Source organism: Canis aureus, chromosome 24 (genome assembly GCF_053574225.1).
Source record: "Canis aureus isolate CA01 chromosome 24, VMU_Caureus_v.1.0, whole genome shotgun sequence".
NCBI classification, from domain to species: Eukaryota; Metazoa; Chordata; class Mammalia; order Carnivora; family Canidae; genus Canis; species Canis aureus.
In genome coordinates, this window is record NC_135634.1 from 2230842 (window position 1) to 2474634 (window position 243793).

At 37.6% G+C, this 243793-nt stretch overlaps 1 protein-coding gene and 1 long non-coding RNA gene across 10 annotated transcripts; one reads left to right on the forward strand and one right to left on the reverse strand.

Annotated features, from left to right (window-relative positions):
- Positions 1-24515: 24515 nt before the first annotated feature.
- Positions 24516-209093, reverse strand: COG6 (component of oligomeric golgi complex 6). Of its 8 annotated transcripts, XM_077867954.1 has the most exons (20): positions 208887-208979; positions 207803-207837; positions 205225-205368; positions 200424-200495; positions 198284-198342; positions 192650-192761; positions 191661-191743; positions 190875-190945; positions 187716-187809; positions 182785-182913; positions 182619-182710; positions 181018-181082; positions 176227-176318; positions 170809-170926; positions 138720-138851; positions 138200-138367; positions 135097-135204; positions 133913-133966; positions 131226-131305; positions 112654-114271 (listed from the first exon to the last, which is right to left on the reverse strand). In XM_077867954.1, the coding sequence occupies exons 3-20, from the start codon at positions 205363-205365 to the stop codon at positions 114124-114126; spliced, it is 1818 nt and encodes a 605-aa protein (XP_077724080.1). In that variant the 5' UTR covers positions 205366-205368; positions 207803-207837; positions 208887-208979; the 3' UTR covers positions 112654-114123. The 8 variants fall into 8 exon arrangements, with proteins under 8 accessions (XP_077724078.1, XP_077724077.1, XP_077724080.1 ...); XM_077867952.1 differs by lacking the exons at positions 112654-114271; positions 207803-207837 and adding an exon at positions 24516-24534 and having other exon boundaries at positions 208887-209092; XM_077867951.1 differs by lacking the exons at positions 112654-114271; positions 207803-207837 and adding an exon at positions 59854-59872 and having other exon boundaries at positions 208887-209092.
- A 146-nt stretch (positions 209094-209239) lies between these two features.
- On the forward strand, positions 209240-239214 carry LOC144296419 (uncharacterized). Of its 2 annotated transcripts, XR_013363540.1 has the most exons (7): positions 209240-209409; positions 210031-210121; positions 211921-212115; positions 213273-213361; positions 222872-222988; positions 235039-235154; positions 239079-239214. It is a non-coding gene; the product is annotated as an uncharacterized LOC144296419 (long non-coding RNA). The 2 variants fall into 2 exon arrangements; XR_013363539.1 differs by lacking the exon at positions 211921-212115.
- Positions 239215-243793: the final 4579 nt, after the last annotated feature.

Below are 243793 nucleotides of genomic sequence, written 5' to 3' on the forward strand. Positions count from 1 at the left end.
TTGTTGACTGTTTCTTTTGCTGTGCAGAAGCTTTTTATCTTGATTAAGTCCCAATAATTCATTTTTGCTGTTGTTTCTCTTGCCTTCATGGATGTATCTTGCAAGAAGTTGCTGTGGCCAAGTTCAAAAAGGGTGTTGCCTGTGTTCTCCTCTAGGATTTTGATGGATTCTTGTCTCACATTTAGATCTTTCATCCATTTTGAGTTTATCTTTGTGGATGGTGCAAGAGAGTGGTCTAGTTTCATTCTTCTGCATGTGGATGTCCAATTTCCCCAGCACTATTCATTGAAGAGACTGTCCTTTTCCCAGTGAATAGTCTTTCCTGCTTTGTCAAATATTAGTTGACCATAGAGTTGAGGGCCAATTTCTGGTTCTCTATTCTGTCCCATTGATCTATGTGTCTGCTTTTGTGCCAGTACCACACTGTCTTGATGATCACAGCTTTGTAGTACAACCTGAAATCTAGCATTGTGATGCCCCCAGATATGGTTTTCTTTTTCAATATTCCCCTGGCTATTCGGGGTCTTTTCTGATTCCACACAAATTTTAAGATGATTTGTTCCAACTCTCTGAAGAAAATCCATGGTATTTTGATAGGGATTGCATTAAATTGTAAATTGCCCTGGGTAGCATAGACATTTTCACAATATTAATTCTTCCAATCCATGAGCATGGAATAGTTTTCCAACTCTTTGTGTCTTCCTCAATTTCTTTCAGAAGTGTTCTGTGGTTCTTAGGGTATAGATCCTTTACCTCTTTGGTTAGGTTTATTCCTAGGTATCTTATGCTTTGGGTGCAATTGTAAATGGGATTGACTCTTTAATTTCTCTTTCTTCAGTCTCATTGTTAGTGTATAGAAATGCCACTGACTTCTGGGCATTGATTTTTATCCTGCCACACTGCCGAGTTGCTGTATGAGTTCTAGCAATCTTGGGGTGGAGACTTTTGGGTTTTCTATGGACAGTATCATGTCATCTGCAGAGAGGGAGAATTTGACTTCTTCTTTGCCAATTTGAATGCCTTTTATTTCTTTTTATTGTCTGATTGCTGAGACTAGGACTTCTAGTACTATGTTGAATAGCAGTGGTGAGAGTGGACATCCCTGTTGTATTCCTGATCTTAGGGGAAAGGCTCCCACTGTTTCCCCATTGAGAATGATATTTGCTGTGGGCTTTTCATAGATGGTTTTTAAGATGCCGAGGAATATTCCCTTTATCCCTAAACTGTGAAGAGTTTTGATCAGGAATGGATGCTGTATTTTGTCAAATGTTTTCTCTTAATCTATTAAGAGGATCCTATGGTTCTTGTTTTTTCTCTTGTTGATATGATCTATCACATTGATTGCTTTACGAGTGTTGAATCACCCTTGCATCCTGGAGATAAATCCCACTTGGTCATGGTGAATAATCTTCTTAATGTACTGTTGGATCCTTATGGTTAGTATCTCTTTGAGAATTTTTGCATCTGTGTTCATCAGGGATATTGGTCTATAATTCTCCTTTTTGGTGGGGTCTTTGGTTTGGGAATTAAGGTGATGCTGGGCTCATAAAATGAGTTTGAAAGTATTCCATCCCTTTCTGTCTTTTGGAACAACTTTAGTAGAATAGGTATTGTTTCTTTAAACATTTGATAGAATTCCCCTGGGAAGCCATCTGGCCCTGGACTTTGTATCTTGGGAGGTTTTTGATGCCTGCTTCAATTTCCTCCCTGGTTATTGGTCTGTTCAGGTTTTCTATATCTTCCTGTTCCAGTTTTGGTAGTTTGTGGTTTTCCAGAAATGAGTCCATTTCTTCTAGATTGCCTAATTTATTGGTATATAGCTGCTCATAATATGTTTTTATAATCGTTTGTATTTCCTTGGTATTGGTTGTGATCTCCCCTTTTTCATTCGTGATTTTATTAATTTGAGTCTTTTCTCTTTTGTTTTTAATAAGACTGGCTAATGGTTTATCTATCTTATTAATTTTTTCAAAGAACCAACTCCTGGTTTTGTTGATTGTTCTTCTGGTCTCTATTTCATTGAGCTCTGCTCGAATCTTTATTTACTCTCTTCTTCTGCTTGGTGTAGGTTTTATTTGCTGTTCTTTCTCTAGTTCCTTTAGGTGCAAGGTTAGCTTTTGTATTTGAGTTCCAATTTTTTGAGGGATGCTTGTATTGCGATGTATTTCCCTGATAGGACTGCTTTTGCTGTATCCCAAAGATTTTGAATGATTGTATCTTCATTCTCATTAGTTTCCATGAATCTTTTTAAATCTTCTCTAATTTCCTGGTTGACCCTTTCATCTTTTGGCAGGATGGTCTTTAACCTCCATGTGTTTGAGTTTCTTCCAAATTTCTTCTTGTGATTGTGTTCAAGTTTCAAAGCATTATGGTCTGAAAATATGCAGGGGAGAATCCCAATCTTTTGGTATCCGGTGAGACCTAATTTGTGACCCAGTATGTGGTCTATTCTGGAGAAAGTTCTATGTGCACTTGAGAAGAATGTGTATTCAGTTGCGTTTGGATGTAAAGTTCTGTAGATATCTGTGAAATCCATCTGGTCCAGTGTATCATTTAAAGCTCTTGTTTCTTTGGAGATGTTGTGCTTAGAAGATCTGTCATTTGCAGAAAGCGCCGTTTTGACGTTTTCCAGCATTAGTGCATTATTATCTAAGTATGTCTTTACTTTGGTTATTAATTGATTGATATACTTGGCAGCTCCCACATTCGGGGCATAAATATTCATGATTGTTAGGTCCTCTTGTTGGATAGATCCTTTAAGTATCATATAGTGTCCCTCTTCATCTCTTACTACAGTCTTCGGGATAAACTTTAATTTTTCTGATACGAGGATTGCTGCCCCTGCTTTCCTTTGAGGACCATTTGAATGGTAAATGGTTCTCCAACCTTTTATTTTCAGGCTGGAGGTGTCCTTAGGTCTCAAATGAGTCTCTTGTAGACAGCAAATAGATGGGTCCTGCTTTTTTATCCAGTCTGAACCCCTGCGGCTTTTGATGGGGTCATTAAGCCCATTCACGTTCAGAGATACTATTGAAGGATATGAATTTAGTGTCATCATAATACCTATTCAGTTGCTATTTTTGTGGATTATTTCTTTGGGCTTCCTCTATCTTTTACAGAGTCCCCCTTAATATTTCTTGCAGAGCTGGTTTGGTGGTCACATATTCTTTCAGTTTCTGCCTATTTTGGAAGTTCTTTTTCTCTCCTTCTATTCTGAATGAGAGCCTTGCTGGATAAAGTATTCTTGGCTGCATGTTCTTCTCATTTAGGACCCTGAATATATCCTTCCAGCCCTTTCTGGCCTGCCAGGTCTGTGGAGAGGTCTGCTGTTCATCCAATACTTCTCCCCATATAAGTTAGGGATCTCTTATCTCTTGCTGCTGTAAGGATTTTCTCTTTATCTTTGGAATTTGCAAGTTTCACCATTAGATGTTGAGGTGTTGAACGGTTTTTATTGATTTTAGAGGGGGCCTCTCTTTCTCCTGGATCTGAATGCCTGTTTCCCTCCCCAAATTAGGGAAGTTCTCAGCTATGATTTGTTCAAATATGCTTTCTGGTCCTCTGTCCCTCTCAGTGCCCTCTGGAACCCCAATTAAACATAGATTTTTCCTTCTGAGGCTGTCATTTATTTCTCTTTAACCTTTACTCATGGTCTTTTTAATTGTTTTTCTCTTTTTTCCTCAATTTCCTTCCTTGCCATCAACTTGTCTTCTATGTCACTCACTCTTTCTTCTACCTCTACTCTCGTTGTTAGGACCTCCAGTTTGGATTGTATCTCATTTAATTGATTTTTAATGTCAGCCTGATTGGATCTAAATTCTGCAGTCATGAAGTCTCTTGAGTCCTTTATGCTTTTTTCAAGAGCCACCAGTCGCTTTATAATTGTGCTTCTAAATTGGCTTTCTGACATTGAATTGTAATCCAAATTCTATAACTGTGTGAGAGAGTACTGTTTCTGATTCTTTTGTGGTGAGTTCTTCTTTCTAGTCATTTTGTTCAGTGCAAAGTGGCTAAAAACGAGTTGCACTTGTTAGAAGCGCAAACTCCTCTCTGTAGCATACCAGCTGTTCTCTCTTTAAATCTCAGGTCTAATTCGATGGTTTTCAGGATGATTTGAAAGTTTTCTAGGTAAGTTGGTGGGGACAGGTGACTTGGGGACTCTACTCCTCTGCCATCTTGCCCTGCCCTTCATTCCATTTTGATCAGAAAGAAACTTCATATCATTTCAGTCTTTTAAAATGTATTAAAATTTATCCTATGCTCTAACACATAGTTTATTCTGAAGAATGGTTCATGTCCAATTGAGAAAACTGTGTATTCTGCTGTTGTTGGGTAGAGTGTTCTTTGTATGTCTTATAATTCCAATTGGTTTGTAGTGTTGTTCAAGTCCACTATTTCCTTATTTATCTGTCTGGTTGTTGTAGTCATTTTTGAAAGTCTCTATTATCTCAGAGCTATTTCTTGCCTTAAATTCTATTAATTTTGCTAGATACATTTTGAGCTCTGATATTTTGTATATCATATATGTTTATAATTTTTATATCTTCTTGGTGAATTGATTCCTTTATCAACATATATTTTGATCTCTTGTAGTAATTTTTTACTCAAAGTCTATTTGGTTTAATATTAGCTACTCCAGCCCTCTTTTGGTTACTAATTGGATGAAATATATTTTTCATCATTTTAACTTCCAACTAATTCTGGCTTTTTTTTTTTTTTTTAAGATTTTATGTATTTGTTTGAGAGAGAGAGAGAGAGCACAAGCAGGGGGAGAGGGAGAAGTAGGCTCCCTGCTGAGCAGGGAGCCTGATGTGGGGCTTGATTCCAGGACTCTAGGATCATGACCTGAGCCAAAGGTAGATGCTTAATCAACTGAGGCACCCAGGCACCCCTAATTCTGACTTTAGAACTAAAGTAAGTCTCATGCTGACACAGCCTGTGGTTCAATTTTTTAAAATGTATTCTGCCAACCAATGCTTTTTGATTGGAGAGTTTAGTCCACTTACATTTTAAGTAACTACTGGTAAGGAAGGACTTACTTTTGCCATTTGTTGTTTTCTATATGTTTTATATCATTTTTTGTCCCTTATTTCCTCCATTACTGCCTCTTTTTGAGTTTCATTTTTGTAGATATATTTTAATTCCCTTTTCATTTTCTTTTGTGTATATTCTATAGATATTTTCTTTGTTGTTACCATGGTGATTACATATAACCTTTTTAAAAATTTTTTTATTTGTTTATTCATGTTATTCATGAGAGAGAGAGAGAAAGAGAGAGAGAGAGAGAGGCAGAGACATAGGCAGAGGGAGAAGCAGACTCTATGCAGAGAGCCTCATACAGGACTCCATCCCAGGACCCTGGGATTACGCCTTGAGCTAAAGGCAGATGCTCAGCTGCTGAGCCACCCCAGTGCCCTTAACTTTTTAAAATTATAGCAATCTAATTTGAATTGATTCCCACTTAAATTCGATTGAATAAAAATCCTACTCCTATAATAGTCTCACTCCTCTTATGATGTCACAAATTGCATCTTTATACATTATATACCTACTCATATAGATTTATAATGACATTGTATGCATTTATCTCATAAATCTTGAAGCGGAGTTAAATTAAAAGTGGAGTTAAATCCAAAATTATAGTAACACTGGCTTTTATATTTGCTCATATATATACTTTTACCATATATATATTTCTATCTTCATCTGGCTTTGGGTTAACTATGGTTCTTTCATCTCTGTTTGAAAGTGTGATGTTATGATTTATAATAAGAAACACATATTTGCTTTTCACCCATTCCTGGCACAGAGCTCCCCAAACCATTGGAATTTCTTAAGTGATAAGGGTATCTTTTGTTATGTTAATTTGATGGCTTTTGGAAAGTCCTTATATAACCCAAGGATGGAGGCTGATAGCCATGAGAACCAATTATGTAATTAGAGAATTAAAATTTTCATCAGTTGACCTTAGGAGAGGGAAAGAAGCTGGCCGTTGTATAAATGGCCAATGATTTCATCAATCATGCCTATGTAAGGAAGCTTCCATAAAAACCCAAATGATGGATTCAGAGAACTTCTGGGTTGGTGACCATGTAAAGGTGTTCAGAGAAGATGGAAGCTCTGTGCCCCTTCCCATGTCCTATGCATCTCTTCCATCTGGCTGTTCTTGAGTTTTATCCTTTTATAATAAACCAGTTATTTAGAAAGTAAAATGTATCTCTAAGTTCTGTGAGCCCTACTAGTAACTTAATGAAACCCAAGGAAAGATCATGGAAACATCTGATCTATAGCCAGTCAATCAGAAGAACAGATGGCAACTTGGACTTGGGATTGACAAGTGAAGTGGGGAAATGGGGGGGGGGGGGGGATAGTCTTATAAGACTGAGCATTCAACCTATTGGACCTCACACAATCTCCAGGTAAATAGTGTCAAACTGAGTTAATTACTTAGTGGTATTGGAAAAATCCTCATCTAAAAAGGATTTCCATTAACATTCATTGTAGAGCAGATTTAGTAGTAAGGAACTCTCTCAGCTTTTGTTTTTCTGGAAATGTCTTAATTTGTCCATCACTTTTTAAGGGTAGTTTACAGATAGAGAATTCTGTTAAGTTTTTTTTCTTTCAACACTTATTAAATATATCATCTGCCTTCTGGTTTCCAAGAGTGCTGCTGAGAAATTAAGGAATAATGTTATTAGGGATCACCTTAATGATAAATTGCTTCACTCTTGTTGATTTCAAGATTTCCTTTGACTTTGGCTTTTGACAGTTTTATCATATATCTTGATGTGTATCTCTTTTGGTTATCCTATTTAAAGTTTATTGAGCTTCTTGGATTTGTATATTCATGTATTTCATGAAATCCAGGAAGTTTTCAGCTAGTATTTCTTCAAATAAACTCTCTGCCACTTTCTTTCTCTTCTTATGGGATCCCTCTGATTTATATACAGGGTTTTTTTTTTTTTCTTGTTTATTGCATTTCACTTTATTTTGCTTCACAGATACTGCATTTTTTACAAATTGAAGGTTTGCAGCACCATTTTTCCCATAGCATTTGTTCACTTTAGGTTTCTGTCACATTTTGGTAATTCTCACACTTTTGGTAATTCAAACTTTTTCATTATTATTATATTTCTTATTTCTTATTGTGATCATGATGTTACTATTTGTGAGTTTTAAGGTGCCACAGAAACCACACTTATATAAGATTAGCAAACTTAACTGATGAATATTGTATGTATTCTGACTACAGATATGGTAGAAATAGCAAGAAAACTAGAATTAGGAGTGGATCCTCAAGACACAACTGAATTGCTGGAATGTCATGATAAAACTTTAACAAATGAGGAATTGCTTCTTATGGATGGGAAAAAAACAGCGGGTTCTTGAGCTGGAAACATCTCTTGGTGAAGATGCTGTGAAGATTGTCGAGATGATAACAAAGGAGTTTGACTATTACATCAATTTAATTAGCAAAGCCATGGCAGGGTTTGAGGGGATTGACTCCAATTTTGAAAGAAGTTTCAATGTGAGTAAAATGCTATCAAACAACATTGCATGCTACAGAGAAATCATTCATGAAAGGAAGAGTCCATTGATGTGGCATACTTCACTGCTGTCTTATTTTAAGAAGTTTTCACAGTCATCCTGACCTTCACCAACCACCGCACTGATCAGCCAGCAGTCATTAACATTGACGTAAGACCCTCCAGTGGTAACAAAGATTACTACTTGCAACAAGCTCAGATGATGGTTAGCATTCTAGCAATAAAGTATTTTTTAACTCAGGTATGTATATTGCTTTTCTAGGCACATTTAATAGGCTACAGTACAGTGTACACATAACTTTTACATACACTGGGAAAATAGAACATTCATCTGACTTGCTTTATTGGGATATTCACTTTATTGTGGCGGCCTGGAGCTGAACCCACACTATTTCTGAGGTCTGCCAGTATTGATCCTCTTGATGGTATCCTGTTCAGTTCCTTAAATTTGGTTCACTTTCTTTACCCCTTTTCTTTGGCTCCCCAGACTTGAGAATTTCAGATGTCCTATCTTCCAATTCTCTGATTTTTTTTTCTTTTGCCTGATCATCTCTGTTGTTGCAGCCCGCCAGTGAAATTTCCATTTTAGTTACTACATTTCTTCACTCCAGAAGTTCTGTTTATTTCCCTTTTATAATTCTTATCTCTATTATGATACTCTCATTTTTAAATATATTATGATCTTGATTTCCTTTAGTTCTTTGTCTATGTTTTTCCTTAACACTTTAGCATATTTAAAAGCGTTCTTGCAGTGCCTGGATGGCTCAGTCGGTTAAATGTCTGACTCTTAATCGCCGTTCAGGTCTCAATCTCAGAGTTGTAAATTCAAGCTCCACACCCACTATGGAGCCTACTTAAAAAGAAGAAAAAAGAAAGAGTTGTTTTAGTCTTTGTCTAGTAAATCCATTGTCGACCTTCTGAGGGGAGGGGGTGAGTTTCTGCCCATTTATTTTGTCCCTTCAATACACCATATTTTCCTGGGTTTGTTATTATTGTTTCTGGAAATCAGATTTCTCCCTTTCCCCAGGGTTTGCTTTTTTTTTTTTTTTTTTTTGAGACTGTGATAGTCTATTTGTTTTGAGACTTTTCCAGACTATTTTTGCAAAGTTTATTCCTTGCCGTATGTGCTCACTGAAGCCTCTGTTACTTTAGCTTGTGTTGAGCTAACACAATTTGATAGAGATTTTCTTATGCCAAGAACTGAAACACACAAACAAAAACACCGAGAGAGGGAGAGAGAGAGAAAGATAGTAATCTCCACTCACAGCCTCTGTGCTGGGTTACTCCTCCCTGAGTTAGGCTTTCTCTCAGGCCAGGGATCAGCCTTAGATGAAAGGTTAAAGTCTCAGATTTTTGTGAGGATATGTCTTACCTGGGTATGCATGTGGCTTTCTAGGTTCCCCTATATAAACAGCTGCATTTGAAATCTCCTGATTTCCCAAAGAGTCTTATCCCACTTTCTCCTCCAACCCTTAGATGGTCTAATGTATGTCTCCAGGGAGAATTTATTGCCTGGGGTATATTATGCACATGTTTTCCCCGGTTGCTTTTATGAGCAAAGCCTGCAGCTTTTCTTACCTGTGTTCTGAATTATGCGAGAAAGAGAGGGCAAGTCAGTTCTCTAGGTATTCCCAGCCAGGTTAGAACAGATATACACAATAATTTGCAAATAAATTCTGCTCTCTCCCTCTGGCTTAAAGAGTGAAACTGGGAACTGATTAGCCATCACTTAAGTCTAAGGTGGCTACCATTTGGGCAAGAGTTTTTTGAGGTTGTTTTCCACATGATTATATGGAGGAACATGAATTGGAGCTTCCTAGTCCAACATCTTTCATAGATCCCGTCACCATTATTTTATGTGGATTTACTGAGTGCCAAAACTGCATGGAGCTGGTTATTTTCTCTCTGCCCTCCAGATAGACTCTCCACCCTTCTCTGTCCTAGTCTGTGTCCAGCAGGCTGATCTGCACAAACCATATCAATGGGCTCTCAGCCCCAGTGGGAGCAGAAGGAGGCTGTGAATTTAATTCCCTTCCTGTGGTGGACACAATTTGGCCACATCTTTCCATCAAATGTCACATCCCTCCTACAGTGACCCTCTCCCTACATCTAGCTACCAACCCTGAGGTCTGGAACCAGCACATTTCCCTTCAGACCCAGGGGTAATGGAAAGCTTACCAATCACCATCACATTCTGCTATTTTAGCCCAAGGTCCTTCCCCATGCTTTATACATGTCTCCAGATCTTTCCATACCTTTGTAACTTACTTTTTTATTAACATTCCTCACGTAATCAGTTTGAGAGTGCCATCTGTTTTCTGGTGGAACTCTGAGTGACACACTGCACTATTGGCTGCCATTTCTCTTTCAGAGAAATGCTTCTGATTTTGGAATAATGTGCTCAGATACCAGCAGATTCTGGAGGGTACTTTGGGTCAAAAATTAAGAATTCACTTTCCTGAACAAATTTGTAATATTTGTGAGAATGATACTCAGCTTCGGTTCAGAAAATGTGTCTTATTAAACACAAAGCCTTGGTCCTATAATCTGAAATGCAACAGACTTATGGTTCAGTTCCTACAAGGCAAGCAAACGAGAAGAGGACTGCCCTCTCGCAGTATACTCTGCCATCACGGGAACTTGTCCCTGGAGCTAGATCATCCTACCTTTCCTCAAACTGAGAAGACAAGAGCCCAGATGGAATTGCAAAGGGAGCATTCCATTGTCTTCTGTGACTAGGAAAGAGCTACCTATGAGGTGAGATCAAATATATGAACTGTTCCTTCTCTAATTCATTCAAAGGCCTTTCTTAAGCGCAGACCCAATGAAGCCATTTTCTCTGCCAGGAACCTCCAGTGGCTCTTTGACCACAGGACAAAGAATGACAAATACTCAGCCTGTGGGTGGCCACACCCACTCCCATCTCCCAGGGCACACTTGTCCACAAAAGCTGCTTTCAGCTAGGGAAGCCTTACATCGTAGCTCTCCAGGTAGCCAGTACTTATGCTACTTTTCATGCAAGTTAAATGTATTTTCCACCTTTGTCCTTTAAGGTAAAATACATTCTTTTTTTTTTTTTTAATTTTTATTTATTTATGATAGTCATACATGGCGGGGGGAGAGAGAGAGAGAGGCAGAGACACAGGAGAGGGAGAAGCAGGCTCCATGCACCGGGAGCCCGATGTGGGATTCGATCCCGGGTCTCCAGGATCACGCCCCGGGCCAAAGGCAGGCGCCAAACCGCTACGCCACCCAGGGATCCCAGTAAAATACATTCTAAAATCAGAAGCATAGCATTGCACAATTTGGCCCCAATCTTCTATTCCAGCACTGTAGCATTTTTCCTGACTCTTACAAACCAAACCGTTAGCTTGTTTTGCACTGTTCACAGCATATATTGGGCGTTTGAAATATCTGTTAGATTAATATCCATACGGTCCTATGGACTGGAGTTGTCTTTAAACACATGCACATACACACAAAATTTGAATCTGAACCAAATGTGTTTCGAATATTGCAATAGCACCAGATAATATTTGTAAATTAGTTTGGTACATTTGTACGTACACTTACTTTTATATATTTAAGGGGTACAAAAGGCTTATTTGATGAAAAGCTGGGAGATATATTCCTTACCGAGCAAAAGCAACATGTTCAAGACCATGTGCTTTGAACTAACTTAAGCAGGCAGCCTCGTGACCTTGACCTCCTCTGGGTAGAGTGGTCAATGCATTTGCGTATGGGATCGAATCCTTTCTTCATTTTATTTCACCTGTCCAGACCATGGCTCATTGTTTCTAAGACAAGCCCCAAAGCAAAGAACTAATTCCTGCTGTTCTCCCAAGTTGCCTCAATTTTACCTCTCCTCGGAAAAGCCTGTGACATCATTTATCTGCTGACTTATTTTAGGTGTGAGCTTATTTAACACTACTTTATTGAATTCGCATTAGAATTTCAGCTTCAGTTTCTTAAGTAGAAAAGGAAAACAAAAACAGGATGTTTACAATTAGAGTTAAATTTTAAAATGTATTTAAAGAAATCAATTCTAAATATAGACAAGCATACACGACTGCTTGTCAATGCATTGGAGATCACGGCAGGTTGAGATTCAGATGATTTTCATCTACCAATATTCACTGACAGTCAGCCCTGAGTCGGGACCAGGATGAACGCTGGCGAAAGTGAAGTTCTGAGGAGGTCACTGCCCACCGTCCTAGAGCAGGCAGGCTTGTGGGGACAAGAGACATGCACACAAATTGCTGTCACCCAATGAATTTTAAACTTCACTCTTCAGATAATATTTTCAAGCTACCCCGTAGTGAGCATTTACTGTGTGGTGGACAATCACTATTTCGCTTATATTATGTCTTTTAATTCTCATGGCAGTTCTGTACAGGAGGTATTATTCTTTCTACTTCAGAGATGAGGAAATCAAATCTCATAAACTATGGGTAATGCAAAGTTCAATTAGCTAATAAGCCCATGCTTGCAAGGAGTCAGAAATTAATTATTACAGTTATATATTTAGACAAACTTTGAAAACATCAAAAGTGTAGGAACACTGCCAAGGTTACAAATAATCCTAAAACCGAATTGTCAGTTCCTGGATAATTCAAGATATTCCAAATATGTGGTAGTTGGTCGTTGACAACCCAAAGATATATATATTTATTTTTTTTCTTGTTCAGAGTTAATTTCTTTACCAAAATCTTTTTTAGACAAATAAACCCATTGGAAAATATTTTCAAAATATTTTTTTGAGGCAATGGACACAAATTTAGACAAAGCAAAAAATAATTTTCAATTTTGATCTCAGCAGAAGATTTATCTTCATAAATAACCCAGGGTGGTATGTGGATGTGTGGCTAAAAGTGATAAGATTATAAAATATCAACTAGAAACAGTCACAATAGTAGAGTCTGGGAGTGCAGATTTTTTAGATTTGGCATATTTGAAATACCCTTATTATTGTTGTTGTTTTAGCATATTTTGAAAGTGGAAACAGTGGGCTAGGACAGGATAACACTGTTGCTACGAGAGGCTTTGATTTTTCTGTAATTTCCATTATAGGAACAGTCTGCAACCAATTGCTTGCATCAGGAAATTACGGTTTGAAGAAGAATGCCTCTTTCAGTGAAACCTCTCTAAGGGCCACAGAGTAGGTGTTGCTGAGATCCCGAGAGCAGCCCTCATACCGAGGGACTGGGGTCAGCTAAGGAGTGACACAAGGCTGGGGGCTGAAACGCAACCTCCTCTGCAGAGAGGCCCGGAATGGGAAGTAGAGTCCAGAGAAACTGGTGAACAAACCCTGACCCTCCTTCCAGCGGCTCCCTGTGAAAATGCCTTGCACAGATGCCAAAGAGGAGAGTGGAGTCTGGCTGGAAGACTGCTCAGGAATTCCATGATCACAATTTCCTCTCTCCCGGAAATGGCTATTTCATTGGGAGCCACAGGCCAGAAGGCACTACAGACTCTTCGGGGATACACGGAAAATGGGGGGGCTTGCCTTGCACATGTTCAGTCAGTTAGCAGAAACCGGAGAGTTTAGTCCGGGGCTCCAGACCCAACCAGAAAGAGTAAATCTCTGAGTGCGTATGTGCCTGTGCTGCGGGGCCTGGCAGGTGGATCTGGAAGGTGGGGGCAGGGGTCTCGTCAGTTTAAGAGGCATAACGTTGTGGGTAAACAGACCTGCTCCAGAAGCACTCACTGTAGATCCAAGTAGCAAAAACTCTGAAATCTAGAGGGGAAAAAAGCAATTGTTGGTTTTAATTGTGAAACAAGATTTATTTAACAGGACTCACCCAGTGTGTGTGTGTATATATGCATTTGGCCCAAAGTGCAAAGATGATAGACTATCAACTAGATACAAATTCAAAAACTCGAGTTCTGTCCTCTACCAGCTGCATGGCCTTGAGCATTTTGCTTTGTTTCTGTCAGCCTCAGTATCCCCGTCTGTAAAACAGAGAGAGTAAAAGAATCTAGTTTCTAGGCATCTTGTAAGGCCTGAGAGAAGAGTTTCACATTGCCTGGCACTTCGTATTTCATCTCATTAAATATTACAGTTATCTTCAAAGATCTACTTTGCATATGTAGACAATACAACTTGCCCTTAACTGCACACGATTTGCCAAAAAAAATCGTCTGTCTTTCTCTCCATCCCTTCCCTAGCTATTCCCTAGCCTTGAAGGATTTACCTGAAAAGTGAAGAACGTCTCATTTCCTGGGGGCACCTGGGTGGCTCAGTGGTTGAGCAGGTGTCTTCACTCAGGGCATGATCCCGGGTCCTGGGATCGAGTCCTGCATCAGGCTCCCTACAGGGAGCCTGTTTCTCCCTCTGCCTGTGTCTCTGCCTCTCTTTCTCTGTGTCTTTCATGAATAAATAAATAAAAAATAAATAAATAAATAAAAAATAAATAAAAAATAAAAAAATAAAAAATAAATAAAAAAAAGAATAAATAAATAAAATCTTAAACAAAGAAAAGAAAAGAAAAGAAAAAGTCTCATTTCCTGGAACTGAAGGGCTGTCACAGGGTCCAACCTTTAATCATGATACTCACCAGGTATTTCCAAATCCCCAGGAGGGATACGCACTATGCTCCAGGCAGCATCCTCCCACCCACCCTCTTATCTCTCCTCTCTCCTTTCCTCTTTTCCTTTCTTCTTTTCTTTTTTCCTTCCTTCCTGTCATTATATTAACTGACTCCCTTCTGGATGCCTGGCCCTAAGACTTTGTTAATTAGCTGAGGTTAGGCTGAGCTCTTTGATTTGAAGATGCCAGCACACAGTGTTGAAAGTACCTTGAGGGAGGAGAACATTTACAGGGTGTGTTGAAGAAAAGCACTCGGCTGATTGGAAAGATTGTGAAATGACTTGGACTTTTTTTTTTTTTAAGATTTTATTATTTATTCATGAGAGACACAGAGAGAGAAGCAGAGACCCAGGCAGAGGGAGAAGCAGGCTCCATGCAGGGAGCCCGTCGTGGGACTCGATCCCAGGACCCAGGATCACGCCCTGAGCCAAAGGCAGATGCTCAACCCCTGAACCACCCAGGCGTCCCGAATGATTTGGACTTAAAGAAGCCAACCAGGGAGGGTAGCAGAGGGGTGAAGGGCAAAGCTCTGGGACAGTAGGTGTGCAAAGAGTGAGGACAAAATGCCATCAGCATCGCCTATCGGTGTATTTGTGGAGCGCCTCCTCCTGTCCATCCTGCCCGCGCCAGCGACAAAGCGAGACCAGGCGGGATCCCTGGGTGGCGCAGCGGTTTGGCGCCTGCCTTTGGCCCAGGGCGCGATCCTGGAGACCCGGGATCGAATCCCACGTCGGGCTCCCGGTGCATGGAGCCTGCTTCTCCCTCTGCCTGTGTCTCTGCCTCTCTCTCTCTCACTGTGTGCCTATCATAAATAAATAAAAAAATTAAAAAAAAAAAAAAAAAAAGCAAGACCAGGGAAAAGGGGAAAAGATGCTCCTCTGGGGAGGCACCTGGAGGCACCCGGAGGCAGCTGCCACTTGGGAGCTGCGGACCCAGACACTACGCGGCTTCCCCAGGGATTTCGGGGCAGGCGGCTGGGAAGCAGGACGGCCACCGCAGAGGGCTGTGGTTTCTCAGGAAGGAATACGGTTCCTGCAGGGAATCACCCCGCGTCAGGGAGGATTCTTGTGACATCAGCTTCCAAGCAGACCACCGAGCCTTCCCCACTCTAGAGGGCACTAAGCCTGACACCACCAGAGCCACACTTGATTTTTTTTTTCTTTCTTATATTTTCCAAGGGGACATTTGGAGCAAAAGTGGCCTGTGGCCCCTGGCAACTCTGAGTAGTGACTTGGCATATTAGGAATCTGTCTGTTATGCTTTGTGGAAGAGTCTGGAAAGATCTAGTTTTGTCTGGAAAACAACACTCATGGCTGTTACTGTGAAAGTGTATTCCCACTTACTCCCTTCTAATAAGTGCTTCAAACTCAAAATAAAATAAATTCAGTCCCTTGGATATCTAGATATATCACTTAAGATCACTTTGCTTTTATTGGTCTAATTACATTAACTTTGGATTTTGGATGCACAGTTGCAATGCTTTGCAAGTCCTTTCAAATCTTCAATATTTTCCTTTTCTATCCCCACTTTTTTTCAGTAAAGCCTAATATCTTCCAGCCCCAGGCACATTCATGTCTGTGACTGACCCCATAATATTTACTTATAACATTCATAAAAATATCCTGCATGCCAAAAGCCGCTAGCTGCAGGAAAATGATAAAATATAAAATATTTGATCAGCCAGTGGGAATTCCCTTACACATTAAATCAAAGAGTGTCTCAGAGGGCTCGCTGTGACCCTGGAAAGCCCGCATAATCCAAGCGGGCTTGGATCACTAAAAGGACAGCAGCAGGAGGGCATGCCTGCTGAGAACCCACTCTGGGCAGGGCCCCTTCAAGTCCTCTGGAAAACCCAGCCCGAAGGCAGCTTTGGCTTCATTGTCAAGGAGCTCAGGGCCTGGCGGGGTGGGGGGTGGGGGGTCCTATCCTAGTTTGTCATGTCCCTCTCCAGGACCATCCTGCCTTGTGACATCTACTCTGTTCCTCTTTTTCCCTACCTGCAGGGCTTGGTCTGTTTCTCCAAAAGGGACACTGTGAAGGGTTTCTTTTACTCTTCCCTTTTTTGATGTGTTTTCAGCTTTACTGAGATATCTTTGGCATAAAACACACCATGTAAGGATCAGGTGTGCAAGGTGATGGTTTGACACACACATATTGTGAAATGGATACCACGATAAGGTCAGTTAACACATCCTTCACCTCAGGTGTGCAGAGGGTTTCTAACAAAGAGTTGTTAGGAAAGTTCTAGGAGGAGAGATGTGGTGGGGAAACACCCCAGGGGAAGCAGTTCTGAGTCCAGCCCTGACTCTGCTACGACCTATCTTGGCCAAGTCACTGCACATCTCTGGGAATCAGACTTGGGTAGTTTTCAGGTCTAGTGCTTCCACGAGGTTCCCCCAGGTTAGAGGGAAGGTGACATGAAGCTCCTGGGATTCCCATGTCATCCCGCTCTGCTTCATCAGTTTTATATTTGGGATGATATGTGACATTTAATTCACAGGAAGTATCCTACTATTAGGAGGGAAAGTTTATTTATTTTTTTAAAGATTTTATTTATTTATTCATGAGAGACACACACACAGAGAGGCAGAGACACAGGCAGAGGGAGAAGCAGGCTCTTTGCAGGGAGCCCCATGTGGGACTCGATCCAGGACTCCAGGTTCATGCCTTGAGCTGAAGGCAGATGCTCAATCGCTGAGCCACCCAGGCGTCCCAGGAAGGAATGTTTTAAGAACCAGTGGGCCAAAAGGAGATTCCTGTTGAAATATTAATATAATGTGGGGCTCAGTGATAGCTCAGACTCCAATTTCCCTCTCCTTGGACTTTGCTGCTCAAAGCAGCTCAAAATTGGTTAGTTCCATCTAGTGTCACCTGAAGAGCTGCTGGGGTGTAAGCGCCAGAACAGGGTCCATCCGAGAGGTGAGGCTGGCCGGCAGGTTTCAAGAATGTTACAGGGCAACAAGCTGCCAGCTGACCCACATGGCAGACTGCCTTGCTCCCCTTTTGGGTTACTTTCTGCAAGAATGGTACCAAAGCAGTATACCATGTTCCGACTGCCTGCCAAAGTTTTGTGGGTTTTTTTTTTTCTTCTTTTTAAACTTTAAACTAGTCAAACTGTTGAGAAGCTCAGGGCAATCAGAAATGTTAAGCCCCCTATGCTCTTGTAATTAAAAAGTAAATAGATTTTTATTTATTTCACCACTTATGATATAGTTCATGGTGCCCAAATGAGATCGTGATTTACTAAGTCTGAACTGACACTGCTGGTTATTAAGAAGCAGGCTTCCATTACTTAGCGTTCTCTTCTTAGATCTTTCTATTTTCTTAATGCCTGCAGAGGCTCCGTCATCCAGGCTCCTCACTGATGCCTGTGAGTCCTCTCTGGAAGTGAACCACATGGCTACCACTCCGCCCCTCACCAACCATCTTGGTTCCTTGGTTCCTTCAAACTGCTGTGAAAATCCTGTTTTTCTCCGTAAGGCCCTAATGGATCACTTAAGTGAGGACCCAAAGACATTCTTTTCATTCTTCGTGCCCTTCTATAATACTTACCCTTGCAACTCCCACCAAACTTCAACTACCTCCACCATGCATGGAATCTAATAGCATTAAAAAAAAAATACACTTTATTTTTTAGATGAGTTTTAGATTAGCAGGAAGTTGAGAAGATCATGCAGAGAATTCCCATTCAATATTTGTTTTTGAAGTGAGAATTTCTATAATACTTTTAAGTCAGGCTGTCTTTTACTTAAGTAGATATCAGTATGCTATTCACTTGTGGAGACATTTCAGGGTGACTTATTTTTGAAACATTAGCTCCAAAAAATGATGAAATTCTCTTTTAATGGTGCTGTGTGCTTTATTGATGACATACACAGTTTTTTTTTTTTTTTAAGATTTTATTTATTTATTCATGAGAGACACACAGAGAGAGAGGCAGAGAGAGAAGCAGGCTCCATGCAGGGAGCCTGATGTGGGACTTGATCCGGGATCTCAAGGATCACACCCTGGGCTGAAGGCGGTGCTAAAATGCTGAGCCACCCAGGCTGCCCAACATACAGAGTTCTTAATGGTTTTTGATGCTGCTGCTGACTACCATATTTCTGCTTTTGAAGATACTCTTAAGATAATGATGCAACAAGTCCACTTACTGTTCATTTGAAGAATTCTTTCTTTCCCACAATCCTCTTCCCTCCTTTATCATCAAGACATTCACTTGGCCCTACTTGATCACTTGGCCCTTCTTTTTATGTTTATCTATTTTTGAATACTGTGTTTAAAAAGATCCTGGTGCTAACACTGAATAGGTATTATTAATTTCCATAGTGGCATAATGATTTTTTTAAGTGATTGTCTCTTCTTAACATAAACCGGCATTTTATTTGAACAAATGATTTACGAATATCCTTTGCACAGATACACTTATTTGTATGTCTGCCACGATGCCTAAATGTGTCCCTAAGTTTGAGAGCAATTCAGAAACAATTTGTCTGTTTAGGTGGTCAAACTTTATTCTAAGCGGCATCATTTGAAAATTCTGCAATGTATGTTAAATTTAGTTTTGTGCCAGAATGCATCATTTCCCTTCTTTTGCTAGGTGTTCCCCTGGATTTTTATTTTCACTTCAAGGTCACATTTTAAACAGAAGTACACAGGACTTGGTGCACCCCAGTCTCACAATTTGCTGGGTTAGTTACAAAATGAGTGTTTTTCAGAATGGCCAAAAAAGAACAAAGCATGATAAATAAGTAACTCTGTTCCTTTGATGAATTTTTGTTTGTTATTATAGAAATATGATTGAAGGAGGAAAAAGGAAAATAGCTTCACAAGCACTGTGAATGCACATGTAACTGAAGCATTTGAGAAGAATTCTTCCTTCCAGAATGGAATATGATCTAAAGGATCCAATGTCATCAAAGAACCCATGAAAGGGAGTGAATAACCTGGGCTAGGCAGCATTTTGTTTCTTCATTGTGATCAAGAACCCCTCATCAGTCTTGTGCTACAAAGATGTAAGAACTGGGGAGACACTTTGACAGAAAATGGTAATTTAGTGCATGCAAAAATGGATTCACTCACTGGGAAATATGAGTCCACAATGAATCAATCACTGGGCATTGAATGAATTGATGTACAATGGCCAGGTTCCAGAGAACATGTCTTCAAAGCCATGTAAGCTAGACACCGACTTAGAATTATATAAGTAAAGGAGCCCAGCATCACCGGATAGATTTAATTTCCATGACATTAAAATTATGTGAACTGAAGTATCAAACACATATCTGCTTGTTCACTGCCATCTCCTCATTCATTTATTCAATGAACTGATTTTTACTGAGCACCTACTGCCTGCCAGGAGCTTTCTAGGCACTGGAGGACAGCAATGAACCAAAGAGCAAACGTTGACTAGATGATGGAGCGTATTCTAACAGAAAATACTTAACTTTAAGAAAACCAAACAAGGTGAAACAAAACACCAGGGATAAAAACTTTGAGAGCCAGAGAATACCAGAACAGGTAGAGGATATATTTGGGTTGGCAATCCATGAAGAAAATTCTTTGAGCTAGGTGGGAAGTGTATTCTTCTCTAGGAGGCCAGGAACTGTTTGTCTATTTACTTGAGTGTATTTATATATGTGAAATGATGGCATATATATACATATAAAATATAATATACATAAATAAAATATAATATATATAATATATGTAAAATATATAAATATAAATATATATAAAATATATAAATATATTTATATATAAATAAATATATATAAAATACATAAATATATATAAAATGTGCATGCTCCCTCTCTCACTGCCTCCACCCCGCCAAAGATATCTAAATTCTAATATTTAGAACTATGAATGTAGCCTGAAAGAGCAAAAATGGATTTTGCAGATGCAACCTAAGTTACAGGTTTATTTTTTTTAAGGATTTTATTTATTTATTCATGAGAGACACAGAGAGAGAGAGGCAGAGACACAGGCAGAAGGAGAAGCAGCTCCCCATGGGGAGCCTGATGTGAAACTTGATCCCAGGACCCCAGGATCATGACCTGAGCCGAAGGTGGACGCTCAACCACTGAGCCATCCAGGATTCCCTAAATTACAGGTTTTGAGATGGCAGATTATCCTGGATTATCCAAGTGGGGCTCTAATGCAATGACAGATCACTTTGTAGGAGAGAGGCAGAAGAAGATTAGACCACAGAGGTAGGGATGGGTCACAAGACAAATAATGCAAGTAACAGATTCTCCCCTAGAGCTTCTGGAGGCAGCATGGCAGCTTGATTTCAACCTAGAGAAGCTGATTTGGGACTTCTGGCTTCTACAATGTGAAAATAGATACTATTTTAAGCCACCAAGTTTGTGATAATATGTTACAAGTATGTATTGGTTCTTTTATTTGCTGTAACAAATTACCACAAATGTGCGTGTGTTTATGTAATGCATCCATTCATCTACTAGACATCTCTAATATAAATATCTAATGACTGGCAGCCCAGATGGCTCAGCGGTTTAGCGCCACCTTCAGTCCAGGGCGTGATCCTGGAGACCCGGGATGGAGTCCCATGTCGGGCTCCCTGCATTGGGCCTGCTTCTCCCTCTGCCTGTGTGTGTGTGTGTGTGTGTGTGTGTGTGTGTGTGTGTCTCTATGAGTAAATAAACAAAATCTTAAAAAAAAAAAAAATCTAATGACTACTACTACTACTACTAATAAAATTCCTGAAGCAGTCTCTATCCCAGTCTTTCTCATTTTGGAAATAGCACCATCATTTATTACTTCCTCAGATAGAAAACTTGGGATCTCTATTTCCTTTATCCCAACCTCTCTCCCAATTCCAAGCAATTAGCAATATCTACTTTGGTTCTATCTCCAAAATATATCCCAATGGAGGCCACTTCCCTGTCACCATTACATCTCAGCCTAAGCCACCATCATCTCTTGCATGGGGCACTAAAGCAGCCTCTGAACTGATCTCACAGTTCCTCTCTTGCCCCTGCAATCTGATCCCCACAGAGTAGTTAGAAGGAAACTTTAAGAATATAAAGTTAAGAATATAAGCCACCACTTGTTTCTTATGGCCCTATTTGTTAAGTCACAAGTTTTCCTATGGTCAGAGGCCTATGTGATCTGCCTTGTTTAGCTCTTAGGCTCCTCCCTCACCACATCCCAGCCCCACTGGCTTGTTTCCTACTCCCCCAACCTCATTCTGACTACAAAACCCTTGCAGTGTGCTTTCCTCTACCTGGATAGGATAAATGCCCAGAGGCAGTACCAGTCTCATCTGTGCTTTTAAATTGAAAGAGAGGAAGGAAGGAAGGAAGGAAGGAAGGAAGGAAGGAAGGAAGGAAGGAAAAAGAAGGAAGGAAGGGAAAGACATGAAGGGAGGAAAGAAGAAAGGAAGAATAAAGGGAGAAGGGGAAGGGTAAGATGGAGAAGGAGGAGGAAGAAAAAGAGGAAGGAGAGGGGGAAAAGACATACACTTTTTGTATATTATTAGTTTTCTATAATGTTTCTTTTGAAAAATTCCAATCTTGCTCTAAGCCAAATGATGAGAAAGAGGATGATCAAGTAGGGAAAGCAGCAGGGAACCTAGTGGTCAGTTGTTTGGTGGCAGTGAGATAAAAAGAACAGATGATCAGGAAAGAGTAGAGGATCTGATGTTGACTATCCCAGTTAAACATAGATAAGGACATTCAAGTGTACTCCCCTCAAAAATTCCACACTGTGCCAGTTTTCATGTTGAAGTTACAAGTAGCAGAAATACTAGGTTAAGCAATAAGGCAAACTTGTGTCCTCACAACAAGAAGTTTGGCTGTAGAGTAGCTCCTTGGTTAGTTATTTCAAAGGCTGATATTATCAGGGACTCATTCTCTTCTCATCATTCTACTTTATCCCCCTCAGTACAGGGCCTGTCTTCAGGCACACCCTGGCTGCCGGTGGGCTGTAAGAGCTCTAGGCTTCCCATCCAGCACTCCTGCCCCCAAGGTCCATTAGAAGAGTGACCAGCCCTTCCTGTGCATGTCTTTTTGTCAAGGAAGCCCTTCTCAGAACTGCTTCATCATATTTCTTCTCACATCCTATTTTCCAGAAACAACTTCTCCTAAACAAAAGATTAGCAAGAGTACTGATTCATTGCTTAAGATTATACAGGTCTTATCTTTGAGTGAGGGGTGGGAAAACTCTCCTGAAGTATGGATACCTGGACAAAATCAGAATACTGTTAGCAAGGGACAGATGAGAGAATGGATTTTGAGTAGACAACCAATAGGGTCTGCCACATATGTTATGTTTGTCAATTTTCCTGTTATGTTTGTCAATTCTTACCTTCCTTCATTTTCACCTAACAAAAGATAGAGTTTATAGTCTCAGATAGCATAGGTGGAGAAGTGAAAACAAAAGCATAACTGGGGTAGATTTGAGAAAGAATGGGGGGAGGAGGATTAGGGGACATCAAGTAGAGGCAACTCTATTAAGAAGTTTTATAGTGGAACACTTGGGTGGCTCAATCGGTTAAGCATCTGCCTTCAGCCCAGGTCATGATCCCAGAGTCCTGGGATCAAGCTCCATCTGGGGCTCTCTGCTCAGTGGGAAGTCTGCTGCTCCCTCTCCCTCTGCGCCACCCCCCCCCCCCTTGTGCTTTTTCTCTCTCTCTCTCAAGTAAATAAGTATTTTTTTTTTAAGTTTTACAGTGAAGAATGGCAAAGAAATGGGACATATAATAGCTGATGGAAATTATTCTGTAGGTGGTGGCAGGGAAACTAACTACATAAGAAGGAGAGGATAAAATTGCCGGGTAATATCCTTCAGTATTCCAGGGAATGGCATTTCAATTTCATATACGGTGCAAGCATTGCCCTTGGCCAGGAACCACGATAGTACATTCATAATAACAAAGAAGATAGACTGTAAGGTCTCATATGAAGAGTCCCTTAGATATGGCAGGGACATTTGTGAAAGGTCTCTTGAGATTGCCTTGATTTTCTCAATTAAACAGTAAGCATGTCATTAGCTGAGACTATGGATGGGGGTCGAGTGATGAGAAATTTGAGGAAAGTAACAAAATATGAAATAATTGTCAAGGAATGTAGGAAATAGAATGGATTAAGGAATTTTAAGATGGAAAACTTTACTTGGATGCTGCTACATATAGAATTCCAACTTAAAGATAGTCTAAAATGAGCTCATCTGGGCTTGTGCTTGCAATGGTAATTAAATTGAGTGAGAAGTTTCCAGAAAAATATATTTCCATAGTATCTCAGTAGTTGGGAAACTCTCTCTATGACAGAGAGAAACTACTGCTACTTTGATCCAAAGTAGCCTCCCAGAGACATTAGTTTTGGTCCTAGACAATCAGTGGTATTTAGGCTAACAAGATAGGTCATGTTAGCATGATGTATTCCAAACTCACTTCTCAGGGTGCTCAAACTGAAGGCAGTTTTGTCGGGCACCTGTTACGTCTCCTTGATAGAGCATGCAGCTCTGAGCACAACCCTGTAGGGACTGGTTACCTGGAGACACACATCAAAGTATCTAAAACTCTGGGCTCAGGTGGAATCCAGACTCCACTTCTTTCAACTGTGCTGGTAATTGAGCCAGTTTGTGCCTGTTTCCTTCAATGTAAATAAGGATGAAAGCAAGGTTATTGTGAGTAGTGTTGCATAAAATAATGAATTAAAACATTCAAAACGGTGCCAGCAAATAATGAGTTTTCATAAATATGACTCTCTTTGATGACTATTGATCATTGTTCACGACCTGACGGGTTCCTGAAATTGGTAACGTCAGGGCCTGGCCCTGCCTACACAGGGAGATCATAACTGGAGTAGGAGTCACATGGGTTCTTGTGCTTCTCTTTAAGTCCAGAGGAAACTATATTTCTTGGGGCTCAGAGTGATTAATTTAACGACAGCAACGATATTGACACTGAGTTAATTGTACATGAATATACATAATGGTTTTAGATATTTATGCTTACAAACATTGGTATTATTTAATCTCCATGTGAGAGCATCGCACTGGGTAGGAACTGGCATAATCTTCTAGATGGACGGGAGGCAAAGTGTCAGCCTGTGTTGGTTTTGCGAGCCTTTGGTTTCCCTACGTGGCTCGCTGGGCTGGTTGATTTCTCGCCGGGCCGTCTCTGGCCGCCTGCAGCTGTCGGGGCTCCAGACTTCTTTCCACTGCAGATGAAGTTCTCACCTTTTTGCAAGACTTATTGCTTCTAGTCTGCCACTGATTGCTTTCTCTCTCTCTTTTGTGTTTCCTTCATTTTGTAGTGCATTTTGCTTCTTCTGAGTGAAAAACACCTCTCCTCTCTTTCTAGGTCCAGGCAGGAGGATACAATTCTCACTTACCTGTTACTCCTAGCTCCACCAATGGAAGTATGCTTATCTGCAAGGGTAAAAGGCAATGTGATTAAGGAGCCTGCTAGGTGTTCAGAGTGCATCGATCTTACCGAGGGTACATCATCTAACCTAACTTAGTATAAAAGAAACACAAATGTACTGTGCTAAATGTTCATAATTATTTAGGAAGAAACACAGGACACCATAAAATTCCACTTCGTGAAGTCAGGCACTTCAAATGATAGTCCAGGCATTAGTTCACTAGTTTCTGCCACTAGGCATAGGAAGGGAGACATAAAGCCAGGGCTGGCCTCTGGGGCCACCCAGATCACACAGGAAGTGCAATACAATGACGGTAACTAAATCAAGAGGAGGGAACGTCACCGTCACCACTTTGCCAGATGTATGCCAGGCGAGGCACAGAGAGTTTCCCGGGCCACTGGAATGGATCTGATACAAGTAGCCACGTTGTTACTGTGCGGGCGTCCGAGTGTGCAAATTGCCTGACAATTAACGTGGGGGCAGTGACAGCTTTTACAGTCATTAAGGTTACGTGTCCAACTGAAATTGTTACCCTCTCAGAGTTGGCCTCGCATCTAATAGCAACACTCATCAAAGAGACAATGATTGTATTAATTACAATTATAAAAATAATGCCTCACCCCTGTGTCCCACTTTACAAGCTACAACAGCATCTTTTCACATTAGCTGACATTATCCTCACAACTCTTAAACAAGTACTCTCACCTCCATTTTATGACCTAAAAAAAAAAAAAGGGAAGGAGGAGTTCCACCAGACAACTCTCTTGACAGTAAATCAAACCAAACCTTTTACAGAGGTGCACACGTTTGTCACAACTCAGCAAAAATACACTTAGAATTTATTTGTACTTTAATGAATCTGCTTTTTTTTTTTATAGCAAAAGAAGAAATCGGAAGCAAATATTCAACTCTAATTCATTATATGCATGCTTAGGTGTTTAAGGAGAAGTCTACCAATCTCTTCAAATTTACTCTGGAATCCATCAAAAAAAATAAGATAAATTAATGGATGGATGGAGTGATGGATGGATGAATAGATAGGTGACAGAGGAAGTAAAATGTTTATGGCACAATCCAGGTGATGTGATTATCCATGTTCACCGTAAGAGTCATTTAGCTTTGCCTTTTGTTTGAAATTTTTCCTAATAAAATGTTTCTAGGGGAGGTGGGGAACATGTTGAGAAAGATGAAACCTGCCTGCAGGTTAGTCTGAGCCTGGGTTGAGACTCAAATCCAGTTCACCTGGTCCCAGTTCCCAGGCCGGACAGGGATGTTTGAGAAAATCGTTAGTGGTCAGTGTTTAAAAGGAGGCCGGAGTGCAGGGAAGTATGCAATGCTGGTTCACTAAGAGCAAAGCAAATCCAAACCCGGGGCAGACTCTATTATAAAAGGGGTGCTATTCAAATAAGGAGTCTGCACCTTTTAATCCCACAAGGATTCAGCTCAGGGAGCATTGCCCCCTCATAGCAGTTCCTTTGGGGTGTTTGATATGTATTATGATGATGCTGCTTCCCCTCAGAGCCTTGTTGCTCTTCGTCAGGGAGTACTTCAGAACTTAAAGCACTTCATGTGTTCTCCATGATGACACGACTTTGTCCTCTTAAAAGATCCAAATGTCACCTGAAGCTCAGTCAGGTGAAAAAAACTCAAGGCTTGCAATACCATCTCTTTGTAAAGCTACCCAGTGGTCACAGAGCAACTTCAAAGGGAGTTTTCCATGTGTCGGTTTCTTGTTTTTCTTTGAGCTGGACCTCTACACCGACAAAACTGGTTTTCTTGTATGACACAAACATTCTAAGACTACCCTGTGCCAGAGTTCAGGCGATGGCAGCCGTTTTCGTGATAAAAACGACTAATCTTTGTTACAATCACTCATCTAACATCTGGGTCCCTCCAACAGACTGGAAGCATCACAAGGATGGGGCCTCAGGAAACTGTCTCACGCCCCTGACACAGGACCTGTGTGGCTTTACGGACAAAAATAACTAATGCAGGAATTAGTCAATGGACGAATCAGTAAATCAATGGACTGATTATGCTAACGAATTTGAAAACTATGAGCTTTTGACTGTGTCTGGTGCAACATTTCTACTGCAATTTTGTTTCTTCTATGTTATGCTCTGAAGTGATTGAAAAGCTGACAGGTTTTCTATGAATCTCTTTTTCTGTCTTCTAATCATCATGAAAAATTTTTGGTTACCGTCTCCCAATTTTCTAAGTACATGATTACATCTTTTGTAAAAAGGATTCTTGCATGTTTATGTGCTTATTTTTGTTTCTTTCCTACTCTAGTACACATCACACTAAGAGAAGTCCTGGTGGTGGCTGGGGCCCCTTGATCTTGTCGATTTCAACTCATCTACTAAATACAGTGGAAACTTCATCATGACCACAAATGCATTTTTTTAATTAATACATGTTTAGGAGTTTGCTAGTAAATGGATTTTGAGTATGACTGAATTCTTTCTCACTATCTTCTAAGCTACTAACGTGCACTGGACCATGTTGCTGGCTACTCCAATCAAGTAATATGATGGGGATAATAATATCTACCATCCAGAATGCCGTGAGGATTAGGGAAGGTGCAGAGCTCCTGGCAGTGCAGGTTACACAATGGATGCCTGTGAAAGATTCCCATCACCTCCCTTGGCTTCTGCTCAGCTCTAGACTACTGACCTGTCTCTTCCCCATGTGTCTCCACCCACTCTGTTCCCAGTTTCTGCCTCTGTTTAAGTGTTGTATTTGACTTTCCAATTCCCGGTTTGGCATTTCTCTGGGTCCTTGGGTTCCTCATCTTTTTTCATCCGTGACTCAGAGTTGGCCCTTTTCTAAACTGTGGTTATTGCTCTGGCCATTCTCAGATTCAGTTCCTGCCTTCCTTGTGTGTCCCACCATCCCTCCAGGAGGTACCCAGGCCTGTACTGGAAATACTAGCCAGTGTTCACACGACATTCTTTTCCCTGAACTCATAGCTGACTAGCTTTTTTTTTTTATTTAAAAATTTTTGATTTTTGTACACTGTTTAAGCAAAAAGATTTTACATTAAGAAATATATTTTAATTTAGGCATATAATTAAAATCATTGGGAATATTTAACAAACTGAAACATTTTTCTAAAATCACTGAGCCTGAACTTAGGGCATCCAAGTACCATGGGATCCAAGTACCTTGGGATCCAAGTACCATGGGATCCATGGGGTCGAAGTACCATGGACATCTAAATGAGACACAGAAGTAACATTGCAGTTTAATTACTGGCTGTCCTTCATGTCTGTGGCATACCAGGTCCTCTGACTTCCAGAGATCTACAATTGTTGATCTACTTTTTTTTTTTAATCTACTTTTTATCACATTGGGCAATATTTCTTCTAATTCCTACTTCCCATGTGCCCAGAAAGTCGTTTTAGTGTCCAGCTTCCCATTGAGACTGGTTACTGTGGAATATTCATTTGACTCTGTCCCTTTCCATTTCTTTTGAGCAATCATGTCCTTCATACAACTTATACACCTCCCAACCTTCATGCCTATGTCACTGGCCTCTGGATGCCAACATCTCTCTTCTGCGTTGTCCACCTGCCATTGTTGAATTTTTTTTTAAGATTTTATTTTATTATTTATTCACGAGAGACACACAGAGAGAAAGAGAGAGCAGCAGACACACAGGCAGAGGGAGAAGCAGGCTCCGTGCAGGGAGCCTGATGCGGGACTCGATCCCGGGACCCCAGGATCACACCCTGGGCCAAGGCAGGCACTAAACCACTGAGCCACCCAGGGATCTACCCCACTGTAGAATTTTATATAAACACCTTGATGGCAGTATTTTTTATTGAATATCTTTGTGTTTTACTGTTACGAAAGTAGTAAAATTTCACTCAAGTAAATAATAACAATTTTCAGCAACTAAATGAATAGCTTTTGTTTGGTTTAAAGCCTTAGCAATTTCGACTATAATTTTTCACAGACTTAGCCCTTATCATGATATAATAATAGCCAATATTAATGAAGTATGACCTTTCCTGGAAGTAATGGCTTTTAAATTTCTACTTAATTAAATAATCAGATACATCTAATAAGTTAATGTTGAACCTATTAGATATAATTGCTGGTGGACTATAAGATAAAAGAGCCTGAAAATTACCATACAAGGGCATACAACTGTAGAACAATAGATTTTCATTTCATTACTTCATCAATAGTTGAACTGTAGGGACAAAAATAAAAGTAAAATCTACACCATCCTATCTGAAAAATATTAAATGGTGCTCCTGTGCATCTATATGACATATTTAAAATAATTGCTATCAAATATCCAAATCTATCCATTACTTGTTTATATGCTTGAGTAAATTCTGTTTTTCTTTTTTTTTTTAGTAAATTCTATTTTTCAGAAGTATGTGAGCCATAAGGATTTTATCATAAAATGACTCAGTCTCTTGAAACTTTGAAGTGAAAGTAAGCAATGTTTGTCAGAAGTTAAGTCATTTGTCTGATATGTGTCTGTGTATGTGTGTGTGTTTCAGAGTAAAGTAACCATTGAAATTCAGGGGGAATTTTGGAAAAAAAAATTGCTGTCTAATTAGAATGTATCAGCTTTGATCAGCCTCTTTCTGATGGACATATTCTTTCTTTGGATATATGAATATCTTAAATTAAGTTACCTTCAGATTTTAACCTCAGAGGCATGTAGCTGTCCAGGTGACATATTAAGTGGGCCTGTTTCATACGTAATTTAAACTTTAGAAGAGCAATCTTATTTCTCTATGTCCATCTTTATGGGACCGAGGAAGGGGAGATAAGGGAACAACCTCACTATTGGTCCCATATTTATTACACATTCATCTGTACTGGATTTTTCCCATTTGCCCAACAGATCCCACTCCCCACCCCTAGGCATCTGCAGAGTCAGAACATTGAATGCAATGAACAACTTGGATACGCCCCACACTCCCCACACTAGGGAGATCAGAAGGAAGGGGAAGACAGAGTTCCTGCTGTTCCCCCAGCTCCTTGCCTGCAGGGTGACTACCTGCAGGCCACCTTCCCCCACTGGGCGGACTGGGGTGGTAGAGGCTCAGGATGTTACTGGCCTCGTACACCAGGCTCACCACTCCCTGACAACATCCTGGCATATAGTCCTCTTCTCGGTCTTTAAATTAATCAGCTTAATTGTCTCTTTCATTTCTCCCTGCAATCCTGACTGATAAAAACATTATCTTCATTGGCCCATACAAACTATTGTTATCAGGTCTCTTCCAAATTAATGACACTAGGGTTCCATTATCAGACTCAACTAAAACTGTGGGTCCTCTAATGAAGAGTTAATGCCTCATTTTTTAAAGTGTAAGAATTTAGAGACAAATACCAACTGCCTAAAGACATGCAGTTTCCTTCTTTGTCCAAAGTGTAATTAAACTTTGAATAATCCTCTTCTTTGACATATGAAGTCATTCTTTTTAACAGAAAAGAAGTCTTAGATTGAGTGCTTTAGACCTGAGTAGAGGTACAGGAAGCACTCCAAATTAAGACTTGAAAGCTTTAAAACAGATGAGTGAAAGAGCCTGGATTGTCTGTTAGCAGTTTTTTTTTTTTTTTTGCATTATTATTTCTAATAATAATATTAACAATGTTAACAATAATAAAAATAGATGATAATCATTGAACGTTCAGTATATGTCAGGGACTGTTTCAGGTGTCTTATGTCATTAAACACCCTCAACACATATGTGAGGTAAGGACTGCTATTATTCTTTGTTTTAAAAGTAATTTTATTTATTTGAGAAAGAGAGAGAAAGAGAGAAAGCAAGCATGAGCAGGGGGTGGGGCAGAGGGAGAGGGACAAGCAGACTCCTTGCTGAGGGAAGAGCCCAACAAGGGGCTCGATCCCAGGACCCTGAGATCATGACCTGAGTTGAAGTCAGACACTTAGTCGACTGAGTCACCCAAGCTCCCCAGGATTGTTATTATTCTTTTTCTACAAGTAAAGAAATAAAATACGCAGGATTAAAAAGCTTGCCCAAAACAATGCTGTATGTTGCTGCCTTCAGTGAGCCCTAGAATATACTGAACAATGATTCCTGCCCAGAAAAATCACATGTACAGTCTATTTTAGAAATTAAAAACCATTTTTATTCCCACTTCCATAGCCCTAACTGAATTCCAAATGTCCGGAGGCCCGGCTGAAATAATCATTGAGTTATGCAACTTTTTAACTCAGAAATTTGTCCCAAATCATAAGTTTGTTACTTTGAGAATTTCAGCAAAAGATGCTTAGATCCATGAACATTCCTGTTCATGTGTCCACATGTATTTGTGTTGGAGCTGCAGCTGGCACAATGCATAAATTAAAATATACTTTCAGACATCATTTCAAAGTCAAACTAACTTTATCTTAATTAATGTGAAAAAAATCATCTTGCCTAAAACTAATTTGGGCAGCATATAGATTTGTTTAACAGTGGCAGTTTGTAAATCTTTTTATCATCCAGTATGTTATATTATAAAAGTACCAAAAAAGAATACATTGAGGATATGAATCTTTAAAAAGTTAAACTGAATACATATCCCTTTGAAGTATTTCTGTATTTTAACCTAATTTGTCAAGTTGCAGCCAGTGGTCTGAGGAGCACTCTTGCTTCAACGTAACCACGGAAACATAATTAACCTGCCTTTTCTATCTGTTTCAGGCAAACCATGAGCCAAAGATTGTAACTAGAAAGCCAGAGCATTACCAATAGCTCAGCTGCCTGGTGCTGAGGTTAAAACCACACAATCAGATCCTCTATTTCCAGTAGTGACTGTCATTAAAACAAATCTTCCTACTAAAAGAGTTCTTGCTAGTGCAGAAAAGTAAAAGGAATTAACTATGTTCACAGTTACTAGTGAAGTCTCAACTAGTAAAAATACTGGTTTCTAAATCTTTGTTATATCATCAAAGTATTAAATAATAACAATATATTTTGTTTTCATCCCAAAATTTTGGTCACGGTGTAACTTTCAAGACATTTCTTATACAAATGCATCCATCATGACTATAGATCCCAAAGACGATGTGCCCAAAGAAAGTATTAGTGAGGATCTTAGAGATGATCTATTTTAGAAGGCAAGGTCAGTACAGATAAAATAATCAGAAAATTTATTAATTAAATAAAGTTTTCTTTCATATTAATAATTGCAATTATTTCTTGTTTTCATTCTGCCTTCTAACTCTTCTGGTCTTTAGTTTCATTAAACTGAGATATGAGTGCTTGGAAATTCCAACCTAAAAAAAAAAAAAAAAAAAAGAAAAGAAAGGAAATCCCAACCCCCATCAATATTTGTTTCATTTGTAGCCTTTTCAGTCTCTCTCTCAATATTTTACATAATATATCTTGGCCCCAACTAAGATGTAAAGCCTCATTGAAACTAATAAATGATTGTTCTTCCTTATTTTCAACGAACAAGGTCTCCAATTAAGGATATGTTCATTGTTCTTCTCTATTTAACATTAGTTTAATCTTTAGCCTAGAATAGAATTAGCTTTTATTCAAAGGTTCTGAATGTGTGAACTCATTTATACTAGTAATGCCTCTGTGAGAAGAAAATGTTTCCTTTCACCAATATGTCACCAATGATAAGAACCAGAGCCAAGGCTATTGATTTCCCCAAGGTCATGTCTAGGTTCCTGGGACAAGTCTAGGCAGTCAGAACTCACTGTCTCAGTTCCCGTTTTATCTGTGATTTTGACAGTAATACCAAGAATGTGTCAGGATTAGATGAACCAGAATTACCCCTCCTTAACCTATCACACATCCTTTGACATTTCCTCATTGAAAGAATGTGAACCAGAACTTTGTATGGACTTGGTAAATCTTTGTTGAATGTGTGATTTAATTAATTTCTAACTAAGTAATTTATCAAGTAATCCTAATCTCTTTTCAATACTTTTTGTTCTGCACTTTCACCCTTGTATCCAAAATAGATGGATGAGCAATAGATATTTAATCCATTTTTGAAGTAAAAAAAATGAATTCTTGGTATAACTTGAAGTGCAACTGTAGAAAACATCTGTAAAGTCACAAAGTGAATTAGTATCAATTAATTAGTATTTCCACCAACATCAAATCGATGGCTAACTCTAAGGTGGGCAGAAAGAGAAAGGGAACCTAGAAGAGGGGCTTTCACTATATATATGAAATGTTTTATACCTTAAAAAAAAACCTAGAAATCAGAAATAGAGCAAATTTGCCAAATTTGATAGATGGGCTCTTTTGATGTCATATTACTTTCTAGATTTGAAATATTTCATGTTTTACATTTTTAGTGAAACAATATTTCTAAATTTCAGTAATGAAGACACTCTTTAAGGGAAAAAAAATGCAAAGCTTCAAAATATGTCTGCATACCGAGTTTAAGAAAACCCAAAATAGAATGCTTTCTGGGAAAAGAAAATTAAAAACAGCATTTGTTTTTCTTCTGTATGTTTTGGTGATTTGTCCCTGAGTTTGGAGTTCCAGATTCTAGAAATGTGTCCACATCTAATACCTGTACTTTTGAGGCTTGACTGCTATCTTATTTTCCCTTACTCTGGTCTTGGTGAGTGTTAAGCCTTCAGATCTTTTTGCGGGTGCACAATTAATGTGAATTTGCTCAATATCCTTAAAAAAAATCGTAAGTATAGGGGGCATCTGCATGGTTCAGTCAGTTAAGTGTCCAACTCTTGGTTTCCACTCAGGTCTTAATCTTGGGGTTGTGGTTATTGAGTCCCATGTCAGGCTCCATGCTCAGCCAGGAGTCTGCTTGAGATTCTCTCTCTTCCCTTCTCTCTGCACCCCTTCTTATCTCTCAAAAAAATGTATAAGTATAAATAAGAAAAGAGTATGTGGGAACAATGATCTTAACTTCTTGTTGCAGTTGACATTTTAGTTGTGATATTTTAGAATTTCTAATATATAGTTTTAAGGAGAAAAGAGAGAAAAGAGTACAAAAAGAGAAAAATAAGGATGGAAGTATCAGGAGCTGGAGGAAGAGAGGAATAAAAAAGAAACTGAAAGAGAAGAAGCAGACAGAAATGGAGAAGAAAGGAGAAAAGAAAAAGTGGTGGAGAGGAGTGGAAGGGGAAGAGGAAAGAAAAATAAAAACTTCATTATTTTCAGAGGCCATAATATTTTAACATAGAAAAACTTTCTATTGCGCTTTGTATACGTGCAAGCATGTCAAAGAATATCCTATCAGGAATTTCATATAGTCTTGAAAAAAACTTTTTAATTTATCTATTCATACATTTTACTACTTTTTTGGAAAAAAGTCTATTCATGTCTTCTGCCCATTTTTTAATTGGATAATTCATTTGGGTGTTGAGTTTTATAAGTACTTTATATGTTTTGGATACTAACCCTTCATCAAATAAGTCATTTGCAAATATCTTCTCCCATTCCATAGGCTGCCTCTTAGTTTTGTTGGTTGTTTCCTTCACTTGACCTGAAACCATCAAAATCCTAGAGGAGAAAACAGACAGTAACATCTTGGACCTCAGCCATAGCAACTTCTTTCTAGATATATCTCCTGAGGCAAGGGAACCAAACACAAAAATAAACTATTGGGAATTCAGCCTTGTATTCTTAATAGTCAGTAATGTGGGCTAACTTCTTAATCCTGCTATAATTGAGGAAATAGCTATCTATACACTTACCCAAGGTAAGAACGAATGCAATGAATTCTGATTTCATTTCTCACATTCTTCTAGGAATGGGAGTCCAAGTAGTAAAATGAGTGAATGGGTAAATTAAAAAAAAATTTTCAAGACTATATGTGATTCCTGATAGAATATTCTTTGACACGCTTGCACCTGTCAGAATGGCTAAAATCAACATCACAAGAAACAAATGTTGGTGAGGATGTGGACAAAGGGGAACCTTCATACACTGTTGGTGGGAATGCAAACTGGGACAGCTGCAGGAAACAGTGTGGAGATTCCATATTTACCCAAAGAATGGATACATGCACCCCAATGTTTATAGCAGCATTATCAACAATAGCCAAATTATGGAAACAACCCAAGTGTCCATTGACTGATGAATGGAAAAGAAGATATGGTATATACATACAGTGGAATATTAGCTATAAAAAAGAATGACATCTTTCCATTTGCAATGATGCTGATGGAGCTAGAGAGTATTATGCTAAGTGAAATAAGTCAGTCAGAGAAAGACAATATATGATTTTACTCATATGTGGAATTTAAGACACAGAACAAACAAGCAAAGGGAAAAAAAGAGGGAGAGAGAGGGGTAAACCAAAAAACAGACGCTTAACTATAGAGCACAAACTGATGGGTACCAGAGGGGAGGTGGGTGGGGGGATGGGGATTAAGAAGGGCACTTGTGATGAGCCCAGGGTGTTGTATGGAGGTGCTGAATCACTATATTATATACCTGAAACTAAAATCACATTGCACATTAACTAACTGGAATTTAAATAAAAACTTAGGGGTGCCTGGCTGGTTCAGTTAGTTGAACATGTGATTCCTGATCCCAGGGTTGTGAACTCAAGCCCCATGTTGGACATGGAGCCTACTTAAATTTTTTTTAATAAAAAAAAAAAAAAAAAGAATACAAAGCTGATAAAGTTATTGCTTCAGGGCTGGTAAAGTTAAGGCTATAAGCCTCTTTCAGAGCCTTGGTAGAGGATTTGATTATGTGTTTACACGTCTTATGTTTATGTAAAATTTGTAAAAGAGATTTTTGTATCCCTTTTCTTTAAAAGTAACCCCCAAACTTGTCTGAGCTCCAGGCCCCACAAAACTTGGATCTGTTGTGTAATAGGTTATTCAAGGAGACTGTCAAATCTGCTTTAGAAAGTTTAAAGAAGAAAATTGTACAAAATAATTCCAGAAGCCTTTCGTGGGAAGTCCTGCCTAAATATGAGGGGTGGTTAGAAAATTAGTTATCTTCTTGAGGACTCTTCCAGGTCCTTGAGACCAGGACTAGTTTTTGAAGGTCTTCTAATCAAAAAGCCTATTTGTTATTAAGGAGTTGTTTTAAACAGGCTTATCTCACTTGTAGCTAATGCTTCATTTTGCACATTTTGAAAATAAATAAATAGACAGATGCAGATCTCCAAGACAATTTCAAGTGTCTCTCTCTTTTTTTTTTTTTTATAATTAACTATGCAATGTTTTTACTCTTTGACGTCACATTGTAAACCCTCAACCAATGAAATCCTATAATACTGTAAGGCTGTATCAGGTACCAGTGCATTATGTGAATGATGACCTAATACCAGGACTACTATAAGCCCAGATATCTATGCACAATGAGTGGTCATGACGAATGCTGTAGAAGGTTGAATACTTTCATTTACTTGAATGCTAAATATAGCGTAATGAGTGAACTTAATAGCCCTACAATAACCCCCAAGCAATGCAATAATTGATTACACCCTATAGGCTTAGAATAATTCACATAACTTTGGTTGGCATTGTTTTCAAGATGAAGAAGCTGAGTTCTAGACCAGGGGTGGCCAGGAAAGGGCACTAATGTAACTATCCCTATTTCCTGTCCTGTGGCAGATAGCAGTAATCAACCGTCAGATGCTTTTTCTACAAGCCAGGCAGCCAATACCCACTGTGATCCAGGCGGACACATCAAACAAAGCCTATTTAACTCGGGCTACACCTAGAACACATAACAACCAGCGGATAACAAAGAAACAGGAATAATACTCCCTTACCACTCCCACCTACCCAGATTTGTCACTACTACTTATTTTGATAGCCTTTTCTCATGACTTCATTTTCATAAATACTCTTCTTCAAGAAAAATAATCCATTTATCCAGTTTATGACTAAAACCACTCTCCTTTCCTCTTGACACTTTGTGGGTGATGATGACTGAGAATCCCGTCTTCATACTTGGCTCGCCCCATGACCTCACGCTGTTGGTGCAAACGTCTCCACTTGCTCTCCTGGGGCCTGGTGCTTCAGGCGTGGACTTTTGCTTTCTCTGGCTAGCAGCACTGCCTGAAGCCATCTGTCTAAACATGGAATCCCTGAGCCCATATTCCCTCATTGCTCATGTTCTGCCCCTCTCCACGTCTGCGGCTTTGGGCTTGGCAAACACCAGAGAAACTACTCAGGGCTTTACCTGTGTTCTGAATGGTATTTAACCATGGAAAATTAGATGTTTCATAACAAGGGGGTTTTTCATCTTTGAGGAGGCTTTCCTTTCATCACCTTCTGCTCTCAGAGCAACAGGCGAAGACACAGAGAAAGAAATAGATTATTTTGAAAGGGGAACAAATTAAATAATAGTGATTAATGTGTGAGTCTATTTTTTAGCTTAAAAAAAAAAAAAGCTTATGGAAAGTACTCCATACTACAAAATGGCAGGCAGTGGAGATCCATCTTTTTCCAATTGCCTTGATGCTTCCCCCAGCACAGAGTCAATGGCTCATCCTCAGCTATCTGGGGAGATGTTTTGTAACACTAAACTTTTCTTCATACTTACCAACAAGGATTTTGAGAAATATCTATTTTTATTCCATTCTGATAGATTTAGGCTTACACATAAAATGGCGGGTGGTCCCTAACTCATGCAACCTACTAACTAACTCAAAGTAAGAAGGAAAGGCCAGAGCCACTGCCCTTCCCTTCTACTTCTCTTCCTATGCTGACACTATATATATAAACCCTGGACATGTGTACAAAGTGTTAGGAATTTGGGTGAGTATGCTGACTGGGGTAGAGAATGGAGTGTCTTCTAGACAGACTTTCTTCTCATCAGTTTACTTATTGCACAAGGATTTATTATTGAATCCCCTACTAAGGGCTAAGCATTGATTTACTAAAAGATAAGTAACACTGGAAATGAGGAGTAGACACTTCTTGAGCACCTAATATATGTAGTAGGTAAGTACATATCTATTTCTTATTCAACCCTGAGATAAAGGCATAAGTATTCTCATTTTTTTAAACTTAGTGATAGAAAGGTTATACAGTTTAACCTGGGTCTCAAGACTAAAATGTGACCCAAATGGATTTGAACCCAACCCTCTCCTTCCACCATATTGTCTCAACCCTCACAACTAAGAAACAAATATAAGAATATGTTTACCTTTGAAGGGACTAATGTTGTCATAAGGTGTGCCATGATGCTATGAGAGAACATGGTGGAAAGTAACATTCTGATCAGACACTTCTGACCCTCACCTAGTCTTTATGAGGCATAAAATGTGGGAGACCTCTAACATAAGGATCAGAAGCACTGTTTTGTTTATAACAGCACGCAATTCCCAAAGCAGCCATCCTGCCCAAGTTAATGGTCTGCTGTATGTTTTAAATTTTGTACACCTTTACCCCAAGGAGCACCTTGATTATATGGCTCCTGTAAGAAACTTAAAAGGAATGCTTATTCAAGAAACTCATCTGGACAGAGAAGCAACAATTATTCAAACAGAAATCCAGTCTGAGTAACCATCATATTATCACTTTTACAGAGGTCATGAGAGAAGCAAAAGTATTTCTTTTAAAAACGTAAAACATTTTGGGAATCGACATCTGGTTAGTTTGCCAGGAAAAGCATATAAATTTTAAAAAGCCTTTAAATAACGCTTTAAGATAAAGTACTAAATTCTAGTAGAGAACTTTCTTGGCAGTATCCGTTTTTTTGTTTTTTGTTTTTTGTTTAATATATCAACCAGTAAGAAAAGGAATCATAGAAATAAGTTGGTAAAAAATCATCTTACTATTGTAACAGAGTATTATCATTATAAAACTCCTAACTTGGGAAGGTCTCCTGCCAATTTATTTTCTTTCCAGTACATGGAGGAAAATGATAGCCAGTCTGTGTTCTCTGGGGACTAGGGTGGGACTCGTAGGCTAGGCCCTAAATCGAAAAAAGCAGCATATTTGCATGAAGGGGGAAGCACAATAAACCCAAAACACTGAAAAATGAAAGTACCTCGTTCTAAAAATTTTGCGCCCCCATGCTGACACCAGGGAACAATTCTTTGCTCATTCTCCATTCCACATTCTCATTTGGTACTCTTCGACTGGCAGGATTTATTTTTCACTTTAGTAGTTGAAAAATAAAGGAGCATATGTCCTGCGGGTGAACTAAATCAGGGCAGGAGAATGAAGTCAGTATAATGGGTTAAGCACTTGCCACTGCTAGCCAAGTGGCAGAGTCAAGGCTCCTGTCCCAGCTGTGTAGGACTCACTTATTCAAACAGCAATGCCACAGCTAATTAGGTTCACCCAAACTTCCAGTCGGTTGATTCAGCTGCAGTTGTTTAGACACGGTCTTTCCCCACAGCAGGGACCAGACTGGAGCTCTTTCTAAATGGCTGGAATGACCAGTAGTAGCAAAGCCACCCATTCAGACCACGCCCCTAGTCTAGAAAGAGCCCATGATCGCAGGCTTAAATTATGGGTTGAATTGATGCAGTGTTTCTTTTTCCAAAGTGGTGGAAAGACTGACTAACCTGTGTTTGTTGCTTTGCTATTTTAGGTACAGTGGAATGTTTAATACTCAGTTGATTTCACAACTTTTTGCACATGTTTATACAATAGAAGCATTTCTATGAAGACTTTTTTTTTTTTTTTTAACAAAAGATTCCCTTCCCCCTAAGTATTGATGACTGATTGTTGGGACTTTCCTACATTTCTTGAGCTGGGTGTCTCCTCCCATATCCACCAGCATGTTATGCAATGTTTCTTTCAAACCCTCCTGCTCAAAAGTCTCCAGGCCCAAGACTTGTCCATGAGGGACCTCACCCATAACACTCTTTAGGTGAGCCATGTACAAGTCCACCTAGCATCTTCTGACTCTCAGGCCTCCATTGGTTGTACAGGAAACTCAGGTAGAGTCTGACTTGAGATCTCCAGTTGAACAAACTGATCCACAGATGATGGGAACAGTCTCTGCTCAGCTTTCTCCTTCTGCAACTTTTCTCTCCTTTCCTTTGTCCCCAACCTTCAACAGTCAAGCAAAGAATCCTCTGCTTCTGATGTACAAACAAGCCTGATTGTGACCATATTTGATCCGCCCCCTCCAATGTGACCATCCATTCTAGATACACAGCTCTGGCTTAGCCTTGGCATCCCCCATCCAGTGCAATTCTGCCATTTACCCTCTGATCATGAGTAAGGGTCATGCCAGAAATAGGCCTTGAGCCTTTGGAAAATCACCTGAAATTAATATTACCCTAGAACATAGGTATCTGACTAATCAATAATATAAAATCAGATAAAGTTAAAATTGTAAAGGGAAACTACAATTGATGCTTCCTTTTGGTTGCTATAGCTTTGCTACCAGAGAAAGAAATTATCTCCTCAAAGAGCTATGTTGACTTTTTCCTCAGATGGTAACTTGTATACTTTTTAGTGTTCATCTGGTAATATGCTTCGGTATGTTTGATTTAAAAACAGTGGAAGAGATGTCACAGGGTAATACCTGAGTTACTGTCAGACGAATAGTGTATAGAATTGCTAAATCTTTAAGAAATATAAAAAAGGACAAAAGACCATGTTTTGATCTTTCTGGGGTACCTGGTACTAGCCATAAAGAGTCAGTAGGGCTTAAATAGCTTGCAACGATCCACTCTTGGCTCCTCTCAACCTCTCACACCTTATATACAGTTCTCTCCATTGTCACTTCTCTCCACTGTCACTGCCACCATTCTCCATCGTTTTCTTCTGGATTACTTCTATAGCCACCCCTTGGTTTCCCCACTCCCATCTCTGTTCTCCTCCCATCTGTTGTCTGCACACAGCTTTTAAAACATACATCAGCACATGGCATGCTGCTTATGCTGCCAGATGCTCTGTCCCCACTCACTCCCAAAGGACACCTGACTTCTCATTTTTCAGATCTTAGCTTGAGTGTCACCACCCTCTCTGAGTAGGTTCTCCCTATCATTCTGTCTCATTGCCCATTCCTTGTTATTTATTTGTTTGCTGTCCAGCTAATTGTCTGCCTTCCCCTATAGGCTGTCAGCTCCACAGGGCAGAGAGCATGCCCATTTACCCACCAATGGATATCCCACACCTAGCATGCCACTTGGTACATACCAGGTACTCAATCAATGTGTGTTGGATGAATGACAAAGAGGTACCTGAATTGCATGTTGATAGTAGAAAGGAGTTGGCATTCAGAGGTTAAGAAATTGTAGTCCATATTGTAAATAGGCAAAGGTGAAAATGAAATCATATAAGAAAAAAAGAAGTAGGAAAGTGCGTGAGGGCACTTGGAGCAGACCAGTACACAGACGACTTGGGCAAGGAGAAGCCTGAGGTGGTTTGAAGAAAGTAGGCCAGATGTGGGGGGCATTGTCACCACCTCATCGCTCCCCATCTGGACTGGCATGGTATGTCTTACCTGGGGTACATCAACTTGGACCTCATAGAAGCTCAAGTGACAAGTCCCAGAGAGAATGCCATGGCCAATTTCCATAAAGCATGTGCTCCCCAAGTGCATGCTGTTACACATTTTGAGACACCCACAGGATATCCTATACATTCAAGAGATTTATAATAATAAAAAAAAAAAGATCTGAAAAGAACATTTGGAAAGCTCTTCAGAATGCAAGTTCGTACAATCAGAAAATGACATAAGAAGAATAACTTCTGGCAATGGTGATGATATATAACCCAGCCATTTACTAGAAGTATGGAGTTGGAGGTGGGAACTAGCTAGCAGCTTGAGGTGTCACTGAGTTCCCATTTAATTCTCTACTTCTGTTACTGACCTGGAATTACAACACCAGGGCAACAGGACACCCTGTCTATTAAAAGTCTCTAGTGAGGAATAAATCACAGTGTTTATAGTAAATCTGATCTTTGTCACAGGATCTCCAGCCTTATTTCAACACATTAATCCTACAGTAAGAGAACCAGGTGGATGGGACACAATCCTTATATTCACAAGTGTTTCAGATCACGGCCCAGTGTTTACTGATTTGATTAAATGTTATCTCATACCCAAGACACTTGGTATGGATGTTGGTCAGGAAAATGAGACTGGGATGCTGGTGTTGGGTTGGGCTTCTTAGGCCAAAGGAAAGTCCTTGACCCAGGAAAAGGAAAGCTAACAATAAAATTGCAGAGGAACAATCTTGGCCTTTATCCCTTTGATAAGAAGGGGAAGGAATGGGAGAGTAATGTTGGCTTAGTTCCCAAAATGTTGATTAAGCTCCTGAGGAGAATGGTATTGGAATCTTAAGCACAGTATTGTATGAATTGTTCACCTGTAGGAAGTTGTAGACATATCAAGCAATACCTAAATTCTTTACCCCTTTCAGCCAGCTAACTAATGGTTTACCACTCTACTTCAGTATGTTAGGACATGGGTGTGCCAGTGTGCAGCACAATAAAGTACACACCCCAAAGATCTGGAGGGTCTTATCCAGAGAGCTATGTGGAGAAATTAAAGATTAGGCTTGAAAGTTCAAGATGGTGGATTCTTGTAGTCTTTTTAGAGCCAAACCAGTGATTTAGCTTAAGTAAGAGTGTAAGAAAGTATAGGGAAGGGCTTCAAATAGCATGGGAGATGCATTCTCTAAAGAGATAATCCTGGGCAAAGAAGCTATATCTCTGTTCCCAAAGTTCAGATTCAATATCACAGATGGGAAATAGGAGCATCACACTTGACCTCAGAGATCATTATTCTCCAAATGCCCAGTTTCTAAGCCCAGTATTCCCTGGAGGCAGTGGGGTTTGGCGGGACGGGGGGATGGGGGGTTGGGGGGAGATTGATTCCTTCTCAACCTCTGAAGGCCAGGAAGCAGAACTGGCATAAACCATTAACTGGGATAGAGTCTTCCCCTGGGCTGTATGTTGCTCACCCCTACCCATGCGAATCTCATTCCATTAAAGATGCACAAGAGACTTAGATGATCTTCCCACCTTTGCAATTTTCTTCAATAGCCCAATAAACTAACAGCAGTCTCCCTCTCAAGAACTCTGGCTACAGCATATTACACAAATTTATTGATAAAAAGAACATTAATATATACGACATACCCTGAGGCTGATGCATTACAGTAGATTAAGGTCCCAGAACTCATTAAGTTCTCACAATGAATATTATCTAATGTCACTTAGTCTCTTAGCAAATATTGCTGGCAGAAGTCTCAGTTTCTCTCCATAGAAGGCCAGTGATTACAGCTCCACTTGGAGAGGCCATAGCTCTAGAGAAATGGTACCAGAGCAGGGGGTTCCTTCACTAAATGGTGAGCATCTATTGGGCACAGGAGAGTATGCCCTCTGCACAGCTGACTGCTTCCTCACACAGAGGGATTTAGGCAGGAGGGTTCCCTATAATAACATCTGTTTCTTCCATCCATGAAAGCATGGGGCAAGTGTTGTCCAAGCTGGGCAATAGGATAGGTAATCCCACCACATAGGTTTTTCTGGTGAAGTTCCAAATATAGGCTTCCTTGATCTTGGACCTTAGGCCTCTCCAGTGCTAAGAGAAATGGGGGAATCGGAGAATGAGCAGCAACCAGGACAGTAACAATTGGCATGTGACTGATTATCAGGCTCGTGTAGAACCTAGTACTCTGTTTCCTTCCATGACACCTACTTTTAACTGCCTATATGTATTTCTTTACCCCAATCAGATTTTAAAATTACCTTTGTGGGTGAGACACAGCCTCTGCTTTGTAGGAAGAGTTTCCAAATTAACAACATCTCACTTAATTCAGTTGTGCTATGTCAGCTCATAGATTGTAGAATTCCCACCTTTATTCATGTGATACCTATTTATGTAAGAGAGGCACAAGAGATATACACTGTCTTTTAAGAGACATTTCTATTGGTTTCCACCCAAGCACCTTCAAAAAAAAATCCACTCATAAGTCTTTAAGTTACTTTTGCCTTTTGGAATGTTGTTTTATCTGTTCTCTTCTCCAGTCTCTGTATCTGGCCATTTTGGTTCTTTCACCACATTGGAAACTTAAAATGAAGGTTCTCTTCATGCTCCAACTCTCAATGCTACAATTAAGGCTTTCGAGCAGTTATGCATAGTAACAGAAGGTCTTTCATTTTTAAAGTAAATTGCACATCCAAAGCAGCACCCAAGTATCTCCGATCAGTGATCAGCGTGTACTCTTTTTCTTTTCACACCTGTCCCCTCTGTCTTGTAGGGTTCTCTTCCACACAATAGCCTCCTCCCCTGTTAGGGCGAATCTCAAAACAACCATCTCTCTAGTAGGTTAATTCAGATGTAAATTTTCAGAGTGATCATTTTTTAAACTCAGTATCCCAAATTTTTCTCATTTTTACTCAAATTTTTCCCTAATCTTATTCAGAAATCCCCCTAAAGAGTGTATGTAGAGGATTGTCTATTCTTCTGCCGTCATCTTGGTAAGATGGACTTATGTATTTTCTGAAATTTTATGTAAACAAAAAGTACTACATGTAAAACTGCTTGAAGAAAAGCAGTGCATTATATAATACGGTGGTTTCTAAACCTAGTCAATAATTTATCACTTGGGAAGTTTGTAAAGATGAAGATCCTCGGCTTTTATCCCACAAAATTCTGATCAAATAGGTCTGAGATGTGGTCAAGGAGTCTGTATTCTTACACAATCCCCTCCCCCCAATAATTCTGATTATCAACTGGGTTTGGGTTCAAACCTAAGGTATTATTACAATTTCTACAATAAAAACTGACTTCTTGGTGTTTTTGTTTCATTTTATTAAACCCTACTTTGAGATAATCATAGATTGACTTGCAGTTGTGGAAAATACAAAGAGATTACATATATCCCTCGCTTAGTTTCCCTCAACAATAACATCTTGCAAATCATAGAACAATATCATAACCAGGATACTAACATTGATACAATCCACTTACCTAATTCAAATTTGCCTACTTTTATTTATACTCATGTGTGTGTGTATGTGTGTTTAGTCTACTTTATCTATGTGTATGTTTGTCGATGTACCACCATAATCAAGATACAGAACAGTTCTAACATGACAAGTGTTGCCCTTTTATAGCTACTCTTTCCTTGGTAACCATCAATCTGTTTTCTAGTTCTTAAATTTTTTCATTTAAACAATATTTTATAAATCAAATCAAGAAGTATATGTGATAGGTTGAATAATGGTTTCCCAAAGATGTACATCCTAATTCCTTGAACTATGGATACATTATCCTACATGGTAAAAGATACCTTGCAGATGTGATTATGTTCAGGATCCTAAGAGAGGGAGATTGTGGAACCTGGATGGCTCAGTCCGTTAAGCATCTGCCTTCGGCTCAGGTCATGATTCTGGGGTCTTGGGATGGAGCCTTGCAACGGGCTCCCTGCTCAGTGAGAGTCTGCCTATAGCTCTCCCTCTTCCTCCCCCACCCCCAAGCTTGGGTGCTCATTCTCTTTCTCAAACAAATACAATCCTTAGAAAAAATTTTTTTGATTAAAAAAAAAAAAGAGAGGGAGATTATCCTGGATTGTCTCAATGGGTCCAATATAATCACAAAAGTCCTGATGAAAGGAGACCAGAGACATAGTAGCAGGAGATGTGGTGAAGGAGATTGGAGGGATACCAGGGAGGGGCCACAAGCCCAGGTAGGCATCCTCTAGGAGCTGAAAAATTCAAGGGAATGTATCTTCCCACAGAGTCTCCAGAAGGAACCAGCCCTGTCAACACCTTGACTTTTCAAGGCTATAGAGACTGATTTTGGATTCCTAGTTTCTGGAACTGTGAGATAATAAAATTGTGTTGCTCAGGCTGCTAAATTTGTGGTAATTCATTGCAGCAGCAAGAGAAAACTAATAAGTAAGTTACCTTTTAGGATATCAGCTTTTTTCTTCTCAGCATAATTCCCTTCAGGTTTATCCAAGTTATTGTGTGAGTCCGTTGTCTGCTTCATTTTATTGCTGAATCATATTCCATGGTGTGGATGAATGACAGTATGTTTGAACATTCATCTGCTGGAGAATATTTGGATTATTTCCACTTTGAGGCTTTCAATAAGCTGCTATAACCATCCACATATGGATTTAAGTATGAACATACATTTCTCGGCGATTAATGCCAAAGACCGCCAACTGCTGATTCATATGGTAATTGAATAGTTCATTTTATAGGAAATGGCCAAACTATTTTGAGTGTCTCTATCATTTTAAATTCCCACCAGTAATGTATGAGTGATCTAATCCTGTCTCCTTTATTTGGTGTTTTAATTAATTTATTCATTTTTAATTTTAGCCATTCTGAAAGGTATATAGTGATAACCTCATTAGGCCTTTAATTTTCATTTCCCTAATACCTATTGATGCTGAGCACTTTTCCATATGTGTATTTGCTGTAAATCCTCTTTGATGGAATGTCTGCTCATATCTTTCACCCATTTTCTAACTGGATTATTTGGTCTTTTACCATTGAGTCTTAAGAGTACTTTACATAGTGTTCATACTACTTTTAGTCTGTAGCTTATTTTTTCATCTTGTTAAGAGGGTCTTTTGCAGAGTAAAACTTCTACATTTTGATGAAATTCATTTTATCAGCTTTTCCTTTTATGGATTATGCTTTTGGCATCAGATCTAAGAACTTTTTGCCTAGTTTCAGATCCTGAAGATTTTCTAAGTGTTTTCCTGAAAGTTTTATAATGTTACACTTTATTTTTAAGTTAGTGATCTGTTTTGAATTAATTTTGTATAATGTGTGAGGTACAGGGTTGAGAGTTTGTTTTTGCTAGCCTGTAGGTGTCCAATTGCTTCAGCAACAATTTCTGAAGAGGATCTTCCACTGAAATGCTTTTGCACTTTTCTTGAAAGAAATTAAAGGAGCACAATTGTGTGGTTCTATACCTAGGTCTTTTATTCTGTTCCACTGATGTTATGTCCGCCCCTCTGCCAATATCATGCTTGTCTTCATTACTGTAGCTCTACAGTGAGCCTTAAGAGAGGGTAGAGTGATTTCCTCTCTCTTTATTCTTCCTTGTCAAGATGATTTTAGCTATTCTAGGGTTTTCATCTCTCTAGGTAAATTTTTTTCTAAAGATTTTATTTATTTATTCATGAGAGACAGAGAGAGAGAGAGAAAGGCAGAAACACAGGCAGAGGGAGAAGCAGGCTCCATGCAGGGAGCCCGATGTGGGACTCGATCCTGGATCTCCAGGATCAGGCCCTGGGCGGAAGGAGGCGCTAAATCGCTGAGCCACCCGGGCTGCCCTCTAGGTAAATTTTCGAATAAGTTGTCCATGTCTGCAAAAAACTTTGACCAGTATTTTAATAATAATAATTACATTAAACCTATAGATCAATTTAGGGAGGACAGGTATCTTTACCATATTAGATTTTCCCATCAATGAGTATAGGATGTCTCTCCACTTAGATATTCTTTATCTTTTATCAATGTTTTATAACTTTCAGTATACAGATCCTGTACATGTTTTGTTTAATTTATACGTAAGTATTTATTGGGGGGGATTTTCTACATTACATAACATAACATTACATAACATTTTCATGTTATCTGTAAGAAGGAACATGTGATGATTTTTTTTTTAGTCAATGAGAAAATTCTAAAAGCAAACATACATTTTGGACTAAAAAAGAGCTACGACATCATGGTTTTGAAAGAGAGCTGATTTTACTATGGAAGCAGAAGGGCAGAATTTAAAAAAGAGAGCACTTGTCTCTATTCAAATATACGTAAGAAAACTGTCATTCCCATAGCACCAAATTTTCTCTGTGTTGAGCTGGTAACTATGTCACAAGATAAAAAGCAGTTTGGCTTTGATTCCCATAATTGAAACCAGCTCCATCAGGCATGATTTATGCAGTCCTTGTTTTGTAGACCAGGAAGTATGGGCCAACTATGGAATTAGCTTTTCAATCTGCATGGGCTTATGACTCCTCCACTTTTAAGGGCATCTTCTGCCATCAAAGGGATGCCAGTGTATCAAAACCTATGTTCATTTAAGTAGGGGACAGACCCTAGGCTCTTGGGGTCTCGGGGGTGACAACAGGAAACCAAGAGCTGTGAATCCCCAGAGTCATGTCAAAAACAGAAACAATACCCCTGACGTTTATTCTGCCAATCTAACTGCCGGACCACATTTCCTCCTTTTAATTTCCACTCTGTCCTTCACATAATTACATCAATGCTTCTCTGTGTTTATGACACATGGCACAGTTTAGAGAGCTGAATGTGAAATGCTCCACCTGAGAAGGCAAATTACTTTGAACATTTGTTTCATTTGGACTGAAAGGTGATCTTAAACACACTGAATTCAGGTTCATCTCTAAGTAAGGCTTCAGAGGCTATAGCCTAGAACCCAGGGGCAGGGAGACCAGACCACAGGAACCCAGGAAGGCACTGGAATAAGGGTTTGGAAATCTATCAGGACTTCCTTTAATTCTCACCTCTTCCCCCAAGGCTTTATTTCAGATTTCCACCCCATCTGTGTGTGTGTGTGTGTGTGTGTGTGTGTGTGTGTGTGTGTATGCTTCTTCTGCTCTGGAATCTATGTGATGATAAGCACGGCCCCAGAAATGTACCCACTACAGGCTTATCCACTGGATGAATTTTCCTCTGCCCGTGACTCTCAGGGAAAGGATTATGACTACATTACTTTCTTAGGGGGTCTACCCTGAGACCACACAATAGAGTCAGGGGAGTGGGAACTTATTGTACAAAAAGACTCTGAGGAACTATTGAAGGGTAAGGTGGGGAGAAATTCAGTAAGTGTTGCACAAAATAAATAGTTGGATACCAATACTTTTTCCATTAGAAACTTGAAAATAGAAATCCCCTAACTACCTATTAAGTCAGTTTGTTTATGAGGCATCAAGGCTGAGTTTTACCATGCTATCAAATCCTTCACATCTTGACTCACAACCCAACAGACTGGTCACAGTTTTGTTTCTACCTAAAATTGCAATACTTGAAAGATCAGAATATTAGGATTTTAAGCAACTTGGCTCAGGAAGTACAGACAAATCTAGTGATCTGATAAAATTCTGACCCCTAAGGAAAGTGAAAGGCTGACAGTTATCACAAAACAGAGGTTTTCAGTCCTCCTTTCAAGACTGCATGACCTAAAATACACCATTTAACCTTCCCAATTCTTCATTTCTTTACTTGTGAAATGAAAAATGGCATCTACCCAGTTACCTGGTTTGTCTTCTAGTATTTTTGTATAGATCAAATGAGTTAGTGACTGTAAAAAAATAAAAATAAAATGCTTTGTAAGCCACAGAGCACTCTAGAAATATAAGATACCATAAATCATGCTTGTCTTAAGATTCACATTTCTGAAAATAAAAATAACAATCCTATAAAGTACCTTGTGTTTATTTATTTTAACACAAGGCGAAAAAATAATTTATGTAAATGTCCATACTGATTTTTACAAGACCCTTTTCAGGTTATTTGGGGCAGAAAATATTGTCATCACTTTGTTGGAGGCAAAAATGAGGACCAAATAAAACTGCTTGCCAAACGTCACATAAAAAGTCATGGAACAAGACCTTTCAGCTAGGATACGATGTTAAAGAGCCCAGTGTCAAAACCTTAGTCCAGGTTGCCATACTATTTACATTACAGGGGAAAAGTGTTCCTTAGCATTGAACATTCCCGGATGATGACCTTTGAACCACTTTTTCTGGAAGCTGGAAGCGCTGAGTTGGCCAGTAGCTCCCTGAATTTCATTGTTGCCCTCAACCTGTTTTTGCCTAACAAACACAGAGCACCCCTCTAGACTGAGCTGCAAGATCCCTGCTGCTCTGCAGCCCTGTGGGAACCATGCAAAAAGACTCCAGCTCCTAGGATTTCATTGTGAGCTCTGAGTCAGTCAAAATGCTCCCTTTGGTGCTTTCATGCTCCTCCCAACTGGCATGAAGATTCTGAGAGGCAGCAAACAACAATGCACCTGCTTCTGCCTAAATTTCATGGAGTGAGGAATCTGATTTCAGAGAGAGAAGCACCCATTAGATAAGAGAGTGTTTTTGCCTATATTCACTTAAAAGACAAGCAGAATCAAACAACATTTTTTACAAATACCTCCTCAGAGACCAAAAATAATCTGCTCTTCTAACACACTTTAAAAGGGAGACTAGCTTCAACACCCTGTCTTGGATAGTATGGCGGAAACCAAAAGCAGGTTTTCCTGTAGATTTACTCCATCATGTTTGTCCTCAACCGTGGTGAGTGGCCCTTGTTTCTTTCTCTTCTATTTAATAACAGAAATAGCTCTGCAAAGGTCTGAAACTGGAAAAACCAAAAGCCATTTCATGGCAATGGCATCATTAAAAGCATCTCTCATTATTTCTTTATTAGGGTGCATCCTACAATGGAAACGCCCAAAGAATCAGCCTGTGCCCATTTATTATCAACACAGGTATCCCAGATTTATTCTGCTGTGTTAGTTTAATTGGAATATTAGTGAGAAATGCAGGTTCCCACCGAGAAGGTATTGAAAGTCAAGATAAATCACCCCAAATAACATATGGCTTTTTCCTATGAAGATCATAAACAATTTGTAGGCCACTTATTTTCCAAGGACAGGGTTTTTTTGTTTTTTTATTTTTTATTTTTTGTATCAAACTGAAATCTAAAGTAAGGTACATTGATTTACAGGAAATGGTCCCTTTACACACAAATTCATCATTTATAAATACTATTCAGGGGGCCAGCTTGAAAAAAGGCTTACATGTTTGAGCCAAGTATGTCATCAACCATGTCAGTATCTGTTTATAAACAGTTTTTCCCAATTTGAGGCTCCAAAGTTCACAAAAATATTTGTTTTAAATCATTTCAAATAAGCAGCATAAACTGTTAGGGCTCACTTCCAGGGAAAGTTGTCTTCACTTATATTTCATAGAAAAAGAGAAAGGTGGGTGGGGGTGGTTAGGGAATAAAGGGGTAGCTAATTAGGAGGTAGTGCCATTTTCCTTGGAAATGGGATAGGTGTTTTCTTTCTCAAACTAAACACACACAGAGAAATGATGTGTATCCCTGTCTCCTTTATTGTGAGAACTTAGAAGATTCCCCAGAATTTTCCATTTGCAACTCTGAGCTTACAGACAGCCCTTTTATTGCCCAGTATAATTTATTTGCAGATCTTAAAATGTCCATATGTCATGGAAGATATGAGCCTTCAGTGAAAGGTACCAAGATGTGTCCAAGGACGACTTTTCCAGAGCCCTGTGCCTGCGTCTTGATTTAAGGGTGATGCGCTTCTAGAACAGTTAAGCCATGAGCACCACCAGGAGTTTAGACAGGGCCCTGCACCCACCCGCCAGTCCCCCACCCCCACCCTGCTCTTCAGTATTATTGGATACGAGTGCAATGGAGCCAGGACATTTTTTATTTCCAATTCTTCCAATCCAAATAGGAAAGTTTTCTTCTTTTTGGAAAGGGACTCAAAGAAGGAAAATACGTTGAGAACATAAAGATGTCGGAGAATTCCCCCATCCTCCCAGGTTGGGTCTACCTGCAGTGCCTACTTAGGACTGTGGTATTTTCAGTGCAGAAAAGGCACAATGGCAGGAAGGCGAGGGCAAATCTCTTTTGCTTTCTGCTAGGTCTTTCCTCTTGAGTTTCAAAGAAAAATATACAATATCCAATACATGTGCACTTCGAACAAGCCCAAAGCCTTCCTGGAGGCCACAAATTATCCAAGTACGACCGAGAAAAGAACATTTTTGAGATTCAGTGGAAGGTGATTGTGCTAGGGAAGGCCCTTCCCGATATCTGACCACGAAACCAGTGACTTTGCCTGGGCTGGTCAAATGCTGAAATGGAAAGAAGGCCTAATGACAATCGTCAGCCTCAATCCTGAATGCTTAGTTTCCATTCACATCGCCATGAAAATAGGTTTGATCTGTGTTGGTTCCCAAATCAGTGATTTATTCCACTTTGCTCAGCATTGGAAATGCCGGTACTGTCACAGGCAGAGGAAGGGAGCATTGGTTCCTTTGCCTTAGAGTACAAAGAACACTCTTCTGATCCCATCTTCTGCACAGTCCACTGCCAACTGTACCAGAGAGACAACAAGAATAAGGGAGATATGCGCCTCTCACCTACCCTGTCTACTTTCCCCAAGTGCATCCAACATGCCTCTATGCCCATGGCCTGGAAACATCTGCTTTGTTCTGCGTCCCATGCAGATACATTGGATGGTTCTGAACCGTGACTTACTTTTACTTGGCCCCCACACCCCATCTCATCCTGCATATTCTGAGACCAAGTTAAAAACTGCTAATTAAGGATGTGTCTGCAAGAGATGCCTGGGTGGCTCAGCAGTTGAGTGCCTGCCTTTGGCTCAGGGCGTGATCCTGGGTCCCGGGATCGAGTCCCACATCGGGGTCCCTGCATGGAGCCTACTTCTCCCTCTGTCTCTGCCTCTTTCTCTGTATCTCTCATGAATAAATAAATAAATAAATAAATAAATAAATAAATAAATAAAATATTTAAAAACAACAAAAAAGAATGTGTCTGCAAGAAGAACCAGATAACCATTTGGGCTTAACTGTCTGTGTACTTCAAATAATCTATTTGGCTGGGGAGGAGAGATGGGAGGCTTTTTTGCTTCTCGCCTGTTTTAGTTTTAGGTTCTTCTTTTTCTTCTTCTTCTTTTTTTTGGCTTACAGAGACTCCCAGACACCTTCTCGACCATCCACACCCACAAGGCATCCGATGCCCGGGGCTCTTCTTCCACATATTTCTGTTTTCTTGCTTTATATATTCCTGTTCCTTTTTGAGGAGTGGGACACTACAGGCTTGGGTCTTGCCTTCTTTCATTTCAAGCCTCATGTACTTTAATTCTCCAGCTAAGTGATCTTCACTCTGGCCCAGAATGTCTTCAGATTGCTCTATTTGTCCCTTCCAAATCTCTTTCATACATTATACTAGGAAAACACCCTGGGAGGTAAATTAGTTTCTATTTCTTTCATTTCACAAATGGGGAGGCTGAAAGGAGAGAGAGATTGAGTGTAGAGCACCGAGCTAGAGGTAAGCAGTGAGTCAAATGGCCAGTCCTTCTTTCTAGCTGCTCGCATAAGGAGGTAGCTCTCTTCATTCATTTCCAAGTCCTCCATGGAGCTCCAGGGACTAACAATAGAATGCATGGCTCACAAAGCCTGATTGCCTTCTCGATGGGAACCTTTTCTGTGTAGACTGATTCTTCTACTTTTTGTACTGGCAGATGCTGTATTCCAAGGGTACCTGCAGCCTCTCCATCAATGTGCAGTATTATGCTGGGACCCCCTTTGGGTTCAGATAAAATTGTTCTTTAATTGGTCTTAGATGGTTACTGTTTCACAATCTCTGACCTCCTTGCTCCCCTTCCAGATCCCCAAGAGCCAAGAAAGCATATGATCACTTCTGCATGCCATTTCTTTATTTAACCTTCCTGCCAATCAAACATTTAAAATCCGTCTCAGGTCATGACAGAAAATTTAACTACAGCGATTAGCCGCAGCTCATCAGGAGCTGCAAGAACCTGCTGGAATTTTCTTCGGAAATCAATGCACTCAACTGTGACATGCTGATTGAGATAATGAACTACAAGATGAAAACTAAGGAATAATAGGATGGATATCTTTTTTTTCCCCTCCCACTAAGTTGCAAGAGAAAAGCAAAATGAAAAAAGAGAAGGGGGAGGAAGCTAGACTAAAGTTGATTTTCTAAAACATTCCTTGCTTAATTTTCCCCACCTAGATCTGATTAAGTCCACTGTTATCCAAGGTATTTGCAGATTTCCACCAGTTGTGGCTTTCAGGTTGAAGAATGTCTTTGAAAAAAGGTAACTTGAATTTGTCTTCAGCTGTGTGAGTCTTAAAAGCCACAGTGCCAATAGCTTTGCTCCAAATCCCTTTTCCTTTTACCCCTCCTCTTCCCAAGGATCAACTTTAATATTAGCTTTTGTTTGGCACCAGTACTTTGTATTGGATGTCTGAGCTTTAGTCGTTGGCATGCAGACCCAACCCACAGTGCCCATTTGCCATTGTCCCCCTAGAATTCCAGAGGTGTCTGAGCCACCTGGCCCCACTGCCCTCTCAAGGGAAGCGCGACCTCCACCCAGGGGATCCGGTGTGTGGAAGCCAGTTCCCACGGTTCCATGCTCCAGCCTGGCTAACCAGGTCCCCCTTCTCCCAGAGCACAATGGAGTGGGGGTGAGGCGCGAAGGCTGCCAGGAAGATTTCGTTCTCTAAAGTCACAGCCCGTCTCTTATGGAGAACAATGTAAGCAGTAATCATTGCAGAATGAACTTCAGAAAGATTGCAGTGGAGGCTTCAGGAGATGGCACATGGGTGCACTGTGTGCGTGTCTGTTGGGAAGGTGGATGCTAATGAGGAAGAAATAATTTCTGATAAATATCTCAAAGTCCTTTTGCGATTCCAGATCACTCACATTCAAGACACTATAAAAGCAGAGATGACAGCCCTGACATAATCTTAATTGACTCTGTAGCTTATTTACTGAATTATCATTCATCTTAATGGGTAAGTTTATGTACAGGTCTACATTAAACTTTTGTGGTGGTTACTGCACAAATAACTATATCACTCACCCCCAAAAGAGAAAATGCATGTGTATATACATACATATCAACAGTGTGATATATACAAAATCATCAACATCTTGAAACTAATTAAAAATGAAATATGAATTGATTAAACCTCACACAAAAAATAATGCTTCTCAAGCTTCATTTAAAATACACATAGAGGGGTGCCTGGCTGGCTCATTCGGTAGAGCATGTGACGCTTGATCTCAGTGTTGTGAGTTCAAGCCCTATGTTGAATGTAGAGCTTACATTTAAATAAATAAATAAATAAATAAATAAATAAATAAATAAATAAATAAGATGTATATATAGTACACATTTACAGTAAATTCATACATATATCTGCAGTAAAAGAAAACATTAACATTTGTGTGCACATTTTCCCTTTCTCTCTGGTTTTCTGACATTTGCTTCTTTTTTTTTATAACTGACCCAGAGAAAGACACTGCCGAAGAGACGAGGCAGCCAAGCTAAGGGGAGAAAGCATGAGAGTCAGTCCCATGGGCTAGCTACCACCCTATCCCTGATGAGGCATGTGACCTGAGCACATCTCTTTATCCTTCTGTGCCTCATTCCTATCAATAAAAGAGCCTTTTCACATTATGTGATAAGGAGATGATGGTAGATAGCTCACAGCATTGCAAACCTCTCCACAGAGATCCACAATTTCATTGATGCTAAGATCTTTAACGTTGGAATTTCTCTGAACTTACTGTTCATTTTACAGTGGATGATGCATCATATTTAATAGTAGCATCTTTTTCCCCCTAATGGTAAACAATGGTGTTTCTTACAGTTGATGATGCCACATTTAATAAAATACAGCTTGGTTTAGAAGTGTTTTGAGTTAAAGGGTTTACAGTATTATTCAAAAGTCACATTTCCTCATTCAAAGGAGATCGTTCATGGAAGAACTCTCCCTGACCTGTTCTGAATAACTAAAGACATTCATTGAGTTACAAAGTACTCAGCTGAACCAAAAGGAGTGGCTCAGTAAGTAGAAGAAAAATATGTCTCTCTTAAAAAGTGTCCTGACATTTTTAAGAGAGACATATAGAGGCTCCCAGGCGTCCCAGTTGGTTAAGTGCCTGCCTGCCAGAGCCCAGAATGGAGCCCCACGTCAAGCTCCCTGCTCAACAGGGAGTCTGCTTCTCCCTTTCCCTCTGACCCCCCAACTCTGCTCGTGCTCTCACTCTCAAATGAATAAAAAATCTTTTTTTAAAAAATGTCATGCTTAGAAGAGCTCCTCACTTGGTTTGTCACTATCCTGAAATTCTTAATAAGTTTTGAACAAGGGGTCCTTCATGTTCATTTTACACCAGCCTAGAAAAATGATGTGGCCTGTTCTGATGGGAAATTTATTTCATTAAAAAAAAATTAAAGGCTATTTGATTCTTCTTACATTTGCCTTCCAGCCCCTGGTATGGGAGACTTTCATTTTCTCAAAAAAGGTTATGAACTTTGTGAGGACTTGAATCAGAGCATTTCAGGCACACGGTGTTCTGTTTTCAGAGTCTGTAGTGGCTCAAATTCATGCTGGAGAGTACTTACATACTAAATTTTGAAGGTTAGTGATAAAATATTTCAAAACCTTATTCTTTTAAATAAAGGGCCTTAGGGAAAGTACCATACTTTGTTACAATTTGAGGGAGAAGTCTTCCTGAAACTTCAAGATAGCTTTTCATATGTCCATGTTATATATGGCACATCATGAAGTTTTTTCCTAAAGAACATTATTTAAAATGGAGTTACTATAAGAATCTATGCTGGTTATATTTTTTATCTTCAGCCAGTATCTACATCTTTTGTTTTATTTGAGACCAATATGGTGTAAGCACTTGGACAACTCTCTCTGCTAAAACCAAGAGAATTAAAGTCCCTCCTTTGATACTTGTCATCTGGAGCCAAATTTGATTCAGCAATAAGTTGTGAGCATGATTCTATAAAATATATACTTAAAACTCAGAGTTTCTGGGTGATCTGAGGGAGGATGTTGATGGGATGAAATAAATAGACTCACTTAAAACATGTGGAATTTGTAAAATCTGCTCAAATATGTAAAGATCTTGCCAAAGTCTAAGATTAAATATTGTCACTTTCAAGCTTGTTTCAAAATTGAATATTTCTAAAGGTATCAGAGGTGTGATTGGTTTGTCTAAAAGCTTTGGGAAGCAGGAAGATACATAAAGACTTCCCATAAAGGTCTCCCTTGCTTTGGGAGCAACAAAGATTCAACTAATGAACAAGACAAAGGTAACCGTGTTACATAGGAAAATAATCAGTGAAATTAAAAAGAAATCAATGCAGATGATACCAAGAAAACCCAAATCCAATCACTGCTTTTTTTTTTTTTTTTTTTTTTTCCAAAGGAAATATATCCATGGAAGAAAATGTCAAAGGACACTCTCATTATTGTTAACCTCTGGGCCCAAACCACAATATAAACTGAACTGAATTAGACTGGATCACTCCATTTAAAGATTTCCAAAACAGATTCAGTAATGTCTATCTCATCTCAAAGATTGAGGCACAATCTGCATAATATTAACAGCTTACGTGTAGCGTTTTTAAAAAAAATTATATAAAGGGGTACGGCGTAGGATAAAAAGGAACTTAAAATCAGGGTTCTTGGCCTCTGGTTCCTTAGTCATGTCACACTGGTTCTTTGGAGGGTTCCTCTTGATTCCTCCCTGAAAGTTATCTGATGATTCTATAGAATATTCCTTCCCACCAGAGTCACATTTCTTATGGGAGCTCTTCTCTAGAACTATCTCTAAAATTGTAGAGGTCTGTTTTGTAAAATCCAGGGTGAGTGTTTTCAGTGCCTTCTTCTCCAGGACAAATATATATAAAAAGGACATTGTCACCTTCTTCCAAAATGTTTAATAGTATATATCACCAGCCCTCCATCTCCCCGTCTTTTTGAGTTAGAATTTACTCTGGCTTAATAACTCCTTGTATTGCTTTCTCTCTTTTCTCTCATATCTAGCAATATCCCCAAAATGCAATATCATGCCTTCCTTCAACCTTACAGAGGCAAGAGCCACCTTCATTTCTTTTGCTTCTTATAGAAGTTCTGGAAGAGTTGGCGTAGGGAGAAGAAGGGCAAGAGAAAAATAATGGGAGCAAGTGTCTTGTGATCATCTGTGAACAGATCCTTAAAAAAATGAGTTGTTGGGGATCCCTGGGTGGCTCAGCGGTTCAGCGCCTGCCTTTGGCCCAGGTTGTGATCCTGGAGTCCCGGAATTGAGTCCCACATCAGGATCCCAGCATGGAGCCTGCTTCTCTCCCTGCTTCTCAGACACAGGTCTCTGCTTCTCTCTCTCCCTCCCTCTCTGTCTTCATGAATAAATAAATAAAATCTTTAAAAAAATGAGTTGTCTTTCCAAGGCAATCACTAATGTTATAAAAAATTTCAACATTAGAAAAATGTAATATGTATTAGAGGTCATATAAGTGTAAAGCTTTATTATTTCCCTTTCTAAGGCAAGAGGAAAAAAATATTTGGGAGCCAATAATTTAGAAAATTTTATCTTAATGAATAAATGCGTCAACCATTTATTTCAGTGTTTCTCTTCTAGGAACAATTTCGCTCCACTCTCTTACCCAAGTGGCTATTTGGCAATGTCTGGAGACATTTTTTATTGTCACAACCTGGGGAGACTGGTGACATCTAACAGGTAGACGCCAGGGATGCTGCTAAAAATTGTATAATGCACAGGACAGCACTCCACAACCAAGAATGGTCTCATCCACATGCAAATAGTACCAAGGTTGAGAAATAATGCTCTCCTTTTATTACAGATGAACAGGAGGAAGGGCTGACTCATTAGGAATTGCCTTCACAATCCCTAAAATGGGTACGTCAGCCACAGGGGAGTCATCTGCTCAAGGGTTGTTCTTGTGGAGCCCCTGAGTCCAGTGTTTCTGATCCTCTCTTTTTTCCCTCTTTGTCATTTTAACTACACCAGCTCCTAGAAGCTTAATCACCCCCCCAGTAATTGGACCAACTCTGCCCCCTGTCTATGATTTGAACAGCTGGAAAGTTGACTTTGACATGCAGAAATCAGAAGTCCTGAAGTTCAAGAAAGCAAAAATCTGTGTGGATGCTTAAAAATAACCTGGTTCAAAGTGTGTCGAGAGGTAGACATTCTAATCATAAATATCAGGGAGTGTTGCCTAAAAATGTTCTAAGTAAAATCTGAAAATATGACAGAAAGTCTTTTGTTGGTTTGATTTTACATGAAAGTCAGAGTTTGAGGCAGTCAAGGTTATAGTGCTGATTTGTGAGAACTCTCAACTAGAACACCGTCTTACCTTCCCTCTGTGAAGCTTTAGCTACAGCCCCACAGTGTTTGGGTTCTTTTATACCAATTTACTATGATCATACTTCTGCTTCTATTTTTTCTTCTATATAATGTGGGAAACTGACTTTTGTGGACATTCCTACTGTGAATATTTGCATTTTTGAACACTGTCTGAATGGCACCATGTTCCTCAAACAACTGAAATCACAGACCCTTGCAGGTAGCAATCAGAGTAATTTCATACAGATAGAACTTATGCTGAGCAGAAAACCGTAGTAAATTCACTCTAAAATATAAAAGAAATCAACCATAAAAGTGCAGTAAGAAGTAAACATTTGTCTAAAATAGTTTAAAAAAGAGAGAGAGAGAAGAGAGAGATTAGAGTTTTATCATTCTATTAGAGTCATTTATATTTTTGTATATAAACATGTTTATATGTACATGAATATATATGGACACATGTATACATACATCTATAGCACATATATGTCCCTCTCTTAAAACTTTTCAGTTATTAACTTATTTTTATATTCTTGTCTCCAATAACAGCAAAATGCAGAATAGTACCTATTATAAAGGTAGGCACATACTAAGGGGTCTGAGTGGTGTCAGAAGCTGAACAATCCACTCCAAACTTCGCTCACCACACATCTGAAAAGGAACAAGTCTCTTTTCAGTGCATGTAACACATTTTCATGCTAAAACTTTGTTCTTTAAAGAATATATTTTTTCCGGGGTACCTGGGTGGCTCAATTGGTTAAACCTCTGCCTTCGGCTCAGGTCATGATCTTATGGTCCTGGGATCGGAGCCCTGCATTGGTCTCCCTGCTCAGTGTGGAGTTTGCTGCTCCCTCTTCCTCTTTCCTTCCCCACCCATGGCTCGCCTGCACCACTTATGCTCTCTCTCATTCACTTTCTCTCTGTCAAATAAGAATCTTTAAAAAAAGAATATTTTTTTTCTGTTATCCCAGAACCAAAAGGAGATAGTGTAAGTCATTATTTCTCAGTTACTGCTAAATCTTCCTTATTCAATATTAATAATAAATAAGATAACTCTGCCCCCCAATAAAAAAAGAGAATATAGAGAGGAGAGAGAAATAGCTTTGAGAAGGGAGTGATGTCCAGTGGGACCTAATCTTAAAGAAAGGGTCACAGTATCACAGGGTAGAGTTTTCTAGTAGAGATTTCAAAATATCTGTATTAGCCTTCAGCTTTAATTTAGAGGAAATAAGCCACTTCTTGGGGTCCCACTTTCCTCACCCGTACAAATGGGTAAGTAATGACATGTTAAGTTGCTTTGAAAATGCCTAAGAGCAACACATATTTAATTTAACACTTAATATGAAAGCTACTAAAAGGAAACTCTTCTCCCTGTGGCACCCTCGTGTTTAGAGGACAAGGCATACCTGTAATGAAGAGTGGCCACTTGGCGCCATCATTAAAACTGTGGTCAGCTTCCATTAGAATTTGTGCCATGGAACGGTTCCTCTGTCCTCCCTTCCCTCATGAATCTGCATCAAGCAGTCATCAGCTAGAAAGGAAGTGACCCACACTGATGAGTTCTAGCATCTCAGTAGCTGTTCCAATTCATATACTTGAAGCATGACACACACTGTTATGAACTATGGCAATGAGAATTATCTATGGTCCTTATCTCCTCTATGGCTAAATAAGGCGGTAATGATGGCAGTTAACAGTAACTCTAATCTGCAAATAATAGCTAATATTTATTGACTTTTCAACAAGTATCAAGCCCTGAGCTAAATTCTTCCCGCTGATTTTTTTTACTTATTGCTCACAAAAAATTTATGAGAAACGTTTACCATTACCCTCACTTTACATATAAAGAAACGGAGGTACAAGATTAATTTTTTGAAGCTCATATAGAGAGTAAGTTTTGGAGGCAGAATGAAAGAGTTCTAAAAAAATTATTAAATTATCCAGACTCTGCAGTGAAATGTTAATGTTCTATTTGGCATTCAGGGTAAGAGAGTAAAGAAATGGGAGAAAAGAACACAAAGGAGAGAATTTTGCAGAGACAATGAGATTTAAGGTGTTAAAGCACTGTCAGCCCGAGATGGAAATGGTCAATTTTTGTAACAAATCTTTGGGAGTGCTCATCCACACCTAGGTTTTCTTGCTGAACCTGATTACTAAGTCTTTGATGTTGGGGAGCATGTCTGATACTTTGAATGCCCTGTGATACTGGGCAAGCACATGTATAAACTCTGTCCACTCAGCAAGCACATTTTCCATAAAGAGCTGGAGGTGACCAAAGTGCATTTACAGCTTGAGCCCCACTTACTTTGTGCAGTAGAACAAATTCAACTCAAAGAATATCACGGGGCATTTGCAGCCCCTGAAACTTGTCCCTTGAGGAAACAAAATGGAAATTACCCTTTCCCAAATAGGACTATGTTAGGAGCAGACTCTGGGTAAAATTTCATTGCGAGCAAAAACTAAGCAGGCCCTAAAGAAGGAGTGACTCACCCAGGATGCTATCATAGATAAGCAGCACATCTACCCCGAAGATAGCCAGGTGGAAACAAATGGTGACGATTTAAGAAGGACCCAAGGAGAGAGATTTGACTTAAAAGTTGATCCGAGAACATTTTGGAAAAGTCCAGTTTTCAAGAGTAATATTATATGAGCAGAGGGCTTTGGTGTATAATAAGGGAGCCACACTGAGTGGGACCAAAGAAGATGCCGATGACACATGGAGGAGCTGTGAGATGCAGAGACGTGGGGCTGGAACAGGCAACTGTGAAATAAGTTTGCCTGCCGAGGACCTGGGAGTGGCAGAAAGCAGACATCAAAGTGACAGGAAATGTACAATTGCTGTGTTATTGGTTTTGATGACTTGAGATAGTGTTGGCTAGTAGGAAAACATTCATATGTCCAGAGGGATGAATATCATACATTTCTTTTAATTTTTAATTATTTATTTATTTATTTATTTATTATTTATTTATTCATTCATTCATGAGAGACACAGAGAGAGAGGGGCAGAGACATAGGCAGAAGGGGAAGGGAACTCGATGTGGGACTCAGTCCCAGGACCCCGGGACCACGATCTGAGCTGAAGGCAGACACTCAATCACTGAGCCACCCAGGTGTCTCAAATATCATACATTTCTAAGCTGGGTCTCAAACCACCAACTTGGATACTCAGATTGGGATTAAACTCCAGAAAACTCATGGGACCCTTTCTGCCACAAACATGGATTCATATAGATACAAAAAACAATTATTTTCTCCCCAATTTAAAGGATTGTGAAGATCAAGAATGTTGGCATTTCTTTCTGATAGCTATAAACCATGTTTTCAACACCAGCCAAAGATTTAAAATGGAATCCTATTAACATGAGTAATCTTTATTTTGCTGATTCATGTTTACATGTATGATTGCAGGACCTCCACTTGTTCCTTAACTATAAATAGGAATCCCCAGGGCTCATTCATTCTCACCTACATTTCTTTGGGCTCCTCTGTGGGATACACAGCAGTTGTGTTTTCTCTCCCACCCATGCCTTCTTTAGGACCATCTACTACCCAGGCCTCAATTTCCAAAAGCTGCAATGAAGCTTCTCATCCCTGCCTCTGAAATCCACTGTTGAGCTCTTTCCCACCATGTCTCTGAGGGTCACTGCTGTGACCACTACAACCCATCACCCCTTAGGGCCCAGCACCACGGGGACCCTTTCCAGTGCCACTGCACCTGCTGTGACTGAACATGTTCTTTCTATGTTGAAACCCTAATCCCTATTGTGATAATATGTGGAGGTAAGGCTACTGGGAGATAATTAGGTCATGAGGATGGAGCTCCATGATGGGATTAGTATCCTTCTACAAAGAGACACAAGGGAGTTTGCTTCTCCTCTCCCTCTCTGCCCTGTTAGCACATAACTAGGAAGAGAGCTCTCCCCAGGAACTGAATCTGCCCACACCTTGATCTTGGACTTCCCGGCATCTAGAACTGTGAAAAAAAAAAAATCTGTTGTCATTTAGCCACTTAGTCTGTGGTATTCTGTTATCACAGCCAGAACTGTCTAAGTTACCACCTTTCTGCTTCTGCCTCAGTATAGCTGGCACATGGGAGGCATGTTCTCTGGGATCCTTAAAGGAGGCCACACAGAAAATCCATGCAGAAGTGGGGGATGGCCTCTTCCCTTGAGTGTGACCTTTTGGTACATGAACACAAAAGTTTCATAGCCAAATTAATCTGGTGGCTGGGAGTGGGGTGGGTGAGGAGCGGACAGACACATGGATGGGCTTCATGCTGTGGCTTATGCCTGCAAAATCAGCTCTGTCATACAAACATTCACCAGGCTACACTGAGATTGCTGGAAGATTATAAATGCATGCCTAACTGGGGTCTCACAGAGGTTTTGGCTGGTTTACCTTCATTTCACAAAATCAGCGCTTCCCATTTTAATGGAAAGAGCATGTCCTATTGAGATTTGGGAGACTCTTATCCAACTACCTTACCAGCAGCCCTAAGCTCCTGGGCAATTGGGGGTGGGGAAAAAGGGGTGGGAGCATCAGGGGAAAGACATGTTCCTAAAGTATGGTGGAGGGAAATGTTCTCTCCTGTCACAGACCAAGACCAGCAAGTCCTGTGGGTGCTCCCTAAATGCCGTCATCTACAACTTCTCAAGGAACAAAAGGCACATGACATCCTTCTTCTGGGTGGCAGGAGGTACTGGATAAGAAGCAGAGGCAATAGAACGCTCAGAGGGCTTCAGGTTAGGAACTAGAAACCAATGGCCTTGGAAGGATTTAAGACCCTGCCACTTGGACCAGGGGGACATGGTATCATATGGTGTCATATGGGGCACTGAAGTGACTAGGATGGGATTCTCTAACTTCCTTGACAGATGATAATGCCTGCCTAGGACAGTTAGCTGGAGGTATAGAATGTGACAATGAACCTGTACCATACTCATCATGTAGTTTTTCACATATATCCTCCCTTTGTGCACTAAGCCTGTTGTAAAAGTACCTTCCTTGAGGAGTACCAAGTAACAGGGCAGTGGAAGTATTGGGCCCAGCCTCTACTAAGTCCTAAGGAGGGACAAGGAAGATGGGGTGGATGTCCAGGGAGTATACGGGGGTGAAAACAAATTGAATCTGCCAGGGAGGCTGCAGGGAAGGTAAGGAGGGAAGGCTGAGCGTGGGGAGTTGGCCTGTCCCTAGAAGGTCAAGTGTAACCTCCTGGGGAAAATCCCCGAACCCAGCCGTGTAGCCACTACACCTTAGGTCTCTATTTAGTGCTCCCTAATTCTTTCCTTCACTACACCCCCCTTCCTCTGCTTAGCCATGTACCCTTTCTACACTTGTCAAAGGATACGTTGGAAAAAATTAAGGCCTGATGAAACTCCAACCAACCTCCTGGTCTAAAGCCTAGCTGCTCTGTTATCAAGGTTTACCGAGTCAAGAAGGTTAAACAGTGACCATTTTAAAAAATGCTATTTATAGATTTTCCTTCATCAGTGTTTTCTCTAACTCTCTCTTTACATGAAAAAAACAACAAAACAAAACAAGGGTGGTTTTATTCCTTCCCACACAAAGCATCTGTAACAAAGCAAAGTAGGATTTTAAATGACAGATTCGCCCTGGGAGTCTTTCTAGAATGTTTCGTTTTTAGGAACAAAACCCACTGAAGGTGAAGCACATGAGAGCTCAGATACATAAAATCCGCTAGCATTAAGGAAAAAGCACAGGCTCATATTATCTGTGCTGATTTGTGGTATTATATAATTTATTGTACTTTTCATAAGTGTGCCGGCCTTGTGAATTCTCTCCATTTCGCTACAGAAACTGCACTGAGTCATTTGCTATCTTAGTGCAGGATTTTCTTTTCTGTTTTCATATTTATGAATTTGTCCTCCTGGAAAATATCAAGGTCAATTTCTGCCATTTGTTGCAAAACGCAGAAGCTTTAACTGAAGGTGATGTTGATTATGCATGCATCCAAATATAGATCTGGGTCTTAAATATTTATTTAAAAACTGAAAACACTTAGATAGGAACACATACAAAGGCACAAAGTAAACAAAACAAAACACAACAAAAAAGTGAAACGAAATTTGAAATATGTTCTCTTGACCTACAGTGTCATGCTATATGAAGGGGGAGGATCTAGTCTCTGCAGTGACTGGCTTTTGGTTAATAATAGTCTAAAATGAAAATATGAAGGTGACACATAATAGCTGACCAAGTTTTCAAACCAACAGGAATTTTTATTTAGTTGATGTTTTGCTCTTTGGGGGATGTACTTTTATATTTTTAGAGAAATGAACAGCAATTCCAACTCCAACACTATTTTGAAATAAAACAAAATATCAGGGAAAACTAGACTATGGACATTTTACCACACACCCCTTTTATACAGTCAGGTTTTAGCTCTGGAGTTCCAACAATTTCCTGGGCATATCAAGGAGCAAAGGATGAACCCAGCAGGTAAACGGGGAGAAAACATTGTGAATGATATTCACCAATTATCTTGTTAATTTTTTTAAAAACACGGAGAGAGAGAGAGACAATCTTTTTTTCTTTTTAAAATTTTCTTTCAAAAAAAATTTTTCTTTCAAAAAAAAAAAAAATTTTCTTTCTTGGGACGCCTGGGTGGCTCAGCGGTTGAGCGTCTGCCTTCCGCTCAGGTGGTAACCCGTAGTTCTGGGATCGGGTCCTGCACAGGCTCCCCATGGGAGCCTGCTTCTCCTTCTGCCCGTGTCTCTGCCTCTCTCTGTGTCTCTCATGAATAAATAAACAAAATCTTAAAAAAAATTTTCTTGTTTCTTTTTCTTTCTTTCTTTCTTCTTTCTTTCTTTCTTTCTTTCTTTCTTTCTTTCTTTCTTTCTTTCTTTCTTTCTTTCTTCTTTCTTTCTTCTTTCTCTTTTCTTTCTTTCAATTAGCCAACTTACAGTACATCACTAATTTCAGATGTAGTGTTCAGTAATTTACCAGTTATGTATAACACCCAGTGCTCATCACATTACGTGCCCTCCTTAATGTCTATCCCCCTGTTATCCCTCCCCCCACACCTCCCCTCCAGGAACCCTCAGTTTGTTTCCTAGAGTTAGGAGTCTCATGGTTTTTCTCCCTCTCTGATGACTTCCTTTCAGTTTTCCCTCCTTTCCCCTACCTCTACCCTGTTTCCTCCACATTTGAGTGAAACCATATGATAATTGTCTTTCTCCAAATGACTTATTTTGCTCAGCATAATACTCTGAGGGAGACAATATTTAAGTTGGAAATCAGATATCAAATCCAGATCCAGATCCTAGGCTGCTGTGGAATAACTACAGAGCACTGACTTGGACGCTAGAAGCAAAGGGAGAAATGCCTTGAGTATTCAGAGGAAGACTGAATTGCAATTCAGCAGAGAGCAAAATAAAGACATCCCAGAACATGCAATGACTCAGAAGATTTAATACCCACGCATCCTTTCACAGAGAATATTGTCCACCAAAACAAGGGAATAAATCAAGACATAGATTAGGGAAGCAGCGGTTCCAACAACAGAGCTGGGAAGGGAAATCCCTGAATGACCACTGGGTCCCTGGAGATCAATGAATCCATATTAGAGAAGAGAGAGGCCACCAGGAGTGAGATTTCCAGGAAAAGAAGGAAGCTGAAGGGTCATCCAACTTAGTAGAATTTTTTTTTTTTTTTTTTTTTTAGATTTGACTCTTTTTTGGAGGCAGTTTTATTTTTTATGGTAAAACTCCAGGTACCCCATTTAAGAGGAATCATATTTGTCCTTCTGTGTCTAAGCATTCAAGATTCATCCATATAGTAGCAGGTGTCAGAAATGTTTTCCTTTTTAAGGCTGAGTAATAGTCCATCATATATATACACCACATTTTGCTTATCCATTCATTCATTGATGAACACTTTGGTTGCTTTCACCTGTGGCTACTGTGAATAACGCTGCTGTGGACATTGGTGTGCAAATATCTGTTCATGTGCTTGATCTCATTTCTTTTGCACATAAACCACATGGTAATTCTGTGTTTAATTTTTTGAAGAGTCACCATAATTTTTTCTACAACAGATCCATAGTTTCACATTCCACCAGCAATGCACAAGGGCTCCAATTTCTCCACAAGCCTGCCAATACTTATTTTCTGTTTTTTTCAGTAACAGCCAAGCTAATGGGTATGAAGTTGTATTTCAGTGTGATTTTGATTTGCATTTACCTAATAATTAACAATGTTGACTATCTTTTTTTGTGCTTATTGGCCATTTCCATATCTTCTTTGAGGTGACTTCTATTTAAGTCCTGTGTGGACTAAATAGACTAAATAGGACTATCAATATTCATCAATATTCATGAATAAATAGCAATATTCATTTGCATCAATATTCATCAGGAATATTGGACTATAGTTTTCCTTTTCTGTAGTGCCTTTCTATCTTGCTTTGATATCAAGATAATAATGGTCTCAGAAAATGAATTAAGAAGTGTTCCCTCATCTTCAATTATTTGAAAGAGTCTGAGAAGTTTTGATGTTAATTCTTTAAATATTTGGTAGAATTCATTAGTGAATTCATCTGGTCTTAGTGCTTTTGCTTGGGAGAAGTTTTGATTACTGACTGATTCAACCTACTTGCCAGTGTAGGTCTATTTAAATTTTCCATTTCTTCACGGTGTAGTATTGGTAGGTTGTATTTTTCTAGGAATTTTTAATTTCATCTGGGCTATTCAATTTGTTGGCACAGAGTTACTCATAATACTCATATTTTTTTTTTACTTTTCTAAAATCTATAGTAATGTCCCCTTTCATTTCTGATTTTAATTATTTAAGCCTTCTCTATTTTTTTTTCTTAAGCAATCTAGCTGAAGCACTGTCAATTTTGTCAGTCTTTTCAAAGAACTAACTCTTGGTTTCATTAATTTTTCTCTTCTGTTTTCCTGTTCTCTATATAATTGTCTCTGCTTTAATCTCAATGACTTCTTCCCTTCTATAAGCTTTGGAATTAGTTGCTTTTCCTTTTCTAGTTCCTTAAGGTGTAGAGTTAGGTTACTGATTTGAGACTTTCTTCTTTTTAAATGCATTAATAGCTATAAACTTTTCCTTTAGTGCTTTTGCTGCATTCCATAAGTTTTGATATGCTGTTTTCTCATTTTTATTTGTCTCAAAATATTTTCTTATTTTCTTCATAGGTTTCTTCTTTGACCTATTCATTGTTTAAGGATGTGTTGCTTGATTTCCATATGTTTAAAATTCTTTTAGTATTTCTTTTGCTGTTTATTTCTAGTGTCATTCTACTATGATCAGAAAAGATACTTGATAGGATTTCAATCTTTTACACTTCTTAAGACTTGTTTTGTAGCCCACAACAGTGTCCATCCTGGAAAATAATCCATGTGCAATTGAAAAAAGATGTGTATTCTCTTGTCATTGGATAGGAGTGTTCTGTACATTTTGTTAGGTCTAATCAGTCTCCATGATGCATGATTTTTCTCTTACTGCTTTCAAGACTCTGTCTTTTGACAGTTTGATTATGTCCCTTTTGGGTCTCTTTGGATTTATCCTACTCAAATTTCACTGAGATTCTTGAAGTAGTATGTCTTTCCTCTAATTTTAGAAGTTTTTAGCCATTATTTAAAACAATCCTTCTGTCCCTTTCTCTCTCCCTCCTTCTGTAGTTCTCATAATTTATATATATACCTTTTGATGGTATTCCATAAGTCCCTTGGGCTCTGTTCACTTTTCTTCATTCTTTTTTCTTTTTATTCCTGAGCTTTGATTATTTCAAATGACCTATCTTTTCACATTTGCTGACTCATACTCCTGCCTGTCTTTCTATTACTGCTAAATAAATGTTTTCTTTTTTTTTTTTTAATAAATGTTTTCTAAATGTTTTCTAAATGTTTCTAAAATATTTTCTATAAAAGGGCTTCCATTGGTTATATAACAGTTACAAGTCTAGTACTACTTAAAATTATTCAAGTTATGATTTTCACTATTGCATTCTCTAAGCCTCAGTTCCTCCATTTATAAAAAGGGAATAAACAAAAATTACTTCATAGAATTATCATAAGGAATGCATGTGAAGCATTCAACTTATTGCATGGTACATATAAACAGGAGGCAGCAATCAAAGGAAGAATAGTTAGAAATAGCTTTCAAATCCCAGCCCTGCCACTTGTCTGATGTTCTCATTTCACCTATTTATTATTTTCCTAATTTCCTTCAGTTCATACTAAACATACTGAACATACTTATGACAGTTGTTTTAAAGGAAATCTGAGCCAGGGTGCTTGGATGGCTCAGTCAGTTAGGCATCTGCCTTTGGTTCAGGTCATGATCCCAGGGTCCTAGGATCCAGCTGCAAGGTCAAGCTCCCTGCTCAGCTTCTCTCTCTCCCCCTTTCACTACAGGGAGCTACTCCCCCCCGCTTGTGATCACTTGTTCTGTCAAATAAACAAATAAAATATTTTTAAAAAAATACAGTGGGCAGCCCGGGTGGCTCGGCGGTTTAGCGCCGCCTTTAGCCCAGGGCTGATCCTGGAGACCTGGGATTGAGTCCCACATCAGGCTTCCTGCATGGAGCCTGCTTCTCCCTCTGCCTGTGTCTCTGCCTGTGTCTCTGCCCCTCTCTCTCTCTCTCTCTCTCTGTGTCTCTAATGAATGAATAAATATTAAAAAAAATAAAATTAATGAAATAAATAAAAAATAAAGTTAAATCCAAACAATGTGCTTCTTAAAAGACTGTTTTTAGGTATTTATTTTGTCCTTTTGAATGGGTCATATTTCCCTGTTTCTTTGCATGTCTGTGAACTTTTGTTGAAAATTAGACATTTGCAAAAATAGCTACCTTTCCCATCCTTTGCAGACTGTCATGAAAGACTTCTACTGACTTGCAGGTCCCTGAACCTTGGTATCAGTCTAGGGTGATAGCTTTTCAGATCTTTCCTGAGCATGTATCCTATCTGAATCTGTATAGGTACCATTATTTCTGTACGATAAACTCTACCAAATAAATCAAATAACAATCTATAGTCTTCTAATTCACCTAAGATGCATCTATTAGGAACCTAATATATATGTTATAAAATATATGCAGATATATGTAACATAATATATACGGATATATATTATGTGTACAGACCCTTTCATTAAAAATGTATGGTTAAGGCTTCATTGTCAATCCTGGGAACTTTAAAAAAAAAACCCACTCGAAATATCAGAGAGGGTGATAGAACATGAGAAATGAACAAGGGGTAATGGAATGGGAGATGGGCGGGAGGATGGGGTGACTGAGTGACAGGCACTGAGTGGGGCACTTGATGGGATGAGCATTGGGTGTTATACTATATGTTGGCAAATCAAACTCCAATAAAAAACATACAAAAAAATTTTAAAACACTCAAACTGGTATTTTTAAAAATCTAAATCCATTAAGTTAGTATCTCTGGAAATTAATATTGTTTTAAAAGCTCAACAGATGGTTCTAATGTGCAGCAAGGATTGAAAACCATTGGGTTAAGAAGGCAGGATATAAATAACACATAGGGTCACTATTGCTTAGTATTGTCAGATGGGCCAGGTTAGACTCTTGGAACTAATGTTAACTAGCTATATGATCTAGTATAATGTGCCTATCCTCTCTCACCTTCAATTCCCTTAAGTTGGAAATTTAATTTCCTTAAATTGGATTGGTAATGGTTCCATATTAATAGAGTTGTTCTGAGGATTAAATGTGGTAAGGCATGGGAAACACAACTCCTGGCACCTGATAAATGTTCACTAAATGTTAGCATTATTAATTGCACTGCAGAATCTGGTGAGATAAAGTATGAATTAAGCAAGTCTTACAGGGTGGGAGGCAGAGTGGAAACATCTCATATGAATATTGGAGGAAGATAAGATTAATTTGAAGGCAATTACAACTCTATCACCCCTACATAAAATGAGTTAACACAGTTCAGGGGTGTGATTTAATAGAATGTTTTTGTTTTCGTGTTTGTTTCCTTAATCCTTGATGGAGGAAAGGACCCAAACTAATAGATTTGGCTGAATGGAAAGGACTTTTTGGCTACTGTTGATGCGTTCTGAAAGGGTTTATTGATCTCTAACACTAGACCTTTCAGGTCTTGAGAAAAGGGCTCCCCTGAAACCATGACAAGCCAAGCTGGCTATACTGCATAAACAGTCCAGTTTACCGTTAGTATATAAACATTGCTTTGGCATTAATATAGAAAATATGAATCAGAGAGTCTTATTCACAAATAAAATATTTGGATAAGAAGTGAAGGCACCGCAGAGTTAATTTGTCTGTAAAGTCAAAAAGAAACAAAAAGGATAAATAGAAAAATTGGTGTCAGTACCAGGTAATACTTTGAATATATGGCAATTACCTGGTTAATTTAGTCGGTGTGGAAAAATTCTAGAACTCTTCCAAATTGGCTATTCACATTGACTGAAGTATTCAAACAATTAACAAATCTCTACTTTATGTTAGGTAGAAGGGTAATGTTCAAAATATGTAACAAAATGATACAGTATAAACACTCAACAATCAGAACAAATACTTGACCAATCAAATCTGATGTCATCTGTAAGTATGTGTTTCATCTCTACCTGTGTTTACCCACCAGCTATCAGCTCTGGGGTAGGTAATGTCTCTTGTCTCTTTTTTCCTACCACTCCTCCATGAAAATTGACTCTTCAAGATGTTTTACCTAAACTTTCAATGATCCCAGCTGCTCTCTGCACTCATCAGTTTAACCACTTACCACAACAAACATTTATCCATTTTTTGTTGCAGAGATATCTGAGAAAGGAAGAAAATGTTTTTAAATTATTAATGCTAATGTACTGGGTACTTTCAAAATAGATCATTTAAAATACCACTTGTGTTGGAGAAAAATAATGGAGTAAAACAACAAGGAGAAGCAGCAGAAATGTAAGCTCCAACTATGGTAAATTCAGAAGCATATCTAATCATGAATATAGTACATAAGAAAAGCTGACAAAAATAGTAAAGATAAAGATACCAAGAGGGAATTATCATAGCTGCAGATCTCAGAGAATCAACAGAGTACAGTTCTAGGAGGTTTGCCCTTTAGAGGAACAAAATCACCATCTCTTGTTTGAAACAAGAAGCATAGAGACTCTTGGCACCTTCAGGAAGCTTGGAAGGTAACATTGAATGAGGAATCACAGAGACAAGTCACTGCAGGAAATAGTCCATCAGTGAGACTAGGAAGCAGATACTGAGTTCACCGGCTAGAGAGATAGAAGATTTCAGTAACTCATTCACAAACACACACAAACCCAGATATTAAGAAGAATTTCTTCTAGCCTGAAACATGGCACTAATTCTTCCTTCACATAAATCTGTTACAAATAGCTGATTCAGAAATAATTTATCTCCTTCAAAGGTACTACAATGGGCTAAAGTGATTAAATAGAAATTTAAAATATTACAGAAAGTACTTACCCCAGGCGGAAAAATGCATTTAACAAATGAGAATTTTAACTAAATATATCACAGCAAAATTTTTAAATCTTCAAGAAGCAACCACTTCTCTAAACCAAGAGCACAGAGCAGAAATGAGAGAGCTCAGAGAAGCTGTGACAGGACAACAAAAGGAGATGAAACATGAGCTGATGTAACTTAGAAAAAAGGGAAAGTAAAAACTAAAATTCTCCCATAAAACAAAGGCTAAACTGGAAGCAAACAAGTGAGAAATATAGTAAGGGTTATAGAGAAGAGAACTGAGAAAAGCAAGTGAAATAAAATGAAAATAGTTTATACAAATTAGAAAATCTATATCTCTATAAAATATAGATATATACAACAGAGGAAAGTCAAAAGGTCTTAACTAAAATCCCTGAAGAAGTGAAAACCTAGTGGAAATGGAAAATATTTATTGATATAAAATTTTTTTTAACTCTCTGGAATTAAGTGAAGATTTGATTCTACAAATGAAGGCAATATATGGCCCAAGAAAAATTGACATAGAAGAATCGATGTTGAGACAGACTAGAAAATGACTGGTTTCAGAAATAAAATATCCAGTTACTTATAGTAGAGGGAAAAAATGCCTGTTGTTCTCAGATGATTTTATTACTATACTCTCTGCTGAAGGACGGTCAGCAAGTCCTCAATGAAAGAAAGTGACCTAAGAATTTTATCCTTAGATCAAGTGATCTCATCCTAGTTTATTCAGAGTGGCCCTAGTTTTTCCATGGTAGATCTTACATCCCAGGAACCTTCTTCATCTCAGGCAAAACCTTCATTTTCAAGTGTCCACACAGTGCTTATTAAAATACACATTGGGAAAACCTCAGGTGTCTTAAAATAATGGGATATTTATACAATGAAGTACTAGTTATCAATAACAAGGAAAAAAAAAACTACTGACACATGAACCAACACAGATAAATCTCAAAAACATGCTGACTAAAAGAAACCATATACATATATACTATTATGTATATAATCCAAAGCATATATGCTATATGACTACATTTATATCAGGTACTAAAATAGGCAAAACTAGTCTATGCTGGAAAAAATTTCAGAATGGCATTTGTCTCTAAAGGAGATATAAGATGGTGATTGACTTGGAGGGGTAGGAGAGAAAATCCTGGGGCTATGTTAATGTTCTATATCTTGATAGGGTTTCAGTTACATATATGTATACATTTGTCAAAGCCTAGCAAATGTATACTTAAGATTTGTGTATCTCATTGTATGTAAATCTATATCAAAAGGAAAAATTATAGCAAATATTGAACTATTTTCTGAAAAGTATGTAAAATAAAGGAAATGAACTGATCCCTATGATTTACTTAGAAATGAGTCAACGATGTAAGATCCCTGGGTGGCTCAGCGGTTTGGCGCCTGCCTTTGGCCCAGGGCGCGATCCTGGAGGCCCCGGGATCGAATCCCACGTCGGGCTCCTGGTGCATGGAGCCTGCTTCTCCCTCTGCCTGTGTCTCTGCCTCTCTCTCTCTCTCTCTCTCTCTCTCTGTGTGTGACTATCATAAATAAATTTAAAAAAATTTTAAAAAAAAACAATGTAAGATAGATAGCTGAATGAATTGACAGGTAAATATATTATTAAACAAACATATAAAATATTATTGGTAGAACCTACTAGATGAGTAAATCTATGTGTTCCCTGTAAAATTACTTCAACTTTGTTCAGTTAAAGTGTTTCATAGTACAATGTTGGAAAAAATTTATCTCAAGAAGCTAGAAAGTAAATGACAAAAGTAAAACAATCAGATTTGGTAAGTATGAAAACTGAAATTGATAATTTCAAAACAGGAAGATAATAAAGTTAATAAATTCAAGAGTTACTCCTTTAAAATAAAATAAAATGGGCACATTACCTAATTTAATAAAGAAAATATGAAAAAAAGAAAAAATATTAAGTAGAAATACACAAAATAAAAAGTAGTAGAAAATGATTATAGATACAAAAACTTCAACAGAATCATGAGAGAGTACTTCAACTCTCTGCAAATCAATTTGGGAACTGGGATATAATGCATAGTTTTTTATTAAAATAAAAATTTCCAAAAATGACATCAGAAGAGATTAGAAGACCTAATTAATTTAAAAATATGTTTCCATTTTCTTATTCAACATTTTATGTACTCTCTAATGAGAAGATACTTTTAGATATATAACCTACCATATTTTCATAACTAGAAATCAGTAAAAGTTTCTTGCAAAGCTAGCCTACAAAAATTCCACAAAGATAACATACCAAAAAAGGGAACCCACAGACCATGCTCACTTATGAATATTGATGCAAAATCTTCAATAATAAAAACAAACAGAATCCTCCATAATACTTCAATAATTCAATGTTAGGAAGTCCATTACTACATTACCATAGATCATCCTATTAATCAGTTAAAAGAGAAAATTTATTTTATCATCTCCATAGATACTTAAAGGCCATCAATACAATATCCATTCTAGATAAAAATATTAAATACTAAAAATAGGTACTTCATAACATGAATCACAAACACATATCTATAATATCTATTTAAATATAGATGTAGTATATATCTAGATACAGAGAGAAAGAAAAAGAAAGGGAGGATGTATGCACATATGTACATATGTACATATGTATGCATGTATGTATACCAGCCTTCTGCTAAAACATTATCTTTAAAGTCTGGAGCAAGTGGCACTTGGGTGGCTCAGTTGGTTAAGCAGCAGTCCCTTGATTTTGGCTTAGGGTCATGAGATGGAGGCTCACATCAGGGTCTGCACTCAGCAAGGAATCTGCTTGAAATTGTCTTTCTGCCCTTCCCCCTCAAAAGAAATCTGGAGCAAGAAAGCATGTTCCTTGCCAACAATTGTTTATATTGTTTTAAGGTGACCAGTAACTATAATAGATAGTAGAAATCATAGGGGTATAAAATTTAAGGAAACAAAAATATTTTTTGATTATTATTATTAAAATTATTATTTGATGTGATTGCTTTTCTGGAAATAATTGTTTTCTCTGGAAAACCTAACAGAGTCAACTAGAAATATATCATAAATAATAAGAAAATTCAGTATAGTAGCTGATTAAAAAAGTAAGAGTTTTGGGACAGCTGGGTGACTCAGTGGTTGAGCCTCTGCCTTCAGCTCAAGGCATGATCCTGGGGTCCTTGGATTGTGTCCCACATTGGGCTCCCTGCAGGGAGCCTGCTTCTCTCTCTCTGCCTATCTATGGCTCATAGATTCATGAACACTCAATTAATGATTCATGAAGAGAAGAAAAGGTAATAGGAAAAATATTACAAAGGCCAGAAATAATAAGTAGATAAATAATAGTAGCTATTGATATTTGGAATTTATTATATACCAGGCAATATTGTAAGCCCTGGACAATATTTGCCTTGCACTATGTTTTCAATAATCCTATGAAATTGTTTTTATCCTCTCTTATTGGATGAGGAAATTGAGGCAAAGCACTGAATAATTTGTTCAAGTTTAAATCATTAGTTACTGGAAGAGCTAAGGTTCAAACCCAGACAGACTGCTGAGCACACTCTCAAATGTTATGTTTTACTGCCTAAATGCATGGAAGAATCAACTGTATGATAAAAGTATACTTCAAATCATTTGAGGAGGGATGCCTGGGTGGCTCAGTGGTTGAGTAGCTGCTTTCGGCTCAGGGTGTGATCCTGGAGTCCTGGGATCGAGTCCCACATCGGGCTCCCTGCGTGGAACCTGCTTCTCCCTCTGCCTGTGTCTCTGCATCTCTCTCTGTATCTCTCATGAAGAGATAAATAAAATCTTAAAAAAAAAATCATTGCGGGAAAGGTAGATTATTCAATACATCATATCTGGTTAAAAAATAAAGCTGGATCCCTGTCCTCTACCTATTGGTAAAATCAATACCAGATAGATAAAATATTTAATATTTAAATGATGAAAAATTAAAAGTGAAGAATAAGCATATCACTGCGGCATGATCTGTAATAATAAAATCAAAATATCCGTTCATGGGGCAGCCCAGGTGGCTCAGTGATTTAGCACCCGCTTCAGCCCAGGGTGTGATCCTGGAGACCCGGGATTGAGTCCCATGTTGAGCTCCCTGCATGGAGCCTACTCCTCCCTCTGCCCGTGTCTCTGCCTCTTTGTGTGTGTGTCTCTTATGAGTAAATAAATAAAATATTATTTTAAATCCATTCATGTAGACTGGATTATAAATTAGAATAAATCCATATTGTGGAATACTATACAATCATTTAAAATATTGGTCAGTATTATATATACAGCTAAGGAGTATTACTCAAAATACATCTTGAATATAGAAAGGAAAGAACAGAAAGCACAGTGTGGTATGCTATCATTTGTTTTCAGTGTTGTGTGTGTGGTCTAAGTGGGCATGCATGGATTCTCTCTGATGTGTGCCCAAGGACCAGGTGCCAGGATTGCCTTTGGGGAAGAGAATTTGGATGGGTAAGGTTTTGGGGGAAAGACTAAATTTTCAATGTATATCCTTTTGTACCTTGTGAATATTTTACGGCATACACGTTATTACCTATTCATATGTAACAAAATTTAAAATCAACAACTAACAGTGCAGATATTTTAATCATCATCTGCATAATCCTCTCTCTGCCTATTGAAGCAAAAAACCTTTGTGAAAACAGAAAAGGGAATCGTGAGGTTTAAGAGAAAAGGAGAGTGACAGAGAAAAAAGTTGCTCAGTGAGTGGATCTTAAGGGCTGATTTTTCTTCAGGTCATTCTACCTTTTAACAATCTACAAAAATGGAAGTCATTTAGAAAATAACACACACTTAAGAGAAGAATATAAGTCATAATAAAAATCACAGTAAGGACTCACATTGGCTTGGTGCTTTCAGTTTGCCAGACACTATTTTAAGGGCTTTGTGTATATTTTACTTATTTAACCCCCGTAGCAACCCTATGTGCCGTATGTACGTATTATCGTCTGCATTTTTCCAAAGAGTAAATTGGAGTTTCCATTTGGTTCATTTCCATCAAATGAAGAATTATAGTGAATAGCGTAGACAAGGGCAGATGACAAAACCATCTGGCCACATTTCTACAAGCCAGGCCACTGGGCAGAGTTTTCCGAGACATCACCTCCTCCCACACCTGGAAGGGTTCCAGAAGCACAAGGTCCTACATGGGTCAGAAAATGATGATGACGGCCTGTAGGGTGGCCTGACCCTGAGCAAGTGTCAACATTCAGACAATGTTGCTGATGGTGCAATTTCCTGCTCTGAATGCTCCACATTCCTGAGTACTCACAGTAAAGGCTAATATAAAGATTTATCAGGGACAGCACACCAAGTACCATGTGGTGGGGGACTTGCTAAGACAGCAAGGGCAGTTGGACACTATGCTTACAGCTGATTATTGCATAGTGGTGACAGTTGTCACACAAGGAAAGCTTTAAGCATGGCACTTTGAGAAAATCTCACTCCATAATATCTTTTCTCCATGCCTCTGTCCACAGTGCCTGAAGTTCCTCAAGGAAGCATTGCTGTCAGCTGTCTGCCAACTCCACTTTTTAAATGAAAATCCAATGAAAAAAAAATATATATAAAACACTAAATAAAAGAGTGAATTATTTAAAAAATGCAAAGCATAGAGGTCAGATGTTTGTTCTAAAGTTTCCTATGCCTCTTTTTTTTTTTTTTTTTTTTAAGGTAGGGCTTGAACTCACAACTCTGAGATCAAGACCTGAGCTGAGCTCAAGAGTCAGGTGCTTAAACACCTTAAGCCCTTAAACTTCCCTATGCCTTTTCATGACCCCATGCCATCAGGCAAGCTTACTTGATCAGAGGTAGTTTCCTCATCTGTGAAATGGGCCTACTGATTCTCATTTCTTAAGGTTGTTGGGAGAGGGATCCCTGGGTGGCGCAGCGGTTTAGCGCCTGCCTTTGGCCCCGGGCGTGATCCTGGAGACCCGGGATCGAATCCCACGTCGGGCTCCCGGTGCATGGAGCCTGCTTCTCCCTCTGCCTATGTCTCTGCTTCTCTCTCTCTCTGTGTGACTATCATAAATAAATAAAAATTAAAAAAAAAAAAAGGTTGTTGGGAGAATTGCATACAGACGCACACACTCCACCAGATACAGAATCCAGCTAAGTGCTAAAGCATTCGCAATTAAATGTTCCACTAACATCAGTTTCCTCCTACACTTTCCTACCCAATTAACCCCGTCATCTTGGCAGGCGATGCGAGAGTGCCGAGCCGAAAGCAAACTTGACCATCTCGCCTGGAAGTGGCCCTTTGTGCAGTAACCGCCGGTGCCCTTTTGTTCGTTCCACTCCCGTGACCCCTGACACAGTCTGCTCACGACAGGTCATAGCACAGTGAGCCAATCTCACAATGAAAAGGGACATTTCCTACCTTTGAAAAAAAATGGGCAGAGAACCAGCAGACTTGTGGTGCCTTCCATTTCCCACATGTAAATTTCTCAAACTACTTTCCAGTAAGCAATCTCCGGGGGCTCATAATGGGATTAGTAATGTTGAGTGTCCCGGTCGCCTTTAGAATTTCAGATAGGATAGCGTCTTGGGAACGTACAGTCGCGAGTTAGGGAAGGGAGGTGGCATGGTGACCGGCTTCCTCCTCCTCGCAGGTGTGCCGGTCGCTCAGAGGGACTCTGGGAACCAAGCGAGCGATCTGTAACAAGTAAACATTTTGCTTGAAATCCAGCAGTGAACTGATGGTGCTGCTGTGGGGAAAGCCCAGGGCGACCTGGGGCATCTGGAGACCTCAAATCAGCAGGACGAAGGAGAGTGGGCGTCTCGGGGTGGCTCTTCCCGGGAGCACTTTAAAACGTGCTTTTCAGGGCGGCCTGGCTGGCTGGGCTCGGCGGCTGAGCCTCTGCCCGTGGCCCACGGGTGATCCTGGGGGTGATCCCGGGGGTGATCTGGGGTGATTCCGGGGGTGATCCCGGGGTGATGCCGGGGATGATCTCGGGGGTGATCTCGGGGTGATCCCGGGGTGATCCGGGGGTGATCCGGGGGTGATCCCAGGGTGATCCCGGGGGTGATCTCGGGGTGATCCCGGGGTGATCCCGGGGTGATCTCGGGGTGATCCCGGGGGTGATCCCGGGGTGATCTCGGGGTGATGCCGGGGGTGATCCCGGGGGTGATCTCGGGGTGATCCCGGGGTGATCCGGGGGTGATCCCAGGGTGATCCCGGGGGTGATCTTGGGGGTGATCTCGGGGGTGATCTGGGGTGATTCCGGGGGTGATCCCGGGGTGATGCCGGGGGTGATCTCGGGGGTGATCTCGGGGTGATCCCGGGGTGATCCGGGGGTGATCCGGGGGTGATCCCAGGGTGATCCCGGGGGTGATCTTGGGGGTGATCCCGGGGGTGATCTCGGGGTGATCCCGGGGGTGATCTCGGGGTGATCCCGGGGTGATCCGGGGGTGATCCCGGGGTGACCCCGGGTCCTGAGCTCGAGCTCCACTTCCGCCCCCCCTCCGCCCCCCAGCGCAAGGAGCCTGCTCCTCCCTCTGCCTGGGTCCGGCCTCTCTCTCTCTCTCTGTCTCTCATGAATAAATAAAGAAAATCTTTAAAAAACCAGATCAAAGCAGAAACATGATTCTCAGGCCCGTGGTAGTGTCCTGGCTGTAAAGCTGAGTCTCACCAGCGCGCGGGGCGAGGGGCTCCTGTCTGCGACCCCGCCAGGCCGCCCCGCACGCGTCCTCCCCGGCGCCCGCTCCCAGCAAAGGCGGCGGAGCCCCAGGCTTTCCGGGCCTCCACCGTGCGTCTTCCAGTCCACGCCAGACAAATCCAAACACAGGCAAAGCTCGTGTCCCCGCCGCCCTCTTTATCTGCCCTCACATTCCTTCCTCTGCCTATTCATGCTGCTGCAGAGGTCGGGGCCAACTTCCTGTCGTCCTGCAGGGGACAGTCTCTCCCTGTAGCACAGCTTCTGGGCCTCGTTGTTTTGGGGAACTGATTTCCTCCCCTCTCCTCACTTGAGTTCATATAGCTTCCTTTGCTTGGCCTGCTCGCCCTCCTCCAACGACGACGGTGAGGAGCGTCTTCTGAGGCCTCGGACTTCAGCATGCTCCTCCGTTTCCTGCTGTGGGCCTGCAGGATTTCCTGAGCCGGGGATATATGCAGAGTGGGGGCACCGCGGGGCTCAATCCTGACCGCACTTCATAGGGACCATCCTCCTCTGTCCAACAGGTTATATTTATATCCTAGGGCAGTGAGGTCAGTGCCTGCTTTGATATACCATTTCCTTCATTCCCCAAAGCTGAGCAAAGTGGAAAATCCTTTCTTCTCAAGTACTTCAGCCCCTACTGTCTCCCTGATTTGATTTGAGAGTGGTCTTTCTGCCTTAATCCTTAAACTGAAGGATTTTGTTAGATAAATTAAGAGCTAGAGAAGCAAAATGTTACATGAGATGTAATCTTCCTGTTGAAAGCTCTTCTGAGTGTCCTAAATATTTAAAACACAGAATAATTTGAAGATAAAAGGATTGGTAGATATACCAGAATTAGGGTCAATTCTCTAATCCTTTTTATTTCTCATGGAGGAGTGTAAGTAGACACTTTCAACAATCTTAAATATGGATTCCATCTCTGAGAAAACCCCTGAATAGTAATCAGAAAATGACCATAGAGATAGCTCCTTTTTAAGTCCAGGAACGTAACATTTACCAGTAGAGATGTAAGATAAAATACTCCATTTATCATATGGTCCTACAGCAGGAAAACCAGCCCCTTTACTTCCTGCTATATCTACCTCCAGTTGCCCATCTCCTTATCAGATATCTGATGTAGCATAGAATTCCCAAGTGTTCACTAGAATCCAAAGGCAATTAGTTCCCAGTTTCCCAGCCTGACTAGTGGAGCAGGGACTCAGATGCCCACCCAAGGTCACCTCCAGTACTGCTTCAAAGAAACCTTGCTGTCCTCCAGTGGCCATGATGAAGTGTTTTGCAGCTGGTCCTGACCAAGGCCATGGGCCTGAGTCTAGGCCTCCATTCCAATTCCTCACCAAACATGCAGTTTGGCAAACTCCACTTGCTCTTCCCAGTACAGTGCTCACCTAGGGGTGCACACAACCAAATGAGCCTGAGTTCAACACGGTGCCTTCAAATTCATTTTCTCAGGCACTTCTCTGGCTCTCATACTGCGCCCCCACCCCCCCCGGGGGGGGGCACCTCTGCAGCACTCACATTCTGAGGGCTTCCAAAGCTTCAACAGCCAGCTCAGGGTAGAGGCCTGTCTCTTGTTCTCTTGGGGAATCTATTAGGGAAGACTCACTGTTCTCCCCTGTTCCTGGGCCTAAGGACATTGTCTTCATCCAGACAGGTTTGCTTAACTTTGGATCTAAGAGAAAAAGGGTTGGAAATCTCTTTCTAGGCATACAGACAACTACTCTGTGAATCATTCAGTCTCTCACAGTATACTTCAAGCCCTGATGATCTGCAGTCTTGTCTAACTCCAAGTCCGTGAACAGCCTACTGTGTTCTGGACTGTGAACTCTCTCCATATCCAATGTTTACAGCCCCTGCTGCCAGATCATATCCAGTAAATACAGTCAGGTCAGACTCGGTGCCCAGTGGCTGTGGTGTCCTCCAGCTCCTGTTGCAGTGTCCCCACTAATCCGAGCCCCTGCTTCTGGATCCAGCCACTTATCTCTCACAGCTCTTCTAAGCAGCACCCTTGCCCTTGACTCATGCTCCCTTGAGGATCCTGCATCTGAGCCACTCTTTGCAGGAAAAGTCAGCTGAGCCATTCTCTGATCTAGGCAGGCTGATGCTCACAAGGATCTCCTAAGAGTTCAAGGAATATAAGCTCTTGGCTCACCACGAAGGTGATGGCAGCTTTTCCAGGTGCATCTTCATGGTAGATATGCTGCCTAGAGTAGAGCAGACTGTGCCAGGCCAAAGTCAAGCCACACCACAACCCCCTTGCTTCTCTGCCCACCACACTTCCACTGCCCAGGCTGCATGCTGCATGGGCCACCTCCAGCCCAGCCTCCACTTCCTCTAGGATAGTATGAAAAAGTACCTCATTCAGTCACTTTGATTTCTGAAGATGTTCAACTAGATAGGAATGGAAATGCATCTTACTAAACTCCGAAGCTGAATTGGTATATGAAAATTGAATTGCTATTATGCACAGCCACTCCTAACGTAAGGGGCACCCAGGTCAACAGGTAAGTAGGGTTCAGATGTCCTGGGATTCAATGGAGACAGATTCTGGGTCATTTGCTGGTATGGAATCAAAGTCCCAGATTGGGGACTGTGTTTCATAATATTGAAAATATGGTCACTTAGTTTGAATTGGTATGTGGCCTCACAGGGCTCTGGGAAGTATTGTCCTTTCCAGCCTCACAAGCACATGAGTAACACTGGCAAAAGACAGTTCCTGTCTCCAAGAATTTTTTGTGAAACACAGGAGACAATAAAACAATTCTAAAATAAGCTACTGTGTTCATTTAAGGCATTGAGAACAGAAAAAAGAAAGCTAAAACAAACAAACATTAGTCACGTGGTGATTGTAAAAGCCAGGCTTTTATGATGCTCAGCATCGGTAAACTTCTAAATCATGTTATCCAACTAGCCCTGTGGCCACCATGCCATTGCTGATGAGAATACTTATTTCTGTTCAAAAAGTAAAGGTTTCGTAACAAAGGGCACAGGATTGAAGGGTACAGCTTTGTCTCCACCTGCAGGAATGAGGAGACTGGATTCTTTCTTAAAGTTATTCAAAAGTATGCAAAGCCCCTAGGATTACCACTAAGAATATCAGGTATAATCAGTACTCAAGCTTTAACTACACATTCTTCTGTAATAAAATAGTGATTGGATCAAACAGAGTCAATTACAAGCCCTAACGAATGTGGACCATTATGCTTACTTCTGCAACCTATTACTCAACATAGTATGCATAGATAAAAGTTCACAGTCTTTTTTTTTTTTTTTAATTTTTATTTATTTATGATAGTCACACAGAGAGAGAGAGAGGCAGAGACATAGGCAGAGGGAGAAGCAGGCTCCATGCACCGGGAGCCCGACGTGGGATTCGATCCCTGGTCTCCAGGATCGTGCCCTGGGCCAAAGGCAGGCGCCGAACCGCTGCGCCACCCAGGGATCCCAGTTCACAGTCTTCTACATAGAGTTTGATGAATTGTCACAAAGTTAACATACTGGTAACCATCACCCGGATCAAGAAACAGGACATTAGCAGTCCTAGAAGCTCATTTACAAACTGCACTAATTTTTAAAAACAGAATTCTAAACCTTCGTCTTTGACCTATCCATCAGTACATCCTAAGGGAGGAAAGAAGTCACAGACTACAGAAAAACTCTTACCACCTGAGCATCATGGTCATGGCACTGCTCCTAGGAAGGCCATTGCCAGCCCTGCTGTGATGGGGAAGAGGCAGCAACTCTCTGACTTTCTATGGCTCTGTCCCCCCAACCCCCACAGAGCTCCAAAAATGGTCAGCTCATGCTCCCGTTCAAGGCTAGTTCTAGCCCTCATTCTCATTAAACTAAGAATCCATCATAAGACTCAGATAAAAATGAAGCAGAGATTGAGGTTCAACTTCACAAAAACCCATCATCTCTCATGTTCTCCTTCCAGAACTCTGGCCCACAGTCCTTGGGGAGGACTCCTGTCTGACCCAGGCAAGAGCAGAGGTGCCCAAAGGTTACCACAATCAGCATGTCCAACATTTGGCACCCACTCTAAGTAAGAAATCACACCCCTTGGCTTATGGTCCAAAGTACAACTTCTAACAAAAATAAATCTGCATCTGATTTGGGTTATCCCAAGCTGCCTATTGTCTAGTGTCTTGAAACTATTATTTTATATACAGCATTGTTTTTGTTTGTTTGTTTGTTTTTTGTTTCGGACGGGAGAGTACATCTAGTCCCTGTTACTCCATCTTGGCTGGGAGCAGAAATCTGGAGTTACATTCTGACAGTCCTCTGGCCTCTGGAGAAGAATAAAGTTTCTAGAAATACAAAGCATTCTGATTATTCTTATACTTTGCTGTATAATGGGACGGTTTTTTTTTCTTTTACCACATATGTGTGGTTGCTTGTTTTGTGGTCACAAAGTCTAGATATCTTCAGGCTCAGATTTAAAAGCAGTTAATAATCCCACCTGCTACTGATTCAGCTGGGGAAGAACAAATTCACATTTCAACATTAAGAACCCAAGAGAAAAGGAAACAAAATGAGAGGAGGAATAGAAGGGAAATAATAAAACTTAAAACAATTTAACAGGCTACATTTTCCCAGTTTTTAAAGCATTTGTGAAAATAGTTTGTTAGACTCTTTCTAGTATTTGTTTAAATCACTGTAAAAACATATTCGGACAGTTGTCATTCAAAGAGTTAAGCCTGACACCATGGGGGACTTGGGAGACTAGTGACCCTGCCAGGTGCTTTTGGTAAAAGGGAGGTAACAATGTGTCTAGTACATATTGTGGGCACACTTCAGCTATTCAAACCAGACAGAGGAAATGGAGCCGGGGGAGGGTTGGGGCTTAGAAAATGAATAAAGAGGGAAAATGGCCCCAAACCCTCTGCTGTGGCTCTTCATGTGATGAAAGCCTGCATTGTGCAAAGCTGTGAGTCAAAATAAGAAGGTTATTCAGCTATCACAGACTGCATCTGAAATATGAAATACTTCTATTCCAGTCATTTAGCTTCTCATCCTACAAAAAAAAAAAAAAAATCCTCCTTGTTAGCTACCACTTTTTTTCTTCTGCACAAAGTCATTTCATACTTCTATGAAAAAATTAATTTTTTAAAACCTCCCTTCTCTAACCTGTCAAATGAATTTGCACATTCCAGTAGACTGGGGTAAATGTTTGGATTTCACCCAATGTTTGCCAAAAAGCCCTCCAACCCCCTAATAAGTATCCAAGCATTATGTACCCCCTTCACTAACACAGCTCCCTTTGGCATCCCTGACCCCATCCCCCAGGTTCTGCACCGCCATCTATTTTCCTTGGATGAGAGCCTCGCAGTGAATAGAAAACATTTTTAAGAGAGGGGAGGAGGGGTTGTGAAAGAGATTTAGAGGCCAATGGGGATGGGGCCTTTGGAGGAAAAAGAATTCAGAATCGCTGATATAACTCAATGGCATTCACTGTTGCAGAAACTAATGAACGTTTTCCTTAGCAGCAGTTCATCTAGTGTCCTAGACTAATTGGAGACCATTTTCCAAGAAGAAGAGAAGGCTATGTGGTTTGCAGCCACACAGCTGTACACGATGCGGACAGTCATTTGCCCTTCCTTGTGCAGACTTTGTGTGAGGAAAAGACTTCTCTCTGTTTCTCTGCGTGGTATTGTGTGGCACTGTCTCATAGGAATAAACAAGGAGAAATTAGATGGTTTGTAATCTACTTTAAAAAGGTAAAATTTGCCTGAAAATTATTTTCTGTGACTTGATCATAATATTCTATGTCCAAATATCCTCAGACCTCCCTAAGTTATAGAGTGTATACAAAATATCCAAATATTGATCCTGAAGCTGAGTCTCCCCCTGTTAATCTAGCTGAAATGTGATACTCTGAGAAACAATGGGTCTCTTTTCTCATTTTTTTTTCCATATGAATAAGGATACTTGATCAAAAATAGTAATTTTCATTTGTTGGTATTAAAATCTGTAAATTACTTCACCCTTGATACTGCTTTTGAATAGAAGGGACATTTCTTTCAGGGAAGGGTCAGCCAACAAGGCATGCATGCTAGAACGTGACATTGATGCTTCCTAGGGGTCTTGCCTTCCATGGAACCAGCCACTATGCTGCTTTAGATATTCAAAAGCAAAGTTCTGAACTTTTAACTTTTATTTGGTTAGATATCAGACCAGGGAGTCTTTGGACACCCTGTCAAATTTCTTCTCTCTTTTTGAAGGCCAACTTGCTGGTTTGAGAGCTGAAACTGTGAGAAGTAGGTAGTGATTAGGGTTTCTGGTTTGAACTCAATGACTTTGTTAAGTAAAAAATTCAAGACTCTCCTTATTCAACTTTCTGACTCATGTTCTTGGAATATCACTGTGAATTTTGACTGCAGCAGATAGAAATAGTATCTCTAAGATCCTACATGGGTTAGAATTCTATTCATTCCTTGGCCATCAGAAAGTTTTTTCTAATTTAGAAAATTTTGTGAACTTGCTAATAGTAGGCACTTAATAAATATTTATTAATTTGATTTAATGTAGGATAGTACCTCTGAGGTTCTTGAACATTCCTGTAATATTTGTTCCTGATAGTTCAATTCTTAGAGGTGGAACTGAGGCGGGTGATTTTGGCTCCCTTCCTGACAATGTTAGAGACAAGCTTTGTGAAGTGACTTCAGGACAGAGCCCTGGAGAGGCCCTCGCTCAGTGACACTACCCTAAGAATCTGAAAGGATCTATTCAAGGGTTTTCTGATGGCTTTGGATGGCTCAGCTGAGAGTTGTACCTGTGAGTTCAGAAGAACCCCCAGGTGCCATTTGGTTTTCCTCATCTCCATTCCACTAAACCTGAGAAGTCATGTAGTCTGGCTAGCACCTTTCCAGACCACTTCCACTGATGAAAAAAGAATAAGGAGAGGCTTTATAACAAAGAAGAAAACATGCTGCCTGTCCTGGATCCCCAGCCTAGGCAAGAAGATTATCTAGGTTCATCAAAGCCCAACAAGAGGGCAGGAAGTTAATTTATAGGAATGATTGAGCTAAGGGGGAGGCTATGGCTGATGCCAGCATAGATTGTTCTTGCCTCCAGATTAGTTCCATTGCAGGCCAAAGAGGTCTGGGACAGAACTAGCGGTTAGCTTAATAACTGCTAATACTCATCAAGCACTTGTCATATCTCCTGCGTGGTTTTAAGGTCTACATTAATTCAATTTATTCTTATAAGAACTCTATAGGCAGACACTAAAATTATTTTTCTTTTACTGATGAAGAAGTTAGAGCAGAGAGATTTTAGATAAATTGCCCTAAGCTGCACAGTGTGATGGTATACAATTGTGTGAAAATTCTTTAAAACTTTTCTCTTCAAGAAGTGGGGTACCAATCTTCTTCTCCCTTGACTTGAGTCAGAAGTCAGAAGCCCGATTCTAATGAACAGAATGTGGTGGAAGTGACGGCAGTGCTCCCTACACTAGGATAAAAGACATCGATTGTCCCTTCTTGCTGGCTCTGTCTTGAATTGCATGTCTTGAGGATTCCTAAGCAGCCTATAGAGGGCCCCAAGTGGGAGGACCAACGACCAGTACCAATGTGCCCCCCCTTGCAAGTAAACCACTCTGGAGGTGGGCCTTCCCACCACCATCAAGCCTTCTGATGACAGCAACCACATGATAAACACTGAGCCACAAGTGCTCAGCTAAGCCACTTCTAAATCTCTGGCCTACAAAAACTGTGAAATAATAAATGGTTATTATTTTAAACTTCTAGGTGTGGAATAATTTGTTATATATCAATAGATAACTAATACACACAGCTTCTAAGTGTCAGAATTGAGATATCAATCCAGAAGTTCTGAGAGCAGAGCCCACAGTATATCATTATACCATTCTGCTTCTCTTGATACAAAGGAGATTATTTGATAAGCTCAGATTCTTTTTTTAAAATATTTTATTTATTTATTCATGAGAGACAGAGAGAGAGGCAGAGACAGAGACACAGGCAGAGGGAGAAGCAGGCTCCATGCAGAGAGCCTGATGTGGGACTAGATCCCAGGACCCTGGGGTCACGCCCTGAGCCAAAGGCAGATGCTCAACCACTGAGCCACCCAGACATCCCGATAAGCTCAGAATCTGACAAAAAATGTTCAGTCATTTGGAGGACCATTTGATCCAAGCTGTTAGAAATTCTAATGTGTTTCTAGACATTTATAAATTCGATGATGGCAATGTATGTGTCAGCTACATACAGTCACTCTTTTCCTTGGATGTTCTGGATGAATGTTGGTTGAGGTCTTTTGGTCTATCTTTTTTTTTCTAGACTCCAATCAGATGCTACCTTTCTGTTAGCACCAGAACTTCAGACAAGCTTATTACAATATAATTAATCAAATTACAGGTTATTTTAGTGTCATTTCTATCCTATGGATACACCACAATCACCTTAACCAAATTAGATATATATCCAATCTACTGACCTCAAGTATTAGCTTTCTTTTATCATCTATTACTTTTAGGTTGGGAGGAAAACATAAGCAACTCATCTCTAAAACAGGATCACTTTTGCACATGGTTATTTCCCCTTATGTGTTGATTTGGGCTGCTTGTCAGAAGGTTGACTCTCTGCTGCCACCTTGTTGATAGAATAAATGCTAGCGCCCATAGCACTGGACTTTGCACAGACGGAAGGATGCTTAGTAAGTGGTAGTGCTTGTTTCTCTCCACAGAAATTGTTAGAAAGTTGTCAATAAATAACCATCATTTGACAGAACTCCACTGGTTGCAGCAAACATGTGTTCCCAATACTCACTTTTCATCATCGAGATACCCAAAAGATCCACTCAGAGGTTCAGAAGGTACTTGGTAACAACTTATCAATTACTCAGAGTCAAGGGAGACAGAAGGCCTTAATGATGCTCCAACCAGAAAGAACTACCCTGACCCCCAGAGTCCTGATACACATTGTGTCTTACCAGGACAGATACTATAATCACAGTCGCTTTGCTTCTACTACTGTGTGTTTTCTGCATGGCAGTCATGTCACTCTTCTGCTTAAAACCCAGAGCCAAGTCCAACTTTCCCATCAGATAGTACCAGAGCTTTCCACAATCAGACCGTAGCCTCGCTTATCTCTCAACAATCCTCGTGATTTTCAACTTAGTGACACTGAAGTCTATGTAATTTTCAGAGTAACCATCCTTTCCAACTCCACAAGCTCTTTCTAATTCTTTGAGGAGTCGGCCTAGAGTTTGTCTCCTCTGGAATATCATCTTCCCGCTCCAGGGACCTCTACCGTTGCTCCTTCCTCTTCACAGCTGGAGTGGCCCCTCACCCTCCATGCTCCTGCAGTACTCTGACATGCCATGTTGACATCATCTGTTTGAGTACTGTCTCCTCTGGTACTGTCTAACCTCTTTGACAACAATTGCAGGATTATATTTAATTTTGCACTTCTGGTATCTGGCAAATACTAGGTACTTAATAAATGAGATAATGTACATAAAGTATTTTAGCACATTTAGTATTGATAGTGAGTGGTCAATTCAGGTTGTTGTTGCTATTACTGTTAATTTGTTGGATGAAACCAGTGGTTACTGATCACATACCCACAACCAAAAAAAAAAAAAAAAAAAAAAAGATTTGCTTTCTTCCCAGCAACAACTAAAGAGAGGAAGGCTGAATGAAAAGAAAAGAAAAAAACATAAGACATACATAGAAAACAATGAAGAATCTAAAGACACTAGAGACAAACAATTTAATAAATGAGATTGGTGAAAAATTAAACATAGCAGGGGCAATTTGACAAATTTTCCTAGCTGGCCAAATAGTCTCCACTGGGAGAGTGGCTTTGAGAGAAGTGGTAAATTCCCTATAACCTGAGTCACTAGAAACTAGACCAGACAAACCACTTAAAAGTATATGGCAGCAGACATCAGCTGAGTTAGTGGGCTTTTTCATCTTTAATTTCTCTGATTCATTCATAAGGTATTTATAATAAGGCTGCAAAACATTCATTACATCTTTTTCATTTGTTCACCTTCATTTTTCTGAGGACAAGGTGCACAGTATGAATATTTCCTTCATGAATGTTATCCAGCAAGGGACAGTGCAAGCCCACAGAGGCTAATATTGAACAATAACACTGGAAAATAGAGAGACGGCCATTTTATTGGAAACTTCTTTGACACAACCTGATTATTTTGATTGGGTCTATATTGGGGGAAAAAATCCTGGGGCAGATTGCTACTGAGTGTTTGTTGATTTAGTCTTTGAATAAAATTGGTCAGAATACATTTTGGTAAAATAAAACCATACATGCATGTACTTTACTGTTCTAGCTCCCTCACTGCTTCCTCCTCCTCATTCCTCTGCCCCTTTTTTTTTTCATGTGATAGCTCCTAGAAACAAAGCCAGACACCAGAATAAAAGAGCTGATACTACTATTCTTTTACAGTTGTTTTCTTTAGCTTTTTAAATGTGCTCCTATTTTTCCGACTCTGCTGATGAGAATTTTGCCTAAAAGACATCTTTCCAAAGTATCTCTGAAAATATTGTTTTAGATTATTTCCAGCTTTCACTTTAGCTGGCATCTGGATGCTTTATTTTGTTTTGGTGCATTAAAATGTAATACTACATTAAAAAATAACCAAGTAATCACGTTTTTTTTTTTTTTTTTGAGCCATTTGGGCAAGACCTGAGTGTGTTCGGGGCGAGTGGGAGCAGGGAGGGTCTGGCAGGACCCTCCTCTCATTTTAGCGAGGAGGGAACCAAACTCCCAGGTGTATTACGGGGTCACAAAACTAGTGGGAGTCAAAGCCTAGACCTGAACCTAGACGTCCTCATTTTTCAGCTGGAACTTTTCCCATTATACCAAGGATTAAGTAGGTAGAGACAATTGTGTGCATTTTCTTTCTTTCCCCGCACAATCTAAATTTCAGCAGTATAACCATAACGAAGATAAGAATAGCTAACATCCAATGAATGCTTACTTTGTGCTCTGCATTGTTTTATACTTTTAATGTGTCTTTCTTTATCTGAGTCACAAAACCATTATCTCCATCTTACCAATGAGGAAACTGAGGTACAAAAAGTTTGTTACTTTCTCAGGGTAACCTACTATAGGTAACAGATGACAGAGATAAGATGTGACTCCAAAGCCCTGGCTCCAAAGAACAATACTCATCCATTACACCTGACATCTCTCAGCAAAACCAGACCTCCCCTGGGGTTGGAAAAGCAATGGAAATGCCTCTCTACCTCTGTCGGAGTGTGACATTTCATTGCTATTTCAATGTCATTATTGTGGCTTTGCATTTTGATAACCCTTATTTTACATAATCATTACTAATGAATTTGCAATCTCTCTCCCTTAGAGTTTTCTGAATACAATCACACTGATTTTGCAATGATGTGAAAATATAACTTTGCAAATTTTGCATCTTAGTAAACTACCTAGATGTAAAGATACTAAAAAGTTTGCTCTAAACCACTGATAAAAGTAAAATAATTATAAACTAGATTTACAAAGGTATCAGTATAAAAGCTACAGAAGTGACATTTCTTAATATCCAAAATGACAGTTCAAATAGAAGAGACTTCCAGCATGATGTAAAAGTTGTATAAAACACTAAATACAGTTCTCAGATATTTTTCAAGATCATATTTTTTAAATTTAAATTCAATTTGCCAACATATAGTATAACAGCACCCAGTGCTCATCCCATCAAGTGCCCTTCTTATTGCCAATCACCCAATTACTCCATCCCCCCGCCCTCCTCCCCTTCCACAACCCTTTGTTTATTTCCCAGAGTCAAGAGTCTCTCATGTTTTGTCTTCCTCTCTAATTTTTCCCCACTCAGTTCCCCTCCTTCCCTTATGGTCCCTTTCACTATTTCTTACATTCCCTGAATGAGTGAGACCATATGATGATTGTCCTTCTCTGACTTACTTCACTCAGCGTAATACCCTCCAGTTCCAACCACCTGGAAGCAAATGGTGGGTATTTGTCATTTCTAATGGCTGAGGAATAGTCCATTGTATACATAGACCACAGCTTCTGTATCCATTCATCTTTCAATGGACACTGATGCAGAACTCTGGAAAGTGAAAGATCCAGGTTTGATTACCTCCTTTCTTTCTGCTGAGGGCTCCTTTGTTCTTTGTCTTTTTTTTTTTTTTTTTTGTAAATTTATTTTTTATTGGTGTTCAATTTGCCAACATACAGAATAACACCCAGTGCTCATCCCATCAAGTGTCCCCCTCAGTGCCCGCCACCCAGTCACCCCCACCCCCCGCCCTCCTCCCTTTCCACCACCCCTAGTTTGTTTCCCAGAGTTAGGAGTCTTTATGTTCTGTCTCCCTTTCTGATATTTCCTACCCATTTCTTCTCCCTTCCCCTCTATTCCCTTTCACTACTATTTATATTCCCCAAATGAATGAGACCATATAATGTTTGTCCTTCTCCAATTGACTTATTTCACCCAGCATAATACCCTCCAGTTCCATTCACCCAGCAATTGCACTGCTGGGGATTTACCCCAAAGATACAGATGCAGTGAAACGCCGGGACACCTGCACCCCAATGTTTATAGCAGCAATGTCCACACTAGCCAAACTGTGGAAAGAGCCTCGGTGTCCAAGGAAAGATGAATGGATAAAGATGTGGTTTATGTATACAATGGAATATTCCTCAGCCATTAGAAATGACAAATACCCACCATTTGCTTCGACGTGGATGTTATTCTGTGCAGCAGTGCAATTGCTGGGTCGTAGGGCAGGTCTATTTTTAACTCTTTGAGGAACCTCCACACAGTTTTCCAGAGTGGCTGCACCAGTTCACATTCCCACCAACAGTGCAGGAGGGTTCCCCTTTCTCTGCATCCTCTCCAACATTTGTGGTTTCCTGCCTTGTTAATTTTCCCCATTCTCACTGGTGTGAGGTGGTATCTCCTTGTGGTTTTGATTTGTATTTCCCTGATGGCAAGTGATGAAGTGATGTGGAGCATTTTCTTATGTGCTTCTTGGCCATGTGTATGTCTTTGATGAAATTTCTGTTGTCTTCTGCCCATTTCTTGACTGGATTTTTTTTGTTTTTTAGGTGTTGAGTTTGATAAATTCTTTACAGATCTTGGAAACTAACCCTTTATCTGATATGTCATTTGCAAACATCTCCCATTCTGTAGGTTGTCTTTTAATTTTGTCAACTGTTTCCTTTGCTGTGCAGAAGCTTTTTATCCTGATTAAAACCCAATAATTCATTATCACTTTTGTTTCCCTTCCTTTCATAGACGTGTCTTGCAAGAAGTTGCTGTGGCCGAGGTTAAAAAGGTTGCTGCTGTGTTCCCCTCTAGGATTGGGATTGAGCCCCATGTTAGGCTCCTTGCTCAGCAGGGAATCTGCTTCTCCCTCTCTCCCTTTCCTCCTCCCTCCCCCTGCTCATGTTCTCTCTATCTCAAATCAAAACCCTATTTTTAATGAGTAACCTAAATTCTGTTCTAAACGCCAGATGCAACTGGCCTAACAATTTGGTTTTTTTAAATGACTTTCTATTAGCAAAAAGAAGCCTTCAAAATGTACATTGCATTTATAAAGTTTTAAAATTGTATGAAGGTTAGGGAAGAATAGATAATATGGAAGACTCTGAAAAGTCACAAGTAAGATCTCCATTGGCAGATATAAACTTGGGGCTTGCAACCCTATTAATAGTATAGCCAGGGAAGCAGTTGGATGGGTCTTTTCCTGCAATGAGACAGCTTCACTCTGTGAAATGGGAGGCCGCCTAGAAGCCTGAACACAGGCTGGCACAACCACACGTGTACGCGTTTCTGCCCAACCATTTTACACTGAGCTACCCAAACTTCTTACAACTCTCACATTTCCTTGTGTGGTTGATTTTTAGGTTAATTTTAGCCAAGAGTTACAGAGCAAATAAAAATGTCAATAGATACATAATTTCTGCATCCTCAGGACTAATTTGAGTATGGCATTACAGTTACACAGGCTAACACAGCATTTCTTAAAGAATGTATTTATGTTTAGATAAGAAGAACCTGATTATTAGATGTATCAAACTTAAGTCGCGGGAAAGGATTAGCTTATTTCCACAAAACTATCAGCCTTAAAAGAAGCCTTTTGGGAATCAGGATCCCGTAGAAATGCAGGATTTCTACATTGCAGTGACTCCTCTCTAGACAACTGATGAGTGATAGTGGCCCAGTTCTGTCACTGACTGGGCACTGTCAATCCACAATCAGACAATCTTCAGTTCAAAGTTTTGGCTGGTTCTAATAAAAGCAGAGGTAGAAAGAGATAATCAGCTTCTAATTACTCAAAATCATGGTGTCCTGGACTCTTTGGTTGTCGGCAGAAAATTTTTAGTGGCATAAAATCTCTTCCTCTTTGTCTATCAGAAGCCTCACAAACCATCCCCAGTACCCAAGGCTCCCACTGTTAGGGGGCAATCCAGATCACATGAAGCCCTGTCCCTTCAAACAGCCAGGCAAGTCCATTTGGAAAGTGCTCACTGCTGCCTAAAGTCAGGCGTGTGCCTCCTCCCAAGAAACAAGTATGGGTGGCATCCAGGGAGGACTCACCTTCTTCCTCCAGTTGTTTTGGAGACAGATCTGCTCTTTTCCCTCGCTGGCATTAGGATGGTTGGAGGGGAGGTGTGGAGGGGAGAGGGGGGTGGTGGTAGGATGGAGAGTTAAGAAGAGCATTAAGTAGACAGAACTGGCTTTTGATACTTGCTCTGCCTTTGGGGCAAGTCCCTCAACCTCTCAGACCTTCCTGACTCTCATCTGGAAAACAGTCTGCAACGTCTGCTTTGTGGGGTTAACGTGAGGTTGAGACATAATAGTATGTAAAGTGCCTGCCCCCATATTGGTGATCCCAAATAGCAGGCATACAGAAGGAGGCAGTGCCTGGGACAGTACAGTGCAGTCACTGCTCAGACTAGATCCTCTAGCTTGATAATTTGCATGCTTTGGAAAATCCTTCGGCTCCTTGACAAAGGCCAAGAGAGCTCAAGGTAACTGGACAAAGGATGTTTTTTCTGTTTTCTAAAGAGACCTATGGTGAGTCAAGTACTTGTTTACTTCCACCACCCATAAGAGATCAAGGACTGAACTCTCAGATCAGGAAGGAGAGTGTGAAGAGAGTCTCTGAGCCAAGAAATACCTCATAAATGATGTGACACCACAGTGGCAGGGAGTAACTTTAGCAAAATCTCTTTCAGGTATTTATGAAGAATTCCTCTGACTTTCAGTGACCAAATTCTTTTGACTAATATTCAGGGGCTGGTGTCTCTGCAAAGAACACAAAGGAAGGCCAAGCTCCAGCTGTCCAACAATGGAGAGCTGAGAGAATAGAGACTACAAGCTCCCCAAGGGCAGGAACCATGTCTGCAAGGGAAGAAAGGGTCAGTGGGGTTAAATTACCCACCAAGGGAGCAGCCCTCTCTCCGGAGAGACCAAAACCTGGGCCAAAGCACCTCCTCAACACTATGCTCCCAAGCTGACTGTGATGGCCACGCAATAGGACTGAGCAGCAGGACAGGATCTCGCTGGGAAAGCCTGGGGAAAGGCCAAGGCTCACCCCATACTATAACTCTAACGTGGTATCTCTGGATCAAACATACTCAGCCAATCTTGTCTCACACCAAAACAACATACAAAGAAGTGCCTGGGAAGTCCTGCAGTGTGACTCTAGGGAAGCAAGTGCCTTCTAGAGTCCTCAAGAAATAAGCCAGAAAGACTGTGGATTTGTTACCCGCTGAGTGTTATTCCAGGGACAGGCCCCGAGTTGTTAGGAATCAGGGTGGTCCTCATCCCTCAGCCTTATACGGGATGACTCCAAGTGGTGGCAGGGCTTTCTTCGTGTCTCACCGGTGTGGGTGGCAGCGGTGTGCGGCAAAGCCATCCCATGCCCACTCGGGTTTGACACAGCTGCTACCTATACCACAAGGAACAGCTCATGCTTGAGCCCCAGGGAATGCAGCAATTTTTTTAATGAATATGAACACAAAGAAGATGGTTAATATTATCAACTGAGGTCTTGCAGAAACAAGAAGAGAAGACAATGAAGAGCAAGGAGCGCAGGAATGACACACTTCAGTTGTTACCAAACTTTTCAGTAATTAAAACTTGATTGGGAGAAATGAAAGCCCGTGATCCTAAGCCTTGTTCATTATGAATAAGCCTTTTCCAGTTAATTCTCAGACCGTTCCTCTGAAAGCAAATTTGACAGCGAGCTTTGTTGAATAGTCTGACTAATGGCTACGGCCACCTCTGGAAACACAAATGAATTTCTTTTTATTTTTTAATATAATCAAGCAGATTACTAAATCACATGGAAAGGAAAAAAAAGAATAAACACACACAATGGAGCATAATGCAGTTAGATGAAGGGAGGCAATGGGACAAAAGCATTGGGTCCAGTGACAGAAGACTTGGGCTTCCATCCAGGTTCTGTCACTTACGTAAGACAAGTCACTGAATTGGCTCTAAGTTTTGGGTTCTTTATCTGCAAAGGCAGGAATAGAAATAACACTGCACTTTGAGGACCTCAATGGGGAGGCGAGTGACAGGCCATGCGGGAGTAGGCTTTGTAAAAGCCCGAATCTAATGTCACTGCTCTTGGCATCACTGGTGGCTGCCTGCGAGGACAGCAGCGTCGGTGTGAGGGAGCCTCGGAGGGGCTCATGTCCCCTTCTGCGGTTCAGAGGGCAATGGCATTCCACCGAACAGTCTAGAGAGAAAACATAGCTAATGTGTACAAGATGACAGCATTGGCGGTGGGTGTTAATTAGATAAATGACCAGATCACCACCTGTGAAACAAACTGGAAGATGTCCACACCTTCTGGTATCTTATTGATGCCTCATTTTCTTTGCAGGACAGATTCAAATTTGAAAGATACCAAGTAGCAAATATCTTAACAGCACAAGGCACTTTGGTTGGCTACACTCAGCAATGTTAAGTCACCAAGTTGCTGTGGGATATTGCATTTTCCTAAGTCAAGGAAATTTGCCAGTGTGACCCACTAGATATTAAGGTGCCATACTCAAGTATTTTCCTCCAACTTCAGAGATGAGAAAACTGGGGCTTTGGGGCTTAGAGAGAGCAACTAGTTTATCTCAAGTCCCACAGATCCAAATAATATTCTTAACCATTATGTCACACTGGACAGAGGACACTGGGAATCTGGAAAATTGCAAAAGATACCGCCTGCCTGGAGGGGCCATGAGTCGGTTCAACCATTTTGGAAAAACACTTTGGCACTTTCTTAAAATCTTGAACATTCTTATATGCTATAATCCAGAAATTCCACTCCAAGGTACAGAAATTCTCATGTATTTGTACTAGTCTGTGTATACAGAAATATTATGGAAGCATTGCTCATACTGTAAAACAAACAAAAAATCTAGAAAAGCCAAAAGTTCAGTTGACAAGGGAATGAATGTAAATAAAGTGTCACATGATATCATACGGCCGTGAATAGGAATGAGCCATAACTCTATAAAGTTGCAGAGACAAATCTGTCACCTTACAGTAAATGGAGAAGAGTAAGTTACCGGAGGCTACCTCTAGAATGACACCACTTCAATAAAACTCAAAGCAAGTAAAACTAATACAATAAATTGGGATACATGCATACATGATAGAACTTTTAAAAAATCAAGTGAAAGGTAAGGATAAAATTCAAGCAAATGGTGCCCTCTGGGGGTAGGCAAGGATGAAATGAACATCTATCGGTAGATGCAAAAGTATTGGGTACATTCTAGTTACTGAGCTGAGTGGCAAGTCCTTGGGTGACTGCTTTGTCCTGCTTCATGCGACCATATAAATTAGATCATTACTTTGAATGAAGTACACAGGTCATCATTAAAACTTCTGTTTTGACGTTACTACTGGTAGGACGGGTCTATAGGGGTCTCTGCCTTTCATCCCACCCTAAGGCACCTAAAGCCTAGATGACTGAAAAGCAAAAACATTAGGCCGAGGGGCATGGCTCTGATTATCCAAGTTTGTTTTTCTGGCCCCTCCAAGCTAGAAGGCTACCTAGGGCTCCGTGTGTGGATAAACAACCCTGCCAGCACAGCAAAGCAAATGACAAAGTTCTAGACCACCCACACAGCAATCAAGAGCTCCACTGGGTGGGCCAGAAATTGCAAATGTCCCTGCCTCTTGGCAGCACTAAGCCACCTGTGGAGGGCAGCAGGGGGAATAGGAGTGTCATCGTTCCAGGGCTGGAGGCCCCACTGCCCCCAGGGGCCGGCAAGTTAGTGCCAATGAGACATCAACACCAGGCGCTCCAGCTGGGGCAATTTATGTGAGTGGATAATTGCACATAATGGAGTTAAAATATAATTGCCTCATTAAAATGGGTTACTAAATCTCATTGTGTATGAGTGTGAAAGAGATAGACAGAGACACGTGTGTTAAAATGCAAGAAAATAAAATTGCATAAATGAATGTGAACGAGAGCAAGCAGAGTGCCTGACTGTGCCACCTCCATGGAAGGAGACCTTGGCGCCTCACGGAGCCTGTGAATGACTTGGGAAACCCATCCCTTGTGGCTGCTCTCAAACAATGATGAGGACTCAGGATTGGGCCTAACTCATGGTAGCCTGGTCCTGGGCCCTGCTGGGGCTTTACCTAGTCCTTACGTAGCAAAGATCTGTTCTGTCTCTCCCCCATCTCCAGAGTTCATCCTGGCATGGTTGCCCAAGCAAGCTGTACCATCAGCACTCTTCATGCCTGCTCCCCTTCATGGCAGAAATTCAGAGCTGGACCTGGAGCTGTCTGCCTGTGTGACAGGTAGTTCTAGGTACCAGAGAATAAATGCAGAGGGAATCACTCCCATGCAGCAGCAGAAGCACTTGCCAATCTGGAAGGAAGCCCACAAGAGTGACATCTCTCCTCCCTCCCCTGGAAGAATGCACACCACCAGGCTCTGGCTAGATTCAGCAAATGATCCCACCATTCATGCACAGAGAGATAATGTTCTTCTTCCCTCACAGGTAGGGGCCAATGCTGCCTGCTACTGCCACCTCCATGTCTACTACCCAAACCACCAAAGCCCCATAGAAAAGCTCCTAGAGACAAATCCAGCCACTCACCTCCTTTGGATTTTTTTTTTTTTTGAAACATTTATTTCTAAAATTAACTCTGAGCTCTTAGTACCCCATGAGCCACAAATGGTCATGCCTCACTTTGTTCCCAAGTTTCTAACATGCGCTCAATCTGGTAATTAACACAACTCAGTCTGGAAGGAGCAAAGTTAAGTTTTGTCTCAGAACGCTCACACGTTAAAATGTCAAGACTAATGACTTATTTTCTTTTCAGTATTAGAAAGCAGATAAACATTACCAATCTGGTGTCAGAAAGTGTCACTAACAAAACCCCAAACTTGCTTCAGAATCCCCCAGTCCAGGAGTGTTGAGCGTAGCCACAATGGAGGCCAGGAGATGGGGACAGGAAATAGCGGGAGAAGGGGACAGAGAAGAGGGATGCACATCCGGACCCAACCTGGGCACGGGACTCGGACTGTGTCCCATCACCCTCACCAGCCTGTTCTGACTCATCGCTGCTGCTAAGCCACTGACTTCAAATGCAGATTTTCACTTATATGAACAGATTTGTTTCTATGCATGATTAAATACTCTCTTGATTCCTCAGATAAGTTCAGAAGTGCAAAAAGGAGGAGGATGAGCTTTTTAATTACAAGCAATTCAGCTGGCAAATAGAACTCTCAACCTGCCAAGTCTTGGACTTCTAAACCTCGCCAAGATCCCCATCTGCTTCCATGGGGGATTGGGGAGGGGGTGCTGATTCAAGTTCCCACAGAAAGAATCAGAAAATCTTGGACCAAATGCTTAGCTCTAACAAATAAAGAGCCTCAGTTCTGGATAAAAGTCAAATTGTGAAGATATTGCAGAGCTGTTTTTTGCTTTTTTGTGTGTGTTGGAGGGGCGATGGATTGTGGAACAGGATGAGAGGGGGAAACGGCAGAACCAGATTTCAGCTCATCTTGATGAAATTTTGGAGTTACAAAGGCTACTCTTATTGCCTCAGGTTTTTCTGGTTGCAGGCCAGGGGTGCCTAGATGTCCATAATCCCTGAGTCGATCTCCTTATCCTACCCCATACCCAGTTTCCTTGAGTGCCAGGAGACTTCAGAAGCCTTGGAATGGAGCCCCTGAAATGTTATGAAACAGGAATTGGCAACCCTTTCCTCTTAAGCTGCCAAACTGGAGAAAGAGCCATGGAGGCACAGGGAAGGTGAATGCAATGTGTCATCTGGGTGTCATGACTCAACTCATAAGTGCCCCAAATGTGCCCCCACCGCTCAGGTGACAGGCAGATGGAAGGCAGATGGGCAAGAAGGGTGGGGGCAGAGGCAGCATTGAGGAGAGTGTCTAGAAGCCAGCAGTGGCCGGGTGGCAGCTGCTGAGTCTCAGCCAGCCTGGCACCGCTATCAGGAAGCTTGGAGTGCCACTCTCTGGTAACTAAGCCAGGGGTTGGTTGCTAAATCCTGTAACAGAACCCTCCCTACAGGCACTTGGCATTTGAGCCTTAATGGTTTTGGACCTTGGCCTAATTGCTCAGAATATGTGCATGGTTAGAGAGTAATTCCTTCATCACACTCAGTAAGTATCTGCGCACAGCACAAAAGCTGTGATATTTTTATTCCAATAATTCCTTTGCCGACCACCAACATTCTATGAAAGATTCTCAGAAGCTCTTAGGTATAAAGCAAACTGAGTTTTATGTTAAGTTTATGCTTCAGATTATGGGTAGTTGTATAAACCTCAGAACGTCCATCCATCAAGAAAATCGCCTCATTTTGTTCAAGAACCACCTACAAGGAATGTTGCTACATTCAGTGATAAAAAGGGTTCCCATTATATATATTATCTCAAAAGACTGGAAGCTGATATACTTGCTTATGCTTGTTAACATAATTATGCACCATAACTCATTTTGAGATAAGGTCATTTTGGTTAATGAAATCAGATTATCTTATCAGTTTGATCTCTTTGAGATTCAAGTCAGATGCTAGTATTCAAAAAGAAGTCAGAGCCAACAGAATCCCAGTCACCCACCTCAGGGTTTGAGAGAAGGACAGAAGTGAACAATATGAATGGTGTCTCAATATGTTCTGGAGATTTCACTTAATTTACCATGGGAGCAAAGTGATTGGCGCTGCTGGTAGTCCATGTATTAATGATAGGCTTAATTGGTAAGTCTACAGCTTATTTTTATAACTGTGAAGTAGCACACAGAGAGAGACATAAAAGGGGCATGACAGAGGAAATCCATTGTCATCATCAATTGTTCTTTTTAAGAAACAAATCTTTTTCTAAAAAAAGATTTTATTTATTTATTCATGAGAGAGAGAGGCAGAGACATAGGCAGAAAAAGAAGCAGGATCCATGCAGGAGACCCAATGTGAGACTCAATCCTGGGACTCCTGAATCACACCCTGAGCCAAAGGCAGATGCTCAACCACTGAGCCACTCAGGCATTCCTTAAGAAACAAATTTTATTGTCTCATTCCCTTGTTAAAAACTTTAATAGGAGAAATGCAAATAACATACTTCAAGTAACTAAAGATTCAAAGAAAAAAATCACAATGGATAAAATTTAAATGTCTAGACATAGCCTTAAAACCTAGAAAGCAAAAACTGAAAAAACTAAAAAAAGAGAAAATAAAGTCTTAGTTAAAATTTTTAATAAATATCTCTCAGCAGCTGCTACAACATACAGATAAAAATCCAAAGGGCTATAGATGATTTGAACAAGATTAATAAAATTTATCCTCTTAACACGTATAGAACACTGTACCAATACCACAGAACAAATAATTTCCAAATATAAGGGGATATCCTTCACTAGAAGAGTATGCTGCTGGGCAGCCTGGGTGGCTCAGCGGTTTAGTGCCGCCTTCAGCCCAGGGTGTGATCCTGGAGACCCGGGATCGAGTCCCACATCGCGCTCCTTGCGTGGAGCCTGCTTCTCCCTCTGCCTGTGTCTCTGCCTCTCTTACTCTCTGTCTGTCATGAATAATAAAATCTTTTTAAAAAATGCACCTAATCTACTTAATACTAGCCTACCTCAGATGTGCTCAGAACACTCACATCAGCCTGCAGTGAATCATCTAACATGCCTGCTTTGGAATAAAGTGTTAAATACCTCATTTATTTATTAAATACTGCACTGAAAATGAAAAACGGAATAGTTGTATGGGTATAGAATGGCAATAAGTTTGTCAGTTGTCTACCCTTGGAATTTCTGGGGCAGAGCAAGAGCTGCCACTCTCTGCTGCTCCCCAGCATCGTGAGAGGATCCTACTGCATGTCACTGGCCCAGGAAAAGATCAAAATTCAAATGTGAAGTGCAGTTCTAAGTGAATGCATACAGCATTTCCACCCCTGTAAAGTCAAAAAATCGAATACTAAACTATACAAGAGGTCAGGGACCATCTGTATAAGCTCCCACTTCAAGAAAGTAGAAAAAGAAGAGCAAACAAAATATCAACAAAGTAGAGGGAAGGAAATAACAAAAAGAGAGCAAAAAAAAAAAATCAATGAAGCAAAAAATGAACATGAAATAAATGGGTCAAGAAGAGACTCTTTGAAAAGACTGACAAAATTTGTAACTCTTCAGCAAGACTAATCAGGAAAAGAAAACATAAATTATTAATACCATTTCCACAGACATTAAACAAGGTAAGGAGACAGTAAGGAGAATGACATTATGACAAATTTAAGTGAAATGGACATATATCTTGAAAAACAGAATTCACCAAAACTGACACAAGAAAAAATGGACCATATGAATATTCTTGTATACATTTTAAAAATTGGATCTAAAATTTAAAACCTTTCCACAAAGATATCTCTAGGTAGGTTGGCTGAACTGGAATTCTTTCAAGGATTTATGGAAGAAATAACAATCTTACACAAACTATTCCAGATAAGAGAAAAAGAAATTATGTGCTAATCTGTTTTATGAGGTCAGTACAATCTTGTTAGCAAAACCTGACAAAGATATTAAAAGAAAGGAAAGTTACGGAGTAATCTATAGGCCATGAAATAAAAGCAAAAATTCTAAATAAAATATAAATAAATAAAATTAAGAGCCATATAAAAAAGATTGTACATTATGACCTTGGGGTTTATTCCAGAAATGCAAAATTGTTTTGACATTTGAAATTCTCCACATTAAGCAACTAAGGCAGGGGTATAAAGATTGTATAGTTATCTAAATAGATACAGAGAAAAAACAATGCACATTTGATAAAATTCAAAACTTATTAATGATTTAAAGTAATCATAACAAACCTGAAATTGAGGGGACTTTCTTAATTTGATAAAACTTATCTCCAAAAAATCAGCCTAGTAAAAGTTTTCCCTCCTTCCTCACATTTTGGAAAAAGACAGGGTGACCACTATTAACACTTCTATTCAACACTGTAACATTGTACTGATTGAACATTGCACAGTGTCATAAAGCCAGAAAAACTAAAAAGAAGAAATAAAACTGTCATTAATCACAGACAATATGATTGAATTTATAGAATTTATAAAACAATCCATAAAGTTTAGAACTAGTAAGTTTAGCAAGGTCACTAGTCATTATGTAAAACAAAACTAAATCTAGTGGTTTGTACAAAAAGCGAAAATAATATGATCAATATAGGATTATTACAGGAATGCAAGAGTGGCTTATGATCAGAAAAACTATAAAAGCCATTTACCACATTAACATTAAAAAGAGAAGAGCCTTGTGATCATATGATGCTCTCTGATTAATCTACTGAAAACCTACAGCAAACATAATTCTTAATGGTGAGATACTGGGAACATCACTTTTCAAATCTGAATTACAAAACTGATCATTATCATTGCTCTTGGTCAACATTGTGCTGCCGGTCCTAGTCAGTATATCAAGACAACAAAAGAAATGAAAGGCATATAGATTGCAAAGAAAGAAACAAAACTATCATTTGGTTTCAAATAACATAAATGTCTATATAGAATATTCAAGGCATAGATATTATGTTAGATATAATAAGATAAGTGCTTAGGTCTAATATAAGCAACACATAAAAATCAATTTTCTATACACAGCAATAGATAATATTAAAATGTAATTAAAAATAGATACCATTTACACTATGAACAAGAACTGTAGTTTGTTAGGAATGAATATACTGAAGTTTTCTTAGCTTTATATGAAGAAATATAAACTTTTTTGAAGGACACTAAAACTACTCCAATAGGGAAAATTTAACATGTTCATGATTTGGACTAATTAACATCATAAAGATATTAATTGTACCCAAATTGATAGATTCAAAATAATCCCTACCATAATCCCAGTTGCTGCTTGAGAAATAGAAGTTGATTTTAAAACCTAAGTGGAAGAGCAAAAAGCCAAGAATGCCTGAGGCAGTCTATATGAAAAAGACAAAATGGTACTTTCTAACATTTATTAAAGTTATAAAGTTCTAATATTAAAATATTTGTTATTGGTGCAGGAATAAGTAAACCTATGAAGAGAATGCAAAAAAGATTCAGAAGTGTGCTCACATACATAAAAATTTATGAGATATAGCACTAGCCTCACCCTACTGTTATCACAAAGTAGGTAGCAGTATAATTCTGCATCATCCCTGGATACTTGTGGTTACCAAGAGCAATACCATGGCTAATGATTTACCACTTGCAAGGAGAATCACAGGCTAACCACAGGCATGTATTTGCACATTTTTTGGTTTTTGAAAATTCCATTATGATTTATTATTGTATGATTCATTACATTAACCTGTTAATACTCAGTGGTTGAGTGATTTCTTCTTTGTAGGATTCAGAATAAAGGCAGGGTAACTTGACATGGTATTTTTGTTTTCGTTGTTTTTAATGGTAGCCTTCTGACTTTTGAATGCTTGTTTTGCTTACATCTTTGTTTATAAAAAGAAACTAATACAGTTTTCAAGCAAGAAAAATTCCTGGTCCTCTATTCAATGCACATTGCAAGTCTGTGGAATACTAACCAAATCTTTGGTTTCCTTATTAAGACTTGGCTTCTAAGGCAAATGCATTTTTCTACCTCAATGTACTCCTCATTACCATTTTATATTCCATCTGAGGCCTGGATAGCAAACAGCAGCCAGCTCTAGTCTGAGTTCTCCAAACTAGCCTGATACCCCTAGAAAGGCTCATGGCACCTCAACACATGAGACCCAACTTTCGATGCTGGCTTGCAAAGGAAAAGTCACTCTTGTTTCTTGTCATTTTGCCTGTAGTAGGCAAAAACTAATGCTTGCTCCAGTGGAATTTCAGATCTTGACATTAATGGAAATAAAAAGAATATTCAAGTAAATTAATTTCCTGGTGGCAAAGCTATTAACTTTGAAACTCCTGGATTGGTTGGGACTTTAACTGTTTAAAGTATACAATGGAAAAAACACTTTGTCAAAAAATGATATATCCTCTCAAAACACAAATATTTCATATGGATATTTTCGGCCCCACCAACAATTTTCCCTAACAATTTTCCCTTATTTTCATAAGCTTAGCACCATTTATTTTTACTTATTAAATTATCAGTGCTAGGAAAGTTATTTTTAACGTTAATGTTAGTTGAATTTGAGGACTAGCACGCTGTTATTAAATGATTACCATATTCATTTCTTAGCCAATTTATAGTCATTTCATGTGTGGATGCGAAAATACATAATTATATCATTTATCTCCAAAAGCACATTCTAAGGGGAATAAATACATATTTTCAAGATAGTTGTGCTAAGTACAATTATAGCCCCAAAGTAACCACATGTAGACCTATGTATTTATAAAATTATCTAAAGAGTATATTTAACTAAACAGGAAACATAAGCTGACCTCCAAATATTCAACATTATTATGTGACTCTGCATCTTAACATTTATTTTAAAATCTCTGTAGTATAAGAGGTGAAAACTTGTTGCCTAACACAGGGTCACAAAGACACCTCTGTTTTTTTCTGAGAGTTTTATAGTTTTTAACTTTTATATTGAGATCTTTGACCCATTTTGAGTTAATTTTTGTATAGGTCATGATATGAGTCCAAGTTCAGTCTTTTTTTTTTTTTTTTAAGATTTTATTTTTAAGTAATCTCTGCAATCTATGTGGGGCTCAACCCCACAGCTCTGAGATCAAAAGTCACACACCCCATCAACTGAGCCAGCAGAGTGGGGATGGGGGGCAACTTCAATCTTTTTGCATGTGGATTTCAAGTTGTTCTGGTGCCATTTGGTAAAAAGATTATTTTTTCCCCATTGACAGGTCTTGGCAGCTTTGTAAAAAAATCCGTTGACGATGGATGTATGAGTTTACTTCTGGACTTTAAATTCTATCCCATTTACAGCTATCCTTCTGCCAGTCTCATACTGTTTTGATTACTGTGGAATTGTAGTAAGTTTTGACATTGGGAAGATTCAAGATTTTTTAGGTTATTTATGATCCCCTATATATCCATATAAATTTGGGGATCAACTTGTCTATTTCTGGGCCAAAAAAAAAAAAAAGGCAAATGATATTTTGAGAGGGACTGTATTGAATCTATAGATCAGTTTGGGGAATATTGCTATCTTAACAATATTGAGTCTTTTATCCATAAACATGAAATGTCTTTAGGCCATCTTTAATCTCTTTCAACTGTTTTATAGTTTGCAGTGGATAAGTATTTCACTTCCTTGGTTAAATCTATCCCTAAGTATTTTATTCTTTGTGGTGTTATTGTAAATGGAACTGTTTTCTCACTTTAATTTTCATTGTTCATGACTTGTGCATAGCAATACAATAGATTTTTGCATACTGGTCTTATATACTGCAATGTTGCTATTCGTGTTTATTAGTTCTAATACATATTAGTTCTAATACATATATGGCTAGATAGGTAGATAGATATAATAGATACATATGCTCATATTATTTTACTTCTTCCTTTCCAATCTGGGGGTCTTTTATTTAGTCTTACATAATTTCTCTGGGTATAATTTCTAGTACAATGTGGAACAGAAGTGGCAAGAGTGTACAACTTTATCTTGTTCATGATTTTAGGGGGGAAAGCTTTCAGTTTTTCACTATTAAGTACAATGTTAGATGTGAGTTTTTCATAAGTGTCCTTTATCAGTTCAAGGAAATTCTTTCTATTCCTAATTTGTTGAGTGCTTTTTATTTTATCAAAGGTTTTCCCTACATATTTTGAAGTAATCATGTTTATTATTTATTCTATTTATTCTACTAATGGAGTGTAGTACATTGATTGACTTCCATAGGTTAAACTGATCTTGCATTCCTGGGACAAACCCACTTATTCCTAGTATATAATCTTTTAACATGTTGCTGAATTTTCTTGTTAGCATATTGTTGAGGATTTTGCATTCATAATCATAAGGGATACTGGACTGTGGTTTTCTTATGTTGTCTTTCCTGGCTTTATTATACCAATAACAAATATTGGCCTCATAGGATATGTTTCCTCTGTTCTATTTTTTTGGAAGACTTTGATAAGGATTTGTGTTAATTCTTTAAACATTTGATAGAATTAATCAGTGAAACAATTTGGTCCAGGGCTTTTTAAAAATTGGAATAGTTTTGACTCTAGTAATCAAATTGAGTCAGACTGAGTCAGAATCAATTTAGATTATGTTTCTCTGTATTTTTTCACCCATATTATTTAATTATTGATGTACAATTATTTGTAGTATTCTGTTATCTTTTTATTTCTGTATTTTATTTCTGTAGATCAGTAGTAACCTTATGTTTTACCTTTTATACGTGATTTTAGTAATTTGAGTCTTCTCTCTTTATTCTTGGTCAATCTAGCCAAAAGTTGGTCAACTTTCTAAAATCTTTTCTTCTATTTTTACATATGTTTATAAAAACTTCTTTACATGCAATGCTGAATGGTCAGAACATCCAATAACTGAAATAACATTTTTCTCAACTTGATGAGCAAAGAACACTCCTAGAAACATCTTACATATTTCTTAAACCCTTGTTTGCATGCATTACATTATGATCAGCACATTCTCAGAAATAACTCTTCTCAACATGCCATGCAAGAAACATTTTTTTAAACTTTTTAGCAAATGTATTCAAACACATCTCTACATACCTTACAGAATAACTAGCACAACCATTCACTGAAACAACACTATTTTCCTATATTTTGTCTGCCATAATCTTAATTATTTCCTTCTTGCTTTCAGTTTAGTTTGCTGTTTTTCTAGTTTTTTTAAGGTGTAAAGTTAATTTCTTTAATGTAGGCTATTTTTTTCTGAGTACTATTTTTGCCATATCATAGGTATCGATACACTGTCTTATACCAAACTCTCATTCATCTCAAAGTTTTCTCTAATTTCCTTTATCTCCTTTTTAATCCACTGGTTAAGAGAATGTTGTTTAATTTCCATATTTATTTATTTTCCTCTTGTTACTGGTTTCTAATTTTGTGCCTTTGTAGTTAAGGAAAATACTTTGTATGACCTCCAGTTTTAAAATTCACTGAGATTTGAATTATGGCTTGACATATAGTCTGCCTTGGAGAATGTAGACTCAAGAGGAATGCATACTCTGCTGTTGGGTGGTGTTCTGTAGATGTCTATTAGGTCCAGCTGGTTTACAATGTTGCCTAAGCCTCTATTTCCTTGCTATTCTTTATTTCCTTGTGGATTCAAGTGACTGTCTAGTATCCTTTCATTTCAGCCACAAAGATTACTTTTTTTTTTTTTTTTTTTTTTTTAGGATTTTCTATAATTATTTGGGAAACAGAGAGAGCACAAGGGTGGGGAGCAGCAGAGGGAGAGGGAGAAGCAGGCTCCCTGCTCAGCAGGAAGCCTGATGTGGAATCTGGAAGTCCTGGGATCATGACCTGAGCCAATGGCAGATGCTTAACCTACTGAGCCACCCAGCGTCCTCAGTCACAAGGACTACCTTTAACACTCCCTTAAGGCAAGTGTGAGGGGCACCTGGTGGCTCAGTGGTTGGGCATTTGCCTTTGGCTCGGGTCATGATCACAGGGAGCCTGCTTCTCCCTCTGCCTGTCTCTGCCTCTCTGCATCTTTCATGAATAAATAAATAAATAAATTTTAAAAAGGCAAGTGTGATAGCTTTTGATTATTCTGAATTGTCTTAATTTTGTGTGTATTTTCACAGGCAGTTTTGCCGGGTATAGAATTAATTCTAAGTTAACAGTTTTGTTGTTCTTCCAGCACTTTGAATATATTACTTAATGTTCTCTGGCCTCTATGGTTTCTGATGAGAACTGTGATAATCTTATTGCAAATCACATGTACATGATGAGTTTTCTTTCTTGCTGCTTTCAAGTTCCCTTCTTAGTCTTTGGCTTATGGTAATTTGATTGTGATGTGTCTTGGTGTATTTTTATGTGTGGGCTTGGTGAACTTCTTAAATGTGTATATTAAAATTTTCAACTAACTTGTAAATTTACTACAAATATTTCCTCAAATACTCTTTTGGCCCTCTTTCCCTTCTTTTCCTTCTGAGACACTTATTGTGTGAATGTTGTTGATAATATCCTACAGGTCTCTCAGGCCCTGTTCTCTATCGTTTTTTTCTTTCTGCTCTTCAGATTGGATAATCTTCATTGATCTAATTTCAAATTTAAAGATTATTTTTATTAACTGTTCAAATCTGTTCAAGTCCTACACTGGATTCTTACATTTCAGTTATAATTTTCAACTCCAGAAGAGATATTTATAATTTTTATAAAATTATGACTAAGTTATAATTTTTATAAGTTTATAACTTTATAAAAACATCCTTTTTGCAATTTCTATCTCTTCATTGATATTCTCTATTTGGTGAGACACTATCCTCATACTTTCAGTCCTTGAACGTATTTAAAACAGCTGATGGGAAGTCTTTGTCTATTAAGTCCAACATCTAGGCTTCCTCAGGGACAGTTTCTATTGACTGCTTTGGGTTTGTTTTTTTTGTTTTTGTTTTTGTTTTTTTTTCTTTTTTCTTTTTTTCTGTATACTGGTTGTACTTTGGATACCTTGCCAACTTTTTTCTTGAAAAATGGGCATTTTGACACTGGGAAATCAGATTCTCTCAACCCTCACCTTAGAGTTTGCTGTTGTTGATGCTTTTTGTAGTTGCTATTGTGTGTGCTTTAGTGATTTTTATGAACTAATCCTACACAATTGTCAATTCTCTGTTGTATGTGACCACTTAAAGTGGCCCATTAGCTTCATATTCGGCTAATAATTGGACAGAGATTTCCTTAAATATCTGGAACCAAAAGAATCTCCCAGTCTTTGCTGGGATGTTCTGAGTGAATGTTGTTGGGGCATGCCTTCAAGATGTAGCCAGAGGCGAGAGCTTAGGGTCTCTCTGGCATTTTCTGGGCATGCTCAGTCCTAGACAATGCATAACTTTCTGCCAGGAATATGTCAGGGTTTTTTAACGTCCTTATGGATATCTCACTGCTGACCTTTCTTCCCAAGCGTTTTGCTTATTGTTTGTCCCTATGGTTATCCACTGCTTCAGGGAGCAATGTACTCCCCTCATCCTGGGGTAGTGACTTTAGTGCTGGGAAAGTTCCAAGTTTGGCAAATAAAGATAAGCTTTTAGAACACGGATCTTGCAGGGAGACAGATAAAGACAATTTTCATGAAAAAGATCCATTCTGCTCTCTCCAGTACCAGAAATGTGGGATATTAATTTAAGGCTACTGCTGAACTTGGGGACAAGGTACAGGGCTAGCTTAAGTTAAAAAACCACAAAACATGCTGTTCTACTAACGAAGATCCAACTTTTTTTTTTTTTTTAAGTATAAACCTGACTTGCTGTTATCTGGTTTCTTGAATTCTAAAAAAGCTGACTTTGACAGTTCTTGGGGGCCAGTTTTATTGTTGCTTTTATGGAGAGGCATAATTTTGGAATTCCTTAATCTACCATTTTTACTGATGTCCTCATCTTATAATACAATTTTATATCTTAACTAAATAGCTAATTAATGTCACTATGATTGTCAGAATGAAAAATGTACACTTGTATTTTAAAACTTTCTTTTCTGTGCTATCAGCCTCTGTAACGTCAAGTACCTACATGTGGCTGTTATAGAGAATGTTCTAAGTTCATTCTTCCTGCTTGCCTGTATCAACAAACCCCCTATGAAACTGCATTATGTTTACTTATATACATGTGACCATCTCTGTGAAAGAGAGGGAACTCCTCAATGACAGATGCACATTTCAGTGATCTTTTAAAACCATGGTGCTTATCGCAGAGCCTGGCTTCTAGGAGGTACTTAATAAATGTGTTTAATAAGAGTAATTTAAAAAAACTAGCTAACATATATTGAGTTCTAAGTTTACCCTAGGTCTCAGCTAAGCATATTTTTAAAAAATATTTTTTAATTATAAAATATACAGATAAGAGTTCATGTAACATATACGTAAATTTTAGAGAATTAAAAAAATGAACATTCATATACCAACAATCCAGTGTAAGAGAGCATTCATTAGTAACTCAACAGATCCTATGTTTCCCTCCCCAGAGATAATCTTGAATTCTGTATTAATCATTTCCTGTACCTTCCTCATATAGCTTTACCATGTCTGTACTCATGATGTACAATGTGTAATTTTTTACTTTTTATAAAAAATTCTATAAATGGACTCATTACATTTTCTATATAGCTTTCTTTTTTCTTAAATATTATATATTTGAAAATCATTCATTTTTCACTACTGTAGAATATTCCATTATATGGATATATCTGAGAACATGTGAGCTAATGGCAGTCAGGAACAGCTAGGCTATGCTGAGGTAATGAATCCTAAGGGGAGGAAAAAAAGACATCTCAGGATCAAATCCTCTAAAGGTTTTCTTGTTCTTTAGTCTCTAAAAGTTGTGCCAACTTTTAGAAGTTATACATAAGAGGCAAAAGAACCTGAGAAGGAGGTCAAAAATGGGTTTGGCCAGTGAAGTAAAAGGAAAATTAGCAGAAAGTTGTGTTATTAAAGCCTGGGAAAAAACAGTATTGCAAATAAGGATAGTGAAGAATCCATTGGATTTGCCAACATAAAACATTAGGAAGATCTCATTAGGCTTGCTGTAGTGGTGAGAGGCTGAAGCTGCACTGGAATATTTTAAAGACAATGGCAATGGAAGTACACGAGAGCATGGGTCAACAACCACAAAAAGAAGCTGAGAAGTGGAGGTGTTGGAATCTGGAAGGTGGAGAGTTTTTAAAAAACATTATCAACACTAGAGCACCGTGTATGCTGAGAATAATGTTATAGAAAGGTCAGAAGTTGTTGAAGCAAAATGAAGAGATAACTCAGAGAGAAAAGTCTCTGAGAAGGTGAGAGAATGGAATCTAGAGAATAGGAGGAGGGACATTGTCTCCAGTGCAAAAGGAGAAAAGGCAGAAAAGATGAGTGCAGTATTTGAAGGTAGAAAAGTAAGGGAGATTAATCTAGCAGCTTCGATTTTCTCCATGAATTATGAGGGTCATTAACTAAGAGTGGGGGCAGAAAGGTCATCTTGAAAAGTGGAGAGGTGAGTTTAGCAAAGAGAGCAGAAACTGAGTGCCATTTGAAGATTGTGATCATGAATTTAAAAAAAGTCACTCAGTCCATTTATGTGATTTTTCTCAGGTAATATTTACCTGTTCTAGTTCAAGTTCAAAGAAAGAAACTGAGGAATTTAACCAGAGGTTTCTGTGAGGAAAATATCTTTCTCTAAGAAAAGGCTGACATGTTATTCTCTAAGGTTATACTTATGCCACATTAAAAAGCTCAAAATGCAAACCAGCAAGTATATAGCAAATATAAGTGTTGTGTTCATGAATTAGCATTTATAATCTTTTATTTTGACCTAGTACTCAAGATAATATTGATACCACATTCTGCTCATCAATCTTCCACTGGTTATCTCAATTTGGTCCTATTTTGTACTTCAAAAACACACTAGTGAGATGTATAAAAATACAATGCAATTACCACTGTTCTAGAAATAGTTTTAATATTTTAAGAAAACTTTGTAAATAGCCAAATACACCTTTTCCCTAAGACACAAAGGGATTCACTAATGGTAAGGTAGCAATCTTTTTCTTTCATTATAGAAATAAATTATATAAACTTTAAGCTCTTGATTTTTTTTAAAGATTTTATTTATTTATTCATGAGAGACACAGAGAGAGAGAGGCAGAGACACAACAGAGGGAGAGGCAGGCTCCTGCAGGGAGCCCCATGTGGGACTCGATCCCGGAACTCCGGGATCACGCCCTGAGCCGAAGGCAGATGCTCAACCACTGAGCCACCCAGGCGTCCCTAAGCTCTTGATTTATACCATACTTTATTTTCTATCTTTTATATATATCACACATACTCATTAAGGAAAAAGACTAAAAGCACAGAATTACACCAAAAGAGGTGATAAATAACTGCTCTTACTCCAAAAGAATATTAATATAAACAATTATAAATTTCAGATAGATGAATAGGTCATGTTCTGTAAATACTAATGTGTTATACATCATATGTTATATAAATATTAGTTTTATCTTACTACTTTGCAAAATAGTTTAGCCTTGTCCATTTTTTCCTTATGCCTCAGTTTTCTCATTTATAATTTAGGGACTCACCTCTTTTTATAGTTTTACCAGAAACTAAGATATTTTGTTAATAAGAGTCATTCCTGAAATCTTACCAACAAAGTGATGTCACGTTAAACACACTGAGACCTAATTTTTTTTTTTAACAACACAGTGATTCTGAATCTTACACGTAGAGGTTGAAAGTCAGAGTCCAAATCATTCTTTGTGAGGGGTCACCAGGGAGACAGATACACTGTCAATGAGCAATTACTACTCAGTATTTTTCCTATGGTGTTAAAGTAGATCATTATTTCTTTGTTTGAACACCAGGTAAAATTTGTAGTTGGTTAGATTTAGAGTTCATACTATATAACATGTAGTTATCATTAAACACCAGATTTACATGCAGCACAGGGTGCCTACATACCTAAAATCCTTTTGAAGTGCTGAACTTCACCTTGAATTCAGTCCAGAGTATACAGAGTGAAATCCACTCTGTTTAAATGACTTCTCTCTTTTTTCCCACTTTTTTGCTAAGTATATATTTCTGCTCATTTTAAATATGTCTACTCACATTAATAAGAAAGCAACTTAATCTTTAGGTAAAAGGGACATTATGCCACATCTTTGTACTAATTCTTAAGTTTAGACAAATTTTTTTTTATGTATGATTAATTTGGAACTAATGCTGTAAAAGAAAAAAAAATCAATCAAATCTCTCATACTACTTTTTCCCATACATTTATATTCCAGAAAACTGCAGAGCTGGGGAGGTAGCTCACAGAGAACAGATCATCTTTACATAAGGAGCAGATACAGAGCAACACTAACTCAGGTTGAAATTATATTACTTACTTCCATGTTATTGTGATCAAAGAAAAGAATTATTGGACCTACAATGTTATGATACAAACAAAATCGTAACCATCACATTTCAAAGGGAAGATTAAGAGACTAAAGAACAAGAAAACCTTTAGAGTCTTAGGGATGCAATGTTTTGCTCACACATTCAAGTAAGATTATCAGGAGAGGAGTGTCTGCACTTGCTGAGGCGATCGGTGTAGGATGCTCTCTGGATCTTTGTATTCATTCACTGGATTCATCACAGCTGCATACACTTCACCATAGGCTCTGCAGACTAATTCTGTAGACTGTTTTATGATTTGCTCTCTATTGATAAACAAACAGTATGTGAAAACACAATCTAAAGATGAAATACTAAGAATTATAAGAAGCTTCATATTTGAATCAATACATTTCATTTTCATAATTACCACATACATACTATAAAGAAATCATTGTACAACTACAAAAGTAACTTTGGTTTGGGGATCAAACATACTTTTTATATTCATTATTTGTTTATCGTTGCAGAAGGGCAGGGACTGTGTTATGTTCCCAGTATTCTGAAGGACTGTGTTATGTTCTAGTAATCTGAAGGATTACTAGACAAGAAACAAAAATTGTGACCTACCATCAATGTACTGATTTTGCAAACATGACTGATGACATGTTAACCTTAAAGAACGAGGCTTATCATCATTCATATTTATCAATACTTTAAATCTCAGAATAACTTACAGTAAACTCTCCTTTCAGTAATAGCTCCTACCTTACTAACCACACTTTAGATTCCTATCTATTTATATTATCAGGTTATAATAATGTGACACTTGCCTCCAACAAGTCCCAGCATTTTCTACAAAAAGCATTTCTACATAAGCACATAAAAGAATAAAGTTTTAAATGAACTGAAGTAAAATTTTAAAGATCTGACTAGAAAAAATAGCACCAGGTTCATAAAATCTGCATCAACTCCATGTTCTCATGCCATTTACTTCTTGTCATTCTCAGCTACTTCTATTCATTTTTATCACTATAGGTATAGTGATATACCTAGTGATAAAAATACTGTCTTTTCTGATTTTTACAACTAAATTTAAATGTGTCTTTCAAGCTTCACTCCCAAGCCTACTTTTTTTGTTGTTTCTTATTTCTGTCAGCAGCATAACCATGTTGCATCACCTCAGTTTAGACCCTAATGAACTCTTGTATGGAGTATAGAAAAAGCTCCCATCTGGTCTTCCCTCTTCTAGTTAATATTTTAAAAATATTTAAATATTTAAAATATTTAAAAAATATCTAGTCTCTTCTAGATATTAAATATTTAAAATATTTTAAAAATATCTAGTCTCTCTTTAAATATTTAAATATTTAAAATATTTAAAAAATATCTAGTCTCTTCTGCATCAATCTATCATAAGCACTGCTGTTAGATTAATGTTTCTAAAGCATACCTATTATCTTGTCTCTCCCTCACCCAGGCCCTTCCTTCAAGGAGTTTCTCTGGTTTCAGAGAAGCCAAAATCCCTCATCCTGTCATTTAGAATCCTTTAATACCCTCCATATCACAACTCTAATCCTGAGGTCTGACACAACTCCTGACTGTTCTCTCTGCCCTTTCTTATTGACCTGAATTCCTCTGCACTATTCCTCCATTTGCCTAGGATGCTTGTCTCTCTCTCTCACACCTTCAAATGTCCTTAATTCTCAGTAGAAACGTACTCTCTCATTCTCTGATCCTTAGAGCTGAAAATAATTATTCCATTTTGGAATGTCTATGACCAAAATGATGCTTGGAAGACTATCTGTGGAAATATGTACCTGTGCTAAGAAAGAATAAAATTAATTGGATGGAATGAGGAGGGAAAATATACTTATGATCTTGGATCATCAACACCCTGTTCTGGTAAGGTCTCAAAAGATGAAACAACTTGACAATTCTCAAAAATTGCTAAAGCTTTCAAGCTGGCAGTGGGTAGAAGGAACTTACACTAAGTAAATTCTCTGAGTAGAGTAGAATACTACTACTAGCTATACTACCTTTTCACTGGAACAAAGGATGGCAAAAACTGGTTTGGAAATCCACTTAACCAGATGAGCCTCTGAGATATTTTAGATCTATGAGTAATCATCCCTATAATTAACTGAACATAAAAATGAAAGCATCAATATGATGCAAAATTATTTTGCATTCATGAAATAGATGAAAAATAATATAAACTGATATTTTAAAATTTTGTTAAATATAATACACATTTGATGCCCATTTTTGCAACAAATCAAATAATGAATTTTAGACATAGTGTTTTTTGTTCTTTACTCAAAGCAGTAAGACAGACTGGGGGATGGGATATAAAGAATCCATTACTTAACACCTCATACTCTAAAACCTATACTCAATCTGAACATAGTGTTTTATATATACTACATAACAAAACACAAAGAGACAAGGCTATTCCCTATCACGAGAAGTTTAAAATCAGAATATAGTACAATAATGAATATTAAATATAATTTTTAAAAATCCAGAGTAACTGGTAAATGTAGAATGAATTGTTGAAAAATCTAAGGAATAAATTTTAAATTTTATCAAGTCCAAATGATGAAAAAAAATTTAATTTATTGGAGTTTAGGTATAACCCAGGGCACATTTCTGTTTATAAGCTAAACTAGCTCACAAATGTCTACAGCTCACAATGCAGCAGAAACATCATTATAAATCTGCAATGGAGAAAACAAAAATAAAGCAATATTGCTAAGATATAAATAAATAAAATCAAGCCAATAAGACCAAGTAAGAGTTATAGTTTATTTTCAGTGTTGGTGTTTAGTAGTACAGGGTTTCTCGTTCTGTCCCTCAGTTTGGGAAACTACCAAGATAGGAAACATGCCTATGCAGAACAAAATAAAAGATACCAGAGCTCATGGAGAACAGAAGTCTTTCATGTGGTGAGGTGAATAAAGGGAAGGGAAAAGAAATAGCCTGTCAGCTAGCTGCTAAAGCTAACCAGGAAAGAAAGGCAATGGAAAGTGAAATTCTCCAAAGTGAATTGGAGTCAAATCCAAACTATAAGAGCAGGAACTGTAACTGATAATGATTTTCCCCATTTCTGAACAAATATAAGAGTTCATGACCATCTCCAAAGCCAGGTATAGGTCTACACATTCATATTCAACAACTTTTTTCTAGTGAACTATTATAGAGATGAAACGGAACAGTGATGAAGATTACTGTCAGAAGACCTTGACTCTAGTTGAAGCTCTGCCACTTATTACTATTGCCTTGAACAAGTAATTTAGCCTTTCTAGGACTAATTTCACTACTGTAAGGCAAAACATTGAGCTTGATAATATTTACAAGGTACTTTTAGCTCTTAAATTATTCCATTGAGGATTAAAAGCATTTTAATAACCTGTTATTTTTTTTAAAGAAACCTCTATGTGCCTATCTATACACATACAAATGTATGCATATGTCACATATACACATACATACATACATGTTATTTTGGGTAATTGGGTTCCTCAAATAATGATTTATAATAAGCATATCAGTTATTTGTATATAATTATTTTTACTTTTACATACACTCTGAGATGAGGAAAGTTTTACTTTCTTGCCATTTTACTATCTCCTCTTTTTATTTGTAGTGCTAATTACTATCCAATTAGTATATATCTTTACTTTAAAAATATATGCATGTGTCTGTATATTTATCTGTCTGCCTGCCTGCCTTCCTGGTGTCTTGGCCCAAATTATTCACTAATATCATTTAAGGAATAGAGTCTCGGGGATCCCTGGGTGGCTCAGCGGTTTAGCGCTTGCCTTTGGCCCAGGGTGCAATCCTGGAGTCTCGGGATCGAGTCCCACGTCGGGCTCCCAGCATGGAGCCTGCTTCTTCCTCCTCCTGTGTCTCTGCCTCTCTCTCTCTCTCTCTCTCTCTCTTTCATAAATAAATAAATAAATAAATAAATAAATAAATCTTTAAAAAAAGAGAAATAGAGTCTCAAATAATGGTGATCATATAGTGACAAATAACCAACGTTCAAAACAGAAGTTTCACGTATTCTGTAACAAAATACAAAATCACCAACAAATCCTATCAGTCACGTGCTTCTGAAAACTTCAAATGTGCTTATCCCCTGATTACCTCGTGTATAGGCAGGAAAAAAAGCAGTATTTTTTTCAGTGGTATATGCTGAGCACCGGTGCTAGCATGGGCATCCACCTCAGATCTATACACTGTATTCTGATCAATCACAGTCAAGTCCATAGCTGGTGGATAAAGAGTACTTTTAGAACTATTTTTTTATTTTGAATTCAATTAATTAACATATAATGTATTATTAGTTTCAGAGGTAGAGGTCAGTAATTCATCAGTTGCATATAACACCCCATGCTCATCACATCACATGCCCTCCTTAATGTCCATCACTCAGTTACCCCTACCCCTCACCTACCTCCCCTCCAGGAACCCTCAGTTTGTTTCCTATACTTTAAAGTCTCTTATGGTTTGTCTCCATCTCTGATTTTGTATTATTTTTCCCCTCCCTCCCCCAATGATCCTCTGTTTTGTTCCTTAAATTCTACATATAAGCGAGATCATATGATAATGGTCTTTCTCTAATGGACTTATTTCCTTAGCATAATACCCTCTAGTTCCACTCACGTCATTGCAAATGGGAAGATTTCAATTTTTTGATGGCTGAGTAATATTCCATTGTGTGTGTGTGTGTGTGTGTGTGTGTGTGTGTATCACATCTTCCTTATCCATTCATCTGTTGATGGACATCTGGGCTCTTTCCATAGTTTGGCTATTGTAGACATTGCTTAGAATGATTTCTGTAGGTTAAATTTAAAGTTCAGTCCTGCTTTTCACATGACCAAAGGATATGTAAAAAGGGCTGAAAGGGAAAAAATTGTATTTGAATGTAAGCTATGATCATCTATAAAGTTAGATCACTAACTTTCTTGGTCTCTTTACTACCAGGAAAATTTCATAGGTAGTAATTTATTAGGTGGTGCTCTATTGGCCTTTGGACAGTTTAATAATCCTCATAGTTAAACAGACCTTTAAAAAATAAAAACATGATTCATACAAATGAAGAATGAGAGAATGTCAAAATTTTAATAACTCATTAATGAGGAAGCTATTAAGATGCTAAAGCTGGTTCACAGAACATTTTGAGGAACTGGTCATTTACAGGCATTTGGAAAGGCAGGTTAGAATAAAAGAGATTAAACACAAAATGGGTTAATGTTCCACTGAGCAAAAAAAAATATTACACAGGACATGAGGAAGTACGGGGCATTTAATTAACAGTAAGCAGAGCATCGAAATGATCCATCCCCCCAAATAATTAAATAATTCTTGAAGGGTCTGTTAACAATGCTTCAGTGTGACATGGAAAGGACATACTGCTCTTCCAGACCCAATCTGCCCTATTTTCAAGTTTCAAAAAGTCTTTCTTATATCTAAAAGCAGTTTGCTATCCATCAGTGTATCATATATCAAAGATAATAATCATGTAGTTAATTAACTACTGGAAAAAAGGGGAAAAAATGAAGGAGAAGATGAGGATGTTATAAAATTGTACAGAAGGGCAATATTTTTCTTATGAATCAGAATACCATGTATTAAGAAATTCAATTTGTCCAGTTATAAACAATTTGGTATTATGAATCTCAAAAATACCAATAAAGACTAATATATAGCTAAATGGAAATTTCATCCATTTTAAAACATGTTCACAAAACATTTTAAATAATTACTGAAAGCATTTAGCTGTGATAAGAAATGAACTTACTTCCAGAATCAGTGAGCTTGTCATTAATCAGTACTTTAGGATTTTGGTTGCCATAACAACATGACACAATTTTCATCATTACCATAAACCTAGCATTTCTAAAAATAGCTTATTTCAACATTCAGGCTCTGTGATCACTAAAATTGGGCTTTATTACAGAACCACAGTTAACAGTGCAATCAAATGCATCATAGGAGAAAAGAAGGCATTAACAGTTTAAGCCTGAAAAATTAAAAAGAAAAGATGATAATATATTTATAAAGAATAGATTGGTTAAAGAATTTTTCTTTTTCTTTTTCTTTTTTTTTAAATTTTACTTATTCATGAGAGACACAGGGAAAAAGGCAGAGACATAGGCAGAGAGAGAGGAAGGCTCCCTCTGGGGAGCCTGATGCGGGACTCCACCCAAGGACCCTGGGATCATGACTTAAACTGAAGGCAGATGCTCAACCACTGAGACCCAGGTGCCCCTTGATTTTTCTTTTAATGTAATACAAACATCAAAGATGTAACAATGGGTTAAATCAATTTTCATCCCAGGTCAGTTTTCTATCATTCACTGTAAAATTAAAGTATATTTTAGGGGTGCCTGGTTGGCTCAGTTGGAAGAGTGTGCAACTCTTGGTCTTGGGATTCTGAGGTCGAGCCCCACAATGGGTGTAGAGACTATTTTAAAAAATAAAATCTTTAAAAGAGAGGTATATTTTTTTTGAGAGGTATATTTTACATAACACCAAGCACACATATCTCACATAAATGTTACCTATCATGCAAACATTTTTGAGCTTCTTTTAAAAATAATAATCTCAACATAGAAAGGACTAATATAAAAAACACAGTACAGATCAGTGTTAAAGAGAACAGATTTTGGAATCAGAAATACTGGATTCAAATCTTGGCTTTGCTTCTTACTAACTGCTTGCCCTTGGTTCAATTATTTAACCTTTCTAATAATGTCCTCTTCTATAAAGAAGAAATCCTAATTCATGGACTCATTAGGAGGACTAAGTGAAGTTAAAGGATCAATCTTGCTGAGGTGTTCACATTGATTACATAGGGGCTGGAGCGGACAAGAGTGCAAATAGGATAGTTCAGTGGTAACTGTGAAGATGTTCAAAAGTAACTAGTTTCCTCTCCCATACTTTTTTCTAGGTAAAGATTTAATGAAGTGGCTCCATGGGAATTCTGAATGAAGGCATATTGAATTTACTAGATAAACTATATCACATAGCCAGTCTGAGAAGAATACCATGTGACTATGTTGGAACAATGAAAATCTACAGCAAACATCACACTTAATGATGAAACATCAGAAACATTTTCATTGAAGTTCAAAATAAGATATACACATTCACTATTACATCTACTATTTACCTTGGAGCTCTTAACCAATATGAGTTTAGTTATAAATACTGAAAAAAAATTAGTGAAACTCATTATTCTTCTATGACTTTACCAAAAACTAAACAACTGATAAGCTAATAGAACTAAAATAGAGTTTAGTTGGCCAGTTAGCTGGCCAGATTCAAAATTATCATATAAAATATAGTATGTTTCCTATGTGCCAGCAATATCTAATTAAAACAGGTATTGGAAAATAAAAGATCTTATAATAGTCACAGAATTATTTCCTAGGAATAAACCCAATAATATACAGAGATTACATATAGAAATTAGAAAAACTTTATTGAAAATTCTAAAAGATATGAATAAGCATATCATGTTTATAGATGGGAATATTTACTAGTGGATTATACTTTTTCAGTTCTTTTTTGCTCATTCTTACATTAACTTGGTGAATCTTTTATTTTTTTCTAATTTTTATTTTTTAAAGATTTTATTTATTTATTTGAGAGAGAGCACAGACACAAGAGTGTGAGAGGTACGGAGAGAGAACATGAGCAGGGAGAGATAAGTAGATTCTCCACTGATTAGGGAGCCCAATGTTAACTGACAGACACTCAGGTACCCCTGGTGAATGTCTTATACACACTTGAAAAGAATGCTACCTTCTATAGTTGTGTGTGATATTCTCTATTAGGTTGAGCTGATTGGTGGCATTTTTTCAGTTCTTTTACACTGTACTATATTTTTGTCTACTTTTTATCAATTTCTAAGATACCAGTTTTGAAATATCTACCTATAACTGTCAGTGTATCTATTCTTACTCAATTCTTTGAGCTTATACTGCTTGTTTTTTGAAGCTCTGCAATTAGATGCACATAATTATATCTTCTTCATGAACTGATTCTATTATTATTGTAAATGACCCTGCTTATCTTTGGTATCTGTTCTGCGGTCTAATTTTTCTGATATTAATATAGCTACTTTAGCTTTATTATGATTAGTATTTGCATAGTATACCTGTTACCATCCTTTTGTGTTTAAATTATTTGTATCCTTATATTTAAATTAGATTTCTTATACGTAGCAGACTGTTGGGCCATGCTTTTTTTTTTAATAATAAATTTATTTTTTATTGGTGTTCAATTTGCCAACATGCAGAACAACACCCAGTGCTCATCCTGTCAAGTGCCCCGCTCAGTGCCGCCACACAGTTTCCCCACCCCCCGCCCTCCTCCCCTTCCACCAACCCTAGCTCGTTTCCCAGAGTTAGGAGTCTTCCATGTTCTGTCTCCCTTTCTGATATTTCCTACCCATTTCTTCTCCCTTCCTTTCTATTCCCTTTCACTATTATTTAATTTCCCCAAATGAATGAAACCATATAATGTTTGTCCTTCTCTGATTGACTTATTTCACTCAGCATAATACCCTCCAGTTCCATCCACGTCGAACCAAATGGTGGATATTTGTCATTTCTAATGGCTGAGTAATATTTCATTGTATACATAAACCACATCTTCTTTATCCATTCATCTTTCGATGGACACCGAGGCTCCTTCCACAGTTTGGCTATTGTGGACATTGCTGCTAGAAACATCAGGGTGCAGGTGTCCCGGCGTTTCATTGCATCTGTATCTTTGGGGTAAATCCCCAGCACTGCAATTGCTGGGTCATAGGGCAGGTCTATTTTTAACTCTTTGAGGAACCTCCACACAGTTTTCCAGAGTGGCTGCACCAGTTCACATTCCCACCAACAGTGCAGGAGGGTTCCCCTTTCTCCACATCCTCTCCAACATTTGTGGTTTCCTGCCTTGTTAATTTTCCCCATGCTTACTGGTGTGAGGTGGGATCTCATTATGGTTTTGGTTTGTATTTCCCTGATGGCAAGTGATGCAGAGCATTTTCTCATGTGCATGTTGGCCATGTCTATGTCTTCCTCTGTGAGATTTCTCTTCATGACTTTTGCCCATTTCTGATTGGATTGTTTGTTTCTTTGGTGTTGAGTTTAATAAGTTCTTTATAGATCTTGGAAACTAGCCGGTTATCTGATACTTCATTTGCAAATATCCTCTTCCTTTCTGTAGGTTGTCTTTTAGTTTTGTTGACTGTATCCTTTGCTGTGCAAAAGCTTCTTATCTTGATGAAGTCCCAATAGTTCATTTTTGCTTTTGTTTCTTTTGCCTTCATGGATGTATCTTGCAAGAAGTTACTGTGGCCGAGTTCCAAAAGGGTGTTGCCTGTGTTCTCCTCTAGGATTTTGATGGAATCTTGTCTCACATTAAGATCTTTCATCCATTTTGAGTTTATCTTTGTGTATGGTGCAAGAGAGTGGTCTAGTTTCATTCTTCTGCATGTGGATATCCAATTTTCCCAGCACCATTTATTGAGGAGACGGTCTTTTTTCCAGTGGATAGTCTTTCCTGCTTTGTTGAATATTAGTTGACCATAAGGTTGAGGGTCCACTTCTGGATTCTCTCTTCTGTTCCATTGATCTAAGTGTCTGTTTTTGTGCCAGTACCACACTGTCTTGATGACCACAAATTTGTAGTACAACCTGAAATCTGGCATTGTGATGCCCCCAGATATGGCTTTCTTTTTTAAAATTCCCCTGGCTATTTGGGGTCTTTTCTGATTCCACACAAATCTTAAAATAATTTGTTCTCCATGACCAAGTAGGATTTATTCCCGGGACACAGGCTGGTTCAACACTCGTAAAACAATCAATGTGATTGATCATATCAGCAAGAGAAAAACCAAGAACCATATGATCCTCTCATTAGATGCAGAGAAAGCATTTGACAAAATACAGCATCCATTCCTGATCAAAACTCTTCAGAGTGTAGGGATAGAGGGAACATTCCTCGACATGTTAAAAGCCATCTACGAAAAGCCCACAGCAAATATCATTCTCAATGGGGAAGCACTGGGAGCCTTTCCCCTAAGATCAGGAACAAGACAGGGATGTCCACTCTCACCACTGCTATTCAACATAGTACTGGAAGTCCTAGCCTCAGCAATCAGACAACAAAAAGACATTAAAGGCATTCAAATTGGCAAAGAATAAGTCAAACTCTCCCTCTTCTCTGATGACATGATACTCTACATAGAAAACCCAAAAGCCTCCACCCCAAGATTGCTAGAACTCATACAGCAATTTGGCAGTGTGGCAGGATACAAAATCAATGCCCAGAAGTCAGTGGCATTTCCATACACTAACAATGAGACTGAAGAAAGAGAAATTAAGGAGTCAATCCCATTTACAATTGCACCCAAAAGCATAAGATACCTAGGAATAAACCTAACCAAAGAGGTAAAGGATCTATACCCTAAAAACTATAGAACACTTCTGAAAGAAACTGAGGAAGACACAAAGAGATGGAAAAATATTCCATGCTCATGGATTGGCAGAATTAATATTGTGAAAATGTCAATGTTACCCAGGGCAATTTACACGTTTAATGCAATCCCTATCAAAATCCCATGGAATTTCTTCAGAGAGTTAGAACAAATTATTTTAAGATTTGGGCCATGCTTTTTCATCTAATCTAAGAAGCTCTGCCTTTTAACTGGAGTGTGTAAACCTTTTGTATTTAATATAGTTACTTATAAGGTAGAATTTAAGTCTGTCATTCTATTTGTTTTATATTTGTCCCTTCTGTTCTTTTCCTTTCCTGCTTTGTTTTGATATAATTGTTTTTTAGCATTCTATTTTATCTATTGGCATGTTAGATAATTTTTGTTCAAGAGCCTGCTGCAAGGTTCAAAATGTACCTTCAAAATATATTATATAATTACCTTATAACATCATAAATGTACATTTCTACTTTCCTCCCACTCCATCTTTTGTGCATTTGTTGTCATAAATTTAATTTCTATGTGTTAAAAATTCCACAATTCACTATTAGCATTTTTGTTTTAAATGGTCAACTATCTTTTATATTTAGCATTTCCTGGGCTCATTACTCCTCTGTGTTGATCTGAATTTTCTTCTCATATTGTTTTCCTTTAGCCTGAAGGACTTCTTTTATCATTTCTTACAGTGCAGTATACTAGTGATAAAGCCTCTCTACTTTTATTTATCTCAAAATGTATTTATTGCTTTTCCAGTTTGAAAGATACTTTTGATAAATACACTATGAAAGTAGACATTTAAAGATGATTTTCTATTGTCTTCTGGTTTGCACTGACTCTAAAAAAAAGTCAGTAATAAACTTATCATTAGTCCCTATAAAAAATGTCTTTTTCCCTCTGGCTGCTTTCAAGATTTCTCTCTTTATCACTGGTTTTCAATAATTCAATTATTGCATAACCTAGTACAATTTTCTCTGTTTTTTTTTTTTGTTTTTTTTTTTTTAAACTTCTTGGATCAGTGGGTTCATGTCTTCTGTCACATTTGGAAAAAGTTGTTTTATTTCTTAAAATTTTTCTGACTCAATTTCACAATGACACTCCAATTATACCTACTTTAGAGTGCTTAATATTATGTCACAATTCACTGAGACCCCCCCCCCATCTTTTTCTAGTGTTTTCTTTTTTTCTATCTGTGTTTCAGTTTGGATAGTTTCTACTGTGCTCTTTTCAAGTCGACTGATCTTTCTCTCTGGGGGTTCAACTGATAGTTACACCCACTCATATTCATTTAGATATTATACTTTTTAGGTACAGAATTCTCATTTTGTAAAATTCCCCATTTTTTCTCTCAGTATAATAATGTTTTCCTGGGGATCCCTGGGTGGCGCAGCGGTTTAGCGCCTGCCTTTGGCCCAGGGCGCGATCCTGGAGACCCAGGATCGAATCCCACATCGGGCTCCCGGTGCATGGAGCCTGCTTCTCCCTCTGCCTATGTCTCTGTCTCTCTCTCTCTCTCTGTGACTATCATAAAAAAAAAAAAAAAAAAAAATGTTTTCCTTTAAGTCCCTGAACGCACTGTAAATAGCAGTCTTAAAAGTTCTTACCTGCTAGTTCTATAAATTGTCATTTGTCAGCTTATTTCTGCTGACAGATTTTTTTTTCCCTAGTTTTGGTTCATATATTCCTACTACTTCACCTAAGTAATTTTTTATTGCATTATAAATGCTACACTGTTGATTATCTATGTTTGTTGTCAATCTTAAGGTTGCTAAGTTTTGTTCTGGAAGGCATTTAGTTGAGTTAAAGATAGCCATGATTTTTTAGAGTTTGTTTTTAAGCTTCTTGGAGTCTAAAGTAGCCTTTAATGTAGGACAAAATTAACCTGCTAAAGTAGCCTTTAATGTAGGACAAAATTAACCTGCTTTTAAGGCTTGGACTTTCTGAAGTCTCTAAAGCATTGTGCAATCAGTTACTTTTCCTCTCACAGTTTTCCAGTAGTTGTTCTTTCCCCCAAAACTTATTTTATTTTTATTGATACAGGTGTTCCTGACAGTAAATACAAGTGGCTTAAAAGGAGGCAGTTAAAAAAAAAAAAAAAAAGAGGAAAAGAAAAATTATTCTATTTCTTTAAAAAAAAATTTCCTCTAAAGACATTATTTTTATAGTATTATATTATTTTCCTAATATACATAATAGAGAAAGATTCCTGAACAAGAGTTGTCGAATCACATCCATTTTTCTATATGCTCAACGTTAGGAGATATCTATAATTCCCTTTATTTCTTAAGTTACTCACAGAAGTAATTCTGAATCATTAAGAAAAGACATGAGAATAACTTAAATATTTTAAACTGTGGTTTCTGTAATCCAATCTGTATATTTACACCATTGAAAGGTGAATATTGTAGTTTAGCACTGAATAAAGAATACATCCTTCTAATTCACTCCAAGGAAGAAAGGAAGGAAGAAATCCTTAAAACTATTTTCTTCCCCTCTTGTTCATTTTCTATACAACTTGGCTTCTTGGCTATTTAAATTTATTCAATAGTTTATTTCAAGGCTGAGGCATTCAATCAAAATCTCCTTTGAAAGGCCATCAAACTCTAAGACAAAAAAGGGAGACAAGAGTAACAGGTGTCCCAAATACACTGCAACCACACTAAAGTGCAGGAGAGCAGAATATTAACAAAATTTTTAAAAGATTAGAAAATAATGCTTTACATTTCAAAGATACATTTCAAAGAAACAACTGACATTTTATTTACTACATTTTTAATTTTTATTTATATATTTGAGATAGAGAGAGAAAGATGAGAGCATGAGAAAGATCATAAGCTGGGGGCAGGGGCAGAGGGAGAAGCCGACTTCCTGCTAAGCAGGGAGCTCCATGCGGGACTGGCTCCCAGGACCCCCAGAATCATAACCTGAGCTGAAGGCAGACCATCTGCTAGTTGACATTTTAAATAGAATATGAATAGAAAAGAAATTGATGACATAAAAATATGAAATTAATTTTGATTAAAAATGAATCATTTTGAAAAAGTTCAAAATTTAACTGAATAAAAGTACTGTCCTATTATCTCAAATACTTTAAAAATAAGATCAAATAAATTCTGTGCCTATACAGTGGCAGAAATTAGGATAAAAGTTAATTTTGAAAATAAAATATCATCAATTTAGAAAAGGGAAAAAAAGTAGTTAGAAAACCTGCCTTCATGGTGAGTCTTAAATGTGTAAAATGCCCGATATTTTCAAAGCAGCCCCAATTTTTAAAATAAGTAGCCAATTTGATGTATTTTTCTTCTGAAAATACATTCACAGGTTATATTTTAATTTTAGAATACTTTGCAAATAATATCTTAGAAATTTCCTGAATGAAAAAAGTGGTAGGGATGCCTGGGTGGCTCAGCAGTTGAGCATCTGCCTTTGGCCCAGGGCATGATCCTGGAGTCCCAGGATCGAGTCCCACATCGGGCTCCCTGCGTGGAGCCTGCTTCTCCGTCTGCCTGTGTCTCTGCCTCTCTCTCTCTCTGTGTCTCTCATGAATAAATAAATAAAATATTTTTTAAAAAAAGAAAGAAAAAAGTGGTAATTAGATAGATACTAAGCAATTTCTCTTAGTTGTCCTATTATTATTTATATGCATATCTCAATTTTAAAAAGTCATTATATTAGTAAGAATTTATAACAGTATATTAGGTACATACTATAAAAACAATATAAGGGATCCCTGGGGTGGCTCAGTGGTTTAGTGCCTGCCTTTGGCCCAGGGCGCAATCCAGGAGTCCTGGGATCGAGTCCCACGTCAGGGTCCCGGCATGGAGACTACTTCTCCCTCCTCCTGTGTCTCTGCCTCTCTCTCTCTCTCTCTCTCTCTCTCTCTATGTCTATCATAAATAAATAAATAAATAAATAAATAAATAAATAAATAAATAAATAAATAAATCTTTAAAAATAAATAAATAAAAATAAAAACAATATAATTTAAAAATTTAGATTTCAAAAGAATGTACCAAAAATTGTGTTCATTTGGTTGTTAATAAAAACAAAAAAATTTACATTATTGTTAACCAGCAAAACAATAAAAGCAAATGCAAAACTAAAATAATTCTGTAATAAAAGACAAACATCTGATTTGAAATATCATTTACGCTTTAGAAAAATCTGAGGAGCCCTCACAGATAGAGAATTCAGATAGAGTCATAGAACATGCTCAATCCCACTGCTAGTTTTGTAACTTTATTTTAAACTATTATTACAGTTTATGAAAGGGTGGAAAATCTATTAAGAAGTATCCCTGAATCTAATAAGGATGTACACTCTTAAAATTTTGATGAATCTTATCAAATTGCCCTCTAGAAGGATTGTACTAATTTATATTCTCATCAACAGCATATGAAATAATGCCCATTTTCCCAGACCCTTTCATTAGCATATAACATACTTTTTGTTAGTATTCTGATAGGCAAAAATTCTCATTGCTGTTTTAATTTGCATTTTTGATCATCATTATGTTCTCATATTTATTTGCCATTTGCATTTCTTCTGTGAATTGTCCAAACATACAGTGCCTGTTTTTCTACTGCTTTGTCCTGATTTGTGGGATTCTCTTCAATATTAAGAATATATTAAGGATAACTTGTCTGTTATATAACTTGCAAAATTGTTCCATATTATTGCTTATATTTTAACTTAGTTTATACTGTTGTTTTGTGTAAAAAAACAACAAAACCTAAAACTTTAAAGTGTTAGGTAGCCAAATCTGTCCATTCTCTCCCTTCTGGAACCTGGGTTACATGCCGTCCTTTATAAAACACATTAAAATTTCCCCTCAATTAGCATAAAATGAAAAGAATAATGGTATGTTTTGGAGCAATGCTCCAAACAACTCAACACTCAAATACTAAGACTGAAACGTGGCTAAATCTAAAAGAATTGCAGGTAATCACTTACAAAAATAATTTAAGAAACACACACAACAGTTTGAGCCATGGCATAATGGAGTTTCTTTTATAATCTCTTACGTCTTTAGAATTCCAGTTATGTAGATAGTATGAGACCTTCTAGGATAATAAAATAAAAGATTAAAAAATAGTGCTTTACCTTTCAAAGATCTATTTTAAAGAAACAATTGAAGTAAAAAAAATTTTTTTAAACCTTTCACTCTACACCTAATATGGGAAAATTTCCCTGAGGAAAAAAATGTTCCATCCCATTTCCAGCCAATTCTTTTTTTTTTTTTTTAAGTTTTTATTTATTTATTCATGAGAGACACAGAGAGAAAGAGAGAGAGAGAGAGGCAGGCAGAGACACAGGCTGAGGGAGAAGGAGGCTCCATGCAGGGAGCCCGATGCGGGACTCGATCTCGGGTCTCCAGGGTCATTTTGCTTACGGGTCTCCAAGGTCACACCCTGGGCTAAACCGCTGAGCTACCTGGGCTTCCCCCATTTCCAGCCAATTCTAATTGATACCAAATTTTTCTGCTTGTTGAACCAAAAGCTGCCTCCTTGTTTTATTTATTGCTGTAGATCTACTCTCCAGAAAAAACAGAAAACAAGTGTACCACTATCTCTGTACCACTGCATCCTTGTAGATAACTGAAATATTTTCTTCACGTTTGATCATTCTTTCCTTAGTGTAGTTTTTAATATAAATATTTGTTCACATGTCTAATTGACCCAACAGACTATAATCTCCAAGAAGACAGTGCAAATGTCTTTTAAATCTTAATCCTTGGTGCCTGTTATATAGAAAGCATTTGATATACAGCTGGGTGAATGGGGAGAAAAAAAAATGTATAGTTCAAATTTCCTACTTTAGGACAATTTAAATTTGTCAATATGTTCCTTATAATCAACAAAGTCAGACTATGATCTTTCTGTTTCTTCTAACTGTAACATTCTAAGATTTTAATGTATAGTTTTTTGTCTTGAACACATTCCTGATAAGTATGTGATACGAACAATTAAAAATATATCTACAGATCCAAAATAGTCTATAAGATGCATACACTATACAATTAATATATTATTAATCTTCCATGACATTTTCAATGTCATCCTGACATGTTTGTTAATATAAGGGAATTTTGGTATTATGGCTATACCGTATCCAATTATATTCACATTAACTTTAAAAAACATTTACAAAAAAGAGATTTTGAGGATTCCTGGGTGGCTCAGCAATTTAGCGCCTGCCTTTGGCCCAGGGCGTGATCCTGGAGTCCCAGGATCAAGTCCCGCATTAGGCTCCCTGCATGGAGCCTGCTTCTCCCTCTGCCTGTGTCTCTGCCTCTCTGTGTCTCTCCTGAATAAATAAATAAAATCTTTTAAAAATAATAAAATAAAAAATAATAAATAATAAAAAGAGATTTTGGAGCCATATACATGAAAGCAATAAGTACGAACGGGGTCAGGTCAGATCTTTTATGGGTGCTCAGGCATAATACAACTTTGGTAACATAGATCTTCAATGGTAAATCTATTCTTGAAGGGATCCCTGGGTGGTGCAGCGGTTTGGCGCCTGCCTTTGGCCCAGGGCGCGATCTTGGAGACCCGGGATCGAATCCCACGTCAGGCTCTCAGTGCATGGAGCCTGCTTCTCCCTCTGCCTATGTCTCTGCCTCTCTCTCTCTCTCTCTCTCTCTCTGTGACTATCATAAATAAATAAAAAATTAAAAAAATCTATTCTTGAAAATAAATTTTCTCTAAGAAATGTGCTTGGTATCTTTAAAAATATACGAATCTTTACCAAGTAGTTGAGACCAAAAGATACTTACTTCACTGTGGCACTTAGAAGAAAGTTCAGCTGTGGCATTAGCAGGCTATCTGGGGCTGACAGGTAACGATCAAACTGAACCTACATGAAACAGAGAAAGAACAAAACATAAAGTGCATGTATTTGCCAACAGATATATCAAATATAACCGTCAGTTATAAGGGTTAAAATCTCAGCAAATATACCATGGTACAAATAATGAGTTCTTTGTGAACAAAATGAGTTATTGCTTCAACATTCTAACTAAAATTTCCTAAAAGTGTCAACTTCTTAATTCTGAATCCAAGTTATTCACCTTAATCTCCTTCACCAAACTTCACCAAACCAATATTAACAAGTCATCAGGTTTCAAATCTACCTTATTTCCTTAAATCTACTGTATTTGTTAATTGTTAATTTTTTAATCAACTAATATTTATTGAGGACCTACTATTAGGAAGGTACTATATTAGGTAAAGTGTATATAATGGTGAGCAAAAGGGGACAGCCCCTAGCTCACAGAGCTTATGACCTACGAAGAAAAATAATAAACTGTAGTGTAAATAAATATATAATCACAAATTGTGTTAGATGCTATGAAGGAAAATACCAAAATATTATAAAAGTATAAATCAGGAGGATGGACGTAGTTTCTGTGTTTGGTAAAGGACATTTGAAGTGAGATCTTAGCATTGAATAGAGATTATTAACTAAGAGTGTGTGCAGTGAAGGCTGTGGGGGTGTCAAGGATAGGACAGCATGGATAAAGGCTTAAGTGAGAAAAAAGGGCTAACAGATCAGTTCATGTAGGTCTCCTACACTTTTTAAAAGGATTTTCATTCTTATTGGTAAAAGCATTTAGGAAACCACTGAAGGAGGGGAATAATTTGATTTAAGTTTTAAGAAGCTATTCCTGGCTACAGCTAGAAGGGAAGGTTGTAATGATGGATGCAAGGACACCAGATAAGTAGCTATTATAGCATCTTAGACTACAAGGACAATAACATGGTAGATAGAAGAACACTGGATCGTAAAATCATCAGTATTTGGTGCAGAGGTTGACTCCCAGATCTGGGTCTGTATAATTTAATTCACAGCATTATCACAATTCATAACTGCATTCTTTTCACATTTATTTAGTTGAAACAATAATGGACAGATGCTCTTACCACTTTCTGAGTTTGGAAACTTGGAAGAGGACTTGGGGGGATGGGGCAGGGAAAACTTAGAAGAGTTCAAGCTTGGGATATGCTGATCTGAAGTGCCCTGAAGCATTCAATCAAATGCAACAGACAGTTATATATAAAATGGCAGACCACACATAAAACAAGATTCTGTTTCTTTGAACAGATACTCAACTTAATTGCTATTAAAGTTTAAGACCAAGCACAAAATTATTTGTAATGGGGTTTAAATATATTTTGTGGGTTTATATTATGGATTGGATATGTGTTGGTGAGGAGAGAAAGAGAGGGAGGAAACACATTTATTGAGTACTAACTAATCTTTGTGTAGACTTACGTGTTCATTTTGTGGGGGAGGGAGTACCTTGAAGTGGGACTACTACCACTTTCTAAGAAACTTATCTTTTTTTATTAATCTAAAATGTATTCATTTTCATTTATTTTTATTTAAACTTTTTAGAATAAAATCTTCATATTTTTAGTTCTTACTGTGATGTCTGATGAATAGAAGTACTTCTCTATCTATATATACATATTACATATTACCTTTTATCCTGACATAATGTTCCTTATTTATCTTTTCTAGTGTTTTTAAAATCTACTTTACCTAATAATATTGTCGGCTCTGAACTCTTTACATTGTTATCGCTTTCTTTAATTTAGCTCAGTAAGATGAAAGGTAACAAAGCCTTGGCATCAAAAAAGTCATCCAGGAGAACTATGTGTTAAAGTCAAGCCATTGCAGTAGTGAGCATATGTGAGTATTTAAATACTTAGGACAGGATAGATGGCATAGTAGTTGAGAGTTAAGTCCTAGGTTGAATGGGGTTGTTTGGAGGATCAGAGTTAATACATGAAAAACAGTGGCATGCTCAATAAATACTAATGGCTGGTGTTATTATTGATCATTTTTGTTATTATTGCTGATAGTGTATTATAAAGCTTCCAAACAAAATCATCCTATGAGAACTAAATGAGTATCCTCCAACTGCTGGATTTGCATTAATGTAAAGTATATACTTAAGACATGGAAACATGCTACAAGAAGTGGTGCTCAGGCAGAAAGGATGTGCAAGCAAGCTCTTCACTTGAAAAGAAGGAAATAAAAGTGGAGGTTCGAGGAGTCTCACACTCAAGAGTAATATGTTATTTTAAGGTTGGAATCAGTTTCAGTTATCATCTCAGGAAGAAATCAAGAACTATAAGCCTTCCTACTAAACTAACTACTATAACTGTAGGAAGTCTTTAATGACATATGGCCTAACTTCTTTGCATCCATTATTTTTGTTTCTCCATCATGCTAGGAGTAAAACTCTGAAAATGAAGAAAACCTAAACAGGTATGGATGAGTGGAATATTACTACAAATATATATCTTGGCCAGACCTTAAAGGACACATGTGTACAATCTTTATTATTGCACCCAATGTGAATGTAGTATATTAAGAGATAAAATTACCACCCAGGAAAAAATTAATAATGTTCTACGAGGAAACCTATGTTGAAATGTTTTACTATTCACTTACCATTGCAGCCTTCAGTGCCACAGAATCTAGGTTGGGCAAATTAGCTAAAGAGCCCTAAAAAGTAAAACAAAACAAAAAAATAAGATGTAAATAAATAAATAAATAAATAAATAAAATAAAGGTGCTATAGTTTCAGTTCACTCATGAAATACAGTCCACTAATAGATTCCCCAGATTTGGAAATTCAGCTCCTTTCCAAAGAATTCAAGTATCATCTCTTCAACCTCAATTAGAGCAGGGACTATGATTTATTTTTCTGAAAGTAGCATGAAGGCACGCAATCATATTTGTTGGAGGAAGTGACAAGCACAAGTTTATTAACAAGGGAAATACCAGGATATTTCAGATTTACATATAAGCAAGACAAAAATACAAGGAAGCACTTAGAAAATGTCAGTTAGACATGGAGGCTTGAAGTTGCACTCTGACAATTATAGATAGTAAAAAAAGCAGCAGAATTGATTCCTTTTTGGTAGAAATTTGCTTGCTGCTTTATCAGAATAAAAAACTTGGGACTGGTGATTTTTAAAAGCTAAATGAAGCTTTTAAGAGTTCCTGGACTATAAAATATTTTTCATGTTAATACCATTTAAATGAGTTCTTTGCTTTTACAAGGCAGATGCTTACATGGATTTCTCGGGTTCCCCCACTCCCTTCTCTATTTCCACTGGAGTTCTATAACATAACAAGATCTTATGCCGGCCTCAAAGTATTTACCTTTCCAAAGTAATAAACAAAGATTTGCTAAGTTAAAAAAGGGATGACTGAATTTACATAGTAATCTATGCATTCAATTAACTGATAGTGATATAGGACTCTGAAAAATTACCCAGTATGAATATCCTTTATACATTTTATAATTCTAAGTTTCATTTTCATTACTTTTAACTAAAGTTATCCATATTAAAAAGGAGAGTTAACATTTGGGGGCACTCTACTACATCTCAGGTAGTCATCTAAGAACTCTACATGTATTATATCACTTAACCTTCTGAACAACCCTTTGCTACAGATACTATTATTACCCCAATCCCACAGATGAGTAAATAGAGACAGAAAGGTAAGTCACTTTTCCAATGAAAAATAGCTATTAAGTGGCAGAGCCAAGACTCAAACTAGAGTCTAGCTCTGGAACCCATGCTCTACATGGGCATTTCTCTAATTAGGAACACCCATGTCCTTACCTGTTCTGGTTTATGTTGCTGTACAGTGTTATAGATGTAACTCAAGCCTGCTCTAGTTAAGACGTAAGAAGCTTGCTCATTTATAAGTGTGTCCAAATGTGCTTCAATCTAAAATAAAATATGTCAGAAAGAAAATATTTTAAAAGAAGAGTAAGATTGAAGAGAGTAGAAGTAGACCACCCTGGAGTCAGCTTTTCATCATGGGCTTGCTCTTTGCAGTGACTATGAGGCCAGACCACGAGGCACAAGGGCTGCTTCTGTGACAGAAAGCTTTTCCTCCCCCAAAGAGTAAGTCCTCCTACAAAAGGAGGAGAGTGTCTCACTTTAAAAATGGTAACTGAAGAGGATTCCAGGACTAGCCAGTAGTCAAAAAAATCTGAGTTGCTTATCAACTCTCTTCAAAGATGGCAATAAGCAAAACACAAACAAAGAAGCAAAAAACACTAAAAACAACAACAGTGCAAAATGAAATACTTAGGAAGACTTCTGAGAAGATGAGGGCCTGATGTTACAGACCTCCACATACCCTCACCCTCCCAACTTCCTGGACTGAGTCAAACATTCAAATGTGCCATCTGGAGAAGCAGGTTTGTTACAATTAGGGAAAGTTGAGGACCTGGCAGAAGGTTAGTCAAAGACGTCAAGTTTAGGAACTGCCTACAAAGACCCAGCTAAGAAGTGAGTTGTATGTGCTCACCTGCTTTGTATTATTTTTGAGGAGGCCATCTAATGCTAACAGGGACAGAATCCCCAGAAGTAGACTTCCCTGGTGGGCTGAAGTATTTCCTAGTGGGAATAAGTCTGCTACTCCCTTATTTTTACCAGGACAGGGAATTCCCTCAGTTTTACCAGTTTGTTTGCCCATGATGGCATAGTATACTAACTGTGCTGCTAATATCTGAATGCTTGCCACTGTCCAAGTAACTCCAATAGCTGAGCCCTTCCCCCTAAAAAACTTACAACTAACTTAAAAGAGGTATGTTCTAAGAGAAAAACTCATATGAATAATAAGAACACGTACCTTTTCTGGAGGCAACACTATTAAAAGACAGAATATTTTAATTTTTTTTTAGGGCACCCTGGGTGGCTCAGCGGTTTAGCGCCGCCTTCAGCCCAGGGCCTGATCCTGGAGACCCGGGTTCGAGTCCCACATCAGGCTCCCTGCATGGAGCCTGCTTCTCCCTCTGCCTGCGTTCCTGTGTGTCCCACCCCCTGTGTCTCTCATGAATAAATAAATAAAATCTTTAAAAAAATTTTTTTTAAGTGAATGTCCAAGAAAGCACAATTAGAGCCTTTAGTCAACTACATTACTGGAAATCAAAGAAAAACAAGATGTACAAATATAAACATATAATGAAAGAGTTAATGCTAAAAACCAAATGAGTATCTGAAGAATAGAAGGAAAGCAATACAGTAACATCGAAGAAAGATTAAACTAAAGAGATATAAAAAGAAATTAGAAGAGAGATTCTGGAGATAAAACCAACTAAGGGCAGGAGCTTCAGAATATAAAAAGTAACAGATGGAAAAAAAAAAAGTAACAGATGGAAAAGTGAAAATTAATTAGTAGAAAACGTTATTGAGCAAAAGAAAGGATTAAATCTTCAGACTGAAATGGCTCTGCAAAATCCAAATGGAAATAATGGAAAAGGAGACATACCAAAAAAAATATCCTGAGGAAATACCTGAACTCAAAGGAAAATCCTTACAAGCTTCCAAATGGACAGAATAAGTTACCACAAAGAAAAGAGTCAGACTAGCCTGAACTTACTTGAAACACTGGAAGAAGGCAAGTAAGAGGGGAAAGAAATTTAATAGACTATTGATAGAAAAGCTCTGAAAATCAAGCCTCTTCTATTCAACAAGGTGAATTTTCTTTGGAGGTCCTAAATAAGCCACACCTTCTAGGATCTACATCATTGTACAGTCCATTGCTCTGGGCTGGCCTATGCAACTAGCATTGGCCAACAGCCAATCAGCAAGCATGGGGCTTATCCCCTTGGAATGCAAAACAGGACTACAGAATATTTAAGAAACACAGATAATTGGTGATAAAACAGATCAATGAACACCTGATATATCTGAACTCCTTGAGAAAAGATTTACACAAATGGCAGAGTTTAAGGGCTGAATTAGTGATAAATACAGGAAAAACCAGTGAATTCTTTTAAAAAAAATTTATTAGTTCCACAAAAAAAGAGTTATGTACCAAAGGAAAATTAATCATACTTCATTATATTTCTTTTGAAAGAAGGAATTAGGAATTAGATCATATCAAAGGTTTAAATGTATCAAAACTTATATTATTTTTTTTTTTAAGATTTTATTTATTTATTCATGAGAGACAGGCAGAGGGAGAAGCAGGCTCCATGCAGGGAGCCCGAGGTGGGACTCGATCCTGGGTCTCCAGGATCACACCCTGGGCCGAAGGCAGCACTAAACCACTGAGCCACCCAGGCTGCCCGAAACTTATTCCTTAGAATCCCTAAAACTTTACAAATATATTTTTACTATAGCCACTGCCAAATTACTTATATACTTGTAATAACAGAACATTCAGAATTTTTTTTAAGAACATCATATATACCAAAAATAACTATTTCAAAATCAGAAGCCAAATATCTGGTAAATTTTACAAATGGCTTTGTTTTAGCCACTTTACAAATTGTTAAGTGATACCATTTGGCTTACAGGACTAGAGTCATTGGTATAACAAACTGTAATGTTTTGCCTAACACTGGTTTACACATAGATAAAAATATATCTGTCCTCTGTAACACCTTCTGCACTAGCTAGAAAGCTTGAAAAATATAGCATATTATTCACAGTTCAGAAACTGAAATCTGCATACAGAATAACTGTTCCAATCAATAAGAAAAGCTTCATTCCACCATCACAAACTATGGTTTGAATAAAATACATATTCTAACTTCCCCCCCAAAACCAAAATATCGAGCGAGCGAGCGAGAGAGGACTTCCATCAGACTACACCAAAAGATTTATAGAAAATAGGTCTCTGAAATTGGATCAAAGCCAGTATCTGATATCGTATGCAGAAAAAAAGGCTCCATCACAGTGAGCTGTCATCTTATGGTAAATTTACCTGAAACTGCAGCATTTCTAGACGTCTGTCAGTGAACTCAAACAGAGCTAGTGTTGTCTTCATCATATATAGTGAATTGACCATGAAAGTGGCCATGTCAGCTGTGCCTAAATTGCTGGCAGATACAGTACACATTTGCAGGAGAGGATCCAAGACACATGATAAAACCTATAAATGAAAAATCAAATGAAATTTATTCTTTATTTTCCAATCAGTGATAACAGGCCTGGGTTAACAGTACTTCAGTATAAATGTCAAACTGATTGGAAGGGGGTCAACTGACAGAAGTACATTTAAAAAAGATTAAATGGTACAGTTCTCACAATGTCTTTTACAATGAGCATCACTGAATAAAATATTTTTCAAACTAAAGAGAGCTGGTTTAATATTTGAAGGAAAAACTAATGGAATTGTTAAAATGTATGGGTTATAAAATGTCAGAATTTTAACAACGTATAATAGAGGAACAATAAATATAAAAAATTTTATATTAAAAAATATAAAATTATTTATAGCATACTTGTACAAAGTCAGCTTGACGGGCATCTAATGGTACAACTGAAGAATCGTGAGATGCCAGAACTTCACGCAACAACATGAGTGTCTGATTTAATGCAGAGCTCGGTCCAAGATCAGGTGGTGGGAGCTCAACCTAAAATAAAAGGTGGTTTACCCACAGCTTACATTTTTCACTAACTTTTAATGTATAAATGAATGCAATTCACAGTAAAATACTTATAAAATATGTAAAGCTTTGACACATTACAAAATCATAATTTATCAATAGGTTATACTAATAAGCATAGAAAGTGACACAAGTGTTTTGCTTTATTATTACAGAATATATTCTTTTCACCGCTATATAGAATTTGCACTTCTAAAATTCAAAAAGTTTTAAGAAAACTTAGAAGTCTTTGAATTGTAGAATTATATATTTATACAAACTTGAAATGGCTTACTGTTTTGTTTTTTTTAGCCCAAATCATAATAAAAAGGCATTCTAGAAACCAGTATTCCCCCAACAATAACATAACTAAGAATCATCATCCATCCCTAGGCCCAGATCTTAGATATTTTGGTTCAATATGCATAGGTTTGGGGTCTAGGAATCTATCTTTCAGTAAGCACCATACACAATTTTCAGGTGATTAATCTATGGGCTATACACTTCACAAAAATACAGTGCACACTATATTCTACACAGTATAACACTGTCATTAAAATTTTAAGCACTGAAGTTAAAGACTATTTTACATTTTAGATTATCATTGAGACGCCTAGGTGGCTCAGCGTTTGAGCCATTTGCCTTCGGCTCAGGGTGTGATCCTGGAGTCCCAAGATCGAGTCCGACATTGGGCTCCCTGCATGGAGCCTGCTTCTCCCTCTGCCTGTGTATCTGCCTCTCTCTCTCTATCTCTCATGAATAAATAGATAAAATCTTTAAAAAAAGAAGAAAAAGGAAATAAATGAACATTTCAGATTACCATTTACTAGTTGTATGTCCTAGGTAAGCTCTTTAACTTCACAGAGCTTCAGAGGGATTCTGTAGGGATAAACTGGGATTGTTGTATCTAAATTATAGGTATGGTACCAGGCACTTAGTAACTGGAAGGTATGCCAAGTTCATTACACCTACTTTAAAAAAAATTTATTTATTCATGTGCGACAGAGAGAGAAAGAGAGGCAGATACATAGGCACTGAGCCACCAGGCTGCCCATCATTAGCCCTACTTGCTAACATCATGATATCCAAGAAGATGTCCCTATGAATTTTTTAAATCACATTTTTCTGAGTACTTATAATATTAATATAGATTTTGTTTTTTTAATAAAATCTCATACTTGAAGTCCATGTAAGGGACTGTATAGCCTTGTGTCAGACAGAAAGGTCTAAGAATTTTTTAAGTATCTGGATTTATATTAAGAATGTTTTATATAGAAAAGTTAATACATAGGTGACATCAGCAGGAATGGCAAAGTATGGACCTCTGAGAATCCTCCCTCCTTCACAAGAGCAACAAAACCAAAAAAAATATAAGACATGCAAAGAAACAAAAAAAATATGGTCCATGTACATAAAAAAAACGTCAGTAGGAACTTTCCTGGAGGAAGACTAAATACTGGAGTTACTACTTAAAAACTTTAAATCAGCTATTTTAAATATGTTCAAAAACTAAAGGAAACCACGTTAATGAACTAAAGTATGAGAACAATGTCTCATCAAATAGAAAATATCAATAAAGAGACAGAAATGATAAAAACAAATCAGAATTTTATGGTTGAAAATAAAATGTAAAATTCACTATAGGGATTCCATGGCACATCTGAATAGGCAGAATAAATGACCAGTGAACTTGAAGACAGATAATTAAGGTTACCCAGTTTGCAGAATCGGAAGGGGAAAAATGAAAGGAAATTCACAGAGCCTCAGATACTTAGGGAACACCATCAGCATGAGTACAATGGGGATCTTAGAAGAGGGTAGTATAGAGAGAATATTTGAAAAATAATAACAAAGACTTAACAAACATGATTAAGTCAAAACATTAATCTACATCCAAGAAGCTCACAAACTCCACAGAAAATAAATTTAAATAAATCCACCCTAAGACACATCACAAACTGTCAAAAGACAAAAAGAGAATCTGGAAGTAGTAAGAGAGAAAACTAACTGATTATGACAAAGGATTCTCAATAGATTAACAGCTGATTTCTCATCAGAAAACATAGAGGCCAGACAGCATTGGATGGCATATTCAAGGGCTGAAAGACTGTCAACAAAGAATTCTATAATCAGTAAAATTATTCTTCAAGAATGAAGGAGAAAGGGCAGCCCGGGTGGCTCAGTGGTTTAGTGCCTGCCTTTAGCCCAGGGTGTGGTCCTGGAGACCCAGGATCAAGTCCCACATCAGGCTCCCTGCGTGAAGCCTGCTTCTCCCTCTGCCTGTGTCTCTGCTCCCCCCCCCCCCCCGTGTGTGTGTGTGTCTCTCTCATGAATAAATGAATAAAATCTAAAAAAAAAAAAAAAAAGAATGAAGGAGACATTGACATTCCCAATAAGCAAAAACCAAAAACTATTCGGAAACCTGTTCCACACGAAATATGGGAAATCAGGCTAAAGTACAGGAACACTAGACAGTAACTCAAATTTACATGAAGAAAAAAGAACACCAGTAAAAGTTCTGACACAGGTAAATACAAGACAGTATTAATGTACTTTCCATTTGTAATTCCTTTTTTCCATTTTTTAAAAGACAACTGCATGAAGCAATAATTATAATTCCAAGTTAATGAGCACACAATGTAGAAAGATGTAATTTGTAACAATAATAGTGTAAGGCAACAGGAAAACTGAGCTTGTAGGAGTAAAGCTTTCATATGCTATTGAGAGTAAGTTGGTATTAACCTGAACTGTTATAAATTAAGATGTTAATAGTAATTCCCAGGGCACCACTAAGAAACTACACATGCTCTCTTCTCATATACATGTATTTAAATAAATAGTATAGGAATTAAAGTAGCATAGTAGAAAATATTAACACAACAGAAGGCAGTAATAGAGGGACAAAGGAACAAAAATTTAAGACACACAAAAATAGCAAAATGGCACTACTTTATAAGCAATTAAATTAAATGTAAATGGATTAAACATCCATCCAAAAAGCAGATTAGCAGGTAGATTTTTTTATTTATTTGAGACACACACAGAGAGAAAGAGAGAGAGAGAAAGAGAGAGACAGGCAGAGGGAGAAGCAGGATCTGTGCAGGGAGCCTGACGTGGACCTCGATCCCAGGTCCTTAAGATCATGCCCTGGGCTGAAGGCGGCACTAAGCCACTGGGGCTGCCCCAGGTAGATTTTTTTAAAAGAATGATTCAGGGATGCCTGGATGGTTTGGGACGCCCAGGTGGCTCAGTGGTTTAGCACCTGCCTTGGGCCCAGGGAGTGATCCTGGAGTCCCGGGATGGAGTCCCACATTGGGTTCCCTGCATGGAGCCTGCTTCTCCCTCTGCCTGTGTCTCTACCTCTCTCTCTGTCTGTGTCTCTCATGAATAAATAAATAATAAAAAAGAATGATCTAACTATTTATAGGCTGTCATCCAAAAACAATTTAGATTTAAAGACACAAAAAGGTTGAAAAGTGAAAGGACAGGAAATGATAAATCTTGTATACAAAAACCGAAAGAGAACTACAGTAGTTATACTGATTTCAGACACAATAAATTTTGAAGGCAAAAACTGCTACTAGAAACAGAGAAGGATATTTTATAATGTTTATTATCAAGAAGACATGACAATTACCAACATGTGTGCATCTAACAATAGAGCCCCAAAATATATGAAGCCAAGATTGAAACAAAAATTGAAGAAAAAGTATCTCTCATGGCAAATATTTCAAGTTTCACACATCTTTCATTTTTCTTTCCTCTTTTTTTTTGTATTAAACTCAAATTGAATTAAGAAAAACACCAGAATATAAAGTCATCTTTATAAAAGTATTTTCTATTCATTCACCCAATTTAAAAGATATCTAGAGGATCCCTGGGTGGCTCAGCAGTTTGGCCCTGCCTTCGGCCCAGGGCGTGATCCTGAAGTCCCGTGATCGAGTCCCACATCGGGCTCCCGGCATGGAGCCTGCTTCTCCTTCTGCCTCTCTCTCTCTCTTTCTTTCTCTCTCTCTCTCATGAATAGATAAAATCTTCAAAAATGAAAAAAAAAGGAGGAGGGGCAAGATGGCGGAAGAGTAGGGTCCCCAAATCACCTATCCCCACCAAATTACCTAGATAACCTTCAAATCATCCTGAAAATCTACGAATTCGGCCTGAGAATTAAAGAGAGACCAGCTGGAATGCTACAGTGAGAAGAGTTCGTGCTTCTATCAAGGTAGGAAGACGGGGAAAAAGAAATAAAGAAACAAAGGCCTCCAAGGGGGAGGGGCCCCGCGAGGAGCCGGGCTGAGGCCGGGGCGAGTGTCCCCAGGACAGGAGAGCCCCGTCCCGGAGGAGCAGGAGCTGCACCGACCTTCCCGGGCGGAAAGGGGCTCGCGGGGAGTTGGAGCAGGACCCAGGAGGGCGGGGATGCCCTCGGGCTCCCGGGGACACTAAAAGGCACCTGCGCCCCGGGAGAGTGCGCCGAGCTCCCTAAGGGCTGCAGCGCGCACGGCGGGACCCGGAGCAGCTTGGAGGGGGGGAGGGGGCTCGGGGGCGGCTCCGCGGAGGGGGCTGCGGGGCGGGAGCGGCTCGGGGGGCTCGGGGGCGGCTCCGCGGAGGGGGCTGCGGGGCGGGAGCATGAATCCAACAGCGCAGACCCCGGAGCACAGGGCGCCGGGACACAGCCCAGGATCCGGCCTCCCCCGGGACAGGCAGAGGCCAGGAGGGCCCAGGACAGCAAGGATGCTCCTGCCCCGAGCTGAGCAGATCAGCGGCCCCGCCCCGGAGCCTCCAGGCCCTGCAGACGGAGAGCTCTGTAGTTACTGTGGGGGCTGAATCCAAGTTTCCAGAGCTGCCACAGCCACTGGGGTTGTTCCTCCTGGGGCCTCACGGGGTAAACAACCCCCACTGAGCCCTGCACCAGGCAGGGGGCAGAGCAGCTCCCCTAAGTGCTAACACCTGAAAATCAGCACAACAGGCCCCTCCCCCAGAAGACCAGCTAGACGGACAAATTCCAGGGAAAGTCAAGGGACTTAAAGTATATAGAATCAGAAGATACTCCCCCGTGTTTTTTTATTCTTTTTGATTTCTGATTACTTCCCCCACCTCTTTTTTTCACCTTTCTTTCTTTTTCTTTTTCTTCTCTTTTTTCCTTTTTTTCTTCCTTTTTTTTCTTCTTCTCTTTTTCTTTTTCCCAATACAACTTGTTTTTGGCCACTCTGCAATGAGCAAAATGACTAGAAGGAAAACCTCACCTCAAAAGAAAGAATCAGAAACAGTCCTCTCTCCCACAGAGTTACAAAATCTGGATTACAATTCAATGTCAGAAAGCCAATTCAGAAGCACTATTATACAGCTACTGGTGGCTCTAGAAAAAAGCATAAAGGACTCAAGAGACTTCATGACTGCAGAATTTAGATCCAATCAGGCAGAGACTAAAAATCAATTGAATGAGATGCAATCCAAACTAGAAGTCCTAACGACGAGGGTTAATGAGGTGGAAGAACGAGTGAGTGACATAGAAGACAAGTTGATGGCAAAGAGGGAAACTGAGGAAAAAAGAGACAGACAATTAAAAGACCATGAAGACAGATTAAGGGAAATAAACGACAGACTGAGGAAGAAAAACCTACGTTTAATTGGGGTTCCCGATGGTGCCGAAAGGGCCAGAGGGCCAGAGTATGTATTTGAACAAATCTTAGCTGAAAACTGTCCTAATCTGGAAAGGGAAACAGGCATTCAGATCCAGGAAATAGATCCCCTCCTAAAATCAATAAAAACCGTTCAACACCTCGACATTTAATAGTGAAGCTTGCAAATTCCAAAGATAAAGAGAAGATCCTTAAAGCAGCAAGAGACAAGAAATCTCTGATTTTATGGGGAGGAGTATTAGGGTAACAGCAGACCTCTCCACAGAGACCTGACAGGCCAGAAAGGGCTGGCAGGATATATCCAGGGTCCTAAATGAGAAGAACATGCAGCCAAGAATACTTTATCCAGCAAAGCTCTCATTCAAAATGGAAGGAGAGATAAAGAGCTTCCAAGACAGGCAGGAACTGAAAGAATATGTGACCTCCAAACCAGCTCTGCAAGAAATTTTAAGGGAGACTCTTAAAATTCCCCTTTAAGAAGAAGTTCAGTGGAACAGTCCACAAAAACAAGGACTGAATAGATATCATGATGACACTAAACTCATATCTCTCAATAGTAACTCTGAACGTAAACGGGCTTAATGACCCCATCAAAAGGCGCAGGGTTTCAGACTGGATAAAAAAGCAGGACCCATCTATTTGCTGTCTACAAGAGACTCATTTGAGACAGAAGGACACCTACAGCCTGAAAATAAAAGGTTGGAGAACCATTCACCATTCAAATGGTCCTCAAAAGAAAGCAGGGGTAGCCATCCTTATATCAGATAAACTAAAATTTACCCCGAAGACTGTAGTGAGAGATGAAGAGGGACACTATCTCATACTTAAAGGATCTATCCAACAAGAGGACTTAACATTCCTCAATATATATGCCCCGAATGTGGGAGCTGCCAAATATTTAAACCAATTAATAACCAAAGTGAAGAAAAACTTAGATAATAATACACTTATACTTGGTGACTTCAATCTAGCTCTTTCTACCCTCGATAGGTCTTCTAAGCACAACATCTCCAAAGAAATGAGAGCTTTAAAAGATACACTGGACCAGATGGATTTCACAGATATCTACAGAACTTTACATCCAAACTCAACTGAATACACATTCTTCTCAAGTGCACATGGAACTTTCTCCAGAATAGACCACATACTGGATCACAAATCGGGTCTGAACCGATACCAAAAGATTGGGATTGTCCTCTGCATATTCTCAGACTATGATGCCTTGAAATTAGAACTAAATCACAACAAGAAGTTTGGAAGGACGTCAAACACGTGGAGGGGACGGACCATCCTGCTAAAAGATGAAAGGGTCAACCAGGAAATTAAGGAAGAATTAAAAAGATTCATGGAAACTAATGAGAATGAAGATACAACCATTCAAAATCTTTGGGATGCAGCAAAAGCAGTCCTAAGGGGGAAATACATCGCAATACAAGCATCCATTCAAAAACTGGAAAGAACTCAAATACAAAAGCTAACCTTACACATAAAGGCGCTAGAGAAAAAACAGCAGATGGACCCTACGCCCAGCAGAAGAGAGTTAATTAAAATTCGAGCAGAACTCAACGAAATCGAGACCAGAAGAACCGTGGAACAGATCAACAGAACCAGGAGTTGGTTCTTTGAAAGAATTAATAAGATAGATAAACTATTAGCCAACCTTATTAAAAAGGAGAGAGAAGACTCAAATTAATAAAATCATGAATGAGAAAGGAGAGATCACTACCAACACCAAGGAAATACAAACGATTTTAAAAAAATATTATGAACAGGTATACGCCAATAAATTAGGCAATCTAGAAGAAATGGACGCATTCCTGGAAAGCCACAAACTACCAAAACTGGAACAGGAAGAAATAGAAAACATGAACAGGCTAATAACCAGGGAGGAAATTGAAGCAGTCATCAAAAACCTCCCAAGACACAAGAGTCCAGGGCCAGATGGCTTCCCAGGGGAATTCTAGCAAACGTTTAAAGAAGAAATCATACCTATTCTACTAAAGCTGTCTGGAAAGATAGAAAGAGATGGAGTACTTCCAAATTCGTTCTATGAGGCCAGCATCACCTTAATTCCAAAACCAGACAAAGACCCCACCAAAAAGGAGAATTACAGACCAATATCCCTGATGAACATGGATGCAAAAATTCTCAACAAGATACTGGCCAATAGGATCCAACAGTACATTAAGAAACTTATTCACCAAGACCAAGTAGGATTTATCCCCGGGACACAAGGCTGGTTCAACACTTGTAAAACAATGTGATTCATCATATCAGCAAGAGAAAAACCAAGAACCATATGATCCTCTCATTAGATGCAGAGAAAGCATTTGACAAAATACAGCATCCATTCCTGATCAAAACTCTTCAGAGTGTAGGGATAGAGGGAACTTTCCTCGACATCTTAAAAGCCATCTACGAAAAGCCCACAGCAAATATCATTCTCAATGGGGAAGCACTGGGAGCCTTTCCCCTAAGATCAGGAACAAGACAGGGATGTCCACTCTCACCACTGCTATTCAACATAGTATTGGAAGTCCTAGCCTCAGCTATCAGACAACAAAAAGACATTAAAGGCATTCAAATTGGCAAAGAAGAAATCAAACTCTCCCTCTTCGCCGATGACATGATACTCTACATAGAAAACCCAAAAGCCTCCACCCCAAGATTGCTAGAACTCATACAGCAATTTGGTAGCGTGGCAGGATACAAAATGAATGCCCAGAAATCAATGGCATTTCTATACACTAACAATGAGACTAAAGAAAGAGAAATTAAGGAGTCAATCCCATTTAAAATTGCACCCAAAAGCATAAGATACCTAGGAATAAACCTAACCAAAGAGGTAAAGGATCTATACCCTAAAAACTATAGAACACTTCTGAAAGAAATTGAGGAAGACATAAAGAGATGGAAAAATATTCCATGCTCATGGATTGGCAGAATTAATATTGTGAAAATGTCAATGTTACCCAGGGCAATTTACACGTTTAATGCAATCCCTAAAAAAAAATAAAATAAAAAAATAAAATTAAAATTAAAAAAAAATAATGCAATCCCTATCAAAATACCATGGACTTTCTTCAGAGAGTTAGAACAAATTATTTTAAGATTTGTGTAGAATCAGAAAAGACCCCAAATAGCCAGGGGAATTTTAAAAAAGAAAACCATATCTGGGGGCATCACAATGCCAGATTTCAGGTTTTACTACAAAGCTGTGGTCATCAAGACAGTGTGGTACTGGCACAAAAACAGACACTTAGATCAATGGAACAGAAGAGAGAACCCAGAAGTGGACCCTGAACTTTATGGTCAACAAATATTTGATAAAGGAGGAAAGACTATCCATTGGAAGAAAGACAGTCTCTTCAATAAATGGTGCTGGGAAAATTGGACATCCACATGCAGAAGAATGAAACTAGACCACTCTCTTGCACCATACACAAAGATAAACTCAAAATGGATGAAGGATCTAAATTTGAGACAAGATTCCATCAAAATCCTAGAGGAGAACACAGGCAACACCCTTTTGGAACTCGGCCACAGTAACTTCTTGCAAGATACATCCATGAAGACAAAAGAAACAAAAGCAAAAATGAACTATTGGGACTTCATCAAGATAAGAAGCTTTTGCACAGCAAAGGATACAGTCAACAAAACTAAAAGACAACCTACAGAATGGGAGAAGATATTTGCAAATGACGTATCAGATAAAGGGCTAGTTTCCAAGATCTATAAAGAACTTCTTAAACTCAACACCAAAGAAACAAACAATCCAATCATGAAATGGGCAAAAGACATGAAGAGAAATCTCACAGAGGAAGACATAGACATGGCCAACATGCACATGAGAAAATGCTCTGCATCACTTGCCATCAGGGAAATACAAATCAAAACCACAAGGAGATACCACCTCACACCAGTGAGAATGGGGAAAATTAAGAAGGCAGGAAACCACAAATGTTGGAGAGGATGCGGAGAAAAGGGAACCCTCTTACACTGTTGGTGGGAATGTGAACTGGTGCAGCCACTCTGGAAAACTGTGTGGAGGTTCCTCAAAGAGTTAAAAATAGACCTGCCCTACGACCCAGCAATTGCACTGTTGGGGATTTACCCCAAAGATTCAGATGCAATGAAACGCTGGGACACCTGCACCCCGACGTTTCTAGCAGCAATGTCCACAATAGCCAAACTGTGGAAGGAGCCTCGGTGTCCATCGAAAGATGAATGGATAAAGAAGATGTGGTTTATGTATACAATGGAATATTACTCAGCCATTAGAAACGACAAATACCCACCATTTGCTTCAATGTGGATGGAACTGGAGGGTATTATGCTGAGTGAAGTAAGTCAATCGGAGAAGGACAAACAGTGTATGTTCTCATTCATTTGGGGAAATTAAATAATAGTGAAAGGGAATATAAGGGAAGGGAGAAGAAATGTGTGAGAAATATCAGAAAGGGAGACAGAACATAAAGACTCCTAATTCTGGGAAACGAACTAGGGGTGGTGGAAGGGGAGGAGTGCGGGGGGTGGGGGTGAGTGGGTGACGGGCACTGAGGGGAACACTTGACGGGATGAGCAGTGGGTGTTATTCTGTATGTTGGTAAGTTGAACACCAATAAAAAATTTATTTATTTTAAAAAATAAATAAATAAAAATAAAAAAATAAAGGATATCTAAAATATTGTTAAACTGATGACAATGATGATTCCTCAATATTATTTCTAAGTGAAGGAATTTTTTAAACTTTCATCTTTGTGTTTTCTGCAGGTCTGAATCCTTATAATGAGTTTATGTATATCAATTTTACAAAAATAATAAAGCAATCTAACCCCAGACTGAATGAAACATGTCAACTTGTTAACAGCAATTAATTCAGGATGAAAAGGGATGAATGACTTATTTTGTTCTTTATGTTTTCAACATTTTAAAATAATTTAATAAGTGCAGTTATAATTTTAGAAATTTAATTAGAATATATAGGTATCACATATACACACATGCATATATATAAGTAATATAAAATACACAGAAGCTACTCATACAAAAAAATTACTCGGGAATCTTTAGATCAGTATAAATCAGTAAGATTTTCCAGCACTCTAAGAGCTTTAATACAGAAATAGGCACTTATATAAACCTGAGGAAATGTGTGTGTGTGTGTGTGTGTGTGTGTGTGCGTGTGTGTGTGTGTGGCGGGGTGGGGGGGTGTTCCTAAAGCCTTTTATAAAAAGAAAAAATAATAATCAACGATTTAACAAATTCTCTAGGGAAACTTCAATATAGCTACATACACTGTATGATTAAGACTCTAATGTTTAATATACAATTTTCTCTTCTAAGTTATAAACCATAGTATAAGTATCATTTGGAAACCAAAAAAAAAAAAAAAAAAAAAAAAAGAGCCTTATGGAATATCTTTCAAAAATCCAGTGTTTTTCAATTGTCAATCAAAACAGAAGGCCAATGACCAGTAAGAGATGGCTGATGAGAACACTCTTTTTACCCTCTTGAATTAGGTCTTTAAGAGCTGTGCAAATTTAAAGCAAAAGTCCTGCCTCTGCTAGTAGAGCCAATGATAAATGATACAAGTACTACTTAAACTCACTCTATTCAACAAACTGACATTCTATGAAAGGCTTTTATACACATTTACCATATTACCAATAGTCCAGAATCACACTTCAAAGGCAAAGGGAAAAATATGGCTGTTGTCAGATAAACACAATTTACAATTTTATAATAATGTAGTAAAAATAACTGAGAAAAACTGAAAGAAGAAAAATATCTAATTAATATTCTATCATTTCAATTTAATTCCATTCAAGTAAAATGTATTTCTAATGGTTAAACTTTATATAAGATAGTGTGATATTGGTGCAAGGATAGGCAAACCAATGGGAATAGAATAAACATTTATAAAACAAATCTACACATATATGGTCTTGTGATTTTTGACAAAGTTTCCACTGCAATTCAGGGTTCCCCCTGAAAGGACTGCCTTTATAATAAATGATCTTTATTGATCTACTAGAAATTCAAATGGGAAAAATCTTAACCTTGACCCCTACACCTCACAGCATACTCAAAAATTAATTTGAAATGGATCAAAGGCCTAAAATGTGGAAGCAAAAGTAATCAAACTTCTTAGAAAATACATGTAAGGAGAACTTCATGACCCAGGAGCAGGAAAACATTAAATGAATAAAACTTAGGATATAGGACAAAATTAAAATGAACTTCTGTTCATCAAAATACACCATTAAGAGAGTGAAAAGACAGGTTTAAATTGGGGGGAAATGTTTGTAATGCTTATTTGTAACTACAACGCATTTTTAAAACCCTCACAAATCAATAAGAAAAATACAGATAACCCAATAGAAAACTGGGTGATAGACTTCAAAAGATGCTTCACAAAAAGGTAATCCAGCAACCAATAGACTTAGGAAAAAGTATTCAACGTCATTAGTCTTCAGAAAAGTACAAATCACAAACGAAATACCACCACACAATTTCCACAATGGCTAAAATTAAAAAGATTAGTAATATCAAGTACTGGAGAGGATGTGGAACAAATGAAGTTCTTACACATTACTGGTGGAGGAAATTGATACAAACACTTAAAAAATGAATGGCAGTACCAGATATTCCATTCCTGTGTATACACAAGAGAAATGAAAATGTACATCCACCAAAAGACATGTACAAGAATGTTTACAGGATCCTTATTTACAATACCTAAGAACTGGAAACAGTCCAAGTGTCCATCAATACACGGTGGTGTATTGAATTGCGTATAATTGTATATAACTGAATTATTACACAATAATTTAAAAATGAACTACTGTAGACAACTTAGATGAATCTTACAGATACACTAAATGAAAGGAATCAGATCCAAAAAAAGTTCAACTGTATGACTCTATTTATGTGAATTTAAGTAGCACACAAAAACAGGAAATAAAAGATAGTGGTTAACCATAGGGGTTACTGAGAAAAGGCATAAAGAAGCCTTCTGATGTGCTGGACATGTTTTAGATCTTGATCGGGGTGGAGATTATGAGTATACACAAATTCAACTAACTGTACAGTTAAGTTTTGTGTACAGTCAGTGACATCTCCACTTAAAAAGAAAGTTCACTTGATTTTTTATTTATATTATGTAAACATTGAGAATCAACAATGTTTTATAAAAATATCCAAGATTCATAAAGTTATTACTAATAATTATGAATGTACAAAAAAGCTATATGAAACATTCATAATTTTAAGTACATTTTCCAATTGATAAAGTCGAACTATAAAAAATTCACATTTAAAAACATTTAGTCTACTAAAAATTTCACAACCCATATGTTAGAATTTCTCTTTTTAAAAAATGTATTGAGCTATAGACTACATAGAATTATTCTTCCTGTGACTGTTCACCATGATACTTTTCATCCCTTTTATAGAGAGGTGCTCTTTTTTAGAAGAAATGATAAGGTTGTACCATAAAAATTCCAAAAGCTGTTCTTAAGACTTCATTCCACTATCAACTTTAGTTCTCTTCTTTCAAATACCTTCCATTTAAGGTATTCTAATTTTCTGTTCTGTAGTTGCTTAGAAGGCCACTCACCTATCTTCTTTCAAACATAAAAATAAGGGCAGCCTGGGTGGCTCAGAGGTTTAGTGCCACCTTCAGCCCAGGGTGTGATCCTGGAGACCAGGGATCAAGTCCCATGTCGGGTTCCCAGCATGGACCTCCTTCTCCATCTGCCTGTGTCTCTGCCTCTCTCTCTCCCTCTCTGTCTCTCATGAATAAATAAAATCTTTAAAAATTAATAATTGTTTAAAAAATAAAATAAAAACAAAATAAACCAACCAAACACACACACACACATAAAACCTATTTTTAAAAGTATTTCTTCATTTTATACAGATTCCTTTTGCTCTATCTATATACATGTATGTTCTAGCAACTGATAATAAACAGAATTAAAGTGTTTTTTAAAAACCACTCTATTGAGACATGATTGACATAACAAACAGCTGTATTTATTTAACATATGTAATTTGAGAAGTTTGGAGATCGATATACACCCATGAACCATCACCCAATTCTATGCCATAAAACATATCCATAACCTCCAAAAATTTCTTCTTGTCCTGTGTTTTTACTTATGTAATTGAAGATGTTAAGTCGATAAAAATAACCAAGATGAATCTTAAAATGCAAACTAACATCTGCTTGAAATAACTTCAAATAATTACAACTTTTCAGTTCACCTAACTTGATTTAAAATTTAAAAAGCATTTTAGCTGAAAATCCTGTTTTGTTTTTCCTGGCAGAACTATCTGTAAGAAATAACGTAAAACTCAAACTATTCATCTAGAACAGCATTTCTCAAACTTTAACAAGTATATGAGTGACCAAGGGATCTCATTAGAATGTCTAAGAAGCTCAGAAGTGACGTCTAAGCTGCTGGTCCATATACTACACTCTGAACAGTAAAAGATTTCAAACACTTAATACTAGAATTTATTTTTTTTTAACTAACTAAATACTAGAATTTATTTTTTTTAAGATCTACTTATTCATGAGAGACACAAAGAAAGCGAGGCAGAGAAAGAGATAGAGGGAGAAGCAGGCTCCACTGTAGGGAGCCCGATGTGGGACTCCATCCCGGGGCTCAGCGATCACACCCTGAGCCAAAGGGAGACACTCAACCACTGAGGCACCCAGGTGTCCCTAAATACTAGAATTTAAATCACAATTTTATTAAAAGACCATTTAGTTTAGGGTTTTTTTTTTTTTTCCTTCCCTAGCGGCATGGGTAAATTTACCCTGACAATTGTTAATTTGATTTGGGCTTCATTAGATTTATTTTATTTGAGAGAGAGAAAGAGATAGAGAACCTGTGCAAGCCAGTGAGGGGGGGAAGGGAAAGAGGCAGAAGGAGAGGGTCTCAGTCCAGGACCCCTGAGATCACGACCGGAGCCCAAACCAATAGTATTGGTTATAAATTAAAATTTTAAATTTTAAATTTTATTTATTTATTATAAATAAATTTATCATAAATTTATTTTTTATTTATTAAAATTTAAATTTTATTTAAAAATTTTAAATAAAATTTTGGTGGATGATGCATAACCAACTGATCCACCCAGATGTGCCTGATCTGATTTCATTTATGACATACATACTTTTAAATCAGAATTGTCATACTGCTATAGTGAAAAAGAATTTTTGCAAATGTCTGTCTAGCTTAAATTGATATGGCATTGTATATTTTGAAGCAAAGATACATGTAGACAGTTCCCAACTCAGGACGGTTAGAATTTTTTGACTTTACAATGGTGTAAAAGCAATACACATAAAAGCAATACACATTCAACAGAAACTGTACTTCAAATTTTGATTTTTTTTCCCCAGGCTAGCAAGATGCAGTTGCAATACTCTCCAATGATGCTGGGCCGGAGCAGCAAGCTGCAGCTCCCAGTCAGCCAAGCAATCACAAGGGTAAACAACTGATAACCATTCTGCACCCATACAGTCATTTTGTTTTTCATTTTCAATACAATTTTAAATAAACTGCATGAGATATTTAACACTTTAATTATGAGATAGGTTCTGTGTTAGATTTCACTCAACTGTAGGTTAATGTTAGTGTTCCGAGACGTTTAAGACAGGTTAGGCAAAGCTATTGTGTTCTACAGGTTAGGCATATTAAATGCATTTTCAACTTACAATATTTTTGGGACATAAACCTATCATAAGTCGAGGAAGACTATATTCCCTTTAGACATTGCTAGGTTTGCAGCTATTAAAGTTTCAAGAGAGCCTGATAAAGAAGGGAGTATACAAACTTGAACACTCAAGTGCTTCAAACTGCTTTGTTAGGAAAATGATGTCTTTGAATTTTTTTTCATGGTGAATAAAGAATTGGTCCCCAAATATGTCTTTTTAAAAGACATATTGTCATATGACATATGTCATTTGACATAAAACTGTCAAAATGATGTCTTTGAATTTTTTTTCATGGTGAATAAAGAATTGGTCCCCAAATATGTCTTTTTAAAAGCACAAAAGGAATAATATAAAAAGTTCATTTCTGGCTATGCCTTCATTTTAAAGGCTATTCTTCCTAACAATTTTACTATCTACTTAAAATTTTATTGACAAAAATTTCCACTTGGGTGCTTTGCTGATGAAGACCATTCTAAGTAAATGTTGTTTTCTTTATAAGGCTAGAATCTTTATAGAAGTGAATGATTATGAGATGCAGAATAAAAGAAAGATAGAATTAATATAAAATATGGAACATTAAAATTTAATGAAAGAAAGATAATTCTTGAAAGAAATCTGAAATGGCTACAGATGTAAGCAACATGCAAGCTGTAAACGGTATCATATTCCAATCTCAATTTAATGTCAAAATATCCCTAAATAGAGCCCCAAAATGAACTGGGGAAAAACATTTCAGGGCACAATACTGATAATGGCAACAAAACCCAATAATAGTCAAAATTTATGCACTACTATAAACTTACTTAACTTGCACTTAGAATATTCAAATTATAATTACTTTCTTTCCCTGTTTATCCCTGTCCTGCTCTAGGTTTAAACTAAAAGATGTCATCCCTTATTATCCATTTTATTTTTCTATTTTCTTGCAATTTGCATTTTAACTTTACAAAAGAAATAAAACCAGAAGAACTTAATAGTTTTTTGAGTAAAACTGAAATAAAATAAATGGATAACCACTTGGGAAAAGTAAATAAGATTCTTGCTCCTCAGCATGGACAAAAATAAACTTCATGTAGATTAAAATTTTGATGTAAAAATGAAATCACAAAAACACCTAAGAACATGAATCTAACTAATTTTATTATGTAATCTAACATTTTCCAATTGATAGATGCTAACTTTATCATATATTAAATTCTTTAAAGGCTATTCTTCCTAACAATTTTACTATCTGCTTAAAATTTTATTAACAAAAATTTCCTAATCGTGCTGAAGTTTTTAAGCATCACATACTCCCAAAGGGAGAAACCATATACAAAGAAACTTGGGATTTGATTATGTAAAAATTAAAAGTAAATGTGTTAGAAAATACTATAGGCATTTAAATGTTCATTCTCAGTAGAATCACTGAAATCCAAATAAAAAAAAAACAGTGATACCACGTTTTGCTCATATATTGGCAAAGGTTATTTTAAAATGCCTATTATCCAATGTCAATAAGAGCTGGCCGTTTAAAATAGGAGCCAAGTATGGTAGATTTGAGGAAATAACTGAAAGAAACGTAAATAGAAGTGGCTGCTTAAGGACATGTAAGACTGCCATTATGGCGGGCTTCACTGATGTTGGAAATGGTAAATTTTAGTAAATTTAGTCTGCATGGTTACATGATTCTTTTAGCAGTGCTCAACAGGGTATACAGAGGATATACTGAAAGCTGAATTCAGAGTGTTTTTGCAAAGGAAGTGTGGTAAAATGAAAAGGGTGCAAGAGATAATAATAGGCTAGGAGAAAACGAAGGGAAGGAGTCATTCACATAATTAATATTTATTAAGTCCCATGTGATCTGACATACAGGAAGATCATTCTTTCTTTCTTTCTTTCTTTCTTTAACATATGTAACCATCTTAACCATTTGTGTATACGTATGTGTGTCCAATACTAAGCACTCACTAAATGTTGTCCGTGATTTGTAAAAGGCATCATTCTGATCAGTTAGCCATTCTTTTTAAAGATTTTATTCATTTATTCAAGAGAGAGACAGAGAGAGAGGCAGAGACATAGGCAGAGGGAGAAGCAGGCTCCCCGCGGGAGCCCTATGTAGGACTCAATCCAAGGACCCTGGGATCACGACCTGAGCCAAAGCAGATACTCAACCACTGAGCCACCCAGGTGTCCCCAGTTAGCCATTCTTTAACTGAAATACATTTCCCCCTTTTATTGAAATATGATTAATATAAATTATGATTACTCATTTTATATGTACAGCATTAAGATCTGACTTACATATTTTGCAAAATTATAATAAATTCAGTTAACATCTACCATCTGATTTAGATTCAATAAAAAGACATGAAAAAATAAGAAAAATTTTTCCACATAATAACACATAGGATTTACTCTTTTAACAACTTTCCCATATATCATACAGCAGTGGTAACTGTAGTCATTATGTTGTACATTACATTCCTAGTACTTCTTCATCTTATAACTAAATGTACGTTTATACCTTTGATCACCTTCCTCCAATTCCCCATCCCCTCAATCCTTTATAACCACAAGTCAGATCTCTTTTTCTGAGTTTGGTTTTTGTTTTGTTCTTTTGGATTCCACACTTAAGAGCATACAGTATTTGTCTTTTCCCTGTTTGACATACTTTACTAAGCATAATGCCTGCCCTCAAGGTATCCATTCATGTTGTCACAAATAGCAGGATTTCCTTGTTTTGTTTTGTTTTTTATGGCTGAATAATATTACATTGTATATATCTGATATACAATGTATATGAGATATATACAATGTATATCACTTCTTTATCTGTTCATCTCTTGATGAACACTTAAGTTGTTTCCATGTCTTGACTATTGTAAATAATGCTGCTATGAACAGGGGGTGATTTTTTGATTAGTGTTTTCATTTCCTTTGGATATATTCCCAGAAATGGAATTGCTGGAACATTTGGTAGTTCCATATTTTAACTTTTTGTGGATCCTCCATACTGTTGTTTTCCATAGCAGCTGTACCAATTTACAATCCCACCAACAAGAAAAGAAGTAGTCTGGTTTCTCTATATAATCAGCAGTATTTTGTTATTTCTTGTCTTTTTGATGGTGACCATTCTGACAGGTCTGTGGTGATATCTCATTGTGGTTTTGAGTTGCATTTCCCTGATGATTAGCGATGTTGAGCATCTTTTCATGTACCTATTTGCCTTTCATATGTCTTCTTTCGAGAAATATATATTCATGTTCTTTGACCATATGCAAATTAAATCACTTGCTTTTTTCTATTGGCTTGTATGAGTTTTAAAAATATATTTTAGATAATAACCCCTTATTAGGAATCTGGTTTGTGGTTTGCAAATATTTTTCCCCATTCAGTATGTTGTCTTTTTACTTTGTTGATGGTTTCTTTTGCTATGAAGAGCTTTTCAGTTTGGTGTAATCCTACTTGTTTAGTTTTTATTTTATTGCTTGTGCTTTAGATGTCACACTCAAAAAGTCACTGCTGAGACCCACATCAAGAAATTTTTTCCCTGTATTTTCTTCTAAGAGTTTCATGGTTTCAGGTTTTACATTTAAGCCTTTAAATTCTACTTTGAGTTAAATTTTCATGAGTGTTATAAGATAGAAGTGAAGTTTCATTCTTTTAAATGTGAGTATCCAATTTTCCCAGCACCATTTATTTAAGATACTGTCTTTTCTCAGTTAAATATAATCAGCTCCCTTGTCAAAATTAGTTGGATGTATATATTTGGGTTTATTCTGGGCTTGTGATTCTGTTTCATTGTTTTCTTTTTTTTGATTTTATGCCAGTATTTACTATAACTTCATAGTATAGCTTGATATCAGAAGGTGTGATGCCTCCTGCTTTGTTCTTCTTTCTTAGGATTACTTTGGCTTTTGGGGGGGGGTCTTCTGTAGCTTCATACAAATCTTAGGATTTTTATTTCAGTAATAAATGCCTCTGAAATCTTGTTAGGGTTTGCACTGGGTCCACAGATGATGGCCTTTGGTAGTATTCATATTTTAACAATATTAATTCTTCTAGTCCATGAAAACAGAGTACCTTTATATTTATTTCTGTCTTCAATTTCTTTCACTGATGTTTAATTTCCCCTTTAATTTCTTCTTTGATCCCTTGGTTGATCAGGAATGTGTTGTTTAATTTCCATACTGAATTTTCCAGTTTTTCTTTTGTTACTGATTTTAGTTTCATATCATTGTGGTCAGGGAAAATAGTTGGTATGATTTCAGTCTTCTTGTATTTGCTAAAATTTGTAGCCTCATTTCTACCCTAGAAAATGTTCCTTGTGCACTTAAGAACATGTATACTACTGTTTTCGGATAGAAAATGTTCTGCATGTAACAATGTTAAATCCATTTGATCTATAGTGTTCAAATCTACTATTTACTTGTTGATTCTTTGCATAATGTATCCATTGTTGAGAGTGGGATATTAAGGTCTCCAGCTATTTTTGTATTGCCATTTATTTTTTTTATTTTAGCTCTGTCAGAGTTTGCTTTTTATATTTCGGTGCTCCCATGCTGGACACATATATTATCTACAATTGTTATATCTTATTGATATAACAAGAAGGGTTGACTTCTTTATCATTATATAACAACTTTTGTCTCTTTTTTTACAATTTTTAGTTTAAAGTCTACTTTGCCTGATATAAATATAGCTACCCCTTTTTTATTTTGTTTACCATTTACTTGGAAAATTGTCTTCCATCCCCTTTCAGTCTATGTGTGTCTTTAAGGCTAAAACGACTCTCTTATGAACCTCAAGTCATTGGTTATTTTTCCTGTTTTATCTATTCAGCCAATCTATGTCTTTTGACTGGAAAATTTCATCTGTTTACATTTAAAATAATTATTGTGACAGTTATTTTCTTTTGATATTTTGTGTATGTTACCCCATTCTTTCCTGGTCTGAAAATTTTCATTAAGAACTCTGCCCATTATCTTATAGATTGTGGGCGGCCACGGACTAGCTGGAGTAACTAGACCAAACCAGGCCCGGACTTGTGTCCTTCATTCACTCAAAAGGCTCGGGAGCCTAAAGGGTGAATAGTTGGTTGACGCTTGAGAAAGGGCTTGAGCAATGGTTTTCAGAGCTTGCTTTTACGTGATCGTCCACATAGATACAATTTATTCTGGCCTGGTCATAAACTTAAATAAGGGTCTGTGCTGTCCTTGCTGGTCTGTTAACCATATATAATGTATCTTCGAGGTATATATACCTGGAGCAACAAGCTTATCTATTAATCAGGACCCTAAATCTTCTGGTGCCTGTGGGTCTGTCTTGCATGCTGATAAAGGGAAAGCTTGGCGGGATTCACAAATATGCTAAGAATGGACCTTCCTTATCTTTGTTTTGCTTATGCTATATAATGCTGTAGAACCTTGAATAAAGCTGACACTGCTTGGACATCATCCACTGTGTCCCTCCTGTCCCCATCTCTTTACTTTTATTTTCCTCATCCCCTTACCCTCAGGACCCTGATCGTGTTGCCGCAGAGTGCGTAACAATAGATGAGTTCCCTTGAATGTTACATCTCTTTTTCTCTTACTACTTCTAAAATTCACGGTCTTTGACTTTTCAATTATAATGTATCTTGGTGTAGTCCTATTTGGGGTCTGCATATTTGGGTTCCTTATGGCCTCATGGATCTGGATGTCCATTCCTCTTCCCCGATTTAGGAAGTTTTCAATCATTACTGCTAAAATATACTTTCTGTTTATTTCTCTTTATGGTATTCCCCTAATATGAATATTGTTTCTTTTCATTGTGCTTCATAGGTCCTATAGGTTTTCTTCACTGTTTCATTTTTTTCCCTTTTGCTTCTGAGTAATGTCAAATGTTCTATCTTCCAGGTCATTAATTCTTTCTCCCACTTAGTCAAGTTTTCTTTTGACGATCTCTATTGAATTCTTCCATTTAGTTATTGTGTTTTTCAACTCTAGGATTATTGTTTCTATTCTTTATTTGAACTTCTCATTTTTGTTCATGCATTGATTTCCTAATTTCATTTAGTTGTTTGTGTTATTCACTATACTTCTTCAAATGGGTTTTTCTCAATTCTTTGACAGCTCACAGAGCTACATTACTTTAGGTGCAGTTACTAAAGCTTTATTAATTTCCTTTGGTGGTGTTATACTTTTACTTGATTTTTTGTGATCCTTGATTCCTTGCATTGATATTTGTGTACTGGAGTAAGCAGGCTTCTTTCCCAGACTGCAGATTTTCTTGGCAGAAACAGTTTTTCACTAGTCAGCTTGGTTTCATTTTCTGGGCATCTTTGCTAATAAAGACTATTCTTGAGCAGGTGGGACTTTCTATTAGAGTTTACTTTTAGACAAAGTAACTGTTTGAGCTCTAAGGATAGGAGGTATGACAGTGTGCCTTTGGCTGAGAACAGGTGGACATGATTGCTGGCTTGGTTCACTGCTCAAGTGAGACTGAAGGATGAGCTCCACTGTTGCCTGGGTTCTCTCATCAGGCTTATTAGACAGCCATGGCTGGTTACTATAGTCAGCAGTAGGTAAGATTATGAATTAGATACCGTGACCTGGGAGGTCAGCAAGACAAGACCCATGGCCTATAGTGTTCTTTATTTGGGGATCAAAATCAGATAAGAGTATACAATGAATTCTCTGGTTGGGTGAAGCCATGAGTCTTGCTCTACAGATAGGGGAAGCCATGTGCTGTGCCCTAGGTTCAAGTGCCACTGCAGGCATGACTGTTGAATGGGCTATGCAGCTTCCCATGTGCTTAGGTTCCCTGAACAGGCTAAAGGTTGCATTCAGCAATGAATAGGCCTACAAACTAATTTCCCTGCTCAGGAGCAGCAAGAAAAGCAGCTCTGAAGCTAGTAAGGCTTTTTGTGGTCTTAACTTAAGCCAACCTGTGCCCCAAGTTTCCTGGCAACAGGGCTGCTGGCTTTGTTGTGCAAACTATCAGCTTCTCAGCCTGTCTCTTGGTTCAAACTTTACTGGGTTAAACAACTTTTTGTTGTTTTTGTCAGATGGTGCTAGGAGCCAGGCTTCACAGCAGGTGGGGCTGTGAGTCAGCTCTCTGCCTACGAGGAAGGAAGGAAAGGGTAGGGAAGGGTCCCTTGAATCAGCTCCCAATTTTCTCAAACAGGCTTCCCAATTGAGAGCTACCCTCAGCCTCAGGTTAGGCTTTGTTCTGGAGGCAAGTAGCTCTGCTTATCCATTTCTAGGCTTGAGTGTTGCTAGGTTATCAGGTGTTCCTGCCAGCCATTCTAGTCATAGGGGACTAAGAGTTATACTCTGGAGTAGAAATGACTATGACTCAGTTCCCTTTCATATGTGAGGGCAAACCAAGATCTAAGGCCATCAAAACTCTTCATTTCAGGATCCAAATCAGGCAGACCTGAATCTTGATGAGGTCGCTGGTCAGAGTGTACCTCTGACTTGGTTCTACAGATGGGCAAAACCACTGGTTGGGACTACTATTTGGGCTCTACAGGTATGAATTTGGTCTGCCATAATCTGAATGCCTACAGCAAGCCTCACACCATTGCTCCACCAGCCAGATTCCCAGTGGTTGAGACCTGAAGATTCCCCTATAATCCCCATGGAGTAAGAATAGCATAGGGACTCCTATGAAGTAACCCATAACACTGGGGAGGCTAGATGTCTACTCAGACTCTCTTTTTCCATTGGAGGAATTACAGGCTTGGTGGGGGTCTGTATGGTGCTACTCTCAACTGGGTTGGTGGGGGGAGTATACAGTTAGCATGTAGCTACTTCTCTTATTCTTGTATGTCTTAATCTCTGCGGTACAGGGGGGTGCTTCAGCCTCATTCCAGAGTTCTAGGATTCTCTCAGTGGTGTCTTGCCTATGAATAGTTCTTGTGAGAGGGGAACAGGCAGGAATGATCTATGTCACCATCTTATCTCATTCTTCCACCTTAACCAACCATACTTAAGTATATAAGTCAGTGGTACTAAACATATTAACACTGTACAATCCTTATCCATATCCATAACTCTCTTCATCTTGTAAACGGAAACTCTATACCCATTATAACCCCCTATCTCCCAGTCCCAGTCCCTGGCAATTACCATTTTACTTTCTGTCTCTGTAATTTTGCCTACTGTAGAATCTCATATAGGTGGAATCATACAGCATTTGTCTTTTTATGACTGGCTTATTTCATTTAGCATAGTAACCTCAAGTTTCATCCATATTGTAATAAAGTCAGAATTCTATTCCTTTTCAAGGTTGAATTGTATTCTAGTATGTATATATTCCAGTGTGTGTGTGTGTACATAAATATAATATATATGTTGCTTGTATGTATGTATGTATGTGTGTGTGTGTATACATACACACATATGCTGCTTATTCATTCATCCATTGACAGACATTGGCTGATTCCACATTTTAGCTATTGTGATAATGCTGCAATGAAATAAAACAAACACCTCTTTGAGATCATGCTTTCAAACCTTTTGGATAGAGACCCAGAAGTGAAACTGCTATATCATAATGGTAATTCTATTTTAAATTTTTTTGAGAAACTGCCATACTGGTTTTCACAGCACTGTACTATTTAACATTTCTACCAACAGTGAACAAGGATTCCAATTTCTTCAATCTTGCTAACACTGCTACTTTCTGGGTTTGGGAGGTTTGTTTTGTTTTGATAGCAGCCTCCTAATGGACATAAACCAATTAGACCCATCCTAATGGTTCTTACTGTAGTTTTGATTTCTACTTCCCAAATGGTTAGTGATGTTTGAATATCTTTCCTTGAAACTTTATTGGCCATTTATATATATGTTCTTTGGAGAAATGTCTATTTAGTCCCTTGCTTGGTCAAAATGTTTTCTTTAATTTTTTTAAATTTATTTATGATAGTCACACAGAGAAAGAGAGAGAGAGGCAGAGACATAGGCAGAGGGAGAAGCAGGCTCCATGCACCGGGAGCCCGACATGGGATTCGATCCCGGGTCTCCAGGATCGAGCCTGGGCCAAAGGCAGGCGCTAAACCATGTGCCACCCAGGGATCCCTGGTCAAGATGTTTTCTTGTTGAGTTTTGATAGTCCTCATATATTCTATGTATATATTCCAAATACAACATTGTTGAGGCTTTTGTGCTATGTTTTAAGAGTTTTATAGTTTTAGGTCTATCTTCAAGTTTTTGATCCATTCTGAATTAATTTTTGTATATGTTGTTAGATAAGGGTTCAACTGCAGTCTTCTGCATGTGATTATCCAATTTTCACAATGCCATATATTTAAAAAAGACTATCTTTTCCCTACATAATGGTCTTGTTATCCTTGTCAAAAATCTTCCGAACATAAAAACAAGGATTTATTATTGAATTCTCTATTCTATTTCATTGTTCTATATACCTGCCTTTATGACAGTACCACACTATTTTGATTACTCTTGCTTTGCAGTAAGTTCTGAAATCAGGAAATGTGAATCCTCTAGCTTCTTTTTCAAGATTGTTTTGGTTATTCAGGGTCCCTTGAGATTCCACATGAATTACAGAATTTTCTATTTTTGAAAAAAAATTCATTAAGATTTTGATGATTATACTGACTCTGTAATTATTTTGTATTAACATCTTAACAAGAGTAAGTTGTCCAAACTATGAACATTTATGTCCTCTTTAATTTCTTTCAGCAACACTTTACAGTTTTCATAGTATAAGTCTATCATCTCCCTGATTAATTCCTAAGTATTTTATTCTTTCTAATGCTATTACAAATAGAATTTTTTTCATCATTTCCTTTTCATTGTTAGTGTACAGAAATGCAATGATTTTTTGGTGTCGACTTTGTACCCTGCTACTTTGCTCAATTCATTCACTAGTTCTGTTTTTCTACATATAAGATCTTATCATCTGCAACAGAGATCATTTTACTTCTTCCTTTCCAATTTGGATAGCTTTTATTTCTCTTTCTTAACTAACTGATCTGGCTAGAACTTCCAACACTATGTTTAGCAGAAGTGGTGAAAGTGGGCATCCTTGACTTGTTCCTGATCTTAAAGGAAAAACTTTCAGTCTTTCACTGATGAGCATGATGTTTGCTGGAGGTTTTCTTATAGATGGTGTTTATTCTGTTGAGATAATTTCCTTCAATTCCTACTTTGTTGAGTGTTTTTATCATGAAAAGGTACTGAATTTTGTCAAATACTTTTTATGAATCAACTGAGATGATCACATTTTTTTCTTTCCCTGTTCTTTTAAGAGATAATTACATTGTTTGACTTCCATATACATTCCAGGAATATAACCCACTATATTTATGGTGCATAATCTTTTTAAATACACTTCGTAATTTAGTTTTCTAGTATTTTGTTGACAATTTTTGCATCAATATTCATAAGGGATATTAGTCTGTAGTTTCCTTTTCTTATGGTGTCTTTTTTCTGGCTTTGGTATTAGGGAAGGCTGACCTCACGGAATGAGCTAAGTATTCCCACCACTTCAATTTTTAAAAAGCTTGAGAAAGACTGGTATTGGTTCTTCTTTAAATGTTTGATAGAACTCACCAGTGAAGTCATCAGATCTAGGGCTTCTGTTTGGAGGACAAGTTTTTGTTATTAATTCAATCTCTCGCCTAATTACACATCTATTCAACCTAATTCTTCATGAGTTCAGGTAGCTTTTGTATTTCTAGGAATCTGTGCATCTTATCTGATTATCCAATTTGCTGGCATATTGTTCTTCAATAATACTTTTCTTTCCATAGAATTGATAGTAATGCCCCACTTTAATTTCTGGTTTTAGTAATATGAGTCTTCTTTCTTCTTAGTCCATCTAGCTAAAGCTTTGTTAATTTTGTTGACATTAAAAAAAAATTGTTGACATTTTCAGAGAACCATATTTTAGCTTGACTTATTTTCTCTATCGTTTTCTTAATTCCATGTATCACTGCTCTCATCTTTATTATTTCCTTTCTGTTAGATTTGGGTTTAGTATATTCTTTTCTAGTTCCTTAAGTTGTAAAGTTAGTTGCTGATCTGTTATTTTCCTTGTTTTTTAATGTATTTATAGCCATAAAGTTTCCCCTTGATACCACTTTCAGTGCCCCATAAATTTTGGCCATGTTGTGTTTTCATTTTCATTTGTCTCTAAGTAGTTTCTAATTCCCTTGTGATTTCTTATTGTCTTAACAACAATTGTTAAATTTCTACAGATCTGTGATAAAATTCTGAGTTTCTCTTCTGTTACTGATTTGTAACTTTATCTTGTGATCAAGAAGATAATTTGTATTATATCTATCTTTTAAAATCTACTGAGATTAATTTGTGGACTAATATATGGTCTACCTTGGAAAATGAGCCATGTGTATTTCATAACAATGTGTATACTGTTGTTTTTATCGAGTAGAGTGTTCTGTATATGTCTGTTAGATCTGGTTGGTTTACTGTGTTGCCTTCTGTCTGGTTATTCTATCCATTACTGCAAAAAGGCTATTAAAGTTTCCAACTATTCATGTAGATCTAATTCTTCCTTCAATTACATCAGTTTGGGACACATATATTTTGCTGGTCATTAGTTATGTAAATATTTATAATTGTTTTAACTTCTTGCTACATTGAACCTTTTATTAATATATAATTGTCCTTTATCTACTGTAACCATTTTTGATTTAAAGTTTATTTTATTTGATACTATTTTAGCTGCATTTGCTCTCTTTTGGTTATATTTGCAAGGAATATCTTTGTCCTTCCTTTCACTTTGTGTCTTGTATCTAAAATAAGTCTCCTGTAGACAGCATACAGTTGCATCTTGTGGTTTTATTCATACTGCCAATTTCTATCTTTTGACTGGACAGTTTAATCCATTTACATTTAAAGTAAATAATGATAAGAAACTTACTTCCATTGTTTTGCTATCATTTTCTATATACCTTATAGGTTTTTTTTTGGGGGGGGTCTATCATATCCTGCATTACTGTCTTCTTTTAGGTTGGTTTTTGTAGTGAATGAAACATTTAAATTCTTTTCTCACTTCTTTTTGTGTATATTTAGCTATTTTCTTTGTGGTTACCATGGGGATTACATTTAAGGTCTGAAAATTATTTAACACTCTAACTTGAAATTACCAGCTAACTTCAATAATATACAAAAACTCTACTCCTTTATAGCTCCATCGCCACTCTGTCAGTTGATGTCACAAAATATAAATTAATAATCATTTTAAATGCATTAGCCTATTAAATTATGTAGAAAAAGTATGGAATTACAAACCAAAGTTACAACAATACTAGCTTTTAGAATAAATCTTTTTTAAAAGGTATTAGTCTCTTAAATCATGGAGAAAACAAAAAATAGAGTTCAAACTCTTGTTACAATACTAACTTTTTATTTTTAAGATTTTATTTATTTATTTGAGAAAGAGGGAGAGAGCATGAGCATGAACGGGAGGAAAGGCAGAGGGAGAGGCACGGAGCCTGATGTGGGTGGGGCTCAATACCAGGATCCTGAGATCAAGACCTGAAGTCAGGTGACATGACTGAGCCACTCAGGTGCCCCAATATTAGCTTTTAATTGCTTATGTATTTACCTTTATTGAGATTTTTATTTCTTCATAAAGCTTGAAGTTACTGTCTACTGTCATTTCATTTCTCTCTGCAGGGCTCCTTTGAACATTTCTTGTGGGGCAGTTCTAGTAGTAATGAACTCCCTCAGCATTAGTTTATTTGGGAATGTCTCACTTTTGTGAAAGAACGCCTTCACTTTTGAAAGACAGTTTTGCCATATAAAGATGTCTTATTAAAGAGTTAAGGAACATTTAATGTGCTCAAAGCCACTGCTTTCTAGCCTCCAAAGTTTCTTTTTTTTTTTATGATAGTCACACAGAGAGAGAGGCAGAGACACAGGCAGAGGGAGAAGCAGGCTCCATGCACCGGGAGCCCGATGTGGGATTCGATCCCAAGTCTCCAGGATCACGCCCTGGGGCCAAAGGCAGGCGCTAAACCGCTGCGCCACCCAGGGATCCCTTTTTTTTTTTTTTTTTGCCTCCAAAGTTTCTGATGAGAAACCTGCTGATAATTTTATGTGACAAGTTGCCTTTCTCTTGGTATTTTCAAGATCCTTTATTTTTTGTTTCAAATTCTAATGTGATTATAATTACAAAGGATGTTGATGTGGGTCTCCGAGTTCATCTTGTAGTTTGTTGACCTTTTAATGTATGTTTACCCCATATCTATCATCAAATTTGAGGATTTTTCAGCCATTATTTCATCAAATATTCCCTCTGCCCTCTAACTGCTATCTTCTGCAACTCCCATAATGCATGTTAGTCTGCTTGATGGTATTCCACAGGTCCCTTAGGCTTTGTTCACTTCTCCTATCTTTTATTCATTCATTCCTCAAATTCAGTAATTTCTAAAGTCCTATTTTCAAGTTCATTGATTATGTCTTCTGCCTGCTAAAATCTGCCTCTGAATCCTTATAGTAAAATTTTCATTTCAGTTAAAGTATTTTCAACTCCAGAATTTCAGGTGTCTTCTTAGGTTTTTCAACTCTTTATGAATATTTTCATTTTGTCCATACACTGTTCTCTTGATTTTGCCCACATCTTCCTTTAACTCTTTGAGCATTTTTAACATAATTGTTTTAAAGCCTTTGTCTAGTAGATCTACCATGTTTTTCAAAAAGTTTCTGTTGCTTATGTCTTTTCTGTGAATGGCTACACTTTCCTCTTCCTTTGTTTACTTTGTGTTTTTTTTTTTTTTGTTGAAAACTGAACATTTCAATGTAAAAATTTGCTAACTCTGAAAAGCAGATTCTCCTCCTTCCCCAGGGTTTGCTATTTTCTGTTACTGTTTTCGGTTTTTTTAAATTGTTATCAGTGTACCAATGATCAGCCTGAGATGTAACCTTAAGGTCTTCGCAGCTCTCTTCTGAGCTGCTCCTTTCCCTGGACATGTATGGTTAGCATTAAAACACCTAAGGTGAACTGGGAAGTCTTCTATATTCTCCTACATTCTGGAGAATGATCTGTTCATAGGTGTGAATAAAATTATCTATAAACTAGGTCTAAGCCACATGTTCTTTAATAGTTTTTCTTTTCTTGGTAGGTATATTCAAGCTTTCCGCTTCTTTTTCATTTTTTTTTTTTGTCAATATATATTGTCTTAAAATCAGTCTTTTTTTTTCCCGATCTTCAGATTATTGTAGATAATACAGATTGTGTTATTGTATAGTAGATAATACAGATTCCTGTATTTTAACATGGTGTTTCCTAATGAATTTCGATTCTTATCTCTGGTTATTTCTGATATTCTAAATTTTTAACTTCCTTTTTTCTTTGGCTAAGAATTTCTAACACATGTCATGTGTTGCCCAGGATAACAAATCTGCTGTCCTTGTTTTACTGGAACTCTTTATACAATACTTGTCATTAATAATGTCCTTGATAATCTATTCTCTTGGCTCTTCTCATAAAACTCTTTCTTCATTTTTCTCCTGCCTCTCTTGTCATCCTTCCTCAGCATCCCACCATGGGTGGGCTTCTTTTCTTCTCTTAAGTATTAGGGTTTTCCAAGACCATATGTCCTGTGAACTCTACCCTTTTAAACATGACTCCTAGTGACCTCATCCAGATCCATGTATTCAACTACTTTTTACACGTTAAGACTCTCTAAACCCATATGTACAACTCCCAGCTAGATTAGACAAAGAACAACAGGATGTTTCAATGTATCCTGTTATCCTGTCTACCTAACATGGGCAATATTATCTTCATCCTATAAACCTTACCCTCTTCCTATATTCTATATACTTGTGATTAATTTTGGTATTCCTAGGTTGGTAATGTAGAAATTATTATTTTTTTTTAAGATTTTATTTATTTATTCATGAGAGGCACAGAATGAGAGAGAGAGAGAGAGAGAGAGAGAGAGAGAGAGGCAGAGACACAGGCAGAGGGAGAAGTAGGCTCCATGCAGGGAGCCTTACGTGTGACTGGATCCTGGGTCTCCAGGATCAGGCCCTGGGTTAAAGGCTGCGCTAAACCGCTGAGTCACCCGGGCTGCCCTAGGAATTATTTTAGATTCCTGTCTCTCACATACCCATATTCAATCAGTCACCAAATTCTGAAGGTTTACCTTTATCCCTTAAGAATGTGTTCCTTCATGGTTCTTCCTAGAATCTCTACCTTAGATCATGTATTTTCATAAAAAACTACCTTGATACTCTCCTAATCTTCAGATCTGTAACCTGGTCTCTCTCCTATCTACATGCTATACCACTTTCCAAGTGACTTTTCTAATAAATGAAAAATTTGTTTACTGATGACTCACAGCTTGTGTTCTTGGACATACTGTTTTTGTTTCCTCTACTTAGGATGACCTCTGTCCACCTTCATTTCTGCCTATTTAAATTCCACATTCTTCAAAGTTCAACTCTTCTATCTCCCTCTCTGGAAAGCTCCTTTTCCTTTTGTGTTGGCACAGCACCTTGGGCACATGTCTTTCATAAAATACATAATTCTATAGCAATCATAAATTAATTTAACTATTTTCCACAAAAGGAAAAATGACATGAGGCTAGCCAACCTTGTTTACTACTGTACTCTCATCAGCTAGCACATGTTTATTCATGTTCAGAATAGCATGAATGATTTTTTAAAATTTTTGTTTAAATAAGAACTCATATAAACATATACATAACCAGAACTGTTTGTAAACTTGTGGTATAAACAAAAATACATAAAGCAGGAAAAAATTTAAATAGGTCCAGGTCTATAAATTCATGTTGCTTTTCCAAAGAATTAGAATTGTGCATGTGGGTCAGAAAGCAGATTCCTATTAAGGCTTCTCTGAGCTTAGGGATATAAAAATTGACTAGGGAATTCTAAATTGGAATGCTACTCACTATTCTATATTAGCCTATTAGAGTGGTATGATTAAAAGAAAAAAACATAGGGTGATTGTGATGTATCCTTAAAAGACTTGAGTCCTTAATAATGAAACAAAAATAAAGAAGGATTTGCTTATTGTAAACCCATTCATTAAGGTTTTGCCACAACACCCTGCTCCAATGAAAAATATTAGTTCTCAGGATTCTTTTTGTGGTTGGTTGTTTTTTGTGGGGAGTTTTTTGTTACCTTATTTTCATAATTGATTGTAGTATACAACTCAAAGGAGCATAAATTTCTTAAGGACAAAACTGGTCCATTAAAGAGTAAAAATATAAAGCAAGCTGTTTAGAAAAAAAAAAAATTAGTAAGAGTTTCAGTTTTCCAATCTGTATATCATCTTAGCCTTGACCTAAATAAAGTTTGCTTTAATTACAAATTTTTGGGTTACAGAAAACTGGTAGTGAAACTAAGGCTTGAGATTCTACCTCCAATTATGACTCAATGTCAAACTGTTCCAGGAACCCAGCCTATAAACCTAGATCCAGTAAAGCCATCTCAAAATAAATTTTGTTGTTCACAAGAAGAACTCAAAAGAACATTGTATGGAATGGGAAAAAAATGGTCACCTATGTAAGAACTGTAAAGCAACATTTTTAAATGTGAAAGATTCACACTCACATAGTTTAAGAATTGCATTTTTCAAACATACCTTGTCCATTAATTTACTTGCATGAAGACTCAAGCTATTGAAGAAGATTTTTTTGCTTAGCAAATGCATTTCTTCAATGGTAGTCAATAATGTAGTTGCACTATTTCCAACAATGCCACTAAAAGCAAAGAATATTTCAGGTTGCAAAACAGAGGCTAAAACAATCACTTCTTTAACTGAGTATAATCCATTTAAAAGATCTAGACTTAGGGGCACTTGGGTAGTTCAATCAGTTAAGTGTCTGACTCTTGATTTCAGCTAACGTCATGATCTCAGAGTTCTGAAATCGAGCCCCACATCAGGCTCTGAGCTGGGCATGGAGCCTGCTTAAGATTCTCTCTCTCTGCCCCTCCCACCACATCCCCCTCACGCTCACTCTCTAGCTCTAAAAACAAAACAAACAAAACAAAAAATCAATCTAGATATTTTAAAAAGTGTGTATATAGAATATAATTTGTGAATTAACAACTACTCTAGGTTCATATAAAAATGACAGGGTATTTTTTTTTTTAAGAGTTAGGTGATGAACAAATGTTTTCAGTGTTGCACAATCTCTTTTAGAAAAAAGACACTCATAATATGCAAACTCATCTTTCTATTTTTCTCAATTATAGTAAATGCACCTCTTGATTATTCAAGACCTAATTTTAATTTTAAGGAAGCCATTCCATCAATAGCTCTATTCATAAAATATTTAAATTTTATTAACACTGAGTTATTATTTCAATTAAGACTGTTACATCATATCTAAATTATAGTTTCTCAATTTTTATACAGCTGCCTAAATAGCAATATATTTAAACTGATTATGAAAATCTGATAGTATTTTAAAATATTGAATTATTAGCACATTCTGTACTCCTCAATTTGCTATTATAAGGATATTTCTTAGACCTATCCAAGGAGTTTCTCATTTTTGCAAGAATATAAGACAAGCACGTATATAAAACAATCCCAATTTTATTCTAACTCATGTACTGAAAGTCATTTAAAAATGTGATGTTAGGGGAAAGGTTTTTGTTGATGTGAAAATATACCATAATCCAGCAGGAAACCCTAATTTCCAACAGCACAGTACCATCTTAGTATGCCTAAAAGAAATTTAGATTGCTCAAAATAAATATAATGGCTTGATAAATACTAGTAGATAGTAAGCAAATGAAAAAAAATACAGCAAATTTACAGAAAACTGGTAAGCTGCATATAACATTACAAAAGCAAATACTAATACTATATATTTCAATGCATTTTGAAACTAAAACAAATTGTAATGAATTCTTATATAGTTAATGCAGACAAAACAAATTAAGTTAAAAAGAATACAGCAAACAGCAAAGTAAAAGCAAATTCCTAAACAGGCAGCCATAATACCTACATTATAAAAAGAAAAATATTTCAGTTAAAAATATTATAAGCTACACCAAAATAAATTGAAAAAAAATCATCATATATGCCTATGCATACAATAAAAGTAAGTATGCCGCTGAATAAAAGTATACCATACCAAGCAACAGGGAAAAACACTGAATGGAAACAAACAGAAACTGATATTTTATTTATTTTGATTTTTAAAAAATTTTTTAAAGATTTTATTTATTTATTTTGAGATTCCAGAGGGGAGACCATGAACAAGAGCAGGAAGACGGGTGGAGGGAGAAGCAGAGAGAATCTCAAGCAGACTCCAAGCTGAACACAGAGCCCAATGTGGAGCTTGATCTCACAACTCTGGGATCGTGACCTGAGCTAAAACCAAGAGTGGGATGCTTAACTGACCAAGCCACCCAGGCACCACAGAAACTGATAATTTAATGAAAACTTTGGTGAGATATCAAGATATATTTACATTCAATTTTTTTTAAAATGGAGTTATCAGTCATATTTTGCATTTACTCCGATCTAGAACTTACTAGTATTTACTAAGTACTCACTAGGTACCAGTAACTGGGGTAGATACTTGTAGGTGCTTTTTGCATTTCATTCCATATTTCTATCTAATATGCTTATCCTATTATATTTTTCAACATTAGGTATTATATAGAAAAACCCTGCTAAAGAAGATGATAGTTAAATCCTCTTAGATAATGCTCATCCCCCGCCACAATATACTCAAACTTCATCTCTCCTAGGCTCCCTAATACAGTTATCTCACAAGGTTCTGGTGAATAAATATTCAACGTTTACATTATTATAGTCATGTAAATACTATTCAGAGCTTCCCAAGGCATAAGATATTTCAACATAAGAGAATGAGCAGGCTGATAAAGAAGATTAAAACCCTGTGTCACAGCCTTACAGTAGGCCTAAAGAGCAACCAGCCCAGACTAGAGAAAGAGAACAAGGTCTCCAAGATGGATGTGGGAAGGTAAGAGGAGGGAGAAGTCGGGAAGGATTGGTTGATATACTTGACTATATGGTGAGAAAAGGTAGATTCTACTTTTGAGTTTGGGTCTGAAATAATAAGGACATAGGAAAGTAAGCAAGTATAAAAACAAAGCAATTATTAACTACAAAGAGAGAAAGTTTTACAAGAAAGGGAATGTAATCAAAGTATACTGGATTCCCTGTTTTTATGGGTTCTTCTTCCTCCTTGGTTTACTACAGACTTTTGATGGAATCCATCCTCTAGGAGTTTTAGTGTATAGGATGCAAAGTATTTTTTAAAACTTGTATGTCTCCCACTTTTCCCCAACATCACTGGCTATTCCTTTCCAATTTTCTTTGCGGTTTTCTTTTCTTCCTAACCTCTAAATATTAGAGCTCCCCACAACTCAGTCCTAAGCCTCTTTTTTTAGCTACACTCACTTAAGTGATCCTACCAAGTTCTAATGCTTCAAATACCATCTATATGCTGCAAACCAACAGATTTATAGGTTCAGCCTTAATTTCTCTGTTGTCTGCTCACTCAACATTTCCCACTGTATGTTCACAGGGATGCTGACTCTGACATAGTCAAAACTGAGCTGGGCTCTTCATTACCCACTCACTCCCATCCACCTGTCTTCTCCAAGTTCCTCCCTCTCAGCAAATGGCAATACCACTCATCTAACTGTTCAAACCAAAAGCCAAGAATTCATCCCTGACTCCTCACATCTCACCCTCTCTAGTCTATGTATATATCTTACTGTCTCTGGAAACAACTACTTTTCACCACCTCCAAGACTATCACCCTACTGTGACTCATCACCATCTCTACTAAGAGTACAGACAGCTTCCTAAATACCATCCTTGTTCTACTTTACCCCACCACATCACATTATCCAGTGCCCAGAGTCACCTTATAATCATAAATCAGCTCAAATCACTGAAACACACACCTCACCACACACACATCTTCTCCAACTCACTTAATACAAAATCTAAATTTTCATCCTAGCCTACAATGTCCTACATGATCTGGCCTCTGCCTGCCTCTCTGATTTCATCTCTCCCTACCTTCCATTCATTCTAGGCCTTCCTTCTGGTCCTCTAAAATGGAAGCTTTTTCTGTCCTCAGGGTCGGAGTGCAACCTGCCTAGGGCACTCTTCTCAGAGATCTTTATATGCCCAACTTCTTCACACTATTTAGGTCTGTACTCAAATATCACCTCCACCAAAAGGCCTTTAAAACAGCTACATGTGCATACAGCTGCTCATATGTGGTCATTCCCTATACTTTATTTACTTTCTCCAGCTTTCTTTCTCCTCAGTGCCCTTATCACCAGATAAAATTGTTACTTTATATATACTTGCCTTTTCACCCATTAAAATGTAAGTGTAAGCAGTTTTGTTCACTGCCATTTCCTTTGCATCAAGAAGAGTGACATTTATAATCTGTTTTTTTTAATTGACTAAATGAGGAAATATGTGAACAAGTAAAAAAAAAATTGTATGGAAAAAATGTACCAAACGTCATCCTCAAAATCATCATCTTCAAAGATAGAAAAATTATAATTCTGAGTCTAAGCAACCTATTACCCTCAGAATTCAAATGATCTTTTCTTTGCATTCTTTGCATTAGAAATTAAGTTATCATTATCTTCAAATACTAAATTTTGTGCAGTACTATCATGGGTATTACTACATAAATAATGTAAAAAATAATTTATCACTATATCACTACTTTTGCCTAATATAGTATTAGTTATAGTGCTAGCTGCTTTCAGCTGTTCTTGTGTTTCCACAATATGGATAATTTTATTTTAGGAAGCCTATAACATCACAATTGGAACTAATTTATTGTTTTTCAGTCACAGCAAGTGGTGGTAATAAATTTATATCTAAAATGTTAGAGGACTAATGCAAATCCTATTTCTTATTAGTTTTATTGCCTATGGCTTGTTGGTTTTATTTAAAAATCTACTAATAGCATATGAAATCCATCTCTTAGCTGTGAAGTTTTGGGTGGCTAGTCTCAGCTCTAGAAGGTAGGTAACATCACTGCCAAAGTCTTTTGGTGCTTCTTGAACTAGTGATTCCCACATCTCTCCTGGATCTGTTAGTTATAATAACCCTCCTGGATTTTAACAATTGGACTTCTGTTCTTGATTCTAGCATACTGGATGAAAGATAACTGTTAAATCATTCTAATAAACAAGGAAACTATCAAAAATCTAGCTTGAAAAGACATTATTTTAACACAACTACACATGGAACATGGTCTTACAGTGAAATTAGAGAGCTCAAGTGTATAACATCACTTCAAAGTGAAAATAAATGCATACTTTAAAGTCAAAGATCATATTACAGAGAAAACAAGTGGTTCCTAATTAAAGTACCTTTTATTTAAAGCAGATAAAGCTATAGTTCTGCTTTATCACTAATAGGAAACTAAATAACACTATTTACATCAATGATAGGACACTTCACTTATTATTCCCTATTCTGAGTATAATGTATAATTACTTTAGGTGTCATGGATCTCTTTTACAAATGCAAAAGGATTAAAAAAATACCCTATAAGTTTTACTAAGTTGTATGTGTGCACGTATCTGTGAGTGGATGTGTACAGTTACATCTGGGGAAGAAAAGGCAATAACAGATCTCCAAATACAGCATAAATAATATGTATATAATAATTCATATGGTGTAGAGGTTCTGCTAGTTATATTTAGTCATACAAATGATGAAAACAAAACAAATAAAGCAAAAAACAAAACCCTTATACTGTGTTCTAACTGAAATGATTTATTACACAGGATTTATTTATTTAGTTAGTTTTCTTTTTAAGATTTTATTTATTTATTCATGAGAGACACAGAGAGAGAGAGGCAGAGACATAGGCAGAGGGAGAAGCAGGCTCCCTGCGGGGACCCTGATGTGGTACTCAGTCCCAGGACCCTGGGATCATGACCTGAGCCAAAGGCAGTTGCTCAACCATTGAGCCACTCAGGTGCCCCATCATATAGGACTTAATAAAACACATTTAACCATTCCACTTACCTGATTGTATGATGGTAAAATTTGAGGAGGTTAGAAATTTTATATAACAAAACTGCCCCAGGTTCAGCAACTATTACTTGTTCAATTCGAACCTATTAAGACATGTGAAAAAAAAATTAAACATTTCTTAAAGGCTTAACTTTCCTTCAATAATCACACGTGGTATTAATAGCATATAAAAAGATAAAATTTAATATTGTAGAAATCACAAAATTCCTTCTAAGTAATTTCTGAATATTAAATTATAGGGGATGGTTAAAATAAAAGAAACATTTTAACACAGATATACTCCATAAAAAAAAAAAAAAAAAAAAAGAAAAGAAAAGATCCATTACCTACAGAATTAGGTTCAAGGCAGTTGCTACCAGAAATGATATAATGATGAGGTCATTGTGAGGTTTTTCACCAGATTATAATGGAATTTAGTTCAGCACTATTTGCAAAGCAATTGTTACATCCCTAAAAACAGATTATCAATGCAAATACTGCCCTATCACCAAATATTCAGAAAAAAATCACAGAATTCTTATCTTCAAACTATTATACCAATTTTCCTCTTTCATTAGACAATAATAGACAAATCTTAAATTAGTACCAATATATATGTCTAATATTCTTCTATACTTCAAAGTTAACTTGATCTCTCATAAGGAATCTTTAATTAAACTCCATTCCTCACTGACCTTGCCCTTCCTTTGTATTCCCTAATTAATGGATACAATCTAAACTGCACTGATTAATGTGCTTACTTGCATATTATATCTGTTCTTAAGCTGCTGCTTACATTGTGTCTTCTTGTTTCCTAACTAGATTCTAAATACAGACATTGTGTTTTCTGCTTCTTTTACATCTCTATAGCATCTGGTAGAACAGTATATACACAGATGCTTAATACATGCTTTTGAAAGTATGTAGTTTCTCTATACTTAGATTTTGGAATATGTCATAATGCCAACATATGAAATTTGCTAAAATAGATTTTACAAATATATGTATGAGCATATAAAACCCTCTTAGATTACAGAAGTTAAATGACCTTTACATGAATACGTTTATGAAATTTATAATCTTATGGCATAAAGTACTAGTGAGGTAACTGACATGTATTATAAAGCACAAATGGCATGTGAATTTAAAAACCAAGATTTTTCATATTATAATTCCTTTCTATGTCCAAGGCCTGGATCAATAGTGATTTAAATTATATATTATATCATTAAAAGTAATACTTCCTAAATCTTAATATAATTATTAGGTAAAATATAAAAGATATTAATTGTGAACCGACAGCATAGAACCCACCATAATTTATGAAGGTCAGAGCATACAGTACACTAGTTTTTATTAAAAGAGATAGAATTCAAATGTCTGCTGGTAGTCTGCCTGCAATCCAGAACATTCACTTAAAAGAAACATCATTTTACCACCTATGCACTTGAAAAACAAAAATTTAACACATTAATTCTGATAAGGCTAGCTTCAACTCTAAAATAGAGATACCTATAAAGTAACAGGCTTGATGTTTATGATACATAGCAGCTTCTCCACAATATATGCAATTTTAAGCTTAAATACAGATTTTTAAAACTGGAAATAATCATAATTTATGCATACATTTACAAATAAGTAGTCTACCACCTATGAAGTTTTACTTTATTAACACATACTGTAAAGGTTAAACACAGGATAGAGTAAACCAAATCCACAGTTTCACAGGGTGTTCTTCATTACCATTACAACCTTTTCTTTATGCTCCTAAAAATTTACATCTCCCCTTTCCTTTTTTTTTTTTTTTTTTAATTTTTATTTATTTATGATGGTCACACAGAGAGAGAGAGGCAGAGACACAGGCAGAGGGAGAAGCAGGCTCCATGCACTGGGAGCCCAATATGGGATTCGATCCCGGGTCTCCAGGATCGCGCCCTGGGCCAAAGGCAGGCACCAAACCGCTGCGCCACCCAGGGATCCCGACATCTCCCCTTTCCTAAAAAGGATTCACTCCTACAAAGAAACAAGATTGAGTGAGAGATATTTAATCAAAAGATCCAATACCATATGCCATTATGAAAAGTTTAGAAAAAAATTCTATTAATGGAATGTAAAATATTTTATATTGCCTGATATATTTTATATATATTTTTTGGTCACTAAAAAACATTTCAAATTATAATTGTAAAAGAAAATGTTAAAATAATTTGTTGTTGTTGTTTTTTCTCAGTTGACAACTGCAGTATTTCAACTGAGAATATTAGATACCCAAATGAGGTCATATAGGAAGAAAATTCTTAAAATAGTATAAATTGTCACTGTGAACACCTGTTAAATATTCTCTGGAGTATGTACTTAAAATTACTATCAGGGATGCCTGAGTGGCTCAGCGGTTGAGAATCCACCTTCAGCTCAGGGCATGATCCCGGGGTCCTAGGATCCAGTCCCGCATCAGGCTCCCTGCAGGGAGCCTGCTTCTCCCTCTGCCTGTATCTCTGCCTGTCTCCCTCTGTGTGTCTCTCATGAATAAATAAATAAAATCTTTTAAAAAAATCATATGAAAAGATCTAAGGTTTCTGTCACTTCAGAAACTAAAAGAATTTTTATTCATTTTACAATAGAAATATTTTTGCTTGCTTACTAGCTTTTCCTTCACCTTTTGATATCTTACATTAAAATTTCACAGGCAATCACAATAATGCCCTACAACTGTTATAAACACCTTTCTGGACATCAATGTTTAAGAAAGATGAAATGAGGTATATTTTAAAACATAGGCACATTTTGGTATATAATTTCTTTATATAAGCAAAGGGTATAATTTTAATATTTTTAACATCATAATAACATTTCTTACTCTGACCAGAGTTTCTTACCAGAGTAAGAAATTCTTAACTCCATTCCAACCCCCAGATTCTAGAATTATATTTTAAACAATTACTTTAACAACAACAGAAAGAGGAATCAGGAATATAATGAACATAGTATCACAAGTAAGGAAGGGAGCAGAGAAAGATAAGGCAGATAAAATACAATTTATTCACCAAAGCAATTTACTCATTGTTATGATAAGTTTCATTTAACTCCATGTAGTCACAAAAAAATAAGAAAAGTGTAGAAAAAGAAACATTTTTATTCTCTCTTTTTTTTTTTTTATTTTTCCAATAACTGCTAGTATACAAAACAAGCAACATTTACATTAGTATAAATGTCTGAGAATCAAACTGTGGCAAATAAATATTTCATTTGAGAGAACTAAGTAAAGTAGTTTCAAAATATTGTGCTATTGGGCAGCCTGGGTGGCTCAGCGGTTTAGCACCACCGTCAGCCCTGGGCCTGATCCTGGAGACCCGGGACTGAGTCCCATGTCAGGCTCCCTGCATGGAGCCTGCTTCTCCCTTTGCCTGTGTCTCTGCCTCTCTATCTCTCTTTCTCTGTCTCATGAATAAATAAATTTTAAAAATCTTAAAAAAAAAAAAAAATTTGCTATTCATTTACTGAATATGCAATTGAGCCCTATAATGATCAAATTATAGTAATAATTAAATCTGTAAAACAGTTGTTACAAGGGTATGTCATCTGACATTTCCTTGCCTACAACAAAATACCAAAGAAAATCTTAAAAACAACAAAAAAATTAGTTTTAAAATTAAGTTCTTGGTTAGAATAAATCCTAAAACTTTCTGGATTTCAACTTCCACATAGTAAATTAAAGTCAACAACAAGGAAAGTAAACGAACAAATGCCAAGTATCCTATAAATATTAATAAAGAAAAATAGCATCTGCTACAGGCCTAATAGGTGTCAGAACTGTGTACTTCATCTACACAGTTTTCTCATTCGATTTTCACCTACTGTAATGGCAGGTTTTTCTTTTTTTTCCTACATTTTTATTTACTTATTTGAGAAAGAAAGCACAAGCAGGGGGGAGGGGTAGAAGAAGAGGGAGAAGCAGACTCCCCGCTGAGCAGGGAGCCCATGCCACAGGGGCTCAATACCAGAGCCCAAGGCCAAGGTTTAACAAACTGAGCCACAAAGGCATCCCATAGTAGCTATTTTTATTTACAGGTTCAACAGAAGAAGCAACCTGAACAAGTGAACACAATTAAGTGGCAAAGTGGAACTTTTAACCCAAGTTTGACTTCAAATTCTGTTCCTTATACTATAAATAGTAATAATAAAACTTACATGTTATTTTATACTTATATTTACCATCATTTATTGCTATAATAGGCAAAAAATGTACAATGCTTGAAACAATAAAGTAAATGGAACAGGTTCTTAGATGATTTCTGAGAAGAGTTCATAGATTAGTTATTTCAACTTAAAGAACTTTTTTCAATTGCTTAACATAATATGGTAAAAAAAAAAAAATAAGTGACTATGTACAAACTAAGAATATTTCAAATTTTCTTCCTTACAGAGAAAATGGGCAATGATTACTTTAAAATGTATTTTATTGGGGATCCCTGGGTGGCTCAGTGGTTTAGCGCCTGCCTTTGGCCCAGGGCGCGATCCTGGAGTCCCAGGATCCAGTCTCACATCAGGCTCCCGGCATGGAGCCTGCTTCTCCCTCCTCCTGTGTCTCTGCCTCTCTCTCGCTCTATGATAAATAAATAAATAAATCTTTTTAAAAAATAAAAATAAAATAAAATAAAATGTATTTTATTATCCTACACTAATGTGTTAACTTGAGAAAATTATAGCTTGACTTCAAGCTGTTAACAGTTTTTTTAAACTCATAGGAATAAAGCAATCATTTAGCCAGACATCATATAACATATATAAAAACAAAATATTTACCTTTAGAGGCCTGCACACACCCTCAGTAATATGCCCAACAACTTCCTGAATATTTTCTTCAATACCTACAATCAATTACAACATAACTGAAAATGTTTTTCCATATTACACATAAGTTCAAAAAATTAACAAACAATAATGCATATTTTTGGTACTATAACAAACATTTAGAGTAACATAACAATATTTTATTAAGTTCAATACCTTTTAGGACATTATTAATTATGTTAATACCTGGGTCTAGAGCATTGTTAATTTATTGCACTGCTGACTAATAAAATGAACATTACTTCTTTATGAAAAAGAGTAAATGTATGAGTCACAGGAAAAATTGACTAGAAACATATCAATTAAGGAAGTGATGTGAAGATGTATTAGAATTTGTTCAAAAAATGCCTTATTCTGGGCAGGGGTGCCAAACACAGAAGCTAAAGATATAAAGATGGAAAGCACACCACGTAATCTAATAAAAAAAACTGGCATTTACTAAATACTGACCATTTACCAAGCTCCTGTATACTTGGCATTTACTGCTTGTAACCACCTTCTTTTTAATAGACGGAGAAACTAAGGCTTGGAAGAATGAAGCCATTTTCAAATAACCTATTTCATCTAACTCTGATCTATATTCTTCCAACCTCTTCACTGCCTCTCACATATCCTTTATTAAAACATCTTTTAAGAAATTCTTTTAAACTAGGTAATTAGGATAACAGAAAACAACTTTAAAAAGTTTAGACCCTGTGTCAATTGAACATACATGCTGAATCTAATTTGAATATCAAAGAGTGAAAAAAAAAAAACCCAGGAGGGTAAGTAAGGATTGTCCCCAATTTGTACACTAGACCCTCCTGAAGATCACGTTATGAGCCAGAAGGGTTTAGGGCTAGGCAATGTAACACAGTCAAGTGATACACATCATAATATTTCTCTTTAATTCCTATTTAAGACAGACCATCTTTATTTCCCATTTACCCCTCAAACTCTAACAGGCATCTTAAGGAAGTCACAATACTAAGAAAATCTGAAATTCTGTAAAAAACAGACATAGCAACTCAAAAATAATTTTTCTTCCTTGAAATCAAGACTAAAATTTAAAGTACATTTAGAACTCCATGAGTAATTATTCAAAAATCTTTACAACAGTCACATGAGAATGAATAAAGGGGCTGGGTAGTATAAAAGAATTAGTAGCTTAATGGTCTTAAACAAGTTACTGAGTCTGTTTACTCATAGATAAAAGGAAGATAATACCACCTCTCGCCTCCAAGGAGTGGCTCTAAAGATCTGAGACAGTGTATGCGGCACACTCCAGAAGTACCTTCAAAGTGAGGCAAAGGAATCTAGGCCTGATGTGGGAAGACTACGAGGGAACAGTATACAAAAGTGTAAACAGCTGTGTGACAGGAAAGTGATGGAGGAGAGAAGCCTATTAGCAGAAAAAGGAGGAAGCCAGAGAGAAAATTAATTAGGGTGCTTATTGTGCCACTTAGGTGTGAAGAGTTTATCTCAGTGAAGACAACGGCAGTGAGAATAAAAACAGAGAAGCCTTGTGTTACTTTCTATACTTAGACATTAGCAATTACAACCAGAGGACCCACCTTGTATAGTTACATGCTTTAAGAGAGCTTCAAGATGTTCTTTTTCAGAAGCAGTAGCTTGATGGAGCCAAGCCAACATATCTCCTACATATCTAATGTAAAAACTAAATGTTAGTATTTCCTTCAGAAAAACATAGAATATTCCAATACTGTCTGATTACTATACCTTAACGGGTCATGGGAGTGCATTTCAATGGGCCTAGGTGTGCCTCCTGGGCCCCCTCTTGTAAGAGCATCAATAAATCCACGAACAACAGTGCTTCTTCTAGCTGTTCCAAATTCATCTAAGGTATACCTAGAAAAAAGTTATTTGAAAAACAGATGTTTCTGTTTAATGGTTGTATCAAACTATTCATGTAATTTTTGAGATAAGCAAGACATCTACAGCTTCTTTACACAACTCTTAAGCAATACCATTTTTAAACAACAAAAAATACTTATGAAATAACCTTACCATAATGAAAATTCAGCCTAAACGTACATATTTTTACTACTCTTCGGAAAGAATGCTGTAATTTAGGGTCAATAACAGGGGCAACATTAATAAGGGACAGAGAAGTGGTTTTGGTAAAAGTAAAAATCAAGGAAAGGTGAAAATCTAGGATTCTTCTGGTTTCAGCACCCCTGGAGTCCAAAATATGATGTTCTACTGTTCACACAGGCCATACTCTCCAGTTCTCAAAAGACTGCTCACAGTTAGAACTCTATAATTCAAAAACATTTTTTCTTCTACCATCAAAATTTGCCCCAAACATACTATTTATATTTAAAAGCTTATTTTGACTCCAATACTAAACATGAGTTCCTTTAAATTTACTGAGCAACAAGGCCTACAAAGCAAAAACGTTTTTTACGTATATTTAGAAGTCATCTATTGTGGTTAAAAGGAAAAAAAAAAAGACTTCCTAAAGTGAAGGAGTTTACAGGAAAGGGAACTTTGAACTGCGAGATCAGACAATTTTGGGTGAAATCACAATAGGGCTTAGAGCTGTCAAGGCAGCCCATTTCTTGGACTAGAATCAGTCTTGGTTTTCCACTATCACCACTATTCCTTACACTCGTCCATCAATTCAAAGTTCTTGCTATTTTAAAAGTACACAGAAAAATGAGAGATTTTCTTCATAGTCCAATGTCAGCAGATTCTAGACCCATGAATTTTTAGAGATCTGAACAGTTTTCTAACAGGCTTCATATTAAAAATTATCTCAGTACCCTATATATAAACCAAAGTTACCAAAATTTGAGATTTTGGTTGCCAAAAAAATTAATTTCTTATACTACTATAAAAACTATACTGTTTTCTTTAATATGCTGCTGATTTAATTAAAAATCCACATTTTTCCAAGGGCACCTGAGTGGCTCAGTCAGTTAAATAACTGACTCTTGATTTCAGCTCAGGTCATCATCTCAATCATGAGATTGAGCCCCATGTCCAGCTCCATGTTCAGCAGGGAGTCTGCTTGAGATTCTCTCTCTCATTCTGTCCCTCCTCTTGATTGCACACATGCTCTCTCTCAATATGCAAATAAAATCTTAAAAAACAAATAAAAAATAAAAATCCACTTTTAAACATAAGAAAGCTAGAAGAGAGAATATTTTTAAATAAAAGGGTAAGTGTGGTAAAGTGGTCTAGATCAATAAATCTGTAGGAATCTGAACCTTTTTAGAGGGCTGTTCTTTAGAAATCAGATCATGGTCTTTTGTGTTTGTCTTCAGTTAAATGGAAATGCTTCAGAAATTCTGTGCAGTGGCATACAACTAGTAGTATGTCAAGATGAAATGCACTATCTCCCTAAGCTCTAAGCCTGCAATGACCTTGCAATCACTTTCTATTTTTTAGAACAAGTTAGAACCAAAATGCTTTGATTTTTTTCCCTCATGCTCTTAAATTATACATATGTGTAGTATAAAGAATGCATTCCTTTAAATGATCACCAATTCTATGAAATGACTTTGATTAGTTTATTACTTACAGCACAACATTCACAAACTTTCAACTTCCCAAATACATAAAACTAGTCCTCATTCTCAGGACTCAACCTGCCATAATAAACAGAAGCAATGTAACTTCTGAATTACATTCAGTGAGTGAATAGGCCTATTCACTCTGACCACAAGTTATGTTAGAAACCGGTAAATTCACTGGAATTTTAAATGACATTTTAAATGACAAACACTAGACTCTGATCTGTATAGTTATAATTATATGAAATATACATATACATTAATATGAATGTTAACCACCCTGCAACAGATACAATTTGAGGCAAAACCAGAATGCACTACAATGAATCTTCAATGACATCAATATACATGAAATACCTTTTCCCAGGGAAAGAAGAAAACTTCTTTGATTAAAAAGAGATTATTTCCCAACAAAGGTGAAAAATACAAAATGGAGCTCTACAAAAGGGAATGTTAAAATTATACAAATATTCTAAAATGCCTCCGGTTAAAATTAAAAATTAAAGTCTCCATTTTTAATCTCTATAGCAAAAAAAAGGAAAAATTCTGGTCAAAATGCAAATTAAAATATGAAAAATGCTGATCAAAAATAAAGAAAATAGTGTACAAGCCTCTAAGAAATGTAACAAATACATAAAGAATGAAGAAAAGTCAGCAAATTACTACATTCTTTAACACTTTATATTCTGAAAGTCTATGAAAGGAAGGAAGATGTCAATCTATTCTTTGCAACTTACAATAAATATCTTTATGAAGAAATTTTTTTTGAACATTTTTAACAATTTTTTCACTTGAGAGAGAGCACATGTAGAAGAGAGAAGCAGAGTGAGAGGGGGAAGCTGACTCCCCACTAAACAGGGAGCCCTAGCCCAAGACCCTGAGATCATGAAGTGTCTGAAGGCAGACACTTAACACACTGAGCCACCCAGGTGCCCCATGAAGAAATGTCTATATTTGGTTTATTAAAAGTTAATAAAACATTAGCACTCTAGTTACATACTAACTAATAAAAGGTGGGTATGGAAACTTTTCCCAAGGACTTCAATAATTACCATTTTTCTTGCACATGATACCTACACATTTGAGACACACATTTGAGAGAACAAAGCAGTTACCCATTACTTAACTAAAGTTCATATAGTGCCATCTGGTGGTTAACATGATACATTGTTAAATTTTTCCTAACTATAAAGAAACTGCCACTTTGGAAATAAATGATTACTTAAAAAAAGGCCAATTTTCTCTTTTTTAGCATCCATCCAATGGGAATCAATTGATCTTAAAAATCCTCCTTTTTCCCCAAGTTAACTTCCAAATGCCTTTTACAGTCTTTCCAACTCCACTGCCCCCCTATTTCCTGGCATGTGCCCCTTCAAGATACATCTTTTTTGTTCTTTGTCTTTCAAGCTTTTTCCTGGCTATTACAACAGACTCTATATACACTGCTCTGTGGCTGACAACATTCCAGTTTACTTCCTTGCAAAATAAAAATAATAGCTAATATTTAGTGATGAGCAAAGCGTTATACTAAACGCCTTATGTGAACAATCTAATTTAATACTCACAAAAGTCCTATAAGACAGACACTATTTTTATCCTCATTTAAGAAAACTAAGGTTTATGAAGGTAGAGGGGCTTCTCAAAAAATCTAAACTCAGAGTTCACCTTCTAAACTATTATGCAATACTGCTCCTTTCCAAGTGTTTATCAAGAATCAAAATTTAGCAAAAATATATTTACATGGTAGAAGTCAGCTGACCAAAACACACAAAGCCATTTTTTAGAACAAAGACTAACCTTATGAGCAAATACGAAACTGTGGATTATTAATATATTATTATTATTAACACTTTATTAAAATCAAATACCAAATATTTTCAGTACTAAAAGGCTCTCATAATTAAATAGCAATATCTAAAATTAAAAAGGCTGGAAAAGAAATTCCAAGGTACATAAAATCTGCTGAGCTGGTATATATACATGTACCACATTCAGGGCTATTACAATCCAGCTCTTGCTACCAACCCAACAGCCAGTATAAGCTTTTGCAATCAATTTCCCAAAAATACATGTTCTTTCTCAATCTGCATCTTTGCACCAGCTGTTCCCTCAACTTGGGATGTTCTCAATTCCCTTCTCTTCCTGGAAAATGCCTTTTCAACTTTTAGAACTCACTTTAAACCTATTTCCCAGAGGAAACCTTCCCTGATGTTCATCCCTTTCCCCTACCACAGAACATTTGAGCCACACAGCACCTGACACACGAACTCTAAAATAGCAATTAATATACTCATTTTATTACTATAGCTCCATTTTGAATGTTATTATTTTACACAGCTGTCCCAGCATTGGAACAATGTTCTGGAAACTTCTTATAGGCTAGGCAATGTTCCAGTCAGAAAGAATAATGGGGAAATACTCTAAAACTATTACAAGTCTCTGAAAGGCATGACTCAGAGCAGGATTGAATGCCTATGTAGGAGTCCCCTAATTTTCTGTTTCCCTCATTAGAACTCCTCATTTGGTCTCCCTACTTCCATACTATTGCAGAAATTAAAAATAAAAATATTCACTTCTATTTAATATGAATAATAAAATAATAAAATCAAAATACAGAATAATAATATATAAACAATTAATAATGCATAGTTCCTATACAAATTATCATCATATATCTCTTGGTTGGCATAATTTACAGAATCAAAGACCTGAACTCCTTCGTTTCTTGAATTCTGTTTGTGGAATTCTGATTTTAAATTTTCATTTCTGGGAAATTATATTTCTCAGTCCCCTATCTGACCTCCTTCTCTCTATGGCAGGTTGATAGAGTTGTTTTAGTTTCATGCAATTCTAAGGTAGTTAATGAGATGACAGACTGGGTAAAACTCCTTAACCTCTACATACAATAAGGGGTAGTCTAGATATGGGGACACTTTGCTTTTCTCCTCCATATTGCATTCTATAATACACAATATGCAAATAAGCTGATGCTCCAATAATGCATGAGATGAAAATATCACTGTAAATTATTATATTACTCAAATATTGTACATTAATTTAATAATACTGAAAGCTAACATAACTCATCAAAGAAAAAGTAGATTTTTTTTAAATTAGGAAAAAGTCACCAACTTATATAAGACAGGTCTATCCTGCAGGGCTTCCATTGCCTGAGTTAAAACTGGAGATATGTCACATGATTCTTGTGTCAGTGTTCTGCATTCACCTGAAAAACAGTTAACATATAATTACAGCATTTGTTAAATTAAAATTAGGCCTTTATTACATCCATTGTACACCCAGAGTCTAAATTCTGTAACAAATATTGCATGAAAAAAATGCTCAGAAAAACTTTAAGAGAATATTCCAATCAAAGACTATTTTATGCTGTCAACCAAACTGAAAATCTAAGCTTAAGTATTTGTATAATTTTATATGACCAAACATGCTATCCTGTGCACCCCAAACGTCTATTTTATTATTTAAAAACTACAGTTCCTAAGAAACCAATCAGTGAAGAAATATTCACTGAGTAACTGCTACACACATGGCAATGTTCAAGGGGGAAGAGGAGGAATATAAAAAATACATTACCAATCCTTTCCCTTGGAAGCAAACTAAGCAGTTTTTGAAAATGTTTATATAGATAATATACAGTAATAAAATTATAGTTTCAAAATAGTTTAGATTTTAAGCTTTTAAAAATCTTTACACCAACATTGTATTTCACTATTCTATCAATAAAATGTTTACTAAATGTTCAAAAAACTTAGAACTTGTTCAGAAATTCCCAAGCATTAGGTATATGTGGGCCTCACACTAGCAATATATTTTTTACCATGCACTGAGAAAAATGTATCAATGTTTGGAATTGAAGATATATATATACATATATATATGTTTTTACAAGGCTGTTGACTATATTCCTGATGCTCTATTTTTCATGTCCACGACTTATTTTATAACTGGAAGTTTGTACCTCTTAATCTCCTTCACCTAGTTTGCCCGGTACCCCTATCTACCTCCCCTCTGGCAGCAACTACTTTGTTCTCTGTATTTAAGAATCTATTTCTTTGTTTTGTCTTTTAGATTCCACATATAAATGAAATCATATAGTATTTGTCTTTCTCTTTCTCACTTATTTCACTTAGCATAATTAATTCCCTCTCGGTCTATCTTGTCACAAATGGCAAGATTTCAGTTATGGCTGAGTAAGAGCTGACTGGCTATTGTAAATAATGCTGCAATAAACATAAGGGTGTATATATCTTCCTGAATTACTCTTTTTATTTTCTTTGGGTAAGTATCGAGCAGTGGAATTACTGGATCATATGGTATTTGCTTGTAATTTTCTGAGGAACCTTTTACACTGTTTTCCACAATGGTTGCACCAATTTACATTCCCATCAATACTGCACGAAGGCTCCTTTTTCTCCACATCCTTACCAACACTTGTTATTTCTTTTCTTTGTGATATTAGTCATTCTGTTATGGTGATACCGTATTGTGGTTTTGATTTGCATTTCCCTGATGATTAATGATGTTGTGTATCTTTTCATGTATTTGTTGGTCATCTGTATGTCTTCTTTTGAAAAATGTCTATTTAGTTCCTTTGCCTATTTTTGAATCAAATTGGGGTTTTTTTGGTGTTGAGTTGCAAGAATTCTTTATATATTTTGGATATTAATCCCTTATCAGATATATCATTTGCAAATATCTTCTCCCATTCAGTAGGTTGTCTTTTTGTTTTGTTGACATTTTCCTTCATAGGAACTAGAACTATCTTAAGATGACTCCAAAATCCTGAGGAGTCAGAAGGCCATAGTTTAGAACCACTATGTTAACTGTTGTGGAAGCACAAAAAAAATGTGTGGCAATGTCCTTGCCTTTGAGAAAGTAGAAATCTAACTAGAGATGCTAAGATATACATATATGAAAAGTTAAGCAGTAAATTACTAAATGTCACAATTCCAGCAGTTAGTGTTTAGAGATGGGAAAAGTCACTGTGATTTAATGTAGCCATGGAGAGTTCCAGAAAGATGCAGAACCTAAGTTCAGCTTTGAATACTGAAAAAGGATTGAAATTTAAAGATAAAAATCCAGAAAATACTTCAAATAGGAATAAAGAGTATGAACAAGAGAGATACAAAAAGAAACAGCATGTTTGGACATAGAGAGCAAATGATCAAACAGATAATTAAGTTTTCCACAGTGTAGTATAGATATTACTTGTTAACTGCTTGTATTCTTAACTCCTTCCAACAGTCAGTTGGTAACACCTATTAAAATGTCATATACTCCTATCCTATCCTACTGTCTTAAGTGTTTTCTTTGGCTTTAACATGCAATTTTATGAACAGAATACTAAACATTTTAAAACAAAATTAAAATAAATAAACCATTTGTGGCAGGCAAAATAATGGCCCTCTAAAGTTCTCTAATTCCTGGAACCTATGACTATGTTATAGTACATGGAAAAAGGGACTTTACAGATAGAATTAAGGTGACAGACCTTAAAACAGGGAAATGTTCCCAGCTTACCCAAGCAAGCCCAATGACATAGGTCTTAAAAGTAGAAGAAGCTGGCAACAGAGTCAGTCAGAGATATGATATGGAAGAAGAAACAGGAGAGATTCAAAGTGAGAGAGTGATTCAATAAATTACTGTTGGCTCTAAAAATAGTGGAGGAGGCCATAAGCCAAAAAAATGTAGGAAGCCTCTAGAACTGGGAAAGGCCTTCAGTGAGAACTGGCAAGGAAACTCATACCTCCGTAGGTCCTACAGACTCTTAATAAATTATGCCAACAAACTGAATGGGCAAGGAAACAGATTTGTTATTACAGCCTTTAGAAATGAATACAGCTCTGTTAACACTTTTAGTGTGGTGAGACCATGTCTGATATCTGACCTACAGAACTATAAGGTAATAAATTTGTGTTGTTCGAAGTCATTAAGTTTGTGGTAATTTGTGACAGCAAGAGAAATATCAATTCACCATGTATAAAACAGTTACTTAAATAATAAAAAAAAAAAAAGTCTAATCAACTCTAAGATAATGTAGGGCAGAAATACTGACTTTATTTTTTATTATTATCCTTAATAATACATAGAGCTTCATGGATAGAAGATGCTTAAGATACATATACAATGTGTTCAAGTGTAAAGTTCATTTTTCTTTTTAAAAATACTTTTTGATTACTATGATCAAAATACAATATGAGAGGTCAGATGAAATAACCTAATTAAAAACTAATATTCATGAATCTAGACCAAGTGGAAGAAATCACTTACTTTGAGCCCACCGATACAGCCTTTCATAAGCTGTTTCTTGAAGCAAGGCCATCTGTTCCATAATTTCTAAACTAAGAAAATTAAAGATTTATTTTAATTTAAAGTTTTAGACAGTAACTACAACCAAGAATTTAATTATTTTAACTACAGTGTGATCTGGTTATAGCATATTAACTTTTTATCATTTTATGAAATGGTTTTTATTTTTTCTTTTTTTTAAAAGATTTTATTTATTTATTCATGAGAGACACAGAAAGAGAGGTAGAGACAGAGGCAGAGGGAGAAGCAGGCTCCCTGCAGGGAGCCCAATGTGGGATTTGATCCCAGAACCCTGGTCACTACATGAGCCAAAGGCAGATGCTCAACCACTGAGCCACCCAGGTGACCCCTATGAAATGATTTTTCATTAATTCTTTTTATGATTAAATAAATTTTGCCAAATTTTAATATCATCACTTAGGTATCCAAGTGTCACTTTATTACGTATAAGGATAAAACTAACTCCCTCCTTAACCAAAGATACATAAAGATTAAATTCTTATTTCACAAAATGTTATATTTCAAAAAGAACCCAGAATGCCTTTAAAATTTAAGAAATATAGGGTGGGGGGTGAGGGTGAATGGGTGATGGGCACTGAGGGGGGCACTTGACGGGATGAGCACTGGGTGTTATTCTGTATGTTGGTAAATTGAACACCAATAAAAAATAAATTTATTATAAAAAAATAAAATAAAATTTAAGAAATATAACAGGAAATGCGATTATTAGTTGAAAAGGTTACTCACCCTGCCGTCTGTTGGTTTGTTCGCAAGAGAACTTTGACATCATTATGAATCCGTTTCACTCTTCCCAAAGCCTTGAAAAAATCCTTTAAAATTAAGAATGCAACTTTAATATGTCCATTTTTTCAAGTGAAATTACATTACTCTAAACTGAAATATCCCTACAAGGGAAAAGCAAATCCGAAAGGATTTCACTTAATTTGAATGAAGCCTTCCTATACTGACCTCAACCTTCTCTAAATTTTTATAGGAAGTGTAACAGATATTTATTTACATTTTAAAACATATATTAAATCAATTCTGCTATGTATCAAATAGTATGCTAGTTGCTGGGAACACAAAATTTACAAAGACAAAAATCACTGTCCTCAAGAAATGCATAGTCTAGTGAGAGTGCAAACCTAAAGATTACTAAGAAAAACATGCTACATATTACACACCTATGACTTAATTAACCATAGCTTTATTATCACTGAAGATGATGTTTTACATATTTGTTATATACTTGTTCTTGCCCCCAAGCCAAGAGTAAAATTCAAAGTTGAAGGCATAAAAGCTGCTCATAAAGAGGTGACTGATGGTGAACATCAAGATTTTTTTTTTTAGAAGAAGGCATTGAAGCCTAGTTTCCAGACAGTCATAATGTTCCAATCATGAAAATAATGAATGCTTTTTCTTTGATGGGTGAAATTAAAAAAACAAAACAAGGTTGAAAATGGTTGACAGAGGACTTAGAGATGAGGAGGAGGAGTAGGTTTTGTTTAGAAGCTTGATACTCTGATTTCTTAAAAAAGTTTGGATATTGCTTTGAATAAAACACAAACAAAAAAGCCAAATTAAGGTAATTTAAAATATGCACCTTAGTTTCTAAACTTAAAAAATATTTTTAAAATTAAACTTTTAAGATGGCAAAACAGAGCCTTAAAAAAAGAGATTTCTCTATAAATCAGTATGTGCTATGCTTTAAATGACTGTAACAGAGAGCAAGATACCTCAGTAATAGGTCCTTCTCTAGTACCTCGGAGGAGACCCATTTCATCAGAAGTCAGTTGGAACTTGGATAAGAAGGCATCTGCGACTTGTGCTCTTATTTCTAATCTTTGACTATAATTTTAAAAAAAGCAATAAAAAAATCAAGCATGCTATGAGTTTGCATTGCCTAAAACAAGTTACATCTTTGACATAATAACTTCTTAAAACATTGTGAAAGATTCTCAACCTTTTTGGAAGTCTCATTTCTTCCTCAAACATTAGAAACTCATCAGTCATGTGGGTGACAAAATTAGCTGATATTGTTCTACCTTAGATTATCTGCACAGCGTAAAAGGAGTTACTCATTATTCAAGAGAAGAAATAAGTTCACAAATGATCCCTGCACAACAAATTCTGAGCCACTTACATGTACTTGAATTGTTTATCTTGTAATAATAAGGTTATCTTACAGGAGGGAAATATGCCCATCTCCAACTAATTTCTTCTTAGTAAAAAATTCTAAGCTTTTGAAGTTTTCACATGAAGTACATAGCACCCCAAAATCAAGTCTATTATATTTTAACTTTAGATTAAAAACAGAAGTTAACAACTCATTTACCAATACTTCATAAATCCATAAAAGCACTCTACTTTTGTCTTCCTTATTTTTTCTGCATAATATGGTAATAAAAGTCTGTTAAACTGCATTATCTAAATACAATCTGTCTAGACTAGGTTGACAATTAAGAAAAGGCATGTTCTCATCTGGAATGTGGTCTGCAAGGACCTGAAGAGTCCTTGACACAGTAGACACAGTAGATTCATCATCTAAAAGGAAGTTAGGGATACAAACTACCTGAATGAATTTCAACATTCCTGACTTCTCCATCTTAGATTTAACGATATATAAATAAAATTGGGTTTTCACTAGCAGTATTCACAAGGCAGTAATATTCCACAATTTAATAATATTCAAATGAGAGTGAACAAAATAAACATGAACACTACATGTATAGATAGTACAATCCATCTGCCATCTTTGTTTTGTTAGTATGGTCTGGTGAGGCTTTAAATTCAGAATCAAAAGCTCTGAAATAATACAGCAAGTTAGAAAGTAAAAAGTCCTCTAGGTGGCAGTAACATTCTGTTTATCTTAAATGATAATGTAAATCACCCAATTAAATCTACACAGATCAGTGGCATATACCCTTAATCATACTATTATGGACATCAAAAAGTTACCTTAACAGGTTTTGTTTTATACTAGTAATGCGCCAATCGTTATCATACAGGATTTAATGTAATTATAAGAATTCATAAAATTCCTTAAGATTATACAGATTAATCATTTTGACTAAAACCTTTTTGATACTTCTGGATCTATCTTTAGAGTCAACTTAATAGGCACAAAGGAAAAAAATTTTTTTATTTTATAATTGACTTTTGTTTTAACAAATTTAGTATTACCTATTTTGATATTACTTCTTAATCATTAAATTTTATTTCAAATAATACTGTTGGCTATTTAAAAAAAAAAATCCATGAAATAAAGACTTTGAAACAGAGGTTCTATATCTACAAAAGATCTGATCCAAAAATATGTTGAACAATGGCCATATTGCTAAAGTAAGGGTGTGGTATCTCAAGATAACAACTTTTAAAGTAGTGATGAAATAAAGTCTAATATATTCTTTAAATTGTATCATTCTTTAGTTTGACCACATATATTCATCCCAGGTAAGAGTGCACAACCATTCTGACACAAAGTTACTATTGGATAGTCCAATCTTTGGTTTGGGAGCATCTGTGCAATCTAGTAACATTAAGGAAGATCTATGATGTGTGACAGCCCTAGGCCAAGGAGGGTCTGGTGTGACAAAAGATACATAAGGATACAGACTTTGCCTTCATCTTACATCACAATTAAAATATAATATCTTTAGGAGAGTTTTTAATACCTAAACAAAATCATGTAAAATAAATGTTCATATAAAACATATAAATGGCTATTATAAATTACAACTTCTTTGAGATGTGTTCATGCAATCACTGTATATTATACCTTATATAATATATAAGTAGAGCAAATACATACTGTCAAATAACATGCAACAGATATATGATGCAGACCTGTATTATTAACATAAAATCATCTATAAGGCATTTTATAGGTACAAATAGCAAGTCCCAAAAAAATATATAGAGCAACACACATTTATTTTAATATATATATACTAATAAACAAATTTTCAGAATATTTATTCATATATTACCTAAGTATTTAAAATAAACAGACTGATTAATCCTTATAATGGTTCCTTCAAGCATTTCCAGAACACAATTTATGAATCTTACGGTGTCTCCTTTTTTTCCTGAAAATATGCCTCTGTCATATTTTAACTCTACCTTCTAGATTCACCCCTATCAAATAATTTCAAATAAGAAAAAGAATGTAAAAATGGGCAAAAGATCTAAAAGAATAAAATAGATTAAGAAATATAAATGGCAAGACAAAATGAAAAAAAAAATAATAATACCTACTACTGACAAAGAGACATTCTCAGGTATTGCTGATAGAAGTGTAAATTGGTATAACCTTTTCAAGAGGAATTTAGGCAATATACATCAGGATATTTTCAAAAGCTTCTACCATTTGGGGCGCCTGGGTAGCTCAGCTGGTTCAGTGTCTGACTCTTGATTTGGGCTCAGGCCATGATCTCGGTGTCCTGGGATCAAGCCCTACATCATTAGGCTCCGAGCTCAGTGGGGAGTCTGCTTCAGATTCTCTCTCTCTCTCCCTCTTCCTCTGCCCCTCCCCACTGCCCACTCATGAGTGCTCTCCCTCTCTCTAAAATGAATACATAACTCTTTAAAAAAATAAAAATAAGGGGATCCCTGGGTGGCTCAACGGTTTGGCGCCTGCCTTTGGCCCAGGGCGCAATCCTGGAGTCCCGGGATCGAGTCCCACGTCGGGCTCCCTGCATGGAGCCTGCTTCTCCTTCTGCCTCTCTCTCTCTCTCTCTCTCTCTCATGAATAAATAATATATAAAATCTTTAAAAAAAATAAAAATAAAAAGTTTCTACCATTTGATTCATTAATTACAATTCTAAGGACATTTCCTAAGGAAATAACCTGAAACACAAATAATGATTTAAAAACATCTGTCAAGGGGCGCCTGGGTGGCTCAGTGGTTGAGTGTCAGCCTTTGGCTCAGGGCATGATCCCAGGGTCCTGGGATCGAGTTCCCTGTTGGGCTCCCCACAGGTAACCTGCTTCTTTCCTCTGCCTATGTCTCTTCTCTGCCCCTCTTTGTGTGTCTCTCATGAATAAATAAATAATTTTTAAAAAAATCTTTCAAACCATTATTTTGAATGGAAATAATATTAATATTCAATAATTTAAATGCTTAACATATATGTCAGTTCATTCACAAGACAAAACATAATGTCACCATTAAAAAATGCTTTTTCTAGCTAAAAGACACAGAAAAATGAACATAAAATATTAGGTGAACAAAGTAAAATGGAACTACTATGCACATATACTCATCGTAGGAAGAAATATGCCAAAATATTAATAGTGGCTATGTCTTTGTAGTCAAGTTATATCTGATTTTAATTTTCTTTCTCTAAATTTTATATACATAAATGAGAAGAAGATGAAAGAGGTCTATGCTTTTCAGTCTGAATACGTATGCTTCTGTAATATATTTTTATGTATATGTTTGTACAAAATAAACAGTTTTACATTTTTGTTACAAACTTTAAAACTTGAATTAATTTATAACAAATAATACGATTAAAATAAAATTAAAACTATTAAAAAATAAAATAGCAAGAAAGGATGAGAAAGTAAATAACAGATGAGGAAAGCTTTTCTAATTAGGCACAAATAGCCTAAACTTCCTAGCCACCAAAGCCAATGCAGAAACAAATGTGCTGATAAGTTTGTCTAATAAAGGTTTTGGAGGATGGTGGGAGGGTAATGTTCCTTGAGAGATTTCAGGCTAAGTGTTCAGCACCTATGTATATCATCTAATCATCACAACAACCTGTGACACAGATGCTAGTCTCTTTTTTCAGATGTGAAAACTGAGGCTGAAAGTTAAGAACTTCTACAAAATTAAAAATCTAATGAACTCTTACTCAAAATTTAGATTTGAATTGAGGGTTTTGTCTTCAAAGCTTACATTCTTTTCACTTTAACAAACTACACCTCAAAAAGAAACATGAACATTACCCGAGATTATTTTTCTGAGTCCAGAAAGAATCTGGCTGCTGAGTCTTCACAAGAGACAATAAAATGTATAGTAAATAGTGACTTAAATAGTATTAAAAAACACAGAAGTGTATTTATGTGGATATAATTTCCTGATTATCACTGAAATCTATCTTCTATCAACTAAATAAATATCATAAAAGAATATTAGCTGCAGTTCTGTGAAGACAATTCTACATGGAACTTTACCTATTAAAGCATCAGCTGTCACAACGACTGACCTTCTAAACCAGTTGGGAAAATATTCATATCCTTTATAACTCTATCTCAGTAAGAATGTCATGTTATCCAAATATGGCCACAGAAATTCTATTTCTAAAGCAAATTGCTTGTTTAACAAAGTTTCTTGCTAAAAAGGAAAGGTAATATTTAAAAATGGAAAAAAAAACTCTCAACCAGCTCCCAGGAATCTGTTATAATTTCTGCTATGTAATTTTCCTAAAATACTTTCCACAAATGTTCACTTGGCACATCATATCTACAGCTCTTGGGATACTAGAATGTCAGAAATGTTCACTCCCGAAAGCATACCAAGCCAAAATACTTTCATCAGCTTACTAAAATAATAAACATGGACAATCCTGCTTAGTTTTGAGAATTTACAGATAGAAGCACACTCTTCTAATGCTGCTTCCTATAGACATTAATCAGGGTAAACGGTACAAGCTTCAATATAATGCTTCTTTTTTCAGTGTTCATTTTATATTATTTTCCTGACATTAGATTAGTGCATTCCATATTCGTTTACTCAAAAATTATTTATCGGATCTACAATGTATTAGGCACTGGAGACACAAAAAAAAGGGTATGAAATTGTCATTGTTCTCAATTAGCTCAGTTTAGTAGGAAAAGAAACAAACCAACAACTAATTACCAAAGACTGTAATACACACTAAAATACATGAATTCATATTCTACTCACCTTCAGTCACCCATTTATTAAGTCAACAAATATTAACATACCTATCTGCAAACTACCATAAGAAAAGTTTATACAGTGAACTCTTAATTATATCAGAGGATTAATCATAGCTAAAAAATAAGAAAAATGAGTGTGGAAAAAAAATAAAATCACTAAAAATTTAAAATCATCTACATTTTAAAAAGCAATCTCTTAATTTCATAGCAAACAATAAACAACACATTGTCACCTCCAAGAATGAATAATCTCTCAACACCAATATTAAGTTTGATACTCCCCAAACTATCGTTTTATGTTTATTTTCCTCTTTGGTAATAGCTTAGAATTTTATATGTTGTATGAATTTTGAATCATGTTTTTTTATTACCTTAACTTTGATTTGGAGTTATCTATAATTTTCTTTCCATTTAATCTCCAAATTAATGAAGAGGTAACTATACAAAGTAAACTTACCTTTCAGCTTGAAGCTTAGTGGTTTTTATTATTAAATCTTGTGTTTGTTCCTTTGCTGCCTAAAATTATAAACATATCAGTACATTTCAGTGATTTTATACTTCAAAAAACTAATAGTATCACTTACTAAAGTTCAAACTTACAGCTTGTGAGATCACACTCCGGAATTTAGAAGTTTAAAAATGGCAAAAAATAAATAACTAATTTAAAAGGCCAAATAATTGAGATGTTTCAAGGCTCATATACTTCCTTTTTTTTTTTAAGATTTTATTTACTTATTCATGAGAGACACAGAGAGAGTGGTAGATACACAGGAAGAAGGAGAAGCAGGCTCCGTGCAGAGAGCCCAATGTGGGACTCGATCCCGGGACTCCAGGAACACACCCTGAGCCAAAGGCAGAAGCTTAACCACTGAACCACCCAGGTATCCCCTCATATACTACCTTTACCAAGGGGAACCCACTCCGTTCTCAATAACACATAACACTAAAGCTTACAAGAAGGAAAAAGGTTATCAGCATGCTAAGGAATTTAACAGTTCATGATGTTTTTAGTGAAACAGAAGTAGTGGCAAAGCAGGAAGAATGAAAAATGTGACTTCTGTTATGCATATGTGACTTGAGATACCATGAGACCTCTAAATGGAGTTGAAAGTTAAGTTACTGAAATGCTACTGTGGAATTCAACAGAAATAATAATACCATTTTCCTAAAACAATTTCCAATTTATCTTAAATGTTAAGGATAATTATTTCTCATAAAATAATAAACATATGCCTCTAAATGTAATTTATCCAAGCAAATCCACAAAGGGATAAACCATAGCATATAAAAATTTGATTACATTTCTACACATATCTTGAAAATATTTCTAAAATGTCTTAAACCAAAGTATTTTGAAAAATATGAGCTAATTTAATTAGTCCTGTGTAGGACATCCTAAAATGAAAAAGTAATACTCTTTTTGGATGAATGACTAAATGAATTAAAAACATTATTCTAGAGTTGACAGTCTGAGGGGGTACCATTAAGATTCCAACAACACTATATACAAATAAATCAGTGCCAATGGAGGAACAAAACTTTCAGAATCATGGATCTAAGCCCTACTAATTTGTGCATCAACCCTAAATGTAAACAACAAGTAACATAAAATATTTTTAAAAACCTATAGAGAATCTTTTGCAGGTGATAAAAATGCACATGTTGATTATGGCAGCTGTTTCATGGGTGAATAATTGTCAAAATGCATCAACCTGTACACATCAAATAGATGCAGTTTATTGCTGTACATAAATTTTTCCTCAATAAAATTGATATAAGAAAAGAAAGAAGGGCCCATACTATTATAGGAAAAAAATAGGATTGGACAAAATCGAAGAGGATGCTTTATAATATAAAATACTTATAATCTGTTTAGAAAATAGCACGAAGGATAAAAATACTCTGATCTCTTTACATCTACAAATAGCAAGTAGCTTATGATTAATTTGTGGAATATGCACAAATTAATGACTCTTCTAGAATCACTGCAGCTGTCAACAGTTCCGGAAGAATCTTATAGGTGTAAGTTTGAATTAGAAATGTGAGGTAGTAAACATAATCATGACTGACTTGCAGAAGGAAGCCTATTCTATTCACTCTTCCAAAATTATATAAATGAGCATAATTAGGTTAAATCTTAACTCTGCAATCAAACTAGAAGTTTCAAAGTGCTTTAATAAACAGATGTAGAATTACAAATATTTTCCTGAGATTTGTTTCTGTGGGGAGGCTTGAGCACCATAAGCTAGGTCTTTGTTAGGCTTAGCTGTAGTCTGGATTTATTCGTAAGACTTTCTACTCATTTCTGTTGGATTTATGGGATATTATGGGATTGCAAGGTTTATCAAAATTCCATAAAGTTAGCTCTACACTGGCTAGATCAAAATATAAAGGTTTCTGGAGTTAAATGAACAATATCAGTAAACCATCATCCAAAAACACATTTATAGTTAAAAAAATAAGCATAATATTTATATTTAAACTTCCTATAGGACATGATATATTAGATATCCACACACCTTGTAAACCTATCTAACAATTTTTGAAAGCTTACTTTGAACCAGAAACTATGCTAAAATCCAGCCATTATACAGTACCTGTAGGCGACTTGTCATATCTTGACAACAGCTGCTCATTGCTTGAACATCTTCATTTATGCTTTCAAGTTCCTGAAAAGGAAATAAGTAACAGCAAGCATTACATATATCATTAAAGAAATTCTCTTCCCTTAGCCAAAGCCTTATTTTCATCTCATGAATTTTTTTTTACCAAAGCATGACAAAAGACCCTATATTTAATATAGACTGTAAATAATTAAAAAGAATAAATCTAGTGTCAGAAAAGACAAATTAGTATATGCTTTTTAAGGAGGGTGACAATAGAAAATATCAAACGTCTTTAATAAGAACATTAATAGCTTTTCATTCAAGTATTCTAACACTAAGGAATTAATCAGATAAGTGTGCAACAATATATATAAGATGATCAACACAGAGTTGTCCAAAACAAAAGTAAAATGTGAAACGTTTCCAACCACACAATGGAAATCTGTGTATATATTAACAATGATTATATATATATATGTTTGTTGGCATGGAAAGATGTCTATATAAGGTTAAAAAAAAGTATTATGAAACAATATATATAATACCTCCCATTTAAAAACATATATATATATATATACACACACACACACACACACACGAATGAACACAGGAAAAGCCAGACAATAAAATACTGACAAAAGTTATTTATGGGTTATAGGATCATAAGCAAGTGTTCTATTTCTGACCTTATCTAACTGTTCTATAATGAACTATTTGTAACTTTTAATTAATAAAAACAAGCAAATACAAAAACTCAATAAAATAAAAATCATGCCTCCTCTACCTTGTAGAAAGTTATCACATAGTAAGTAGTCCTGCCACAAGTTGGCAATTTTCTCAGTAACATTCTCTACTTGTGTTTCCCCCCTCCCCACAGGTACATGGGAACATAACTGGTTACTATGTCCCATCATTTATACCTTTACTGTATGTAACCTATCCATTTCTTTTTTACTACTCTAACAGCTACTACTTTAGTTCAGGTTAATTGGTATCTCTTATGTGAACTGATTAAAAAAAAAAAAAAAAAAGTTTTCCAACAGGTCTCCCAGACTCAACACTTTTTACCAAACCATTCTCTAGTCCTTATTGAGTCAATGAAAATTATGATATGGAAAAATGATATCACAAAATTACATTTAGTTTCATATCGCACTACTATTTTTTTCCCAATTCAACTTGATGTCGCACAACAGAAAGATATACAAGGAAGTTTCAATGGTACACAGTGGACAATCCCTTTCAACACAATATCCAGACCTTCAAATAGAAACATGACAGCCTTATGGCCAATCAGAGGGCAAGAGATAAGAAAGCTGCCCAGCAAGGCTATAAACAAAGCGTGAGGATGAACCAGTTAGAAAATCACTTATCAGAATATGAGCATAAATCTAAGTTCCAAAGTAAGATTTTTCTCCCTTCTTTCTATCTAAGACTTTGAATTATAAATATCTAATGTTGCTCTATTTCACTACAAACAGGATACAAATCAAATTATTAAATGAAGTCCTAAACTGCTTTGAGGTGCACAGTAAAAAAAAAAGAAAAAAGAAAAAAAAAGCATGATTTCAAAATATCAATTAATATTAGCAATAGCAGAAACCTAAGTAAACTTATCTATCTCACCATTCCCTTAAATCACACTGTGTAATTTTTTTAAAGATTTTATTTATTTATTTAACAGAGAGATAGCAAAGGAAGGGAGAGCAACAGGCAGACGGAGAGGGAGAGGGTGAAGCAGGCTCCCCATGGAGCAGGAAGCCCAACGAGGCTCGATCCCAGGACTTGGGGATCATGACCTGAGCTGAAGATAGATGCTTAACTCACTGAGCCACCCAAGCACCCCCGCACTGTGTAATCTAATACGAATAGAACTATGACATGATCAGCCAACTAGGTCAAGAATAACTACTCCTGGGGATCTCTGGGTGGCTCAGTGGTTTAGTACCTGCCTTTGGCCCAGGGTGCGATCTTGGAGTCCTGGGATCGAGTCCCACGTCAGGCTCCCTCATGGATCTTGCTTCTCCTTCTGCCTGTGTCTCTGCCTCTCTCTCTGTGTCTCATGAATAAATAAATAAAATCTTAAAAAAAAAAAAAGAATAACTACTCCTAATATTTACTTTAGCCACCATAATATACGAAATGGACCTGATTTGTCAAATAATATAAATTATATCTCTGAATATATGACTTAAATGCAGAGTTCTGATAACTGTAATTCAATGGCCTGTATATTACTTATAAAATCTTTATTTGAACTTAGGGCAAACTACCTTCCCCTGCCCCCCAATTATAAAATTATAGGCTGGGAAATACAACTGGTGTATGATAAACTTTTTAAAAAGTTGTTATTATTGTAAATTTTCAAAAATATGGGATGCCTGGGTGGCTCAGGTCATGATCCCAGGGTCCTGGGATCAAGTCCTGAATTGGGCTCCCCACAGTGAGCCTGCTACTCCCTCTGCCTATGTCTCTGCCACTCTCAATGTGTCTCTCATGAATACAATAAAATTTTTAAAAATCTTCAGAAAATTTTCAAAAATATCCAAAAGTTGAGATAATATGAATGCCAATGTGCATATCACCCAGCTTCAACCACTCGTTTCATCTATTTGTCTACTGACTTTCTACCTCTCCTCCATCCCTTTCTCCTTCCTCCACAACTGAATTATTTTAAATTCACAATATTTTATCATTTCATTCATAAAGATCAGTATATGCTTTTAAGAAGACCCCAAAAAACATAATGCCATTTTCACATCTAAAAATTTAACAATGAACTTAATATCAAATACCTAGTCAGGGTTCCAATCTTCCCATTGTCCCAGTTTTTAAATAATTATTTCAAGTCAGGAACTAAAATTCACAAATAGCAACTGATTGCTATTTCTCATTTCTTTTTTTTTTTTAATCTACAGAGTCTCACTTCTCCCCATTTTTCTTTTACTTTTTCTTAACTATTTATTTGTTGAAGAAACCAGCTTATTTATCTCTATCATTCACTGTGTTCTGTATTTACTGACAGCATATTTGTGGTGTTAATATATTCCTCTGACCCCTGTATTTCCTATAAACAGGCAGTTAGATCTTGATTATATTCTGCTTCAGTTTTCCGGCCAGAATTTTTCACAGGTGGTGCTGTATACCTTTATTAGAGGAGTGACAGGTAAGAGGTCAGCTGTTTTTTTGTGAGGTTAGCTGCTGGTGATGACCAAGGGCTAGATCAGTGGTGCTCAACCAAGGCAATTTTGTTCCCCAATGGGGCATCTGGCAGTGTCTGTAGACATTTTTGGGTGGAACAACTGAAGGATAAACAGTCCTACTAGCACTGACTGGATAGTAGCCAGGGATGCTACTCAACACCCTAAAGAGCAGAAGACAGTCCCCAATTGTCTGAACCAAAATGTAAATAGTGCCAAGTTGAGAAACCTTAAACTAGATCCATAAATTTACCAGTGGTGGCAAAATCTTCTAATCTTCTTGATATTACAATAAATCTATAAAAAGAGAAGCCTCCCCTCAACAACTGTATGTTGTTGGAAGAAAAGACAGGATAGATGCTTGACTCTTCCCTTTTCTTTAGCAGTTTTCGAAATAAGTTTATTCCCTTATATCCACCAAATATAACCAACAAGGATTCTGTTTGGTTTTTAGATCAGTACAAATTTGTGCGTTTAAACATGTTTGATATTTTTTAGTCCACTGAGTTATTCTTATTGATGCTCTAATCATCCTATCTTTGGGCAACAGAAGCCTCATCAAGTTAGGTCCAAAGTTCTTCCGTCACTTCCCGAATAGTCTTAGATAGCTTCCCGGCTTTCTGATATTTATAAGATTGTTCCTTTCAGTGGGAAACGGTATTTAGAGACCACAGTCAGGATGTGCTCATGGATACCCTTTCTATTCTTATGAATACTATCAAACTGTCCTTCCAACCTTCCAGATTTTTAGCCTATCAATGAACTCTTTCTAAATATAATCTGTTGATTAATTAGGCACTGAAACTATATATAACACTTTCAAATGCAACTGATGCAGAATATGTGATATTAATAAAGTTAACAAAATATTGCATGATAAATAAAATACAATAACATAATAAAATTCATTTTACCCTATGGTGAGTAGAGTGTTCATTCATGTATGATAAATTATTATTTGTGCCAGACGTAATTGATCTTAATTAATCCAAAAATTTCCTAATTTATGATGCACTAACGTAACCTAATCCTAATTAACTTACAATGGAGAGTGGTTATCCAGAGGTTTATTCAGTGAGGAAAAATTTCTACTGGAAAATCATTTAAAGAAATGTCTTGGGATCCCTGGGTGGCGCAGCGGTTTAGCGCCTGCCATTGGCCCAGGGCGCGATCCTGGAGACCCGGGATCGAATCCCACGTCGGGCTCCCAGTGCATGGAGCCTGCTTCTCCCTCTGCCTATGTCTCTGCCTCTCTCTCTCTCTCTCTGTGTGACTATCATAAATAAATTTAAAAAAAAAATTAAAAAAAAAATTAAAGAAATGTCTTTTCTTGCTGTTGTTGATAAAAAAGCAAAAATTTCTAAGAGAATATCCTAAAACAAATGTTACAACTTTTTAAGCAGCATTAGTGGAGGTCACACAGATTCAGAAATCACAGTAATTGAGGACCCAGGTGCTTCTGGAGTAAGTAGTTTTCTATTTTAACATGGTACATGAATAGCAAACATATCAACCCAATTCATAAAAATACTTAGCACAGAGTTAGGTATATACAGTAGGCTCTCAACAAATGTTAAAAAGAATTTACATACTTCCTTCACTTCCTTGAAAATGCTGACAAATTCTTCATTGATGGCTAAACTTCTGCGTTCAATATCTCCACGTAAATTTCTTCGAGTCCGCAAACTGTTTTCAACAAAAAAGGTTGAGAGTGCCTTGAGAGCTTCCAACATCTCCTACAAAATTGGTAACAGAAGACAATTACTGGAACCATTTTTCAAATGTTTTCTTAATCTCAAGCCAAATTTTAATGAAATAATTTTCAAATGTTTCCATTAAATAATCAAAAAATACTGGATGACCTTCACATTACTGAAGAGTAAACTTATTTCCAAAACACAGTAAGGATCTACTTACTTGTACATTATGGCATGAATAAAAGACTACTCACTGTAGAATAGTTTTGAATTGTAAAGATTGGAAATAACTTTAATGTCCATCTAAAGAGGACTGGTTAAAGAAATTATGATATATCCATTCTAACAAAGATGAAAACTTGTATGTACTTACATAATACAAACTTCAGGATACAGTAAGTGAAACAGCAAGGTATAGAAACAATTATAACACCAATTGAAAAAAAAAAAAGGAAAAGGACTATACACATGGATATTTTTTAAAGATTTTCTATTTACTTATTTGAGAGAGAGAGATAGTGACAGAGATAGCAAGAGAGAGCATGAGTCGGGAGGAGAGGGAGAAGCAGGTTCCTCAATGAATAGGGCAACTGAAACAGGGCTGGATCCCAGGACCCTGGGATCATGACCTGAGCTGAAGGCAGATGCTTACCTGACTGAGTCACCCAGGGGCCCTTATACATGCATATTTATTGGTGAATGTATACACTATAAGAAATAAATACTACCCGCAGCCTCCAGGTTAGGAACTAAGTAACTGGGAGCAGAACTTAGAGTAATACCTCTCGGAGGTGACTTTTGAACTAAGGCCTAAGTAACAGGAAAGCCATCCATGAGGACAAAGCTGTTCACAGGCAGAAAAAAACTGTGAGTACAAAGACCCTAAAGCAGGTGGCTCAGTTGGTTAAGCATCTGCCTTTGGCTCAGGTCAAAATCTCAGGGTTCTGGGATTGAGTCCTGCATCAGGGCTCCCTGCTCAGAGAGGAGTCAGCTTCTTCCTCTGCCCCTCCCCCAGTTTGTTCTCTCTCTCTCTCTCTCTCTCTCTCCCTCTCTAATTTAACAAATAAATTTTTTTTAAATTTATTTATTTATTTATTTATGATAGTCACACAGGGAGAGAGAGAGAGAGGCAGAGAGAGAAGCAGGCTCCATGCACCGGGAGCCTGACGTGGGATTCGATCCCGGGTCTCCAGGATTGCGCCCTGGGCCAAAGGCAGGCGCCAAACCGATGCGCCACCCAGGGATCCCCAAATAAAATATTTTTTAAAAAAAGACCCTAAAGCAGCAGAAAGGCCATTATGACTGAAGCTGTGGGACACTACAGACGTTTTAGGAAAAGGAGTAATAAATAAAATGTGCTTTATATGTTTAAAAGTTTATTCTAATTTTGTGAGGAGAGCAGATGGGGGACAGGGAGAAAGGAAGCAAGTAGGAGAAACTAAAATAATCCAAGCAAGATTTGACAGTGACTTAGAACAAGACAGCAGCATTACAGATGAAAGCAAGGAGATATTTCAAATCAATTTTTTTGAAGGTAGAGCCTACAGGACTTGTTAATGGACTGAATGTACGAAATGAAAAAAAAAATGACAGGAATCAAAAATTATTCATACACTTTTTGCTTGTCTGGGTAAGTGCTATTCTTTACTAACAGTGGAAAGCAGAAGCAGTTTGGAGAAAAACCAAGAGTCTGGCTATGTTAGGTTTTTAAGATGTTGATCAGGTAACTAACTGGAGGAATCATATAAGCAACTGACTATACAAATCAGAGATGTCTGGGATCCCTGGGTGGCGCAGTGGTTTGGCGCCTGCCTTTGGCCCAGGGCGCGATCCTGGAGACCCGGGATCGAATCCCATGTCGGGCTCCTGGTGCATGGAGCCTGCTTCTCTCTCTGCCTGTGTCTCTGCCTCTCTCTCTCTGTGTGTGTGTGTGTGTGTGTGTGTGACTATCATAAATAAATAAAGAAAAGAATATTTAAAAAAAAATCAGAGATGTCAAGAACAAAGTTATAAATTAGAGAACTGTCACCCTTTTGCTAGGAAAGTGAGAGAGTTCTCCTTACAGAGAAAATATGCACAGAGGAGAGAAGGGAGAAGACCAAGCCCAAGATATCTATCTGCAAATATAAACTCCTATGCCTGAACTAACACATATTCTAATGGGCTAACCCTCTATGTTTCAGTTAAAATGTTACTCTGTGACATTGGCTGGATTGACAAAAATAGTAAAGCTATTTTAATTCAATTCAATATCCTAGAAAGCATTACAAAGATTTATGTACCAAAAAAAGAAAAAGAAAAAGAAACCCATAAAATGAAGCTATTTCTTTTGATTATAACCTTGAAATGCCCTAGACCTGGCTCAAAGAAATAGTCCGTAAATGATGAGTGAACAAACCACACAGACAGGTGCAAATTACAGCTCTATCAGTTATTGGTAATAGGATTTAATCTAGTTACATTCTTTCAATACCTTGGGTAAAAAGGAGATTATCTACGTCATAGGAACTGTATTAAATGAGATAAAAAGGGTCAGTATTAGACACAATAAACAATAAGCTGTTTGATAAAATTAACATTGAATAAGAAATGGTAAGTGCTGGGCGGGCACTGTGCTGAGCACTTCAGGCAGATTCTCTTGTTGAATCCTCACAACAAGAGGATTTCCCCCTGAGAAAGTTACCAGCAGAATTCTCAACTTAGAAATGATGAAAGATAAGCTTGGGGAAAATAAGAGGCTTATTCAAATCATAATGCTTCAGTTTCATGGTTATATCTATAACAAGAGGTGGCCCTAGAGTCTTTCTTATTATATTATTTTTTACACACAAATTCTATTGACGGCTTATTTTCAGTCACCTGCAAACTCAGCTATAAAGGTCTCTCAACTTCCACATACATTTTTTCCTTTACGGCATGACCAGTTTACCCAAAGGCTCCAAGCCACTACAGAAGAGACCACCAGCCAGGACGAGGCGGGATGGATGCGTCTCAGGAGGCACTTGGGAGACGATGCGAAAGGTTCATCTTGTAAAGCAACGCAGTGTGAGCCCACGTGCCACAGGCGGAGCGTATCTAACGGCAGCAAAGGCTGGTACAGAGTCTCTCACGCGAGCCGCGCAAGTAGTAGCTCCTCCTCTGGGCGAACCGGTTCAGGGGCTCTCACGCTCAGTTCCGCCTACCCCGGTTCTCCGTAGCCCCGACTCCTACAGCCTCAGCTTGTCGTTTACTTTTTTTTTTTTTTTTCTTAAGATCTTACTTACTTATTCATGAGAGACACAGAGAGAGTGAGAGAGGCAGAGACCCGGCAGAGGGAGGGGTCCCACCCGGCCCTGGGCCCTGGGCCCTCGCGGCCCCTCCGGGGGCGCACACTCCGCCGTCGGCCCCCGGGGCCCGGGCCTTCCAGGAACAGGCTTTCAAGCGCGGGCCGACAGTCAGGGCACCTGCTCGCTCTTCCCGGGTCTCGTCGGGCCCCGCGGGTGTGCGGCCCCGTCCACGCCCACAGCGGGGCGGGGGCGTGAGGCAGCGGGGGGACCCGGCCCCGCCAGCCCCGGTACCTTGTCGTTGTCCAGCCGCGTCTCCAGGATCTTATTCAGCTTCCGCGACAGCGGGTTGCCGGTCTGCGCCAGGGCCCCGCCTGCCCCGTTGCTGAGGCCGTTGGCAGCCCCGGACGGGGGCACCGCCGCCACTTCCGCGCCGCCGTCGGCCATGGGGGCGCAGGCTCCGCCCCAGCTCCGCGGCCGCCACCTCAGCCCCGGGCTCGGACCCGCGCCGGCGGCGCCGATACTGCGCATGTGCGGGGCCGGCCGCGCACGCGCCCCACGTCCCGGAGGCTCCGCGGGGACTACCCAGCTCCGCTAGGGGCGCTGGAGGGGCGCTGGAGGGGCGGGGGCGGGGGCGAATCCTTAGGATGGGAAGGGAACGCTGGTGGGAAATTTTGCAAAATGGTCTGAAATTTAAATAATATTTAAAGTCTGGCTTTGGCCAGTTTGTGGAACACCCAAGTTTCTTCTTGTCTTTGGACCTTCGCATATATTACGCTTGCTCCTACCTGGGAGCTGTAGAATAGTGGATTAGGTGGTGAGTAATAAAATGAAAACTACATTCTCAGGAGGACCTAGATAACAAATATCGTTATTTTTAAATTTTCCTTTCCTTTTAAAATTTGGATCAGAGTAAAATCTCTGAACTTCTTGTTTACTATTTTTCTGAGACACTAACCATTTGGCTTTTGTCTTTAATTTGCCTTATGACATATGTGTATGTACAGATATACGCATACACATACATATATATACCTGACAAAATCACTTATCCCAATTCTGACAAGTAAAGAAGAAATGCCCCAACTAGCAAAAAGAAAAGAAAAGACCCTAAAGACTCTATGAATTCAATAAATACATAGGATTAGATGAAGAAACTTAAAGTGCTACTGAGGGAACATTAAGAAGAGGGAGGGAGGGACCAAGAGAAAGAGAAACTGGAAACAATCAGTGTCCATCAGTAAAGTACTGAAAAAATAAATTATGGTCCTTTCACTCAGTACAATGCTATGCAATTTACCTGCTATGAAAGAAATTTAAATACTAATGTGGAAAGAATTCCAAAATATAATATGTAAGGAAAGCAAGGTCCAATACAATGTATATAGCGTGATCCCTTGTAGCTACATGTAAATTTAAGCTTTTTCATTTTTTTCAGGATGGTATTCCTGTGCAAGGGAGGCTTTCACTTTTCATTTTGTACTAATTTTACTCATGTGCTACTGAATATATTAACAGAGATTATTAAGGTAAGGGTAATTATGGCCTACTTTGCTCACCAAAACTTCTCTGAATTTACAATTGCAAAAAACAAAAACAAAATCATTTGAAAATTAGAATAATATGTGGTAGTATGAAGATGGAAATTACTATACAATTTAAACATTTAAAGCCATTTGTATGTTTTTAATCATTTATTTAATTATCATATGTTCTATAAGACTATAAAGTATAAATCAGGTGCCAAAAATCAGTATTTTTCAGAAGTTAAAATAAATACTTGGGTGAGCTTCATTAGAAACATATGTTACATATGTAACAACTTTATATATGTATATATATAAAGTTGAACATAAAGGCTTTCTTTTCATGAAAATGTGAAAGATAATTGTGTATATTGAGCCCTTTAATATACTAGAGCACTGAAAGAATTAAAAGGCTCTGATTTAAATACTAGAGCACTAAAAGAATTAAAAGGCTCTGATTTAAATATTTTACTTTAATGGGAAAATAAATACATGCATGTGAAAGAGTAAAGCATTCTTACATACCTACAGAGGAACCATGCGGAGTATGGAGTAAAATGTGGAGATTCTTACCTTCCAAGTAATGGTTGGAGGGCCCTCTAAAATCCCCTTCTTCTCCTTCAGATGATTATTTAAACTTTCTTGCTCTTTAGCTTCTGAAATAAGTGAAGTCATATAATAGTGGTCACTGTGACTTCATCTAAATATTATATGGCATTTATTAAGCCACATCTAGTGAGTCATAGAATTTTCAGCCCTCTATATTTTTCACTGTATTAATAGCAAGGCACCTGATAGTTAACCTTCAAATTTACTGATAATCAGACTCAATGTTAGATATTTTTGATATACTATTCTTATCTTGACAACTACCCTGCAGCATTATCATATCATTATTATATCATCATGTATTTAGTACTCTGTTATTGATAGGTAATCCAACACTAAGAAAATCTTTCCAAGGATATATGGCTAACCTTGGATCACATAGCTAATTCCAGGTAAATTGGCAGTTAGTTATCAAATTCTATTACTGCTTCCTCGGTTTTGGTTTTGAGTTGTGCACACTTCTCACTTGAAATGTAGGCAAAAACTTTTGCAGCTAAGCATTCAAATCTGTTCTATACTAGTATTGATTTGACACTGTTCCTAATGTCTTCACAATAAGACCAGTGTTATTTTTCTAAAACAGATTCGGTCCTATCATTCTTTGCTTTAAAAACCATGCTAGTATTTATTGAAGAAAAGAACTGTTTAGTATGGTACACACAGGCCTTCATAATCAGATCTTACATTATCACTCTAGTCTTATTTCTATCCATTTGCCTGTGATTGCAACACTCTAGCCACCTGTGTTTTCCAGGCAACAAACACATCACAAACTATTAAGTCTCCATACTTTGGCTCATACAACCCATTCTTCTGGGAATGTCTGCTCCTCTGAAACTAGTGAAATCCTATTTGTCCTTCCATATAAATTCTTCTGTCTGTACCTTCACAAAGCTCCCACTTCTCCTTGGGGAAAATTAGTTCATTCCTTAAGATGATTCCCATAGAACTTAATATACAACACCTATTATAACTTGTTATATGATTTTTAAAAACTGATTTATATACATGCTGTTCTCCCACTAGTCTCTTAATACTTGGATGATGGAGACTATGTCACTCATTTTTGCCTTGCTAGTTCCTGCCATGATGTCTTGTACACACTTGCTTGTTTACCAAAGGCTTACTGAATGAAAAATATTGAATGAAGTTTTATGGCTTTATAAGTTAGAATTCTTAATTGCAATTAATAGGAGCTGCCTGTGGATGACTTAAAGAGGAATTTATTTAACCAAAGGATACTGGCTAAGTCTCAGAAGAAGAACCATGCTTGGAAAAGAGGGAAAAACAAAAGGAGACAGGGCATATGTAACAACTGCCAAAATCACTCCACGCAGCAGCTCATCATGGACTCCACTGTCATTACTGCTGAAGGCTGGGATCCACAGGTCACTACACCCACACTCCTGACCTTACACGTAGGATGCCTCTATGGCACAACGGCCAATGCTGTCTCTGGAGGCCATATTGCTTAAAATTTTACTGTTCCTGAAGAACACCCCACTGTCTCTGCTTTTTGTGCCGCTTTCTCTTGTTTCAAAGGCTAGGATAGGTGCTTCTCATTGGCAGAGCTTAGGTGATAGATTTGTGCCTATTGTCAAAAGAGCTGAGAAAGTGGATAATACTCAAAAACAGAAAGAATATTCATATATATTCATATACTGTGTAACCCCACTCTCACACATATACTCCAATATATATGGCAAATATCCACCCAGTTTATCCTTTCAGGTGGATAATACTCAACATGTACTCTTCCTCCCATACTCATCCTTAAAAAAAATATTTTTGTCTAATTTAATGCGATTTATTTTTCACATAATCAAAGCCTCACTTACTTTATCCTCTAGGGAACAACCTAAGATTGAATCTTTTTCTATTTAGCTCAAAATCAAATTTCTCTCTGGCTTTGTTATAGTCTTTCCCCAATATCCTGTAACATATGGATTAAACTGTAAAGTAACCACCAAATACCCATCTTTTAAAAAATGTTATTTAAAAAAAAAACAAAAACAGAATAGAAAACAGGGTTAAATGTCAGTTTTTCTGTCTGCAAGTGTCACAAAGCTGTCATTGGAATTTATTATTTCTGTTCTTTCCATGATCCCTTTGTCTTCAGTCAATACACCCCTGGATCAAAGTTCTTTATCCATTGTGGTGACCCAAAGTGCCATGCTGAAAGAAGCAGGGCATTTGATGGATCTGGCTGTATTAAGTTACAGTACTTTTTAAAATTATGCACCAGGACGTAGAAGTCCTAGGAAGTACTCAGAGAATTCTTTAGGTTCTGTCCTTATTTCTTTCTAGCTATACTACATAGTAAAACCCAACTTCCCCTTTATGGTCAGGATTAGTTACTTGGCACAACCATATAACCCCATTTTTTGTCTGTTCTCTCAGTGCCACTAGGAGTCTTATCATCCATTTCAACTGGGACAACTGTTCCTACCCCTGATATGTGTAAGATCTCTTTCCTAGGGCCCTGACACTTTTAATGACAAGATGTAAGTTATCCAATATCATACATCTATTCTCATACTTTCAGAAGACAGCAGACCTTCAAGCAACACAGAATTCCAGAGTCAGCATCAGCAGCAGTGCCAGACTTGGAGATAAAGAGCAACATTTTTGAGAGTGAGTAATAAATATAGTAAGAGATGCTATTTCTACCTACTTCCTTTATCCTTAGATCATATATTCTGGCTATGAGAGAAACAGGACAAATACTGAACTCCAATTTAGAGAAAAGCATGTACCCTAAACTTATGAGATGTTATCTTCTGGCTATTGTAGTAATGAGTCAATAATAGTTTCTATCACTATTTTGTAGTTACTTCTTCATAATGGAGTATATCATAAGACTGATGAATTTCATAGGCATTACATCATTTCTTCCACTGTAAAGAAGCAACACTGCATGTGAAATTATGATGGTAAATAAGGCATTCAGTAAGTCCATGAATAGTAGTAAAAGGAGGCAAATTCTAGTTCAGTAGAACAAAATTATTTCTCCTTACATGAGGGAAGGAATCTAATTATGCAAAGGCTACTAGTCTTTCTGGGGTTTGTTAATATACTAGAGACTCAGATTTGGCTGCAGCTGGGTAATTTGGGCACTCAACAAAAGTATTAGGCAGATAAAAGGAAATTCACATTTTTGCAAATGCCATTGTCACCGTTTTACTTTGATCTTGGGCACAAGTGAACAAACTTGTGGGTGGTTAAGAAGGATGACTGACATCCATAGAGTCGGTCATTTCTTTGTCTGATTATTAAGAATTTCCATTGCAGTGAAGGCCACATGGTCCTCCAAAGCCTTGCCATTAATATAATTTTTTTAAGATTTTATTTATTTATTTATTCATTTATTCTTTTGAGACACGGAGAGAGAGAGAGAGAGAGAGAGAGAGAGCATGCGCCCACATGCACAAGCCGGGGAAAAGGGGGAAGAGCAGGGGGCGGGAGAAAAGCAGACTCCTCTATACAGGGCTCAATCCCAGGACCCAGGGATCATGACCTGAGTGGAAGTCAGATGCTTAATCGACTGAGCCACCCAGACTCCCCATTCATACTTCTTACTATTTGCCTTTCCTGTTCAGTCTTCAATTTTTAGGTGTTAAGGCTTCTCACTTTGAAATAATATCCTGATTTTTCTGTTCTCTTTGGTATTTCATGAATTTTGAAAGCTGCCTCAAGTGTCTCATTTTATTTTTGATTCAGACATATTTCTTGTAGTTGTTCTTGTCCTTCAGTTTGTCCCTAGAACTCTCTGAAACTTTAGCAGTCATAGGTGTAATGATCTCAAACCTTTTAGCAACAAAAGGATTTCAAGTCTTCTTCAAATGTAATTGGGTGTAATGATCTCGAACCTTTTAGCAACAAAAGGATTTCAAGCCTTCTTCAAATGTAATTGGCAGGAAGGATAACAGTGTGACTGGTCTACCAGAGGCATGGGTAACACCTCTTGCCCTTTCTTCACTAAGTAAAACTCCCTCTTCACCCGTGCAGCCTCCTCCGGGCTGCCTGCATCACTTGGAGTTTGGGGGCTGCAAAGTAACAGACAGGGTAACTTACTGGAAGGATAAGAAGGCTCAAGGGGCTGAAGGGAAGGCTGAAGACTCCACTGGGAACCAGTAGCAATAGAAGATGCCAATGGCTAGAACCACTTGGTTATTGGGACACTCCTGCTAGTTCCGTTTTGCTTATTTGTTTTCATTTTATTGTTGTTGCTTTTAATTTCGCCTTTGCTTAACATTAGAAGTCCTGAGGCAAGTCCACTTCAACCACATGCCCAGCCATTGGTTGGGACATCATGATTTACAATCCTAACCTGACAGCATGCAATACCAGAAAGATAATTCTGGCCAACCTAACAGCTATAAATTTGTGATCTGGGCAACAGATAAGGAAGCAATCCAAATAAAAAAGGTGTAAAATCAACTAGGTAGTAATGATATTAGTTATAGCGACAGAACAGGGGAGTGGTGAGGACTGTCCTACAGATTTCATTAACTTTGAGCTGACAGCAGAGGTTAATTGCAAATGGGTGGGGTAAGAGATATAATTAGACAATCAAATTTATGAAGGAGATACAGTAAGAGTTGTGTCAGAAATTATAGTAAAAATAAAATGGCTAAGAATAGCCAGATGAAACCATTTGTGAGAAAATGCAAGGATTTGAAAAGCCTCCTTTCTATTTGAACAGGTTTGATATTTTAACAGGCAGCTCAGGTAGTTATTCTGGAAATCACCACTAGGTTCCAGGTCCCTGTCCAGAATCTCTTATCACCACCTGAAATTTTTTAAGAGATGATAAAAGATTTAGTAACTTCAGAAAGATGTAAAAATAACCAGAGAAAAAATAATGATAAAATCAAATCCTTGGAATCAATATATCTATACAAAATTTGGAACATCAAGGGCAAATCTAGGTGACCACAGCTGCAGAAAATAAATGAAAGAGAAAATGGGAAATTGAAAAGTATATAATTGTCTGAAAAATGTGTGTGCCCTCTTCTTAAATCTGATATATTTAATCTGCCATGTTAAACTTACAATTTTCATTCAAAGTGTTTTTTGTCATTTTAAATTTAATAGGTACAATACGATCTGATAACTTTTTAACAGTATTTATAAATTTAAATAACTCTGATCATCAAATCTTTATTATTAGGTTATTAACTATCATTTAGGTACTTAAGAAAATTTTTTGTGTTAGGTTTCTAATTCCAGTTATCTGTTTAAAGGACTTTAGAAAACCAGATATATTAGGTATTTTTTAAGTTGAAAAGTTTCAGCTAATAAAAACAATCACATTTATAAAGACCTTAAATATTTAGGAGAACATACGATTTGCATGAATTTAATGTGAAATGTGAAACATAATATATGACTTAAATTCATAAGTTATACTTAAATGCTTGGGGAAATTTAATCTCAACATTAGAAACTAATTGAATATTAACTAACAATCACGAGATTTCTAAGTGGATTTATTTTGTATATAAGTTGTATCTACAACTTACATTTAAAAGTTTATTATGTTGGGGATCCCTGGGTGGCTCAGCGGTTTGGCGCCTGCCTTTGGCCCAGGGCGCGATCCTGGAGTCCCGGGATCGAGTTCCGCGTCAGGCTCCTGGCATGGAGCCTGCTTCTCCCTTTGCCTGTGTCTCTGCCTCTCTCTCCCTCTCTCTCTATGTCTATCATAAATAAATAAAATATTTAAAAAAATAAAAGTTTATTATGTTGACTATTAATGAAAATGAATACAGATGTGAGAATTTCTTTCTATTTTTTTAAATTTTTTTTTATTGGAGTTCAATTTGCCAACATATAGCATAACACCCAGTGCTCATCCTGCCAAGTGCCCCCCTTAGTGCCCATCACCCAGTCACCCCAAACCCCTGCCCACTTCTTCCACTAAACCTTGTGCATTTCCCAGAGTTAGGTGTCTCTCATGTTTTGTCCCCCTCACTGATATTTTCACTCATTTTCGCTCCTTTCCCTTTATTCCCTTTCACTATTATTTATATTCCCCAAATGAATGAGACCATATAATGTTTGTTCTTTTCCAATTGACTTATTTCACTCAGCATAATACCCTCCAGGTCCCTCCACATCCAAGGAAATGGTGGGTATTTGTCATTTCTAATGACTGAGGAATATTCCATTGTATACATATACCACAGCTTCTTTATCCATTCATCTTTCGATGGACACTGAGGCTCCTTCCACAGTGTGGCTATTGTGGACACTGCTGCTAGAAACACAGGGGTGCAGGTGTCCCGGCGTTTCACTGCCTCTGTATCTTTTGGGTAAATCCCCAGCAGTGCAATTGCTGGGTGGAAGGGCAGATCTATTTTTGACTCCACACAGTTTTCCAGAGTGGCTGCACCAGTTCACCTTCCCACCAACAGCGCAAGAGGGTTCCTCTTTCTCCACATCCTCTCCAATATGTGTTATTGCCTGTCTTGTTAATTTTCTCCACTCTCACTGGTGTGAGGTGGTATCTCATTGTGGTTTTGATTTGTATTTCCCTGATGGCAAGTGATGCAGAGCATTTTCTCATGGTCTTCTTGGCCATGTCTATGTCTTCCTCTGTGAAATTTCTGTTCATGTCTTTTGCCCATTTCATGATTGGATTGTTTGTTTCTTTGGTGTTGAGTTTAATAAGTTCTTTATAGATATTGGATACTAGTCCTTTATCTGATAGGTCATTTGCAAATATCTTCTCCCATTCTATAGTTTGTCGTTTAGTTTTGTTGACTGCTTCTTTGCTGTGCAGAAGCTTCTTATCTTGATGAAGTCCCAATAGTTCATTTTTGCTTTTGTTTCTCTTGCCTTCATGGATGTATCTTGCAAGAAGTTGCTGTGACCAAGTTCCAAAAGGGTGTTGCCTGTGTTCTCCTCTAGGATTTTGATAGAATCTTGTCTCACATTTAGATCTTTCATCCATTTTGAGTTTATCTTTGTGTATGGTGCAAGAGAGTGGTCTAGTTTCATTCTTCTGCATGTGGATATCCAATTTTCCCAGCACCATTTATTGAGGAGACTGTCTTTCTTCCAGTGGATAGTCTTTCCTGCTTTATTGAATATTAGTTGACCATAAGGTTGAGGGTCCACTTCTGGATTCTGTTCCATTGATCTATGTGTCTGTTTTTGTGCCAGTACCACACTGTCTTGATGACCACAGCTTTGTAGTACAACCTGAAATCTGGCATTGTGATGCCCCCAGCTATGGTTTCCTTTTTTAATATTCCCCTGGCTATTCGGGGTCTTTTCTGATTCCACACAAATCTTAAGATGATTTGTTCCAACTCTCTGAAGAAAGTCCATGGTATTTTGATAGGGATTGCATTAAATGTGTAAATTGCCGTGGGTAACATTGACATTTTCACAATATTAATTCTTCCTATCCATGAGCATGGAATAGTTTTCCATCTCTTTGTGTCTTCCACAATTTCTTTCAGAAGTGTTCTGTGGTTCTTAGGGTATAGATCCTTTACTTCTTTGGTTAGGTTTATTCCTAAGTATCTTATGCTTTTGGGTGCAATTGTAAATGGGATTGACTCCTTAATTTCTCTTCCTTCAGTCTCATTGTTAGTGTATAGAAATGCCATTGATTTCTGGGCATTGATTTTGTATCCTGCCACACTGCCGAGTTGCTGTATGAGTTCTAGCAATCTTGGGGTGGAGGCTTTTGGGTTTTCTATGTACAGTATCATGTCATCTGCAAAAAGGGAGGGTTTGACTTCTTCTTTGCCAATTTGAATGCTTCTTATTTCTTTTTGCTGCCTGATTGCTGAGGCTAGGACTTCTAGTATTAACTTGAATAGCAGGGGTGAGAGTGGACATCCCTGTCTTGTTCCTGATCTTAGGGTAAAGGCTCCCAATATTTCCCCATTGAGAATGATATTTGCTGTGGGCTTTTCGTAGATGGCTTTTAAGATGTTGAGGAATGTTCCCTCTATCCCTACACTCTGAAGAGTTTTGATCAGGAATTGATGCTGTATTTTGTCAAATGCTTTCTCTGCATCTATTGAGAGGATCATATGGTTCATGTTTTTTCTCTTGCTGATATGATCAATCAGATTGATTGCTGTATGAATGTTGAACCAGCCTTGCGTCCCGGGGATAAATCCCACTTGCTCATGGTGAATAATCTTCTTAATGAATTGTTGGATCCTATTGGCTAGTATCTTGTTGAGAATTTTTGCATCTGTGTTCATCAGGGATATTGGTCTATAATTCTCCTTTTTGGTGGGGTCTTTGTCTGATTTTGGAATTAAGGTGATGCTGGCCTCACAGAATGAGTTTGGAAGTACTCCATCTTTTTCTATCTTTCTGAACATTAGTAGAATAGGTATGGTTTCTTCTTTAAACATTTGATAGAATTCCCCTGGGAAGCCATCTGGCCCTGGACTTTTGTGTCTTGGGAGGTTTTTGATGACTGCTTCAATTTCCTCCCTGGTTATCGGCCTGTTCAGGTTTTCGGTTTCTTCCTGTTCCAGTTTTGGTAGTTTGTGGTTTTCCAGAAATGTGTCCATTTCTTCTAGATTGCCTAATTTATTGGTGTATAGCTGATCATAATAAGTTTTAAAAATCGTTTGTATTTCATTGGTATTGGTGGTGATCTCTCTTTTCTCATTCATGATTTTATTAATTTGAGTCTTTTCTCTCTTGTTTTTAATAAGGCTGGCTAATGGTTTATCTATCTTATTAATTCTTTCAAAGAACCAACTCCTGGTTTTGTTAATCTGTTCCACAGTTCTTCTGGTCTCTATTTCATTGAGTTCTGTTCGAATCTTTATTAATTCTCTTCTTCTGATGGGTGTAGAATCTATTTGCTGTTTTTTCTCCAGCTCCTTTAGGTACAAGGTTAGCTTTTGTATTTGAGTTCTTTCCAGTTTTTGGATGGATGCTTGTATTGCGATGTATTTCCCCCTCAAGACTGCTTTTGCTGTATCCCAAAGATTTTGAATGGTTGTATCTTCATTCTCATTAGTTTCCATGAATCTTTTAATTCTTCCCTAATTTCCTGGTTGACCCTTTCATCTTTACAGGATGGTCCTTAACCTCCACGTGTTTGAAATCCTTCCAAACTTCTTGTGATTTAGTTCTAGTTTCAAAGCATTATTGTCTGAAAATATGCAGGGGAGGATCCCAATCATTTGATATTGGTTAAGACCTTATTTGTGACCCAGTATGTGGTCTATTCTGGAGAAAGTTCCATGTGCACTTGAAAAGAATGTGTATTCAGTTGCATTTGGATGTAAAGTTCTGTAAATATCTATGAAATCCATCTGGTCCAGTGTATCATTTAAAGCTCTTGTTTCTTTGGAGATGTTGTGCTTAGAAGATCTGTCGATTGTAGAAAGCGCTATATTCAAGTCACCAAGTATAAGTGTATTATTATCTAAGTATGTCTTAAGTTTGGTTATTAATTGATTGATATTCTTGGCAGCTCCCACATTCGGACATAAATACTCATGATTGTTAGGTCCTCTTGTTGAGTAGAATCTTTATGTATGATATAGTGTCCTTCTTCATCTCTTACTACAGTCTTTGGGATAAACTTTAATTTATCTCATATAAGGATGGCTACCCCTGCTTTCTTTTGAGGACCATTTGAATGGTAAATGGTTCTCCAACCTTTTATTTTCAGGCTGGAGGTGTCCTTAGGTCTAAAATGAGTCTCTTGTAGACAGCAAATCGATGGGTCCTGCTTTTTTATCCAGTCTGAAACCCTGTGCCTTTTGATTGGATCATTAAGTCCATTCACATTCAGAGTTACTATTGAAAGATAAGAATTTAGTGTTATCATGATATCTATTCAGTCCCTGTTTTTGTGGATTGTTTCCTTGGACTTCCTTTTTCTTTTACGGGGTCCCCCTTAATATTTCTTGCAAAGCTGGTTTGGTGGTCACATATTCTTTCAGTTTCTGCCTATCTTGGAAGCTCTTTATCTCTCCTTCTATTCTGAATGAGAGCCTTGCTGGATAAAGTATTCTTGGTTGCATGTTCTTCTCATTTAGGACCCTGAATATATCCTGCCAGCCCTTTCTGGCCTGCTAGGTCTCTGTGGAGAGGTCTGCTGTTAATCTAATACTTCTCCCCATAAAAGTCAGAGATTTCTTGTCTCTTGCTGCTTTAAGGATCTTCTCTTTATCTTTGGATTTTGCAAGTTTCACTATTAAATGTTGAGGTGTTGAGCGGTTTTTATTGATTTTAGAGGGGGAGGGAGATCTCTCTATTTCCTGGATCTGAATGCCCGTTTCCCTTCCCAGATTAGGAAAGTTTTCAGCTAGGATTTGTTCAAATACATATTCTGGCCCTCTGGCCCTTTCGGCGCCCTCAGGAACCCCAATTAAATGTAGATTTTTTCCTTCTGAGGCTGTCATTTATTTCCCTTAACCTTTACTCATGATCTTTTGTTTTTCTCTTTTTCCTCAGTTTCCTTCCTTGCCATCAACTTGTCTTCTATGTCACTCACTCTTTCTTCTACCTCATTAACCCTCATCGTTAGTACCTCCTGTTTGGATTGCATCTCATTTAATTGATTTTTAATTTTGGCATGATTAGATCTAAATTCTGCAGTCGTGAGGTCTCTTGAATCCTTTATGCTTTTTTCCAGAGCCACCAGTCGCTTTATAATTGTGCTTATGAATTGTCTTTGTGACATCGAATTGTAATCCAAATTCTGTACCTCTGTGGGAGAGAGTATGGTTTCTGATTCTTTCTTTTGTGGTGGTTTTTTCCTTCTAGTTATTTTGCTCAGTGCAGAGTGGCCAAAAACATGTTGTACTGGAAAAAGGAGAAAAAGAGAGGAAAGAAAAAAAAAAAAGGAAAAAAAAGGGGGGCGGACAAATAGAAAACAGAAAACAAGGGGTAGTATTCTCTGATTCTATATACTGTAAATCCTTTGACATCCCCTGGAACTTTCCAGTGCTGCTTGATCAATAACTTGCTTTTCCCCTGTCCTTCTAGCTGGTCTGGGGGAGGGACCTGATGTGCTGATTCTCAGGTGTGTGCACCTGGGGGAGCTGCCCAGCCCCCTGCCAGGTGCACAGGCTCAGTGGGAGCTATTTATCCTGTGAGGCCCCTGCTCAGTCCCAGGTACAAGGTGACACCAGGAGGAACATCAACAGTGTTGGCGGCCAGCTCTCCAACTCTGGAGTCAGCTCCAGCAGTAACTACCGCAGCTCCCAGTCCTCAGGGGCCTGGATGCCCCAGGGTCGGGGCGGGGGGTGCCAATCTGCACAGCTCAGGGCCGCCCAACGGCAGGGGCGTCCTCGCTGTCCTGTGTCCTCCCAGCCTCCACCTGTCAGGGGCGAGCGCCGGATCCTGGGCTGTGTCCCCTGGTGCCCTGGGCTCCTGGGCCTGCGCCGCTGGAATCGCTCTCCCGGGGCCACGCAGCCCCCTCCGCGCCAGCCACCACCTGAGCCACCAACACCGAGCTGCTCCCGGGCCCCGCCGTGCCCGCGCTGCAGCCCTTTAGGGAGCTCGGCCGCGGGGTGCGGCCGCTCTCCCCCCGGGGCCCAGGTCCTCTGTTAGTGCTCCCGGAGCCTGAAGGCATCCCCGCCCCTCCTGGGGTCCTGCCCGAGCTCCCTGCGAGCACCTTTCCGTCGGGGAAGGTTGGTGAACCTCCTGCTTCTCCGGGATGGGCCTTACCTGTCCTGGGGACGCTCCCTGGTGGCCTGAGCCTGGCTCCTTGCGAGGCCCCTCCCCCTCGGATGCTTTTTTATTTCTTTTTTTTTTTTTTTTCCGTCTTCCTACTTTGATAGAACCGCAAACTCTTCTACTGTAGGATTCCAGCTGTTCTCTCTTTAAATCTCAGACCGAATTCGCAGGTTTTCAGGATGATTTGAAAGTTATCTAGGTAAGGACAGGTGACGTGGGGATCCTAATCTTTCGCCATCTTGCCCGGCCTCCCCGAGAATTTCTTTCTGATGCAAAAGCTATCCGTATACATTTAAGCGAAAGAAAGAAAGAAAGAAAGAGAGAAAGAGAGAAAGAGAGAAAGAGAGAGAGAGAGGGAGGGAGGGAGGGAGGAAGGAAAAGAGAAAGAGAAAGAGAGAGAAAGAAAACAAAACCTCAATTATCAAAAAATAATTCTCCAAAACAATTGATGTATTGTTACCACAGGAAGGGAGAATGAAGCTTGATGGCCCAAAGCTACAAAAATTCACCACACAGCCTCTAATCTGGAACTGCAAGAACCTTAGTCCTCCATGGAGCCCATTTGAAAACTGAAGTGAAGTGGTAGGTGCTCTGGTCTCGGCGTCAGAAAACTTGGTTTGAGTCTCACCTTGACACAGTATGACATCAGGCAACTCACCTTTGGCCTGCAAATCTTAGTCTCATCTGCAAAATACTGCAGCGCCACCTGATTTACTAAATAATGATGATCTGGTGAAATAAAATATGTGCAAGACTTAGTATAACCTGTAAAGTGACACATACTTGCCACGTTTATTCTGAGCTATTGCACACCACCATCAGTGGAACTAAACAATGATCTTTCATTTTTGCCCATCTCATGCAATGGTTTCACATTTTCAGGCAAAGCACCTGTGGTTTCATGCATTTTCTATCCTCTTTCAGCTTCAAGTTCCATGGGGCACACACATAAACACACACTTTCATAGTAAGTTGTAAGCATCCTCGTACTTTCTGGAGCTCTGTTTGTGGCCTCTTTCCCTATATGGATGCATGTATTCTCCAGAAGCAAGCTTGCTATGGTGTTTATTTGTCTATTCCCATAGTCCTCATCTGCAGGGGTGCCAGCTAGCCTCTGTCATTTAACACTTACCACACTTAATCACTGGATAGTAATGTCTCCAATTTAAATAGCCACAGTTGAAATTGTCATTTTGCACTTCTGTGCTGCAGCTTTAGGAATTAAACTATGTATTTTCTCTTCATTTTACTTGGCCTCCTCTTGTTGCCATTCTGCATAGACCTGCCTAACAGCCTTTAGGTTTTAATGGACTGCTATTGATTTTCTTTTCAGAATATATGAGCCCACGACCTCTTAGTGAAATTAAGCAGTCCACCTGTCACAGGGAATCTGATTTCTGTCGAACTTCTGCTTGAGCTTCCCAGGTACCTATGCTGTGCCACCCCGTCCTCTGTGTCACATTCTTTTCTTCCCTTGGCTGCCAGCAGGTAGTCATTCTTTTGCTCTTCTTCAGAGCCTCATCTTCCAAAAAATGTTCCCAGCCAGGCCAGGTGGTCCTTCCATGTACTTGCAAATCACCCTACAGATGGTTCGGTAATAGCACATCTCCCATTATATATCATTATCAATACATTTTTATTATCCCCACTAATCTGTGAGCTCCCTGAGGATAGAGACAATCTCATTTATCTTTGAATACTTGGCACTTTGTGCAGTTTCTGAAATGCAGTGGGAGTTGATTAAGCATTTTTGGAGCAAATTAAAAATTAATATGAATAAATGGATAGACTGATTTATTTAAATAAACTGTGACCCAAATTGAAGAAAGTCTATTCCATTCTAAAACAAACTGAAAACATAAAATTTCTATAATTGTCAAGTTCCTCACCCGGCATTTAGTTATTTGGAGGAGAAACTCGTGGCTACCTTTGGTTTGCCTCTGTGACTCATTTTCTCCAGTAATGCATCACTTATTGGAGTCCTCTAGGTCTTACCTCCACAATATCTACAGCATCTAGCTTCTTCTTCCCACTTCCACAGCTTTCTCCTTTACTCAAGTCCTGAATTATCTCAACAATTTATCAGTCACTTCCCTTCTTTCTCCTTTACAGTTCATTATCAAATAATCTCTTTTTTGGCACATTGGTACCATTTTTTTCCCCTCCAGTTCTTGATATTTCTTGATGCATTGATGTATCACTTCCTGGATCAAATCCTTTAATAAAACCCTAGTCCAAAATGTAGAGTAGTAGTTTCTTAAAATTTGAAAAATGATCACCCCCTCCCAGGTAAAACATTTTGAGAATGTGCTGTGTACAGCTATGCACATATTTATAAATGTATGTTTAAGTTATGACTGTCATGATGTATTAGATATGTTCTTAAACAGGCATAAAAATGTAAAAAGTTGAGCTAAGGGATAATAAAAAATATTTGCATAATTACTTTATTAATGTTTCAAAGAACTTTCTTGCTAAGTCATATCACTAATATTATATTTATTTAGTAAGCATTTAATATAAAATTTATGCTTAACTTTTTTATGTAAGTAGCTTTTGTGTGTATTTATACATATTTATGGCATATATATGATTTATTATTTCTGGAAACTTTGGTTAATACTCTATGGCACGGTAACTGAGGTTGCTGTTCAGTTTATTTCAATGCCTACTTTAAGGGCTATCATGGAAAAAAGAAAAAAAAGTTTCCAGATTTCACAAAGACATAATGTATGCCACACCATTCACAAGAAGGTTCATTGTAAATAAAATTGGATCTACATCCATATTTCAAATATGACTTTTTGGAAGTTATTTCTTGTTGGATCTATGTTTTGTAACATGGCCAAAGAATATCTTGCCTTTAGTGTAAAAGGAGTGTCAGCTCCGCCACTTTTTCTTTATCCGAGATTTTATTATTAGTATCATCTTCAATCCGTGGGTTCTTAGAAGGAATCCTTTAAAACTATAAGTAATTTTGTGAGTATGCATTTAGTTAAAATTAGATGATGTAGTCTGTCAGTTCATTTACCACAGCTCCCAAATCTGCAACTCCCTGAAAGGTAGGTAGTATGGTACAGTGAGCAGCTCACTGGAAACTTGCCTCTCAGCATTCTGGGGCACCCTCTCTGCCCTCAGAATGCCTACCCTACTGTCCATGAAATAAGACATGTGACCTTGAAATATGGTTAGTGAGAGAACCAGTCAAGAGGGTGAATTTTAGTAATGCTTACTTTTTTTTTAGTTTTTAAGGTTAAAAATTAAAACTCACTGAAGTTTTGATGTCTCCTCACACCCCAGGGCATGCTCTTACATACCTCCCAGAGCTCAGACCCCACCTTGGAGAACACTGCTGTAGAGGATCGGATCCATACTGCTGTCTCTAGCTTCCAAGTACTCTGTAATTTGACCCTAAGCCATCTTAGAAATGAAACCTTTTATTTCACTCACACCACTGCCCCATCTTTATTTTATGCTGCATTGCAGGTGTTTTATTCCTTATTTCTAAACATACCCGATATTTTTGTCTCCACTGGGCATATGCCCTCCCTTCTATCTTGAATGTTCTCCCCACTTTACCACAGTATCTCTACCTATCAAGTTTCTCCTCCATGAAACCTCTTTACATTTGGGTGTAGTTCCTCTGAACTGAACAAAAGTTCACAGAACTTGAAGATTCTCTTTGGCACATGAATTAGAAATAATTATGTGCATGTATTATCTCTTCTATGAGCAGATTATAAACACCTTAAGTAAAGGCACTGGGGTCTCATTAATTTTTCTGTTCCTAACAATCATCCTACAAACTTCCTGACATGCAGTACACATGCATTAGGAGCTATTGTGATACTATAGAACAATATGAAGTTGGAAATCATAAAGACCTGACTTGCAGAAGAATTAGCATTTTTGTGAAAATTTTGGAAACAAAATTACCTTCCATCATTTAGAGCCTCCCAATAAAAGAACGGTTATACATTCATTCTCACCGGAAATGCCAACAGGAGCCAGCTGATAACCCCTTAGGGACATGCAAAAGAGACTTTTCCATTTGGTGGAAATCAAATTAAAGTTCCTTTCAGTGGCATGACTCTATGATTTGGAAGAGAAAGAAATACCAAATCTCTAAAGGTGATTTCCAAAGAGAAGACTGTTACATTTTAAAAGTCATTTGCCATATTTCATTTACCATTTCCATTCTAATTTATTGACTAACTCTTATACAAGATACCATTTTAAACACAAGAAGTGTTTGAATTTTAGGTTTTGGTAAGTTTGGTCATATTGCATATTAACTAGTTTTACATATTAACCAATTCAGTAATTGATTATAAATAAGCCAACTTTAGAGGATTGGCTGTCCTGTTGATAACAAGAATTATTAAATCAATTAATTCAGTGTAATATCATCCAGCCATGTTCTGTAGGCACAGACAACAAAGGCAACTTAGGTAATGGAAGTTACATCATTTTTTGCAGGACTGGTTTTGTCATCCTCCATACTCAGTTTTTTGACTATGTAGCAATCAGAAAAAAAGTAGTTACGAACACTGTCTATGACTAAGACTGTTACTAACTAACCTACCAGCAGAAAAGTATAAAATACACAGGCACATGCACACACACACACATATACATGTCAGTGGTGCTTGAAACACTCATCATCAGAGTCTCTTCCGAGAGATAATGTGCTGGTACACTTTTTAATTAAAGCTGATGCTCCCTGAAGTTATTTGTGGTATTCTTATAGTCTAGCTTGAGAAACACAAAGGATGGGTTACAAGATTAAGAAATAGTAAGAGTGAGGGATCCCTGGGTGGCACAGCGGTTTGGCGCCTGCCTTTGGCCCAGGGCGCGATCCTGGAGACCCGGGATCGAATCCCACATCGGACTCCCGGTGCATGGAGCCTGCTTCTCCCTCTGCCTGTGTTTCTGCCTCTCTCTCTCTCTCTCTCTCTCTGTGACTATCATAAATAAAAAAAAAAAAATTTAAGAAATAGTAATAGTGAAAGGACCCTGAAGTTGCTTAAAAATAGAGAAACACCCATGATGTAGATGATGTGGAAGAGAGGTCATATTAATTCAGAGTCATTCATCATGACTACACTATGTATGACCACCCTTAGCTCCTAAAGAGCCCCAGCCCTGGGAGTGCATGGTCCATCAGCAATCAGAACCAACCTTTTAGAACGTTCTAAATTCTGCCACCTTTGGACACCAGGGAATTCACCTATCAGTGAGTCGAATAAAGAGTACAGACAATTCTCCATTTTATTTAACCAAACCTTTAAATTACACTTACCTACCATGTTTACTCAATCATCTTCACTATTTAATTTTCCCCAGTACAGTGGAAAGGACAATTAAGTAACTCAGGATTCAGCAAATCATAGTGTAAGCTTTTTAAAGGTGTTGATTTTTTATCTTTGGCACAGACCCGCTGCATCTCTTTGGAGTGAGAGGGAGGAAGATCCATGTTAAAAGGAAAAAATGAACAAGGAAGGAAGAAAGGAAGGAAAGGAGGAGGGAAAGGAAGAAAGAAAGAAAAAATGTTTTAAAAGGAAGGAAGGAGGAGGAAAAGAAATGCTCCCTATGTAATTTTTACTATTAACCAATTTTGGAAATCTCTAATTCAGTGGTTTTTCAAATTGTGGTTCCTCCATCAGAAACTTCAGCATCATCTGGAAACATACTAGAAATGCAAATTCTTAGACAGCACTCCCCTCCCGTGCCCCAGACTCAGGGCATCAGAAGCTCCAGGGTGGGGGCTCAGCATCTGTGTTTTAGCAAGTCCTCTAAGTGACTCTGTGACACACAGACACTAAGGTCTGTATTCTACTGCTCAGGCTTAAAATTAAAGCATGTGTGTTTTTCAGTGAAGGCATATCCAAATACGACAGGCCCCAAAAAGAAGCTTTGTCCCTGCAATAATTTTGTGCGCTCTCTCCCTTTCACTCTGGCAGTCTCTCTCTCTTTCTCTGGTTCTCACAATCTTAGGTAGATTATGAAAAAATAAGTAAACATAAAGTGGAATTTGTATTATGGTTAATGCATGCATGCCTCAACAGTTTTCTTTGTTTATAGTTAAAAGGACTTGAGGTTAAAGAACATGTGGTATTCACTTATATACCCTACTGCAAAGATCAGTATAATGCCTTACACATTCATAAATATTTATTAATGAACATTTAAACTATTGCCTTATAGAAAGCACGTTTTCTGTTTGGAATTTACAAACACATCCAGTTAGGGTGGTGGATCTTTAATTTCTGTTCTGTGGGCACATGCTCATCTAATGTGACAAACATAACATGTATGTTTATAGCTTAAACGTAATGGAAGTTAATTATCACAATCAAGAATAGCAATTCAAACTAAGTATCCTACTAGTTTGTGATCAAAAGCATAATTTTCCTATATGAAGGAAAATCAGATTCTCAGTTCAGTCCTAAGTTCTTAAAACTTACTTAAGTACTTAAAACATGATTCAGTAAATCATGGTTGATAATGATAAAATTGGTATCAGGGTTATCATGCCTTTAAGTAAAGATTCATCAGAAAATTTTTATCATTCCTGACAACTTAAAACAAATTTAGGCTGGTCAGATAATTGGAAAATATTTGCTAATAACTAACATACTAGAAAAAGTACATAACATGTTTTTACTGAAATATGATGGGATTTTGAAAATGCTAAAACCATACAGATGCTTAAAAGCAATTTTTTTCATGATCACAGATTTATGGTTCAGTTAATCAATATTTGAATTATATGTTTGTAACTCCGTTGTTAAACCATTTCCCTATAACCTACAAATTAATATTAATGAGAAATCCAATAGCATTCAGCTGCAGCATTCTGTCACTGTGCTAGAGTAATTATTGATTTTAATTTTAAATATTAATGCAATGCACTTTTTTGTCAGCTTAAAGCAATAATTGCACAGAAACAGCAAGACCTAAGTCAGGTAAGATTCTATTGCAGGAGATTTGATAGCAAAGCTGTCAACAGTGACTGCTTAACAAAACTTGAATTGTGCTCTCCAGCAACTGGCATATGATTATGAATGATTACATCCCTCATAATGAATAGCTGACCCCTGGGGTTATTTGGTTTGCAGCTTTCAGCCCATCTGTTTAAAGAGATGGAGTGGTTCCTTCTGAACAAGAAATTTGATCATGAAACTAAGGAACAGAGCCACCAAAACAGCTGGTGCTTGGTACCAGGAGAGAGAAAAGAAGGGGAGGAATGACAATAGATGAACTTGTGAAGTCCCAGCATCTTAGTGTGAGAGGTCTGATAAAATATGTACCACATATTATTGAGCCCAGCCATACTCTTTATTCTGAAAGAGGCAAAACAGTATGCTCTAATAATCTCAGGTTAGAGAAAACAAATTTCTCGTGAATCAAAATGAGTTGATTCCAAAGCCTGATTAACAAATTATAGGACAAAAAGCAACCGGATCCTTTCACCCCCACACAGGGGCCCCAAACTAGGAGGGAAGGAAAGGAAGGAAGTGCCGCTGGAGCTTGGCTAGCCCAGGGACTGCAGACAGAGGTGACCACAGACCCTCCCACGGATGCTTAGCACACACTGTTATGAACCATCCCAGATGCCACCAGCCCCCAAGCCAGTTACTCTCCTCTCAGCCTTCTGGTAGTCCTTCAGGCATAGGAAGAATTGCAGTAAATTATCTGATAGTCTTGCAAAAGATCCTCAGATCCCACTCAAGTTTCACTAAAGACATAGTTCAGAATTGCATGATGTCTTTAGTTCTCAAGTCTCTTTTTTCTCCTCCTGTCTGGGACAGTTTCTCCACCTTTTCTAACTTTTATGACTTTAACACTTCTGAAGATTATCAGCCAGTTATTTTATAGAATGTCCCTCAATTTCACGTTCTCTGTTTCCTCATTCAGTATGTGTTATTGGTAGATCTATCACTGCAGTTGTTGCTATGTTCTTATTGCATCTCAGGTGGTACAGCATTGTAATTTGTCCAATTTACTGATGGTGCACAACTTGATCATTTGATTAATGTGTTGTCAGTGAGTATTCTTCACTGAAATATTATGCTTTTCCCGTTTATATTTAATAAATGTTTTATAGGAAGTAATTTGAAACTATGTAAATATCCCATTTTTTGTCAAACTTTAAACTTGTTTGTTTAGGACTTAGAGTTTTTTTTATTTTTTTTCAGTGAGTCATAATCCATTGCTATTATTATTTATTTTTATGCTCAAATTATCTCAGACTTGGCCAGTGGGTAGCCATCCAAATTGGTTCCTGTGTCTTTTGATACAATCCCATCTGAATTTGTGCTTGCTTCCTGTCATAATACTATATTCCAGGCTCATCTCATAATTTCCCTGCCTACATCAATATCTATGTATCCATTTACATATATTGAAAATGTGAATTCACATCAATCATTTTATCTCCAGTAAACACCACGGGGATCATTTTAGCTTTCTACCTTTCTGTGATTATAACTCCCTTCTCAAACAGTAAGAGACTTGGCCTTAACTATCCATAATATTACTTATTTGCTCAGTCCATCCTACATAACCTAACAGAAACTGGGCAAAGGATTTAGGCAGGCAATTCACAAAAAAGAATATCTAATTGCCAAGAAGCATATAATCAGAAATCACTAATAATCAGAAAATGCAAATTCATGGGCACCTAACCTAGTTGGCTCCATTGGTTGAGCATCTGCCTTCGGCTCAGGTCATGAGACTAGGCTCCCCACTCAATTAAGAGCCTGCTTCTCCCTCTCTCTCTATGGTTCTCCCTGTTCTGCTTTCTCTCTCTCTCTCTCTCTCTCTCTCTCCCTCCCCCCCCCCCGTCAAATGAATAAATAAAATATTTTTTAAAAAGAATGCAAATTCAAACCACAATGAAATTTCACTACACACCCAAGTGGGTGAGGATGGAGAACACAATATCACTTTATGCTAGTCAGGTATACTTTTTATTTTTATTTTTTTAAGTAGGCTCCATGCCCAGTGTGGAGCTTAATGTGGGGCTTGAACTCATGACCCTGAGATCAAGACCTGAGCTAAGAATGAGAGCCAGAAGCTTAACTTCCTGAGCCACCCAGGCGCCTCTATGCTAGTCAAGTATAAATTAGTACAACCATTTTGGAAAAGATTTTGGAATTCATTATAAAACTTGATAGAACAATTCCACTATTAAAGTACATTCAAAGAGTGATTGATCTTTATAATGAATCAAACTGAAAGCTACCTGAAAGCCCATCAACTTCTGAATACATGAATAAATTGTGGAATATTCATACAAAGAAACATTAGACAGCGATAAAAAGGAACAAACTCCAAAAGATACCCAACAACACAGACTAATTTCACCAACATAACATTGAGCAAAAGAAGGATGACCTTAAATGATGGCATCATATGAGATTTTACAAAAAACTATACAGAACAAAGTGTTGACAGAGGTGGTAAAACTCAGTTTGAACAGTGCTTGTTTGAAGAGGTGAAGGAAAGAATTATATTTGAGGAAGGGCAGGGGACATTTCTGGAATGCCATAATGCTCTACTTGCAATTTTCTATAGACATATTTTATGGTTTAAAAATGTTCAAAATTTATCGGCCCTTCCAGATGCCAATAATTAATGTAAGGTCTTCTTCTCTGATGTATCAGATTCAAATTCTCTGTCAGTCTTATAAGCTCTCTTAAGTCAGTCCTAATTTATTCATCCAGTCTCATCCCTTAGTTCTCTATGATATGTATTCTATAAACAATCAAGTCATTGCCAAAGAAAAATTGGGAAAAGTCAAGAACAGGCAATTCAGAAAGAAGAACTATGGTAAAAACCACTTTAAAAAGCAATTAAACAAAGATGCAAATCTTCAATATTGATTCCTTACTTATCAGATTGGTAAAATACTGACAACATCCAGTATAGTAAAAGTGTGGGGAAATAGGAATGCCCATTGAAATCTAGATAAGAAGAATAATGAAAGAAAAACATTATAATTGGGTGATAAAGAAATCAGCTGAAAGCAATGAAATGATGTTAGTTGAAAAATATACCCAAGAGGCAAAAGGGAGAAACCAAGCTCAATCAATACTGGAAAAAAGAATATGAGAGAAATACCAGATTGTGCAATCAAAACAATACATGAACTTATATTTTTTTCCTTAAGTCATCATCCTTTTCCCAAAGTGCTTTGACAATGGTCAGTCCCCTCCTTGTTTGACTCTAAAATTCTTTGGCAGGGAACAGGGTTTCCATAAAAGAAATTTAGAACAGAAAAAAAAGTCTAATGATGAAGTTAATCCTCGAATAACTTGAGATGGGAATTATATATGACCCTTCTGAAATGCAAATATTGTCTTGATTATTTCTTAAATTTACCAAATAGAAGCAATGAGAGATTCACTTAAGCACTGAGAAGTCCAGCAGAAAGGTAGCTAAGTGAGAGTAGGTAGGAGAACAGAGGATAGTTCCAGGGAAGGAAATAACATGGTCATATCTACTTACAAAGCTAACTAAATACAGGCAAAATAATGACAAAGATTGTACTTTCTAGTCTTCCAATTCTCCATGTCTAGTTTGGGGCTCCCTTCTTTTTGTCCTTTTATAAAAGAGTTAAATACACTAAGGTAAGGCTGTCCCCATATTGTCTAAGACTTCTCAGGGAAGTCTAGTCCCTTCCACATTCCATTCTTTGTAGCTATTTCTCATTCTTTCAAGTTCCCTCTGCTGAAATCCTAATGGATCGACATTATCCCTCTCAGTGGATGCATTTTAACCAGGACTCTGTCTAACTAAGGAGGAGACTAGATAATGCTCTTTAAGTTGTCAGAAGATATATATATGGTGGGGCTTTTGTATGAGTTCCATTTATGAACTTCATCTACAAGTAATTCTTGAATCTTCCTCAGTATCTTGGCATCTGGAAACTGGAAACTAATCGAGGGAAAAAAAATTCCATCAAAGTGAGACAGTCTCCATCTTTTTGTCTCAAGATTTATAAAAAGAACAATGATTGCTCATTGGAACTATCATTAGAAGTCAAAGTCAAGGACTGCTCAAAATCAAGTGATGAAATAGAAGCTTTAATTTTAGAACAAGCCAGGTGGCTTTCTCCTCTAATCTGATATGCTCTGTCCAGTTAAGGAAGAATCCTATCCTCACATCTTATCTATCCAACAGTTTAAAAGGATCCAATGTTATCATTTACGTTAAGACTTACTTCACTAATAATAAATGTGTTACTTTCTAAGAGATATTTACATTTTGAATAGAGAGAATTCTTTTTTAATTAAGAAGAAGAATGTTCAGTGCTGGAATTTATGGAGATCAGTTCCAGGTTGGAGGACAAAAGTCTCTTCTCAAAAACTATTGGAGCAGGTTTATTTTGATAGTAGTCTTGACATATTACTTAAATCAGAGGCTGCAAACTGGCACACATAGACCAAATTTGGGCCACATACATCTCACTTAGCCAGCACAGAATTTTTACAAAATCTAAGCCAATAGTTAAAACTTAAAAATTTGAATTTCCAGCCTCTCTCTCTCTCTCAGGAGAGGAGGAGGAGGAGGAGGAGGAGGAGGAGAAAAGAGTATTTTTATTACTGTCCTTAAATTTCCATAAGGCAACAGTCATTTGGAACAAAGATAGTTCTGCCTCTTTCAATAGGCCATGAACTTTCCAGTTTGCCACAGTTCACATCACATCCTTGTTCCCATGCAAATACTAAGGTCAAATGTCAGTTACTATTTATTATCAAGTACCATTTTGCTTCCAGTAGAAAAATATTCACTTCTTTGCATTTTCCAAAAGTAGAAAAATAAGAGACAGAGAAGGCCACTTGACTTTTCCTATATTCAGGCCTACTTTACTCATTTCTACTCATCTGCAGGTCTCTGTAGGCATTTGAGTTTGAGATTTTTAATTTAAATAAATTAACATGCCTTTACACATTGAACCATTCAACCAAAAAAAAGTTGAGAATGAAACATATTGGATAGAAAAATTTGTAAGACAAGAGATGGGAGAGTCATTTTATATATAGCAAAAATATGAATGTATATTTCTAATATTTATTATCTCCCCTCCCCCCAAAAAAAGGGAAAAAGAAAGCATAAGAAGTACTATAGAAGTGCAGAGGTGGAGAAATGTGCTCCCCGGATACAGAGGGAAGCCTAGAGGAAGACACTCACAAAGTAATTATTGAGCCAAGCCTTAAAGGATGAGAGGAATTTTTCCCAGCAGAGAGAATTTTATCACTTCATGATGAAGTCTGGGAGTAAATACTGGAACTTATTCTTTCCCATTTCCATTTTTTTCTTGTGCCATTCATTACAGTTTTCCACTCTTGAGTCCTCGATGTATGAGTTCCATTTATGAACTTCATCTACAAGCAGGATAACATGGGTACATGAAATCCAACAATATCGCTCTCAGTCACACCCAACAGAAGCATTTCTATTAGAACTTGCAGCTGACAAACTTGTAGGGTGTAGAAAGAGTCCTGTGGTTGGAACTGCTTCTTCCTCCCTCTGTGACTTTGAGCAGGATGAAACTTCTCTGAGTCTTGGCTTCCCCTTCTATACATTGTACATGGAAAAATTTCATCTCTCCTCTCTTGCAGAGCTCCTATGGAAGCTTAAAGGAAAGCATATGAAAATCCATTTTAATCTATGACATGTTCTTCAAATATGGGTATGATCCTGAAGAGTATCCAGCATAGAAATGGACACACAGAAGGTACTCGAGATTTTTAAAAAATAATTTTTTGTTTGTTTTGAATACTTGGAAATTTACAGAAAATTTGCAAAGAGAGTTCAGAGTATTCCCATATATCCTTCACCTGGTTTCAGTTTTCTGCTAATGTTTTCATCTTACATTACTGTGGGACATTTGTTAAAATGAAACCAACATTGACACCTTACTATTAGCTAGACCTCAGATTTATTTGGATTTCTGCTAATGCCCCTTTTCTGTTCAGGATCCCTTCCAGGACACCTTATTGACTTAGTCATGTGCTTCCTTAGTCTCCTCTGGTCTGGCAGTTGCTCAGTCTTCCTTTGTTTTTTAATAAGCTTGGCAGTTTTGAGGACTATTAAACAGGTGTTTTGTAGAATTTCCCCCAGTCTGGGTTGCTCGGTGGTGATGAGACTGGGGTTGTGAGTTTGGGGAAAGAATACAGAGGTGAAGTGCCCTTTACTCACATCATATCTGATATCCAAATGTCACTGGTAACATTCACCGTGGTCACCTGAAGAAAGTGTTGTCAGCTGCCCCTCTCCCACTGTAAATTACTATTTTTCCCATTCCCTACTCTACCTTTGTGAGCCACTGAGTCCAGCCCACCCTCAAGAGAGTAGGGGTCAGGGAGCAAAGTCCACCTCCTGAATCTACATACATCATTTAGAATTCTTGAGGAAACTTCATAGTTTTTGAATCATCAAATAATAGAAATAGTATTAATTGATGTGAGATTCATTTTTTATTCCCTGCATACTTAAGCTCTGGTAAGAATGCTAAGATTAGACTTTAAGCCAACCTGCAGACAATGGGTGAGGGAATGAAGAGTCCCTAAAGACCTACAAAATCCACAAGATAGAAAATGAGCCTCTTTATGCCTGAGAGTTAACTGTAATTGCAGCCACGTCAGCGCCAGGGAGCGGAGCTTCCTAGTGTGGGAAGCCATACTGCGGGTCACCAGCAGATAGCGCTGTTGAATAACAGCCGCGCAGTTTCCTGCTTGCCGGGCTGTACAAGTAGCAGGGTGCTTTACTCAACTATTTGAGTTTGCCTCTGGAAAGCTATCTCTAAATTTTAATAATAAAAATAACATTTATTTGGTTTCTGAAAACTGATCAAGATACTGTCTGTGGTTTCTATGGCAATTCTAAAGCCTGAAATCAATTTTTATGGGAACAATCTCTTTATGTGATTGTACTCAGATGTTAGGCTCTATTCTCACAATGGTCAACAATGTGAAGAATTAGGAGCTCCTAGATATTTTTGCAGACTAGTATGCTTTGTATTTTACCCACAAGGGTCATTAATTGTTATTAGCTATAACTGGTATAAATCAGGAAGGGGTATAACACTTATGAGCTGATGTTTCTTAATAAGGATTTGGGGATGGTCTTGACATGTCTTCCCCATAGAATCCAAATATATATGTTCCCCTAAGCCAGATTGTCAATAGACTCAGATGGGGAGTGAAAAAGGAAAGAAAGAAGGGGGAGGGCATGAAGTAGAATTGGACTTGATTAGAGGAAAGAAAATAGACACAATCTAGCTTTGGGGGGACTTCAGCCTCAGATTTCCTGACTTGAGAGAAAATGTGTATTTCTACGACATCCCCAGTGTTCACTTTTCACTAATGTATTAAGTATCAAAGATGATTTCCACTGGAAAACTTTTTGGGGCTACCATTTTGTAGTATTTTATATCCCATACTGATTGAATTTTATAGTGTATCAAAATTGGGGTACATTTTGACAATTTTATTTATATGAAAAACTTAGTCAAAATCTGTCTTCTTTTTTGAAAGAAAGTATGGAAAACCTAACAGATTGCGTATTGAATAATTATGTTTAAAAAGAAATCTCACCTTAACTTTTATACAGCAATCCATCTTAAAAAGACATACCTTTTTTGGTAGGTTTGAATGTGTTGGCTTATTTGTTTCTGAGAGAATTCTAAGACTAGAAAAGAAGTCTCACTAAAATAATGGTTCAATTGCTTCTATGTATTGAGCAGTGACTATGTGCTTGGCACTGTCGTTAAGTACTTTACATATATTATCTCATTTAGTCTTTAGAATAACACTATGGCAAGGTATTATTATTTCCATTTTACAGATAAGCAAATTAAATTTTAGAGAGGCTAAATAACCTACTTATCCAAGATGAGAAAAACCAGTAAGTGGCTGAGCCCAGAATCTGGCTGCTCTAAATCATAACAGGCCTTCCTCCCCATAGGATTTTTTTTTAAAGATTTTATTTATCTATTTGAGAGAGAGAGAGAAAGAGGGAGCATGAGCAGGGGGAGGGGCTGAAGGAGAGGGAGTGAATCTCAAGCAGACTCCCCACTGAGTGTAGAGCCCAATGCAGGGTTCGATCTCATGAGCCTGAGATCATGACCTAAGTCAAAATCATGAGTTGGACACTTAACTGACTGAGTCACCCAGGCATCTGCCCCATAGGAGGTATTTCTATGGCTAAATCAAATTCAGATCAATCTTACCTTGGTGGCAGCAAGTCATTATGCTGTATCTTATACTTCTATTTATCTTTATTATAAATCAACATTTAATCCAAGATACTCAGAAAATATCTAGAGTAAAACCAAAACCAAACAAAAACAAAAAACAAACAAAAAAACCCCTAATATCTTCATATAAAAGAAGAAAAGCAATTGAATTTAGGTACATTATCCTTCGTTCTGACCCTCAAAAGGGTTTTGGTCTTTGCATGCTCTTTGGCAAATTAATTGTACCCTGAAATTCATCTTAAAAGGGTAGGTCGGGGAGCCTCAGTGTCTCAGGTGGTTAAGCTGCCTTCGGCTGGAATCATGATCTCAGGGTCCTGGGATCGAGGCCTGGTATCAGGTTGAGCTTCCTGTTTAGTAGGAAATCTACTTCTCCCTCTCCCTTGGCCCCTCCCCCCTGACTCATGCTATCATGTTCTCTTGCACTCTCTCAAATAAACAAATAAAACCTTTTTTTATAAAAGGGTGGGTCAGACATTCATTGCAGGTTTGAACATGTTGGATTTTTTGTGACTTAATGAATTATAAGATGGCAGAAGATAAATTCTACAGAATCTGTCTAGGGAAGGGAAATGATTCAAAACTGATGGCTTAGATTAATTTATCACATTGGAAAGCTTGACATCAGGTTGTTCTGACATTACCCAGTACTGGCTAGTGCAACTGAACTGTTTTTAAGGCTTCAGGGTGTTATTTTTTTGTTTGTTTTTAAAGATTTTATTTATTTATTTATTTATTTATTTATTTATTTATTTATTTATGAGAGAGAGAGAGAGAGAGAGAGAGAGAGACAGGCAGAGGAGAAACAGGCTCCATACAGGGAGCCTGACGTGGGATCCCGGGTCTCCAGGATCAGGCCCTGGGCCAAAGGCGGTGCTAAACCACTGAGCCACCGGGGCTGCCCAGGTGTTATTTGTATATAAGTGTAGGAACAAGAAATAGGAAAAAATTAATCCCTAGCAAACGGGTGCCTCTTTCACCTATATACCTCCTGGGGTTTGTTGAATCCTTGAGAAGTTTACCTCATATAGTTTTGGCTAACATGTTACAACAGGGCAATTCCAGATACTGGCCTGATTGGCTACTGATAATCATGTTCTCAGTCTCATTACAAAACCATGCAGGTTTTTTGTTTTGTTTTGTTTTGTTTGTTTGTTTTTGGAGGAGAAAACAATAGGATGATTAGATCCCTTGTTTTACATTGTAACTTGCTTAAGGTCAAGCACAATTTAGCAGCTAAATAGAACCCAGAACTGCATGTTCCTGACTTCAAGCTCCATGTTTAGATCTCCTATTAGAGTTTGTACCTCTCTCTTTTCTGCCTCTTTACAGACTAAAATGAAGGTTAGGAGCATCAGTCAAAACCCAAATGTTTATTCTCTGTCTCTTCTGTTTAACTCAAAGGCTCCTTTGAATAAGAAGACCAAGTCTTTCCCTTCTTTACCACACCATCATTGTTTTCCAAGCAACACTCAGGCTCAAATAAGACTTAGAAGACTTTTGGATCAAAGGAAAGTGGTAAGTGAAGACTTCAAATTTAGCAGTGAGTACATTATCCATAATTTCTGTTTAGGCATGATGGCTATGTAAAAACAATAGCCACCTATGTAAAAACAAAAGAAGAAAAAGAATTGAATTGGCAGGGAGTTTATAGCAAAGATAGAACTTGGGCTTCTCTTAGCCTAATGCCATTTTCAATATACCAGTGACTGAACCAAGTCTGCTCCCATGTTAATGTGTTAGGAGTGGAGATACTGGGATGCTAATCAATTTATTTTTTTTTAAGATTTTATTTATTTATTCGTGAGAGACACACAGAGAGAGGCAGAGACATAGGCAGAGGGAGAAGCAGGCTCCCTGTGGGGAGCCAGATGCAGGACTCAATCCCAGGACCCCAGGGTCATGCCCTGAGCTGAAGGTAGACATTCAACCACTGAGCCACCCAGGTGCCCCAATAGTAATCAATTTCTAACAGAAAAGTCACACAAGGCTGGGCTGTAATCCAAGTCACCCATAAATATCTTTTTTTTTTTTAATTTAAATTGAAGTTGCCAACATATGGTATAACACCCAGTGTTCACCTCATCATATGCCCTCCTTAATGCCCATTGCCCAGTTACCCCATTCTTCCACTCACCTCCCCTTCTGCAATTTTCTGTTTGTATCCCAGAGTTAGGAGTCTCTCATGGTTTATTTTCTCTAATTTCTTAAGAAAAACTACTGAAGTTCCAGTCTTTGGTTTGCTTTCTGCCACCAGGAGGCCTTTGGTATAAAGAAATAAACATATAACATTCAGGGAAATCACATTCTAACATAAGCACTACCATTAATTCAAGATCTACTCCTCACTAAAATGAAGTTAATTGGTTCATTTCACCTCAGACAAGTGGTCGGGCGACAGAGAACAGCCTTCTTAGGCAAAGGCCTGTCCATGGTTAATGTGCCATGGGTTAATGTGCCATGATGGAACTGATATCTGGGTCATAGTCTAGTCTAGATCCAGACTCTGAATCTGAGTCCAGGTCTTTGACTCCCCATTTAGCATTTTTTATTCAGCTGGATGCTCTGGGTTTTGATTTTGATAGAAGCTGGGTCTGATTCATCTTGGAAAAAATACCTTTTTTCTTTTTTTTAAGACAGCAGAGTGGTGTATCTTATATATTCTTTCTTAAACCACTAATGTGGGCTTATTATTTTAATATTTTGGGTCACACCATTTGCTTCAACGTGGATGGAACTGGAGGGTATTATGTTGAGTGAAGTAAGTCAGTCGGTGAAGGACAAACATTATATGTTCTCATTCATTTGGGGAATATAAATAATAGTGAAAGGGAATATAAGGGAAGGGAGAAGAAATGTGTGGGAAATATCAGAAAGGGAGACAGAACGTAAAGACTCCTAACTCTGGGAAACGAACTAGGGGTGGTGGAAGGGGAGAAGGGCGGGGGGTGGGAGTGAATGGGTGACGGCCACTGGGGGTTATTCTGTATGTTAGTAAATTGAACACCAATAAAAAATAAATTAAAAAAAATAATATTTTGGGTCAGAGAGTCTCTTAGAAGATATGGAGCTCATGGTAAATGGGTGAAAAATTGTTTTTAAATCAATGTCCCTTGGAACATAATGTAATAATGTATTTTAAATAAGTTTGTTTTCTTTTTTAAAAACCAGTCTGAGGTTTGAGCCAGTAAACACCTAAGGAAGGTGCAAATCTAAGTCTCTGAGCAAGAGAACTATTTTTTTTTAACTGGGTCTCAAGAAGGGGATATTATCATAGTGCCTCTGGCTGTGATCACCCCCAGAGAATGAACACGTGTAAGACAAAGGAGACAGCTGAAATGCTCAAACAATACAGTGAAGAGACTTATGTTTCCAAGGGCAACCTGAGAAAGAGGTGCTATGGGGTCCAGAAAAAGTGTAGGGTGCAGGAAGGAGCAAATGAAGGAGGGGTCCAGGAAGAGAGACCCTACATGCCATGTAGGGCTGTAGGTAGGAAGAAGGTAGCCACCCCTGAAAAGCTCCCCACTGCAGGGGGCTCTGGGAGTAGAAGGCCCAATATTTCATTTTAGGTGAATTGTTTGCAGTGCTAAAATGCAACCCTCTCCCAGGTCATCCTGGAAGCCGTTAAAAACACTGCCACCAGGCAGCCCCGGTGGCGCAGCGATTTAGCGCCGCCTGCAGCCCAGGGTGTGATCCTGGAGACCAGGGATCGAGTCCCACATCAGGCTCCCTGCATGGAGCCTGCTTCTCCCTCCGCCTGTGTCTCTGCCTCTCTCTCTCTCTCTCTCTCTCTCTCTCTCTGTGTTTCTCATGAATAAATAAATAAATAAATCTTAAAAAAAAACAAAACAACAACACTGCCACCTAGTGCAGATAAAGATGAAGAGATCTTTTACCAATTAGGGTTCCAGAGGAGACTGGGTCAAGACTCTGTGAGACCCACAGCTCAGCATGAAGGGACAAGAGATTCTCCAAGCAACTTGCAGAAATAGGTAGGGGGCTCACTGGAAATGGCTTGGAGCCATTACAGAAGGGTTCAAGAGAAAGTTGACCCCAGAATGCTACAAGGGAACAGAAAAGAGTCTAGTAAGACTTCAGACCAGATCTGGGTTGTAGATATGCTCTTTGAATGGACATGTACTGTGTTGCAGTTCACAAGTTTTTGAAATGTATGTTCCCTTCAGGGACAACTCCTACCCCTCCTTACTCTGATCTGAAATATGCTTCTTCCTAAGCAGTTCTGTCCTGTGGGTTAGATTTAGTTATTTTGTGTTTCAGAGAGCTCGTTCAGTTGATAATAGCCTCCCACTTCTATTAAACATTATAATTATGTAAGTGATCTAGGTTATTTGAGGCAGATTAGAAAATACAGATAAGCCAAAAGAAAAGTGTCTCAGTGTTACCACACTTTACAATGTATATGTAATTGCTTGTTTGAATTACAACAGTTAAAACTTTACCTGCCCCAATCAAGGAGCAGCTGATTTGGTTAATATAATTGTAGCTATCTAAGGATTTCATGTTCTGAACTTTCAGTTGTTATGGAATGGAAATGTTTCCAAAGCACATCCTAAAATTTAGCACCTTTAAAGAACATGAGATGTATAATGCTGTCTTTTTTTTTTTTTTTTTTAAGATTTATTTATTTGAGAGAGAGAAAGAGAGAGTGAGTGGGAGGGGCAGAGGGAGAGGGAGAGAATCTCAAGCTGACTCCCCAGTGAGTGTGGATCCCAAATGGGGCTTGATCTCATGACTCTGAGATCATGACCTGAGCCGAAACCAAGAGTTGGATGCTCAACCCACTGAGCCACCCAGGCACCTCTGTGGCCTTTTTGAGGATCTGATGATATTCTCCTATCAGTTATGGTATCAAGTATTTTTTATGGTGTTTATTCAGCACTGTTCTGATCAGCTTAGGTTCCCACAGGAGGATACGATTGACTTGTTTGAATGACTCTGTGGGCTGGAAGGGAGCTGAAAACCATTAGGTTGAGGACCAGGTGAGGCACAGCTGATTTGGCTAACAGGGAAGGTAGTTCGGTGACCAGCCTTTCCTTCTGGGTGGGAGGTATATCTGGCAAGAGTACGGGACTCACAGCTAGGCCTTTGGGGCCTACTGAGGCTCAACGTTATCAAGGCAGCCCATGAAATCTTAGGCCTGACCCTCCCTGTATGCCCCTGCTGTGTGCTCAGCAGGAGGAATAAGGTGGAGCTTGAAGAGCTGGCAATCAAGTTTAGGACACTCAGAACCAAATAATTACACTGCATTGTCATCAGCTCTACAATAGAAGAAGTATAAATTGATTGGAAGCATGGAGGAATGACTGGCTAATTGCCGGGGGCCCTTGAAGAAAGGCATCATGTCCAACATCAGTTATGGTTGCGAGTGGTCACTATAGGAGCTGGCAGACGGCAGAGAAACATAGCTCATTTCCCTGCACACGGTGAATGTCCCTTTGACTGCTAGTGCTTCCAAGCTGACATGTCTTTTTCATGGCACGCTATTCCTCATGTAGTAACAGTTTAGCCACAGGACCCATATTTTCCCATGCCTCCCAGACATGGTAACAGCCCTATGCTTATGCCTTCAAGGTAGAAGACACAGAATTGATATTTATCCCTCTCTCCCTGGAAACAAAACAAAACAAATAAAAACCAAAACAGAACGGTTGTCTTCTCTCTGTTTTTCCCTGCCTTGGTTCCTCTCCTCCCCCCTCTTTCTCTCTCCCTCTTCCTCTTTCACTCTCCCCCTCTCCTCCCCTCCTCCTCGTTCCTCTCTCCTCCCCACCCCCAGCTGTTATCATCCCCATCAACTTTTAATGTCTGTCTGCTGAACTGCTTGATGCTGTATACTGCTCTTAATTCTATTTTTATTCCTGCATCTTCCGTTCCTTGTCACCTTGCTCATGCTATTTAGCTTTTAACCTGCAGAGAGATTGATCTTCGGAAGACATAAGGAGCCAAAGAGCATTCTCCTCTCTTCTACACGTGTACATATGTTCTAGTTGGCAAGTTGACGAAACACAATCTTTGACTCTTCAACTCAGTGCTAACTGCTGGAAGTCAATTCCTGTCTTTTCTCCCAGCCCCATTAGTACAGACTTGATGTTGCTGCCATA

Excerpts from the sequence above, each read along its gene's own strand:
- COG6 (XM_077867948.1), bottom strand. The coding sequence starts at position 209,039 with ATGGCCGACGGCGGCGCGGAAGTGGCGGCGGTGCCCCCGTCCGGGGCT. Across the intron at positions 170,927-176,226 it reads TTTTACCATCATACAATCAG|TGGCATTGTTGGAAATAGTG; the intron begins GTAAGTGGAATG and ends CTTTGCTTTTAG. Across the intron at positions 138,368-138,719 it reads GTCAAGCTGACTTTGTACAA|GTTTTATCATGTGTCTTGGA; the intron begins GTATGCTATAAA and ends TTTCATTTATAG.